This window comes from Perissodus microlepis, chromosome 23 (assembly GCF_051167445.1).
Source record: "Perissodus microlepis isolate ML-2025 ecotype Zambia chromosome 23, ASM5116744v1, whole genome shotgun sequence".
In the NCBI taxonomy this organism is placed as follows: Eukaryota; Metazoa; Chordata; class Actinopteri; order Cichliformes; family Cichlidae; genus Perissodus; species Perissodus microlepis.
Window position 1 is genome coordinate 29,618,842 of NC_140482.1, and position 288,358 is coordinate 29,907,199.

General features: G+C 40.1%; 8 protein-coding genes across 39 annotated transcripts in view; all 8 read left to right on the forward strand.

Moving 5' to 3' along the window:
- Nucleotides 1-39,859: 39,859 nt before the first annotated feature.
- Nucleotides 39,860-90,810, forward strand: kif1aa (kinesin family member 1Aa). 23 transcript variants are annotated; one of them, XM_084920386.1, is made up of 52 exons: nucleotides 39,860-40,201; nucleotides 42,745-42,902; nucleotides 51,212-51,285; nucleotides 51,418-51,600; nucleotides 51,689-51,754; nucleotides 51,842-52,020; nucleotides 53,335-53,446; nucleotides 53,726-53,803; nucleotides 53,921-53,986; nucleotides 54,078-54,095; nucleotides 54,206-54,284; nucleotides 54,640-54,718; nucleotides 54,998-55,140; nucleotides 56,533-56,571; nucleotides 59,143-59,345; nucleotides 60,356-60,435; nucleotides 61,660-61,735; nucleotides 62,359-62,438; nucleotides 63,850-63,956; nucleotides 64,045-64,125; nucleotides 64,215-64,395; nucleotides 65,371-65,443; nucleotides 66,116-66,206; nucleotides 66,292-66,440; nucleotides 66,528-66,706; nucleotides 67,032-67,169; nucleotides 70,277-70,588; nucleotides 73,392-73,510; nucleotides 73,596-73,702; nucleotides 74,487-74,622; nucleotides 75,723-75,885; nucleotides 75,986-76,076; nucleotides 76,171-76,289; nucleotides 76,393-76,448; nucleotides 76,560-76,775; nucleotides 78,192-78,300; nucleotides 78,385-78,451; nucleotides 78,738-78,822; nucleotides 78,914-79,019; nucleotides 81,606-81,632; nucleotides 83,306-83,329; nucleotides 83,793-83,907; nucleotides 84,026-84,159; nucleotides 84,259-84,320; nucleotides 84,405-84,550; nucleotides 85,383-85,568; nucleotides 85,734-85,805; nucleotides 85,918-86,039; nucleotides 86,489-86,632; nucleotides 86,722-86,914; nucleotides 87,183-87,301; nucleotides 87,391-90,810. In XM_084920386.1, exons 2-52 carry the CDS (start codon nucleotides 42,797-42,799, stop codon nucleotides 87,431-87,433), a joined length of 5,733 nt encoding a protein of 1,910 aa, XP_084776512.1. In that variant the 5' UTR covers nucleotides 39,860-40,201; nucleotides 42,745-42,796; the 3' UTR covers nucleotides 87,434-90,810. The 23 variants fall into 23 exon arrangements, with proteins under 23 accessions (XP_084776512.1, XP_084776493.1, XP_084776494.1 ...); XM_084920367.1 differs by lacking the exons at nucleotides 76,560-76,775; nucleotides 83,306-83,329 and adding an exon at nucleotides 61,829-61,897 and having other exon boundaries at nucleotides 39,862-40,201; XM_084920368.1 differs by lacking the exons at nucleotides 76,560-76,775; nucleotides 81,606-81,632 and adding an exon at nucleotides 61,829-61,897 and having other exon boundaries at nucleotides 39,862-40,201.
- A 1,756-nt stretch (nucleotides 90,811-92,566) lies between these two features.
- On the forward strand, nucleotides 92,567-100,061 carry scly (selenocysteine lyase). Of its 2 annotated transcripts, none has more exons than XM_084921596.1 (13): nucleotides 92,567-94,149; nucleotides 94,229-94,326; nucleotides 94,648-94,757; nucleotides 95,160-95,260; nucleotides 95,361-95,538; nucleotides 96,167-96,294; nucleotides 96,599-96,754; nucleotides 96,838-96,944; nucleotides 97,055-97,091; nucleotides 99,090-99,173; nucleotides 99,311-99,410; nucleotides 99,577-99,652; nucleotides 99,758-100,061. In XM_084921596.1, the coding sequence occupies exons 1-13, from the start codon at nucleotides 94,147-94,149 to the stop codon at nucleotides 99,909-99,911; spliced, it is 1,332 nt and encodes a 443-aa protein (XP_084777722.1). In that variant the 5' UTR covers nucleotides 92,567-94,146; the 3' UTR covers nucleotides 99,912-100,061. The 2 variants fall into 2 exon arrangements, with proteins under 2 accessions (XP_084777722.1, XP_084777723.1); XM_084921597.1 differs by having other exon boundaries at nucleotides 92,567-92,662.
- A 237-nt stretch (nucleotides 100,062-100,298) lies between these two features.
- espnla (espin like a) lies at nucleotides 100,299-124,175 on the forward strand. The gene is made up of 11 exons (XM_084921593.1): nucleotides 100,299-101,003; nucleotides 102,750-102,940; nucleotides 106,925-107,111; nucleotides 107,194-107,376; nucleotides 107,479-107,610; nucleotides 118,472-118,633; nucleotides 118,722-118,863; nucleotides 119,017-119,189; nucleotides 119,299-119,463; nucleotides 120,654-121,606; nucleotides 122,980-124,175. The coding sequence occupies exons 1-11, from the start codon at nucleotides 100,710-100,712 to the stop codon at nucleotides 123,509-123,511; spliced, it is 3,114 nt and encodes a 1,037-aa protein (XP_084777719.1). The 5' UTR covers nucleotides 100,299-100,709; the 3' UTR covers nucleotides 123,512-124,175.
- A 508-nt stretch (nucleotides 124,176-124,683) lies between these two features.
- On the forward strand, nucleotides 124,684-130,400 carry klhl30 (kelch-like family member 30). Of its 2 annotated transcripts, XM_084921594.1 has the most exons (8): nucleotides 124,684-125,404; nucleotides 125,810-126,652; nucleotides 126,727-126,919; nucleotides 127,468-127,554; nucleotides 128,041-128,196; nucleotides 128,513-128,701; nucleotides 129,432-129,577; nucleotides 129,690-130,400. In XM_084921594.1, exons 2-8 carry the CDS (start codon nucleotides 125,879-125,881, stop codon nucleotides 129,927-129,929), a joined length of 1,785 nt encoding a protein of 594 aa, XP_084777720.1. In that variant the 5' UTR covers nucleotides 124,684-125,404; nucleotides 125,810-125,878; the 3' UTR covers nucleotides 129,930-130,400. The 2 variants fall into 2 exon arrangements, with proteins under 2 accessions (XP_084777720.1, XP_084777721.1); XM_084921595.1 differs by having other exon boundaries at nucleotides 124,684-126,652.
- Nucleotides 130,401-130,807: 407 nt separating this feature from the next.
- On the forward strand, nucleotides 130,808-173,657 carry crocc2 (ciliary rootlet coiled-coil, rootletin family member 2). Of its 3 annotated transcripts, none has more exons than XM_084921623.1 (36): nucleotides 130,808-131,133; nucleotides 133,387-133,540; nucleotides 133,676-133,791; nucleotides 145,105-145,272; nucleotides 145,363-145,446; nucleotides 146,811-146,914; nucleotides 147,956-148,100; nucleotides 148,534-148,640; nucleotides 149,189-149,395; nucleotides 150,262-150,379; nucleotides 150,530-150,619; nucleotides 150,712-150,846; nucleotides 151,878-152,077; nucleotides 152,205-152,387; nucleotides 152,815-152,959; nucleotides 153,049-153,195; nucleotides 153,578-153,808; nucleotides 158,708-158,901; nucleotides 159,352-159,479; nucleotides 160,644-160,813; nucleotides 160,890-161,069; nucleotides 161,673-161,807; nucleotides 161,899-162,042; nucleotides 164,087-164,325; nucleotides 164,424-164,583; nucleotides 164,675-164,842; nucleotides 166,515-166,899; nucleotides 166,983-167,113; nucleotides 167,209-167,329; nucleotides 167,434-167,588; nucleotides 167,675-168,115; nucleotides 169,376-169,525; nucleotides 169,613-169,804; nucleotides 171,524-171,655; nucleotides 173,293-173,472; nucleotides 173,563-173,657. In XM_084921623.1, exons 1-36 carry the CDS (start codon nucleotides 131,077-131,079, stop codon nucleotides 173,644-173,646), a joined length of 5,880 nt encoding a protein of 1,959 aa, XP_084777749.1. In that variant the 5' UTR covers nucleotides 130,808-131,076; the 3' UTR covers nucleotides 173,647-173,657. The 3 variants fall into 3 exon arrangements, with proteins under 3 accessions (XP_084777749.1, XP_084777751.1, XP_084777750.1); XM_084921625.1 differs by having other exon boundaries at nucleotides 164,675-164,737; XM_084921624.1 differs by having other exon boundaries at nucleotides 150,262-150,358.
- Nucleotides 173,658-175,096: 1,439 nt separating this feature from the next.
- On the forward strand, nucleotides 175,097-206,555 carry sned1 (sushi, nidogen and EGF-like domains 1). 3 transcript variants are annotated; one of them, XM_084921628.1, is made up of 33 exons: nucleotides 175,097-175,315; nucleotides 183,583-183,870; nucleotides 184,626-184,766; nucleotides 184,905-185,067; nucleotides 186,098-186,223; nucleotides 186,465-186,578; nucleotides 187,150-187,263; nucleotides 187,775-187,888; nucleotides 189,659-189,706; nucleotides 189,797-189,904; nucleotides 191,244-191,336; nucleotides 192,107-192,238; nucleotides 192,535-192,654; nucleotides 192,986-193,102; nucleotides 193,775-193,918; nucleotides 194,315-194,457; nucleotides 194,974-195,003; nucleotide 195,053; nucleotides 196,516-196,629; nucleotides 197,011-197,124; nucleotides 197,809-197,925; nucleotides 198,016-198,303; nucleotides 198,910-199,093; nucleotides 199,316-199,428; nucleotides 200,063-200,341; nucleotides 200,441-200,561; nucleotides 200,664-200,746; nucleotides 201,718-201,816; nucleotides 202,008-202,124; nucleotides 205,399-205,486; nucleotides 205,587-205,666; nucleotides 205,755-205,782; nucleotides 205,893-206,555. In XM_084921628.1, the coding sequence occupies exons 1-32, from the start codon at nucleotides 175,097-175,099 to the stop codon at nucleotides 205,778-205,780; spliced, it is 4,038 nt and encodes a 1,345-aa protein (XP_084777754.1). In that variant the 3' UTR covers nucleotides 205,781-205,782; nucleotides 205,893-206,555. The 3 variants fall into 3 exon arrangements, with proteins under 3 accessions (XP_084777754.1, XP_084777752.1, XP_084777753.1); XM_084921626.1 differs by lacking the exons at nucleotides 194,315-194,457; nucleotides 194,974-195,003; nucleotide 195,053; XM_084921627.1 differs by lacking the exons at nucleotides 194,315-194,457; nucleotides 194,974-195,003; nucleotide 195,053; ... (6 more) ...; nucleotides 205,755-205,782; nucleotides 205,893-206,555 and having other exon boundaries at nucleotides 200,080-200,335.
- Nucleotides 206,556-210,847: 4,292 nt separating this feature from the next.
- ryk (receptor like tyrosine kinase) lies at nucleotides 210,848-265,407 on the forward strand. Of its 3 annotated transcripts, none has more exons than XM_084920973.1 (16): nucleotides 210,848-211,532; nucleotides 230,002-230,123; nucleotides 230,213-230,312; nucleotides 230,444-230,575; nucleotides 234,018-234,077; nucleotides 234,709-234,850; nucleotides 236,728-236,828; nucleotides 238,519-238,602; nucleotides 243,234-243,359; nucleotides 248,822-248,908; nucleotides 250,699-250,768; nucleotides 252,132-252,264; nucleotides 256,627-256,736; nucleotides 256,855-257,014; nucleotides 259,390-259,526; nucleotides 263,112-265,407. In XM_084920973.1, the coding sequence occupies exons 1-16, from the start codon at nucleotides 211,316-211,318 to the stop codon at nucleotides 263,221-263,223; spliced, it is 1,893 nt and encodes a 630-aa protein (XP_084777099.1). In that variant the 5' UTR covers nucleotides 210,848-211,315; the 3' UTR covers nucleotides 263,224-265,407. The 3 variants fall into 3 exon arrangements, with proteins under 3 accessions (XP_084777099.1, XP_084777100.1, XP_084777101.1); XM_084920974.1 differs by having other exon boundaries at nucleotides 234,712-234,850; XM_084920975.1 differs by lacking the exon at nucleotides 238,519-238,602.
- Nucleotides 265,408-270,104: 4,697 nt separating this feature from the next.
- The window catches only part of slco2a1 (solute carrier organic anion transporter family, member 2A1), a 26,158-nt gene continuing 7,904 nt past the window's right edge, over nucleotides 270,105-288,358 (forward strand). Inside the window, exons 1-9 of one of the 2 annotated variants that reach the window (XM_084921600.1) lie at nucleotides 270,105-270,539; nucleotides 279,870-280,007; nucleotides 281,112-281,274; nucleotides 281,806-282,018; nucleotides 282,847-282,945; nucleotides 283,025-283,167; nucleotides 285,760-285,831; nucleotides 287,005-287,062; nucleotides 287,197-287,361. In XM_084921600.1, the coding sequence (XP_084777726.1) occupies nucleotides 270,426-270,539; nucleotides 279,870-280,007; nucleotides 281,112-281,274; nucleotides 281,806-282,018; nucleotides 282,847-282,945; nucleotides 283,025-283,167; nucleotides 285,760-285,831; nucleotides 287,005-287,062; nucleotides 287,197-287,361 (1,165 nt within the window). In that variant the 5' untranslated portion in view covers nucleotides 270,105-270,425. The remainder of the gene's footprint in view (nucleotides 270,540-279,869; nucleotides 280,008-281,111; nucleotides 281,275-281,805; nucleotides 282,019-282,846; nucleotides 282,946-283,024; nucleotides 283,168-285,759; nucleotides 285,832-287,004; nucleotides 287,063-287,196; nucleotides 287,362-288,358) is intronic. The other variant, XM_084921601.1, reaches the window with a different exon arrangement.

The following is a 288,358-nucleotide window of genomic DNA, read 5'->3' on the forward strand; positions in this document are numbered from 1 at the left end:
AAAGTATTACAAGTCTTTTTCATATTTTGTAAATTAGTCAGAAATACAAAGAAATATCAATGTTTAAAACTCACACTGATCACAAATTATGATTGATGTTTGTTTACAGGTGTACAGATCCCCATTTACAGCTATTATACCGACTGTGTACATTATATAACCTACCCTCAGTTTATCATATTAAATCTCAACTTTTTAGGTACCAAACCTTTTTTTTCAAAGACATCAGCACAAACCAAAATCATTGTGCAGATTAACAACGGTAAATTTGCGAGGTTTGTGATGGATCATCCCATTTTTCCTTTATAATCGCATTAAATCAGATTTGCATCTGGTTTATATCTATGTGATCTGTCCATACGGGAGTGATTGATACTAAAAAAAGTGCCCATGTATAACTGTGTAGACATTTCCTAACACATCTTGAGTGATTTTCCATAAATGATATATTAAAAAGACATCTGTGAAAACATTACTGATAAACTTTATGTAACATTACGTTAAAGCAAATGTAAAGTCATAACTGAAACAAGAATGTTTCAATCTGACCACAAACTTTTGAGCAGTAGTGTGTATTGTGTACATGTGTCTGTCTTTATCTGATCAGGATTATTTTAGTTGTGTCTATCATCAAAAACTGAGTTGAAGTGTTTAAGGTCTGATGGGAAACTCTCCCTAAGAAGTCCACTTTATGGCCACGTGTTCATTTTGTTCTATTAGTGGCTCATAGGTGTCTAACTAGTCCACTTTATGCATACGTCCTAATCTGTCACGCTTATCAGTGGCTCATGGTTGCTTAAGGCCTATGTCTGTACTTGACCACAGAGGCAGAGCATCATTCGATCCTGCCAGCTGCCGATCTAGGGAGCATTTCAAGGATGACACACTCCACTTTCTCTGCAGCAAGACAGCTCATAACATTTTAACTGTGTTTCCCTGTCCTTATACTTCCACTACAGCTACACTACAGCTCAAAAGTTTGAAGTCAATTAGAAACATCTTTTATTTCTAAAGTATTACAAGTCTTTTTCATATTTTGTAAATTAGTCAGAAATACAAAGAAATATCAATGTTTAAAACTCACACTGATCACAAATTATGATTGATGTTTGTTTACAGGTGTACAGATCCCCATTTACAGCTATTATACCGACTGTGTACATTATATAACCTACCCTCAGTTTATCATATTAAATCTCAACTTTTTAGGTACCAAACCTTTTTTTTCAAAGACATCAGCACAAACCAAAATCATTGTGCAGATTAACAACGGTAAATTTGCGAGGTTTGTGATGGATCATCCCATTTTTCCTTTATAATCGCATTAAATCAGATTTGCATCTGGTTTATATCTATGTGATCTGTCCACACGGGAGTGATTGATACTAAAAAAAGTGCCCATGTATAACTGTGTAGACATTTCCTAACACATCTTGAGTGATTTACCATAAATGATATATTAAAAAGACATCTGTGAAAACATTACTGATAAACTTTATGTAACATTACGTTAAAGCAAATGTAAAGTCATAACTGAAACAAGAATGTTTCAATCTGACCACAAACTTTTGAGCAGTAGTGTGTATTGTGTACATGTGTCTGTCTTCATCTGATCAGGATTATTTTAGTTGTGTCTATCATCAAAAACTGAGTTGAAGTGTTTAAGGTCTGATGGGAAACTCTCCCTAACAAGTCCACTTTATGGCCGCGTGCTCATTTTGTCCTATTAGTGGCTCATAGGTGTCTAACTAGTCCACTTTATGCATACGTCCTAGTGTATCACGCTTATCAGTGGCTCATGGTTGCTTAAGGCCTATGTCTGTACTTGACCACAGAGGCAGAGCATCATTCGATCCTGCCAGCTGCCGATCTAGGGAGCATTTCAAGGATGACACACTCCACTTTCTCTGCAGCAAGACAGCTCATAACTTTTTAACTGTGTCTGCCCATCCTCATGTTTGTACATTATCTTCTATAATAGATAACTATACACTATCTTTGAAATCTAACTGAGTTGAAGTGTTTAAGGTCTGATGGGAAACTCTCCCTAACAAGTCCACTTTATTGCTGCGTGCTCATTTTGTCCTATTAGTGGCTCATAGGTGTCTAACTAGTGCACTTTATGCATGCTTCCTAATCTGTCACGCTTATCAGTGGCTCATGGTTGCTTAAGGCCTATGTCTGTACTTGACCACAGAGGCAGAGCATCATTCGATCCTGCCAGCTGCCGATCTAGGGAGCATTTCAAGGATGACACACTCCACTTTCTCTGCAGCAAGACAGCTCATAACATTTTAACTGTGTTTCCCTGTCCTCATACTTCCACTACAGCTACACTACAGCTCAAAAGTTTGAAGTCAATTAGAAACATCTTTTTTTTCTAAAATATTACAAGTCTTTTTCATATTTTGTAAATTAGTCAGAAATACAAAGAAATATCAATGTTTAAAACTCACACTGATCACAAATTATGATTGATGTTTGTTTACAGGTGTACAGATCCCCATTTACAGCTATTATACCGACTGTGTACATTATATAACCTACCCTCAGTTTATCATATTAAATCTCAACTTTTTAGGTACCAAACCTTTTTTTCAAAGACATCAGCACAAACCAAAATCATTGTGCAGATTAACAACGGTAAATTTGCGAGGTTTGTGATGGATCATCCCATTTTTCCTTTATAATCGCATTAAATCAAATTTGCATCTGGTTTATATCCATGTGATCTGTCCATACAGGAGTAATTGATACTAAAAAAGTGCCCATGTGTAACTGTGTAGACATTTCCTAACACATCATGAGTGATTTTCCATAAATGATTCATTAAAAAGACATCTGTGAAAACATTACTGATAAACTTTATGTAACATTACGTTAAAGCAAATGTAAAGTCATAACTGAAACAAGAATGTTTCAATCTGACCACAAACTTTTGAGCAGTAGTGTGTATTGTGTACATGTGTCTGTCTTCATCTGATCAGGATTATTTTAGTTGTGTCTATCATCAAAAACTGAGTTGAAGTGTTTAAGGTCTGATGGGAAACTCTCCCTAACAAGTCCACTTTATGGCCGCGTGCTCATTTTGTCCTATCAGTGGCTCATAGGTGTCTAACTAGTCCACTTTATGCATACGTCCTAGTGTATCACGCTTATCAGTGGCTCATGGTTGCTTAAGGCCTATGTCTGTACTTGACCACAGAGGCAGAGCATCATTCGATCCTGCCAGCTGCCGATCTAGGGAGCATTTCAAGGATGACACACTCCACTTTCTCTGCAGCAAGACAGCTCATAACATTTTAACTGTTTCCCTGTCCTCATACTTCCACTACAGCTACACTACAGCTCAAAAGTTTGAAGTCAATTAGAAACATCTTTTTTTTCTAAAATATTACAAGTCTTTTTCATATTTTGTAAATTAGTCAGAAATACAAAGAAATATCAATGTTTAAAACTCACACTGATCACAAATTATGATTGATGTTTGTTTACAGGTGTACAGATCCCCATTTACAGCTATTATACCGACTGTGTACATTATATAACCTACCCTCAGTTTATCATATTAAATCTCAACTTTTTAGGTACCAAACCTTTTTTTCAAAGACATCAGCACAAACCAAAATCATTGTGCAGATTAACAACGGTAAATTTGCGAGGTTTGTGATGGATCATCCCAATTTTCCTTTATAATCGCATTAAATCAGATTTGCATCTGGTTTATATCCATGTGATCTGTCCACACGGGAGTGATTGATACTAAAAAAGTTCCCATGTGTAACTGTGTAGACATTTCCTAACACATCATGAGTGATTTTCCATAAATGATTCATTAAAAAGACATCTGTGAAAACATTACTGATAAACTTTATGTAACATTACGTTAAAGCAAATGTAAAGTCATAACTGAAACAAGAATGTTTCAATCTGACCACAAACTTTTGAGCAGTAGTGTGTATTGTGTACATGTGTCTGTCTTTATCTGATCAGGATTATTTTAGTTGTGTCTATCATCAAAAACTGAGTTGAAGTGTTTAAGGTCTGATGGGAAACTCTCCCTAAGAAGTCCACTTTATGGCTGCGTGCTCATTTTGTTCTATTAGTGGCTCATAGGTGTCTAACTAGTCCACTTTATGCATACGTCCTAGTGTATCACGCTTATCAGTGGCTCATGGTTGCTTAAGGCCTATGTCTGTACTTGACCACAGAGGCAGAGCATCATTCGATCCTGCCAGCTGCCGATCTAGGGAGCATTTCAAGGATGACACACTCCACTTTCTCTGCAGCAAGACAGCTCATAACATTTTAACTGTGTTTCCCTGTCCTCATACTTCCACTACAGCTACACTACAGCTCAAAAGTTTGAAGTCAATTAGAAACATCTTTTTTTTCTAAAATATTACAAGTCTTTTTCATATTTTGTAAATTAGTCAGAAATACAAAGAAATATCAATGTTTAAAACTCACACTGATCACAAATTATGATTGATGTTTGTTTACAGGTGTACAGATCCCCATTTACAGCTATTATACCGACTGTGTACATTATATAACCTACCCTCAGTTTATCATATTAAATCTCAACTTTTTAGGTACCAAACCTTTTTTTCAAAGACATCAGCACAAACCAAAATCATTGTGCAGATTAACAACGGTAAATTTGCGAGGTTTGTGATGGATCATCCCATTTTTCCTTTATAATCGCATTAAATCAGATTTGCATCTGGTTTATATCCATGTGATCTGTCCACACGGGAGTGATTGATACTAAAAAAAGTGCCCATGTATAACTGTGTAGACATTTCCTAACACATCTTGAGTGATTTACCATAAATGATACATTACAAAAGACATCTGTGAAAACGTTACTGATAAACTTTATGTAATATTATGTTAAAGCAAATGTAAAGTCATAACTGAAACAAGAATGTTTCAATCTGACCACAAACTTTTGAGCAGTAGTGTGTATTGTGTACATGTGTCTGTCTTCATCTGATCAGGATTATTTTAGTTGTGTCTATCATCAAAAACTGAGTTGAAGTGTTTAAGGTCTGATGGGAAACTCTCCCTAACAAGTCCACTTCATGGCCGCGTGCTCATTTTGTCCTATTAGTGGCTCATAGGTGTCTAACTAGTCCACTTTATGCATACGTCCTAGTGTATCACGCTCATTAGTGGCTCATGGTTGCTTAAGGCCTATGTCTGTACTTGACCACAGAGGCAGAGCATCATTCGATCCTGCCAGCTGCCGATCTAGGGAGCATTTCAAGGATGACACACTCCACTTTCTCTGCAGCAAGACAGCTCATAACATTTTAACTGTGTTTCCCTGTCCTCATACTTCCACTACAGCTACACTACAGCTCAAAAGTTTGAAGTCAATTAGAAACATCTTTTATTTCTAAAGTATTACAAGTCTTTTTCATATTTTGTAAATTAGTCAGAAATACAAAGAAATATCAATGTTTAAAACTCACACTGATCACAAATTATGATTGATGTTTGTTTACAGGTGTACAGATCCCCATTTACAGCTATTATACCGACTGTGTACATTATATAACCTACCCTCAGTTTATCATATTAAATCTCAACTTTTTAGGTACCAAACCTTTTTTTCAAAGACATCAGCACAAACCAAAATCATTGTGCAGATTAACAACGGTAAATTTGCGAGGTTTGTGATGGATCATCCCAATTTTCCTTTATAATCGCATTAAATCAAATTTGCATCTGGTTTATATCCATGTGATCTGTCCATACAGGAGTAATTGATACTAAAAAAGTGCCCATGTATAACTGTGTAGACATTTCCTAACACATCATGAGTGATTTTCCATAAATGATTCATTAAAAAGACATCTGTGAAAACATTACTGATAAACTTTATGTAACATTACGTTAAAGCAAATGTAAAGTCATAACTGAAACAAGAATGTTTCAATCTGACCACAAACTTTTGAGCAGTAGTGTGTATTGTGTACATGTGTCTGTCTTTATCTGATCAGGATTATTTTAGTTGTGTCTATCATCAAAAACTGAGTTGAAGTGTTTAAGGTCTGATGGGAAACTCTCCCTAAGAAGTCCACTTTATGGCCACGTGCTCATTTTGTTCTATTAGTGGCTCATAGGTGTCTAACTAGTCCACTTTATGCATACGTCCTAGTGTATCACGCTTATCAGTGGCTCATGGTTGCTTAAGGCCTATGTCTGTACTTGACCACAGAGGCAGAGCATCATTCGATCCTGCCAGCTGCCGATTTGGGAGCATTTCAAGGATGACACACTCCACTTTCTCTGCAGCAAGACAGCTCATAACATTTTAACTGTGTTTCCCTGTCCTTATACTTCCACTACAGCTACACTACAGCTCAAAAGTTTGAAGTCAATTAGAAACATCTTTTATTTCTAAAGTATTACAAGTCTTTTTCATATTTTGTAAATTAGTCAGAAATACAAAGAAATATCAATGTTTAAAACTCACACTGATCACAAATTATGATTGATGTTTGTTTACAGGTGTACAGATCCCCATTTACAGCTATTATACCGACTGTGTACATTATATAACCTACCCTCAGTTTATCATATTAAATCTCAACTTTTTAGGTACCAAACCTTTTTTTTCAAAGACATCAGCACAAACCAAAATCATTGTGCAGATTAACAACGGTAAATTTGCGAGGTTTGTGATGGATCATCCCATTTTTCCTTTATAATCGCATTAAATCAGATTTGCATCTGGTTTATATCTATGTGATCTGTCCACACGGGAGTGATTGATACTAAAAAAAGTGCCCATGTATAACTGTGTAGACATTTCCTAACACATCTTGAGTGATTTACCATAAATGATATATTAAAAAGACATCTGTGAAAACATTACTGATAAACTTTATGTAACATTACGTTAAAGCAAATGTAAAGTCATAACTGAAACAAGAATGTTTCAATCTGACCACAAACTTTTGAGCAGTAGTGTGTATTGTGTACATGTGTCTGTCTTCATCTGATCAGGATTATTTTAGTTGTGTCTATCATCAAAAACTGAGTTGAAGTGTTTAAGGTCTGATGGGAAACTCTCCCTAACAAGTCCACTTTATGGCCGCGTGCTCATTTTGTCCTATTAGTGGCTCATAGGTGTCTAACTAGTCCACTTTATGCATACGTCCTAGTGTATCACGCTTATCAGTGGCTCATGGTTGCTTAAGGCCTATATCTGTACTTGACCACAGAGGCAGAGCATCATTCGATCCTGCCAGCTGCCGATCTAGGGAGCATTTCAAGGATGACACACTCCACTTTCTCTGCAGCAAGACAGCTCATAACTTTTTAACTGTGTCTGCCCATCCTCATGTTTGTACATTATCTTCTATAATAGATAACTATACACTATCTTTGAAATCTAACTGAGTTGAAGTGTTTAAGGTCTGATGGGAAACTCTCCCTAACAAGTCCACTTTATTGCTGCGTGCTCATTTTGTCCTATTAGTGGCTCATAGGTGTCTAACTAGTGCACTTTATGCATGCTTCCTAATCTGTCACGCTTATCAGTGGCTCATGGTTGCTTAAGGCCTATGTCTGTACTTGACCACAGAGGCAGAGCATCATTCGATCCTGCCAGCTGCCGATCTAGGGAGCATTTCAAGGATGACACACTCCACTTTCTCTGCAGCAAGACAGCTCATAACATTTTAACTGTGTTTCCCTGTCCTCATACTTCCACTACAGCTACACTACAGCTCAAAAGTTTGAAGTCAATTAGAAACATCTTTTATTTCTAAAGTATTACAAGTCTTTTTCATATTTTGTAAATTAGTCAGAAATACAAAGAAATATCAATGTTTAAAACTCACACTGATCACAAATTATGATTGATGTTTGTTTACAGGTGTACAGATCCCCATTTACAGCTATTATACCGACTGTGTACATTATATAACCTACCCTCAGTTTATCATATTAAATCTCAACTTTTTAGGTACCAAACCTTTTTTTCAAAGACATCAGCACAAACCAAAATCATTGTGCAGATTAACAACGGTAAATTTGCGAGGTTTGTGATGGATCATCCCATTTTTCCTTTATAATCGCATTAAATCAAATTTGCATCTGGTTTATATCCATGTGATCTGTCCATACAGGAGTAATTGATACTAAAAAAGTGCCCATGTGTAACTGTGTAGACATTTCCTAACACATCATGAGTGATTTTCCATAAATGATTCATTAAAAAGACATCTGTGAAAACATTACTGATAAACTTTATGTAACATTACGTTAAAGCAAATGTAAAGTCATAACTGAAACAAGAATGTTTCAATCTGACCACAAACTTTTGAGCAGTAGTGTGTATTGTGTACATGTGTCTGTCTTCATCTGATCAGGATTATTTTAGTTGTGTCTATCATCAAAAACTGAGTTGAAGTGTTTAAGGTCTGATGGGAAACTCTCCCTAACAAGTCCACTTTATGGCCGCGTGCTCATTTTGTCCTATTAGTGGCTCATAGGTGTCTAACTAGTCCACTTTATGCATACGTCCTAGTGTATCACGCTTATCAGTGGCTCATGGTTGCTTAAGGCCTATATCTGTACTTGACCACAGAGGCAGAGCATCATTCGATCCTGCCAGCTGCCGATCTAGGGAGCATTTCAAGGATGACACACTCCACTTTCTCTGCAGCAAGACAGCTCATAACATTTTAACTGTGTTTCCCTGTCCTCATACTTCCACTACAGCTACACTACAGCTCAAAAGTTTGAAGTCAATTAGAAACATCTTTTTTTTCTAAAATATTACAAGTCTTTTTCATATTTTGTAAATTAGTCAGAAATACAAAGAAATATCAATGTTTAAAACTCACACTGATCACAAATTATGATTGATGTTTGTTTACAGGTGTACAGATCCCCATTTACAGCTATTATACCGACTGTGTACATTATATAACCTACCCTCAGTTTATCATATTAAATCTCAACTTTTTAGGTACCAAACCTTTTTTTTCAAAGACATCAGCACAAACCAAAATCATTGTGCAGATTAACAACGGTAAATTTGCGAGGTTTGTGATGGATCATCCCATTTTTCCTTTATAATCGCATTAAATCAGATTTGCATCTGGTTTATATCCATGTGATCTGTCCACACGGGAGTGATTGATACTAAAAAAAGTGCCCATGTATAACTGTGTAGACATTTCCTAACACATCTTGAGTGATTTACCATAAATGATACATTACAAAAGACATCTGTGAAAACGTTACTGATAAACTTTATGTAATATTATGTTAAAGCAAATGTAAAGTCATAACTGAAACAAGAATGTTTCAATCTGACCACAAACTTTTGAGCAGTAGTGTGTATTGTGTACATGTGTCTGTCTTCATCTGATCAGGATTATTTTAGTTGTGTCTATCATCAAAAACTGAGTTGAAGTGTTTAAGGTCTGATGGGAAACTCTCCCTAACAAGTCCACTTCATGGCCGCGTGCTCATTTTGTCCTATTAGTGGCTCATAGGTGTCTAACTAGTCCACTTTATGCATACGTCCTAGTGTATCACGCTCATTAGTGGCTCATGGTTGCTTAAGGCCTATGTCTGTACTTGACCACAGAGGCAGAGCATCATTCGATCCTGCCAGCTGCCGATCTAGGGAGCATTTCAAGGATGACACACTCCACTTTCTCTGCAGCAAGACAGCTCATAACATTTTAACTGTGTTTCCCTGTCCTCATACTTCCACTACAGCTACACTACAGCTCAAAAGTTTGAAGTCAATTAGAAACATCTTTTATTTCTAAAGTATTACAAGTCTTTTTCATATTTTGTAAATTAGTCAGAAATACAAAGAAATATCAATGTTTAAAACTCACACTGATCACAAATTATGATTGATGTTTGTTTACAGGTGTACAGATCCCCATTTACAGCTATTATACCGACTGTGTACATTATATAACCTACCCTCAGTTTATCATATTAAATCTCAACTTTTTAGGTACCAAACCTTTTTTTCAAAGACATCAGCACAAACCAAAATCATTGTGCAGATTAACAACGGTAAATTTGCGAGGTTTGTGATGGATCATCCCAATTTTCCTTTATAATCGCATTAAATCAAATTTGCATCTGGTTTATATCCATGTGATCTGTCCATACAGGAGTAATTGATACTAAAAAAGTGCCCATGTATAACTGTGTAGACATTTCCTAACACATCATGAGTGATTTTCCATAAATGATTCATTAAAAAGACATCTGTGAAAACATTACTGATAAACTTTATGTAACATTACGTTAAAGCAAATGTAAAGTCATAACTGAAACAAGAATGTTTCAATCTGACCACAAACTTTTGAGCAGTAGTGTGTATTGTGTACATGTGTCTGTCTTTATCTGATCAGGATTATTTTAGTTGTGTCTATCATCAAAAACTGAGTTGAAGTGTTTAAGGTCTGATGGGAAACTCTCCCTAAGAAGTCCACTTTATGGCCACGTGCTCATTTTGTTCTATTAGTGGCTCATAGGTGTCTAACTAGTCCACTTTATGCATACGTCCTAGTGTATCACGCTTATCAGTGGCTCATGGTTGCTTAAGGCCTATGTCTGTACTTGACCACAGAGGCAGAGCATCATTCGATCCTGCCAGCTGCCGATTTGGGAGCATTTCAAGGATGACACACTCCACTTTCTCTGCAGCAAGACAGCTCATAACATTTTAACTGTGTTTCCCTGTCCTTATACTTCCACTACAGCTACACTACAGCTCAAAAGTTTGAAGTCAATTAGAAACATCTTTTATTTCTAAAGTATTACAAGTCTTTTTCATATTTTGTAAATTAGTCAGAAATACAAAGAAATATCAATGTTTAAAACTCACACTGATCACAAATTATGATTGATGTTTGTTTACAGGTGTACAGATCCCCATTTACAGCTATTATACCGACTGTGTACATTATATAACCTACCCTCAGTTTATCATATTAAATCTCAACTTTTTAGGTACCAAACCTTTTTTTTCAAAGACATCAGCACAAACCAAAATCATTGTGCAGATTAACAACGGTAAATTTGCGAGGTTTGTGATGGATCATCCCATTTTTCCTTTATAATCGCATTAAATCAGATTTGCATCTGGTTTATATCTATGTGATCTGTCCACACGGGAGTGATTGATACTAAAAAAAGTGCCCATGTATAACTGTGTAGACATTTCCTAACACATCTTGAGTGATTTACCATAAATGATATATTAAAAAGACATCTGTGAAAACATTACTGATAAACTTTATGTAACATTACGTTAAAGCAAATGTAAAGTCATAACTGAAACAAGAATGTTTCAATCTGACCACAAACTTTTGAGCAGTAGTGTGTATTGTGTACATGTGTCTGTCTTCATCTGATCAGGATTATTTTAGTTGTGTCTATCATCAAAAACTGAGTTGAAGTGTTTAAGGTCTGATGGGAAACTCTCCCTAACAAGTCCACTTTATGGCCGCGTGCTCATTTTGTCCTATTAGTGGCTCATAGGTGTCTAACTAGTCCACTTTATGCATACGTCCTAGTGTATCACGCTTATCAGTGGCTCATGGTTGCTTAAGGCCTATATCTGTACTTGACCACAGAGGCAGAGCATCATTCGATCCTGCCAGCTGCCGATCTAGGGAGCATTTCAAGGATGACACACTCCACTTTCTCTGCAGCAAGACAGCTCATAACATTTTAACTGTGTCTGCCCATCCTCATGTTTGTACATTATCTTCTATAATAGATAACTATACACTATCTTTGAAATCTAACTGAGTTGAAGTGTTTAAGGTCTGATGGGAAACTCTCCCTAACAAGTCCACTTTATTGCTGCGTGCTCATTTTGTCCTATTAGTGGCTCATAGGTGTCTAACTAGTGCACTTTATGCATGCTTCCTAATCTGTCACGCTTATCAGTGGCTCATGGTTGCTTAAGGCCTATGTCTGTACTTGACCACAGAGGCAGAGCATCATTCGATCCTGCCAGCTGCCGATCTAGGGAGCATTTCAAGGATGACACACTCCACTTTCTCTGCAGCAAGACAGCTCATAACATTTTAACTGTGTTTCCCTGTCCTCATACTTCCACTACAGCTACACTACAGCTCAAAAGTTTGAAGTCAATTAGAAACATCTTTTATTTCTAAAGTATTACAAGTCTTTTTCATATTTTGTAAATTAGTCAGAAATACAAAGAAATATCAATGTTTAAAACTCACACTGATCACAAATTATGATTGATGTTTGTTTACAGGTGTACAGATCCCCATTTACAGCTATTATACCGACTGTGTACATTATATAACCTACCCTCAGTTTATCATATTAAATCTCAACTTTTTAGGTACCAAACCTTTTTTTCAAAGACATCAGCACAAACCAAAATCATTGTGCAGATTAACAACGGTAAATTTGCGAGGTTTGTGATGGATCATCCCATTTTTCCTTTATAATCGCATTAAATCAAATTTGCATCTGGTTTATATCCATGTGATCTGTCCATACAGGAGTAATTGATACTAAAAAAGTGCCCATGTGTAACTGTGTAGACATTTCCTAACACATCATGAGTGATTTTCCATAAATGATTCATTAAAAAGACATCTGTGAAAACATTACTGATAAACTTTATGTAACATTACGTTAAAGCAAATGTAAAGTCATAACTGAAACAAGAATGTTTCAATCTGACCACAAACTTTTGAGCAGTAGTGTGTATTGTGTACATGTGTCTGTCTTCATCTGATCAGGATTATTTTAGTTGTGTCTATCATCAAAAACTGAGTTGAAGTGTTTAAGGTCTGATGGGAAACTCTCCCTAACAAGTCCACTTTATGGCCGCGTGCTCATTTTGTCCTATTAGTGGCTCATAGGTGTCTAACTAGTCCACTTTATGCATACGTCCTAGTGTATCACGCTTATCAGTGGCTCATGGTTGCTTAAGGCCTATATCTGTACTTGACCACAGAGGCAGAGCATCATTCGATCCTGCCAGCTGCCGATCTAGGGAGCATTTCAAGGATGACACACTCCACTTTCTCTGCAGCAAGACAGCTCATAACATTTTAACTGTGTTTCCCTGTCCTCATACTTCCACTACAGCTACACTACAGCTCAAAAGTTTGAAGTCAATTAGAAACATCTTTTTTTTCTAAAATATTACAAGTCTTTTTCATATTTTGTAAATTAGTCAGAAATACAAAGAAATATCAATGTTTAAAACACACTGATCACAAATTATGATTGATGTTTGTTTACAGGTGTACAGATCCCCATTTACAGCTATTATACCGACTGTGTACATTATATAACCTACCCTCAGTTTATCATATTAAATCTCAACTTTTTAGGTACCAAACCTTTTTTTCAAAGACATCAGCACAAACCAAAATCATTGTGCAGATTAACAACGGTAAATTTGCGAGGTTTGTGATGGATCATCCCAATTTTCCTTTATAATCGCATTAAATCAGATTTGCATCTGGTTTATATCCATGTGATCTGTCCACACGGGAGTGATTGATACTAAAAAAAGTGCCCATGTATAACTGTGTAGACATTTCCTAACACATCTTGAGTGATTTACCATAAATGATACATTACAAAAGACATCTGTGAAAACGTTACTGATAAACTTTATGTAATATTATGTTAAAGCAAATGTAAAGTCATAACTGAAACAAGAATGTTTCAATCTGACCACAAACTTTTGAGCAGTAGTGTGTATTGTGTACATGTGTCTGTCTTCATCTGATCAGGATTATTTTAGGTGTGTCTATCATCAAAAACTGAGTTGAAGTGTTTAAGGTCTGATGGGAAACTCTCCCTAACAAGTCCACTTCATGGCCGCGTGCTCATTTTGTCCTATTAGTGGCTCATAGGTGTCTAACTAGTCCACTTTATGCATACGTCCTAGTGTATCACGCTCATTAGTGGCTCATGGTTGCTTAAGGCCTATGTCTGTACTTGACCACAGAGGCAGAGCATCATTCGATCCTGCCAGCTGCCGATCTAGGGAGCATTTCAAGGATGACACACTCCACTTTCTCTGCAGCAAGACAGCTCATAACATTTTAACTGTGTTTCCCTGTCCTCATACTTCCACTACAGCTACACTACAGCTCAAAAGTTTGAAGTCAATTAGAAACATCTTTTTTTTCTAAAATATTACAAGTCTTTTTCATATTTTGTAAATTAGTCAGAAATACAAAGAAATATCAATGTTTAAAACTCACACTGATCACAAATAATGATTGATGTTTGTTTACAGGTGTACAGATCCCCATTTACAGCTATTATACCGACTGTGTACATTATATAACCTACCCTCAGTTTATCATATTAAATCTCAACTTTTTAGGTACCAAACCTTTTTTTTCAAAGACATCAGCACAAATCAAAATCATTGTGCAGATTAACAACGGTAAATTTGCGAGGTTTGTGATGGATCATCCCATTTTTCCTTTATAATCGCATTAAATCAGATTTGCATCTGGTTTATATCTATGTGATCTGTCCACACGGGAGTGATTGATACTAAAAAAAGTGCCCATGTATAACTGTGTAGACATTTCCTAACACATCTTGAGTGATTTACCATAAATGATATATTAAAAAGACATCTGTGAAAACATTACTGATAAACTTTATGTAACATTACGTTAAAGCAAATGTAAAGTCATAACTGAAACAAGAATGTTTCAATCTGACCACAAACTTTTGAGCAGTAGTGTGTATTGTGTACATGTGTCTGTCTTTATCTGATCAGGATTATTTTAGTTGTGTCTATCATCAAAAACTGAGTTGAAGTGTTTAAGGTCTGATGGGAAACTCTCCCTAAGAAGTCCACTTTATGGCTGCGTGCTCATTTTGTTCTATTAGTGGCTCATAGGTGTCTAACTAGTCCACTTTATGCATACGTCCTAGTGTATCACGCTTATCAGTGGCTCATGGTTGCTTAAGGCCTATGTCTGTACTTGACCACAGAGGCAGAGCATCATTCGATCCTGCCAGCTGCCGATCTAGGGAGCATTTCAAGGATGACACACTCCACTTTCTCTGCAGCAAGACAGCTCATAACATTTTAACTGTGTTTCCCTGTCCTCATACTTCCACTACAGCTACACTACAGCTCAAAAGTTTGAAGTCAATTAGAAACATCTTTTATTTCTAAAATATTACAAGTCTTTTTCATATTTTGTAAATTAGTCAGAAATACAAAGAAATATCAATGTTTAAAACTCACACTGATCACAAATTATGATTGATGTTTGTTTACAGGTGTACAGATCCCCATTTACAGCTATTATACCGACTGTGTACATTATATAACCTACCCTCAGTTTATCATATTAAATCTCAACTTTTTAGGTACCAAACCTTTTTTTTCAAAGACATCAGCACAAACCAAAATCATTGTGCAGATTAACAACGGTAAATTTGCGAGGTTTGTGATGGATCATCCCATTTTTCCTTTATAATCGCATTAAATCAGATTTGCATCTGGTTTATATCCATGTGATCTGTCCACACGGGAGTGATTGATACTAAAAAAAGTGCCCATGTATAACTGTGTAGACATTTCCTAACACATCTTGAGTGATTTACCATAAATGATACATTACAAAAGACATCTGTGAAAACGTTACTGATAAACTTTATGTAATATTATGTTAAAGCAAATGTAAAGTCATAACTGAAACAAGAATGTTTCAATCTGACCACAAACTTTTGAGCAGTAGTGTGTATTGTGTACATGTGTCTGTCTTCATCTGATCAGGATTATTTTAGTTGTGTCTATCATCAAAAACTGAGTTGAAGTGTTTAAGGTCTGATGGGAAACTCTCCCTAACAAGTCCACTTCATGGCCGCGTGCTCATTTTGTCCTATTAGTGGCTCATAGGTGTCTAACTAGTCCACTTTATGCATACGTCCTAGTGTATCACGCTCATTAGTGGCTCATGGTTGCTTAAGGCCTATGTCTGTACTTGACCACAGAGGCAGAGCATCATTCGATCCTGCCAGCTGCCGATCTAGGGAGCATTTCAAGAATGACACACTCCACTTTCTCTGCAGCAAGACAGCTCATAACATTTTAACTGTGTTTCCCTGTCCTCATACTTCCACTACAGCTACACTACAGCTCAAAAGTTTGAAGTCAATTAGAAACATCTTTTATTTCTAAAGTATTACAAGTCTTTTTCATATTTTGTAAATTAGTCAGAAATACAAAGAAATATCAATGTTTAAAACTCACACTGATCACAAATTATGATTGATGTTTGTTTACAGGTGTACAGATCCCCATTTACAGCTATTATACCGACTGTGTACATTATATAACCTACCCTCAGTTTATCATATTAAATCTCAACTTTTTAGGTACCAAACCTTTTTTTCAAAGACATCAGCACAAACCAAAATCATTGTGCAGATTAACAACGGTAAATTTGCGAGGTTTGTGATGGATCATCCCAATTTTCCTTTATAATCGCATTAAATCAAATTTGCATCTGGTTTATATCCATGTGATCTGTCCATACAGGAGTAATTGATACTAAAAAGGTGCCCATGTATAACTGTGTAGACATTTCCTAACACATCATGAGTGATTTTCCATAAATGATTCATTAAAAAGACATCTGTGAAAACATTACTGATAAACTTTATGTAACATTACGTTAAAGCAAATGTAAAGTCATAACTGAAACAAGAATGTTTCAATCTGACCACAAACTTTTGAGCAGTAGTGTGTATTGTGTACATGTGTCTGTCTTTATCTGATCAGGATTATTTTAGTTGTGTCTATCATCAAAAACTGAGTTGAAGTGTTTAAGGTCTGATGGGAAACTCTCCCTAAGAAGTCCACTTTATGGCCACGTGCTCATTTTGTTCTATTAGTGGCTCATAGGTGTCTAACTAGTCCACTTTATGCATACGTCCTAGTGTATCACGCTTATCAGTGGCTCATGGTTGCTTAAGGCCTATGTCTGTACTTGACCACAGAGGCAGAGCATCATTCGATCCTGCCAGCTGCCGATTTGGGAGCATTTCAAGGATGACACACTCCACTTTCTCTGCAGCAAGACAGCTCATAACATTTTAACTGTGTTTCCCTGTCCTTATACTTCCACTACAGCTACACTACAGCTCAAAAGTTTGAAGTCAATTAGAAACATCTTTTATTTCTAAAGTATTACAAGTCTTTTTCATATTTTGTAAATTAGTCAGAAATACAAAGAAATATCAATGTTTAAAACTCACACTGATCACAAATTATGATTGATGTTTGTTTACAGGTGTACAGATCCCCATTTACAGCTATTATACCGACTGTGTACATTATATAACCTACCCTCAGTTTATCATATTAAATCTCAACTTTTTAGGTACCAAACCTTTTTTTTCAAAGACATCAGCACAAACCAAAATCATTGTGCAGATTAACAACGGTAAATTTGCGAGGTTTGTGATGGATCATCCCATTTTTCCTTTATAATCGCATTAAATCAGATTTGCATCTGGTTTATATCTATGTGATCTGTCCACACGGGAGTGATTGATACTAAAAAAAGTGCCCATGTATAACTGTGTAGACATTTCCTAACACATCTTGAGTGATTTACCATAAATGATATATTAAAAAGACATCTGTGAAAACATTACTGATAAACTTTATGTAACATTACGTTAAAGCAAATGTAAAGTCATAACTGAAACAAGAATGTTTCAATCTGACCACAAACTTTTGAGCAGTAGTGTGTATTGTGTACATGTGTCTGTCTTCATCTGATCAGGATTATTTTAGTTGTGTCTATCATCAAAAACTGAGTTGAAGTGTTTAAGGTCTGATGGGAAACTCTCCCTAACAAGTCCACTTTATGGCCGCGTGCTCATTTTGTCCTATTAGTGGCTCATAGGTGTCTAACTAGTCCACTTTATGCATACGTCCTAGTGTATCACGCTTATCAGTGGCTCATGGTTGCTTAAGGCCTATGTCTGTACTTGACCACAGAGGCAGAGCATCATTCGATCCTGCCAGCTGCCGATCTAGGGAGCATTTCAAGGATGACACACTCCACTTTCTCTGCAGCAAGACAGCTCATAACTTTTTAACTGTGTCTGCCCATCCTCATGTTTGTACATTATCTTCTATAATAGATAACTATACACTATCTTTGAAATCTAACTGAGTTGAAGTGTTTAAGGTCTGATGGGAAACTCTCCCTAACAAGTCCACTTTATTGCTGCGTGCTCATTTTGTCCTATTAGTGGCTCCTAGGTGTCTAACTAGTGCACTTTATGCATGCTTCCTAATCTGTCACGCTTATCAGTGGCTCATGGTTGCTTAAGGCCTATGTCTTTACTTGACCACAGAGGCAGAGCATCATTCGATCCTGCCAGCTGCCGATCTAGGGAGCATTTCAAGGATGACACACTCCACTTTCTCTGCAGCAAGACAGCTCATAACATTTTAACTGTGTTTCCCTGTCCTCATACTTCCACTACAGCTACACTACAGCTCAAAAGTTTGAAGTCAATTAGAAACATCTTTTATTTCTAAAGTATTACAAGTCTTTTTCATATTTTGTAAATTAGTCAGAAATACAAAGAAATATCAATGTTTAAAACTCACACTGATCACAAATTATGATTGATGTTTGTTTACAGGTGTACAGATCCCCATTTACAGCTATTATACCGACTGTGTACATTATATAACCTACCCTCAGTTTATCATATTAAATCTCAACTTTTTAGGTACCAAACCTTTTTTTCAAAGACATCAGCACAAACCAAAATCATTGTGCAGATTAACAACGGTAAATTTGCGAGGTTTGTGATGGATCATCCCATTTTTCCTTTATAATCGCATTAAATCAAATTTGCATCTGGTTTATATCCATGTGATCTGTCCATACAGGAGTAATTGATACTAAAAAAGTGCCCATGTGTAACTGTGTAGACATTTCCTAACACATCATGAGTGATTTTCCATAAATGATTCATTAAAAAGACATCTGTGAAAACATTACTGATAAACTTTATGTAACATTACGTTAAAGCAAATGTAAAGTCATAACTGAAACAAGAATGTTTCAATCTGACCACAAACTTTTGAGCAGTAGTGTGTATTGTGTACATGTGTCTGTCTTCATCTGATCAGGATTATTTTAGTTGTGTCTATCATCAAAAACTGAGTTGAAGTGTTTAAGGTCTGATGGGAAACTCTCCCTAAGAAGTCCACTTTATGGCCGCGTGCAAATTTTGTCCTATTAGTGGCTCATAGGTGTCTAACTAGTCCACTTTATGCATACGTCCTAGTGTATCACGCTTATCAGTGGCTCATGGTTGCTTAAGGCCTATATCTGTACTTGACCACAGAGGCAGAGCATCATTCGATCCTGCCAGCTGCCGATCTAGGGAGCATTTCAAGGATGACACACTCCACTTTCTCTGCAGCAAGACAGCTCATAACATTTTAACTGTGTTTCCCTGTCCTCATACTTCCACTACAGCTACACTACAGCTCAAAAGTTTGAAGTCAATTAGAAACATCTTTTATTTCTAAAGTATTACAAGTCTTTTTCATATTTTGTAAATTAGTCAGAAATACAAAGAAATATCAATGTTTAAAACTCACACTGATCACAAATTATGATTGATGTTTGTTTACAGGTGTACAGATCCCCATTTACAGCTATTATACCGACTGTGTACATTATATAACCTACCCTCAGTTTATCATATTAAATCTCAACTTTTTAGGTACCAAACCTTTTTTTTCAAAGACATCAGCACAAACCAAAATCATTGTGCAGATTAACAACGGTAAATTTGCGAGGTTTGTGATGGATCATCCCATTTTTCCTTTATAATCGCATTAAATCAGATTTGCATCTGGTTTATATCTATGTGATCTGTCCACACGGGAGTGATTGATACTAAAAAAAGTGCCCATGTATAACTGTGTAGACATTTCCTAACACATCTTGAGTGATTTACCATAAATGATATATTAAAAAGACATCTGTGAAAACATTACTGATAAACTTTATGTAACATTACGTTAAAGCAAATGTAAAGTCATAACTGAAACAAGAATGTTTCAATCTGACCACAAACTTTTGAGCAGTAGTGTGTATTGTGTACATGTGTCTGTCTTCATCTGATCAGGATTATTTTAGTTGTGTCTATCATCAAAAACTGAGTTGAAGTGTTTAAGGTCTGATGGGAAACTCTCCCTAACAAGTCCACTTTATGGCCGCGTGCTCATTTTGTCCTATTAGTGGCTCATAGGTGTCTAACTAGTCCACTTTATGCATACGTCCTAGTGTATCACGCTTATCAGTGGCTCATGGTTGCTTAAGGCCTATGTCTGTACTTGACCACAGAGGCAGAGCATCATTCGATCCTGCCAGCTGCCGATCTAGGGAGCATTTCAAGGATGACACACTCCACTTTCTCTGCAGCAAGACAGCTCATAACTTTTTAACTGTGTCTGCCCATCCTCATGTTTGTACATTATCTTCTATAATAGATAACTATACACTATCTTTGAAATCTAACTGAGTTGAAGTGTTTAAGGTCTGATGGGAAACTCTCCCTAACAAGTCCACTTCATGGCCGCGTGCTCATTTTGTCCTATTAGTGGCTCATAGGTGTCTAACTAGTCCACTTTATGCATACGTCCTAGTGTATCACGCTCATTAGTGGCTCATGGTTGCTTAAGGCCTATGTCTGTACTTGACCACAGAGGCAGAGCATCATTCGATCCTGCCAGCTGCCGATCTAGGGAGCATTTCAAGGATGACACACTCCACTTTCTCTGCAGCAAGACAGCTCATAACATTTTAACTGTGTTTCCCTGTCCTCATACTTCCACTACAGCTACACTACAGCTCAAAAGTTTGAAGTCAATTAGAAACATCTTTTATTTCTAAAGTATTACAAGTCTTTTTCATATTTTGTAAATTAGTCAGAAATACAAAGAAATATCAATGTTTAAAACTCACACTGATCACAAATTATGATTGATGTTTGTTTACAGGTGTACAGATCCCCATTTACAGCTATTATACCGACTGTGTACATTATATAACCTACCCTCAGTTTATCATATTAAATCTCAACTTTTTAGGTACCAAACCTTTTTTTCAAAGACATCAGCACAAACCAAAATCATTGTGCAGATTAACAACGGTAAATTTGCGAGGTTTGTGATGGATCATCCCATTTTTCCTTTATAATCGCATTAAATCAAATTTGCATCTGGTTTATATCCATGTGATCTGTCCATACAGGAGTAATTGATACTAAAAAAGTGCCCATGTGTAACTGTGTAGACATTTCCTAACACATCATGAGTGATTTTCCATAAATGATTCATTAAAAAGACATCTGTGAAAACATTACTGATAAACTTTATGTAACATTACGTTAAAGCAAATGTAAAGTCATAACTGAAACAAGAATGTTTCAATCTGACCACAAACTTTTGAGCAGTAGTGTGTATTGTGTACATGTGTCTGTCTTCATCTGATCAGGATTATTTTAGTTGTGTCTATCATCAAAAACTGAGTTGAAGTGTTTAAGGTCTGATGGGAAACTCTCCCTAACAAGTCCACTTTATGGCCGCGTGCTCATTTTGTCCTATTAGTGGCTCATAGGTGTCTAACTAGTCCACTTTATGCATACGTCCTAGTGTATCACGCTTATCAGTGGCTCATGGTTGCTTAAGGCCTATATCTGTACTTGACCACAGAGGCAGAGCATCATTCGATCCTGCCAGCTGCCGATCTAGGGAGCATTTCAAGGATGACACACTCCACTTTCTCTGCAGCAAGACAGCTCATAACATTTTAACTGTGTTTCCCTGTCCTCATACTTCCACTACAGCTACACTACAGCTCAAAAGTTTGAAGTCAATTAGAAACATCTTTTTTTTCTAAAATATTACAAGTCTTTTTCATATTTTGTAAATTAGTCAGAAATACAAAGAAATATCAATGTTTAAAACACACTGATCACAAATTATGATTGATGTTTGTTTACAGGTGTACAGATCCCCATTTACAGCTATTATACCGACTGTGTACATTATATAACCTACCCTCAGTTTATCATATTAAATCTCAACTTTTTAGGTACCAAACCTTTTTTTCAAAGACATCAGCACAAACCAAAATCATTGTGCAGATTAACAACGGTAAATTTGCGAGGTTTGTGATGGATCATCCCAATTTTCCTTTATAATCGCATTAAATCAGATTTGCATCTGGTTTATATCCATGTGATCTGTCCACACGGGAGTGATTGATACTAAAAAAAGTGCCCATGTATAACTGTGTAGACATTTCCTAACACATCTTGAGTGATTTACCATAAATGATACATTACAAAAGACATCTGTGAAAACGTTACTGATAAACTTTATGTAATATTATGTTAAAGCAAATGTAAAGTCATAACTGAAACAAGAATGTTTCAATCTGACCACAAACTTTTGAGCAGTAGTGTGTATTGTGTACATGTGTCTGTCTTCATCTGATCAGGATTATTTTAGTTGTGTCTATCATCAAAAACTGAGTTGAAGTGTTTAAGGTCTGATGGGAAACTCTCCCTAACAAGTCCACTTCATGGCCGCGTGCTCATTTTGTCCTATTAGTGGCTCATAGGTGTCTAACTAGTCCACTTTATGCATACGTCCTAGTGTATCACGCTCATTAGTGGCTCATGGTTGCTTAAGGCCTATGTCTGTACTTGACCACAGAGGCAGAGCATCATTCGATCCTGCCAGCTGCCGATCTAGGGAGCATTTCAAGGATGACACACTCCACTTTCTCTGCAGCAAGACAGCTCATAACATTTTAACTGTGTTTCCCTGTCCTCATACTTCCACTACAGCTACACTACAGCTCAAAAGTTTGAAGTCAATTAGAAACATCTTTTTTTTCTAAAATATTACAAGTCTTTTTCATATTTTGTAAATTAGTCAGAAATACAAAGAAATATCAATGTTTAAAACTCACACTGATCACAAATAATGATTGATGTTTGTTTACAGGTGTACAGATCCCCATTTACAGCTATTATACCGACTGTGTACATTATATAACCTACCCTCAGTTTATCATATTAAATCTCAACTTTTTAGGTACCAAACCTTTTTTTTCAAAGACATCAGCACAAATCAAAATCATTGTGCAGATTAACAACGGTAAATTTGCGAGGTTTGTGATGGATCATCCCATTTTTCCTTTATAATCGCATTAAATCAGATTTGCATCTGGTTTATATCTATGTGATCTGTCCACACGGGAGTGATTGATACTAAAAAAAGTGCCCATGTATAACTGTGTAGACATTTCCTAACACATCTTGAGTGATTTACCATAAATGATATATTAAAAAGACATCTGTGAAAACATTACTGATAAACTTTATGTAACATTACGTTAAAGCAAATGTAAAGTCATAACTGAAACAAGAATGTTTCAATCTGACCACAAACTTTTGAGCAGTAGTGTGTATTGTGTACATGTGTCTGTCTTCATCTGATCAGGATTATTTTAGTTGTGTCTATCATCAAAAACTGAGTTGAAGTGTTTAAGGTCTGATGGGAAACTCTCCCTAACAAGTCCACTTTATGGCCGCGTGCTCATTTTGTCCTATTAGTGGCTCATAGGTGTCTAACTAGTCCACTTTATGCATACGTCCTAGTGTATCACGCTTATCAGTGGCTCATGGTTGCTTAAGGCCTATGTCTGTACTTGACCACAGAGGCAGAGCATCATTCGATCCTCCCAGCTGCCGATCTAGGGAGCATTTCAAGGATGACACACTCCACTTTCTCTGAAGCAAGACAGCTCATAACTTTTTAACTGTGTTTCCCTGTCCTCATACTTCCACTACAGCTACACTACAGCTCAAAAGTTTGAAGTCAATTAGAAACATCTTTTATTTCTAAAGTATTACAAGTCTTTTTCATATTTTGTAAATTAGTCAGAAATACAAAGAAATATCAATGTTTAAAACTCACACTGATCACAAATTATGATTGATGTTTGTTTACAGGTGTACAGATCCCCATTTACAGCTATTATACCGACTGTGTACATTATATAACCTACCCTCAGTTTATCATATTAAATCTCAACTTTTTAGGTACCAAACCTTTTTTTCAAAGACATCAGCACAAACCAAAATCATTGTGCAGATTAACAACGGTAAATTTGCGAGGTTTGTGATGGATCATCCCAATTTTCCTTTATAATCGCATTAAATCAAATTTGCATCTGGTTTATATCCATGTGATCTGTCCATACAGGAGTAATTGATACTAAAAAAGTGCCCATGTATAACTGTGTAGACATTTCCTAACACATCATGAGTGATTTTCCATAAATGATTCATTAAAAAGACATCTGTGAAAACATTACTGATAAACTTTATGTAACATTACGTTAAAGCAAATGTAAAGTCATAACTGAAACAAGAATGTTTCAATCTGACCACAAACTTTTGAGCAGTAGTGTGTATTGTGTACATGTGTCTGTCTTTATCTGATCAGGATTATTTTAGTTGTGTCTATCATCAAAAACTGAGTTGAAGTGTTTAAGGTCTGATGGGAAACTCTCCCTAAGAAGTCCACTTTATGGCCACGTGCTCATTTTGTTCTATTAGTGGCTCATAGGTGTCTAACTAGTCCACTTTATGCATACGTCCTAGTGTATCACGCTTATCAGTGGCTCATGGTTGCTTAAGGCCTATGTCTGTACTTGACCACAGAGGCAGAGCATCATTCGATCCTGCCAGCTGCCGATCTAGGGAGCATTTCAAGGATGACACACTCCACTTTCTCTGCAGCAAGACAGCTCATAACTTTTTAACTGTGTCTGCCCATCCTCATGTTTGTACATTATCTTCTATAATAGATAACTATACACTATCTTTGAAATCTAACTGAGTTGAAGTGTTTAAGGTCTGATGGGAAACTCTCCCTAACAAGTCCACTTTATTGCTGCGTGCTCATTTTGTCCTATTAGTGGCTCATAGGTGTCTAACTAGTGCACTTTATGCATGCTTCCTAATCTGTCACGCTTATCAGTGGCTCATGGTTGCTTAAGGCCTATGTCTGTACTTGACCACAGAGGCAGAGCATCATTCGATCCTGCCAGCTGCCGATCTAGGGAGCATTTCAAGGATGACACACTCCACTTTCTCTGCAGCAAGACAGCTCATAACATTTTAACTGTGTTTCCCTGTCCTCATACTTCCACTACAGCTACACTACAGCTCAAAAGTTTGAAGTCAATTAGAAACATCTTTTATTTCTAAAGTATTACAAGTCTTTTTCATATTTTGTAAATTAGTCAGAAATACAAAGAAATATCAATGTTTAAAACTCACACTGATCACAAATTATGATTGATGTTTGTTTACAGGTGTACAGATCCCCATTTACAGCTATTATACCGACTGTGTACATTATATAACCTACCCTCAGTTTATCATATTAAATCTCAACTTTTTAGGTACCAAACCTTTTTTTCAAAGACATCAGCACAAACCAAAATCATTGTGCAGATTAACAACAGTAAATTTGCGAGGTTTGTGATGGATCATCCCAATTTTCCTTTATAATCGCATTAAATCAAATTTGCATCTGGTTTATATCCATGTGATCTGTCCATACAGGAGTAATTGATACTAAAAAAGTGCCCATGTGTAACTGTGTAGACATTTCCTAACACATCATGAGTGATTTTCCATAAATGATTCATTAAAAAGACATCTGTGAAAACATTACTGATAAACTTTATGTAACATTACGTTAAAGCAAATGTAAAGTCATAACTGAAACAAGAATGTTTCAATCTGACCACAAACTTTTGAGCAGTAGTGTGTATTGTGTACATGTGTCTGTCTTTATCTGATCAGGATTATTTTAGTTGTGTCTATCATCAAAAACTGAGTTGAAGTGTTTAAGGTCTGATGGGAAACTCTCCCTAAGAAGTCCACTTTATGGCCACGTGCTCATTTTGTTCTATTAGTGGCTCATAGGTGTCTAACTAGTCCACTTTATGCATACGTCCTAGTGTATCACGCTTATCAGTGGCTCATGGTTGCTTAAGGCCTATGTCTGTACTTGACCACAGAGGCAGAGCATCATTCGATCCTGCCAGCTGCCGATCTAGGGAGCATTTCAAGGATGACACACTCCACTTTCTCTGCAGCAAGACAGCTCATAACATTTTAACTGTGTTTCCCTGTCCTTATACTTCCACTACAGCTACACTACAGCTCAAAAGTTTGAAGTCAATTAGAAACATCTTTTATTTCTAAAGTATTACAAGTCTTTTTCATATTTTGTAAATTAGTCAGAAATACAAAGAAATATCAATGTTTAAAACTCACACTGATCACAAATTATGATTGATGTTTGTTTACAGGTGTACAGATCCCCATTTACAGCTATTATACCGACTGTGTACATTATATAACCTACCCTCAGTTTATCATATTAAATCTCAACTTTTTAGGTACCAAACCTTTTTTTTCAAAGACATCAGCACAAACCAAAATCATTGTGCAGATTAACAACGGTAAATTTGCGAGGTTTGTGATGGATCATCCCATTTTTCCTTTATAATCGCATTAAATCAGATTTGCATCTGGTTTATATCCATGTGATCTGTCCACACGGGAGTGATTGATACTAAAAAAAGTGCCCATGTATAACTGTGTAGACATTTCTTAACACATCATGAGTGATTTTCCATAAATGATTCATTAAAAAGACATCTGTGAAAACATTACTGATAAACTTTATGTAACATTACGTTAAAGCAAATGTAAAGTCATAACTGAAACAAGAATGTTTCAATCTGACCACAAACTTTTGAGCAGTAGTGTGTATTGTGTACATGTGTCTGTCTTCATCTGATCAGGATTATTTTAGTTGTGTCTATCATCAAAAACTGAGTTGAAGTGTTTAAGGTCTGATGGGAAACTCTCCCTAACAAGTCCACTTTATGGCCGCGTGCTCATTTTGTCCTATTAGTGGCTCATAGGTGTCTAACTAGTCCACTTTATGCATACGTCCTAGTGTAGCACGCTCATCAGTGGCTCATGGTTGCTTAAGGCCTATGTCTGTACTTGACCACAGAGGCAGAGCATCATTCGATCCTGCCAGCTGCCGATCTAGGGAGCATTTCAAGGATGACACACTCCACTTTCTCTGCAGCAAGACAGCTCATAACTTTTTAACTGTGTCTGCCCATCCTCATGTTTGTACATTATCTTCTATAATAGATAACTATACACTATCTTTGAAATCTAACTGAGTTGAAGTGTTTAAGGTCTGATGGGAAACTCTCCCTAACAAGTCCACTTTATTGCTGCGTGCTCATTTTGTGCTATTAGTGGCTCATAGGTGTCTAACTAGTCCACTTTATGCATGCTTCCTAATCTGTCAGGCTTATCAGTGGCTCATGGTTGCTTAAGGGCTATGTCTGTACTTGACCACAGAGGCAGAGCATCATTCGATCAGAGCTCATAACTTTTTAACAGTGTTTCCCTGTCCTCATACTTCCACTACAGCTACACTACAGCTCAATTACAAACATCTTATTTTTCTAAAATACTAAAAGTGTTTTTCATATTTTGTAAATTAGTCAGAAATACAAAGAAATATCAATGTTTAAAACTCACACTGATCACAAATTATGATTGATGTTTGTTTACAGGTGTACAAATCCCCATTTACAGCAATTATAGCTACTGTGTACATTATATAACCTACCCTCAGTTTATCATATTAAATCTCAATTTATTAGTCACCAAACCTTTTTTCAAAGACTTCAGCAGAAACCAAAATCATTGTGCAGATTAACAACAGTAAATTTGCGAGGTTTGTGATGGATCATCCCATTTTTCCTTTGTAATCGCATTAAGTCAAATTTGCACCTGGTTTATAACCATGTGATCTGTTCATACAGGAGTGATTGATACTAAAAATGGGCCCATGCATAAGTAAACACATTTAAATCATATCATATTCAAATCATATCATATTAAATCTCAACGTTTTAGTTACCAAACCTTTTTCCAAAGACATCAGCGTTAACCAACATCATCTTTCCAACTAATTTAAAATTAAATTTGCCATGTTCACTTTTTAAACATCCCATTTTTTCTTATTAATGTAATTAAAACAAATTGGCACATTTGTATAACAACAGCTGGGCCTGCAGATCTGTAATATAATCGTAGTTAACCACGGCTTAGGTACTTTGATCTGCAGTGACCTCGGGCGTGTGGATACCTATTTTTTATTTTCACAGGTGCAGAGCCTTTTCTACAAAATTACAAATAAACTGCATTTTTTAAAAGTTCCATTAGCATTAACGGAGATCGACAAGTAACTAAAGATTTAACACAGTGATTTGTAGAGAAAAAAAGAAAATAACCCATTTCAACATTTTCAGTTCAGATCAAAATTATTGTTCTGATTAAGGAAACAGTAAATTTTGCCACATTATTGTCCTGATCCTCCATTTTTCTTTTTCCAGTGTGATTACTCCAAATTCAACTTTAAATTCATAAATGAATAAAAGCAGATACACACCCAGATGTTTAAACCTTCTGGGTTGTTTTCTTTTTAACAGTTTAACACATGGATTAATTTTCACTTCTTACAGTAAGAATCCTCCAACAACCTTTTGAAAGAAACATTTTTTTGTCTTTCATCAATTTTGAGACCATCTGAACCCACAAACCTGTAGCTCCAGACCCCAAACTAACCAAATTTAATGTTTCCTTAATCAGCACAGTAATTTTAACTCTTGGTGTGTGATGTCTACTCACAGTTTTGATGCTTGCTTCTTCGACTTGATCCACGATTAGCTCGACACCATCTCTCTGCTGTTTTCTCCCTCCTCGTGCTTCTCCTTCATGCGTCCTGTCCTCAGATATAATCCAACAAGCTGCCTCCTTGTTTCCTCTTTGTCTTGTGTTAAGTTAAGAGTTAAGAGAAATCCAGAAAAGTTTTCCTGCTTCAAAAGCTCTTCCAGCTGTCCTCCTTTAAATGTTTTCGTTTGCATTTTTGTATTTGTATTTTTTTGACTTCATATTGCCATGACAACATAACACAGAGCATTATGGTAGATTAATTCAGGGGGTTCTGTCCTCCTGCAGAACTGTTGGTGATGTCATGGGGAGCAGAAATCTAAAATTGTGTTAATGAGATTTATCTTTAAACAGACACTCACTGATCCTGCAAGAGCAGGAATTTAACTACAAACCCTCATAGTCCCCATCAGGATTGATCATTCTGCTCTGCAGTAATGGTCACAGTGGCTGGTTTAAGTTTGTCCCATAGAAATCCTTGATAATTTTCAGGGTGCATGAGTGTTAGATTGTATCTCCATCTCTTCCTAAGCAAGTTGCAAACATGTAGAAGGCATTCATCCACAAGATTTTAGTTTGTTTGAGCTGAAATTCAGTTTTTCATATTCTAGTTTTTTTCTTCAATCAACAGGCAGCTTAAATATCCTGAATGACAATTGCTCATTATCAGAGCTCACATACATGTGTTTTTTTTCTTTAACATGATTTCATTTGGATGACTTCACATACACAAAATTAAAATCCATGTCAAATAGACAGGGTGGGCCATTTATATGGATACACCGTAATAACATGGGAATGGTTGGTGATATTAGGGTGATATTAAGTCCTGTTTGTGGCACATTAGTATATGTGAGGGGGCAAACTCCTCAAGATGGGTGGTGACCATGGTGGCCATTTAGAAGTCGGCCATCTTGGATACAACTTTTGTTTTTTCAATAGGAAGAGGGCCATGTGACACATCAAACTTATTGGTAATGTCTCAAGAAAAACAATGGTGTGCTTGGTTTCAACGTAACTTTATTCTTTCATGAGTTATTTACAAGTTTCTCTTTGTTCACAACCATTGACATGTCGAAGAGGTTAACACGTGTGGAGCGGATCGAAATTGTGTTGATATCTGGTGAACGCAGTAACCGGGTCATTGCAGCAGATTTCAATGCAAGACACCCTACGAGACCACCTATCTCCCATGCTACAGTTAGCAAACTGCTTGCTAAGTTTCGTGAAACTGGTTCAGTGTTGGATTTGCCAAAATGTGGATGCAAGAAAACTGTCACTAATGAAGAAACATCAGTGGCTGCCTAGCTTCATTCAGCAAGAGCCCACAGCATAGCACTCGCCACATGTCACTGGAGAGTGGCATTAGTCGAACATCCCTTTGGCGGATATTCGCTACTCACAAATGGCACCCTTACAAACTCCAGCTACTGCAGCATCTCAACGGGGATGACCCAGATCAGCGCACAGAATTTGCAGAATGGGCAAAACAAAAATTGGAACAGGACCCTCAGTTCACGCAGAAGATTTTGTTCAGTGATGAGGCAAACTTTTATGTGAATAGTGAAGTTAACAAACAAAACCACCGCTATTGGTCTGACACTAACCCACATTGGATGGATCCCTCCAAGACTGTTTGAACAACAAAAGTGATGGTTTGGTGTGGTATATGGGGTACAACGATAGTGGGTCCATTCTTCATCAATGGAAACCTCAAGGCCACTGGATATTTGAAATTGCTACATGGTGATGTGTTTCCCTCTTTGTGCTGGCACGTTCCCTGAGTTTTTCCAGCAAGATGGTGAACCACCACATTATGGGTCCCAGGTCCGAGCATTCCTACATGAACAGTTTCCTGGAAAGTGGATTTGTCGTCATGGGCCAGTTGAATGGCCCCCAAGGTCTCCCGATCTGACCCCCTTAGACTTTTATCTTTGGGGTCATCTGAAGGCAATTGTCTATGGTGTGAAGATACGAGATGTGCAGCACCTGAAACTACGTATACTGGATGCCTGTGCTGGCATTTCTCCTGCGGTGTTGCTATCAGTGTGTGAAGAGTGGGAGAAGAGGGTTGCATTGACAATCCAACACAATGGGCAGCACATTGAACACATTTTATAAGTGGTCAGAAACTTGTAAATAACTCATGAAAGAATAAAGTTACGTTGAAACCAAGCACACCATTGTTTTTCTTGTGACATTACCAATAAGTTTGATGTGTCACATGGCCCTCTTCCTATTGAAAAAACAAAAGTTGTATCCAAGATGGCCGACTTCTAAATGGCCACCATGGTCACCACCCATCTTGAGGAGTTTGCCCCCTCACATATACTAATGTGCCACAAACAGGACTCTAATATCACCAACCATTCCCATGTTATTACGGTGTATCCATATAAATGGCCCACCCTGTACAATGTATTATGCTGAGATTTTTATAAACAGTTTACTTGTTAATAAAAATGAGCACGGTACAAAAATCTGCTAAACAATAAAGTCAGTGACATCTGTTTTCACCAACGCTTTTTCTGTCTACACTAGTTTAAATGTTGTGGATTCTACAACTCATCAGACTTCGTGGCGCCTTCCTACTATAAAAACCACAACAATACATTTTCACGGCAGGGCTGTTTGAGCACTGTGGTGGAAATGTATATGTACTAGCTCGGTAAGGACAGTTCAAAGTAGTAGAAAAAAGAAAAAGAACATTTTATTCTTTATTCAAAATATTTTTATAATTATGATATCTCTTTAACCTACACCCACTACACATTTTCTTTAGACAATCACTGGTTGCTTCCCAAAGATCTGGAAGCTGATTGACAATAACACCACTGCTATTGTGAGAGTGGCGCTCTGGAGGTTACATTACATTACATTAAGATGAACTATATGGTGAATGGATGCAATCCATTATGTTTTGTTTTTTTTAAATTCTCCTTTTGGCACATTTTCTTACCTTATTTTTGAAATTTTAACCCCTTACTTATGTGCCATGGCTTTCTCAATGATCCTTTTCTGTAGGATAAATCTAGCTAATAGATGCAATTAATGAATGTATTTTATCAATGTAAACATCTATGTATGTATGCTATCTACTTAAGAACATTTTGCATTTATAAAATCAGCTAAGCACACTGCATACACACACACACACACACTGTGTATTTGACCAGTGATTATTTATTGTCTTCACTAATGAGGAATTTGTTGATAAATGTATTCATTGTGATAATGAAACATAACCTGTCATCAATATTGGAGACTGAAACGACTGCTATAAAAGGGTGTTTTGTTTGTTTGTTTTTGTTTTCCACAATTCAGCTTGTAAAATAGCACCAAGGTTGACGTGATATGTTTATATCCGTTCGTTAAGTCTGACGTCACTAGCCGTGTCTCGGCCTAAACTCTGCTGCAGGTCCATATATCAAACGATCACTATGGCATTACTGAGAGTTGAAAAACTGTCTAAAGTCTTTCATCTTTAATAAAATGATCAGCGTTCTGCTCTACCAGGTGTAACAATTGAGTTTAACATCCAGGCATCCATGAAAACGGAATTTATGACATTTAACGGAGTTAGAAGTTAGCAGGAAGTTAGCGCGCTAGCTTCTATCTAAATACAATATAGCATGTCCTGACTGTAGGGTTTTGGAAACAAATTAAAACGTACAGCTCTGTTATCACTTCCAACATAAATGAAGACAGAAAACTAAACAGCAGTGACGTCTGTAGGGTTACTGAAGTTTGGCTAGCTGGTACTAATGATGTGCTACGTGACCGCTAGCGACACAGCTGTGTTAGCATAATATAAACAAGCTAACTTTTTTTCCACACGTGATGGTTCTCGGTGGTCAGGAACAAATGTAATGGCATGGCAGGATGCTGTAAAAGGACCAAACTTCAGCCAGGAGAACAACTGAGATAATCCATCCACAATACGAGGTTAGTCATTCATATACTGGTGCATGGGCTGGGCTGTAGTTACATCCCAAGGTTTTAAAAACTGAGCTTAAATAAATGATTAGCGGTAATAAAAGCCAAGGGAGGTCAACAGTGATTACTGACTGTTTTAGGAGCTTTTTGAGATTAAATAGAAGAAAATACACAACATTAAACATGTCAACAACACAAAAGCCATATTAAACGCTGACTACTTTAGGCCCGGAAGTAGGATTCGTCATGTCATCACTTAACGACCGGATAGTCTAAAAGTGACTGATTCTTAAATAAAGTCCATATTTCTGGGAGCTTTTGAACTGGCTGCAAGCATTTGTGTCATCTTACAGTAGGTAAGTGCAGGGAAGAAATGACTAAAATCCTTTAGGGATTCTCATTTATTACTCTTTATTACACAAGAAAACACATTGAACATATAGAGGTAACCTTTTGCTTTTAACTACAGAGTTTAACTTTTCTGAAACCATTAAGACAGGAAACATGAGCTCAAATGTGAAATTCTACATGTTTATGTATAACCTGGAGCAAATGGTAGCTTTGATTTGAGATAAGGTTTCTGTGTTTGACTCAGGCAGCATGAATTACTTACATAGAACTGTTAGCAGAGCTGAAGTTTCTCATCCTGGTTTAGTTGTGTATAAATTTGGACTCTGGCTTCATTGGACACTTAAGAGTCTGGATAAAAAACTTCCTGATGCTGAGTGAACACTTGATCTCTGGAATTTTGCTGGTTAATAAAAGTACAGGACAAAGGTTAAATTACTTGTCTGAGACAATCTGCCTCGAGTGATTTCCACCATGTAATAAATACACTTAACGGCCATTATATTGGTAAATGGTAAATGGCCTGTATTTATATAGCGCTTTACTAGTCCTTAAGGACCCCAAAGCGCTTTACATGTCCAGTCATCCACCCATTCACACACACATTCACACACTAATTAATTACACCTTGCTCGTGCCAAATGGCATAGATAGCTAGATAGCTAGCTAGCTAGCTAGATAGAAGAAACTATATTAGCTTTGGCTAATAACATAGTTTCCGGCTCAAAATTAAAACCCAGAATCATCACTACTGGTGTGAACTAAAGGGTGTCATCTTTTTCTTTTCAATCCATTAAGTACCACATTTTGTAGACTGAGCAAGAAAGGCAGTAAGCTCTTCATTGTGACCCCAGAAAATTTCATTTATCACCTTCTAGCATACAGCTGACACTGCTCGACATCTTGCAGTGTAGTGTAAGAGTCCCGCCACAAGGAGGCACTGCAGCCTTTCAAACCAACAGTTTCTGTTTCCAAAGCGGCGCCAAGCGTCAACACCGATCATCGTATGGATGTCTGTTTGTGTTGATACACAACTTAAAGCCACTGCTGTTCAGCCATCACATTACAGGGGTTGAAAAAAAAACCTTTGCACTGACTTATAAAAGTACTACAACCCCACCTTCTTTTTTTAAAAAAATATTTTGCAGTTCTCGATTTTAGAAGTGTTGGTCTTTATCTGCTAGGATTAGGGTAAACACTTGTGATTGTGTGTTTTTAAATCAAATATGTTTTATTGTTAATATTGAAATGAGTTTTAATCAGGTTAGTTCTTGTCAGTTCAGGTCAGGTCAGGTCAGTTCTTGTTGTTGGGTTATTTCTTAGTTACACCGTAGCAATACATTGTAAGAAATAAACGTGTAAAATTACAGAAAAAGTTCTGGTAGCTCAGACTGTCCAGTTTTTTCTTTCTTTCTTTCTTTGTTGTTTTTAAACTCTACTCGTAAAAACAAAGAAAACATCCCAAAACAAAACAGAAATTTCGATTGTAGAAAGCGAGAAACACAAACTGTTTATTTATAATTGTTTATTTCTTAATTACTTTGTTTAGTATGAACGGCCATAAGTGAGGGTAGGAAAAGCTTAAAACGTGAAACTATAAAAATACAGTTGTGCAGTAGGCAGCAGACCAAAGAAGTTATATAAATGGCTTCAAGCACACATTCAGGCCTGTGACACTCATTCAGACACTGAGCCATGACTCTGTGCTACATGCAGACTTTTCTGCATCTAAACTATTTTCACCATTCAAATTTTTAAATATTCTGCCATTTCTGCTCTTGCCGGCTATATCTTTTGGTCTTCATGCATGACTTTTTTTTTATATTAAGCTTTTTCTGCAATATTTTGGCCCATGCAAATGAATGGCTTGAGCTCACTCCTAAGGTTTCAATCTGTTCTTGGGTGTCCGAACAAACGCCTCTTACTCATTCAATTTTCGCTCTTTCTCTGCGCTCCAGATGGGTTGATTGATTAAAACATGTAATCGCTCGTGATGACGGCGTTAACGCGTTAACATTGACAGCCCTATGTGTGAAATATGTATGTGAAAAGTGAGCGCGAGGGCTCCCGGTGCTTGCTGCTGCTGTGCTGAAGTCTCACACATAACCTGTCGAAAGGGGAGGGGGTGTGCTGCTGTACCATGAGAGACACAGCCTTCAGCTATCAGGCCCTTCTACTATGCAACAGGCTCCCAGTTTAGATTCAGGACACAGACACTCTCTCAACTTTTAAGATTAGAATTCAAACTCTAATAAACTTTAATAAACTTATAGTTAAACCTGGATCAGGTGACCCTGAACCATGCTTTAGTTAAGCTGCTAGAGGCTCAGGCTGCTGAGATTCCAATTATGCCCTGTTCATTTCTTCCTTTTTATATGCTACTGCCTTTTCTCACTGCCCAGAGTTTGTATAATGTCCTGTTTGTTGTTCATGGTCTCTAATTTCTCCTTTTGTTTTTCTCTCTTTGGTTTCCTCTCACCCTCCAAACCAGTCACTGCCTCTCCTTGAGCCTGGTTCTGCTGCAGGTCTCGTCCTGTTAAAAGGGCATTTTTCCTTCCCAGTGTTGCCAGGTGCTGCCCGTGGGGGACTATCCTGTGACCTATCCTGGGACTATCCTTACAGTAAAGACAACTGTGGTTGTGAACTGGTGGTATATAAATACCTGTCAAATCTCAGTGTACTCCTTGTAGTAAAAGGCACTTGTAGCTGCCTTTATTAGCAGTAGATTGTTGTTCACACACTGAAGAAGTGTTCAGATACTGTGCGTAAATGTACATAAAGTACACACACTTGCTTCAATCAATGGAGTGACTGACAGCCAAAGAAAAGGCAAATGTTTAAGGAAAAGCTTGCCTATGAAAATATGAACATCAATACAAACAAACAGATCATAATGAAACATGAAGGATAAAAGCCATGTGTCATTACCCATCCGCTTTGTTTTTGCTGACCATGACCTCCTTTTACATGATCTCAAATTCATCTCTAAATTTAATATTCAAGCCATGATATTATTGTTTCCAAGTGTGATGAGGGTGGGAGTTTTTCTCCACACGGTCTGATAGGTACACACCAAGAGCATCTCTTTAAGAAAGCATGTCTGTCACACAAGGTTTGAAGCAACAGCTCACTCTACCAATAAATTATTCAGGCTCCTGTGCCACTGAATTTAGACATGGCAGAACAGAGCTGGAAGGCTGGGCAGAAACAATTGTGTTTCATTCTTCTATATCATTTTTATTCAGCTTTGAGTAGTGGCATTTTTTTGAAAACATTTATTAAACATGTAGTTTTAAATATGTTATTACACATATTGCAAAATGTGCTCATAAAGAGACAATCTATTGTGAAAGGTGACAGAGTGCAGTAAAAGGTCAATCCATAACACGCTTACAGACACAGACATCACGTAGACTCATTCCTTGGGTAGAGGTGAGATATGTTTTGCTTGTAACTGCAGTTTGTACCTGCAAAAGCAACAGTTTTGTACAGGATGTGCTCATGATGTTCCAGAGATAAGAGTGGAAAAAGGACGACGACAGGAAACACATGGAGCGGAGGCTTCTTAAAATGTGTTAAAGGTTGTCAACAAAAGGTGTGGTGACTGTCATTAACTGTAACTTATGCATGTTATGTATCTGCTTGACGCAAGAAGGGGCGTAAACCCTGACATTTAAAAACCATTTGAAGTGTGCTTTCTAGTGGAGATCTATGCTGATAATGTAGTGGTGTGTATCTTCCCATGCGTGTGTTTAATAAAATCATTGTTTTGACTCACTTGGACCAGTGGTCATTTGTCTCACACCTCAATCGCGAATTGGGACACAATATACGACTCCTCCTGTGTTTTCCTCTAGTGGACACTAGTGTGCCAAAGAAATCATAAAAACATCCCACTTTAAAAAAAAAAAAAAAAGTAGACACAGCAGGGAGTGTCTGCCGAGTTTAGCATGTGGTGATTCATGGGAGTGACATCATCCTGTTTTATTCACGTCTGTGATTCACACCACTTACATTTTCTGTGTGCCGTTTGAAGCATGTTCGTTCTGCGAGGAGATTAGACCGTGAAATCTTAATGCTGATGAATTCAATAAAACATTTGCATGAGAGAGAAGTGGATGAGACAGAGAGAGCCCAAGAGGGATTTTACACATCGTCTAAATGTGTGTGAGAGAGAGAGCAGTAGGAATGGTAGGACTGTGCAAAGAGCAAGGTCACAAAATTGCATTGTGTTTCACTGAGGCTGAAACCTGAGCAGTTAAAGTATCCTTCCACCAGACAAAGAGTTCCTGTTGACTGCCTTTTACTGCCTAAACCTTTTTGCAAATTGCTGCAAATTATTTTCAGGAAGAAAAAAAAGAATTTGTTCAGAAAGCTGCTCCTGAGATGCCAAATTATAAAATTCATTTTTTTAAAATACACACATAAGATTTTTTTAACTATACACACTGGCTGTCAGTGAAAATAAAATGTATTGATCTGTTAGCATCGAGCTTTACAGGCACTAAATCTTCATTGTCCAGTAGCAGGATCCTGTCATCTTTTTTTGCCAGTGATGTAGGGTGTCTACACATTCCCCTAACAAATAAAAGCTCCCCGGTTTGATCCCAGGAGGAGGCACAAGTCTCTTTCAGGGCTGTGTCGACTCAAATATGCAAAGTTACCTGCTGTGGCGACGCCGTGTGAATAAAGGAGCAGCTGAAAGAAGCTTCTTCTTCTCTCATCTCTGTTATCAACCTGATGCTAAAGTACATCCACAAAACATCTCTCTCCAGGTACTTTATCTGCTCTTTTTTCTCTGTTTCTGATTAAATAGTTCTGCTTTAGTAGATATGATTTAGTTTCTCAGTGAAATTACTTAATTATTCTTTATTATTAGTGGTCGATGAAAATGAATTATATGAAGAAGATTCAAATTCGTCATAAGACACAGAAAGAGCACTAGTAAAGGTTAGTAAAGGCATTCTTATGGACTCAGGGGCCTCTTATTTACCACTTTTAGTACCAATTCAGACGAAAACTGAGGTTATTGTAGACAGTCCTAAAATTCTTAGAAATATGGTTTCTGGGCAGATACCTCCAGCAGCACTGAGGGGAACCTTGGAGTCATTTTTGACCACAATATGTCCTTCGATGTACACATTAAGCAAAAATAACTGCTCTCTGTCAACAGTGCTAAATTGTAAACATCCAGTCACTATAACTGCATTTAAAATTCTTCTTCTCACATGCAAAATCTTGAATAATAAGACCACATCTTATCTTAAACCTTATATTATATTATTATCCCAATAGAGCACTTCACGCTCAGACCGCAGGCTTATTTGCGGATATTTAAAAGTAGAATGGGAGGTACAGGCTTCAGCTGTCAGACCCCCTTTTCTGACAACTCTTAACTAAGAGGATCCAGCTGTGTGGTGTGTGGCGTAAATGCTTTCAAATGTAATAAATAAGGCACTTGTAGAAAAAAATGCTGCTGTGCATATTAAATGGAGTATTTATTTGTCAAATAGGCATACTGTCACTCCTTAGTCAGTAAATTTGAAAAAATAAAGCTAGAATGATGAGTTTTTGAATTTTCATTCATTCCATCTGATGGAAATTGTGTGTTTATCTGAGTATCTCTCTGAAGCAGACAGTGTTTTTCTGCCTGTAAAAACGGTCCTCTCTCTCAAGGAAAATTTAACTGAAATTTTATTGATCAATGAAAAACATAATATGACATCAGTGCTTCTTACTGCGATGAGTCAAAATCTCTATATTTTGGGAAAATGCAATTAATATAATTATAAAGCTGAGACTCATTAAGTTCACTTCATGGAACTGAGTCATGGTTGTCAAAAAGTGTCTTAATCTGTGCTTTTTCTGTTTCAGATGTTCTAATCCACAGAACATGGGTGGAATTAAGGTATGACAAATCGTCCAGAAATGATAGTTTTCACATATTTTCATTTTTTTCAAGAAGCTACATATAAGTGGAAACTAAAGTGTGTGTTGCATGTCTTAAAATAATACATACATAGGTGCATGTGCATTTAGCTGCTTCCTTTTCAAAAGGAAGGTCAAAAAACAAACTGCACGTATTGTTTGTTTAGCAATCAACGTTTATTATTTGCTCCAGTAAAATACAGCGACACACTTTAAAACTGCAATGCGGAAACAAAAATCGTTGTCATAAATAAACACATCTCAAGAAAAATAAAACATTAGGGCCTTATATTGTTGTTTTCTGCTGTGATGCCGTTCCCGAGGCCTGGCTCTACTCTAAGAAGCTGTATTGGATGTTTCAGTGAACACTCAGTTTCCATGCGCGGCGACCTGCTTTGTGCCACTTGTCTCCTCTCGGCTTGATGTCCCTGATCTGACCTACTAAACCTTACAAGTACAACACCGTTTGTGTGTCCTCACATGCACTGCTTCCAAAACAATCCTCCAAGTAATCCAGGCTGATTTTACCCCTCGAGAAAAACACTAATTCCCCAGTTATCCGCGAGTTTTACCTTTAATAAAAGGGTTTTCTCTATTACAGCTTTCATAAGAGGTCATAAACGGGATACTAATCCCACTCCCTGCCTCCGCCTCTCCCTCTCTCTCTCTTCCCACTACTGCATTGATGCTGTTACCTCCCTCGGTGATGATGTCACTGGCTCAGTGGAGCTCGAGCATCCTTGCCAAAGACAGGGAGACAACAGAGCCGTTTTGATCGCTTCGGCCGAACATCCCAAGCTGCCTTTCCGTTTTCCTTGAGTCCCCACTGGCAGTCACGGGTGGAGGAAGAGGAGGTACAGGTACAAGGCACCAGCAGGCGGTGACCTCCTCAGCCCTTCATGGAGAAGGGAAGCTGTTAGCAGGGGCAGTGCCAGACCTGGAGGAGAGCAGCGGAGGTGGTGGTGGTGTCCGCGGAGCTGGACAATAAAACAGACGAGCACGACAAATCGAGCCAATTCACGTTATTGGCATTGCCGAGGTAGGGCGGCTTTTTTTTCAGTGTTTCCATTGTCACAGTGCTGATGCAGTTTTAATGAAGCAGCCTTTATTTACTTAGTGTTAAATCTCCTGGGGAGAGATGGGCTTAGGGTGCGGCCATTGAAGAGGCTGTCATTGTCGGGAAAAAGGCAGCCTAGAGCGATACAGAGACATTAAAGCTGCTGTCTGACACCAGCTATGTGCTGTCATGTTATTTAACTGCGTCTATTTTTAATAAAGAGGCTTTTATTTGTGTGAGCAGGACGGCAGCAATAAATGCACTGTCATTGGGGGAAAGGTGAGGTAGACGTGTGCGCTAAAGTGTTGTGTCATAACGCCAAAAGCTGCTGAAATGACGCAATAAATGATGTTTTTATCAAGTCAAAATGGTCAGTTTAAGCTTAATAACGACAGTGTCCATGACTTGCGTTTTATGGACCTGCTGCCATCCTGAAAAACAAAGTTGTTTGTTTTTTAAAAGCATTTAATAAATTCACAGTTACCTAATCAATAAGGAAAATTTGCCTAAAGTCTTGTCAAAAACATTATGTGCATTACTTTAGTCTTTGTCACTGGGAAAATGGTGGCCGCCCAGCTGAGCTCCATCATCAGCTGATTGGTGTGTGAGCAGATTATGACCATGGATGTTATGTGGAAAGGGGAAAAAAAGAAGTGAAAATATATTTTAACAAGATGCACAAGTTGCACTGTGACATGATTAATATTTTCCATTTCAGATAACAAAACCAGAGTCGATTTATGGCACACCTTGTACGCCATTCGCTCCTTTTCATTTATTAATCCTGATTTTTAGCCTGCAGTCAGTTCACACCTGTTTTGCTGTTGTACCTATGTTCCCTGCATGCATCTTGCGAGTGAATCTGTTCAGGTGCCAGCTGGATAGGATGTACCAGGAATCGGGGTGACACAGCAGATTTACATTCAGTGATGAAAGACAATCTGAGTCACGAACACGCTCTGAGTATTGGTACCAAATCTGACGTGATCCCAAATCTTAGACATCAGTTGAGTAAAAGAAATGACAGACTCTCTTATTAATATTCATAGCTGTACCTGATGCAGCATCACTGAAATCTAATTGTATCATAGCGCTCGCTGTCAAGCTTATTGATAACCACATTAAAAATTTTGATGATGAGTCATGCTTGTACTTGATCCACCCACCACACACTAAAATCTATTGAATGTAATTTTTTTGCCTTTTGAGTGACTGCGTAATGAGTCGTTGGTGAAATGGAGCTTCTGAATGGAGCCAGACCCTGGATTTGTGGCTGGTTTCAGTGCCATTGTCATCCAGAGAAACAGCCTGACATTTAGCTGCTGCTGCACTTCTTTTGTTACAGCTTGCTTTATTATCCATTACTCCCCTGGCTGTAGCTGACCATGCATGGTCTTTTCATGTTACAGCCACTTAGCCCTGCCCTACGCTATTGTTCCAGTCTCATCAACCGCAAGATGCAATATTCCAACTTTACAATTTCTAACAAAATAATGCAAAAATAAGACAACATTTGTAATATTATGCAAACAGAGCACATGCTAGAAAAGTCTGCTATGGCATGACGATCACTTATGAACTGATGGATGTTTATAAAACCAGTAAATCTAGTAATAAGGACAGTCGTTCCCGACCTTTTACCGGCCTGGGAAATGGACTCAAGTATCCCTTCTTCACAATGTTAAAATTAGAACTGTACTTTTACTAAACTGTACAGAATAGCTAATTATAATAGTTGATATTAAACATGACCAACAATTGAAATAATGAGGTCATCAGGCATTCAAGAAATTCATGTGAGCAGAAAGCTTGATTTTTTTTAGATTGATCTATCATATCGAGGCCCCACCCATTTGCTTTTCACATGCTCTTTTTGCGAGGGGCAGCCAATCAGAAGAATGCTGGCTTATTAGGATACTGGATAAACGTTGATGATCCCACTCCCTCCGCTGAAAAGTAGTTAAAATTACTTTTAGTTGTTTTAACGCTTTAGACATTTTTTATCTAATTTTAAGCTTTCAGCTCCCCATTTATCAGTCGTGTAAGCTGGCCTAACTTTTTGTCTGTGGTTAAGCTTTTTGCCCATTTGACAGTTCATCACTGCATTTTATGTGGTCTTAAACATGAACAAAGTTTCAGATAATTGATCAGTGTATGTACAAGTAATCCCTTTGAGCCCACAGCTGTAAACAGTCAGCTTTTTTACCCTTAGATCCTGATGATGTCATCGTGAGGGGATTTGAATTTGAAATATGGCAGAAAATATACTACTAACTGTACTCTGTTTCAGTCTTCCTTCTCTACTCTTTAGTGACTTTATGACTATAACTTATATATTCAGATCACGTATGCATTCCTTTTGCCGTCCTGTTTCTACTGCTTATCCATTACTTTGAATTAGCTGTTAAAATGCTGCTTAAGCCTGTTGCAGTTTCTGGGTTTCTTGGGGAGTGGTTTGCACATTAGTTTTTAGTTTAGTATTGGCAGCAACTCAGTTGTAATTCATATTCTCCTCCTTTCAACAGACTTGCAGACCAGCATTACAGAAAGCACCCAAGGTGCTAAGAAGACAGCACCATGGCAGGGGCCTCTGTGAAGGTGGCGGTGCGGGTCCGCCCCTTCAATTCTAGGGAGATTGAGAAAGATAGCAAACTGATCATTCAGATGTCTGGAAACACCACTAGTAAGTACTCTAACTAGGATTTTTTCATAGAACTGTGGTTTTACTGAAAAAAGTGCATGTTTTTTATTATCTTCAAGGCTGACTTATACAGTGAAGTAAAACTGTAATTAAGTCTGACAGATGTTTGCTTAACCTGGGGGAGGCTTCTTCTTCCACGAGGCATTAAGCACAAGGTTTTCCAGCTGTAGCTCACCTCGACCTTTAACCTTTCTGTGCGGTTGGATTACTGAACCATTAATTTCCTCTGTACATGTAAGGCGTATTTCAAGACACATCAAATTAGCAACATTTTATAGAGACTCAGACTCAGTTTCTGTGGGAGCAAACCTTTTTCCTGCCTCAGACAAAATGTGATCTAACTGAACTTGTTTGAGACAATATGTAATTACTACAGGGTCCACCTTTTCAGCAGCTAAACAGAGCAAGCAGTGAAGGATTTAGCACATCACCAGCTTTGCAAATCAGTTGAACATCACGTGTTAGGCGACATAATCTTCTCATTTATTTTGTAGAAGTCCTGCTATTTATGAATACAGATTAAAAATTATTCCTTCTTCACCATTTTATAATTAATCTTTCTGTTCAAGTATATGCAGTGAACAATTTTGTTATAATCCAAAACCAGCCACATTAATTTTCCTAGGAAACCTGCTCTGTAAGTTTCCTTCACTTTTAAAAAAACATGTACTTAAGAGCAGCACACATTCATAGATTTAACAGAGGACTGAGCGAAGAGACTGGAAAGACACTCGATATGTAGTCTGCTTAGCAAGGTAAAGCCGTTTGTCAATAATTGATGAGACTTCCTAAAATATTTACCGTTTGGCCTAATTTAGGCATCTCCCTCCTCCCTGCTCATGTCACGGGTGGCCTTTCTGGGCCGTCATATTTTTATGTGGGATGGTGTTTAAAGACTCGCAGCGTGATGGTTTGAAATTTTTTTTACTGTACAGTAGGAGTGATGTTACTTCGTTTGGCTTCCTTCTCTGTTTCTATGGCAGTGAACAATAAGTGTTTGCCTACTTCAGCAGTGTAAACATAGACCAGAAGTACCGGAGTCCATTGGGAATAAACTGGCAGCGTGTGGAGTGATAAAAAGTCCTTGAAGATGTACTGTTTTAAGCCATCTGTGAATTTGATTTTTAATCACACAAATCCCTTTTTTTATGTTTTTATCCATGACATTATCCACACACATGTAAATTTAAAACACTTCACGAACACTGCCATCATTGTGTAACACTGTTTAAAGCTTGTCTTAAAAAGTGCTTTACAGTAAATTGCTTTGCAAAGATCACAAAAATCAACTAGTCGAACGAATACTAGGGTCTCACACTTCAGCTAGAAATCATTTAAACCAAGAAATAATCAGGTTTATAACTTTCCTGAGGAGGTTTATTCCATAGGTTTTGGGCCCTGCCCACAAATTCTCTGTCTCCTTGAGATTTCAACGGCACCTCTGGTTCAGATAAAACAATCGTGGTGATAACTTTGGTCTTGGTTCTAATACAGCGATCTACTTTAATCTAGTATAACACAGGTTACTGAAAAAGGTATAGTCAGACCTGCATGTGGGCAAATATGGAAGCATTTGTGTTTGATTTGTCTAATTCTGATCAGAAATTCAAGACGACCTTCTAACAAAGTGGCTGCTGCTATGAGCTAGATCTGATGTCCAGCCCACAGGAGCTGCAGCTTGAAATAATGCACTGCTCAAAAACCAAAGCAAGTGCTAATAAATTAGATGAATGCAATATGAGTTTTTGTAGCAGAGGCTTGCTTCTGTTGTTCTCCAGCAGAAAGAAACAATGGGGGATTTTCAGCCACCTGCCCTATAAAGTTTATTAAAACCACAGTGGGGCTTGCAATAAATATATGCAGTATGCTTTCTGAATTTCATATTGTGTTGATGCGTTAATCTGGAAAAAGATACACATTAATCCATTTATTCTTACATATTAAAAGGAAGTCACCACTTTATGTCATATATAGGTGTGAATTTATCATATTTCTCTTTCAGTTATTTTTCCTAAAACCCAGACTTTAAACATCCTGTCAACACTTTTAAGAAGCTTCACGTTTTTCAGATGCACAAAGCTGCTTTCAGTGAGACTGCTGGTCTTTCAGTGGAGCAGATTGTTCTCTTCCAAACTGAGTCAATAGCTCTGGATGTGGGCTGGAGGATGTGAGCAGGCTGATGTCATGAAAAAGCCCATTGGTTGCAGTGTCTGGAGGGGATAGAGAATCGGGGTATAAATGCCCCCTTGTCTCTCTGTAGTCTGGGTTGAAGAAAGGGAAAAGACGAAGGAGTTCTGGATTTTGTGTGTGCGTGTCTCTCGCTTCTTTGTGCTCCCTGACATTCATGTGTGGGTCAATAGCCCAGTTCCCACAAAGCAGGAGAATGGCAGTAATCTTGTTGTCTGATAGAAGTTCCCTCCCACGCCGACCTTAATTAAGATGCAGGGGAAAGACCTGAAGGAATAAGGGGCCTCTCTATAGACGACTACTTGCTGCAAATACTCTGTAGATTTCTGTTAATTTTGCTGCAGAAAAGTTATGAAGACATCAAAATTTTCACCATCGCAACATACCAGTTAGTAATATATATAAAAGCAAGAGATCTAATCAGGTATATGAGTGTAGATGCATTACTTTAACATGCATTTGGTGGTTTCTTTCACATGTGTTCATGCATTATATCCCATTTGGACTATATTCCAAAAAAATTGCAGTTTCTCATTCAAGTAGCATGAGCTTAGCAGTGCACTGCACTAAGGATATGAATTGCATATTGAAATTGGCTGCAGCCTAAACCTTGATGCTCTTTCATAGGCAGCAGGAAGTGAATAGAGTAGTTTAAAAGCCTGTGGGAAAACAGCCATGATTCTCACTTGGTTTATGACCTTGTTAACCACTGTTATGGTGACTTTATGGTCTGATTGCTATTTGAAATTGTTCTTTAGTGCATCATAATGGTGATCTAAATCATCATCTCCATTAGAGTAAAATAGACACCAAAGCAGGGTATTCTTTAAAGCGTTTAGGATTGACACTCAGACATTGACCCCTCCCTTGTTTCAAAGATGATAACAACAAACTTGAACTTAAAAACAGGGGTGAAATTCCCAGTATTCCCCATTCTATTTATTATTCAGCATTGTGACTTTTTTTTTGTGACAGTATATCTAATATCTAACGTCTTTTTGAGAGAAAATGTGGATTCATGCCTTTTCTTCATCTGTGTAGTAAAAACCCTCATTACCATAATGATTACTGCTCTTTTATGTAAAAGTGCGTCATGCAAAGACTCGTTTGACAGTCAGACTTCATAAACTCAGATATAAATCAGCAAACAGCTGCTGCGGCTGAATATAGTATCTATGTGGCTTTCCTCCAGTCCCTGTCAGTGAGTTCATATCCCCTCTTTCAGACCTGCTGACGCAACCACATTTCCTCTTCTATTGACTGGGGCAGGTCAGCCGTGACAGTCCTGAGCAGCATCACTCAGTCACAATTATGAAGACCTAGCAGCTATGACAAAGACAAACATGGAATGTGCAGTAAAAGGATACTGAAAACATGACAGAAGGGCAACTGAAATTAACCTCGAGCAGATAATCGCTGCTATAATTAGGAAAAACGACGAGGAATGTGGGCGTTCCTGACAGATACAGTGATGAGTGAAGGCATTTGATAAAGTGGGAAACTTTAAAACTGGGCCACCTGATCAGCATGAGCAGTACTATTTTCAGTCACAGTTACGTAAAAAGATTATTTGATGTTATTAGGGAAATATTAGGAAAATATAAAACATATGGAATGCTCAAAATTGGAATACAGTGTAGTGGTATTCTTTTAAAATACACAGCTATAAGAATACAGTGTTGCGAGTACATTTTAAGGTGGTAAACATTTGCAAAAAGATTAAACAAAAACAGTAAACAGTAATTAATTTTTTTGCCCAATAAGAATAAATGATTTATAAAGAAATATAGATTCAACATTGTAAATATAGACTGTTAGTGTAAATCATACACTGTTGTTTTAATAAATCAAATTACATTAACTTAAAATATTTTGTTATCACATGCCGGTTTTTACAGTTCAGTTAATTACCTCCATGCAAAAACTGAATTAGAAACAGCTTTTATTGAGGTATTTGATTACCAAGATATCTTATGTGTATAGTAAAAATGAATGGCAGTGGCCCTGGTGTATACTTTATGTTGATAAATGTATCGATTGGGCTTTTACTTCAAAACACTCCAGACGTGGTGACAAAGACGGAAGAAAATGAACTGCTCGCTTTTCTCGTCTAATTGTCTGCACTTAATGACGGGTCATCAATTAAATCTACAGCTAAAAATTAAAAAGTGCTTCCATCATAAAAAGGGAAGATAGATGGCAAAAGTGGATACGGTAAGGGTTGAAGGAGGTCTCCTCTGAGTGCTTGAAATGACGCAGAAACCGTCCTATGGTGGAGAGATAAGCGATGATCACTGGAAGAGATACCTCAGCTATTGATCTTAAACACTCAGTCCTGCTCCCGTGTCTCACTGCAGCCCTCATATATGGTCGGTTAGTAAATTAGTTTCAACAATTACTCAGTCAGAAATTCTCTTTTTGTTTGTGGCTACTTTCAGAAAAACGTTTCATTGCAAATAAAAACCTTACATGCATTTAACAAGCTTGGTTAGGATAGTATAAAAGAAGTCTGTACCCGTGCAGTCTGCAAAGGCGGTACCCGGTACTTCCGCTCTGATGGTAATTCGTGCTGCCAGTCACCACCACTCCAAAGTAATTACCTTATCTGAATGCAAGACACTCTTGTATTCTGTGCTTAAGTAGGGATGCAGAGGGCTCATCTTGTATGAATCACAGCGCTGTTGAAGATGAGTAAGTTTAGAGAGGATGTCATATAGCGAAGGCTTCTGGGCAATAATGAAATCTTGGTTTTTTGTGTTTTTTTAATTTTAGAGGTTTGATAAAGCAGCACGGTGGCACGGTGGTTAGCACTGTTGCCGCACAGCAAGAAGGTCCTGAGTTCAATTCCACCATCAGGCCGGGGGTCTTTCTGTGTGGAGTTTGCATGTTCTCCCCGTGTTTGCGTGGGTTCCCTCCGGGTACTCCGGCTTCCTCCCACCGTCCAAAGACATGCAGCTTGTGGGGATAGGTTAATTGGATAATCCAAATTGCCACTAGGTGTGAATGTGAGTGCGAATGGTTGTCTGTCCCTGTGTGTTGGCCCTGTGACAGACTGGCGACCTGTCCAGGGTGTACCCCGCCTCTCGCCCTATGACAGCTGAGATAGGCTCCAGCGCCCCCCACGACCCTGAAAAGGATAAGCGGAAGCGAATGGATGGATGGTTTGATAAAGTAGTTCATGTCTCCTTTCAGTTATTTACCGAGTGAGTGAATCCAGAGTTTGTAAAACCAGATCAGCGTTTTCTGTCAGAATGGACAGTTTCCTGATTGTGTAATATTTAGGTAATATTTACTATATACCCAGTTAAAAGCAATAAGTAATGTGACTACTAATACTGCTTAGTGAAATATGTCAGAAAAGGAAATTACTGCATAATAAAAGATGCAACACAGAATAAGCTGCAGCGAAGCAGCACAAACTCCTTCGCTGCTACGTAGGAACTGTCTTTTGTTTCGGCAGCTGTTATTTTTTAAAATTTGTAACCCTTTTTTAACCCTTATTTAAATAAGAAGTAAATGTAGAGAGATTAGTAATCTCCTTTGGGAGAGCATCCTGTTTCAGATAGGCAGCATTAGCAGAGCATGTTTTCCGATGGTGGGAGAAGCCGGAGATTCTGGAGAATATCCGCACAGACGGGCAGAACATGTTTGTGTGACAGAAGCAGCACAGGCAAGAGTGCTAAACATTAATAATAATTAGTGAGCAGTCTAGATTTGTGATGGTCAGCAGCAAGATACGATGATGATATGATGAATGAGGATTATTTTTTAACTTTCAGCCAGGTTTAACTTTAACCAAACCTAAGCAGGCCAAAAATCCTAAAACATTGTGGAAGGTGAAAAATGGACAAAAGAAGAACATATTTCTTTAAAACTGCATATTTTAAGTGTATTGACGTTGATTGAAGATCCTCTCTTCGAATGTCCTTATGGTTCTCGAAATTGTTTCTGTTAGCAGCAAATACAGACTACACTGCTTGGATAAGTATGACAAATATGAGGACTGTAGTACATCTATGTTCATATCTGGCCTTCTTCCAGAGTACCAGGATGAGTCACGGCCAGTAAGTGAAGTCTCATCTCTTAGTCATGGCGAGGATTAGATCTGAAATCTGAAACCCAAGTCAGCCACACTGGCCTATATTTCATAGCTGGGAACAGTAGCAGTGTAGAGAGGAAATAAAACTGTGTACACTTACTTGAGCTCGTACTTAGCTCTGGGCCTTTTCCTCTTTTATCGACCGCATCTGCATTAGTAGATAAAATGGTCTGGAGCCCAGGGAGCAGGGAGGAAGCATCATGTTGGCACCAAGACCAAATGAGATATGTGGGCACACCAACATGTGGAGTAGTATTCATGCCAAAAACAAAAAACAAACTAACCTTGATTTCATTGTGTCTGCTGAGTTTGGACAAATCAGGGTGAAACTGTTTGATGCACAGCAAAAAAAAAATCTCAAGAAATAATTTGTGTATCTAATATTTTACGTTGTGTTTATATTGTAATGTCTACAAATGAAAAACAAGCACAATAATATTATCAAAAGGTTTTACGTGTAACTTGAAATATTGTTTTCCCCAAATATGTGTTTTTCCACAAGTTAAATCTATAAAAAGCTGTAATTAGTCCTTTGGTTCGAAGTGCAAAACCTTTTCCACTCAAAATACTTTAAATACTCTATGCTTTATTTTTGAAACCAGTGTATCATCATCATGTCGATCAGGCCTCGGGGCAGACATCCTTAACATGATGTTAGATTAGCCATCAGTACAATATGATTTAATTATAAATCACTGTTTAACTGGATTTTCTTGAGTTGTCGTCATTCTGAGGATCAGACTGTTAGTGCTTATTCCAAAATCAAATTTTGGCTGCAGAGATGTCTGCCTTCTCTTGAATGTAATGAAAATGTAAAAATCTGGTGTATTTTGGTGCTCAAAACTTGAAAAAAAAATGCATTTAAATAACTCAACATCTCTTACTAAAATATTGAAATACTTATTTTAAAAAAAAATCACAGCTTTTGATGTGAACAGTGTCATGTAGGAACTATCCTTTCCACCATCTTCAATGACCAACATCAGCTGAGAGGAAACTCCATTAATATTTAAACCCAGCCTGTCTTCATGAGAAGATACACGTTTCCTACTTCCTGCACAAAATCTTCACAATAAGGTTTTGGCACTTTTTTTGAGTAACTACATCATGAAACATTGAGTATTTCAGATGTATTTTTTGTTTGTTTATTCCGTTATATTTAACAGAAACCAGGCATCTCTGCAGTCAATATCTCGAAAACTGGGCAACCTTCACCAAAACAGTCTGGATGAAAAAAAAAGCAATTCAATCTGGAGGGAAAAAATGATTTAGGGCGAATTGTCCCTTTAATCTGGGATGAAGTTATACGCTATCAATATGCATACGCTGTGTGAATACACTGTTTAATGGGGAGAAGGCATTTCCTGTTTGAGTACCGAGATGGATGCTTAAATAGCTCATGGAGGATTTGTGATTTACAGAACAGCTGGCAGACACAGGAAGACATAAAAGCATATAGACACTTCACTGGCCTTCTGGGAAGACTGAAAGTTATAACACTGACAAAGGTGGAATTTATTGGAGGGCTACCAAAGGTCAGCGGAGCCTGACAGATTACAGCTAAAAGCGGCTGGTTGTTTCAAGCTGTATGCTGTTGAAAGATGAGCTGAGCGCAAGGTGTCCTAGAAAAGTGCTGACAGATAACAAAATAACTGGCCTTTTTGCCTGTTTCTCAACTGGTTTACCTCATTGACTGGCTGACGGTGTGTGACCTCAGCCTTTGATTTAACAAATATTGGATTTTACACTTTGACATGGTCTCCAATGCCTTCTGTTTGGTCCTCTTCTGGATGAAGTGTTCCAATGTGATGCGTTTCTGTAATGAATTTATGTAGGCCAAGCCCAATAACTTAATCCCAAAGGTAGCTGTTGGTGCAGAAAGGAGAGGTGACTGAAACCTTTCCAGCTCTACTAGCACAACATGATACTAACCCAGCTCAGATCCAGTTTCACATGGGTGGTTCTCACCCTCCCTCTGACCCATGTTCCTTGTCCTGTCTTTCAGCCATCATCAACCCCAAGCAGGCCAAAGACAACAAGAGCTTCAACTTTGATTACTCCTACTGGTCTCACACTTCGGTAAGTCATCCGTGCACCCCCGGAGCCCAAACACAACGCATCTACATATTTTCATCAGTTTTGGATTTATTTGTTCAAGCCTTACAAGACATTTTTAGTCTTAAATGACCAATTATTGATCTCTGTCCACAGCCCGAAGATGTCAATTATGCATCTCAGAAGCAAGTGTACAAAGACATCGGAGAGGAAATGTTGCTTCATGCCTTTGAAGGCTACAACGTCTGCATCTTTGCATATGGTCAGACGGGTGCAGGCAAGTCCTACACCATGATGGGGAAACAGGACGTGAAGGATCAGCAAGGAATTATTCCCCTGGTACTGACACACTTTGATTAATTTAACAGGGCACATAATAAATTAAATAATTTATCTTTTTGCGGATTATTATGTTTTCCTCTTCCAGCTGTGTGAAGACCTTTTTACAAAGATAAATGATAATACAGACAACAGCATGTCCTACTCAGTAGAGGTGAGTGTGGGCGCCCCTCCTGTTTATACAGTGGATTCAGACCTCGCATCTGTTATAAATGTTCAATCAACTGTCAATTTGAAACAGGTAAGCTACATGGAAATCTACTGTGAGCGTGTGCGGGACTTGCTGAACCCAAAAAACAAAGGGCACCTGCGTGTGCGAGAGCATCCTCTAATGGGACCTTATGTGGAGGACCTGTCCAAGCTGGCTGTCACCTCCTACAATGACATCCAGGACCTGATGGATTCTGGCAACAAGGCTAGGTGATGTAGTCAACTATTTCTCGAGTCTCAGGAAAAGGCAGTGAACCACAGGAGGAGTGCTAAGTTAGCACGTTAGCTTGGTTAGCAAGTAGTGTAAACTGCCATAAACTGTGTGAGTGCAACACTAAGGACACATATACCTGCTAATTAACAACAAAACAGAAGCACAAACTTGTTAAGCGAGGTGTTCCTCACAGCAGGGCTTATTATTCAACAGATATTTACATAAAAATGTTCCAAAAGGTACAAAGAACACAAACAGGGTTGGAAGATGCAGTTCAGTAGCGACTCCAGTTAATAGAAATTGAAGGACTAAGTTATATAACAGTTTACCTCATGGACAGTTGTTATGGAGGCTGGTTTTCCTCGACACATGTTTCTGTTGTGATATTGCATTTTAACATTGCAGTCTATGTGGATTAACTCACTTTTGAAGGAAGTTTTAAGTGGCTGTTTGGGGAACTGCAAATTCTATTTAGCTCTATTTTAGCTCCAGAGGAAATGAAATGAATGAAAGGGCTAATCAAAGAGAGACTCCATTGATTTTAGTCACTTTCTTTCTCTCTTAAAGTAACTGCACACAAGATATGAGGTTTGCAATAAGGAATACTCTAATGAAATGTATGTTTGTGGTGCACTATAAAAATGTCAGATGCATTGCTTAGCTAATACAGGCTCCAGGTTTTTCCATTCATAATTCTAGATTGGTTATGATTGTGAGATATTAAACGTCTCTCTTGTTCTTAGACTCTGAGGTTTTTGATTTTGGCTGTAGAATTGGTTGAAATTCCCCCAAAAAATGATTTTAGGGCTTAAGGAACTAAACCTAAACATCGTGGCTTTTCGTGCTTTAGTTTTGACCCCTTTTTAAAAATCTGTCTTGCATAGAAGGATGGATACATCCACTCGGATCATCTATGAATGCATACAGTGAAAACAGAAGGGAAATGAAGGGAACGTTAACAGTCAATATCAATTTAAATATTTATATATAAATATTAAAACAACAATAGACACAGGAAAAAATGAATGATCAAAATAAAACAGGAAGCATGAAGATGGGAAGTGTCATAAGGTTTGGGGGATAAAACACAAGCACAGTGACCATGACGTTTACCTAAACATAGCTGCTGTTACACTAAATATACTTTTTTAAAAATACGCTTTATATATAACTACCTATTTCTACTTTGAATAGTGTTTTATGAGTGTGTCATATAAAAAAACATTTTCATTAAATTATACTTAAACCCACATCCTGCTGGCTAAAATCTGAACTGTACAAAGTAATTAAAATTCATTGTCTCTGTGCAGGACTGTGGCTGCCACCAACATGAATGAGACAAGCAGTCGCTCGCACGCCGTCTTCAACATCATATTCACCCAGAAACGCCACGACACAGAGATGGATAACACTACCGAGAAGGTAGAGGATTTTTATCTGATCCTCACTGAATTTGTTTAACATCGAGTTGCTGTCTCGGTTTATCTGCCCTCTGACTGATGACGCTGATTTAAGTCTTGATGGGACGTGGAAATCAATGACTCCTTGAAGGTCATGAGGATAATTCTTAAGCTGTTTTTTTTAATAAGGCCCGTCTCTATAATAAAGATGAATGCCTATTGATTTTTTTTTGTGTTGTTGAAAGCCCATGTGTTGCATCTTATTAATTGGATTCTACTGATTTGGTGTGTGCTGTTTTAGGTCAGTAAAATCAGTTTGGTGGATTTGGCTGGCAGTGAGAGGGCCGATTCTACCGGAGCCAAAGGGACCAGGCTAAAGGTGAAAACACTACAAAAAAAAATCTTAAATCATGTTTATTTATCTGACTAAATCCATGTTAAAGCAGTCTGTGCTTACTGTCATCGTAATCCTTATCTGCCTACTGTTCTGTCACAGGAAGGAGCAAATATCAACAAATCTCTAACCACGCTGGGGAAAGTCATCTCTGCTTTGGCAGAAGTGGTCTGTATTAACCATTTGTTGTATTTTTTAAGATGAAGTCGATTTTGTGTTGGATAAAAATTACAGTTTCCACTGTCTCATTTCATTTTAGGACTCTGGGCCGAATAAGGTAAGTGATTTACATGTTATTATCCTAATTCATTATTTATTTGAACCTATAGTAAACACAGAAAAAAATAATTCATGCTGATTTTTTGTGTGTCTTTTATTTATAAACAGAATAAAAAGAAGAAAAAGGCAGAAAGCTTCATTCCATACCGAGATTCAGTTTTGACTTGGCTACTGAGAGAAAATTTGGGTATGAACACCGTTTTTCAAAGGCATCGAATGTATCTAATTTTTCTAACATCACTGTGATATGTAAAAGAATCCCTCCAGAAAATCATGCGTCTGAACCCCAAAAGCTAATCACTTTTACATTTTAATGCAAACCACAACTTTTCTGTTAAATGTAAGATTTATATTGTACATATGTAATTGTACTATATGTAATCAAATTACATTTTTTGGGTGTAGCAAAATCTAAATTTTAACTTCTTGTTCAGACAGAGTGTTTTCCTATTTTCCTGACACCACATTCATGCAGAACTAGTGACAATCAAGTACACATTCTGAACTCAAAGCATAAATTTACATCTGTTCTTCTCTGTCAGGGGGAAATTCTCGAACTGCGATGGTTGCTGCTCTGAGTCCAGCTGATATCAACTACGATGAGACCCTTAGCACGCTCAGGTAAACAGAGCAGACAGCACATTTTGTGCTGCAGATTTTTCCTCCCACACAGCTGGTGAATGTTGCTTTGAAGGACACCGGTGTCGGTGAAATGCAGGCATTGTGTAATCCATGTTTCCCTCAGAGGCTTGCCTCACTTTCACACTTCAAACATCCTTCACGGGTTGCAGCTGCAGCTCCGGGCTGCAGAAACGGGGATGTCGGGGGAATTATGAATGTGTATATATGTGTGTGTTTCTCCTCACACACCTGTGTCTCAGTGATCTTTTGCATTCCCAGGTATGCTGACCGTGCCAAACAGATTCGCTGTAACGCTGTCATTAACGAGGATCCCAACAACCGATTGGTGCGTGAGCTGAAGGAGGAGGTGTCTCGCCTGAAAGAGCTCCTCTTTGCTCAAGGCCTGGGTGACATCATTGAGAGTAAGGGACCATTCATTGGATTTATGTGCCCATTATCTGTAGATTGAATTTTAAATTATTCATAATGGTCTTGGACCCTTTTTTTAAGAGTCAGCCTCAGCTCAGCCCACTCACAAACAAATTTGTTCTCCCTGTGCTCACAGAAGCCGTGATGTACTCACAGACATGTTGATCTGTTCAAATAGACCAAGAAGCAAATTAAGAACCAGCCAGGGCAATAAAATCAGTGGGAAGAAGTTAATGAAAATGAATAGATAGCAAGTGGTTTCAGACAGCAGTAGGACCAAACTTGGCACGAATGCATTATTCTCCCATTTGTGTCTAAAAACAGGCTGGAAAAAATGGTGTAGGCGTTGTTTCTAGCATTAGCATCTGAAGCTAACACATCATACCAGCTATGTGCTATGTAAGAGGAAATGTTTTGCCTCCACTCCTGTCCTTAGACAGGCAGGGTGCTCTTACATAAATAACACGGCACAAGTTATACATCTCCTTATATTGGGAAGTGAATTCATCTTGATTAGGTATCATCTCAGTAGCACTTTTTTATGTCAGAAACCATTACAGATACCACAGCCTCAGTTATCCACAAGCACCGATATCATATTCCCTTTCTTAGGCACCTGAACAGTTTATAGTGTGTTTGGTGGAACATAAACCTTTTGGATGAGCTGTACAGCAAACCATATATTTGTTCAAATCATTTAAAAATGGTCAAAAAAAACAAATATGGTCAAGAGTTCCAGCTCGGTAATGTAAAACAGCATCAGCAGGAGAATCCTAGCAGCCTGTTTGCACAAAGACACAAAGTTGAACAGTTGATTTATAGTAGAAAAATTATCTATAGAGGGTAAAACTGTTTTGTAACTGGCTGTAAACATTTTTGAATATATGAATATTTTAACATGGGATTGACTCATTTTTGGAGCCAGCTTCAGGGTGACATTAAAGGAACTGCAGTTTTTGATACTTCGTTAGAGGTTGATGCTCACTCATGACTCACCTCTCCTATGCATTAGCTTAGACTATATTACACTTGTTTTTCCCAAAATGTAATCCACTAATTTTGGTTAATTTCTATAATTATATATATATATATAAGTTATAAAGTATATATAATTTTGGCCAGAACATATAGTATTAGCTCATTGCATCTCTAATATTGATACCACTTTTACTGCAGTACTGCAAACAGATGTATTAGATGGATGTTATATTATTTTGAAACCATGCACAGTTCCTTTCCCAGAGAAAGATCAGGATTAATGTTTGGAGCGCATAGAGCATATTAAGACTGCAGTGCTCAGGTGTTCACCAATAGCTAAATGAACATTTTTACCTGTGGAGAATTTAACTAAAGGTGTTGTGCTGTCTCTCTGTCTCTTCTCCCAGCATATCGAGCGTCTGGTGCTGATATCGAGGGTTTGAAATGTGTGTTTTCTGTTTCTTGCTTTCTGGCTCTGCAGCTTAGAATCGCAGCTGATTAATGTGGCAGTGTTAAAGTGGTTTTTCAGTGTTCTCTGCAGCACCAATGGAACTGTTCTGATTGTTTTACATGATTTTTAGTGAAACGCGAGAAGCTAATGTTAATGAAATACAAACAGCATGTTTTCCATCCCTATTCAGGCTTTGCTATTTTATGGTGCTGTAGAGATCTGAGTATGACTTTATAGATGCACTGATAGGTCAGCGGAGCAATATAGTATGGAAGCTTGTGCACCATAATGGGATTCATTTCATCTTTAATTTCCCTGACGTAGAAATTGTGACATCCATTTCCCCTGGCAGGTCTGTCTGTGTACGACGTGCTTTATTTTTCTGGCAAGAAAACACACATATCACATAAAAAGATTTAATGACACATGCAATGCAGTGCAGTAAAGAATTAAATCCCCTAATATATTCTAAGCAACATATTCACAAAGCATTTAAAAAATAGATAACGATGTAATAAAAATTTTAATAAACCTCAATAAACAAACTTAAAAGTTTGGATGTTGTGAGAAAACAGAATGCAATAATTTGCAAATCTCATAAATATATTTTTATTTTCAATTAACAAAATAAAACATTCTAAGAAAAAGATGACCTCATCTTGAACTTGATGGCAGCAGCACAATCAAAAACGTTGGATAGGGTGATTTCCCACTGTGTAGCATCCCCTCTTCTTTTAACAAAACCCTATAAATGTGCGGGAGCCGAGGAGAGCAGCTGCTACACTCTTAACAGGAAAACGTTCCTTCCTTGTCTGATTGAGGATTATAGTCCTGTTATTAACCTGTTGCCAGTTAACCTTATTAGCAGCGATATTTCCCTTAATTTTCTAGCCTTTTGTTTCTTCCTTCCAAATATTCTCATGAAAGAGTAAAAAGTCTCAGTTTAAATATTTAGTGTTCTGGGGTTACTGGAATATGCGTTTATGAGATTTGAAAATCATGCTGCCTTTATCTCCATTTCAAACATTATTCCAGGTGTTTTTTGTTCGTATTTTACAATGAATAAATTAAAGAAAACGTACAGTATAGTTGGTCAATAGTAGCAATGTAATTTGAACAGAAGTAAGCTATGTATTTTTAAAAATTATAGGACAGCTTAGTATGTTTATTAAGGTCTTTTTAAAGACCACACTGGCAGCAGTACATATAAAAAAATGTTTTTATCCTGTTTTAGCTATAACGCTATACAAAAGTGGACCAGGTGAAGCATTCGTGATATAACACCTTTCCTGTGTTAGATCCCTAAGTTCTCAAGTTCCCTAAAAAAGGTAATTTATAATATGATATTGCATTAATTTAAGTGAGGCTCAATGTAAAAAATAGAACTTTTAAGAGAAAGAAAATGTCTCTACTTTAAAAAGATATTTGGATAATTACCTTGTTACATTTCCCTTTACAGTTTACGAATCATCAGTCTGTCAACGCCTGTTGGCAGGCAGGATAACAGGGCACAGAGGAACGATAAGATGAGGGTGATGATGTAGTCTTCAGACATATAATCACTTACATAATAGTGGATCTTTTAGGTCTTCTGCACTTTTCATGCCATAGATTTTTACAGTCTTTCCATAATACACAACTTAATTAACCGCAGAGGCAATATTATGTGATCAATCTTGGCGAGCCGAAGCCTGTCCAGATGGATGGGTGTGATACACTTGGCCAGTTTATTGCTCTGTGTTGCCATAGCAGCAGCAGCAAGGTTGTTATTATTGCTTTCTGCTCAGGCCTTTCAGGTGCCACGATAAAACCAAGATAAATCTTTGAACAGAAAAATATAAGGGGCCCTTTTTTATGTGTTACTTTAATAATAGATTTACCCAGAAATTTCATTCAAAGCTAATCAGACAAACTCATCGCTGTGTCTGATCCTCTACCAGAGAAATGGATTTCTGCTTCCAGTAATTTGTTTGACATTAATAATTTCAGCAAAGCATGCTGAGCAGTAAATGCATCTTGCTGCTTTTAGATAATAATCTTAATTGAGAGTTCTGGCTTTCTAATGTTCTGTGCAGAAAATAAGACGCCATTAAAAATGAGTCATCATGTTTGTGCACACAGGCTCTGCAGAGCTCACGTACTTTGTTGTTTTCCATAACTGATGACAGTTTTTAATTTTTTGGTAGAGATGCTTGAATGGGAATGAGTAATGGAAATCTTTTCTCATGCTGCTCGAACAGTTTCTCAATGGTTCTGCATATCACGCTGTGCTTGAAGTTTTGTATGGTAGCTACATTTTCGTTGAGTCGTCTTGTGGCTGGATGGCCTCCTTGTTGCATTATTTGAGTTGTCTGTGGCTTTCTGCTGGTGCTGCCCTCGCTTCTGTGCTACCAGTTCAAATTTCTCTCTGTAAGTTAGATTTGTTTCAAGACACGTATCTTCTTTCTTTTCAATTCTCTTCTCTTCCTTTTCTGTCTGCATTTCTCCGTTCTTTTACTCCCTGTTATCGATTACCCCAAACCCCGCTTCCTGTCCCCACTCCCCACGCCCCGTCCCACCCTGGCAGACATATCCGATTACAAGAACAATAACAATAAAGGCCAAGCTGTGAATCAAAGGGATGATCTCTCCACAGTGACCAATGCCATGACGGGGATGAGCCCCTCTCCATCTCTCTCAGCCTTGTCCAGTCGGGCCGGATCTATTGCCAGTCTGCACGATCGCATCATGTTCAGCCCAGGCAGCGAGGAGGCCATCGAGAGGCTGAAGGTGAGCACAAAACCCCGTTTAACCCCCATCCCAGCCTTACACAGTCAGGAAATAAAACTTCAGTGAGATTCACCAAGCATTTGTTGAGGTTCAGAGTCTTTCTAATTGTGGGCAGATTCAATAAAAAAGTTCAAAAAAACGAATTGGTCTTTTATACTTTTTGCCTTTCTGAGCATTTCCAGTAGATTATAACCAAAAACCTGATTTCCTAAAAACAAATGGGTCTTCAGAAATTCCCAGAGCCCAACAAAATGACCACCAACAGGCTTCCCACGCGCATATTTCTGACTAAAACTCAGACTAAGGCCATTACACACTGAGCATATTGTGAAAATTCTGAATTTTATGGATGCAAACACACTACACGTTGCATTTTTGCAAAGAATTTGTGGGACGTGTACTCACAGCCCACCACAATGCAGCTCAATTCATCAAAGAACAGCAGAACTGGCAACCAGTTCTATTCACAGGTTCACACCGAGCACATGTGACAGACGTGAAAAAGGCTCGAGACGCCGTGGCATCTGTCACATGTGCTCGGTGTGAACCTGCTCTCATCTGTGAAGAGAATGGGGCTCCACTGGGACACCTACCAATTCTGGTGTTCTCTGGTGAATGCCAATCAAACTTTTTATGAGCAGTGTAGTTATAATTAAAATGATGCACCAAGGAGGACAAGCAGAGCAGGGTCACCCCAAGCCCCCCTTTATCTGTGTCCCTGGCTCTTTCGGCCATTTTAATACTCAATGAAGCTCTACATTATGGCACAAAGACATTATATTCACACCCTTTTTTACATGCCAACATAAGGTCATCTAATGAAATCACAGATATGGGTCATTTAATTTCTGCTACTTAAAAAAGTAAGCAATTAAGTAAGCTAATAAAATACTGGAATATACTGGAATTTTATTGCTTCATTGCTGAATTTGGATGTTTCTTTGCGTTAAGTCCAGATATAGTTATTATTTAAATGATTATCACCACACTTTTTTATTTTTTAACGTCAGGAAACAGAGAAAATCATCGCTGAGCTCAATGAGACCTGGGAAGAGAAACTTCGCAGAACAGAAGCCATTAGAATGGAGAGGTAAGACAACGAGATGCTTAGTTTTATTTTAATTTATTTTATTGCATTGTTTAAATTCCTCTTTAAGATTAAACTTTGGAAATACTAAAGATGCCAAAACAGGAACAACATCCTAATAATTCAAGAAAAGAGGAACACAGGAGGATTTATAACATACACAAAAACTTAAATGCTGTAAGAAGACAGAGGTAATATTCAAAGGAAAAAAAGGACAATTTCCTGAATTAAAATTTCTAAATTTCCAAGATTACAGTTGTTCATTTGCAGGAAAATATATTTCTTTAAAAAACAAACTTTTTTTTGTTTTTATAAAACTTTTATAAAAAATAAAAAAGTTCTCTAAGGTTAGTAGTAAATATTCAAAGTTTCAAGGACATTAAAGATATTAAAGTCAAAACCTGCAAAACTAAAGATAAAAAAGCATAAGAAACCTTGGTGTTCTGAGATTAAAGTCACAGGATAATCTCACCTACGCCACAGCGGCCATCAGGAAACGCTGTGTTAATGTTGTGATTCTGGGCTCAAATCAGGAATAACGTCATATTGCACCAAATGCAACCTACTACAGGCTAAGCTATAATCAACAAGAAAACCAAACTGATGTGGCATGTCCTCAGGTTACAGGATTGTAGAAGCAGTGATGTCTAGCTGTGGTTCTGTGATCAGATTGAGCTAATCTGGCCAAAAATGAAAGAAACCAACTTTTCACATAAATTTATAACTGAATATTTTCCTTGTAAATACCTGATTTAAAAAAAATACTTTATTGTCCAAGAAAATTATTTTTTTTCTTCTTAGATATTTACAACTTTAATATGACATATTCTGTTTCCTCCTCGAATCGTACCACCCTCCACAGTATCTATGATTTTTTTTTTATATACACATTTATTTGTTCCCCTCAGATGGCTGTAATATGCTGCCATTAATGTGCCTTACTCAAGAATATTAAAATAGAAGTAAAAATTAATCATGCTTAATCTTAATCTTGTTTTCCACACCTCTAAAATGATTGACAATGACAAGCATTAGTATTTCTTCCGGTCCGGCCTAAGGTGAAGCTTTCGGTGATCTGAGTGTAGAGCAATTGGTGCCACCTCCAGAATAATATTGGGTCTATGCTTTATTTAGGAAAGACAACATTTCTCATTGAATCAATGTTGAAAACAATTTTTGCATTAAAAAAAATATCTCCCTTGGTATGCTGATGATATTCGTCAACAGAGAGGCCCTGCTGGCCGAAATGGGTGTAGCAATGCGAGAAGATGGTGGAACAGTTGGTGTGTTCTCTCCAAAGAAGGTAAAAGATGTATTCTACTTCTCCAAAACCACTGTGATCTAATCCTTACCGCTTCGATTATTCACTGCTGTGCTTGTTTATTTACCCCCAAAGCCCTCTGATAGCCCTAGAAAGCCCGAGCCCGTGTTTATCGACACAGTCGGGCTGTTTTCCCCCAACGAGGTTTGTAGCTCTGAAGTGTTTAAAGTGTCTCCTCTGATGAGTGCTCGAGCCTCGTCGAGGCAGATCAGACGAGAGTTTCACTGTTTCATTAAGTGTTATCCTAAATCTACTTCATTACTCACTTCAAACACTCCCTCACTGCACCGAAGGCAGCCATGGGTGTAAACATGGGGGAAAAGATAATAGCAGTGCCCTAATTTCAGTGATTTATGGCTGCTTGCCTGCAGCCCCAAAACATCTGACTTCATTAAACACTCCATGCTGGGACGCTGTGGGGAGTGACTGCATGGTTTTAACTATTGCTGATTGTTTGATGTTTCTTACTGGGAGAGCTTGTATTTCAGACCACCTGTTGTGCACAGCTGACATATGTTATAATGTAAATAACATATGGATGTTCAATGACTCATGCATATTGCTTACCGAAAGTTAACAGTGAAATATTCCCCGTTCTGTGTCAGACGCCTCATTTGGTGAACCTCAACGAGGACCCTCTGATGTCTGAGTGCCTGCTGTACTATATCAAAGACGGGATCACCAGGTTAGAGGCTGACATTTTACAGTGTAATAAGAGGAAGGCGGTTCTCACCCTGAGAGGACAAAACCACTGCAGGGAAGACCAGGAGAAAATGCGATGTAAACAAATGTGATTTATGTAGAAAGTAAAGTCTGCTGAAGCTGTCATGATGACCTTTATTTAATTAAAACCCCACTTGGATCCTTTTTATTATTAGATGCCTCCCATATTATTGCGAATGACTCATAAAAAGTGTGGGGTCAGCTTATGATGAGGGCACACCAGAAAAAGTTTAAGAACTGCTGTATTAGCATGATACTGATTAAAAAAGGACATTGTTTTTATGCTAATCTAACTTCAAGAGACAACAGGCCTGCATTGCAAACATGTTCTCATCACATGGCGTCATATAATGTTGTGTCAGATGCCTGTGCCTCACTGGCACTAAATGTTCTCCGCCAGCGGCCCAAATGTGGCTACATAGGCCACCGAGAGATAGTGGTCCCCACTTAGAGACCCACACTTTCCACAGAAGGTTGGTCACAGGTTTATCAGCCAGGAGATTGTGGTTTGTCTCCCATTTTGATCCTTGTATTGTATTTAGTACTTGTTTTTTTTTCACTACATACACTGATTTATTTCATAAATGAATATATTCATATACATAAACTATATAGGATGGACATGCCATAAAGCTGTAATGGTTTTAATAGGCAGTAAGTGGATGAGAATTCCTGTAGTTGCAAAAAGAAGTCAGATTTCTTGGTCCCTGTCCTCAGTGAACACCTTCCTGATGAGATTATGGGCTTAGCTGCTAGCTTCAGTTAGCCACTATGTGATCGTACTCTGTCACACTGATGTGATTTCAAAAGGAGAAGTAGCAGAAGTGTCGCTCTTCAGAAATCACAGCCTGGTTACTAAAAGAAATTCACTCAGCTTGATGTGAGCAGCTTCCTGCCAGAATTCTTTTTTTTTCTATGGATTCATCAGCCAAAGTAAAGGTATGGCTGGCTAATGATATTGCTCAGCTAAGGAAGAAGCCATCAGTGATTGTGTCCAGTGACACTGTCACCACCATGAGCCTCTTGTCACGGTGGATGGACGCTTTCTTCTGCACAGTGATACAATCTGATGGTGTAGCTTTGAACTGTTCACAGTAACGTTTGTGGATTTTTAAAGTAACCAGGTCATGATTTCTGAAAACAAACATTGTTACTGTGTTTTGGGATTGGGGTTTGGTTTCAGGTGCTTTCAGCACATCTGTATAGCCCAACAATTTAGACGAATAAAAAGCACGACATGCAGGAGGAAAAAGACTACATTTGATTTTGAGGTGAACTGTCCCTTTAAATGAAAAAGGACTAAATGTTACATAGATGAAGTGTGTTATTAACTTGCTTTTATTTATATTCATAATAACTTTTATGTATTTTAGGGTCGGTCGTTTAGATGCCAGCAGTCGCCAGGATATAGTCCTCAGTGGTCACTTCATAAAGGACGAGCACTGCACCTTCACTAGTTCTACTGGCCCAATGGGAGAAAGTGAGACTTGTAGCTGTGCACATCAAAGTTAAATATTGCTGTAATGTTGTCAGCAAAGCCTCATATGGAATTTTCTTTTCCTGAGCAGCAGTTGTCCTTGAGCCTTGTGAAGGAGCTGAGACATACGTTAATGGAAAGAGGGTGACAGAACCCACTGTTCTGAAATCAGGTTGGTGCAACCTGTGCCATAACTAGCACAAACATTATATGCATAGATTTTGTACTTGTACTCTCTGATCTGATGTGATGCCCTTGCAGGAAATCGCATCATCCTGGGGAAGAGCCACGTCTTCCGTTTTAACCACCCTGTACAGGCCCGGGCTGACAGGGAGAAGAACCCATGTGCCGAAACCCCTGTTGAGCCTGTGGACTGGGCCTTCGCTCAGAGGGAGCTGTTGGAGAAACAGGGCATTGACATGAAGCAAGAAATGGAACAGAGGTACGCCTTCAGGAATAAAGATACAGTAAAAGTCCATTTCTGGAACTTAAGGTAACAATTAGTATAAAAAAAGTTCCAGGTTTGCACCAATTCTTCTAGATTTTGCTATACCTATTGCAAGGTGCAATAAGGAAACAGTTTGTCCCAATGCACAGATATTTTTATTCTTAGAGTAGATTTGAATGATTGATTGTCGTTCCTATATTTCCTGTTTTACGTCAGAAATCAATCCCTGTCTATAAATAGTTCTGTCGTCTCCTCAGCCTGCTCATTTTTGTTTGCTCTGTTTGTTCCTGCCACATTTTTGTGCTTTGGATTACGTTGTTTCCTCATGTTTTGGATCTTCTTTTTTTTCTTTTGGACTTTGTTCTAATTTGGGCTCAGCAGTTAAGCTTGTGTCTTAATTTAACAGTCTTCGAGGGTACCACTCCAGAGACCCGCAGCTATTTCTAAAACTGCATTCAGTTACTTTTTAATATTTTCTGAGTCTGAGACTTCTGAGCAATTTATGAGCCAGTTTTCATGTATTAGAGAAAAAGCATCAGATAAAGCAGTGAGGTTAAAAACAGTGTAACCATGGACTCTTACATGGTGTGCATAATCTATATAGCTTTATCCCCACTGTTGCTACTGGCTGCTTTGTAACCCACCTCCAATCCAGTTCCTCATTTTCATGCTCAAATCAAAGTCATATATATCTACTGTCATTAAAGTCTGATCTTTTCTGTGCTGGGGTCCTGCATTCAGGAAAGGTGGAGAAGTCAGGACATAACTTCCATATCTCCAAATGTAGATGACTACAGATGGAGTGAGAATTTGCTTTTGTGGTCCTGTCTGAAGCAGTGACCAAAGTTGCCACTTTACCCAAGCCTGAGGCTTCTTTCTCAGTATCAATGGCTTAAAAACACACAGTGAGGTAGGGCATTACCCACCTACATCAAGTCTTTTTTGTTCACTTTGTTTTTTTGTCCTCAGGCTGCAGGAGCTGGAAGATCAGTATCGCAAAGAAAGAGAGGAGGCCAGCAACCTTCTAGAGCAGCAAAGACTGGTATGGTAATGAGAGTTCAGCTTTGACTGCTATCAGCAGTAATCATTAAAGTAAAACCAACAAAAAATCTATCTGAACTGTCGTACACACAGATGTAGCTGCAGTTTGTATATTTCAGTATTGGTATCTACTGTTTACATTATATAAACTGTATTATCAGTGAGCAGATTTACAGAAAATACCAAATAAAAAATTATGATGGTGTTTTCAGATCAAATGTGAAGCAAAGTTCACCTTACTGGAATTTCTAGGCAATTTTGCAACTCACAAATATTACTCAGCAGGAGAAAGGAGAACCGATACCTGGGATTACATAACAGACACATTTTATTTATTTATTTTAAAAAAAAAACAAGATTTAATCAGCAGATCTGACAGCCCACAAGCTACAGCATTTCATTTCTGATTCTCTGTGGCACGAGGAGAATCCACAGTCTGTGGGAGAATTTTATCTGGCAGGATCTGCAGCATAATATCATAAAGTATTTTTAATTCACACGGATGTGTATTTGACAGTATTTATATGCACAGTTGTACGCCGCAACACATTTTTCCGTGCTTTAATTCTAAATGCAGTCTTTTGGGGCCTTTCATTTCACTAGTTATTAATGATTAATTCATTTTCCTGAATGGCTTGTTCATGTATTTAAAACTTTAATTATAAATTATTAGGATTATGAAAGCAAGCTGGAGGCTCTTCAGAAGCAAGTGGACCGTTATAACCCAGAAGGCCCTGAAGAAGAGGAGGAACCGGAAGAAGAAGGTAAAAACAATTAATACTAAGACACATTTATAAATCTATATTAGGGATAATCATACCTTCATCGAGTCCTCTTTCTGGCCTACAGTGCAGTGGACGGAGAGGGAAAGAGAGCTGGCTGTGTGGAGTTTCCGTAAATGGCGATGCTACCAGTTCACCTCGCTGCGTGATCTCTTATGGGGAAATGCCATCTTCCTGAAGGAGGCTAATGCGATCAGTGTCGAACTTAAGAAGAAGGTTAGAAATGTCATTTAGACTGATGAATATATCCACAGGTCTACACTGTGAAACGGCTCTTTGAGCATACTCGTTCTTCCCCTGCAGGTGCAGTTCCAGTTTGTGTTGCTGACAGACACTCTTTACTCCCCCCTGCCTCCTGACCTGTTGCCCCCAGAGGCAACTAAAGACAGAGAGAAGCGACAATTCCCACGTACTATCGTGGCGGTGGAGGTGCAAGATCAGAAGAATGGAGCAACTCACTATTGGACATTAGAAAAACTAAGGTGGCTGAACATGCACGCAAGTCTTTGATGAACAAAATCTTAAACTTATCTTGGTAATCAAAAATTCATTAAGTGTCGCACTGAAACTCTTGTTTTAGTGCTCTTCAGTTTGTGAGTCAGTTTCTTTTATTGCAAACATTCGCTTCAATAATTGCACTTCCAAATTAAAAATATCTACCAACCTAATATCGAACAGCAATAAAAAAAGAGCCATGCTTCAGTGTCTTCCTCAGTGCTGTTTTATTTCTTCCAAGCTGTTTACTTTTTCTCATTAACACCCTGCTCTGTGTCTTTTTTATGTCTTCATTGTTGGTGCTTTCTGCAGGCAGAGGCTAGATCTGATGAGAGAAATGTATGATCGTGCTGCTGATGTGCCCAACAGTACTGTGGAGGACTGTGAAAATGTGATGACGGGAGGTGACCCCTTTTACGATCGCTTCCCCTGGTTCCGCCTGGTTGGCAGGTAAATACTGAGTCCAACACATCGGGACAGGAATAAGAAATACAGAGGCCAAAAAGACCAGTATTAGCCATAGCTATCAGAAATTTAGGATATAGGGAGGCTGCTGTCCACTTTTCCACTTGCAGGACGTCGTTCCTGAGAGTTAAAGTTCCAGGCACTTGGGTTGGAAATGTGGCTTTCCTGTGTGTGGAGTGTACTCCACACACAGTGTGGCAGGGACAGGGACACCTGCATTAATTATCTGCAGTTCATTCAGTCTGGTGTCCCTACTTGTCAAACTTTGTATTTCAGCACCTATAAAACCTGCCAGTACAAACTGAAGTAACAGTATCAAATACATTTGATAACAATACATTCCAGCTAATGACAGAGCTTTCTACATCAATGGGAAAATCATCTATGCAAGATTTGAGAAAAACATTTCGTCAGCCCTCCTACTCAAAACCTGCTGTTTCTTTCTCTTCCACCTTGGCACATGGCCTCCCAGTGTCTCTCTCTCGCTCTCGCTCTCTCACTTGCACCTGTTATGTAATATTAAGCGTCTCACTCCAGCCTTTAATGTGATTCAGCTCCTGCAAGACATGGAAACATTGGACACTGTGCCCTTGAGCTGTTCTTTTTCAGGTTTTCAATCTGTCTGTCCATATTATAAAGGTGAAAGCAGGTGTATATTTATCCAGATGCACAACATTTGATGTTTTCAATGCTTTAGTTTTAATAGTTTACTGCTATTTTATACTATATCCTTTACACTTGCTGTTTAAAAAATGTAGCTGCTGTCGAGAACTGATGGGTTGAATTAATACATAACTGAATACAGGCTCACTTTGTACATATGTGGCTGATGTGATAACTCAAAGTGACTGGCCATTTTCAAATGAAATCTGTATGACGTTTAATTTCTGTCATTACCTTTAGATGCAATTAAGCAAGCCCGTGAGCAAATGATCTTATTTCACACACATAAATATTCACTGCCAAAGCTCAGTTGCAGCATATAGTGTACCATTGTAATCCAGTGATTGCTGGGAGTAAATCCAACTGTAACAAGTGCCTGTTAACAGGTTGGTCACCAGAATTCATTTTGTGAGCAAATATGGTGTCAAACAGCACTGTCTACAGCAGGAGTGGGGGCACTCCAGGGCTCAGTGGCCGGTGTCCTGCAGGTTTTAGATATCACCCTGGGTCAACACACCTGAATCAAATGATTAGTTCATTATCAGCCTCTGGAGAACTTCGGCTGTATCCCAATTCAGGGTCTGCAGCCTTAAAGCACGCAGCCTTAACAGTCCACAAGGGCCACGTACTCAAAGACCGCTAAGGCCGGAAGTGAGAGGCTTGTGAAATGGGACGGTCTAGCCTCCGTCGCGCTGCCCAGGTTGCCTAGCAACCATGACACTAACAGCTGGAAACGTTTCATACAGCATTGTTTGACAGAAATGAAGGAGAAAATGTTTTGTTCATTTGTTTGTTTGTTTCTACATGAGCTTTGATTTGATAAGTATCTGAGGCTGAGACCACGGGACTGTGAAATCATGATTATTGGGCTTCACTTCTGTACTGAACAGTCATTTAAGATTAGCTAGTAAATAACAATTAGCTAATGTTGTTCATGAGACTAAAGTCATCTCACTTTGGTAATGTAAATATAATATGGCCAATATTAAAGTTATAATTTCAATCATTATTAGTTATTACAGCAGTGAATGAACTCTATTTCAAATACTGAGCTTCAGTAAAGATTCAAGCTGCATTTATTTATATTATTTATATTTCCTGTCACCTTAAATCTTCACTCAAAGACAGGTTTCTTTGACACTGTATATATAACTGTGTTATATATATATGAGAGACAAATATTGTTCTTTTAATATGTTGGCATTACTAAATTTCTCTCAGTGCTTACATTAAATATCCATAAAATCATCACATTCTCTGTAAGATTAACGTCAACTATTGAACGGCGTATATTTTAAAGTAAAGGCTTTAAAACCAAGTTAATACAAACATCGCTAATGTCACATAACTTTGCCGACATGTGGCCAACAGTAAAGTTTTAATGTTCTTCGTTATTAAACATTCGCACATAAATAAGTGACATAATATTCACTTCTTACTTTTAAAAGTTTACTCTTTGACCACCCCTCTTCCGCCGTTTTTTTTCCCGGCAAAATTATCCACACCCACCGCCGCGCTATGCATTCTGGGATATGTTGGGCCACGAAGTCTACACCGCCACATCCTTAAAATTCAGTAAAATGAAGGATGCATTTGAGGGCCGCATTTCGAGCAGCCTTTGAATTGGGACAGCCTTCGTCGCGTCGCTGTGACGTAATTGGCCTTAAAATGCGGCCTTTAAGGCTGCAGACTCTGAATTGGGATACAGCCTTCAAGACATGTTGAGGAGGTAATTTAGCCATTTAAATCAGCTGTGCTGGATAAAGGACACATCTAAAACCTGGACACTGGCCCTTGATGACTGGAGTTGGACTCCCCCGGTCTATAGCACTGAAGCTGTCATTTAAGGAGGTTCTTTGCATGTGATCCCTTAAAAAGTGATCAATCATGGGACAGAGCTCCTTTGATGATTGGCTCACTTGGCATGATTAACTTTGGTTCCTTCCCCTGCTCACTTTTTTTTAACAGTTTAGATAACAGTTACCTGCAAGAGCGCGCATTCCTTGAATTGCCTTCTCTACATTTTATTCATCTTAGCCTCTTCTTTTTATATGCATGTGTAAAAATCTGTACTTAAAACAGTAAATTTGAATTCCCCTGACACTCACCAAGCAGAAACTTACATGTGCGGTTAAATCTGCGCATGAGGACTGGGCAAATTACAGTGAATACCTGTGTAGGTGAAATAATACTTGTTTTTGACATGCCTAAAGTTAAAAATGTGTCTATCTATAGCCCACGATCAGCACAACATTTGTAACTTTCTGCAGTCTCCCATCTGTCTTCTCTTTCTCTGCTCTTTGCTCAACACTGAAACAAACAATAAAAGCTGTTTCTGACTCAGAGGGAAGAAGGTTTTCTCCTGTGGATCAGTGCGTCCCTTCTCTCTAACTGTACTAACCTAGTTCCCATGTCTCTGGCTGCACCAGAAATCCCATTTTCAACACATGCATGAGCGAGCGCATGAGTGACCCCACCCCATCCCCGACCCTTTCCACCTCTGAAATTACTGAGCTGGCTGACTCGCAGCGGGAGGGTCGCGGGGAGGAGGAGGAGGAGTTGGAGGATTTGGACGACCTGGACGATGATATCTTTTTGGACGACCCGAGCTCCGAGCTCGGGGTAGAGGATGATGATGATGATGATGATGATGATGATGATGAGAGAGAGCTCTGCCGAGGCTCCAGCGAAGGCCTGGATCCCTTTTACGACCGCTCACCATTATTCAGTGTAGTGGGAAGGTTGGTGAGGTTTCAGGAGCATGCTGATGGAGGAAACTAGCTCTTTCACGCTGAGATGCAAGTCCCTTTCCCTTGGCAAACATCAGGGTAGATGAACAGTATTCTTGGAAATGCAGTGAATAATAGCGTGTATATCTTCACATAGCCCTCCTTGAGTTGTGGGCAGGGTATGCATAAATACACAAAATATAACCATAGTGTGCTTTGTTATTTTATGTGGAAAACATGAGGTGTGATCTTAAAGTGACTCTCTCCATAAAAATTAAAAAGCAAAGCATACCTAAGTTGATTTTTGCCAGACACCCCTGTAAGGTTATCTCTTTGTGCACCTCTGCATAGCTTCCAGCATGACAGCAATGTTTATATGACCAAGACTGTCTTTATTTGGCCCAAAACCACAGTTCAGGTTGTTCTCAGATGCCACTGGATGTTAAAGTAAAACTTTGCATTGCCAGTCAGTGCACTGTAGCTGGTGTACTTTGTGAATTTGACATTTTGAAGCTACATTATTTGCATTTTGGCGGCTGCCATGTTGTTGTTTATTTGGACCCATAGTGATCATATCGGAGGTTGTAATGCTTGAGTTCATCAAAATTGGTACAGAAATTTATTGGATGGTCTTTATCACAGAGGTCAACATTAAAAAGGCTCTGAAGTAGCATTTTCACATGGGAGTCAGTAGGGATTGACTTGCTTTTGGAATCAAGATAAGTGGTTACTAGTGGAACCGCAGGTTTGGCCTTTGGATGCTGGCTCACGTTTTCAGCCCTGCAGCATCTCCTAATCCAGGACACTGACTTAGTTCTTGGACACTCTTCCACTGAAAAAAGCTCTTTGGTCTTTGGGTTGTAGATAGAGATCCAGCTCTCTTTATTAAGGATAATCCTGAACATGAACGTAATGACCTAATTTTCATAAAGTCCATGGCAAATCTTCAGGTGAAAGTGGTCATCCATCAGCCATCCAAAGAGTGATTCAAATAGACGCTACACTGCCAGCACTCTAAGGTTACACAAGGAGATGACCTTGAAGGGGAAATTAATCAAACTGAAGTCAGATTTTTATAGATGAAGTCACTAAATAAGTGCACCTGAATTATGTTGCTCTTTGGTCTTCTCCAAATTACTGTCCACGTCAGAGATCTGCTGGTTCAGTGTTAACACTGGCATGAAGCATTTCAGTTGGAAAGCTGCAACCAAAATTTAGAAAACAACTTTTCCTGCATTTTTTTTAATTGTGGTATTTCCTTTTACTGATTTCCTTAAACACTTGCTTACTGCTCAAAGTCAAACCAGACCCTTTAGTGTCTTGCCTTAGCTGTCACAGTATCTCTAAATCTTGAGCTGAAAATGTTGAGTACCACACTATGCGGACACTGGAGTAGACATTTCTGGACTTTTCCTTTTTATCTTTAATCTCTCTTTCAACTAAATGCTTATTTTTCTTTGCTTTTGGAGTGGGGGTATACAGTGGCTCAATGCGTCTCACTCTTACTTAAATTCTTCCTAAATTCAGTCCAGAGTGGGTCCATTTATGCTTCTTGTTTCTATGCGGTGCTGACGCTGAACGGCTGTTTGAGGTGTATGTCAAATCATAGTGGCTTATAAAAAAGAAAAAGGACTTTTGACTCCCCAAAGCACTCATGCATCTCAAGAAGTAGGTAGAGGTCTGATGTGCATAGCAAGAGGAACAAACAGCGAAATGTTCTCACCGTGCTGTGAAACCTGAATACAGTTGAAAGAATCTGAAAATATTTGAGCTAAGTGGTGTTCGAACAAAGACTCAAAATCTCAAGATGAAAGAGCTGGTTTCTGCAGCAGCTTTCTCTCTTAGGCATGCCAGAGCACAAGTCTTTTCATTTTGACCTTTTTTTTTTTTGTCGATTTTTTACGTGAATACGTCTGATGATGAACTCGTACCCCTATTTTGTACAAATTACCAGGAGGTGCACTTTGATTTCTGATGTCATTCGTTGGTTTTTGATGTAGCATACAGTCTATGAAGCTGTTGGCAGTTTTGATTCAAGCTGAGCCATGTTCCGTATGATGATTTCTGTTCCATTTGCTTTTGATTCCTTTTGAGTCAAAAAGTTGAAAGCATTTTTGTTCACCTTTTTTGTCCTGAGCATGCCTTATTTGCACCTCACCAATCTTGTCATAAGCCTGTCCTTTTTTACGCTGTCCACCCTTAAATGTCTATCCCTATTGGCTTGTGAAAAATGTGGATCAGTTATTCTATTATTTTTAAGAAAAGCATTTCTAATGCAGCTGTTCCCAAATTTCTATTCTCAAAGAAACATAGTCTGTAGCAAAGTGCTTTAAGTTCTCAGTTTGGCTTTATACATTATACAGAGTCATTGTCATGATAGCATGTGATCATAAAGCAATGCATTAAAATGAATTCATTGCTTACGACGAAAACATCTGCTATCCAGCAAAGTCTTGAGCTGGGTTCTAATTTTTAAAGTTAATAAAAAGAATTGAAAGTTTAGCCTTACATACATGCTCCTTAGCCTCACTATCCTTCATCAGTACAACCCAAAAGTTTAGGGTTATTGCATGTGACCCATTATTGACCTGATTATATAGTCATTATTGGATGATAAGGATAAGCCCACTCCAAAGCAATAGTAAAGGGCAGCCATGGCCGTCGCAAGAGCAGTCCCAGCTTCTGTTTGGTTGCTTTGCAGTTCTGTGTTCTGTTGTCCAGTCCAGTGATTTTTATCAAATGTGGCACGTCTCCTTGGTCTGGTTCTTGTTAATGCTTTTTTTCCTTTTATTTCTCTCTTTGGCTTCCCGTGCAGGGCTTTTGTTTACCTGAGTAATCTGCTGTACCCGGTTCCGCTCGTCCATCGCGTGGCCATTGTCAGTGAGAAGGGAGACGTAAAGGGCTTCCTTAGGGTGGCAGTACAGGCCATATCAGGTAAGGCTCAAATCCTCAGACTCACGATCGTTGAAGCGATTGACGGGACAAGCTGTGTGTGATTTCTGGAGGGAGTGAGGTGAAGGTTCTCTGTGTTTCCCTCCAGCTGATGAGGAGGCTCCTGACTACGGCTCCGGAGTGAGGCAGTCGGGCACTGCCAAAATCTCCTTTGAGGATCAGCAGTATGAAAAGGTAGTGAAAAACACACTATAGTTATTACAGGTAGTTTTCACAGTGTAGGATTTACTTCTATATACAGTTGCCGTCACAATTTTTGTGATTTTAGGTGTTTACAAAAAGAGTTGAATTACACGCTGTTCTAAGGCTTCTTTACATTTGTAACATTTTTGTAGAACTCGATGCACCCTCTCAATTGATTTAGGGTTTTCTGGCCATACAAACATGCTGGTCAGTGGCTTTGACCAATCACTTATCTCGAATGTAAAGAAAGGATCCTGCCATCATACACCGCTGTGTCACCAGTGTACACGTTTACTTCACTCAGATGGCACCAAACTGTTACTTTTGCTAATATTCCTGCCTTCTCTCCAACTGATAGATGTATTTTGTTTTTTTCAATTTTAGAAGAACTACTTTTACCATTTAAGTTTCCTTTGATGCATTTTCTGTATTTATAGAAACAGCCTCCAAGTACAAGGGCCAAACTCTGAATCATCTCCAGACCTTTTATCCACTTAGTTTATGAAGAAATTACCAAGAAATAACCCATACCCGTCATTAAAATTGCCTTTGAGAGAATTCCAACTACATCTGAAATATGTGACTATGTTTAGAAATGTGTTATTTCTCTACAATGAATGCAATAGTGGCGCTCAAATGGAGTGGAAAATGCAAAATAAAGCCCTCGTTATCATATACAATAAGTGAAAAATGTTTTGGTAGACAACTAAATGAGTAAATGATGTAACTGTTTAAAAATCTGAGGACTGTTCACCACTCTGCTGTGCTCCTGCAGTTCCAGTCAGAGTCCTGCTCTGTAGGACTGTCCCGCACTGGGATTTCTCAGGAGGAGCTTCGGATCGTGGAGGGAGAAGGGCAGAACGCAGAGATGGGGCCGTCAGCTGATGAAGTCAACAACAACACATGTGCGGGTAATCGTATTTTACGAGTGAATGGACACATGTTCTGCGTGTTTGCTTGTGTCTGTATGTGTGTGTATGTCTGTGTGTGGTCTCCTTTTTGGCTCAGCAGACTGAAAATTCACAGGAAAGACTTTAAAAGAAATCATGTTAGATAGGCTTGGATTGGGAGGGCAGACAATGGTGGCTCATGTGGAAGATGTATAAATTAGCCCAAATGCTTGTCTCCAATTTCTTGGTAACTCCAGTCCATTCCTGGTCTGTTCCAGTAGAATTTATTGACAGTCGGCTCAGCATCTACCTGGAATGCAACCTACCCAACAAAAACATTAAAAAGAAGTGTCTAAACATCACTGAGATCTGTTGATGAGTAAAAAGGTGAAAAACTTGTCTTTTGAAGTCATTGAAAACACATTTCTTTACTCCTAAAGAAAATTTACTACTAAATGTGGTTGAAATCTAAAAGTGGTTGAAGTCCTCGCCAACCTCCCCTCAGACAACCAGGAGATTTGAACCCAGATGCTTCTTGCTCTTTTTTTATTAACACTAATGAGATCATCTAATGGTCAGAATGATGCTGTAAAGTATTCTGCGCCAGACATTTTACAAATAAAAAAGATGCAAAAAACAACCAAAAAAGCAAAAACACCCACTAAATCTAATAAAAACACACAAAGGAGTAAAAGGAGAGGCCTTTTTAAACAGCAGGGATTTATATAACATCCATACAGTGTTATACAATGTTGCAGTGTCTTTCACCTCACGTACATGTACGTAGTATTTACCAAAGTCAGTGTAGAATTAACAGTGTCTGAATTTCTTGATCAATAAAATAGATCACTCTAAGTAGATTGATGATTTATTCATGGCCTTTAGATCAAAAAACTAGAATATCAACATTGAAAAGTCAAGACCCTTGTTACTGGGAAACCTTTAGGTTGTCCAATATCCTAGAATAATAAAGCTTAATCTTTAAAAATTAAACATGAAGGTCACGCCCACCAACCAGATTTAGGTTATGAAAGAACATTCATGGATGTCTAGTCTAGTTTCCAACCTGCATTTATTTTTCTTTTTTGCTTTTCCTTTTTCTTTTTTGTGGTTCCTTGCAGCTGGATCAGATGAGGTGGAGAATCCACTGAAGGCTGGTCTGGATGGAGCACTCGATACAACTCTGGAACATCTCAGGATCGGTAATATTTTTACCTTCAGAGTGACTGTCCTGCAGGCCTCCAGCATCTCTGCGGAATATGCCGACATCTTCTGCCAGTTCAAGTAAATTGCTCTTCACAATATTTCCGCTGGAGATTTGTGATTGTTGGTGTTCTTTTTACTGTTTTACATGCAAACTTTGCATTGATTACTTTGTCTTTAGCTTCATCCACCGCCATGATGAGGCCTTTTCCACTGAACCCCTAAAAAACACAGGCCGCGGCCCTCCTCTCGGCTTCTACCATGTGCAGAACGTAAGAAGAGTCGGCTCGTGTCCTGCACAGCTTTATGCATTGTTCTGTATTTAATAGGTTAGGCACTAAAATGGATTGTTTTTTGTTTTTTTAGATTGCTGTTGAGGTTACTAGATCATTCGTGGACTACATCAAGACTCAGCCAATTGTGTTTGAAGTCTTTGGCCACTACCAGAAGCAGCCTTTTCTTCCTCTTTGTAAAGATGTCATGAGGTACTGTGTTTGCTTATAGCATTTACTGCATTTATACACATACTATGATGAATATGCTTGCAATTCTTTATATTCATACGTAACTGTGTGTTGTGACACCCAGTCCACTACGCCCCTGCAGGAGACAGTTTCCACGAGTGATGCCTCTCTCCAAACCAGGTAAATAAGATGCTCTGCTCGTGTCTTATCATTTATTTTTGTTGTATTGCTGTTGTACTCGTCTGCTTGCAAGTCGTATCATCTCAGCTTCATGTTGTTGGGTGCGAGCAGTGGATCCTGACGCCTCGTCGGACCGGGAGAAATCGCTGGAGCTCATCCGATACTTGGTCCCAGATGTGTTCAATGGGTCACTGGTGGACTCGCTGTCAGGCCACGCTCTGTCTGCCGCTGGCTTAGCTGCTTCCTTCCTGCTGGAAGGAAACGAGCAAGCTCAGCTGCCAGCTCCACCCATCTCTATCTGTTCAGTTATTAAAGCTCAGAAGCCGGGTTGGTCACTGATTGGTCAGATCCAAGAGAATCCTGCAACTGGAAACCCTTTTTTATATCGAGTGTTTTTCTTGGTATGACTTAAATGAGCCAAGTGCATTTTAAAAGCACTAAAAGTATCTCTTCCAGCTCTAGGGTTTTGTGACTGAGTCGCCTTGTAGATGAAGCACTAACACAAATATTCAGTGTCAGTTACTAGTTGCTACTTGCTGTGTAGTAAAACTCAAGTTAATCGATATAAAAGGGGAGTTTTCATGTGTCAGGATTCTGCAGTTGGATTGGCTCTCTTGTACTGTGTGTTCACTGTTATGTGGTGCATTCCCCTTGCAATTCCCTCTTTGAGCTCCTCTTGATTGGATCACAGTGCCTTTCTTCTATATTAGTCTGCCACGAATGAAACTCTCTCCGATGGGAATGTTAACTATAATGTACATTGTGGTGCATATGCATATATAACACACCTGAGATTTATCAATCCCTGGGAATAAATTCACATGTTATAATAGGAAAGCAATCAATCCAAGGAGGTAGAAAACAAACAGATGAAGAATTAAATACAGCAAAAAGGCAACCATTTTACAGGCTACAAATTTGTCTCACCTACTTTTAACCTGTAACAGTACAGATATTTAAAGCAGTATATGTCTATCTGTAGTGTCACATCAGTTTTGAGCTGGCTAAATTTTTAAAAACATTTTAAGGAACAGCTAAAAACTAAAACCTGAACAATATTGGTGTTAGTTATCCACCAGATTGTTATTTCAGTTATTCCATTGGCTAAGAATTATATTGCATCTCTAAAAGTGACACTTGAAGCACCTTTAATATATATAAATACATAGTAACTCCCACAAGTATGCATCACATTATACTGTATTTATTCTTATAAAATTGATTTCTGCTTCAGCTTGGGACAAATTTAAGGGATGCATGGATTTTTTTTCTTTACCTCTGAACTGCTTTTGGGCACCAGTGGAAATTAAAGGATTTCTTTAACTCTTGGTCAGTCTTATTAACATTATAGACTTACTGTACAAAAATGTTACTATTATCCATCAGGCGACCAAGCTTTTATAGAGATTAAGATGTCTGGCATTGTAAATATCCCCACTTGGTCACCGGGAACGTTAAAGTGCTTTATAAAGACATACATATGCATTCTCTCACCTAAAGGATGGTTCAGACTTTTATTTCTTTACACAGAGCGGTCAAAAATGTGCTAAGTGAAAAAAAAGCTTCTTGTGCAGTACTGAGTGGGTGCTCCTTCCCTGAATCACTGATTTCCTTTCTTCTCCCGTTTCTCTTTCCTTTGTAGGGTAGGTAGCTGTTCTCCCTGCTGTTAGCTGCTAGCCTGCGCTAGGTTTACCCCTATTGTGCCTTCTTGTATAATCCTCTTTCTAATCTTTTTCAACACAGTACCTGCCACCAAACTGACGGCCATGACCCGTCCACAGGCAGGACCCTGTCACTGTAAATATGACCTCATGGTTTTCTTCGAGATCTGCGAGCTGGAGGCGAACGGGGAGTGAGTATCCCGAGTCAGCAGAAAATTGGGAGAATTTGTTGGGCCACAGAAATCGCTGAGACTCTCTTTTTTTCTGTCATTCAGCTACATCCCTGCAGTAGTGGACCACAGAGGAGGAATGCCCTGCCATGGCACATTTCTTCTGCACCAGGTATCTTAGTCAGGCTGGGAGCAAATATGTTGCAATCAAATCAACTGTCATCAAAGGATCTTTTATACCTGAAGACATTCGCATTTGCCCTCTCATAGCTCTGCTCTGAGAGGGCAAATGCAATTCTACCCAGATTGACGCAGGACGAATGACACACATCAAATCTCCAGTTTGGTCTTAGTAATTGTAGGCAGCCTGTTCAGTGGATGTGTCACGCTCTGCAACCTTTGAAAAATGTCTTAAAAGCATATTGTGTGTTCTCACTATATCCTTGTTCCTTCTTCAGGGCCTCCAGAGGAGAATCACCGTTACTATTGTACATGAATCTGGAAATGACATAGAATGGAAGGAAGTCCGTGAGCTTGTTGTGGGTAAGACTGATGTTCAGCTTCTCTAAAGCTGAATACATTTTACCAATAGTCTGTATGAGGTGTTCTCACTGAGGCATTTCTGCTTTCCCAGGACGTCTGCGCAACACGCCCGAATCTGATGAGACCATCATTGATCCTAATATTCTATCTCTCAACATTTTATCTGTTGGATATGTCAGGCCCCTGCACGATGACAGGTATGTACTATGCTTAATGTTTGAAGCAAATATTTTTCATTTAAATAGCAAAATAGTTGCAAACTACTGTGTTCCCATAGCTTTTTGAATTATGTGGCAGCTCAGCTGAATTTGGAAACCACTTTACAGTTCTGATGTTTGTGAGTCTTATCTGAGAGTGTGCGTTACTGCTGCGGCAGCTCCTGCACTGGAACACGACACACGGCAAATGCATGGCACATATGGGGTGACCAGGTGTCCTCAAACTCCCACATTTTGATTAGCTCATGTTTACCAGAGTCAACAGATGCTTGCAGGAAATATGTGGCTTGAAAATAAGTGTGCTGATTTATGAAGTTACCATAAAACCTAAAAATGATTTGGAAACAGAATAACAGCTGAAACAGAAGCTAACAGTTTTAATGCTTTCTGGAAAAGACAAATGAAATAAACAAGTATGTAAAGACCATTAAAACAAGCCTTTGCTTCCATTTGTACTCGTAAAAAGTAAACCATATTTGTTCTTCAATTACAAGTGAGATTTATGAAATAATTTATAGCCCACAAAATCTTTAATGACATCTAATCTGCTGGGATCTGGTCACCCTAAGCATATAAGTTGTAAAAAGCATGGCAGCAGAGTCACAGCTTGAATGTTATGTAAGGAAACTCTGCAAATTCCCTTTGTGTTCTTATCGTTATCACTGTAACTGCATGAATATGCTGTAGATCCCTCTTTCTGACAACAGCAGGTCAGATGCAGAGTCACTTTCCTTGAGTTATTTAAGAATCTCTTTAAAGCTACACTTACCACACCAGTAGCTCTGAAGTCCCTCGTCCATGCTGGCTGCGCGACCCTCCTTGGTGTTAATATATGCTGCTGTTGGTTGTCTCATTGCACCTACATGTTGCATCTCACTGTGTTCATCACCTCTCATTTAAATCCTCTCATCACTGACCCCAGTGCAGGTTTAAAAAGTGTTTTTTATTAACCGTGCACCTTAATTTTACTCTGTGTAAACAGATCAGTATAAAATAGAAATGCATGCCCTTCTAACTTTTCCACTGCCATGCATATCTTTACTTAAATATAAAATCACTAACACACCTTTAATTATTTTGTTGTTGTTTTCTACTCAGTGCAGAGTCATTCATTTGACATGCAGCATTTCATCATTTTATTAAATCACCTGATTGACCTTCACTTTTCTAATGACCCTGGAAATGATGTTTCTGGGTGTGATGTACAACTGGAGCCTAGTTTATAAAGAAAAACAGAAGAACAGAGAAGGTGGATTGTTCACTTAATGAGTAATGGCATTACTAACACAAAGTTCACAGGAGAGAGGTTAGAATGAGCTGTTGTGAATGTATAACAGAAAAATATGTTCTGACTTTTATACATGCAACTTTTTGTACAGACACTCATTTTATGCATCATTTCCTTGCCTCCTTTTCTTGCATTTTATCACAGATGCAAACCAAGGAGGTAAGAGAGGAGTTGAGCCAACATCCATTTAACAGAATGAGAGGCTGCAGAGACATCATTTTAAAGTGATTTTAATTCAAAGTGTAGTACAGAAGCAGTATCTGGCCATTGCTTTGTTACAGCCTGCCACTGGTATTATTTGATAGCGGTACACATTGTGAGAAGAGTGTAGAGATATCATGCATTTTTTTTTGATAATCCTCTCCACACTAATGGAGACAGGCAGAAAGAAAAAATGAATACAAAAGAGTAATTACTTCTCCTGTTATGGTTTTTACATACCTTTCAAGCTCAAAAGACTTCGATAAATTACATAAATGTATGTGCTTCCTCCTCCTTCCTCTCCTCTGTGTGTTTTATAAATTGAGACATCCTTCAGGATTGATTTAATGTGGAGTGTCTGGCAGAAGGATGGAGGAGAAAGGAGTCGAGGAAGTGCAAAACAGAGAAATGTAAAAAGCCCAGAGTTTGCACAGCTTAATGTTAGCATCCCACCAGTAGAGGGCAGTAGGTTTCTTTTTTACAACTGATGAGAATTTAGGATTAAACAGCACTTAATAAATCAAGTAATTGCTGCCATAAAAGATATTATTAACTCTTTTTTTGCTTCTTTATTAATATCTAAAATTACTTAACTCTCATCCTTGTATAAATCTTATGGTAGTAACTCTTATGTAGTAGTAGACCTCCATAAGTATATTTACAATATAAGAAATATGAATGATAATATTGTAATTATTCACGTAAAAAGTCCTGAAAATTATAGCGCATCCTGACCCTGCTTTTTTTTCTCATTGCTTAATCTCTCTTGCTTCCCGTATCGCCAAGAAATCTAACAACATCAGCAGCAGCATCGTCCAGATTTGGGTTTACTGCGTTTTAATGTAAAGCAACCGAGAGCTCCATACTGTACTAACCTCTAACCTCTGCTGGAGCAGCCTTTCTTTAACCCTAATTGTTTGTCGTGTTATGGGCTCAGTAGCCAAAACTTAAGCTTAATGGCTAAGCGCCAGATCAAGCTGCGGTCCAGTGTGGTCAGAAACTAACATCACAGTATATGATGCTAACATTTTTCTCCCTCCAGTCCACTAACGGAATGTTGTTTTTTGCTTTTGCAGACAGTTTCTTGATTCGGACATGCCTAGGTATATTATTTGCCTCTGTTTTCATGCTCTTAAGTTACACGAACGCCTCATCTTTCTAACGTCCTCCATACCCTGTCATCTCTTTCGTGATTTTGTTACCTTCTCTCTGACTCTGTCATTGCTGTCAGCATTTCAATTGTGCCTCTTTGCTTCTCTGGCTGTGTTGGATGTGTGTTTGAGCTTCTGTCAGGCCGATGACGGACGGGATCTGCATGGCTCTGCTTTGTTTCGCGTGGACTGTCCTTGGCTGTGTCTCTGCTGGAGGTGTCGTGGGGCCAGTATCAAACTCTCGGTTTCCACTTCAGCTGATGAGGCAGATTTTAGAACACGAATGTTTACTCTGTCTTTAGCCTGTTTGTTTACAAATGCTCCTTTATTTGCAGATTACATTGAGAAGGCAGTAAAGTAAAACTATGAAGAAGGTGCATTTGTACTGGTTACCAGTAGAGGGTGGTAGGAATCCATCACAGAAACATAGCTAATTCTACAAAGGCAAACTGATATTTAAAAGAGGCTAAAAAGAGGTTATTTTCTGCTTTTGTCCCTCAACACTGTTTCTTATGTTCATTTTTTTGGCCTTTACAGTGAAGGAATATTTTGAATCCATGGATATGATTTTGTTAGTCACCTCTAATCCCAAGAGTCAGAGTGTTTCCCATCAAAGCTACAGAATATTAACAGGAACACTGTTCGCCCGCTATTTCTCAAGTGCTGCAATATGGATCACATCATTTACAGTACGCGCTCTGGCACGATACTCCAGTGCAGCTATTAAAATGTATTCCAGTGAACCATTACCTCACCAGTAGCACTTTACACAAAATTGCTGCAATGTTGTGAATATTTTTAAATCCTACTCGTACCTCAGCAGAACTCTGCCAAACACCAGAAACAAATGGTTCCTCACATGTTATGCCAGGAGCATGACTTCAGTGCTGGCTCCCACATTTTTAGGAGGCAGTAAAGTGCAGAGAAGCACATGTTGGAGGGGCGCAGGGAGGAAATTGCTTCGTTGTAGTGTAAGCGAACAGGTTTCTACTACTGGGGAAAAAAGTGTGCATGTGTGAAGGTGTGAATTTGTATGAACTTGCTAATTGCTGGCAACAGAAAAGGCACCTCTCCTTTATTCACGCGAGCTCTGCGCATAGATGTTTGCTTTCTTCTCAGTGACACTCTGTTCACTTTCCCACAAGGTCACCTCAGTCCAAGGCCAGTGGGCCCAACATCTGAACCTCTTGAAGAGTCCGTACGGCCTCTTTTCATGGCTTACAGAAACATTAGTTTCCTTTTACAGTTCTTGCTTGGATTATCTTTTTTAGATTTAAGGCAGCACCGGGCTACAGGCCAGAATAATAAGTGACTTCAGTGTGTGATTATTTCCCCTCGAGGGACACGAGGAAAAATTGTGTACATTAGTGTATGGAGTAAATCATCGGAGGAATAGAAAGCAGCATTGTTGTGCTTGAAGAATGGTCCCGTGCTGTTATTTGACCTTCTCTAACGTACAGTAAATCAGCTGTCCTCACAGAACCTCTCCGCTCTATCTGATGAGCTTTGATGAGTTATCAGTGTGAAAAAAAGGCAAACAGCATCCCAGCCACACAAGCACACAAGCACAACATACTTCCTGACTCTCACTGTCTATTCTTTTGCTGATTTCCTCTTTCTCACAGCATTTCCCTGGGAGTTGACCATAGGTATTTCACTGCCCTGTCCCTCATGTTTACCTGCTCGTGCCTCATCCCTCCATTGCCTTTCTTTCTGTACCAATATTCATCTCTGCTCTCTTTGCTTTTCTGTGATGTTTTATACAAAGCAAACATAACTCAGTCTGTTTGTTGCATGCAAAATGATCATATAAGCGCTTTTGTTTTATTGAAAACTAGAGAAATATTTACTAAAATGTTTATATATTGCACAAGTGGATCAGTAAATTGATTTGCTTCTGTTTATAAATCATGATATTAGGGCACATTTTTCTGCTTAAATAGTTTATTATTGGAAATTTTTGGGATTTATCCAGTTTTTTATGTTTACATCTGCAGAGTAAACTTTAGCATGGGTTAAGCTCTGGCAGCTAATCTGTTGTTTTAATAGAGGAACTTGAGTTTCGACTGCTGATTCAGTTTCTTGGCTTCTTGTCTCATCGGACCACCTCAGAACTTTCTTCCGGTTTGAGGCTGCTTGGGATAGCTCAATGCACAACTCCCTGCTCCTAAACCGAGTCACTCCATACGGGGAGAAGATCTATATGACCCTCTCAGCCTACTTGGAGGTACTGTACACTGCCTGCATTCATAAGAAGGAGAAATAGCTCTTACAGGATCAGAGGTGACGTGTGAGTTACTCTAGAGGAACAATGTTGGAAATGTCTCCTGTTTTATGAATTGCAGATGGAGAACTGCATGCAGCCTGCAGTTATTACCAAAGATATCTGCATGGTGTTTTACTCTAGGGACACAAAGCTCTCAGCTTCCCGATCAATCCGTAACCTTTTCGGTACTGGTAGCCTAAGAGCTGCAGATGGGTGAGGCATTTTAATCTTTAAAATCATCATTTAGCTAATCTGTTCTCTCTGATGATGTTCTAAAAAATGTTAAATGCCCTCTCACTCCTGTTTTTTTAGAAACCGTGTAACTGGAGTTTATGAGGTCAGCCTGTGTCACCAGGCAGATGCAGGAAGCCCTGGTAAGAGGCAAGAAAAAAAATGGTACAGTTTTGCATTTAGCTCAGTCGTCCTGAACTTCTAACATTGCACCCATCCCTCACCAGGAATGCAAAGGAGACGCAGGCGGGTGCTGGACACCTCCGTGGCCTACGTCCGTGGGGAAGAGAACCTGGCTGGATGGAGGCCACGTAGTGACAGCCTCATTCTGGACCACCAGTGGGAGCTGGAGAAACTCAGCCTCCTCCAAGATGTAAGATTTGTTTAATTTTTACTGGCTCTGTTCTTTCGCTCCGGTTGAGTTATGCCTCGTGAATTTTATACTGGGCTTTGGTGCAGCTTTGCAGTTCATCCACTGCCAGAGACAAGTTTAGGGAGACAAGTTGTTACTTAATTGAGCCTTCAAAGAGTAACTGAGATGAATGTCATTCAAATTGTACATTTTCCTTGACAAAAAATACCGTCACTAATTAATGCTGGTTACGTGTCAGTGAGGGGATATTGAGGTTTTCCTAGGGCAAGTGAGAGACATAACATCTCCCTTATCTCCTGGGTCTCCTCCTGGTTAGACACGCCGGAAGACCCTCAAAGAACTACCTCGTCTGGCTCCTTTCACCCACTTTCACCCAGAAGAAGCTCATTTCCACCACTTTCTGTCACTACCCACAGCTCATGGCCACGTGTGAAAATGGGAATCATCCAATAAACTGACAGTTCCGACTCCGTGCTCAGATTTGCCTTTAGTAAAATGGACCATTGCCACTCTTACCTCACTCCAGATTATTCACCAATACATTTGTCATCCTTCTGCTTCCACTTGTGAGCAGCACCCCAGCTTTCTAATCAATGGATAAAAAGAATTTGCCATCAGAAAAATATGAATAAAGCCAGCCGAGTCCTAGGGTTTATATTGCCCCATTCAGTTTTCTAATGTATGATATTAGAAGTGCCACAGAGAGCCGGCTCTGCTCCGTGCTTCTGATGGAAACCAGACTGGAATTTATCAAATAAACAGCTTTCCTTCCTAATTTCCACTTCAGGCAGGGGGCATTGTTTGCTGTTAGTGACTGATGTTTTTCTGCTAGGTGGAAAAAACCAAACATTACCTCCTTCTGAGGGAGAAACTAGAGTCCACGCTGCTCATGGGCCAGGAGACCCTTCAATCCTGTGTCACCGATGAGCTGAATGAGTCTCCTCAGCCCGCTGAGATGGACCCGGAGGTCAGCTGCAACGAAATCACCACTGAGAGGCAGAGGGAGCTCGCTGCTAAGGTCAGCCGTCTTTACCCTGTCAATAATTTATTTCAGGTTTGACTTTATTGTAATGGGTTCTGTTCATATAAACATTCCTGTCAAGCAGAAATGTAGTGCTTATCATGTCACACGTGATTTTGTTATATAACCCGACATTTTAAGCTCTCTCCTTTTTCCGTACAGTGTTTGCGGCTGCTCACTCACTCCTTCAACAGAGAATACAGCCATGTGTGTGTGAGCGCCAGTGAAAGCAAGGTCAGGCTTTAAGGGTTTAAACACACACACACAGAAAATCAGATTTCTGTTTTTGTCGACTGAGTCCTCACATTTGCTCTGCTGTGGATCCGTGTGACTGTGTTCATTACAGATTTCTGAGATGTCCATCACAACGTTAAGAGAGTCCACTTCAATCTCTGCTCTTAACACAATCACCCCCTCCTCTACATGCCCTTCACTTGTTGAGGGCTGCTACAGCAATGCTGGACTCAGGTCAGTGCTCAGATTGACATGGTTGTTGTTAGTAATTATCAGAGCCGGTCTGCAGAGCAGAGTGTTGACATTGGCTGCAGTTCACTTCCAGGGTGCTCTCAAGATGTTCCTCAAAGACATCTAAAATAAGTATTAACATCTCCTGCTGAAAAAACTAAAAAATATATTTAAAATGAATAAATAAAGTCGTAGTTCCAGAAACTCTTGACCTTAAGGTTTCCGCTTTCATACCAGACCCACATGTAATAAGACAGAGATATAGAGCTGACAGAGTTGAACTCTCTCTCTTTTAAGGTGTCTGACATGTTTCATGTGCTTATCATCAGGAACAGAATCAGCAAATAGGTCTATTATTTTGAAATTCTCTGGTATTAACAGTATTTGGATCCTGTAAGGCACAGAGAGCTCCTTTGTTGCTAGAGCTCAGATATTCTCTATTTTTACTGCAGACCCCCTGTCCCTCGCTCTCGTATGGTTAGCCCCGGTCCTGATGCACAGCAGGACGCAGAGGCCAAGAAGTCCATCAACGGAGCCTCTGAAACTAAACCTCAGACCCAGAAGTTTGTCCCAGATATTCAGGAGATTCGAGTCAGGTGAGGAGGAAGAAGTCATTTCAGAACATTTTATTATTTGAGCTTTACTTCAGACCCAAACATCCTATTATATCATCTTTATCTTTCAGTCCCATCGTGTCGAAGAAGGGTTACTTGCATTTCCTGGAGCCACTCACCAATGGATGGGTGAAGCGCTATGTTGTCGTGCGGCGGCCATACGTCTACATCTACAACACGGAAAGAGACGCAGTGGAGCGAGCTATTCTCAACCTCTCCTCTGCCCAGGTGGAGTACAGCGAGGACCAGCAGGCAATGTTAAAGGTTGGTGAACCAGACTCCTCCATCAACAGTTTTATTAAGTTATTTTTTAATGAACTTCACTTTAAGTCAGATCAACCCAACAGGTTTAAGTTACACACATCGCACAGTAAGTGAAAGTTAAGGTGCGCACTTTCAATTTAATAAAAATAGCAAGTTAAGGAAACAGGTAGAGTAGAAAGTAGAAAGTTGAGTGAGAATCATTCAAAACGTTGCATTAAGCTTGTTGCATTAAGCTTGTTGCATTAAGCTTTCGTGGCTCTCTCCACAGACCCCAAACACATTTGCTGTGTGCACAGAACATCGTGGAATATTGCTTCAAGCCACAAATGACAAAGACATGCATGACTGGCTGTATGCTTTTAACCCGCTCCTTGCTGGAACTATCAGGTAAGTCCAAAAAAATCTCAAGGTGGAAAAAAAATTCTAACTGCAAACAAAATCTATTTTTAATGGACATTTTCTCATCTATCTCTCAGGTCAAAGTTGTCGAGAAGACGAGCCGGACAGATGAGGATGTGAAACAAGACATTTTAAAAAATGTCATGAGAGCAACTCAAAGACTATGATGTACATAGATCCTTGTCTCTATCCCGTTTCTCCTGCTGAGCCCCGTCTCCACCGCTACAGTCACCAACAACCATCTCTCTCCCCCCGTACGTTCTCTGTTTATCACTAGTGTCCTCAGCACCTAAAGCACCCATTTCCTGTCAGGCCTATTCTGCGATGTGAGTCTCTTAGTCTGAAGAACCTCTTCAAAAACCTGTCACTGTACTGTACTGGAGTTTGTTCATAGCTGGACGAGAGAAGAAAATGGAGGGAGTAGCAACAGTTTCTTATCTCAGATTACATGCGTTTGGTAATGTACTGTAGTTGTTGTCGGTGACACATCAAGCCTTATACATCAGTTCTTAAAAAAAAAAAAAAAAAAAAGCAGTGACAGGCATGTTTTCCTAAAGCTGCAAGGATCACATTGCTACATTTGCATCAGTAAATAGAAAAACTCTTCTACAGCTATATATAAAGGTCTAAACTGATTTGCATACAACATACAGCTAAAAAATACGAAGGGACAGTCACGTGTCTCTCTCTTAGGAATATTTCTCTCTTCTTTCTGGTCCATAAATCCTGATATCCAGTAAGCTGCTTCCTCTTCCTAAAACTTCTAGAAACCTTAGCACACACAGCCTGGCACGGGAATGGCATCTCATCATAAACTTTATGTCGCTGTAGTAAATTCATGTTGTTTTTAGCTACTCGTAGGAGCACTGAGGGTACCTGCATTCCCACAAGAAGTAATCAGATGTCATGACATTAATTCTCCCATTTTAATCTCTACCTGTATTTTATTTGTTTTAAAATGTGATATATTTAGATATTTAACAGTTTTATTATTTATTTCTGCGTGTATTTATTTTACAAAAAAAGCATTTATATTTCTAAAGTAGTAGTACAGTGCAATTTCTGCACACTGCACTTTTTAATGAGTTCTTTAACTGTTTAAATGATACAACCTTTTCCCCTCGCAATGAATATTACTGAAACAATTTAATAACTCACAGCTTCTTTATGCTGAAAATTACTTGAATAAATACAATCTGATACGCGATTAGCATAGTCACACCTTAGACCCAGCTAACATGCATTTAAAATGCCCAGTAATTAGGTAGATGATATAAGTAGGTGGCCAGTTCATTCTCTGCTGCACAAAGCTACCTTATTCAATCAAAAGAAAAAGATGAAATCTTCTTCACAGTACAGAATATGAAGCTGTTTTTTTCCTGAATGATATGTATATTGATTGAATGTAGTGCCTCTCTTTTCAGGCATACTGCACGCTACAGTATGCCTCTGCACCAGTTGCTTTGAAACTACATCCTTCATGCTGCTAAAATACTGTTCTGGGAGTGTCTGCAGGTCATATCATCACTTTCCTGCCTTCCATCATCATCATCCTCATTTCAAGTCCAAGCAGAAGGTTTCATTTATGATATCATAAAGTGTGGAATTTCCATAACACAAAGCATACTCAGAGAAACATATTTCAGGATTTTCACTCATACAAAATGGCCATATTAAAAGGAACCCTGACTATGACCACGTGTATAGTTTATTATATTAACATTAAAATCACTTAAAAGGGATGCCAATAAATCCACTGTAGATGTGTTAGTAGTTAAAGATTTGAACTCGAATGCTACCTTAGTTAGAAACACTGAACACGTACAAACTGCTGAGCTGATCGAATGGTCAGATTTTCACTTTTTTCTGTGAACAGAGTCGTGACCTTTGGTTTGCTTTCAGAGCAGAGGGTTTACTGTCAGCAGCAGCTATTGTTTCCCATTTTTCAGGTTTCTTCAAGATATTTTGAATCACTACCCAAAAACATTTGGGCGCCTATAAAAAGATTGCTGGAACAGCATTTAGTTTCAATGATCATTTCCAGCAGTATTTGTCAGCTTTTTTAGTGACTAAATGCATTAAATGCATTAGTGCTGAGAATGCAGCCACAGGTTCTTTCTCCTTTTCTCAGCAGCAGGAGATTAATGATCATGTCTCTTCTTTCCTCACTGCTGGAAATTACAATCAAAAGTAGCAGGGATACTGTTTATGGTTTGTATACTGCAGGTTGTTAAAAAGAGCATTTAGTTTATGTCACTGACCCAGAATGCATTGCATACTAATAGTACTTGCAACAGTTTTGTTGAATGTTGGCTATTTAAAGCATATTAAGGCCCACAAGTTAAATAGTCGGGGCTCCTTTTACACAGTTTTAGTCCTGTTGGCAAATTTTTGATGAAAATGCAACCATGCCTCTCGTTTAAAAACCCTCAACAGATAAAGCGTGTGAGCTGTTGTGAGAAGTTGGACTGATGAGCGTGCCTCAGGTCATCCAGCCTAGAGAGCACGCTCAGTGCGAGCATGACGTGTCATTTGAGAGTAAGTGAGAGTAAAATTAAACATAACTCCAGTTCAGTATGTTCTTAGTTTGGCTGCTGATGTAATACCTTCATTAACGTCTAATAAGAAGTATCTTTCCAGAGGTTTTAAAGTATTCTGTGTGCTATGGAAATCATCAGTTCATCGACAGTTGAGACAAATCAAACAACCAGAATATTTTTTTGTAACAAACAGATTAAAGTGTACTTCAGGCCACCATATCTCAAACATGTTTTTGTCGCATCTCATTTCCTAAAATTCAACGTGGTCAGAAAAACGAATGCGTGTCCCCGGGTTTGCTCCAGTCTGGTCTCCATGGTGACTTTTTTCCTCATGTTTTTATTGGGCCTTTTAATGTACATCACATTTGAGCCAACCAAAGTTTTGTTGTTGCAGTCACAAAAATGTAACACTGAATGTAAACTGATCTTTGAAAATACTTACTCTGCTGAAATAATCGTTTTGAATTGTCTTCACATTCCGGTTCCTTATTGATTGTACGTAGGTCAATATCAGGGAACCTTATGGAGGCTGTGGGACATAGCAGTCTGTCCACTAATGTATGGGAGGGTGGTGGTTCACTGTGTCCCAGCTGGGCATCATGTACAGAGTAATGCTGTAGGTTACCCTACTGTCGAGTTTTCAGTATCACCGTCATGCTCTTGGCAGCCTTCACTTAATCTACTTTTTCTAAACCCTCCCCTTTTCAAGGAACATCATTTCCATTTTTGTGCTTCCATATCTTTTTCACACCATTACTTTTCTTTCTCTTCAGATATTTTTTGCATTGTATATAAACATGATTGCTGTGAACACTGTATTATAAAGTTGCACCCATTTACAAATGGGCCGTAGTTCAGTCAATGTCTCTGAGTGTTGGAGTTTTAGCGTCAGCTGTTTGTGTACACTAAACACATTGTCATATATGAAATAAACATGGAAAATATGCAACACAAAAATGACTTCTCTCTTTTTTTGTTAAAGACAATACACCTTTTGTTTTTGGATTGTCAGTTGGGCAATCACAGATATTGTTATGATGTTGATAATGTTTATATGGAAGACCCAAACTCAAAAACCCCAAATCAGACTTTAACGTACCCAAAGAGCTCTGCCATCAAAGTCCATTTGGCAGACTTTGCAGCTAAGACATAGATGCATCACTTTAGTCTGTCATGACATCAGTTACAGCTAACTGTTCCTCCTTCTGCATTGCTTGGCTTATCAGCTATTTAACAGGTAACTATGCTCAGCATAGAAACGTGTCACATGTCAGTCCTTATCTTGAAGTGACTCTAAGCCCAAGCCAGCTGTATTAGTGTTAGAATTATGAAGGTGAGAACTGTATGTTGGTGTTGTATGTTTTAATAGTACTCACCAGAGTACAAATCACACATACTTTTCATGATGCATTAAACTGGAAAAAAATTGAGGCCTGCAGTTTGTGAGCTGTGAGCCCATAAAGTCATCAGGAAAGCATTCACTGAGTTCACAGGTTAAGTAGCCAAGGCGGTTTTTCACACACTTCTATATGACTGAAAGTCTTTGAACATAAAATGTGGGTTAAAACATTTCAGCAGCTTCAAGAGGATTAGGGCCACTGGGGAAAAAAAAAAGTGGGCACGTCTTTTTTTTTTTCTTCTTTTCCTGAATTCTGAGAAAAAAGTCAGAATTCTGACTTTAATCTCAGAATTCTGAGAAAAACCTGCATCAATCTTTTATATACAGTTCACGTCATTTGTGAAAAACATTTCTGAAAATGACCCCATCATTTCCTCCATATTATGTAGTTGTAATAAAGTATAATACATATAAAGAAAATTGGTTCATATCTATATTTAAAAATGTTTCTTAAAGTTCATATCGGACCCGAGAATCCATTACTGGCCAGGCTCAGGGACAAGACGGAGACAAAGAGTCCTGAACTGAAATCGTTAGGAGAATTCCACAACAGCTTCCAAAGCGAACAAAATAGCTTGTAATGTCCCAGGATCATAAAAGTTGTTTTCTAAAATAACTTTTAACTGTAAAAAGAAACAACTTTTTTTTTAGTGAATCAGCCTTTTTATGTTAGAATTAAATAAAGTTAAATAAAGCAGTTAAATAAATGTACACTGCCTGTTTTTTCGAGCTCATGAAAAGTTGTATTTAGAGATGTGTAGTCCTCAGCCACGCTAAAAAAAATTACAGACAAATTATGGATAATTATAAATTAAAAGTCCCAAATGAATACAGACTATTAAGAATTAATTAATCGGAGAACAACTACGATCAGAGAAATAAAATACTCCTGGCACTTTCAGCTCCCAGGCTGTTGCGAAGCAGCAGACGCCAGTGTTGCCATGTCTGTGTGTCAACGTTTTTTAAGAGCTGTTTCTAAAATAATTCTCTTCTTATTTTACTTACTTACTGTTAATATAGGTCTTCATCTACTAGATTTAAGTTGATGTTGTTTTTTTTATTATTTTTTCAACATGGTTCCTGCCGGACTTCAAACGAAAATAAAACTAACCCTTCTGAGTCTTCCCCAAGTTGTGAGGTGACAAATTTCTGAATAATTTTTGCTTTTTAGTAATTAATTATATTTACAAAATAAAGAATAAAATACTGAAGAACATGACAGTAACACTCAACTCTTGTACTTAATAAATTAATATTTCTTGTGCGTTTTCTTCGAGATTTTAAACTGTGGGGTTTCCTTCAACAAATCTGGCAACCCCGTCTGGGACGCGACAGAAACATGCTAGCTGGCTGATGATTGACCCGTATAGTTGTAAATCCATTTAGGAAATCTTCACATCAGCTTACAAGGTCAGATACAAGGCTTTGGCTGTCCCTGGAGGATTCCGTTCCTTTATCAATTTAAGCTTAAAGGCGGAATCACAGTTAAATACGATCTTATAGCGAAACTAAGTTAGCTAAAAATTAGCTAGCTGCAGGCTAAAGTGAGAGCTGTCACAGAAAGTTAGCGCTAGCTGGATAATGAAGAGCTCGAGCTGACCGACAGTGTCCCTAAAGATATCTGTGGTTGTTTTAAATACGTTTCTGTGTGCTGGTTGACTAGAACAGTGTTGTGAACAGGGCGCTATCAGCTGGATGTTACGTTTCCTGGCTACCGACAAGACACTGGACAACTATGACCATTAAATAATCTTTTTTAAGACTGTGTGTTCACTGAACTTTTAGCACTATAGAGGGTCTGCTAATAAGTGCGCATTTTTATTCATAAATTTGTGGAGCTGTACGTGACTAACTCTGCGTGATGAAGCAATCCAAACCGTGTGCGTGGCACAGTCACTAGAATTGGCAAGCATTCAGTTTGTGATGCAGAAAATCCATGAAAAAGTTTTAGATAAGTTTTACACTGCTGGAAATGCAGCGAATGGGACACAAGTTAGGTAGTCATTTAAGCCAGTGGTCCCCAACGTTTTTTGCGCCACGGACCGGTTTATGCCCGACAATATTTTCTTTAAGGTGTCGCGGATAAATACAACAAAATAAAACTAGTACCGGTACCGAAAAAAAGAAGATTTATTCATAACACACGTGAAAAGACCCAGGAAAACAGAGTTAACGATAAAAACGATAACAAAAAACACTGAAAACCGATAAAAACCCTGAAAACCATACATTTTACACCTGAGCCTCAACTCTCGCGGCCCGGTACCAAACGACTCATGGACCGGTACCGGTCCGAGGCCCGGGGGTTGGGGACCGCTGATTTAAGCTATTTATCACAGAGAATATCCAATCACTACGTTTCAGTTTCCTTTTTAATGTGCAGCTGTCACTTTAGAAATAAACAGCATCTCTTTGATGAGAAATCAATTTAAATCCATTAAAAAGCAAAGAAGCAGATGAACTGTGAAATAAACAAAAGTTGCATATTCAACAACACGTCTCTGTTTTCCATATCCTGTCAGTCTGTCTCTACAGATTACAGATCGCAGTCAGAGGAACAAAATCTTGTATTTTATGCAAAATAACAATAATGTGTATATCTTTGTATAATTAAAACAACTTAGTGAAATAGATAAATACTTTAGTCTTTATTTATAATCCAGTTTTATAGACTAATGCTGGTATCACTACCAAAATATTTTGTAGTGACTGCAATTTTTACACTTTTGGTGGGCGGATTCAGGGTAAGCGTCTAAACTCATTCAGTCACATTTTGATGTGTGACTGAACAAAAAACTGGATCCCAGATATCAGAATAAAGCAAATAAAGGGACACACACACGAAGTATCAGCATCTGCCGTCAGTGAATGTCATCTTATTTGCAGACAGACTGATGGTAGTTATAATCTAGTTATAATCTAATTTATCTACTCAGACATCCAGGTAAATGAAATAAGTGTCCTTTCCTCTCCAAGGGTATTATGGCCAAAAAGCTTGATGATGTCCCGTTGGTACAGGGTCCGACCTTCAGTGAACAAAATTTTCATCACTTTTCTGAGATGAATCTAGACAGGTAAGAAAATAATGTTGATATATATCAAGTTACTTGTACAGCAGCTGTGATGCTGTAACTTAGGACTGCTGAATTAATATTGATTTATCATAATTACTGAGGTTATAGGTAGGTTTTAGAAAATTTGTGTATTTTCTTTAAATATTTTTCTTATTTTAAGAATGGTCAGAAACCAAAGTAATTGATTGCAATTTAAGTAATTGAAATTTCACTTTTTTATGAGTTGATCTTGTTAGTAGATGGTTTATTAATATGTTATGACGCATATACTTCCCATAGGACAATGCACAAAGTGTGATGAGAGTATTTTGTATATTTCAGGATCTACATGGATTACAATGCTACTACCCCTCCAGAACCAGAGGTGATTCAGGCCATTTCTGAAGCCCTCCAGGATGCCTGGGGAAACCCAAGTAGCAACTATATAGCAGGTGAGGAAGGCTTGAAGCTGTGTCAAAACTAAAAGGTTTAAAATTATTGTTATTATTTTCATTATTTTTCCATGTGTATTGAATAAAGTTTTGTGAGAATTTGTTTTTTTAAATTCCATATTGTATGCGCAAATCCCAGCCTAGTGACAAGAATTGGACATTAGTGCTCTAACTCTGTATTCCTGTGTGAAATATGACAAGGTCACTCTACCAAATAAATACAATAGAAACTGTTAAAGGTATGTTGTGTAATTGGAGGAGGGAATACAATCACAGCCGTTTGTGTGGATTAAACTTGTGTCTTTCTCTGAGTGCTGAATGTGAAGTTTTTACTGTTCTAAGTGAGTTTCACTGTCAAAAGAGAATGCTACATCTTAATGTTTCAATCATTTATATTTTCAGGTGCTAAAGCTAAGGCTATCATCAATCAGTCCAGAGAAAATGTGGCAAGAATGGTTGGAGGGAAAGCAGAGGACATCATTTTTACCTCAGGCGGAACTGAGGTGGGCAGGGCTCTTTTCTGACGCAAATAAGTTATATGTGTAATTTATGATTCTGGGACATTACAAACTGGTCATTTACAGCAAAGACTTTGTCTTTCAGGCCAATAACCTGGTGTTGCACACCGCTGTAGAGCACTTCAGGAAGCACTGCAGGGCTGCAGAACAAAGTGCAGGACACCAGAATGGATGCACGGGCCTTCCTCACATCATTACTTCTAATGTGGAGCATGACTCAGTCAAACTAGTTGCTCAGCACCTTGAAAAGGAAGGAAAAGCGGGTAGGAGGCCACTCTGTGTAGCTTTTATTAAAATAAAAGATTAATAAAGAAATATTTCCTGTATTACAAAGGACAGTCTATGCTTTTCTTTATTTTACTTTAAAGAGAAATCTGTCAATAACATGCTTCAGATTTCCTGTGGGCAATCAAAATGTCTAAAATAAATATCAAGACAATTAAAGGTCTTAAATTATTTTATATCCCATTTGCTGCCAATAACATTAATGTCATAATCTTTTTTTTTAATGAAGATGTAGTACCCTCTATGTGCCAACACATAAGAGTGCTAACCCAATGGAAAACTTTAATTTAATTCTGCTTTTTTACTTTTTAATTATTAATTATTGAGTTTCTGAAAAGGTCTTGAAAAGTACTGATTTCCATTTTTAAATAGTGCCGGATCCTTGATACTCTTCCAGTCATGGTTCATGTTAAATGTTGCCAAAGAAAAAGTGGATTCAGCATATAAACTGCTAAAACACTGCCTCCTGGTGGTGAAAGTTTTGGTTTAATTCTGTGGAGGGTAATTACAAAAAGTACCTTTAAACAAATCAAGATTCGCATAACCTAATGTAGGCTCCTTGCCTTTAATTACTCTCTCAACTTTGTTTTTTGTTTTTTTCCATAGACGTGACTTTTGTGCCCGTCTCTAAGGTGACAGCCCGGGTCGAGGTGGAGGATATCATTGCCGCTGTGCGCCCCAACACTTGTCTCATCTCTGTTATGCTGGCCAACAATGAGACGGGAGTCATTATGGTAAGATGAGAGAGAGGCTAGAAAATCCATCAGCCGAGTTTCTGCTAGTACTAATCTATCCATTCATCAATTTTTTTCCACTTACCCAGTTCAGGGTCGTGGAGGGGCTGGAGCCTATCCCTGCAATACTAATGTTAGAGAAATAATTTTTTGGGATCTTAAATTAGACGATTAACACGTAGGATAGTGTCTAGCTTTAAAGGAGCTTATTTTCTTATTAACTCATTACTTATAATTGCAATGTGTCTATGAGTCTATGCAGCTCTGTGTACAGCTGAATGCTGAACCACCTTCTTGTTGTCAGCCCCTTCAGGAGATCTGCCAAAGAATAAAGTCTCTGAACAAGCAGCGTGAGCGCCTCAGGATCCTGCTCCACACAGATGCTGCTCAGGCCTTGGGGAAAATCCGAGTTGATGTCAGTGATCTGGGAGTGGATTACCTCACCATAGTGGGACACAAGGTCAGGATCTACTGTGTGGGACATCTTAAGAGCTTTTTATAGCAAGACTAAAATGTTATTGAGAGGTTTTGTTGCGTTTCTAGTTCTATGCCCCTCGCATTGGTGCTTTGTACGTGAACGGCCCCGGGACCAAAACTCCATTGTATCCGATGCTTTTTGGTGGAGGACAGGAGAGGAACTTTAGACCAGGGTGATGATCTTTACTGTAAAATACTGAATAAGAATGAAACACTGGTAATAATGAAATAAGTGCAGTTCTAATTTATAAGTGTCTCCTTTCTGTCTTTGTTATTATTACAGCACAGAAAACACACCGATGATTGCCGGTCTTGGAAAGGTGCGTTTCCTTCACTAAATGTACAGTACTGGAATGATTTCTAGGACTTTTCTAATGTTTCTCTTGAAGCATAAATCATTTATTTTCTAAATATTTTCTCAGTTAGAGGCCCTCAAAGTACAAAGGGATTGTTTAAAATAATTTTTCCAGCATTTTTTTATTTAATCAAAATTCATAAGTGAAGGACATATCCACATGACATTTTCTGGCCAATAATGGTTTAAACTGATGTATGAAACCTTGTATTTCATTAGTTGCATGTTGTAAATGCTTTATACATACAGCACTATTAAGTGGTACCACAGTTTCTTTACAATAGAACTGCAGTGGACAAATAACATGAACAAACACATGATATTATTTTGGTTTGTTGTACTGAATGTCTGCATTAATTACTATGGTTAAAAGCTGTCAATGTTCGATGACTAAAAATGGTTATTGCTTGTGGTGGAGATGGAAGATTAATCAGTAATGCTCTAAATATAAATAATATGACACTTTCCAGCATTTAAAAAGCTTTCAAATAAAGTGATTTATTGTAGGTGAATGTTTATTGATACATTGTTTACCACAGAAGCTGTTGTGTTAGCATTATAATCATGGGCAAAGCAAAACACTTATTATTGCTACAAATACTTGAGTTACATAATATAAATATTGTACTACAAGTATACTCACCAGTCATTTAATTAGAAACACCATAGAGGTTCTCTTTGTCTCAGCTCTGAGTGTCAGGGGGTCCAAATAAAGTTGGAAACATAGCCACTTATCCAACTGTGGTCATGGGGAGGTCTGAACTGGTCCAGCTTAGAGCCAACACTTGGACAAACCCAGCAAGTATGGCTGAAACAGTGACTTTACCTCCCTAGTTTACTGATGAAAACTAAATCGCCATTGTTTCCACAGCAGTGGTCAGATCATCACTTTCAAAGCAAGAAATATCTTTTGAAGAAAACAAATGCACATGTGTTTGTTTTTTAAAATACATTTAATTGACAACCGATTTGGTTAGTAAAAGGATGTGAACAGACAAACAAAGCCAAAGCAGACTAAGGCTATTGTTAGATCACATTTCAAAAAGTAACTATAAACAAGGGGACTGTAGGGACAGAGCCATATTACCAAACAAGTACATGGAACAAGTTGGTGAGGAATCGGAGGATGATTTTGAACTGATGTGCCAGCTGAGGCGGGAGCTGAAACCACAACGATGCAATGACCATGAAACAGACAAAGAGAGAGTAAGAAATAGAGGTGTTGGGTAGACACTAGAGGATGGGTGTTATGAACGATACCCATCCCTAGGTACACCCTGAATCCAATGTTTTTGGACTGTAGGAGGAAGCTGGATTACCCAGAGAGAACCCTAAAATCCTTGAACATGAGGATTACACAGAGAGAGACCAGGAGATTCAAATCTGGAGCCCTGTTCCTCCAAAATGACAGTTTTAACCACTGCGCCACCCTGAAGCAGGTGTTTATTAAAGGTTTCTGGAGCTGTAACCTCTAGAATCGACACTCAGACCATGATTTATCGCTAGTAAGAGGTCAACGGTGTGCCAGAAAGAAGAAGACTTCCCCTACTGCTATTAGTCCACCTGAACTAAACCAAAAGGCAGATTGGTTCATGAATTCATGCTATTTTACACTTTATATTGTTTTATATTCTTTATATTGGCAGACAGAAGACTGCCTGAGAAACCTCCTGTGTGTGCCTGAACAACATTTTTACATTCTATGTGAACATTTTTGGCCTTTTTTGCCAGACAGAAAACTAGGAAGAACAACATGCAGGAAACGCTTTGGGGTGGAATCGAAGTCAGACCCTTGCAGTCTTTTGGCATATGGGTCACATCTGCTGCCAAGTGATTGTCCTTTTTTGCTTTATTGAATAGTAAGCAGGTGTGGAGGTGTTTCTAATAAAGTGCTTGGTAATTAAATAGCTGTAACAGTGTGCCTCTTTTAAAGCTACCTATTTATTATTTGTGTGTCTATTAGGCTGCAGAGCTGGTGACCTCTAATCTGTCAGATTATGAGAGTCATATGCAAAGAATTAAACTTTACTTGGAAGAACGACTGCAGGTGAGCTTGAGTCTGATGTGCACCTTAGTTTTGTTTGTTTGCATTGTGATGAGTGGTCTGGAAATTGTGGTTTTGACGGTCTTTCTCCTCCTTCTCTGTAAAACGTACTCCTTTGCGTTTCTTTCATTCTTCCAAAGGCCGTGTTTGCAGGCAGGATCCGCTTCAACAGCCATTTCCTCGGCTCTGATATCCTCCCTAACACATGTAACGTGTCCATCCTGGGCCCAAGATTACAAGGTGATGTCATGACTCTTCCCTGTCCTATGTCTGTTTTGGCTTGCTGGTCCCAACAGTGTCCTCTAACCCTACACCAATGTTTGTCAGAGGCAGGTCATGACCTGCACGAGGCTATTTGTAAACTACAAAGGCTTTGAATGATTAATCTCTCCCCCTCGTGCTTTAGGCTGGAGAGTATTGTCAAACTGCAGGAGGCTGCTAGCCAGCGTCGGCGCCGCCTGCCACTCAGACAGTGGAAACAGGTAAAAGAGTCCCTCTTTTCAGCTGTTATGCTTTTGTCCACACACTGTATTGTTTGCTGTTAGATAACACTCCCCTCCTGCTCTCCTCTTGTTTATATCCATCAGACCTTCCCACATCCTTCTGAGCTGTGGCGTCCCCTCAGAGGTGGCAGCTAACGCTATGAGGCTGAGCGTTGGCAGGGAGACGACTGAAGCAGATGTGGATGCAGTTGTGGAGGACCTGAGGGAAACCGTGCAACTGTTGGAAGAAATGAACTGATGGCTTTCATTTGCACAAAGTTATTCTGCAGGTCAAATAAGAATGCACAGAGCTAAACATGCGCCATCTGTGTTTATCGACACTTTAACCGATCATGTAAAATGCATGAAATATTTCATATAAATAATAAAAATGGAGAACTCAAAGTGACCTTAGGGGTGATGTTATGTAGGAGTGTACTCGGCTCCCATCACGTCATGTGAGGAGCTCTTCAGCTAATTGGAGTCGGGGAACATGTGTGAGTGTTATGAAATAAAATATTTACATGCACTTTTAATATTTTCTCAAGTCAACGATGAAATGTTTCATGTGGGTTATAATATTCTACATGTACCAGCTGCTTATTCGCCCTTCTCTTTGATTAATTTTTAAAATAGTTGTAAAAAAATGACTCTCATTGTAATCCACCATGCCTTGGCTCGGACTTCTCCCATTACTTAAGTTTCCGTGCTGCCTCAGCTCCCCCATCTCCAGTGAAGTGTGTGTGCATGTGCCAGCATATGGTCACTGCCACACAAAGAGAGAGCAGGAGGCCACGAGTGCTGCGCCTCCACCCGTCTTTCATTACCTTTCTTTCTCACCGGCTCTGACCCCCTCCTCTCTCCCCAACAGCTATGCTGGCCAGCTGGCTCCTGCTCGAGTGTCGCTTTCCTGGCTCAGGAGGAGCCAACAAGTACACGAGGGATTTTTTTGTTATTGTGTGGGACTTTGTGCGTGTGAGATGGTGTTTTACTGGAAGGGAAAGAGCTCCAGGGAGCTTGTTCAGCCTGTGCCATAACCCACTGATAGCAGCGAGGCATGGTGCTTCATCGGACCATCCAGGCAGCTCGAGCGGGAGATCTCGCAGCCCTGAAGGAGCTCGCCTCTTCTGGTCACCTCTCTCCAGGCATCACTGATGCTCAGGGTGCTGGCCCGGTGCACCACGCAGCCAGGTGTGGACGCCTGGACTGCCTGCAGTTCCTGGTGAGCGAGCTTGGGCTGGGTGCTGATCCCCGGGCCACAAACAGGGCCACACCAGCACATGATGCTGCAGCTACTGGCAACATCCGGGAGCTGCAGTGGCTTGTGCAAGAAGGAGGCTGCAACATTGAGGTAAATATATCCACTCATAGGAATCTTGGCACAAAAAGTTAGAGAGTGAAACCCATCCTGAGAGCTTAAGGAATTAACTTGACTTCCACTGGCTTGAGTTTATTTATTAATGTATTCCTTTCACAGGTAGTTACACCTGTAAAGCCTAAACCAAGAAGTAATTGTTAGAAAATTCTTCTTCTTTTTTTTTAAACTGCAGTGTTTATTGAACCTTTTGATAAATTACATTTATTAAAAGTTTTTTGGGGGAAATCACAGTGATGATGTAGAGTTCTCAAAAACTCACTTGGCATTACAGGGTTATGATAAATTAACAAATTAATATATTGTAAATGATTAAAACATAATTTAAAGCGATATCAACTGAAGTGGAATAATGGCCGGACTGTACTAGTGTGTAATACCAATTTTTACCACAAGATAGTGGAAGTATGTCATTCTAACCTTTATTTTAGTAGGTAAGTCACTAAGTCACTTTCTGCAAAGGAAAGGAAAGGAAACCTGATAAATTAAGAGTAAGGCTAAAAAGAAGTGTCAGAAGTTGAAAGAATAGCAGCAAAGATGCAGAAACTGATAAAAAATAATAATAACAGCCATTGGAAAGACAAACTCTGCCCCCTGGTGGTGAAAGTTTTAGTTAAATTCTGTAAAAGGCGATTGCAAAATGTGAGAAATACATCATCATCTTATTCATTAAAGATTAAAATGAAGCTTTTAGTTTGGTTGGTTTAGCTTGGCCTTCCAAAATTAGGCCTGTCAGTTTGAGAGTTCTGTTTTTCAGGTATTTCAGTAAGCTAAATGTTTTCAGCATTCCACTATTCCAAATTTCAGATTTTGTTTAAAACAGAAACATGAAAGTAACAAAGGATGAAAAAGAACTGACTATGATGATTTAATTGTTAGTTGTTGTTTATTAAAGTATTACACGGTCATCAATTCATCTAAAATTTGGTTAAATGTATTTTAGAAGACGTAACATACAAGGATAGTCTGAAGGCAATAACTGAAAACTATAATTAATGGAATTAGAAGACTTTAGAATATCTGTTATATGCAAAAGAAGCAGAATAGGAATAATAAACACACATTAAAAACATACTCTTAATGACTCCACTTGGTTATTTTAGCCATTAAAATCATTATGTTCCTTGAGGGTCGAAAAATAAAGGAAAAAAAGTAATAACAGTAACAGCATAGGGAAAGAAATTAATTACAGTAGTTAAAGTAGTTTAAAAAATTCTCTAAAAGCTTAAACCTATTCTGATGTATTACTGACTGATTACATCATATGGTTTTGACTTAGCTGACATCCATTATGGTAATGTATCACATGTCCTGTAATTATGCCCAGATGGTTGCAGGAAGTATAACAGAGTAGAAGCAGAGTAAAGTTTATTTACATTGTTTTTCAAAACTGAATGTGCAAGATCGGATTTTTAAGCTTCTATTTTACTTACTGATTATTGGAAATCTCTTAGATAAGAATCTCTCCTGCAGCTTTTCGTATAAAAAACAGAAAGCGTTTACGGTTCAGTCTAAGGAGCTCGGAAAGAAAGGGACTTAGGCTACTATGACCTGGATGACTGAGAACCTGTGCACACACAATTACTCTTTACTTGTTTTATGTTACTTCATTTTTTTTAATCTGTTGCTAAAATGATAATCAAAAATCATTTACCTCCCATGAGCCTGTAGAGGAGCAGGTCTTCAGTTTTGTCCACATCAGATCTATGCGAATGTTTCCAGGATAGAGATGCTGCCGGTGCCACGGCCCTTCACCTCGCGGCTCGGTTCAGTTGTGTGGAGGTCATTAAGTGGCTGCTTTCTGTTGGTGGTGTGGCCAAGGTGGAGACAAACTGTGGAGCTGTGCCTGCTCACTACGCCGCAGCCAACGGGGACCTCACCTGTCTGAAACTGCTCATTCAGGAAGCACCTGGGTGAGTTCACGGCCCTCATTTCACTTCCTAATATTACAGGCTCTGTTTGCCTGCCTGAGGATGTTTGTACAAAGATAATCATCTGCATCCACACTTTTCAAAGCCATCCAGTGGGCCGAATTGGACCCTCCTACTACATTAATACTAACTGACTTTGCGTTTCCATTTTTCCATTTGTTTTTAGTAAGTAAGTTTAGTAAGTATTTTGTTTTTGGAAGTATGTGCAAAGAGTTGCAAGTTTGTGAAACTTCAAGTAACGCTGTTAGGAAGAAACTTAAAATGTTAAAAATTTAAAAGTTAGAAATGTTATACTTTAGAATAATTTTTGATGATACTTCTGATCTGCTTTATTTTCCATAGCACTATAGTAACTGACGGACCCAAACAAAGCATAAAAGTATCTGTATTAACTATACCTTGAGAACAAAGGAATATCATGTAAAATTCTGTATTAATATCTGTAAAAAACAGGGAATTAAACCAGCTGGCTTATAAATGCCAAACCTCTCATCTACCACCTGAGCCGCTGCTATTGGAAGTTCTTAAGCACTGATTAAATGCAAGTTTAAAAAGTGGTGTTTCAGACTCATTCTTCTATCAGGCAGGTATTAAATTTAGAAACTTTTGCTCTTTTAAAGCATTGAAAACACTACTTCTCTTTGCCACTGAGCGATCGCCACAGACCTATAAGCATACCGTCCACATAAAACGAGATTAGCGGTTATACGATGACCAGAGACCGTGGAACAACAGTCATAAAGTGAGCGAGTCCTAAGTTAAACGTTTTTCAGTTTTGAGTGATGCAGCTTCCAGTGGAAGTGAAGGATAACGCTGATTGACATGTGACAGCATTGGTTACCTTTACAACTAGAGCTTAAACTGTCCAGCATTGACCTACTGTTAACTACACAGCAACTACACAGCAATGCATGAATGATTTTCTTTATGCACAGAACTACCCATAAGGAGTCCTAACAGCACTTGGGTACAGAGCCTGAAAAAGGCAGGCGTTAGCTTGGATCATGCCTCCATTAAGAAGATAAAGTATTTGTAGACATTATGAGCAACTAATCTCAATCCGTCAAACATTTCATTTCAGTTTGTAAAGTTTCTTTTTTTTTGTCCTTGGCAGTGAAGTTATATTTTTCACTGCCCATCCACATTTATTTAACCTGCATGAAACAACACATGAAGGACACCTTAAGAACATGCTGGGTAAAGAATCTACAATGAACTTCTTCACGATGTTGTACTTTCAGATGCATGTCCGCAACATCCACAATCACATTATTTAGCAGTCTGCTGTAAGTATAGTTCTCTGAGAACTGCTGTTCTCTTTACTATAGATAAATTCTCCTTCGCATCTTTTTTTCACCTCATGATATGTTATCAGTTGAGACAAGGGTAAGACAAAGGTATTTTAGGTATATTTTTTACTGTTTCACTGCAGCCCTCGATGGCAGATTAGTTCTTGTAGAAACTTACCCTGCACTGGTGTTTAAGAGTAGGGCTGGGTATCGTCACTGATTTCTAGAATCGATTCGATTCCGATTCACAAGGTCCCGAATCGATTCGATCCATGATTCGATTCAATTTGATTCGAATCGATTCAATTTGAATCTGGGAAATTTTGCTGCTGGTTCAGTCAATATTGTTTGGAGAGAGATAAAACCTGCAGCTTCAGAATCTAGTGCAAAAAGGAGGTAAACACAAAGCGCGGACCCGCCGAAACATCAGAATCAGCGAGCTGTCAGCTTTCAGCCCCGAACGTGTCCGTGCCGTCGGGTGAGAAAGGCGACATCTCACTGATTCTGATGCGTTAGTGCGTCCACGCTTTGTGTTTACGTCTTTGTGCAGAATCCGTGTACCTGCTCTCATTTACTGTTTTAGCTGTTTGGTGGTGGTTGAAATTTTGTGAGTTGTAACCTGAGATTCTGGCGTTTCAGGCAAAATAAATTTATAATAAAAAATCGATTCAGGATTTTAATGAATCGATATCACGTTATCCAAGCTAGAATCGATATAAATCGATAATCAAAAACCAACCCCTATTTAAGAGTGATGTCCCACTTGATCTTACACTGACTCACTTCCAAACCCTTAAAAAATTCTTATCAATAAATATCTGTGTCACCATAAAACAAAGTAACAGCAAATTACTGGATAAAACGTATTATTATTATTACTACTATTGCACTGTTATTTCTCTTCAGCGTAATAAAGTTGGTGCAGAAATTCGTAGTCCCCAGATTATGACTGCAACTGCTGTTGGTCTGACTTTTCCTCTACTAACACCATGAGACCGACATTTGTTGTCTGCATCCCCACAGAATTATCCTCAAAGGTGCTGGAGGGTCAGTCCAAAACGCTTTGGTGACTTTTCTGCCATCATCTGGTCAAGTTTGATGTTTGTTTGAAGTTCAGGAGATTTTGACCAAGCTCGTGATATTGTCAGCAGCCACTCTTTACCTGCACAGTTTTATCCCTGTTCTTGAAATACTGATTTCATACAGATGCTAAAGGACAAAAGGTCAAGTATAGAAAAAAAAGTCTTTACCACGGTAAATGACAAAAATAGAATTACACATGATAACACAGGGAAACAGGTTCTAATACAAAAGTTAGTTCAGTCATCTGCGATTCTTAATGAGCATAACTTTTTCGATTATGGCATGAGGTCACATTTACAGACATCTGAGATGATTAAAGGATGTACGGTATTGGGTTGCGCTCATCAAAAGGAACAAGTAAGTAAACATAAGCACCAGCCCTCACTTCTTCCTCCAATTAAACTTTTCCATCTCCTGAACCCGAGACAGCGGCACAGATAATGGCGCGTGTGGCTCTTCCTGCCTTATCCTCTTGTTACAATAGAGTCTGACTGTAATTTGCATGATGCATGGCAGAGTTTAGAGCATCGCAAGTAACCATCAGTGACCTGTGAATAATACATGGCTACATGCTGTCCATCACGTTCGGCCTGCAGTTGTTAAAGAGCCCTGTGCACACCAGTGGAAACGCTGCTTTGAGGACCAAAAAAGGTTTAAATTAAAGAAGAAATTTCCCCTGTGACATAATTTTAACATTATTGCTCATATTAGATTTTTGCATAATTTCCACATCGATGTCCAGTGTGATGTGTATCCATAGATACACGTATGGTGTGCTCATTATTTTTGGTGTTATTTTTAATATGTTTTACCCACATTCAGCAACTAAATATTTATTTAATCATTTCCAGAATTAAAAACGTACTTCAATTATCTGTGCTTTCATATTTCATTAAGATATTGCTCTGTTAGAACACATCAGACCATGTTGGTCATGAATACCAGATCTTTCTCTCTTTACAAAAACTTTACACATTATAACAATTTCTAACTTAACTACTAACAAAACATTTTTAACAATAGCAACTAAAATGAAATAAGCAAACCTATATGTATCTTTGAACTAACTGAAACTGAACTGAAAAGAAAGGAACAATTTAAACCCAATAAAAACAAAAACAGATGAAATTATAAGCCATAAACTGTATTTAACTTGTATGTTTAATGAGAAAACGCTCACATTTAAGAAAGCTGAAACGGTACAACTCTGATATTTTAGTGGAAAAAGCACTGTAGGTTTTTTCAGGTATTTTATTAATGGATCTGAGTAACTGTGGTAACTCTAACTAATACGATACAACAAAATGATTTGTTAACCGGAACAAAAATTGGAACTAGACTTATAAAAGAGACAAAAATGAACTATTAAAATAAAAATAAATAGGATATGTCCTTAGTTTTAGTCACTGACAGTGGTTAAATTTGCTATACCAACAAACAAGAGAAGGCTTTGGTGCATATTTTTAAAGAGACTGGTTATTTCCATGGCCTGAAGTGTTGGATCTGTAGTGGAATATCTCTTTTTAACTTCTTAAATCTGCCTGTGCTCATATATTTTTTTAATGGCTAACCTCCATCACCTGTTTGTGCACAGGTGTGTGAACCACCAGACGGCTACCGGTGCTACCCCGCTGTACCTGGCCTGCCAGGAAGGGCACCTGCATGTTGTCGAGTACCTTGTGAAGGACTGCGGGGCTGATGTGCACCTGAGGGCCTATGATGGCATGACCTGCCTGCATGCTGCTGCTCACATGGGCCACCAAACTGTGGCGTTGTGGCTGGTCAGTGAAGAAGCATAAATCTATGAAGCTGTTTTTTACATTTGATGCTTTCTTTGATCCATATATAATGAACTCTGAACAGGTGACCTGCACTGATATCAACCTGTCCTGTCAGGACATAGATGGAGCGACTGCTCTTCACTTTGCTGCCAGCAGGGGACACTATTGCATCTTGGAGAAGCTACTACACATGGGTTCAAAGGTCATGAAAGATTACTGGGGAGGGACCCCACTTCATGATGCTGCAGAGAATGGAGAGCTGGAGGTCAGAGCTAACTTTTTTCCACATTTTTTATATCTTATGTTTTGTGTTATGCCTGAATAAACTCAATTGTATTAATAAAACTTGTCTCGTTTGATCTCTCAGTGCTGTAAGATTCTGCTGGCCCATCAAGCCAACCCCTCAGATCAAGATATTGATGGGTTCACAGCAGCAGATTTGGCAGAGTACAACGGACACGCTGAATGTGCCAGATATCTCCGTGCCATGGAGAGAAACGTAAGATGTTTGTCACCTGCAGTATATTTTATTTTGCACGTTTTCCCTTGTTTGTTTCCTCTCTTTGTGTCGTGGCACAGCTGTTTGCCTTGGCATGAAAATCAAAGCTCGAGTACGGTCAAACATCTGGAAGATCTTGGAAGCTCAGTGAATCATTTTCTTAATTTGTAACATGTATTTCATTCAGGTCAAGCCTATCATTCTCCTGAGCTGTTCTCTTCCACTCAACCTGATTACATTGCTCTCAGTTCAAGAGGTCTGAGAAAGTGGAGGATGAAGGCTTTAGGGCATTACAGGAGATGATGGCGTGAGTACTGTGGCCGGGGGAGGGGGTGGGGGGGGTGGGGGTGGGGGGGTATTCTTCTTTCTCTGTTTTCCACAGATGAGTCTGTCAGGCTAGCTCTTTTGGTTCGTGTGGAATGCACAGCACTCCTTAATGCGATTGATCAATATTTTAGAACTGACACCTTGTTTTTGCTGGTGTTGCCTGTTCAAGTCAGATGTCACTGCAGGAAGCACTTACCTGCATTAGGGTTAATCAACTCAGAATACTTTGATGTAAGTCATTCCTCCTGACATGCACAGAATCAGGTGATTTTTTTCAAATAACTTTAGTATATTTCATGAAGACAAGAACAATTTGAGTTACTGACTCATAACGTCACATGAGTAGGCTGAAATTTCATAGCTTTTAATTTGCATTCTGTAATTCACAATTCATTTTAATTCAGTTTTATTTATACAGTGCCAAATCACAACAACACTTGCCCCAAGGTTCTTTATATTGTACGGTATATATATAATATAAATATATAATAACAGAAAGAAAAAAAGAGAAAACTAAACAATTATATGACCTCCTAGGAGCAAGTGCTTTGGTGACAGTGAGAAGGGAAAAAACTCCCTTTTAACAAGAAGAAATTTCCAGCAGAACCAGGCTCAGAGCAGGGTGGCTATCTGCTATGACTGGTTTGGGTGAGGGGAGGAAGACAGGACAAAAACACGCTGTGGAAGAAAGCTTAAGAAGATCCTTTGTAACCTTTACTAAAGCTGTTTCTTTACTGTGGAGAGCTCTGAAACCTGAATGAAAGTTCTCAAATAAGAAAGGACAGAGCATATCCATTTGAAGTGCTGCTTAAACCGAATCCAAATCAATTTTAGACCCACTCTTAAGTGTCAAAAGTGTCTGAAATCGAGATCTCGTCTTCTTCTATAACCAGTTCTGAACATCAGTATGATAGGATCTTATCATAGTTTGAGTAAACTCCACTAATTTGATGTCTGTGAATTAGAGAAACAGAAAAAAAGTTTGTACTCAGGATGTTTGATGTGATTTCAGATAATTCAGTGAAACCTTGAATGGTCGCATCACCTTCTGGGACAGGTGGGGACCACTCTGTCAGCAGACTTGTTGAACGTTAAAGCCTCACAGCTGTCCACCTGCAGCCTGCTGTAGTTGTTTTCCATCACCACTCCTCACTTGCTGCCTATAACGCAGGCTACACAGGGACGCACACAGAGTAACCAAAGCTGTCGGCCAATAGGATCCATGAATAAGTCAGCGGAGAAGAGCAGCACTCATACATGAAGAGGATGATGATAGGGAAGTAGTGAGGCGTGACTGCCGAGCTCCTCTTAAGAAATAATCCTCCCATGAACAAAGGGAAGCTAATTAGCGCAGGGCTGCTGTGGCGTCCGACGCAGCCCGAGCCACCGCTAACTAAGGGCCTATCAGTTACTTCTCTCCAGCGGCTCAGGTGGAGGGCCCGCGGGTGAAAATGCTGAGCTCGTTATGGGATCCACAAGCTTAAGTTTCAGCGTTTTCACCATTCTGATGCCTGGAGCCGGCAACTCTATCCCTTTGTGGAGCTGGAGAGCAGGATGTCATTGGCATCAAACACACATTTGACTGTCAGTCATGTTTTTTTCCAAGAGGCTTGGAAGTGCTATAATTGTCACCTCTGGATGCTGTGTAATGATGGTAGCAGACTGAATGGTATATCGTGTTTCTTGGCACTTTATGAATTGGATACACTAACAGAGACTCAGTGTGAAGTAAAAGGTCATCTGACAGACAACCGACCAAACAGTCACTCGATTTAAATCTTTATAACATTTACAGGATAGAATATGTAATGATTTAAATCCAGCTGTGCCAGAGACAAGGTGTGCAGGTAGACGTGCCTTAATTACATTTCTGGAGGTGTTTCACGTTTGTAACGTAGATCGCGGGTTTCATCGGTTCTTAAGTGTCAGTCGGATAATCTCATTTCCGAGAAGTGACCTGAATGTAGCGGGACAGTGACCGCTGCAGATCTGGACTCGCTGCCATGTTTGGATCACTCACAGCGAGGTCAGACTCGTTCAGCGCTGTCATCTACTCTTCCCTCATCTCGCATCTCAGCAACAGCTGCAATCAAATAAACAGTGTGCGGTGTGAGGTTTACTTCACACACGCGCGTGCGCACACACACACACAGAGCGATCAGGCCAAAGATACTGGTGTTTGAGATTTTTGTTATTTTTTAGAAATCTTGGAAAGAGCATTCATCAGTCATCACTTTGGTTTTTAAGACACACGTCTAAAGTTTTACATTTCTTTTGAAAAATAAAACACATGTAATCTAATAACTTTAAAGAGAATTTAATGAATTTTGTTGGGCTTATCACATTTTCAGAAAACAAAACCTTTATCCTCTTGCACAACGGAGCTGTGAGTCTGTCCGACTCAGAATGTTTGGGTGCAAAATGTGATATTTATTAGGAAACTAGTGCAGAGATATTTTACAGCTCTATAAAATATGGACTATATGGACAAAGTGCTGAACAAATTTAACCTACCGGAGCAGCTCAGTCATGGAAGTACATGCAACGAAGCTCCTGGTGCACAGTTTTTGTTCTGATGTTAATGCCAGAGATAGTTTGGAGCACTGCAGTTACTAAATCTCACACCTCGCTCTGTGACTCACATGGTCTGACACTTCATGGCTGAACTGCTATGGTTCTTATTTGTAAAGCCAGAGTACATTACCAGGTGCTTCATTTTATACATCAATGGGCTAAAGAGGTGTGGCCCAATACCTTTTGTCAGTATATAGTGTATCACTCATTATATCCTGTGTATCATGACTTTCTTTTGCTATTATATATCTGGTTTTAGACTGCAAAAAAATTTTGAACCCTGAATTTATTTTTCAGTTTTATGTGCGCTTTCATATACGCTATAAAAGGTGCTGTATGGGACATTTTGCTGGCTAGTTTTGGGTCCACGGGTGCCTTCAGAGCAGTGGTTCTCAAAGTTTGGAGGGCCTGATACCCCTTAGAGAAGGACGGCATCATAGTGCCGGAGTGTAAAATATTGTTGTTTTGTTATATCCCTTTTTTGACTATGAGATCGATATGATTGGTCCGTCACTCCCAACTTCTTTCAGTGTGATTGGTTACTGTTTTAACTAAGTCGTATCTTTGAACCCAATTTAAAGTGAGAGAAAGAAAAACGCAACATTAAGTCGAAAAAAGGCAAAACCAATTCCAATTAGAAGTTCTATAAACTGCATCAGTTTTATGTCTGTGATGTAAGGAACAGAAATAAGCATCGGTATCCTGGATGTTCTTCAAACTTCAAACATACATTTTTGAGTAAACTTCTATATATGGTGTCGTATTGTGATGACCAAGTTACAGCATATGAAAGGTCGAATTTTTTCCCTACATTTTGATACCATGTTCACCTTCTAGCTGCGATTCCTTCTGAGTCAAAATAATTTTCTAATGGAGTCATATCTGTGTTCACGTGTGATACTTTGAATATAATGAAGCTGTTGTACAGAGGAAAGTCGGCTGAGTCTGAGGGGTTCGGGTGGGAGCGTTCTTGATTGATGAATGAGCTCTTCTATTCAATCGTCCCAGGTGGAAAACAAAATCACCTGATTACCCACGCGCATGTCTCTGCTCCAGGTGCTTTGACAAGTCTTCCGCTGATACCTCCCTGCGTGTAACAGCATGACCGCTGGTTTGTCAATGCATTAGTGACATTACCGGCCATCCTATCCGGTCCCTCAATTATTAACAGCATTCTCCGATCAGAGTTTATTGTTTATTACCTGGCGGCCCTTGGCCACTGTTAAGAGACGCTGATGATGGTGTCAAACAAGTGGACGGTGATCTTAAGATAGCACGCCCCAATACCTGGCTGCACAAGTCGGTGTCAGTCATACCACGAAGTGTGCGCTGAGAGAACTGCTCGAGGTCAAGGTCGGTGAGCTTCAGTTTGGTCTGTTTGTCAAAGTGCAATCGTTTTTTTTATTGTGCTCATGTGATTTTGTTTGTGCATGTAAACTGTATGAGTGGTGATCTTTAATGTTATGTGCTTCTGTCTATGTTGCTCTGTGCCAGGAACTACAGTTGAAAAGCCTCTGTAGTTAAATTTGGGCACATTTACACGATGGACCCAAGTGCTCGTTAATTAATGAGCATTGTCCTTCAACATATTATAAGCTCTCTTTCTTGTTTTTATACTCGCGCCTTATTTTTCTTTGAGCTGAAGAAAGTGAGCGGACAGGCTGAGTAATTACTTTTGTGAAATGAATGGAAAGTTTTGTATGTTCCGTTTGAGAGGCCCGAACTGGCAGATGTTTTGGCAGCATTTCACCTATTTTCTGATCAGTTATAGCCTGTTATGGTTAGGCATGAGTAACGCTCCAGGCTCATGACCTTACTTTATTTTGTCATTGTTGATTTTTGCAAATTGGATGTGTTTTCTTTAATCTTGCAGTTTCCAGACATGTCCAATAGTAGTTACAATATTTCACTAAGTAGACAAATACTTTCAGTTATTACTTTTGTAGCTGCAGCAGATGCAAAAAAAAATTAAAAAAATGCTGTAGATGTTCCCAAAAACAGCATATCTGTCAGTTGGTAGTCTCGCAAGCATTTACCTCCATGGAGGAAACCTGAGAGTATATTGCCATGTGAGTGGACATGTATTTACACTATAGCGGTCTGTGTATAATGTGCAGCCGCTGTATACATTCCCTGTTGCAGTTTATCACTGTGAATATTTCACGTGGAAGCAGGTTGTTTGAATGATTGATTCCAGAGTGCAGAATTACAAGACATGTTTCTTAAACACAAACTGTGTTTCTGAAATAATTAAACTCTCCCGTGGTTCGACCCACAGGGACCGCAGATTACTGGAGCTGCATGTCTGACAATGAGACAGCATTGAGTAGCTGTTTCTTAACTCCCTGGCTCCTAATCTGTAGCGATCAGAGCCTTTGTGGTCTTCGACAGAAAGGAGAGCAGATCCAGGCCAAAAGCAGGGTTAGGCTATCTGAATATGCGTGGCAGTAGTGATGGGGGAGTGATGAAAACCAAATGCTCTCTGGCCACTGCATCTAATTAAACACACACATGCAGGGTTCATCGTAGTTTTTAGGACACTGAACTGTTACGAAAAAGGTCACAAAGGAATCGGGCTCCCCCTTCCCATTTCCCAGCCCGCTTGTTGTTTATCTATTTATGGATTGCACAACTTCTGGGAAGATTATTCCTCCGCCCGAGCTTTGTCACAGCATATTTCGTGTTGCTCGACATCAAAGTGCCGCGTGAGAGGAAATGGCACGGACCACCTCATGGACGTAAAGCACAACAGCGTGCAGCAGCATATTAGGCCTGCCTTTGAAGTTTTGGCTACTAATAATGTCCTCTGAGAGGTGAATTTGATATGTATTCTGTATGGAGGGCATTAGGACAATGCAGGTTCATTAAAGGCGACCTAAATGCTTCCATACATCCGACAGCCTGCCTGGAGCGGTGTGAAATGCTGCCACCTATTCAGCCGTGCATGTGCTTGTTTTCTTCTTTGGTTTGGTTTGGTCTTCAGGCTGTGAAATGTTTCATGTGCTCATTTGTACATCATAATCAGAAACTTCCTTTTTTATTCTAATTAAAAACCTAGCAGACTTATATCCTTGATAGCCTGTAAAAAAACAACAAACAAAAAAAACAAAAAAAAAACAACCATATTTAACCTAAAACAACTGACACTTTTGACACTTTCTGGCACAGAACCTGCTCCCATATTGAAATCATCTCGTGTGACTGATTACACTGCCTGAATCTACATTTTTATTACTTTAAAGGCTCCTAAAACCTGCTGTAGTCTGGGATTTCCTGTTTGTGCCTAAACTTGACATATTTACCTCTTAAGCGGTATGTATTACAATATGGACAAAAGTATTGAGCCACGCCTCTTAATCTTTGAATCCAGTCGCATTGCCACAGGTGTATAAAATCAAGCACGCAGCCATCCAATCTGCCTGTACAAACATTTGGATCATTGTAAAGAGCTCACTGAATTCAAGCATGGTGCTGTAATTGTGCTGAGGCACATAGAGGGTAAAAGTTGCCAGTGCTCTTCTGACTCAATAACTGCAGAGCTCCAGACTTCCAAACCTCCTCTGGCATTAATGTCAGCATAAAAACAGTGTACAAAGAGCTCCTGCAGGGGTAATGGAGGTGATGTAGCATAGGTCCCCAGTACTTTTGTCCATATAGTGTATGATTTAAGAACAAATTGAAAGGGGAAAAGATGATTTTCAGGTGTGTTTTTTCTATCTACAAATGATGAGTGGAAACTGTTGTAAATGTAAGATTTGACTTTACTAACAAAGAAATGAAATTATGTCCTCTCTGTGGTTGGTTTGATGTACTCCTGTAAATTAAGATTAAAGACTACAGTCGTACTTTACACACAACTATCACACAGAAGTAATAACAAAAGCAGTCTGAGACTGCATAGCTTCCCTCCACATCATGGATGAATCGAGTCCCTGGATCCAGTTGGTGTCATTTTGTTGTGAACATCAAGGCCATTTCCCCCAGCTTTTCCTCTTTCAGTTTAAGATATACTTTTATCTATCTTAAAAGTTAAGAAATTACAAAAAAAGAACCTAAAACAAAATAAAATAACATCCTTTTTAACAGTTTTTCCAGTTCAGGGGGCTCAGTGTACACACAGGGTCAAGTGTAGAGGACAGTCCCCACTAAAATGTATATGTTGGTACGTGTTTGTGAAGATATGATGCAGAAAGTACAATTTTGCCTCATTTCGCAATATTAAAAAAATCCTTGCAAAAATTCCTGAATCGAGATCAACTCCAAAAGTGAATTACTTCTAAGTTGGGCAAAGCTCCATTTCTATTAAAGTTCTCATGCAAAAGTTCTGTGTGTAACTTTTTAAGTCAGGCAATCTGAACCAATCACATAACCTCCTTGATGGAGATCTCTTTTCATCTGTTTCTGTGGTGTTCGCTCAAACGAAATCTTACTCCATAATGAGGTCACACGTAACTAGACAAACCAGGCTCGTTGCATGAAAAGCACTTGTGACGTCGTGCAACGGCCACCAAACTGCAGTTCAGTGTGATGGTGGGAAACCTGCAGCAGTTCAGGTGAGGTGAAGAGAGAAGTGTCTGAAAATGGATCATATTACAGCAGGCGTGATGTCACCTGATTTAGATGACAGGAAAGATATAACGCAGTAAGCACTTCTTTGATCCTCATCATTTTCTAAGACAAAAATGTGAGTGTTTAAAATAGAACTCTGACTGAGCACGTGTCTTATTTTATTAACATTAACATCAGTCATTTCAAATTAATACTAATCAAACGCCGTATGTATCTCGGTTTTTTAAAAAGTAGGAAAATAATTTCAATCAAAGGCCGCTGTTGTCATTCATGGAGTCTGGGCAGTGGCAGATGTCAAATGGCTGCAAAAGTCAACCTTTTTTAGTTTAAACCTGAGAGTAACATAGCTGAAGAGGTAAATAAAATGTACATAAACAATTGTTTGCTGTAAAGAAGTCAGCATGTGGATCAAATGTTCATTTTTACAGTGTCCAATAATTGTATTTTCACATGATAGCATCAATAACCAGCATATAGTCCTCCTCTCCTTTTTTTATTCAAGTCAGTTTCATGCTCACACGTGTAAGCATGGTTCATAATTACGGGCTCAATATGTCACACAGTGGAAATTTGTGTTTTTATGTTTTATCAATCTGTGTATTGGTACATAGTGTTGATTTTATTGTGATATTTATATTGCATGTTTGTTTATTGATATTTATATTGCATGGTTTTATCCTCATATTTATATGAGGTCTGCGATAGGAGCCTCCTCCCTGGTCTGCTGCTGGCGAGTTTTACAATACCGGAAGAGAAGTTCCTCTCCTGTCTCTTTCAGATAAGGACCATTCGCCCATGTGTGGCTGGACTGTGGGATTATGGGACTGTGGGAGGGTAATTTTAGCATATGGAAAACATTTTTTAGCCTTGTTTTAATAGTGTATAGTATGTATACAGACGTGGTGGTGAAGATTTAGGTCCACCTGTTTAGCGGTTACAAATACAATGGCCAGCGTACAGCTGCGTACAGCTGCATCCAGCCGAATAGCTACATCGTTCTTAGCTGGAGACGCTGATTGACTGGTGCTTCCTCTGTGATCAGGGTCAGAACTTTTGGGTCATTTTCAGAGCTGATACTTTATTGCTTAGCTAGAGAGCATCTATGTTTTCCTGTCTTTCACAATTCTTAAAGCATTTTCACTCAATATCTAAGGGCGTTTGCATGGCTCATGGGAGAAAATTATCGTCACGGTGTTTAGCTTTAGTCATTGCCTATAACCAGCAGCATTTATGAGCCATAAATAAGTAAATCAAATACATCAGGAGGGAAGTGCCGAAAACACAGCTGCAGCTCTTTTGGAAGTTTCCCGCTCCTTTCCCCTCTTATCGACAGTAAAGCTGAACAATATTGCTTCACTTGTTTCCTTTTGATGGGAAATTACAACCAAAAGCAGCGCAGTGTGCTCTTTTCTTTTTTTTTTTTCATTATTCAGAAACTGTGAGCCGTTTGAAATGACGACAGCTCTGGAAACCATTGCACACACAAAGGAATGGAGGCTGTCCTGAGTCAAAACATGCATTAAACATTTAGGGATTTTAAAATCATGAAAAAGTGTGCTTCAGCTGAAAAGAAATTTGGAGCATATTAAGGCCAGCAAGTTGTAATATTCAGGGTTCATTTGACCTGTAAGTAATGTATAATTCCATTGATAGCACTGTCAAGCTAAAAATCACAAAGGCTTCACAACAAAATGCAAAAAAGTTACCCAAAAGCAAGTTTTAAAAGTTTTTAAAAGAAACAGCTGAGTCCTCAGGCTCAGACGGAGAGAGGTTCAGAGTCTAGGGGTCACTGTTGCAAAAGCTCGGTTTCCTTTAATTATTAGCTGGCAGGCCGTAATCACCTGATCCTAGGGACCTGCTGGTGATGTATGGATGTAACGGTTATCTGATAACCAGAATCTTAAAATAAATCCTAAAGTCAGTGGAAAACCAGTGCTGCAGAATTAACCATGGTGTGACATGTGAACAGCGAGAACTGCACGAGGTAACGGTAACGATGGGTCATTTCAAATCCTAGCAATCCAATTGCAATGAAATGAAGGCATGAATAACAATCCCCAATTCAGAGCATAACACAATAGACCTCAACTTGGCAAGCAAGGTAAAAGCTGAAACAGCAGTCACACCAAGCTTCCTGATCCTGTTTAGCAAAAGTAGCAAGGGGAACTAGAATTTGCATTACAGTTTTTAATAGAATCAAAGCACGTATGTAAGATGTGTGACTGGGGCTTAAATGAGATACAAAACTGGATGCCATATGTGTAGCAGTGATAAGAAATGTCTTTAACAGTAATCAAAATCTGCTGAAGAGGGAGCAGCAGAAACAATAAAGTCCCCAAACAGGAGCCTTGCGGCACACCATAGGCAAAGGAAGTGAAGAGGACCTGGACTTAGAAACAGCCACAGAAAAGGAGCATTCAGAAAATTTGAAGAAAGATCAGATGTAAATAGTGGGGCAGCACGGTGACACAGTGGTTAGCACGGTGGCACAGTGCTAACCACAGTGCCACAGTGCTAACCACTGTGCCCGCACAGCAAGAAGGTCCTGAGTTCAATTCCACCATCAGGCTGGGGTCTTTCTGTGTGGACTTTGCATGTTCTTCCCGTGTTTGCGTGGGTTCCCTCCGGGTACTCCGGCTTCCTCCCACCGTCCAAAGACATGCAGCTTGTGGGGATAGGTTAATTGGATAATCCAAATTGCTACTAGGTGTGAATGTGAGTGTGAATGGTTGTCTGTCCCTATGTGTTGGCCCTGCCACAGACTGGCGACCTGTCCAGGGTGTACCCCGCCTCTCGCGCTATGACAGCTGGGATAGGCTCCAGCGACCCCCGCGACCCTGATAAGGATAAGCGGAAGCGGATGGATGGATGGATCAGATGTAAATAAAACATCTTGCAAATGAGAATCATTTTGTGGTTTGTGACATATCTTCCAAGTATGAAATAATTGTACAAAAGCAGCTAAAGGAAGCTGCAGTTCTGTAAGTGCAAGTATAAGGACAAACAAGTATTTGTAAAGTTTGTGCATCATTCTGCTTCCTTGTTGAAGGAACTTTTTTTTTATTATAGTAACCCGTATATTGAAGTTTGTAGATTGCTGTGTTTGGACCAAGAGGAGCGGTTAATTTTCGTTTGTTTTTGGTGTTTGTTGTCGTATTTCTGTTTGTTTGTTTGTTTGTTTTGCTTTTTTGAATTATGAATAAATTTTAAAAAATAATTTATTCAAACTGAATATAGGAGATGCTTCTTTATTATTCCACGTTTTTTTCCTTTTTTTAATCCTTATTACCTCTTTTTGTCACACTCTGTTTCCATGTTTTCCAAGGTGATTTTAATTATAGTGCAGTACAGTGCAGTAAAGTCTTATTCTAAATATTTTAAATGTTTGCAGGCCTACAGTGTAGATAAGCCCATTGAGGTTCACACTCCAGCAGAAGAGGTGAAAGTAAAGCCAGCCCTGGTGTTGCCGCACAGCAGGGAAGACTACTACGGGAGCCTGAGTGACACATGCACAGACAGTCACAGCAGTAACTCACACATGGACAGTTTAAAGGTAATCGCAGTTTAGTTTTTATGATGCTTTCTGTTTTTTTGTGGTTTCTTAGAGCACGCCAGTGAGTCCTTTTATTTGTTTACAATAGCAGCCTGAGAATGAGGAGTCTCCACAAGCAAGATGCCCTCAGTCCCTGCTTGCACCTTCTTTACCTTCTGGTTCATCTACACCTGCCCAGCCTCAGAGGACTGCCGTCAGTAGAATAGAGCAGGTTGAAATCGCAACATCTGGTGAGAGAAACATCTGTGGAGCTTATTTAATTGCTCTTATTGCAAAGCAAGGCAAAAATTTATTGCACAATTTCATGGTAACAGTAAGTCATTTCAAATATTAATCTGCTTTAAAATGACTGGGAAAATGACTGCTCATGACTTGTACTGCAGTTATTAGATGTTTCAAGCAACCCAAGGCCGCTGGGAGTGAGAGAACTGTCTGTACTGATAAGACAATGTTGCCTGATGCAAACCTCCTGGCTGAAAGAAAACTTCTTGGCGACATGAAGTCCATTAAATCTTTGAAACAGTCAGGAATATCAGGAGTTTTCACTGGACAAGCGGTAAGTATTCTAGGCTTCCTTATTTTAAATATCCTGCCGTCAGATTCACTTCCTTTCTTTGGATAAAAAGCTGATAGCTAGAACACTGCCGCTTCATGTATCTCTGAAGAATAAGATGGTGGTCCTACCTACTGAGGAGGCCAACCTGTCAGACATTGATTATCTGGTGCCCACCCATGATGAGAGAGGCCGTCCCATAGCAGAATGGAAGAGGCAAGTCATGGTGAGACAGCTGCAGGCCAGGCTGCTGGATGAGGAGGATCAGAGGAGAAAGGTAATGTTGTCTGAGAGATGAATTAGGGCACAATTTAGTACTTTCAATCAAGAAGTCATTGCGTACAAATCGGATCTTCAAGGTGCTTTTCATGTAGGACTAAATCAGAGAATTTCGGGAGTAAACCAAGATCAATGTGACTTTTTAGACTAGCAGTTCCAGAGAAAAGGGAAATGAGCATGATTGCCATTTAATTGTTGGCTTTTAAGTAGAAACAAAATTCTGTAGCCCCAATCCAACCTTTTAAAATTTATCAAACAGTTAGTCGATAACACTTTAGTGTATGTCCTGTATTTAAAAAGTGTCAGTTTTTGCTTCTAATGGTACTTCTAAGCCCTTTTAGATTATACAGAATGCAACTGCATGCAAAACAGTCATTATGTTGTGTGGATCTTTACGTATTAGATTCTTTATAAAATCCTTTGTGTTATAGGTTGGTATAAGTTGTGTTTAATGTTTCAGCTTCTGTAACAGGAAGCAACCCAACCGTTGGGTTACACTTGTAGGTACTCGTGCACACACTTTCCCCATTTCTTTTACATTTAAATCCCAAAGGCAAAGGCCTTTCTGGTTTCTTGGAATAGTCATTTAAAAATTAACAAATATTTGGGAAAATATTTGGAGTGTTTCTTGGAAAAGATGGAGCACATAAAATTAATAACTTCATCGACAGACAACTTTGAATTTACGCCTGCTGGCTGAGCAAAAGAAGCTATCTCCACTTCTGGGTGGAGAAAGCTTTATTTTCTCGCATTAAAGACAAAACGGCTTTTAGTCAAGAAATGACCACCACAATAATCCATAATAATCAACCGTAGTAAGGTCTGCTATTTGAGGTAAAGCCTAATTTAAACAAAACCTCCCCTAAACAAATGGTTACAGTCTAAACATAATGAGAAAAGCAAAAATTGCAGCTCTTTCTTTGTGTTGCTTCTCTAAATCTGAATTACTGAAAATCTGAAAAACACTTGGAAATTCAGTCCCCATTTACTTTTAATTGCTCATAACAAATCACTGAACACATAGCACATTCTGAGTCAAGTCATATTTCTGAGGTTTGGATGAGGTCTGTGTTGCAGTTTTAATGTATCATTACTCTTTTTCTTGCATGCCAAAATCCTCTGAAATGTTTAAAAAATGTAAAAATTACATCCTGCGTGTTTATCTGGTGTTTGCCTCTTCTTTTACAGGAAAACGGGAACAGATTTGCCAAAGTCAGCTGGAGGTACTCCCAAGCCCACAATGCCATCCTGGGGCCCTCTGGTGAGCTGCTGACTGAGGGTGATCTCATCTATCTGGAGCAGCAGATTGCCAACGTCTCCATGCAGAGGAACTGTGAAGGTTACGAGTTGGAGTTGGCTCGTCTAGCTGAGGAGCTCAGGCACATCCTGCCGGCCCCCATAGTGAACATCACCGTCAACACGCAGTTTGGGAACTTCACAAATCAAGTTCCCTTACCTGTGTGGTGCGGCCGTATCTCAGGGATCGTAAAGAGCATGTCTCTACTCATGACCAACCTGACGGACCAGCCCTACTGCAAGATGCCCAATACAGAGCTTATCACAGTGTTTTCTCAGACGTCAGACAGAAAGAACTCCACTAGGGGACGCAGGGAGATGATCGAGAATGAAATCCATCAGTTTGGAGTGTCTGTGAGGACTCTGAAGTCAAATTTTGAAACGCAGAACTTGTCGTTGTTAGCTGAACCTTCAGAAGCCCACATGTTAACCTCTTCCACGCAGTTTGAGGCCCCAGAGTCAGGAAAGCAGGTTAAAGGGCTGAATCCAGCTGCAGAAATAGATCAAAACAGTGACTCTGGTATTGACTATGATACAAATGTTCCTGATGTTCAAGAGACCATTAGTCTCAGAAAGGAGAGGATAGTTGTTCTGTTTTTAGGCCACTGGAAGAAATCTGCTTACACTGTGGCATTGAAGAGCAAGGATGCAGCAGAGAGGAAGATAAGTGGAGGAAACCCAGACATGGGTGACAGATCTGGTCGTAGGAGTAGCATCGAGAGTGCTCAGTCAGAGATGATGAACAGTTCCCTGGGACACTTCTTCAAGCAAAGAAGTGCTGTCAACAAGATGCTGGGAAACTGGAGAAATATGATTTCCAGTGTCCCTTCAAGGCAGATAAGAAGGTAGGATGGGGTGACTTTTCCTTCCTATTAAAAACTGAAACTGTTCACATCTTTAAGTAACTTAAATCAGAGATTTGCGTGGATGTTTGTGTGTCAGATCATATTGTAATTTTTAGGACACCTCACATCAGAATCATGGAGTTAAGAACAATATCTGTTTTCTTTTAATGCATATATGCTGTTCCTCCATAGTAGACGTTTATATATTTACCCAACATGCGAAAGGTCACTGGTTTGAGATCAGGAGGAAACACAAATACCTTTAGGGTTGCGGGTTGCATCGTCAAGATTTGCCAACTCAAATTATCTGTAAATTATCTGTGGTGACCCCTTGTAAATAAGGGATCAGCTGTAAGAAGCCTTATACTGTATAAAAGATACACGAGAAGTGTGGTTAACGCTCAAGCAACCAAGCTATTTTAGCAACTAGAATCACAGAGGGGTTCATTATAACCCTATTATACTTTATATAGCAAAGTATAATGTGTGTGTGGGGGGGGTAATTCTGTCTTGGGCAGGCCTGGGAACGAAGCTCGAGAGAGAACACCAAATGGCCAAAGAGGCAAAATGGGCCAGCCTTCTTGTGGGCTCACAGCTGCAAGAGATACCATAGGGGTTGGGTGCAATGTGTTTTGAGTGGCATTCAAGGGCGGAGGCCCTGGTGGAGGCCCTAGCGGTGGCCCTGGTGGTCTGTTCCTGGCTGTTTGATTCTGTCTGTTGAAACTAGCTCTTAGGACATGGATTGTCACCTCTCTGATGGGAAAGGAGTCTGATACATTGGGGTTTTCCCAACTGAGCTTGGAGAAGGCGGTCAAACATATCCCTTGGAGGTTCTTCCCTTTTCAGGGTTCTTCAGATGCATGGCCCCATTGCTGGCGATAAGTCTGACTCATTTCCGTTGGGTGTTGGACTTTGCTAGGGATGCCCTTTGACACAATTTTGGAGTGATTCTCCCTGACCTGGAAATGTCTCACTGATTGCCTGGATAAGCTGGAGAAGGTAGCTGGGGAGAGGGTGGTCTGGGGCTTATGTTCCCATCCCTTCCCCTGTCTCGACTTAAACTAAATTTAAGCCTGAAACCAAATAAAAAATATTTTCAACATAAATACCAAATATCAGGCTTGGATTCTGCCTTTTTTTTTATTTATAGGACAGTAAATCAGAATTAGAATACCTTATTAATCACTAAGCAAATTATGTCAATACGTGTCTATAAGTTTTGTACCAGTACTCAGAAAATACATTTATATTAATGCTACATAATTACATAATTTTGGGCTTGGTAAACTATGGACATATGGTATCTCCTTGTTCATGCTTGGTGAATGACATAGTCAAATACATTGTTGTGTAACCTGCAGTGTTATCAACAGGCTCCACAGGCAGAAAGCCCTCTACTCACCAGAGCAGTTCTTACCCCGTCTGGATGGTGTTCCTGTAGAGTATGACAACCTGACCCTAGATCTCTTCATGCTGGGCTACTTTCACATCTTGGAGCTGGACCTGCCAGTCGATGAACGGAAAATGAGGCATCTTCTGTGCTTTGAGGTATTTGACCATGTGGGGAGCTTCCCCTGGGAGATGGTCAGGGACTTTCATAAGGCCGTCATTCAGGACATTGAGGCTGGGAACCGTGAGTGGAAGGACGGCTTCGAGGACATTAAAGTAAAGTTCTTTGGGAATACCTTGAGTCAGCCTGAATGCTCTACAGAAACAGTAAAACACAGCCTCCCAGAGGTTAGACAGGTCCCTAAAGTCATTGTGCAGACGCCTACGCCAGATGAGGGGACACTCTACACTGGAACTGACATTTCCAGTTTTAGTAATGAAGAAATTTGTAAATATATTGACCGTAGTTTTGCTTTTTGGAAAGAGAAGGAGGCAGAGATTTTTGATTTCGAGTAGTCACTTGTGTCATATTTTTAGATAACATCGGGGCTGGCTATCAAACTAATTAATGAACTAAACATTTCCATCATCAGTTATGAAGTAAAGTTGGCACAGATATCTTAAATCTAATTGTCGGAAGTCTTGTTTACTTAATGTTTCATCGTAAAGTTCTTTGTCTGAATTATAATTTTGTTTTTTTTGTTTTTTACTGTTTATAAAAAATATATATGCTTTTAAGAGTAGAATATTTAGGTACTGTGGTAATAGTATTGAAACTTGGTCAAATAATTGTCAATATCATCAAGTTTCAGACGATACCCAGCCCTGTTAAAAAAGAGTGCTAAAAGTGTTTTTGTTCAGTTCTTTGTTAAGAGAGCATTTTGTGGTAAATATTTGCAACAAAGCCTCAGAGTGATCCATGATCTGAGAGAAACCAATTCTGACATTCTTACAAATAAATCTTAACATAGAGCTCAATTGATTTTCATTGTTTTCATATTCATTTCACTGATCTTATCCTTCATTACAAATCTTACTTTTTAAATGGGTTTTTCTTGTTTCTGAGACTCATAAAAACATGGACCTGGAATCTCCTAGAACAGCTTTGAAAAGTTCTTACTTACCATGTTTTGAGCCTTGGTGATAATAATAATAATAATGGATTGGATTTATATAGCGCTTTTCAAGGCACTTTACAATGCCACTATTCATTCACTCTCGCATTCACACACTGGTGGAGGCAAGCTACGGTTGTAGCCACAGCTGCCCTGGGGCAGACTGACAGAAGCGAGGCTGCCATATCGCGCCATCGGCCCCTCTGGCCATCACCAGTAGGCGGTAGGGTAAAGTGTCTTGCCCAAGAACACAACGACCAGGACAGAGAGCCCGGGGATCGAACCGGCAACCTTCCGGTTACAGATGTGCTTCCCAACCCCCTGAGCCACGGTCGCCCTGTGATGCACCTCAGTTCATCCTTAAACAAACAGCATTTGTTTCTTCCGATTGGGTTACGTGTAAACACAAGGTTTTACCACCAGGTGGGTGGGTCTATGCTCACATACAGATTTGCGGGGCTTAAAGTCATGCCATTTTCTCAGATGCCACTGTTTTTACCAGTTATGCAAAAGTTATCCCAGGTGAGACGGAATCTGCCAGACCAATAACGGACACATTTTAGAGGAATGAGACCCTTTTTCATTGATTTCATTCATGTTTTGCGTTTTAATTGTTTTTTTTACTTCTGGTTTTGTAGCCTGGTTACGTTTAGGCGCAAATATGTTGCAAAAGTTTCTGGTAAAACAAGCCTCTTCACATTTAAAAATGATCATTTGAGAGTGACAGACCTGTCTTGTTAACGCTGCAACCCAATGTGTCAGGGCACAGACTTCATAGGACGCTTTCGGTCTAAATGAGGACCATCACTTTGATAAAACAGGATTAACTGACCGCTTGAAAATAAAAATGTGCTAGATGACCGTATCAAAAATATCTGCTGTCACTGACATCACATAGAGCCACAGTAAGAGTAGAAAAAAAATAATTAAAAAGCACACACTTGAACTCCTGAACAAGGAACAGTTGTGGCAGCATTATTGTTACTCAGTTAGTTGTCAGCTGTCACATTTCCAATTGTTGGTCCTCTTTTGCCGCTCCCAGGCCTGTTAAGAAAATCCAAAATATGCGCCTTTAACAGCAGCTGCAGGTCCCATACATGTTGTTTGGAATCTGACTTCAGCACAGCGTCACTGTCAGCCCTAAAAATAACTAAGACGACAGAAGGCAGTCCCCCTCCAGTGACTTAGCAAAAGCTTTTTGCCATGCTACCCGCTCCATATTGATCTAAACAGCCGCTGCAATCCCCATTTTTACTAGAAGGATGAAAAGTTTTTTTCTGTTCCAGCTTATGTGGTGAGTATGTTGTTAATTCTGTACTTAGTTTTTATTAGATGACAGGAAATGTTATTTGTTGTTGATTTCAAAACATATTTTGACCTAACTATAATATCATAGGCCAAAGGTACTCTGTGGTCAGCACATTAAAACTCTGATTTGACTGTTATTGTCAAATAAGAACAAATGTTTTCTATTTACTATACAACTATCATGTAAGAGATGTCATCCAACTCCTATTCAGTGTTTAGAAGCTGTCATTTCTCCATATGATGCTGCTACTTCATATATATGTTTACCACATAATCCGGTTCATGGTGCTAAATTTCGATAGTTTTTGGATTTTGAACTTCATGGTGAGGTTCTTGCTGATAATTAATATCGTTTTTTTCTTGCATTTATTTGCTTTCTCTACACTTTTAGGTAATTGCTAATCTCAGTTGTTTATTGCACCAGCTGAAAGAAGATCTGAGCTACATTTTGAAGTTGATAATGGTGCGTAATGTGGATGACCTGGACTTCTGCCTGTCCTCCCATCCTCAGAGCATGCTCGAGGGCTTGCGTTCACTCTGTTCTCACCCCAAACTTGTGGATGTGACTCTGAGCGCGGGAGGGCGAGATTTCCCCTGTCACCGTGGCGTACTGGCGCTCTGTAGCATGTACTTTCACTGCATGTTCTCAGGGGATTTTGTAGAGAGCATTGCAGCACGTGTGGAGCTTCATGATGTGGATCCTGAGATCCTTAGCTGCTTGCTTGACTTTGCCTACACAGGCAAACTGACTATCAACCAGAAAAATGTGGAGGGGTTGATCTGTACCTCCAGCAAGCTCCAATTCCAGACAGTGCGAGCCGTGTGCAGCCGATACCTCCAGCATCAGATTGATGAAACAAACTGCCTGGGAATCCTGGAGTTTGGGGACATTCATGGCTGTCCTGAGGTGGTTGCCAAAGCATGGGCCTTCCTCCTGGAGAACTTTGAGGCTGTACAACAGGGTGAGGAGTTTCTGTTGCTGGGAAAAGATTGGCTGATCTCATGCCTGTCTGATGAAAGACTACAAATCCGGTCAGAGTGCGCTCGTGTGGAGGCTATCCTGAAATGGGTTAGGCACCACAGGGAGTCTCGACTCTGCCATCTCCCTGAGCTCCTTAGCTTGTCCCGTCTCTCTCTGCTCAGCCTGGACTACCTGGCTGACACCCTGCTGAAGGACAGTCTGCTGCAGGCCTCTCCCAGCTGTACAGAGGCTGTGGAAAAGATTTACAGAGAGGTTAGTGAGTTTCTACACTTTTTCTCTTCTTTTTCTGCTACGAGTTATATTACAAAAGTAATGTTACTTTCTAGAAAATGGATTTAGAACCTGAACATGTGGACAGATTCAACTCCCAGAGCCCACAACCAAACCTAGAAGAAGTTCTCCTTGTCATGGGAGGTCATTCAATGGATGATGAGGACGACTCTGATGAAGACGAGGACAGAGACCCAAGACTGGAAAGACTGCAGCCCAGAAACTGTGCCTTCTACAACACAAAGACCAGTAAAAAAAACCCAACAACAACAAAAACTCTTTCTCCCCCATTTAAAATTTCAAGTTTGTTTAAGTTCAGATTCCATTTTAATTTTCAAATTTGTTGGAAAATGTCTGTGGGATTCCTCAAACCAGTTTGGCACATTCTGTAGGTCGTTAAATACAGTGTTGACAGAAAAATGGCCCTTCAGAAATGTGGTCTGGATGTGACAAAATTGGATCATCTTCTCAATTCCTGAACTGAGTATTTTTATTGCTCAGCCTGGAAGAAGGCATTTGTGTTATGTTTTGCACATGGAAAAAGTTTTTGTAAAGCCATTTTAAGCTTCCTTTTTATGTGGAGGGGAAAAAGCTGGCCAGGAGTTAACGACCTGCCAAAAAGCTTTTTGTATTTACTGTTTCAGCTCAGCAAGCAAGAACCTATCCGACCTTGTTTGGCAATATTATAGCTTTACTTAATTTCACTCCAATGCATTTGTCATTTGCACACTGTATTTGTGAATAATTCATCAATTGGTCTGTGAAATATTCTCAACTTCAAGTCATTTTCTCTGCAGAACGGTGGCATGAGCTCCCTAATTTCCCGAATCCCAACAAGTGGGGTTACTCTATGGTCTCTTTGAACAATGATGTGTATGTGTCAGGTGAGTCAAGTATACTCCACACGTTTAATCAGAATAGACAGGTTGCACCTCAAACAGTCCTGGAGCTCAGTGATTTCCTGGTCCAGATCTGGGGAGATCCCCCAGGACACAATCTCACACAATCTACCTGAGTACTATTTTGCAGCAAAATGGACCAGCCTGCCACATCATGTTTTTAGTCAGATTTTTGGTCTGTCTTTCAGTCCTTGGTTGATCATTTTCATTTCCATGAAACAATGTGCCATCCTTTCATTTCTAACACGATACCCATTCCATATCAGTATAGATATCCAACATGATGTTTTTTCCCCATTGAGAGCTGATGTGTTTCCAATGTGTTTCTTTCATTTTTTAGAACACTGTTGAAAAAACCCTTAGGTTAAATGACAAATAATAGAAAGTTAAGAGTGCAGCTCTCCAGTTACTTTTGTGAGGAATCTAAAACAATCACAGACTTTTGACAAACTGATCCTTTTTGCCTCACAGGGGGCTCGCGAGGTTCGAATACCAATACCTGGTCGACCACAGAGACCTGGAAGTACATCACAAGAGAGGGGAGATGGGTTACTGTGGCACCTATGCTCCGACCTCGGACTAACCACACATCAGCAACGCTCAACGGGGAGATTTATGTCATCGGAGGTAAGAAAATAAATATCGGTTTTGCGTGTGGTGCCTTAAACCTGCAGCAAAAATCACAGAAGATAATCACCACTCTAGCTGCTTGCTTCAGCTTCTCTGAGGTTTTCTTTAAGAATGTTTTAGTATTTCTCCATTGTTGTGGAATATTGTTGGTATGGCCAACTTTTTGCAGTTACTGAAACTCTCTGTAACCCTCCAGCAACCAAATTATTTTATACCACAGTGGCTCATAGAAATATCTGGCTGGGATACTAAATAAGTCATTTTGTCACTTGAATGTTAAATGTGACCATCGATCGTTAATTTTTCCTCTTAGGCACAACGTCAGACCGAGTTGAAGTTGAGCACTACGACCCTTATAACGACACCTGGGCTATGACTTGCCCCGCCTTAAAGTATGTGACGAACTTCACCGCCACAGCTTGTCAGGGGAAGCTCTATGTAATTGGGTCATGTGCAGTGAAATACAATGCACTGACCATGCAGTGCTACAACCCTGTCATAGGTAAGGATGCCCTGAGCACCATCCTGAGCACTGTTCACAGTACTTCTATAATGCATGCAGTCCTATTGGTGGATGTTTTGGCATCTTCATTTTAGTTGATGCCACTTTAAATAATATGTTATTTTACTTTTTTGTAGCAGTAATTTCTTCAGTGTCAGATACATATTATCCAAATTAGAATCTCTTGAGGTATATATGGATGGGTAAAAATGTAGCTCTTTTAAATTTGCATAATTTTTTTCCAACATTAATGATCCCTCATAACATTGCAAGCATTTTTCTGTTAAACATGGGAGCAAAATACATTTTACTCCCGCAAACGTCACAGTATAAAAAGTCAAAAATCTTTTCTGTTCAGCATCATTTGTCTGTGAGCATCAGTATTATGAGACGTATCATAGTTTCAAACGTAAAATCTCTGTTACGTAAAGGAAGAGAAACAAGCACGGGTACCCAGGATATTCAATCTCTTTTCTAATAATTCACTGGGAAAAAAAACTTTATGGTCTTTTTTGTTGAGCTTTTGTTTCTCAGTTTTTATCTTTTCTTTGTGTCTCTTGTCACATTTTTTCTTTTGGTGTAACAGGGTTTACTTTATAGCATTTATTTTATTAAAACTGAATGAAGTGCCATAATGTTCCCATAAAGTGCCATAAAGTGCCATTTACTTTGGATATTTGTTTGTGCTTTAATCTAATAATTAACATATTTGTTATATTTTTCTTCATAGATAGCTGGATCAGCGTATGTTCACCCTTTATCCCAAAGTATTTGTCCTCTCCTCGTTCTGTCTGCGTGGATGGAACTATATATCTGGTTGCTGACAACACTAAAAAAGTCTATGCTTATGATCCAGAGGCAAATATATGGCAGAAGGTGGGTTTAGATATCACTGCAGACAGCAAGCTAAATACATTAAATACGTCCCTTTGCACAAATTCATCCTACCAGACGTTTAAGTAATACCTTTGGTTTTTGCTCTCTTCAGGTCCAGCTTCTACACATGCTCCACGAGAATGGCGGCCTTGTATCACTTGATGGGAAGCTCTTTGTTACCGGAGGCCATTGGAAAGGTATGGAGGGGGACTATGGGGTCGAAGTGGAGGTTTACAACCGAGCGTCCAACATCTGGGAAGTGGAGTCCTCCCTGCCAAGACTTTGGTTCTACAGTGGAGTCTGCACCATCTTCTTAGACCCAAACCAGTGGCCTGAGCTTGAGTCAACATAAAGTCCTCCTCAAGGCCTCAAGAGTTAATAGAGATGTGTTCCTCTCATACAAATGCCTACGCTGCAAAAGGAATGCTTATCCCTGGATGTCATTGTGCCTGAGAATAGCACATTACATGACCCTCAGGTATTCTTGGATGTTTTTTAGGGCTGTGCTCTACTGCTCAGCAGGTGTTTATTTATACTTTGTATCATGTGTTTGAGACCTGAATTTCTTTGTGTTACTGTATGGTGCACATGAATCATTAAATGTTTGCAGAACTAGCTTGTGGGCTTCTATTTTTAGAGTTTTTGTCTGTAGTCATTTAAAATCTGCTAATTATGTTCCTGAAAATTGGTTAAATATTTTATAGCATAAAAATATTTTAGACCATTGTACAAGGGATCATTTGAAAGCTCAGGCTCTAATTTAATTGAAATATAACAGGATTTATCCTATGTATAAAAACAGTGTACTGCACCAAAAAAATTAAACAAGTGGGGCTTTCCAAGTTTTAAATGTATTTCTGTTTATTAAGTGTCCACAATAAGAGGAAAATGCATGAATTTGTATTAAGTAAGGTGCCTTTACCTTTATCCTATATCTGTTACCCCCCCCCAAAAGACCCTTCAGATGTCAGAGTTGGTTTGTTCCACCTATCCAGTGACTTTAGTGACTTTTTAGTAAACAAGTAAACTTGAAAGTAAGTAAAATGTTTATATACATATACACACATATATAGTGTTTCTGTTCACCTTCAGTGCTTTGATCATTAACCCCTTGGAATCCTGTTGCCTGGCTCCTGGTCTCTGCGCTGCCATGAAAACGGACAAGCCAGCGTTCTGCTTCTATGACAACGGTCCCGGAAGCGCGTGGTCACCATAACAACTGGCCTGGGATTGAGCTACATGTCTTCAGTCTTCTTACCTTAAAAGTTTCCTGTCCGTGATTTTTGGTTCAGCTCTTGAAGTTTCTCCTCACGCAGGCGCAAACTAAGACCTCTGGTGTTTTCATCTTATTATTTAAGGACATGCTTGGTTTTTGCGTTTTTTTTCACTCAACTTTTAATAACTGTCGGTCGAAAAGTGTACCAGAGTAAAGCTAACTAACCACCGAGCCCAAACGTTCAGTAGACTAGCAAACCTTTTATAGCTGAAGCTGGGCCGCGATGACTTCTCCACAGGAGGAAGGTGCACACTCACCCAGACTGGAGGCAGTGATTCAGGTTGGTAACTCTTGATAAAGATAAAGAAAAGTTTATATTATTGGAGTCATTTAAAATTTTATTTTCAGAGTTTTTCCTGCCTGGGTGACCGCCCTCTGCGAGGTGTTTGTCAAAAGCAAAGGAAAATCCTCATTAATAAAGATATATTTATTTAACAGTTTGTATTGTTGGCGAGTCATTTGAACGTCATTCATTTAATGCTTCTTTTAATTTTAATTTCTCAAAGGACCACGAAGCTTAGGTAAAGACACACTGTATAATAAGATGGCATGGACTTACTTGCTTAGCTGTCATTTAAAGCTCATTTAGAGTCAAGAACAGGTTGATTTTATTCTAGTTTACATCTATGTGTACTTTGAAGTTTCAGGAAAATATAAGTCTAGTATAAAAAGCAAAGTGGTTTAAAACTGATACAAGTTCTCCCATTAATTAATTTTTTTTAAGATATAACGAAAATAAAATAAACCTATTACATTACCACTGAGTATTACTAATAATATAATTGGTACCCAAATACCGTTATAAATAACACTACATATCGGTCAGACAGGCTGATATCAGTGGGAAATAGTACTTTACACTGCAGCTAGTAGTGGCTTGGTATCACCATATGAAATATCTTTTATTCTTATCCATGACCCAAAATGTGTAAGGTAGCTTAAAATTATGTCAGCCATCACAACAATATAATAACATTTATATATAATGTTACAGACACATAAACAAGTAAATACAAATACATTTTGTTGTGACTCTTAAGACTTATGCTGTACTGGGATACTCTGAATTTGTGGTGTTCTTGCTTTTAAGACAAAAATATTTCCTGTGTTATGCCAGCTAAAAAATTAAAGGCAACCTATAATAAAATAGGTTTAACAACTAGAATAAAAATTAATAACTCATAATTAGGGCTGCCACGATTAGTCGACTAGTCACGATTGCGTCGACTATTAAAATCGTCGACGACTAATTTAATAGTCCACAGGTCTTTGAAGCTTTGTAAGATCCCAAAAGACGCAGGAATGAGTAGTAGGATTTAAGAGTGTAATAACGGACTGAAACAGAAGATGGCAGCACTGCATGTACAAGGATGCCAGCTGCCGTTAAACCCCGAAGAAGAAGCTGTGTCCCATAATTCATAGCACGGCCCAGAACAGTTGTCAACAATGGCGGCAGCTAGTTAGTTTTAATATTACTCTTATTATTCTTTTTGGGTCACAAAATAAAGTTTAACATATTTTCAGGCGAGAATGGAGCTGTGTAAACCTCAAATATCTGCTCAGTTTATCAAGACACCACATATTTGCAAAAGCGCACTGACGTTTTCTGAGAAGTCTGTTACCCACCAGCTCGATAGCTAGCCGGGGGCAAGGCTCACTAGAGCCGGTGAGAACACCGGACTCCCGGCAAATCGTTTTCAAACCCACCACTGTCTTTAGCTACTCAGGTTAAACATATGTAAGTCACTTAGATAACTTAAAAATGTTATTGTTTGTCTTTTTTCAGTATTTTATTTGTTCCTGAGTAAATCGGTTTGGCTGAGATTAAAGTTATAGTTTTTACACAGCTGAATAAACGTCAAGCAGACAGCTGATTATCAGAAATGTGAGATGCTGGAGAATATACTCCGGTGTCCCGTTATATTTTAGATAGCAAGGAGTTTATTAAACTTCACCGAAGCAATCTGCAAATTTCATTAAAATTCAATAAACTATCATTTTGTCTTTATTTTTAGTTAGCACATACCTTAAACACTTAAAGCTGTAAGCTAATGATAGTTATATAAGAGCAGATGCATGCTGGTGCAATAAGCTGTACGTTTTACGTCCAATGGATGCATGATCTGATTAGTCGACTAATTGCAAAAATAATCGGTGACTAGTCGACTATCAAAATAATCGTTTGTGGCAGCCCTACTCATAATATATAACTCATTATCAGTTGTCAAGATATAAGTAAAGGAGCCAAGGTAAAAGTCTAAAGGCAGTGCAATATACTTTTTGTAATAAATAAATAAATATAAAAAATAATATATATAACACAGCACAGAGCACAATAATTTAAAATCTAAATAAAAGAAAATAAGTAAAAATGAATGAATTAATAAGTGAATAAGCAGTAACAAAACCTTTGTAAATCAAATGAAAGCTGAATATATTAAAATAAAGATAATTAGAGTAAAGTGTATGACAGAAGTAGTACTCCCATAGTGTAATCTCTAGGGTAAAGTGTTGTGTGTTGGTGTAATTGTAGAAACTGGAGGAGTCCCTCCTTCAGTCTGATGGCAGCTCAGGAGAGAGAAGTCTGACACTTCAAGAGGAGGGACAAGAATCCAGGGCCACACCTGTACCTGTCTCCTCTCGCATCCGTCAGATCATCACCCGCAATCTAGCCGAGGATCCAGCAGGTACTGAAAAAAACTTTAAATGGCTAGTTTGTAGATTAACTTAACATTACTGGATATCTGAAAGGTGAATTACAACCCTTTCTTCTGATAATCCCTCTGACTCTTCTATATGTCTGATCTGTTTCCTTGTCTCAGGCGAGAGTTCAGAGTTCAGTGCACTGGAGGAGAGGAGGGATCTAAGGGGGCGACTGTCTCCCAGCCAGATGGACCAGGACCAGCTGATAGTCAAACAGTCCGGTCTCACAGAGAGGGTAGGAGTGACGAATTCTCAAGGTCAACAGTAGCTTTCCTGCCAAAGGCTACTGTCACAAATTTTGTTTTCTTTTTTGTTGTTATTATTTCTTATTTGTCAGGGACCAGGCACAAAACATGGAACTCATAAAAAAAGAAAACCATGTATGCAACCCCTGGTCCAATACACACAGTTAAAAACGAGTTATAAAATACACATATCCAATATACAAGAAAAGTAATCAAATAATCAGAAATAAGCCACTGAACCATAAAACCATGAAAAACAACTGGTGCTCATCAGTTTGCCAAGGGTTATAAGGTCATTTACAAAAAATTTGAAGCAAATCATTTTACAGTGAGAAAGATTATTCACAAGAGGAGTAGATGTCACCTCAAGGTCAGATTGTACAATGCTCAGAGAAACTTAAAAAAATGGGAGCTACATCTCAGATTCTACAGGCCTCAGTTAGTGTGTTAAATGGTAAGTTTCATGACAGTACACTCAGAAAAAGACTGAAACTGATGGCTTGCCTGGAAGGGCTGCTGGGAGAAAGTCTCTTCTCTCTCAGGTTAGGTTTGCAAAGCTGCAACCAAACAAACCTTCTGGAACACTTCTCTTTGGACAGATGAAACCAAAGTCAAGATATGTGGTCATGAACAGCACCACACAAACACAACATATGCTGTCAAGCACGGTGGTGGAGGGGTGTTGACTTGGGCTTGTTTTGCAACCGTAGGACCACCCTGCGAAGTCGTCTATGTGACAGTTAAAGTTTCGTGCAAAAGGAGAATGATTTCATGTACAGCAGCAAATATAAGATATATAAGACAAATATAAGAAAAGAATCGAGGAGATTTAAGAGAGCTGTCCATAAAAAAGCAAATCTCAGTTAAGTGAAATGAATATTGTAAAAAAATAAAAGTACCCACACACACACACACACACACACATATATATATACATGTATATAGTTGATATCAAGCACACTAGAGCATTGACTGCAAAAAGCTTCGTAGGTTTGAAATGGGATATGTTTACTGTGAGCGTCAGTGTAGCGCTGTTTTTTCCAGTAGGGAAGCCTGTTTGGGGGCTGAACAAACTAACATTGAAGGAAGACTGAAACTCCACTTAATGTATGGTAGTAAAAATCTAAGGGGCGGAAAGGGCAGCATACACATGCTCAGACTAAATTAATTTGACTTTACACATGTATGTATATCATACTTTTTTTAATGAGTTGCTGTAGAATTACAGTTTACATATTAAGGTAATTACTGTATAAGCAACCATTGTGTGTGTGTGTGTGTGTGTGTGTTTGTTAGTGTAAATAAGAGTGGGGAGCGTGGTTCATGAAGGGTTTCCTTGTAGTCTGTTCAGGTAGACTCGGACCTCCTGTGCTCACGAGGACGCGTGTCTCCCTCCGTGGCCCCCCATCGTTGCCCCTCCATGTTTTGGGGGAAAATTGTGAAGGTCACTGGCCTCCTCCCCGAGGACCGTTGAAGAAAAACCTAATTTTTCATAGTGCACAAAGCAGCCATTTATGATCACACTGCCCTCATTCTGCTGCTTAAATCTAATGATCTCGCACTGCTTGCTTTGCTCTTGGAATTCATTTTAAAACTGTGGCTATAAATAAAACGTATTTAGGTTGGCTTGTTTATTTTGTGAATATTTTTAGAAGTGTGAAAAGGCACTAAACAGACAAAACTAAAGCACAGCTTGTGGATATTTGATGCTCAAACCCAAAGAGTAGCAATTTGAATCTGAATATTTTGTTTGGTGGTGACTCATAAGTCAAGAGGTTCATTATGAAACTCCTGTCAAGACTCATTTATTATACTGAAAGCTCTTGTCTTCATATTATTTCCTCTATGTAAAAGCAGCTTGATTTTTTTGGCAGCTTTGCTTTTATGTGATGGTAATGCAGTTTGCTCATCAGTACCCGAGAGCCAAAAATGCTTCCTTGACTTTGACGCTAACATTCAGGCCAGCAGCCTTTCATTCACACAGATTTCTCCATCAGCACTTACAGCTGAAGGGCTCATATCACTGAATGTATCACATACATTGCATCCAAGTAACCTCCGTTTAATTAATCAGTGTATTGTACCTATGTCAGTATGTCTCATTTGCCCCATATATAGCAGCCAGAGAGTATCACTGTGTCAAAAATATGATTGGTCAGTAATTCAGAATTGCTTATTGGCTTTCAGTGTTAACATTGATTATCAGTGATATTTTCCAGCCTTGAGTATTTGTAGCTGTTCCATGAGATCTTGTGTGAAACATTTTAAGTCAGCATTTGTCCGAGGTGCCCTCAGCTTGAACCTTCTTTCCTCTGTAATTTGCATTGACTACTGTGATTGAAATTTCTCGTGATAATTTCCACATTGTTCATAAACCTGCACTCTGCATTTTTTGGTGGGATAAATGTACAGGCCCACCTGGAGTATAGGGTTTCTAGTGCTAGTTTTTGATCAGCTAGTTTTTGATCAGCAACACACTCTGGAGAGCTTCTCAGTTGGGGGTTGGGGGCAGTTTTCGCCCTGCCATCCAACAGCTACAGTCTCACAGCTGGAATATGCCCCCTGCAGTCCTAGGGGCTAAAATAACAACAACCTTAGCCCATTTTATGCCATAACTTTGTGATCAGGCTGATGCATTGTGACTAGTACGAAAAAAAAAAGTTTCTCCAAGGACGCTAGTCTTCCTGTCTCCATTTCTGTGTAACTGTCGCATAGTATTTTTCCAGCAAGAACAGTGAGGGATTCCAAGATCAGACGACAGACTCGATCTTTCCAGTGTGTCCTGGGTCTGAGAGTCTCAGAGTCTTCCTCCTGTGGGACATGGCAAAAACACCTCACCTGGGAGGTGCTCAGGAAGCATCTTAATCAGATGCTTAGCCCTCTTTGGGTTGTCTCTTTTTTAAAGTAAAGGGGGAAATGCTGTACTCTAAGCCTCTCCTGAATGACTGAACTCCCGAGGAAGTATTTGAGATTTTCTGTCTCTGAAGAGGTCACCTTTCCAATATACACATATCCATATCCATATCCACACATACACAATATCCACAGTGGTAGGCCAAAAACTTAAATAACTCCAGAGTTGAATACCAAAAGGTAATAGGTGGTATAAACACAAAAGTAATAGTTGACAAATCTCAAATACACCAATTTATTTGGCCATGCCAACAAACAGAAACTAGCATTTCTACTTAAGTACAGAATGTCTTTACCTCTGATTGTTTTTAAAAGAATCACATCATAATTACCTCACTACAACAGGTACAATAGTTACATCCATGCAGATGATGTGCCAATCCATCTGTCAGTCTCTTGTTCCTGTCTCCTTGACTCGTGTACCCCATGACACATGAACTTCTCCACTTGAATAGGAACTCGTCCTAAGCCACTGTGGGTATTCCACCCTTTTCTGGCCTCAGACATAGAGGTGCTAATCCTCATTCCAGCCACTTCACATTTGGCATCAAACCACTGCCTTCATAGATTGATGAAGTCACATCGTCGATAAAAATAAAAGATGTGACCCTGAAACCAACAAATCTTGAAATTGCACCTTGAATTTCTGTCCATAGTTATCAGCAGAATCAGTGATAAAGGGCAGTTCTGCCAGAGTCCATCAGCCACTGGAACAAAGATGAACTAAATAAATTAAAGGAACCAAGCTCTCACTGCACTGCCCCCTGCCCCCGAAAAAATGAAAAACAACCAAACAAACAAGTTAAACTGCCAAATATATATATTTTAAGCAATACAATTATAACTAATATATGCAAATTATTATTTAAAATATCATCACAAGGTTTAATGAGCATTTCGTTTTCAAAATAAGTTCATTTTCTTGTAATTATTTCAAGGTTGAGGCTTTAAAGGGTTAACAATTGTCCTAATAATGCATACCGTCGAAGCACCACTCACAGGACACCGTGGGGGGCTTCAAGCTGAGGTCAAATCCCTTGTCCAAATTCACAAATACGAGTCAACAAGTTGGGCAAACTCATAAGCATCCTCAAGTATGATTCTTGAGTGGATAAGGAGCTGGTCCAGACTTCTCTTACCAGGAATAAAAGTGCATCAAATAAAGTTTTAAAAGCTTTTTTTTTTTTTTTTTTTTTTACTGAAGTTCTACTTCTGTTACACAACATCCAACTTCATTCATTGCTCAATCCAGTGTGCCAGCATTTGCCTAATTCCACCAGAGTAATAAAAATGCCAAAAACGAGAGAATTTCACCCACCTATATCTTGAAACCACACGTGAAAAACAAGTGCCGTGTCTCTATATCATAATGTTTGTGGCCCAAGTCAGTTGAACAAAGTGTGTGACAATTCAAAAACATACATTTTGCCAAGCTTTCCTTAAGGCTGTGAGCTGACAGAAGACAGTTAACATAGTGCTGGTGAAGTCACACCTGGACTCTTAAAGCCTTCCTCTGTGTCTCTGTTAAGTCACTCTTCGCGATCCCTGGTGACCCCAGAAAATTGCACCTGAACCAGGATAAACCTTGACCTAGTTTGTGCGTTGGATGGCCTCAGGAGGTTGGAGAACATGTTGGGGTGAATTCTGAACCTTCTGTGTTGCTTTTGGAGGCCTGCCAATGTGCATTTTCTCAGACATGGACATCCATACCCTACTCCTGAACACTTAGAGATTGCCTGCACAGTACTGCGGTGTGGCAGTCAGTTGGATAAAGATAACTCATGCTGAATGATTTCTGACACCAACTGCCATTTGCCAGTGCCCTGTGGAATTTTAAATCCCCCGGGTCTCTCCGTAAGAACCCTGTCAAAGAGATAAAGTCTGTTTTTAAGGATTGTATTACTGTCTTCTTTTACTGTTCTACCCCCCTCTGTTCCTAGTTTGTTTTTCCTGCTGGCACAAACCCATTCATTTATGCTGCAATTTGAATGGAAAACAGCCAGAAAGTCAGACTGTCTCAAAATTGTAAAAATTAATTACTTTCCCCAGAGAAAGAAAATGCTTAAAAGCCCTCCTGAAGACTGAATTTTTTGATGAAAGTATTCCATTAAACCTCGTAGCCTTTGACATTTCTTCTGCTTCTCATGTTACCTAACTTTAAAGTCAGACATAAAGCCTACTTTTCAGCTCTTTTTCACATGTCAGAGATCTCTAATCAGATGTGAAGTCTGTACTGATTGAGTTTATGTATGTATGTGTAGGTTTTGAATTGCATTGTCCTTGCTGGACACATTTGTGTTAAGCAGTGCAAGACCAGCCGCGTGTTTGTGAGCACTAAGCTTGTATTATGAGTTTGCCATTTTTACACAGATCACTTGTATCCCTTACAGGCCATCACAGCAGCTGTCCCCATGACCCAAAAGTTCACTCTATGGTAACATGCTCTCAGCAGTCCCTCCTCTTTTCCTTCCATTCTCCTTGTTTGTTATCCCACATTGTGTAATTACTGTCAGTGATGATACATAAACAGCTTTCACAATCAGCTGGGGCTCTTTCACAGAGTCAGCACTCAGGGGGTAATTTGAGGGGAGGGAGGAGCGGGTGAGCTGTTCAAGTAGGACAGTAAGTTTTTGGGCAGCTTGGGGGCGATGGACATCCGCTCCAGCTGTGTTTAGGAATCTGACAGATAGTGCACTCCATTAATTCCCTTTATTAAGCCTCTGGGTCCAGGCCAAGCCAGAGAAAACGATTGCAGCTGTAACCCTTCACATGCTGGCTGGAGTGCGCACTCACGGCCAGATGTCGCCCTGGGTGAACCACAGATAGAAAGAAAAGAAGACTGAGGTTGTGAAATAGTTCCTGGATAAGGCAGAAAATTTATATCTTTGTTGAAAAACAGGTATGAATTCACAATGTCATATAGCAGAAAACGAGAGAATACGCTTCCCAAGATACTTTATCAGATAGATAGTTATCAGATACCCAAATGTAATTACATTAGGTCAGTGAGAAGATATTGCAATCCTGAGATGCTAACTGAATGGGCTGGATTCTGATCTTATACCACATGAGCAAGGCAGCAAGTTTTGGCACAAACACCAAAGACTTCACAAGGGCCTTGAAAATGATTCTCTTGTTGCTTGCTGGCAGATGAATCAAAGCAAGATTATCCCTTGATGTTGTCTGAAATATTTATCAAAAGAGACAATACAAGGAGTGGCAGAAATCATAAATATCAAGAAGTATAAAAACTCTAATTCAAAGCACATTTTAAGGGCCTGAAAAGTCTCACACTTTGGAGCCATAAGCAAGGCTCAAGAAACAGATACTTGGAAATTAAAAAGAAGAAAAGAAAAGGACTCAAAGCGACCATATGGAGGAATAAAGTATACCATGACATAAAGGCTGGTTTTTGTATAAATTGCATTTTCGGCATTATTGCAGAATGGCAGTAGATGACCTCAAAGAGCAGAGCTATGTTAGGATTGGGCTCAGCTCACTTTAGGGAATCATGAAAGCTGATCGAGGGTGATTGTGCTCTGAAGCAGATCATAAATAGCATGGGTGTTAAGCGAGCACAATTCTGGGCCCACGGTAAGCCCTGTAAGCCCCGAGTTAGTGCAGAGGGAGGACTGGGATTACTTGCTTCTCTCTTTGGCTTTACAGTCACCACCGTATGCGTGTGTTGTGAAGGACAATGAGTTCAAGCTCACTTGGAGATGTGAGTGATGAGAGTTAATGATGCAAGCAGAGCAAGGGAATAGATGGTGGTGTAGGAGGGTTAAGCAGTGGTGGGGTTCTCCACACCAGGCTGTTATGGCACCCTCCTGGGAGCTTCCTGCAAGGAGCATGGTTAATCCGGAGCAGCCCCTGGCCTCCTGCTTTACAGCTGACTAGGGAGAAACTATAAAAAAGCGTCATCTCTGTATTTTGTGGAGTAAGGGCGAGGCGCTGGCAAGAAGCCCATGTGCTGCAGCCATGTATGAAAAAGCACAAACAACCCTCGGTGTCAGGGTAGGGTGGGGCCCTTGAGGAGTTACCAGGGTAGCCTGGTCATTGGGTGCATCAGGTAGTTGGGTGGTAGGGATGGTGCAGCCTAAACAGGCACAGATGCTGATGGAAATTAATTTCTTGTGCTTTATAAATAAAAGACAGTTTGACTAAATTAAAGAAAATCTGTGTTTTCCTGACCTTCAAGCTCTAAGGGGCTGTATCCATGCAAATCTAGTTTTAATGGTCACATATTTAATTTTTTAGAAAGTCAATGAAGTCCAGAGAATAGAAGATAGTCCTGATAAAGCTGTAGCTGTGTTCTACATTAGAGCTTGTGATATGAGTGTTCTAATAGTTTGCATACTGCAGCTTTAGGTGTGTATAAATTCTCAGTCCCATTTAATCCAGGGTTCAGACATGATCATCATTTCAAGCTCATCCAGCAACTTGAACTAATGCTCTAATACTATGCTAATTCCAGTTTCAGACACAGTGAGTTTTCTTGGAATGTACTTATCATGTACTTATCATTCCAATAAGTACAATTATTTACATCTTTACTACAGATTTGCCTGCAAAACACTGTTTAAACTACTGTGAGAGGACAATCCGCGACCATCTTTGCAATTACTGAATATGCATATGGAGAAGATGAATATAGTCACCATGATGCTGCCCATTGACTTTAAAGCAGTCATTTTGAACACTGAATGTCAGAATTTTGGCCATTGCATCTTGGTTTTGTGAAACTAGAAATTATCATGTTAAGATGACAAGGGTAAATCACAGGGTAATAAAAAAGCTAGAATTTCATAGACAAGAACTAAGCCACAAACTTCTAGGACAGACTGAACATGACAAACCCGGTTAAGGGATCCAGTTTAGTAAGTCAAATTAGCAGCTGTTGGTGTGGCAGCTTTTGGCTGTAGCTACCTGTGTTGGTGCACCAATCAATCTGCACAGAATGAGACAAGCAACAACGTAGCAACGAGTGATTATGAAAAATTAGTCCAACTCAATGATTTGTAGCAGTGATAGGGAAAATAACTATTAGCAGCTTAAAGTAGGTGCCCCCAAGAAAACATTTCTCATCTATAAGGGAAGTGATTAAAAGAGGTAGTAAAAACATTAAAGAGTTATCCATGCAACTGGATCCTGATGTAATAAAACCCAAATGTTTAACAGAAATGAAGAGCTGCCGTGCTGGTTGAGGAGTCAAAGAGTTGGGTTGACTGGGAATCTGGAACATCAATTTTTGTGGTTTTTATTATTGTTATTGTCATGAAAGAACAAAACAATATTAGCAAACTAAATCTGCTTATTGTAGCAGGCTGTAAAATTGTTTATTTCTGCTGTTAAGTTGAACATATTAACATGGCATCTATGAGGGTTGACTCACTTTTGGGCCCTCAAGTGGCCACTGCAGTTTTTGGCAATTCTAAGTTTTCTTCATTTTTCAGGTATTACTCACCAAAATTGGTTGTTGGGACATTGCTACAAATCTCTACGTGTTAGTGCATAGAGTGGTTCAGTACTGTTGCAGAATAAAAGAAATGCAAGGCTCAAATTATACATGTATAGGATCCTTATGCGCGTGCATAGACAAGAGGCATGAAGATATATCACCCATCTATTGTAGCACCTGAATTTACCAGGATCCTTTATCTGAATCCTGCATTCTGCACCGTGTATATTGAAGTAATGGATGTTTTTTGTTGTTGTTGTTTATTTATGTTTCTTTTTATCACAGTGTTGGATTTCTTTTTGATGTGGCTACGAGAGTTACAGTTTCAGCATCACATGGCACCGAATATACGTGGCGCTCATATCCTGTAGTATTTATAAAGTGCATGCTTGTTAGTAAGTCAGTGTTATTGCTTTAGTTGTGCCAAAATACTTGAAAAGATGCATAATCACCAATGCTCCACACACAGCTGTTTCCAGGAGTCCCTTTAAACACAGCTGCTGCAGTGCTGTGCGTTTCAAACACTCCGCCCATGTTGTTCCTCCCTTCTCAGTCCCTAAAGCTGTCACCTCAACAACGGGCAGTAAAAGAAGTTTTTGTGCTCCCCATGTCCTCAGAGAAAAACACCAAAAGCACAGAGCCAAGTGCGTGATGATCGTAAGTGTAGTTTGTAGTATACATTTCTGAAAAGGGCATTTGAAAATGTGTTAATAATGGTGGCAAAGTGGCTGGGTCCAGTGTTGAACACTGAGACTATTGTCTTGGCTCTCTTGGAGCCTGCTGGAGAGATTAAGCACCGAGAGAAGAGATGAGGTACAGAAGAGAAGAGGGAGGGAGTGGGTCGCAGGGTTGATTTGACGGGCTTGGATGGTGGTTTGGAGCGTATTGCAGGAGAGGGGGGCTCGCTCGCTTGCTCTCACTCTCTTCATCTCTTTTTAAATGAGAAGTCGGCAAGGGCAGCTAGAGGCACGCAGTGTGTTGTAGTGCTCTAGGGCCATGTGGTTTGTATTAGTGAGGACAGGGTGTCTGGCACCAGCATAGAGAGTGGGTGGTGCACAGGGAGTTTAGGTTGTATGGGGTTGAGAGGTTACAGGACATTTGGATTTCAGATAAAATGAGATTCCACAATGAGGAAGACCAGGACAGTACTGATATTATCACCCCTTACTCTGTCTTTAGCTTAATACTGCTGCTCTTTAGATTTTTAAAGCCAATCAAAATGTGACATTTTTGGTTTGGAATGTATTTCAATGAGCTAAAATACTTTGAATACTTTGAAATACTTTACTGAAAACAGTAATACTCGAAACCACAGAAACTGCGTAATGGTGATTGAGTCTAAGACAGCATGGCAGAGCTGGGTACTGGTATGAGTCTAGACAATGCCGATGAAGATGAAGCAGATGGAGACTTAGATGAGGCTCTTTGAACGACCAGGATGAGGAAGACATGAAGAGGAGGTGGAGAGAGGTGCAGGGAACAGAGGCTGATTGGCTTGTTTGAGGCAGATAAGAAAATATCAGAACACAACAAAAGAAATGAGTTTGACACCATAGGAAAATGGGAAATTATGTCACGGTTTGCCCTGGCAGACCGTGGGGATGTGTGGAAGGAAGACCCGAAAGCTGGACTCTTTAGTGAAGACAGTGCGTTTATTTACAGTGTGGTAAATAACAGATGCATACAAAATTCCCGTTGCTTCCTAGACTCCCGTGTGTGTGTTCCCCTCCGACGTCCGTGCTCTTGCTCCCCGCTGTCGTGTTCCTGCACACCCTGTGCGTGCTGTCCTTCTGGTTCCTCGTTCCGCCTGCAGGAAAATAACAGAAGCAGCCGTCAACACTGACCCCCGCGGGCATACACGATCTGCACTACTGTACACTGACACACACTAACTTGGGATGTGATGTAATGATCCCGCGCCGGTGGGAGCTCCAACACTCTCCTAAATAGCTCCCCCGACGAGCCCTGATCAGCAGCAGGTGTGTGGCAGGGACTTCAGGTGTGGCCAGTCCTCCAGCAGGGCCACACCCATTAGGCCTGCAGGTGCCTGTCATCCATCCTACAGCCACACACAAATACACACACACACACACACACACACCCTGCCTACTCATACAATAAGTGGAACACAGACATGACAGCATTGTGCAGAAGACACACACATCACAAAATAATAATAATAATAATTATAATAATTATAGTCCACCCCGAGTCCCCGGAACCGGGTCCATGACAAATTATGTGAATATTTTATACAGTAGCTACTGATTATATAAGATAGACCTGCATTCATCTATTTTCTGCCACATATCTGAGTCCAGGTTGCAGAGGCAGCAGTCTAACCGGAGGTGTCCAGACCTCCTTCTCCCCAGTTACCTCCTTAAGCTCTCCAGGAGGGAAACTCTGACACATTCCCAAAGCAGCAAAGAGACATAATCCGGGATTGCTTCCCAGTTGGACGCCTGAAACACCTTAACTGGAACTTTAGGTTATGATGGAACAATGAAAGCCCAAGCTCCATCCATATTACTGCACTGTTCCTTCTGCTCCATTCTTCCCCCACTCACTAACAAAACACCTGAGATACCTGAACTTTACTGCTTCTGTGTCTGCAGTAAACAGGAATACAATAGTAATAGTCTATAAAATAAATAAATATTAAGGTAGCCTTTTGTTGCACTTTGCAAAAACTCCTGTCTTTATGAATAGTGGGTGATTTTACAGTGAGTACCATACAGCAGAGAGAGTTCAAGACTTCTCTGAAACTCTGTAAATAAAGGAAAGTTTAGGTTTTATAGAGAAAAGACTTCTGAAACTTCTCAAAGTCCTTCTGATAAACTGGTAAATGAATTCAAAGGCCATGTGTGATGTGCACGATGATGTGCATCCTTCTAAGGCTCCTTTGTTGTATTTGTTTGTTGCTCTACTCCAGCTCGATCAGATACTGATGTTGCAGCCAGCGGTGGACTCAGACCAGCACAGTGTATCAACAGAAGCCATGCAACCACAGAATAAGGAGAGAGCCTATAGGCAAAAACTGCTGGCCTATCAGGAAGCCCAACAGAGACAAGTCCAACTTGTTCAGAAGCTGCAGACCAAGGTAGCTAGAAATGGATCTCACAGTTTAGACACCTCTACACGTATGCCTTGAAGCTTCCTAACCATCCGTCTTGCATTTGTCTTATATAAGGTGATTCAGTATAAGAAGAGATGTGGGGAACTTGAAGAGCAAGTTCTGGAGAAGACTTCGGAAACTGAAAAGATGAGATTGTTGGTGTGTTTTTACGACAGTATTAGAATCAGTACTGCTTCGGTATAAATTAAAAATTTAAGTTTTATAAGCGTACTAGAGTCATCTAGAGGTTCATCTGCTCCTTACACCCAACTGACTGTTAAGCTGATGATGCATGTTTAAAACAATCTTATAAAGCTCTTTGTTTTTTATAAATTTCAAATGCAAATGGTCTCGCCTGATAAAGAAGGAATGTGGCACAATGCTGGGTGATATTGATAAATTCAGTCTTAATTATTATCACAATTGCATTACAGTCAAATAATTTAAAAAAAGTAATGTTTTACATTTTTGCCCTTTTTAATCTCACACAAAATAATTATTCAAAATTAATTTAAATCTAATTTAAAACTATCAGCTATTATAACTCCATCTGGAATTTATTTTAGAATCACGTTTAGGTTTTCAGACAAATGAGCATATTGTAAATGTATTGTGTTTGAGCAAATATTGGTATTTTACCTATACCATTTTACTACTCAATATACAGTATCGCCATTACTAATGAGAATAAGCAGTAGACTCAGTTTTTGTGTGATCTTTGACAGCTGTTAACTTGGGCAAAATTAGATTTTTGATACTTCTCTGCTCTGTGGACTTGCTTTCAGAAAGTACCACTTTTTTAGTTCCATTTATATAAAAGATGTACGTAGCCTCTGTGACCCACTGGTTTTTAACACTGAAGCTTTAGTGTTAGCATTTTGTCTGCTCCGTGTTGCTTTTCTTGGATGCAGGAGTAACCTTATTTTGAATTTTATTAGCTAGCACTAACAAGCTTTGTGAACAAGCCATGTCCAGAAATTGTACAGATGCACAAACACAACATCTTCTAATTAGTGATAAGTAATATAAATAAAACACTACAATTTCCCTCACCAAAAGTTAAGCACAATCTTCCTGGGTGGTCTGTACCAAGAAAACCCTATTAAAATGATTTTTTAAAAATGGCTGAGGTTAAGTGCACTGATTTCACTGAGGCCTGAGGGCAATGATTGGCTAAAGCCGCCCGTGTGGGAACACCTATAAATCAAAGATACCAGGCTGTAAATTTTAGCTCAGTTTTGGTGCTAACCTCAAGTGGCCATTAGAGGAACTGCATTTATTGGCATTGTTTTTTACCCCTGGAAAATGTCAAACACTAAATGTACTGCATTATATAGTGTATAAGTTGTTTTAGACACACAGGTAAACCTTATTATGTCCCACTTTTATTCAAATGCACTTAAATGTATCAAATTGCAAAGCCCATGCAGAGACTTTTGATTAGTACACTGTAATTATGGTGATTTTTGTAAATGGCCTCATGGTTATCAGGATGCCCGTAGTAGTTTTGTGTGTTTGTTCAGCTGCAGGGCCACCTAGACAAAGTCGAGTACCTGCAGCGGGTTGAGCAGGATCTCAACGTAGCTATCCAGAATAAGTCAGGTCAGCTGGAAGAGGAACAGAAAAGGTGAGTGGTGGGCACTATGCAGTGGAGGTACCTATGTTACACAGGCAATAAAAAAAATGTGTCTTCTACTCATAATTAATACATAACACTGTAAAAAGTGCACAAAGTAAAAATCCATAAATCAGAAAAGCTGTATCAGAAGGGAGGGATGCAAGAAATTTGCTTCTGTTTTCTTTCTCTGTTTCGTCTTGAGAAGCAGAAATCAAGTTGAAATATTTCTGAGAAATGTTTGGATCAGAGATATTCCCAGCAGTCGCTCGAGCTTCCCTGCAGTTCTTCCTTTCCCCGTGCTGCTAGGGAGAGGCTGAAACCTGCCCTTGGCAAATGACCTCGGCATCCAATTTGTCAGAGAAAATTAGTGGGACTGTGTTGACTCTGTTCTCCAGAACATTTTAATAATGCTCCACATTAAACGTGGGCCAACCTCTGGAGCTGAGGCCAGATTTTAATGCCCGGTGATTTATACAATTATGGAGCTTTATTTGAAATACCCGTGGTGCAAAGTCTGCCAGCAATCAATCATTTTTATTGCCTAAATATCTCACTTATTGCAGAGTTACCAAGCTCTGTTCACTTTAGCACTTTGTGTAATATAAGTATAGTGTAGAGATAAGTCCCACAGCTACCACTTACAAGTCCTCATTATTGAATCCCTCTTTCCTCCCATGTCAGTTCCCTTTTAACTCGATATCATCCCATTCATGCAAACAAGGGTTTGGCTGCCTCTCAGACAGATAACCAAGCAAAACAATGTAGCGTGCTTTACTGTAAGAGGGTGTGTGTTGAGTGTGAGAATGATGTAAACATTTGGTAAATGACTCTACAGGCAGATCTGGTTGATATTAAATCTTATTCAACACAGATATTGTAAAACTGTCACACATGTTTACCCTGTAAGCGCAGCTGGCAAGTGTGGATCTAAAAGAAATATATGTTTGAGTGATAATGCTGACTATAAGAAGTTTGGGTTCTGTGACAGGGTTTATAGGAGGCTGTCAACACGGCTATTTGTCACTTTGTCATACGATGGGTTTTTTCCAGGAGTGCCAGCCTCAGCCAAGTGAATTCCACGCTGCGGGAACAGCTGGACCAGGTGGGCACTGTCAACAAGGGGCTAACCGAGAGCTTATGGAAGGCCCGCGAAGATGCCGAGTCGTGTGATACTCGTTTGCGGAGAGAGCAAGAGGTGAGAAAAACCTCAGGAATGAGGTGCTTGAGGCAGAAAGGCAACAGGGTTCATCCCTTTCTGTATAGAGATTGTGCAATTAAACTCCTGTTGAGTTCACATGGGGTAGGAATTCCATTCATAGCCAGTTTTGTCAATTCATTTTCATTCCCTGTTCATTTCACTGCTATGATTTTTGAGTTGTTGTTTCCTGTGAAAACATTCCAACTGCTGAGGGGGAGGAAAATTTTGTGCAAACAATCTGGCGTTCGTGCTGTAAATGGGCTACATCTGTTGATTCAGGGAAATCCAATTATTTGTATGTTTGCCAGCGTGAGTCCAGGAGTTCTATTATTGCATCTGCTTGGGATCTCAATAAAATTAAAGGTTGCTATAAGCAGCCCACACCACCTTAACGCCAGGTTCTACTCCGGTTTGCTGCTTGTCTCTGCAGACGTGCGCCTCCCGGTTGAGTCGGGAACAGGCTCATGTCAGAGCGCTGTGGCGCCAGGCCGCCTCCCTGCGGAGCAGTTTCACCCAGCTAAGGACGTTCACTGACAGGTGAGTGTGGCGTGCTGCCAGAATCCCTCCGGCAAGTCAGAATTCCACAAAACCCCCACCTTCTCCTGTGAGTCTCACGACTGTGACGACAATCCACCTCTCTCAGCCACACATCAAAGTGGAGCAGGTCAACAAGGTCATTGGCCCCTGCTTATTGTTTCTCACTGTGGGGAAATACTGCTCAAGGTGCCTGCACTCACTGTTAAAATCATCCATCAGGACGAAGCCTAAGCTGTTGTCTTCAGGGAGACTTGGCTTCTATAGTGCTGAACCACTGTATTGTAGAGTACTTTTCTTTTATAGTCAGTGCTCAGTTCATAGACAGCTTTGTCATGTCAGATGCTGAGCTGCAACTTAAACTTAAGACACTTCAAAGAGAGCTCTGTTCTCAGAGCTTAATCATGAGGGACATTCATCATCTTATAATGCAACTTTTTTTTAAAAATTAGGATAAAAGTTTGCAACTGAATGTAACCATCATCCGCTTTTCTTATGCTTTAAATAATTTCAAATGTCATAACACATTCTGCAATCCTTATTTTCAACAGAACTCTGTCTGATATGCGTACCGAGTGTGTCGCAGCTAGCCGGCAGCTGCACGCTGCCTGTATGAATTTAGAGGCCAGAGTAACACAAGGAAGCCCCTGTGGTGGTGTGGAGATGTCCGCTCTGGAGAGGCAGCTGAAGGACAAGCTGAAAGAGGCTATGCAGCTTCAGGCTCAGTGCGATGCAGAGAAAGTCAAACTCAATTCCAGGTAAAGGGCTCCCCAAGTCCAAATGTCAAGATTAAAGTTAACGTGTCAAGATTAAGTACAAGATGTTAAAGTTAAAGTCAACATCTCAGGATTAATGTCGGGATGTCAATATTAATATCAAGAACAAAGTCGAGATGTTTAGATTAAAGTCAAGATGATGAAAACGAGGTGAAATCTACTGAGTTAACTTTATTCTTGAAATGTAAAGTGTAATATTGACTTTTTACTTTTTCTCTCAAAGCTTTAACTTTATTTTCAAAATGCCAAAACTCTTCTTCCTCGAACTTTTATTTTTTCAGCTCAGCTTTATTCCTGACATTTCAACTTTTTATTGACTTTATTCTCAAAAAGCAACATACCTAAAAGAAATCTACCATGTCTGTCTTTTAACTTAATGTGGTTCTTGTGTTCCTTTGTGAAAATGTCCTATGGTTACCTTCATTTTGTTTAACGACCATCCACCGCTGGTTTCAGACTGAATATAGTAACTGAGTAACTCAATCTGTGGGTTAGACTAACTGCCCTGGGCCGTCACTATTCCATTTTCATAAACTGAAACAGGAATACTGGCTTCAAGGTCATGTGCAGTGCGATTGTTTGATCATTTAGGAAATTCTTATTTTTCGATGCCTGAATGAAAAGACAAGTATAATCCACTTGATGAAACCCCAAACCTTTATATATGGAGTAAATCTAGTTCTTTTATCTAGTAATGGGAATCAAGTCTTTTGTGCCATCTCTTGTAGACTATGAGCAGAACATGATAGTGTTGATGGTCTAGAGGGAGGAGTACATCCCAGTCTCTTTCTGTCTTCTCCTTGATGTCTCCTGAACTCTCCTGAACCCTCTTTTCATGGTCTATCTAGAATCCTGGAACTGACCGACACAATGAAGCACCTCCAAAGCCAGAACAGTGAGAAAGATGCCAGCCTCAACACCATGCAGATCAGTCTGGACAGGATGGTAGGACCTTGGGAATATATGGTAGGAGGTGACAGATAACTAAATTGGCTCTAGTCTGGACCTGAGGCTTGATAAAGTCCATAACTTCCTAGTCTAGAGGGCTGCAGTCTGGGGAATGTCAGACTTACTCCATGTACGCTGCTTATCTGACTTAAATGGTTTCCTGCTCAGGAGACAAGGCGAACCGAGGATAAAGCAGAGATGGAAATACTCCACACAGAGATCCAAGCCCTCCAAAAGATTTTACACCATGTTCACCAGGTCGGAACAAAACAAAGTAGTGAATTAGATTGTGAAGCTGTTATGCAATGAAGTCAATAATGCCTTTTATTTTTACTATAATTTCTTTATAGTTAGTGAGCAGTGAGGGGGACGGCTGTGGCCCTGAGAGTGTGTCATCCTCGCCTCTTCATGGCCGTTCTCCTCTTAGGAACGCTACTGTGATATCAGTACAGAATGCTCTCTCCAAACACCAGAAACAAACACAGGTATAACAGTTATCTAACACACAGTCTGTGCGCTTCTTCTAATTTATATCTGCAAAAGTCAAACTTTTGGGCATATACTTGTAGTATGTAAGTTCAAATAAACAACAATCTCCCCACTTTGTAATAACAGTTTTGTGTTTATAAACACACGTGACACATGTGTTTATGTGTTAAGAGTGTGTTTGCTTTGCAGGTTTGTGTCTTTGATTACATGCTTTAACATTACCTGTGCCTCTTATCCACAATGAACTTTAAATAGTTTAAATAGTTTATTGCCTATAAATGGAATGAGCTACACAAAACTGTAAGGCCATTAACTACTACTATAAGCTACTATGAAGTGATTTTTTTTTTTTCATTTTTTTACTTTTTCTGTGATCATTATTTGTCATATTTGTCAACTTAAAAAAGTTAAAACTTAAAAAAAAACTTAAAAAAGTTAAAAAGTTAAAAAAGTTCCTACCTGAGCTGAGCTGATCAGAACTAGCTGATTTGTTTTTAGAGTGTTTAATAAAGACATGAAAAACTTTCATACCTTCACATTCTGAATATTTTCCAAGTAACAGGGCCACAAAGCACATAACGGAAACTTCGCAGGTTCAGAGTCAGTTCATTTTTGCATCATTTTTGAGTCATTGTAGCTTTACAAATCCAGGAGAATGTGAAATTTTCAGGGCTGAAAAACACATTTAAGATCTGTTGATGCAACGTGGAAATGTAGTACTTTTACATCCTCTGCAAGTGTCACAGTCTAAACTCAGAATCGTGGGTTTGAATCCTTTGGCTTAAAGCGCCTTAAAGTGACTGTTGTTGTGACTTGGCGACTGTTGTTGTAATGTGGCGTTGTATGGGTAGAATTTAATGAATTGTATTGGCGATTCTAAATCAGCTTCAGGTATGAATGAGTGTGAATGGTTGTCTGTGTCTCTCTCATTGTTTCTTCTCATGTAACTCTGTGTCATGTCAATTTTTATGTTGCAGCCTTTCAAGCATAAAAAGCTCAATCACTCACACTGACATATAACCTGCAGGAGCTACGTGCACGTTTGGGGGCTGCTCTGGAGCAAGTGGATACACTGCGCGAACACCAGCAAGAGAGGGACGCTGAGAGGAGAGAGTTGGAGCAGAAGATTCAGGATGTGAGGCGGGAAAGTCAGGAGGCTAAAAAAGCTCTGGAAGAAAGCCTCAGGGACAGCAACAGATATCGCCGCTCACTGGAGCTCATCTCCAGGTACATCCTCACCAAGTACTTCTACTTCTTTTTCTTGACTACACTTTGATTTTGGCATTTAGAAAGCTATTGAACATGCTTTGTCTCTTTCATGTCCACTGCTTATTTCTTTCACCACATCACACAGTGAAAAAAGCAGCTTGGAGAAGCTGCTGTCGGGGCTTCAGCAGGAATTGGACTCCCAGTGTGCTGAGATGGAGGTACTACGGAGCTCCTCGCTAGAACTTCAGAGACAGAGGGATCTCCTGAGGCAGCAAAGGGAGGATCTAGAGATGCAGCTGGCACGCCAGCACACGGAGGCCCAAAGAGGGTACAGCAAAATCACAGAGAATGACCATTACACAAAGCACATCCTGACAGGCGTGATTGTTTTCAAGCCCCGTTTGTTTAGAGTTCAGATCAGTAACACATGTCATTCTCCAGCCGGCAATGCACCCACATGACATTTGGATGAAAATGTAAATGATTTACATAGCATTACTGCACTCATGCATGAGGGATACTTTTCTTTCCCATTTTCAGGGTTTCTTGGGCTAAAAAATTTGATTAGCTGAGAATTGGAGAAGGACATGCAATTGAACAAAAAAACAAGAAAAATAGAAAAAAGAAAACTCGGCACTTATGCCAACATTTCTTCATTTTTTTAAAGTACAGATGGATTACTGTTAAAGGGATCGTGTGTGAGACCAGCAGAACAGTGGTGGGGAGTTAAACATGTGATATAATTTCTGTTTCAGTGAGAGGAGTTTGCAGGAGCTCGAAGGGAAGCACTCGGATCTGCGCAGGGAGCTTGTGATGGTGAAGGAGGCTCTGAGCCAAATCACCCTGCAGAAGGAGGTGTTGGAGGATGACAAGGCCAGCCTCACTCTGGCTCTCTCCAAGGTTAACAGCTCAGCTCCTCAGCGCAAGTTTTGCAAAGTTTCTCTGAGATCTGTCATAATTCTTTTAATATTATTTGAATCACTCCGCAGATTGAGTCTCAGAGTGCTGCGCAGGAACTGGCCTTCAACAAACTCCAGAATCAGGAGGCGGCGCTGAAAGATTCTCTCGACAAAATGGCCGCCCTTAGTGAAGGCTTAGCAAAAGACAAGGTGGAGCTCAGTCGTATTCTGCTGCAGGTCAGTAGCCATGCAGTTCCCCCATAACATACAAAAAAAGTAGAGAGCACGAGGTGAGGTGACTAACTTGCTCTGCTGTGTGCTGCACTGTGAGTCACAGATCTGTCATCAGGTGCTCCCAAACTTACAGTATATAAATCATATAACTAATATACAAAGACTATAGGGTTGATTTTGATCAAGAGCATATTATTTGATATTATTGACTTGGAAAATTTCTCTTGGTCATGTAGCTCTACTCTATACCTGCAGTTTTTGTATCCTGGTGATCGCTGCAATTAAAGTTAATTTAGAAAATAAATAAGTACCCAGAGGTGTAACCAAGCAGACTTGCTACTAGAAGGAAATGAAGTAAAATGAAATATCCTGGCTTCCCTTCCAGACAGAAGGAGAGAAGACGGAGCTCTGTGAACGTAGACGGGAAGCCGAGGCGGAGCGGGCAGCAGCCAGAGAGGATGCAGCGCGGGCACAAAAGGAGATGATGGATCTGCTCGCCGAGAAGCAAGCCCTGGAGAGCTCCCACAGCCACTTGCAGGATCTCTGCCAGAAGCTAGAAGCAGAGCTGAGTCTCCTGCAGAAGGAGAAAGCTCAGGCCCTGGAGAAGCGCTCGCAGGTCAGGCCGCTCATGCTCCTCCCTGCTCCCGACGCCTTGGAGAATTGGCTTGTGTTATTAACAGCTTTCAGCAAGTTCACGGAGCTTGTTGTCACATTAAAAAGCATAGGAGGTCCTGGATGCATCTGCTGTGTTTTTTCCTCTCACATTTGATATGCAGAGCTCCACTGTGTGTTTTATATGTAACTTGGGACATAACAAGCAGAGGACCTTGGTGAACAAATGTGAACTGGAAAAGATAAATAGACAGACATATAATATCCAGCAGGAGTTTTGGTGAAAGCAGCAATAAATTAACACCTAAAATATATTTCCATTCTTCCTCAGCAGATCCAGACCCCCCTTTTCCGTCCTCTAAAGAATGAAAAGAATCCTCTCCTGCTGTATTATCTGTTCTGAATGTGAAACTGGGATATCCATGTTGATCTGAGCAAAAATATAACAAACCTAAACAATCTGACAAATTCCATCCAAACATTTTTAGATAGCTTATCTGTAAAAATAAATCAAACTTGGATGAAGCAAACCCTGTAGCGGCGTGCATCGCACTGAGCTCATGTTTCATCCCCATATTGGGGGCCTACACACATCCATAACATTGGTGTAATTCATCCACTTGAATATTTACCTAAGGAGAGGCTGAAAGACATTGTGTGCTAATATTTAGTTAGTGTGAGTTCATTTTTTTTGTTTGGTCCAAAATCAAATTATAGTGATTGTTGCTTTTCAAACATTCTGCCGCAGTGAAATATTAGAAATAGCAGGGGTTGGTTAAATATAGTGTGCTAGTGTGTCAGTAACTGGTACAGTATATTAGGGTCATTCTGAGTACTTACTGATAACACTAATCACACCTTAAACACTGGTCAGCACCCATTAATAGTTTCAATACACTGCACCAACTTATTGTCTCTGATGTAGAGGAACACAAACAGCCATTGATGCAATGAATGTTTGACCGGTTTTCTAATAATTCACTGGTGGAAACTTCAAAAGTGTCTTTTAAGTTAAATTTCAAGACTTGGATCAGCATGTGGGATAGGTGGCTACTCAGAACAAGTTACAGCACTGGAAAGACTTCATATGGAATCACCCGACTAGTGTCGTGTGAAAAAGCAAGTTTAGTACAGCCAGTTAATAACTAGCTTGTAGAACCACCTTTATATAAGCAATAAGTTGATTGTTTTTTTGTATGATATTTTCAGTCTTCCGCATGGTTGTGGATGAATTTTGGCCCGCTCTTCTTTACAGGGTTGCTTCAGTTCATTGTGGTTTGCAGGTGTTTAAATATGCGCAGCTCTCTTATGGTCTTGAAGCCTGGAATTTGAGTTTGTCATTGCAAAACCGTGATTCCTTTCTTTTTTCTCCCACTCTGTTGTACATTTGCTGCTGTTCTTGGGGTCATCGTCCTGTTGCATGAGCCAGTTTGGGCCAAGCTTTAGCTTTCATGCAGATGGCCTCATATTTTACTCTAAAAAACTTTGGCATGCAGAGGAGTTCGCGGTTGACTCTTTGACTGCAAGGTGCATCACATCATCAGCCCTCCTTCATTGTGTTGACAGTTGATATGAGATTTTTGTGCTGTGTTATTTTTTTTTTCAAAAGTGGCAGTGTCTTATGGTCAAACATCTCCCCTTTGGTTGTGTCTGTCAAAAGATGCAAGTTTGTGAACAAATTGTGGTGTCACATTGGTTGTAGAGAAGAGGCTTCTTCTTGCCAACCCTTCCAAATAAGCCATACTTGTTCTCCCCCCCCCCCCCCCCTTGTACTACGATGAGTCTTTAAACACTAAGGCTGTAGAGAGATGAGACAGTCTGACATTGGGGTGAATTCACACTTCTGGGAAGGCTTTGGTTGTGTGTTAACACACACTGTAATGCTCCAGATCAGACAAAATTTGTACTTTTATAAAAGCTGTTGACACTTAATAGTGATCTACTAATTAAGTGCATCTTTTTAACATATGGCTGCTACCTACCCTTTTAATTCCTACAGAAGCTGTGAGAGTGGAATCCTGTGAAAACTTCTTTCTCCATATGTATATATTGTATGTATTATATTTTGTATAAAAAATTTTTTTTTTTAAGGTTGGACCCGGGAAGCTTTATTCACAGTAAGACAAGAAAAAATGGGCGTGTGTTACTCGGGTGGCTGCTAGCAGTGGTAATGGAGCTCAGGGAGAATCTTTGAAATGGGAGAGAATCAGTTAATGAAGTCCAGAGCTGTGAGGTTGCCTGCGATTGCTTAATGATTCTCAGCTTAGAAATCTTACTTTGTCCGGGGAGAAGGGTGAGCCAAGGGAGGGGTAGTTGGTAGGCAGGCTGGCAAATCCTTGTTTCCAAAGAAAGTCAGAAAACATGAATGCAGCTGAAGAACAAATCCGACTGTGGTCTTTTGACTCCACTATAGGCAGCAGGGAGGTTTCAAAAGCAGTAAAGCAAGAACTCCAGGAGGTAAACTGGGAAGCAGATCAAACGCAAGAGTTACTTTACGAAACTTGCAGAAATCTCAGTTACACGAGGCTGGCCGATTTACCACCAAAGTGGAGGCGACGATCTGGTGGAGACACTGCCACAGCCGGTCCTTAAGTACCTAGTACTGATGAAGGTAATGAGTTGCATGTGTGCAGAAACAAACCCGAGAAACGACAGCTCTGCCCAGCTCTTCACCTGAGAGCAAGACAGAGAGCGAGAGAGAAAGCCTGACCCGGAAACCGACAGCATATACTCATATGAACTGAAAGCTCTTGTGCTTATTATAGAAGCAAATCAATATGCTTTTAAATTAAAATAAAAAACAAACCTTCCCTCAAAGTGATCCAGTCCATTCTTCAACTTCTTTACTTTGCAAACTTAAAACAAAGGATGTGTGAGACATTTTTTATTTATTTTTGGAACCATTTTGTTAGTTCCATTATTTCACGGTTGAACCATGTTTCAGTGCAGTTACTATACTGTTACGGGGCGCTGTATCTCGTAATGAATGTTTATGGAGGCAGGAGGTCTGTCTAAATTTAAAATCATTAGAGCCAAATTTTTTAGTGGTTTAGTATTTATTTCTGCTAGAATTCTCATGTTCAAACAGGGTCCACCCACCTAAAAGGTTCATTGTCCTCCCCAAAAGACACATCACAGTAGTTTCCAGGTCTGAAAACTTAAACCAAAGAAATTATTTAAACTCACAATCTTTGTAATGGCCTCCAGGGGGCCACAGCTCTAGTTCCAAAAAGACTCTATATATTAATAGTCTGTGTGAAAATAGCCGTCAGCTCCTCTACTCTGTGACCTCAGGGAACAATTTACTAATTGATTGCTTTTTTCAGGTCATATTCAATCAAACATGAACTTTATTTGACAAATTGTGATGAGTTTTGGAGTCAGAAAAGGGGATTATCCAGGGTATAATCATGAGATAGTCCTTGGTTTCACAGTCAGATCTGCCCCTCATTTCAAGACACTAAGATGGTAACAGGACTTCACTAACCACTGGTTGAAGTCATGGTGTCCCTCTCTCCACTCCACTGCTACACTGTGTCTTCTTCTGTTTGGATATCGCTGAAATACAAGTTGTTCAAAAGGCATCTCTGAACCACCTCAGCTAACTTGTTTTCAGATGGAAAGGAGCAGCAGCTCTACACTGAAGGGCTATGTTGGTTGCCCTGTTTAAAGGCTGACCCAGACACCCTTCAGATGAACCTCACCCCGCCCCCCACATAGCAAGCAGGTCTGGCCCGGATCTGGTATCAAGCCGGCACTGCTGGCTGACTTCTGGCACGATAAGACATATGCCATCCAGATATGGGTCAGGTCTGGCAATGTAGCCACTGTTTATGCGATGGAATGCCATATCTGGCTGATTGTGGTTTGGTTTATGTGGCCCAGGCTCATAGAAAACAGGTCTGGCCCGGATCCGGCATCAAGCTGGCACTTCTGACTGACCGGTGTCATGGCAGGGTGTCTGTCAACCAGATGTGGGCCAGGTCTGGCAATGATGGCACTATTTATGTTCCTATTTTCCTATTTTAGTTAGAAGATCCAAATGCCTTGTTGCAATACTATACTGCTATGGTAGCCAACGTTTCAAATGCAGGTTTGACAGGTTTGTGAGTGTACACTTTATCCAAAACCTATTGAGGGTTTACTCATGTTTACCACTGGGTGGTTGTAGCTCAGGAGGTAGAGCAGGTCACCTACTGATCGGAAGGTTAGTGGTTTGATCCCTGGCTCCTCCAGTCTGCATGTCAAGAGTGTGAATGTGTATGAATTTAGTTAGGAAGCACTCGGTTTAGAGAGAATGGGTGAATGTGGCGTGCTGTATAGAACACTTTCAGTAATCTGGGATAGTGAAAAGCGCTACATAAGAATCAGTCCATTCACTGTCTGAACAGAGTTTTGTCATGTTACTTTTGCACTATTATGCACATGTTGTTATTACATGGCTTGATTAAGGTACACATTAAGCTGACATCTGGGGCCAGAGCTGAAACTGTTCTGGGCAATGACAGGGCCACCAGTGTGTCTGCAACTGGTCTTGTGCTGGCCCATGTGTGGGCCACCTCTGGCAAACCAGATCTGGGCCACCGAAGGGCCGTCATTCTTTGCGGTATGTGGGATATGTGTAAGCACATTGTGTGGGCCAGATACAATCCATACCAATGTTGCTATGTGGGCCCTTATATCCATGGTTTTGTTTATTTAATTCCTTCAGTTGCCACACGCAGGTCGTGGCCATAGGTGAGGGTATCCATCTGTCTTCCACTTGTCACGAACAAGACTCTGGCTGAAAATAATCAAAAATGTATTTGTCATAAGTCTGTTACAAATTGCAAATGCAATATTTTAATGTTTATAACGATGTTGTGTAAAGAAACGTTTTTTTTCTGCCTGTGCTTGTCTCCAGGTCAAAAGGCAGTTGCAATCTGTGACAGAGGAGCTGTGTGCGTGCAAGAAGGAGCTTGAGACACAGACCGCAGCCATAAAGAGAGCTACCCATGACAGGGAGGAGTTGGCCAAGGACAAGGCAGCTCTGGATGTCAAGCTAAATTCCGCTGACCGAAAGGCCTGTGGTTTCACGCAGGAGCTGGTTGCATTGAGGTCTGTGTGTGTGTTTGTGCGTATTTGTTTGTGTGGTTGGACCTCTGAAATGTTTGGGACCAATTTGATATTTAAAACCAGCTTCACCAGTTTGTTTTTTAGCATTTGCATTCAGCATAAATTGGAGTTAGGCTTGTATCAGTAATGTTTAGTTTGAGAGTGCAAGGAATGAATGTAAGTGAGCACAGTGTCCTCAAAAGCATGTGTGTATCTCTGTGTGTTTGTTTAAATAAAACCAACTGCCGTCGGGTATTTACGGTCATTTTGACTTTTTTAAACAAATTTTACTTTCTAAAGCGTAGCGAGTCTCGTGTAACAAGAGTCTTTAAGTAACATGGTTTTATTTGGAAACTACGCTTGTGATGGATTATTGGGTTTTATGACCTTCTACACCTAAAAGGTTCAAAGGTCTTTTTTCAGCACTCAAACCGTTTTACCACTGTGTTGCAGAGCAGAGAAGGAGTCCCTGGAGACGGCCCTGTTCGAGAGCCAGGAGCTTGCCTCGTCTCTGGAGGCCGAGCGCTCCAGGTTGGAGGGGGAGAGGCGCGGCTTGCTTTCAGCTAACGAGGCCTTGACGCGTGAGTAGCCCTCTCCCTCAGAGACCCCACTGTTCTCTTTGCCAAGCCCCCCGGCCGTGAAGCCTTTCCAGCAACCCACAAGAGATCCATATTTCAGCTGTGAGCTCTGCAACAGCTGGGCTGCAGCATCACTGGAGCTGCTTTCTCAGCTGACCAGGGTCTCACCACTCTGCACAAACATACGCATGAATCAGATAAGCAGGGGTTAAAGTGAACTGAAACGATCCAGAACAGCCCTGCGGCAGCTTTAGTTGATCGGTGGTTATATCTGATAGGCAGTTTAATACATATTATTATAAATTAAGTTAATTTTCTCTGTGCCGCAGTCTGGCTTTGCTTACAGTTGATGCCATGGAGACACTTGCTCAACAAATCAGAAAATAATATTATCCCATGGTCACGCCTGCATACTTCACTCACATCCTTTTAGACTCCCCTGCAGATGTGGTATTTTTCTTTTCTTGCTATAAAACTAGTACCACAGGACGGGAGTGAGTATCATTTTTTTTTTCTTTTAAGTGGCAGGTAAACCTAAATGAAACTATTCAAACTTCATCATAAACAAAAAACCTGCTGTAGCTGAAAAATGTTATGTTTGGGAACGTCACTCTCAGAGATAGGAAGGTTATTTTGAAGAGTAAACATGTCTCAACAAGAGATATTTGAAAAACACATTTAAAGCTTGCATGTGATGTTACCACTTTTTTCAGAGATAGTGTAAAAGGTCTTAAATTGAACGATAATGAGTTTCTGTTTCTTAAAGGTTTTATTTAAGTTTCTGTGAGTTTAACAGCTGCAGTTCAAACTGGTTAGTTTGACTTACTGTGGTAAAGCGTGGCGCTTGTGGTGTCCATGGTCAGTGTTTGGTTAGGTATTGGGTAACAGTTAAGTTTGAATTTAAGCTAAAGAAGATGTTTAGTATCATTTGCCAAGTTCCATTTTTATACTAGCTTTATGTAACATCCACTTACGCTGCATTTTGTATTGTATTAGTTTGTCCTTTCTGTCCACTGCACCTCAAGATCTTTGGGTCTACAAATGAGTGCCATTAAGCTAGCATGTTCTTTGATGAGAACTCTGAATAAAATATTGCTGCTTCTGTAACATCAGTGGTTTTTAAAGTTTGTCTGCAACTGAGGTACATGGATGTATTTACCTGTGCAGGTGAAGCTGCTCAGATGCGAGCAGATGCTGAACGGCAATGTGCACAAGCAAAAGAAGAAAGAAGTAAGTTGGAGGAAAAGCTGGCTCAAGTTGAGAGGAGCACCCTGCTGACTTTGACCAGCAAACAGCAAATTCACAGAGAGCAGCTCGAAGCAGAACGTCAGCAGAAGGTGCACTTTGAGTTTGCTGGTCTCACTGTCTATTAATCTGTTAATTGTACTGAAGTGTCTGTTTGCTGGTCCTTAGGAGCAGCAGCGTGCAGAGCTGATGCTTCAGCGGGAGCAGGCCGAGGAGCAGCTGCGCAGACAGTGTGAGGAGCTGCGTGCGCACAGCCAGAAGGAGCTGCAGCAGGTGCGAGGAGAGCTGGCCAGGCTGAAGCAGGAGTTCGGCCAAAGTCTCCTGCAGGCTGAGAATGAAAAGCAGCAGGTACATGAGGTGGTCTTTGCAGGTTTCTTATGGTTCTTATGATTGTCAGTGATGTTTAAAATGTTTGTGTATTTGAAGGTAGGCCAGGGGACGACATCGCAATTCTGAGCATGCAGAAGATCTGCAGATGAAATATAAAAGGACTGGAAGATAATACAATTCCTAAAGAAAGCAGAAGAAGCATGAGTTACAACAGAAAAATGAAAAAAAACTGACAGAGACAAGCATTTTAAAAATGTACTCAAACAGGGTTGTGCGCAGGTATAACCAGTGAGAGGAGGAAAAACACAATCAGGTGAAGGCAATCAAGGAAACATGAAGAAAGGACCTTAAAGTAAGGGAGAATAGCACAGAAAAACAATAGTTAAAGTAAACCAGGAAGTGGAAATGAGGAAGACAAAGGTTCAAATTCATTGATAAGACAGAGGGAGACAAAGACAGGGAAAGAGTGCAGACACTAGGAAAATATAAACATTACTGACAGTAAATGACAAGTACGAACTGTGGAACCGATTTCTTTTTGTCCAAGAACCAGTGGCCAAGTCAGCTTCTTTTTCTGAGCTACGTATGAATGAGTCTGACCTCGCAGTGTGTTTTGATCAGGCTTTGTCTCAGATGGAGGCAGAGAAGGCTGTCCTCACAGAGAAGCTAGCATCCCTGCGAGAGGACCTGGCCACAGCGGAAATGGATATGGAACGCCTTCAGAGGGAATCACTTCGCAAACAGGAGCAGGACAAGGTAAAAATATGACGGGAGCATACTGGCTCTGTTCACGTTTCCTTGCTGTGTTGTAACTCGGCTGACCGGTTTGTGTTTTCATATGCTGCAGAACCAAATGGCTGTCCTGCAGTCTGAGCTGCGAGAACTGCAGCTGCATTTTGAAGAGTCTTTGAACTCGCATGAGAGTGACAAAAAGAGTCTCACTGAGCAGGTCAGAGAGTTGAACCAGCAGAGAGAGCATGCGCAACAGGAGGTGGGAACTTTTAAAAAAAGTTGATGTAAGATTTTAACTTAACCTATTTTGAGTTTATTCTCACGAGTATCGTAGATCAGACCAATCTGTATTCACTGTAATACATAATCATTGTGAAATAAATACCAGCCATAGGTACCAACCATAGGACCCTGAAAAATTACTTGTTTTCTGTGATTATACTTTCACCACATAATATCTAGGAAGGTACCGTGTGTCTTGTTTTTTTGTTTTTTTAAATATGTGGTGTATCAGTTGGCTCTCACTAAATTGGCACAGGTTTGTACAGTAGTGTCACAGAAATGGTTCGGAAACTTTTAGTTTGTTTGGCTTGGCATTGGATGGGAGACCTTTCATCTGCTTCTGCTGTGAGGGAGAGTTTGCACCAATTTGTACCAGTACAAGCGAGAGCCATTTACCATAAGCCTATGTTGACATTGGCTGGTGTCACAGAGCTTTGCTAACATCAGGGTGCCATCAGGTGCAGCGTGCACTGGGCCAAATCCTGCAAGGAAAGGTGGTGCGGTGTCCTCTCTTAAGACTTGTACTCAGCTCTCAGTTTCTGTGTCCTTTTCCTGTCAAGTCCACAGGGGAAAAATTTGGTTCTGTTGACCTTAATATAAACATTAAAGTGCAATTAGAGACTATAATTTTGGCTCAGTGACATACCTCTCGGAGCCAAATGAGGGAGCCGTAAATCTCATCTCTCAGGGTTGCTTAAGGTCAGGAATCCAAGCACAGGGTCGCTGGGCGTTTTAGTGAAATAACAAGCTCACACTCACCTCATTAAGATGTAACTGCAGAGTTGTAAAGGCCCCACCATGCCATGATTTAAAAGCTTGGCCTTCCTGGAAAAGGAGATTGTTTATCTGTGCTGGGCTTATTGGTTTCATTTAAAAAAGAAGCAAAATTTAGCGTCACCCTGTCTTCGTGCTGTCTCCTTAGTCATGTCAAAGTATAGTGAATGGGGATGAGTGGAGCCAGAGCAGAAGAGTTTTGAGGTTTGGCCGGCCCTCCCTACCATATATCAAGTTAGGCTTCAGCAGCGTTGTCATATTTGGCCACCCCTGCTCGCTTCCTTGTTTGATTATTTTCACAAATCCCATCTCAGGATTCTCATGTCAGAAAGCAGGAGTGAGGACATGTGACAAAGAATCGAAGAGCATGAAAGACGAAGAACGATAAGGGGAAAGAGGTAGAACGAGAAAGAGGAGGATACGGTCTCTGGTACCATAATATCAAATCAAAGTTTAAGTTAACCCCTTGTGTAAATAAGCCAGCGGTGGAGTGTTTATTTTCTCCGTCGCAGCAGCGAGAGGCTGGCTCCGCTGGGACTCCGGGTCCCCCTCTCCCATCCGCATAACACAACACTGCTGCCCTCATATTCTCTGCCTCCTCCACTGCCCTCCACCCCAAAAAATCAGATAAAATAAAGTAGAGTTGGGCTGGATCAGCACTGGCTTGTTTTTTCTCACTTTAGAGTTTATAAGGACGAACCATCTTGTGTGGCCTCTAAACATAACACTCTTCCTCCTCCTCATCCTGCTCCTTGTCCTCCCTCTTCTCCCTCCTTCTCCCCTACCACTTCACCAGGGGGGCTGCTGTTTATCATGTTGCTCTCTTCGCACCGTGAGCTGCAAAGAGGAGACAGGGAGAGACAGCACCTGGCTAAAGGCCCAACTGGCTCTTATGCGTGCCCCGCTGAGCTCGGGCCTCCCTTCTTCTTTCACTACAACACACAAAATGTTGCCATAAAACAGAATATAGGTCAGAGAGTATTTTGAGATAGTGCAGATAATGCTTAAAATAGGAGATGTTGAGGAATAGCTTTCAAACAGTGAGGCTATGATGCATTATCCGATCCTAAGTCGGCATGCAGGAGGATTTTGTTACCAAATAAATTCTAGGCTGGAGCGAGAAGAACTCAAGAAAAAAGCTCAGTGTTTCTAAATTATTTATTTCATTTTCTTGCTCTTGTTTGTGACCCTCTAATTTTCTTTATTGATACATCATGCCTTTAATTCTCTGTAACTTTCCCATGAAGTTGGAGGGCCTCCGTCAACAGCTGCAGGAGGGAGAGGATGGACGTTTTAAAAGGCAAAGGGAGTTGATTGAGGCTCACAGAGAGTTTCAGGGCTGTGCACAGGAGCGAGACAAGTTACGCAAAGATGCTGTGGACCTGAGAAGGCTCTTGGGTAATGAGACCCGAGAGAAAGAAGCCATCCAAGCCTCAAACCAGGAGCTGAGAGCTCTCATCAAGCGAGCCGAGAGTGATAACAGCAGGTACGGCTGCCACGCAAGGCACGTTGCTGTAATCGTCCACCAACAGTGGATGTTTATCATATTTCTTATTGTGTAAATATTAACCATGTCTTGACTAGTTTGAGACGAGCTGTGGAGGAGAATGAGCAGAAAGTGGCCGTCTTAGAGGAGCAGAAGAGCTCAATGCAACAAGAGGCAACGGCTCTTCGGAGCGGCATGAGAGAGCTGGAGAAGTCTCGTCTGCAAGCGCGCAGAGAGCTGCAGGAACTGCGCAGACAGGTGAAGAATGACTGAGGTCACTGGTTTCCATCTGATTTATTTGAAATGAAGAATTATATCGGAGTAATTTGTGCTGTGCTGACATGAACAGGTAAAGGTCCTCGAAGGAGAGAACATCCGGCAGAAACAGGAACTGCGAGAGCTGCAGGCCAGGGTATGTGAGGAGGAGCAGAAGGAGGAGGAGGCACGTCGTGAGGCTTTCACCCTCAAGCAGAGAGTGCTGGAGTGTGAGGCTGGCAGGGAAGCGGTGCTAAACGAGGTAGAAGGCCTCCGGGAGTTAGTATGTTAACAACACGCTAGAGCAAACATTCAGCCTTGGCTAACATACCTCACATGTCACACTCACACAGAGACAGTCAGCATGAACCATAACACACTACTGCACAGTGGGTTTGAAAAATCCAAATGTTGCTCAACATTTTAGCAAATTATTGAATTATAAATTCATTATTCAAGCTCTTCAGTCCCATAAATTCACATTGAGGGTCCCTAAATTCCCATGACCCCTTCCAGCAGTAAGTGAATATCGGGTGGATGTGTGTATTCTGCATGCCAGAATAAATTGATGATCATTATGATATATTAGAACGCTGATTAATGATGATGTTTCCCTTTTCAAACTACATATAAACCAGTCTGCAAGCTCAGTAAACCACTTTAGGTAATGGCCAATATATTCTCCAGTTTGATCTGAAACAGGCCGGACCAAGAAAGTTTTTAACATAAAACATCTCCACATTATCTAAAACCAATCTGAAAACAAATGATCAAAAATAAACTCGTGAAAATATAAGCAAAAAAAATAAGTTACACGTAACAGCAAGTCTGCAAAAAGTGCAAAACCTGTACGTTCAGAATATTTTGGAGCTATACAGCAGTAACTTCATTTCTTTATAAGCGAAACATGCGGCACGTTGTTACAGTGGTTAGGGCTATCGCCTCACAGCAAGAGGGTTGTGGGTTTGAATCCACTGGCCAATATAGAAGAACAGTTCTATATTTCTTATTCCCAATGCTAAATACCTCTCAGCATTAACTATGTCCCACCAAAACACACTTTGTCCCACATGTAGCTTGTTGGGATCCCATCACTTAAAGTGGTCTGCATCTTTGAAACTCTTCCTTTAAACCCAAATAGAAAATAAACAGAAAGAATTGACAGGATTGTGGGTTTCATGTTATGATTTACTTGTGAGACTGATGCCCTTTTACGTTTTTCTAGAAACAAGAAACAAGTGCAAAGGGACACCCTCATCTTCATTTGAGAAAAGCCTGATGTATAAAACTTAAACATTTGCTATTGGAGGAAAGTTTGTTTTTATTTCTCTGACATGTAGTGGGTTATAAAGAAGGGTCAGGGTTCCACAGTATATTAATCAATTGTTGTTACTCCTTATTTTCTCATTTCTGAGGCTCTATCAGTGAAGTCGACAAGCTTGTCATCGGGAAACAGATGAACTTCTTAAAGCCATGTTGTTTTTATTTACACAGCTAAATTTAGGCCACTAAAAATCCTTTGGAGCATGAGTGGAACTACAGTTATCAATAATAATGTTTTAAATGACAGTTTTTCAGTGTTGTAGATCAATTTATGTTCAACATCACATTATTAATGCTGCAGTTAAACAGTTAAAGATTCAAATACATGTAAAGATGTAAAAAAATAAAAAACAGATAATCTGATCATCATTTAGAAGATTAACATATTTTGTAGTGAGATTTTGGTCTCTTTAACGTTTTGGTTAAGCAGCATTTAATAACCTGTTAATTTATTAGGTCGAGCTGTGTCCTCAAATTATAATAGATTACAAATTCTGTTATTGGTTTATCACATTTATCACATGAACACTGCTAAACATTTTCTACTTTATATAATTAACACATGATGGACCATATTTAGTTTTGCTGATTTTTTCTTGGTGTTTGCACAGGTCGCAGGTTTACAGCGTCGTGTGATGGAGCTGGAGTCCGCGGAGCATCAGAACCAAGAGCTGCTGCAGGAAAAAGAAACTTTTCAGCGGCAGAGTGACCAGAGGCACAGAGAAACCACCGCCCAGCTGGAGGCAGCACTGGAAGATGCCAGGGCGCAAATCAAAGAACTCTCCATGCAGGTTGGTGTTGCTAAAAACAAGGCCCAGAGCGTGGAGGAGCAGCTGGAAGTGAGCGATGCCAAATGCAGGGACCTGGTGCTCAAGCTGGCGGGGCTGTATGCAGCTCTGCGCCGCACTGTTGGCATCAACCACATGAGGCTTTCAGACAAACCAGGGTCACGAAGACGGTTTCCTTCCCCTTGGAGAAGCCACTTCTATTCAAAAGGTATAGTTGGGTCTTACAATAGGGCGTCATGGTGCCATGTTTCTCTCTGAAAAGTTGAATCGATGAGTGTGGTGTCTGGTCAGGAGGAGAGAGTGTGGCCAATGGATCTCTGATCTCCGTGTCCTATGGTGAAGACAAAGACCTAGACTTGGAATCAGTCAATACAGCCCTGCGGGAATTCCAGCAAGAACTCACAGATGCTCAAAGAGACAGGGTATATTTAAAAATCTTAATAACTGATTATAAGATTCAAACTCTGATATTATAGTCATGTTTTTTTCACTTAAATAATGGCTTTGCTTTCCTCAGGATGAAGCCAAGGCTCAGGTAGTCAGTCTAACTCAGCATGTGACTGAACTCAAAGACAGTCAGGATAAATCATCCTCCCAACTACTACAACTACAGAAGTCTCTGAAGCAATTAGAGGAGGGTAAAAACCCACTGAAGTCTTCACTCATACACAAACTAGCAGTAGTTATTTGCCTAAGCAAGCAATATGTTTTACATATATAACAGATACATATATTCTTTCAGGAAAACGAGACGTGGAAGAACGATTGAACCAGGCACACACTTCGCTTTCCCTGCAGGAAGAAGCAGCACATCACACAGAGAGAGAGACGAGAAGCCTTGAAGAGGAGCTCAGGGCTAGTCTGCAAGCCGCTCAGGCTGAATCCAGAGCACTTCAGGTACGTAAAAAGCAAAATATTGTTGAGAGAAATGTTGACAGCATCTTCTTTGAGGCTGAGCAAATCCTGTTCTTCTCCCTCTACAGGACAAGTTGGAGGTTGTTCAACAGTTAGAAACTTGTTCAAATTCAGAACAGCGGAAACTGAAGGAGTCTCTGGAGGCAGCAGAAGGCAGGGTGAGAAGTCTGGAGCTTTCTCAACGTGCTCTCGAAGGCGAGCTGCAGAGGGCCCAGCTGAGAGTGGCAGAGCTGGATGCTGAGGCAGGCGCGTTACAGGAGAGGCTGACGGACATGAGGAGAAAACTGGGTGAGAGTGAAGACCGGTGTGCGGCGCTGAGGTTTAGTGAGGAGAGACTGGCCACGTCATTGGCTCAAGCTGAACAGCATGAGAGTCAGCTGAGAGAGCAGATTCACAAACTGTCAAACACCCTCAGTGACAGCAGGAGCAACACGGGAGCCCTGCAGGAGCAGATAACGCAGCTGCAGAGGGCTCTGACTGCCAGCGAGCAGGACCGAAGGCTGCTGCAGGTACAGTCTCTCACCTGAACCCTCCATCCAGCAGGAGAACAACTCCCATGTTTTAGCTGGCCTTACCAGCTCTGGCATATCTTTTATTTACTCTGCTGTGGTTTCATTCAAACTCGTCAAAATCTGAGCAGTAAATTAGGCGCTTCATCTATCCCACCGAGCATTTTATCCGTTGATTAGAGGTCTAAAAGATTCTAAATGGTCCGTAGCAATCAAGACTGAAATTGGGTTAAATGTGAAATTAAAAAGTGAAATTAAGTTGATCTTTCGATTCGATTGGACTTTTGTGACACTCATATATTATTTTCGCAATGTCCAACTGCGCTAAAATAAATGAATTGTTGATAATGTATCAATACTCCGCATTCACTCATTTGGCTAAAAATCTTCCGTCTGCGTACCCAATAAAGGAAAGAGTAAAAGTGTCATGACTTCAACCAAACAGGGGATTTCAACAGCCATTTGTCGGAGTAAATGTCCTAATATTTGCTAATATTTGCTAACATGGTGCCACAAGTGAAAGAAGCACCTGGAAACCAAATGTCCCTTCTGAGAGAAACTTCAAAAGAGAGCTGGCTCTGAACCAGAGGCAACAAGACTGTTGGTTGGACTGGATTGTGCCTGATACGGAGATGAAGGCAAGATGTAAGCTAGTGGAGTATTCATGCAAAAACATTTTACAAATGGGCTTTCACAAAAACCAAACAGAAACTGATGGATATGACACATGATCTAGAGGCTAATTTGCACAGAAATGAATACATCTGTGCTTTGAATTGTTTGGCTTGTCTTTGGTGTAACTTGGGCACAAAAGGTTTTCAAAAACACTGATTTAGATTTGGAAGGTGCAAATGAATATGTTTAGTAAGGCGACCAAAGTGTATCAAGAGTTATTTGAGTTACTTTTGCACTCTTATTAGCAGTCTGGCCATTTTGCTCTGACCTTTGACATCAACAAGTCATTTTCTCCCAGAGAACTGCCGCTCACTGGATATTTTCTCTTTTACAGACTATTTTCTGTAAATCTTAGAGATGGTTATGTGGGAAAATCCCAGTAGCTCATTAGTTTCTGAAATACTTAGACCACCTGTCAAACACCAACAACATTCAGACTATCTTAAATCATCATTCTTTTACACTTTGGTGCTCAGTTTGAACTTCAGCAGGTCATCTTGACCATGTCTAAATGCTTTACTGGACAGGGTCCTTCCGTGAAGAAAAAGGTGCATTGTGTTTTTGTCGATGTGCGTGTGTCCATAGGAACGTCTGGATAAAACACGAGACGCCCTTTCAGAAAGTAAGAGGCTGAACCACACGCTCGCAGAGCAGAACCAGAACCTTCAAAGAGTCCAAGAAAACTCAAACTTTAACATTTCTGAGCTAGAGAAACATAACAGAACACTAAAGGAGGTGAGTCACAGTGGTAGAAGTGTAAGCAAATACAGGTACAAAGGTCAAGACACTGTTTTGATGTGTGGTTGATTAACTGTGTCCCAGAGCCTGAAGCAACAGCAGGAGGCTGAGCTTCAAACCTCCCAGCAGCTGCACAAAGAGAAGAAAGAACTCCAAGAAAAGGTCGCCAATCTCCAGAGCTTCTTGCAAAAGCTCCAGAGTGAGAGAGCTGAGATCGAGAAGGTGGTGACACGCTTTGGTAAAGACAAATCTGCACTTAGAAAGGCGCTGGAGAAGGTGAGCTGATTGGCCTGCTGCACAGTGCTTTCAAACACTGATTACACTTATCAGCTTTCTCTCCGAAATTCAGAAAGCTCGGCGAGATTCTGTGTGGCTGTTGTGTCAGTGTGTAAAAATAAAACCTGTAACAAGCAAATTAGCTTAGCACAAAGACTGTAAAGGTTTTAATTAGCATTAAAAACTAATACATTTTGGTAAGTGCTATACAAATAAACTTTATTATTTAAACAAGGGATCACCAAAAATGCAAAACAGGAGAAACAGCCATAATCTTTAGTTGCTTTACTTCTTATTAAACCCTGAAGGGCCAAAGCTTTACTTTAGGAGCTAACATGGCTGAGTAAATTTTTTTTTTTTTTTAAAGATTGTGTTTCTCATATCAGTGTAGTTTCCTTTATTTATGAGAGATGTTCTAAAATACTCGAATGTCATTATTTATGGAATCTAAGTAATTTTATCCAAATCCATCATATTTCCACCTGATCTTTATGCCATACTGTTCCACTGTAGAAGGGATGTATTGCCGGAAACTACACCCGCCCCTGAAAGCTACCAACTGTTTATCCAAACAGAGACCAGTACCAGGGAGATAGTATTTGGGTATCTGGGCAACAAACAGTTTTCCAAATAAGCAGCAAGTTTGTCCGAGCTCTGGTTGCTCTGGTTGTCAAACGAACAAAAAAACGTGGACTTTTTAATATCTCTTAATGTTTCTGTAGTTCTGTTAGCCGTGATGCACGAATGCACAAATATATTTTACACAAAATCCCCATTATCCCCGTCACACCAGTGGACCGGTTCCTGTGAAAACTATGAAAAGTTGTAAGAAAAGTAAATTGACAGATTTATAATGTTTACAATTAAAAATATAACAGCACGTGTAAATATATGTGTGGGGTTACTGGAATGTTAAAGTCAGTCGATCAAGACACGGTATACACAAGATTTCAGTCAGGTGTTAGAATACACTGATTGTTAAAAATGTTTTACTTGTGTGTGTGGCACACAAAACCTAATATTATAAAGCTGCCAGCCTTAACAAACACAGGGGAAAACACAGATGCTGTAGTTATAAATAAGCATGAAAGAGGATTATTCATTATTTGGGGCTTTTATGTCATAAATCAACATAAAAGTAAAAAAAATAAGAACAGTAGTGACAAATACTGAGAATGAATCCCAGTTACTAAAAAGCAAAAAGCTGAAACAAGGCATTAAAGCCACGATCTTAACTTTTTTTTTAAACCCGGGCCCTAAAGTATTACTCTGCTTTTGGTCAGTGGACCTAAAAGATATTTTTGCTGAATATGAGGTAAAATATCTGTAATATACGAGGAAGCCAAACCACAATTGGCTTTAAATGTAATTAAAGACTGCAAATTCTACAACTGCTGGAAGCCTTTGTGTGACAGCAGCCAGGTCTGAAGTAATCCACGTTTAGTGTTGGTCAGAAGGCTCCTGGACCAAGTGAAGACATATAAGACACATAAAAATACTGAACACTGCCTTTATTATTCTGTAGTTTAGTGTTATTATTTCCTGAGCTTTCTGTTTTCTGTAGAAAGTCATCCCAAACTGAGGGAAATACGGAGGTGGACTGTGGGAACCGAGAGGCTCTGTGCTCGGCTTCTGCTACACCGATTACAGGAAGGCACACGGGTGCAGAACAATCATGGTAAAGTCGTTCACGTTATGTCACCCTCGTGCTGTTGTCAGGTGGAGATGGAGAGGTTGAGGAAGGAGGAGGAGGCAGTGTCTGTTGCCAGAGCACGAGAGGAGCTGGAGCAGAGGGTGCGCAGCCTGGAGCAGCAGCTGGCTGGAAAACAGAATGAGATGCAGACTCTGCAGGTGAGAAGCTCCAGGATTACAGCAGAGGATGAGCAGGGACTGCACTGGCAGCACAAACGGTTTTATAGTATCTATACGCAATCCTCAAACAATCCAGCTGTTCCAGCAACTGAAATTATGGTTATATTTTCATCATTTTTAATGGCTATGTTGTTTCTCATAGCATCCTGTTTCCTTCATCTATCACAGACAATCTAAAGTTTTCTAGTGTTCGTAATGATGACGTTAAAAACTCCAAATAAACAGAAAAAATCATTTCAGCTGTCATCGCTTCAAGATACTGAATTTAATTGACACTGAGTCATTTCTGTGCACTCCATCGCTGCTAGAGACAGTATGAAAGATTGATTGGTTAGTGTAGTCAACTCAATGCGATGAGCAAGGGTTGGATCTGACTTTGAAACCACACACCACACACACCCGGAATAATCTTTCTTTCTGGCTCTAATAACAACTATAATTTACAAAATGGACTTCATGTTTTACTTAGTATGACCTGAAAGTAGAGTCCATAAACTCATCAGAACATTTTTATTGTAAAAGGATTGAAGGACAAGCAGTACCAGCAAACAGTTTCACAGCAAATATCATAAAGACATTTAGTAGATTGAAAAGGAAAATTACAGCGTCGTCGCATAATCATGACAGTGACATGACACCTTTGGATCAATCCAAGGAGACCTATTCTTAAGAAGAAGGGCACAGATTCATTTTATTTTATTTCTTACATTAATAAAGGGTAGACAAACATTTAAATGTTATGAATCAACACCAGGGAATGCGGTGGATTCAAGCAAATTATGCCCAAAGACCAGAGCTTGTTCCAGAAAGCAGGTTTAACAAAGCTGAGTTTAAGATATCACCGTGATTTAAGCACATGCGTAGATAATGCAACATACAGAGTATAATTCACCAAAATAACATTATAGATAAGGTCAGGAGTCAGATTCTGATTGACTCATATTTTTATCTTCAGTTACATTTTGTCGCTGTCAGGCTCGAGCTAAATAGTTGGATTTCAAAGTCAAATGCAAAATTTGGTAGTATTCTGTTTTTTATCATTAAACAAAAAGTAATTTTAAGTGCTTAAATAATGACTCACCTGACTAACCTAATTAAAACGACTCTAAGATGATGTTTCTGAGATAAATACCATCCATTTTCCACTGGTGGGTCAGTCTTGTTATGACCTACGATGTACATACTCATGTACATGTACATATATATAGAGTTGACTGGGCTAACTCAGTTAAGCCTTTCTGGACCCAAAGAAGAAGACTTTCCCATCTCAAAGTTCAGGAGTTAAACTCTAAGTTTGTGGTTTCTGGAACAGGATCCAGATGTTGTACAGCTGTGGCATTCAGGTGTGGCAGAGAGAGAGAGAGAGAGAGAGACGGTGTCTTCCATAAAGAAGCCAAAATGTCAGTGGATCTGACAGCAGCCTATAAAGACACAACAAAAGAAATGTCTAAATCAGAAAATGCAGAAGTTAAAGACAGCTGCCTTCCAAATAATGTGTTTGTAAAAATTTGTGATCAGAGAACCCCACCAGGAGACACTAAAAGTACACAAAAACCCGAATTTGACCTTTTCTCTCTGTGTTTTCAGTCTCATAATTTTATCTGAATTGTCCTCAGGCCCACATCTCCCAGTCAGAGCATGCTCACGCACACCGCCTCCTGGAGGTGACAGCACGCCACCACCAGGAGTTGGATATGGAGACGGAGCGTCTGAGAGACAATCAGCTTCAGGCAGAGCAGGCTTTGGAGAGCAGGGAGAAGGCACATCGACAGAGGGTCAGAGGCCTCGAAGAACAGGTATTTTAAATCTACCTGTGAATGTTTTCTGTGAGATTACAGATATTGTTTGTTTGTTTTTTTTAAATTTTATCTGGGTTTTTTTTGCAGTTGCTGGCGCTCAAAGAGCAGCTCGATCAGGAGACGAGAAGACGACAGGCCTATTTCAATCAGATGCTTCAGCCCGGCGTGTAGTGAGAGTGAGAGCGTGCTCCTCCGCCTCTGTTGGCTGCTTCCCAACAGCGTTACGTTTCAACCTACATCTCCATACAGAGAAACCCACTCCTGCATTCGCTCCCACCTCGCACATGTGCACACAGGATTACATTAATCCAAAGGAAAACTCAACAACAACAAACAAAGAGTGTTTTGTTTATAAGTGAACTGGATGTGCCAAATTGTTTTAAGGATTTCCTCTGACTCACCGCAGTTGGCGTTTCTAAGTCTGCTCATGCTGTGTCAGTTTTCTTGGTTCATGCTTTCTTCTTTTTCCTAGATTTTTTTTTTTATTTTTGCAAACTCATTTGTCATATTGATCATGTGAATCCCAGTAAGAATATATATGAGTGCAGACCCAAATATTTAGAATAGTCATTTGCAGATTTTAAATGATTTTTTCTTAGGGTGTCAAAAAGACTAAATGTTATCATGTGTGGTGTTTGACTTAATCAGTACTAATGGTGCAGAAGTTTTGATTATTTTCAATAAAGTAAAGCGCAGTTTTAAAGTTTCACAGTAGTGTTGGCTCTTTCACGACGTGTGAGTTTTGCACTCTTACAGCATTTGTGAATTTAGTGTTTCTTGTTTTCCTGTGTGAGAGAATGACCTTCTGTCGCTGTTGCCATAGATTTCTGTCAAAGATAGGTGCTCATGATCCTTTAAAAGTTCACTGCCACTTATCCTGTAATCATCCACAGCCCTGAACCATTGCAGTAGCATGTTTTCATTCTGACTTTGAGTATCTTAAACACCAGTAACCCGTTTCCATTTTCTTCCATTTAAATTCACACTTATTTCCCCAACAGTTCACACACACGTCTTCTCACTGTGTCACATAGCAGGAGTTTCACTGAAAGGGGAAAATCCTGTCAGAGTTTCTTTAAAGCAGCCCTTTGATTACCATAGATCCGCCCAGTGCTTATCCAGTTACCGGCCTCGTTCTAGCTATTGGCTAGAAGGAGCTAATTATGCAAGGTAGTGAATCCCTGTGGGGGAGGTGGGGCCAAAGCTGAAAGAACTCCTTTGGCAAGCAGAATAGAGCTTTTATTGAGGATATTTCTAAGCTGACTATCAGGGACCAAATCACTGGATTGTTTTTAAAAAAAAAAATCTCAGCTGAATCAGGTTGCTCCCCCTCTTTCATTCCTTTCCTTCGTTTCATTTCAGTGAGACAGAGTGTAGCTCATGCAGTGCCCAGCAGAAAGCAGAATGCAAGGAATCTGCAGTATTCCCCTGTCTCACACAAGAAGCCCAGTTCACCACTGAAGGACAAGTGAGGAGAACCAGAGAGCAGTCAGAGGAGGATTCAGAGGGAGAACGTGCGGTCTTGTCTTGTTCTGCTCTGCTCTTGTTGCCTCAGGTGTACGCGCTCCTCCCTCTCCTCCGCTGTGCCTGCTGTCAGCTCCATCCCTGGGTGGCTGAGGCCATGGTGCTGGTGCTGGAAGCCCTGCTGCCCTGCTTCTGCACCCTCTTCTTCCTGACCCTGCTGCCCGGCGTGGAACCCGCTGTGCCCCTGGAGGACTTCTACCCCTTTGGCCGGGACAAGGGGGACTCCCAGACCATTGCTCAGGATGACGGTGGCTCTGGGCTCCTGGAGATCTCTGTTGCATTCCCCTTCTTTGGAGACAGGCACACAGGACTCTATGTGAGTACAGAGGAGTGTGTTTCTGCTGATGTGTTTTGAAGTCACTGGTTATGAGTGTGCATGCACTTGGTAGTTGGCAATTGGATCTGAAATGTTGTGGATCGTATAAGAGCCTCAGGGAGCTGAGATGTGGCACACAGCCAAATACTACATTGCGGTACCCTCAGAGAATTTGTATACGTTCACGTAGAATATCGCGTTTTCCCCTCACGGGTGTAATCATACTCCTCTGTGACTTTCTCTTTACATCTGCCCCTTTCTGCACTCTGAGGTCTCTCGAGTGCACAGAGGCAGAGCAAGAGACAAACTATTAGCAGCACAGTGGTAACTCCTGTTATAATAAATCTGCAAAGAGCTGTTAAAGGAAGTGACAGTTTGTGTTCTTACTGTCGCCGCAGCATCTGTGAGTGGTTCTCTTTTCAGAAGGAGTGAGAGAGCGGAGGGAAAATATGCACAGCAGAGAGAGAGAGAGAGAAACAGCACTCATGGGAGGAAGCCCAACGGTTTGACAAGGATTTTCGCACAGCACAGTGAAACAGCCTTTGATCTGCCTTTGTCATGTATTGGGTTCGGTTCCAGTGCATGGAAAGGCAGAACTCCCTTAAATCAACACCACCTGTTGTGGTGAGGCATCTGCGTTTGCGCTTCATATCTCCCCTTCCTCCCTCTTCAAACACTGGGCGAGGGAGGCTGAGGAACCATGGCAACAATGGGCAAGGTCAGAGGTTGTTTTTCTAATCTGAGCGTTTACGCCACGAGCGGTGAGGTCAGCCTCCTCATGTGGAAAAATGTAAAACTCTCCTGCATCTAAACGCAGCGTAAAGACAGAGACGCGATGTTTACGAGCACAACTGCTGGCACTTCTCCTTTAACAATACTGATACTCTGCAGTGAAATTAGACAAGATAAGACATGTTGCTGTTTGCTTGGCTTGTTGATCTTAGACTGAATTATCATCTGATAGAGAGATAACAATCTAAATCTGAAAAATGTGCTGTGTTGGTAGCAATGTGATACCCCGTGGCTCTTGCTTTGCGTCTCATTCTGAGGTCAGAGAAAGCAAAAGCAAATTATAGAAACCACTTGAAATTACAGTCACGCTTGTTTTAAAACCTCACCTGAATCCATTTAACATGCGCTGTAAAGCAGGCGGCCCACAGGGCAATATCTGCCACCAGAGAGCTGCTTTGAACAGGTAATATTTCAGTGAGTACTAAAGGGGTAAATTTGTATGAATAATTTCTCCCAGGAGTTTGTTCCAAGCCTCTGGGCTACATGGAAGCTGCAGAATCAGACTGGTTTTAGATGGTTTGTGGGCGCTGTCACACTTCATTATCATAACTGATTCTGCTGAGCAGTAAACATGCCCGGAGCGTATTTCTGAACCAGGACGTCTTGTTTGCAGGAGTTTCCGTAGATTTAAGGATCATCACAGCCATGCAGCGCTTGTTTACAGATACTTTTAATGTCACCTAAGATACCGACTTGGTCCCACTCCAGTCCCATTTCTGCCTCGTAACCAGGCTGTCCCTCTGTTACGGTCGGTGTCAGGGAGTTTTCTCATGTTTCTCTCCTCCTCCGGGTCCTCCCTCCCCTCCTCCCTTCCTCCCACGCCTCAGATAACATGGCAGGGGTCTTCCCCCTGGAACTGTCCAGCTGCTTTATCTGAGAAATGACCAATCACTTTAACAGAATGCAGATGTATCTGCAAAGAATCTTAGAGGGCTTCTAAACAATGCGTTTCATGGATTAACTACTCTTACGGATGACCAGCGTAAACACAGCGAAGGAGCACATCCAAGGTCAGAGAGGAAAGAACACAAGTTTAAAAGCAGATGTGAGAATAGATGGGCACGATCAAAGGGAGAAACTCTCATGGATAGTGGAAAAAGTCCCAAGTCTTTCAGTGGATTAAATAGACTGTCACTGCCACTGGAAATAAATGCACGTAAACAACATTTCAGTACATTTAAAGGTTTCCACCGAGAACGTTCCACAGCATATCTGCATTTTTACAGATTACACATCTGCTAGTGCTGATCTGGTCTTCTGAAGAGCACCAACACTTTGTGCAGTTTCATTCACTCGTTTCACTCACCACCGTGTATTGCCCAAAGATGTGTGCGTAGAGTTTTATTCTTTGTACTCTGCATGGGTGCATTTTACATGCATGTGTAGGATGAGAGATGTGTGTTATATTAGAAGCAGTTCATCCTCCAATGGAAACGATTTTTCTGCACATACTTAAAAACGTCTTAAAGTGTTCAAGTGAATGATGCTCTTTTAAAGAATCGGGCTTTTGGGAATACACTTCTTCTCTTTGTTGCAGAGAGTTAGCGGAGGAGGCTGATGCCACTTTGAAGCAGTTTAGGGGAAATTTCTCTAAAACTAACACTTACTCACAATGGGAGTACTTCAACTACAGCAAAGCTGGAGTATTTATTTGTTCACAGGTAATGCATGACCCAAAAATAAATGAAATGCCCCACTGTTCACCGGTGTGTGTAGGAATGTCCCAACAATGTTAATCAATCTCAGCTCATGAGGAAAAACTTTTGTTAGTTTTGTTGATGGAAGAAGTCAAGCATCTCGTATTTGCTTAGTTATGGCCACAGTGATTCTTTCTGAGATTCGGGACTTTTATTCGTGATGACTGAGCAATGCCTGCATGCTCTTGCACATGCACTACACAAAGGTCAAGTGTGTGGTGGTGATTGCCCGATGAATGCCTGGCCTGGGTGTTCCCAGCACTCAGGATAAAACAATACAGTTCTGTATGTAAGAACGAAATGTAGGCTTTTTCTTTGGCAGTACATACAAAGCAACAGATTCGACTCCAACTCGTACACGTGTCAAGTGCCCCCAAAAAATACTGACTCTTGATATTTGTTTGTGTGGAGACAAACACGTTGCATTAAAGCAATGTAAAAAAAAGATTTACTACACACACAAAAAAACAGGTGAGGTCCAAACACCAAGAAACATAGAGCACAATCAATCTCATGGTGGCCCTCACGAAAAACGTCATGACAGGAAGCAATCATAAAAAAATATAGATTTATTTAATCATCATGAAAAAGTCATCAAAATACAAAAAGTAATGTGTTAAAATGTTACAGTACACTAAAGAATCATATACATGTATATATTGATCACATTCATTTTTTTAACTGTCTACAAAAGCATTATAAACACAAACCACATCATGAATAAAAGTGTCAAACCTAAAAATCTTCTAACAGTGAGAGATTATTGATTGTTTGGATTGCACTGATGACGACTCATTGCGAAACACGTTTACTTTGCAAGATGAATGTGACGAGCGACACGGGGCTCTGACCCGCACACTCATTGGCTAACAATGTTTTAAACTGTTTCTGGATTATCGTCCTTTCTGACACAGAATGGCCAAAATTTACAAAACAGACTTTATATTCCATTTCGCATGACTCAATATGAATCCCCACAGTAGACTTGTGACTTTTGACCATTAACATCTGGTAAAGGCCCTCAGCGACCCTGAATTGGATAAGTGGGAGAAAATGGGTGGTTGGATGGACCCGAAATAAGTGAATGAGGCCATAAACTCAAAGGAAAGTGTTTATTGAGGTCAGGGCTGAGGGACATTATCCCATAGACTTCTAGAGGACTGGAATCTTTTTCCAGCCACAGGTATCAGCCCCTGGAGGCCATTAAAAAGAATGCAGTTGTAAAGCTACATCCATCTCTTATACTGTGTATGGTCTTCCTCAGTAATTGATTTTTGTTAGAAGAATATTTAGCAGTGCTGGTATTCTGTTTGGTTTTGTATGTGGCAGAATGTGAAGGAAAAAAGACTCTGAAGGTGGGATATTTCACAAAGTGTGAAGTCAGCAGCTGATTTTGGACTCTGCATTTTGAAACTTTAATCCTAGTGTTTTGGTTGCCATCATTTTTGGTTATGTTGCCGACAGAAGTGACTAACTCCAGTATCTAGTATTTTAAAAAAGCCCAATGTAGAAGAGGGAGAACAATGAAACTTTTATGTTTCCCAGGATGGGAACAAAATTGCCACAAAATTAGACATTTTAACATGGAATTCTATGGGGACTGGGTCACTTTTGGAGTCAGCCTCAAGTGGGCACTCATGGAGTTGCAATTTATGGCTTCGTTTTTCAACCCAAGAGGTTGCTGCTTGATTGTAACCTGTAGATGACAAATGAGGTCCTTGATAGAAGTCATTTTAAGCTCTTGCACTTTTAACTGTATGACTGACAAATTAAGACTTTATTTGAGTGCCTTTACGTATATATTACACCAACCCTCCACTTCACCCGTTCTGTGAAAGCATTTCAGTGCCTCCCTGCAGTTGCCGACAGGATTTATTGCCTCGCTCTAAACTCTTTGTAGCATAAGGTGAGCCGGGGCTAAGGAGTTACAGGCCAAGTGCACAGACTGTAGACTGCAGTCACTTCCTCTGGTCTCGTCAAATAATTGGACAGGGTTGTAGCTGTGAAACCTCCGTTTCTGACAAGGAAAACTAATGTTTTCCTGAGCTGATCCATGGGCACCTTTTTCATTTAGGGGTTTGCTTTGGCTTGACTTAAGCCAGATGAAAGTTTATTTTACTACATAAATTGCTCAGCTCTAAAGAAAACCACCCAAGCAAAATCCTGGATGTATCCGGCAAAGAATTCCCAAAAAATAACAAGAGCGTTAGGAAGAAGCAGAAAGAAGTGGCACCGTTGAGAGTGAGAGAAAGAAATATGGGGCGAGAGATGCTTCTTACAAGGTTGAATGATCGCACCACTCTTCGGTCTGACTCTGACCTTGGTCACATTACAGCGCAACACATGGCACTGGCTTTGAACCCATTCCCTCTCCCACGAGTGTGATGTAGGAACATCCTTCTCCGGTTTGGTACAATCTCGTTAGAAAACGCAAGCACAGGAAAATAATGCGATATGATGCAAAGCAATAGGGTCCCAAGTTCATTTTTATTCCTCTGAGGTCATTTTCATATTAAAGTAGCATTAAAAAAAACCCAAAGAAGTATAAATACACTTCTTTAAGCCGTTCCAGATGCTACAAGAGATTCGATTAGGTGATTAAACATATTCCAGTATTAGAATATACACTCTATTTAGTGTTCATGACTTCCTACACTAATTCTGCTGTAAGATGATTCACTTCCAGACCGCTGCCACCACAGGTCTCTCATTAGTGGGCATGTGGGTGTGCAAGGTTTGTAATTCATGTGCGTCCTTCCATTCCTTTAGCGCTGTGCCCTCTCTCTTGTTTTTCTCCCGGTATCGGATGGCGCTCTGGCTGACCTCCGGGCCCTGCCCCTGCACTCGCTCCAATGTTTCCCCCCCACACATTGGCCACATTCTCACCACATCACCCTGGTGCAGAGGGGAAGGCTGTGGTCGGGCAATTAACTGAGCCCCCGTGCTGTGCCAAACAAAACTTCCTCTGCTGTTTTTACAGCAAAGTCCTTCAAATTATGGTTTTCATACATGCGTGGAGCAGAGCTGAGCCATCTGACGTTGCTTTGTCACTGTCATATGCAGCTCGGCCTGAATGTTAAAAGAGAGGTAAAGTTCACGCCAGAGTTTAGCGGAAACAGGGTTGGTGCTATGAAGGGCAGAATCTCATGCTGTGGATGCACAGAAATAATGCATGAATGAAAGCCTTTCACACGGATTCAGCCCTTTATCCCGCAGAACTTTCCTCTCCACTCAGGTTTAATCGTACCTGTCAACATCGGGATTTGAAAAAGTTTTTCCTGCACTCTGCCCAGACCGTCCCTTCACCCCTACCACTGGCCAAATAGCCTTACATCAGTGGTTCTTATACTTTCTAAGCCAGGGAACATTTACAAGGATGCTCTCATAATTCCACTTAGCTGGTTTGGGTTTGGCATCACTTGATCATGAAGACTGACTCAAATGTTTGTCCATGCTCACCAGCTAGCTAGCAAGCACAAATCCAGATACAATATGATGCTTTAAGAGCTACAGTGCTCCCAGTTTGGAACAGCAAAATGATGGACTTATAGATAATTACTTTGTGGACCACTAGGGCCCCTAAACCTCAGTTTGAGAACCATGATCCTACATATAGACAAGGATTGGAAGACTGAATATTCAGGGATTGGGTTCACTAGTTCAACACAACTCCTAACCTTTCCTAATGTCCAAAAAAAATTTCATTTTTCAGGAATCAGGAGAATATGAATTATACTGGGAACAGTGGTTTAATTTTTTTTTTTTTAAAGAACAACAATTAATTATATCACATATAAAATTATGTGCTCTTATGTGGGCTGATCCCCACAGAGGTTACTGCTGGAAAGCACCAGTTTCATTTTGTGTGGGTGCAATTATCTTTTCTGAACCCCAGCTTGTGAACGCTGTGACCCATTTGTATTATGTAATCTAATGAATAGTTGGGTTTCAGATCCACTCTTTTCATGCACAAAGTCTACACAGGTAGACTCCTTCCTAAATTATGCTTAATTTTCTCACTTTCTTATTGCAGTGTCCCTTCAGGAGGAGAGTATCCTAGCTATTATCCCAGGTGTTTTTGTGGCTGCAATTGAAAGACATAATGACAGTCATGTTGCTTAATTGAAAAGAGGACAGCTCAGAGGAAAGCTGAATGCGTATGTGATTGTGTGTATTCAAAAAGGTGACCATGCAGAATGGGCAGATTGCAGCTTTCATGCAAATTGCTCATCCAAACTTTGTGCTTAAGTAAAATAATTTGTAACAACAAATTTTATAAAAACGTGTCCACCTGAATTTCTGAGAACTAATTTCAGTGGCCTGTCTCATTCTTGGTTCCAGGGTTAAAGTTTGAACTTTGAGCTGAGCACCAAGCAAACATACATACATACATATATAACAACATTATGGATAATTTAGCAGAACAAAGTTCTGATATTAATGTTATTTCCAATGCAGCTGGAGACCAACTAAACGTGTATACCACAGAAGAGTCAACTGTGCCCTCTGCTCTCTGCTCTGACTGTGTATAGAGGAAGCTTTTAGCCCATTTGTAAGCCAGTTTGTTTAAAAATATGGTAAAGCGTCAGCATTGTTTACAGGCAGGATCATTAAAGTGAGACCCTCTGTAAACTCATACTAATACTGTACAGTCCCAACATTTTCATGTTATTGTTGAAAATATTGACGCTTTCTGACTTTTTGAAGCTGTTTTCAGGAAATGTAACAGACATAAAACATAAAACAGCAAACTTTAACAGACTACACCGTTGGACTTGAATCATAAATGTTGTCACCATGACGTCATCTATGCTGTCACCTTTAACTAGACACTGATAGAAAACAATCACCATGTAATTTTTCCACTCTATTACTGCTGAAAAATTCTGTCACACATTTCATGCTTATTTAATTTGTCTTAATTGCAGTTAGCTTTAAAATTACCTGTCACTTTATCCTCCCTGCTCACTTCTGGAATAGGAAGTGAATTCTCTGTTGAAGTCTTCATTGGTGGCCTTTCTCCTTGTAGCCGGATTTTCATGAGGCTTTCTCCTTTCAAAGCGGTCTGTGAAGAGCGTCACTGTCTCTGCTCTTTTTGACACGTGTCAGGTTAGGTATGTAATGTCCTCTCTGTAGGTTCTCCTGGGCAACTCTAGGGAAACTTAGTTTTTAATAAATAAATGATCCTGTTTTTGGCCTCTAGAAGTCCAGCTGTTTCAATTGTAACGATATAAAAGAAAGAAAATCCAGAAATAAACCAATAAATATATATTTTTCCTGATTATTAGTGTGACTCTTGATGTAATATCTGATGACTTCCCAATCAGTTAATCAAGTGATTAATTCATTACTTTACATATTTTAAGAAGCTTATATTCTGCCATGCAGTAGAACATCCATGCACATTTCTCACAGGGGACAGATTCGTTTACCTGGTTATTTTGCTGCGGGCAGATGTGTGGATTTACAGACCGTGAAGTTCTTCCTGCTGTGATGACTTTGCAGGTGTGTGATCAGCAGAAACTGGGTTTTTTCAGCTGCCGTCGTTATTTGAAATAAAAGTAGTGTCTGTTCGCTACACGAAAGTGCAAACATCCGTTATGGGAACTTTCACCACCCCATGCTGCTGTTTATTTTGTGAGGTCAGAAATGCTCCCTCCAGCTCTTCCTCAGCACGCTAACCCCACCAAGTCCTCCAAAGAATTCACAGTGGTTAAATCTGATATGTAAATCTATCAGTTTATTACTGATTTAACTCCAGCTGTTCCTCCGTCTCAGGTTAACAACAATGGCCTTGTGTCCTTCCTGAGAGAGGTGTCGCAGTTCACACCTGTAGCTTTTCCAATCGCTGGAGACAGAAGGGTCGTGGCGCCGTTCTGGGCTGATGTGGACAACCGCCGAGCCGGGACAGTCTTCTACAGAGAGAGCCAGGATCCTATGATCCTCAGGAAGGCTTCGGGTGATGTCAGGACGTACTTTTCAGAGTTCCCCAACTTCAATGCAACGTGGGTCCACATCTCTACATGGCATCAAGTCACCTTCTTTGGAGGAAACTCTCAAACACCAGTATGAATTCTCATTTAACATCCTGCAACCATGTAGACGCAGTACAATGAGGGCCTATCATGCTCATTTCCAATTCTATTTATTTATTTATTTATTTATTTTAAATCTGCATTCAAATGAATACAATCAGCATGAATTTATTTTGTCTTCTGGAATGGTTTGTGCCAGAAAAAGGTTTAGAAATAATGTTTAAGGGGCAAGTTTTGATTGGTTGCCCCTCAAAGACGGAAAGTTTGAACAGCAGGTGGGTGGGACTAATGTGGTTGCATCTTAAAGATCCAAAAGTAGAAAAACAATTAGCTGAAAGCTTGTATAGAGACGAGCCACCTCCTGCTGTCCATTGGCAAGAATGCAGATTGAAGGCACTTCTGCTCTTTGTTTCATCTTTTATCTACAGTCTTTTATGAGCTGAGTGTTTAGAGCAGTCTGAAGTCTGAGCTTTTAGTTCACAGCAATTGCTTTTGCATACACTGACCTCATTTTTGAAACCTTGACCATGTTTAATATGATCATCCAACAATGGAACAGGAGATACATGGCAGAGTATAAGGAAAAACAGAACTAGCCCTCTTTAAAGTGTCTTTAGGGTCTAGATAAGTGACTCTTAACCAGGCATATAGTTTGGTTTCTTGAGTCTTACAGAGTAGTTTTATATGAATGGCCTGAGTAAATCATCACCTTGAGGATTCTGATTCTTACAGAATTTCCTAGAAATCAGGAAGCCATTTATCTGAGCCTGTTTCTCTTCTCTGCAGGTGAATACTTTCCAAGTGGTGCTCATTACAGACGGAGAGCTTTCCTTCACTATATTCCAATACAATAACATCACTTGGACCACAGGCATGCATGCCAGCAGCGGAGGAAACCTCATTGGGCTCGGCGGGATTGCAGCACAGGTAAGGTCACATGTTTATCTGCAGACGTTGTACCTCTGGTGTGATACGCTCTCCGACAGCATTAATCTAAACTGTAATTCAGCTTTTTTTCTTTTCTTTTTTTTTTTGCTTTTCTTTATTATGTCTGCCTCTTCCCAGGCAGGTTTTAACGCTGGTGATGGCAAGCGCTATTTCAATATCCCTGGCTCTCGCACAGCTGATGTCGTAAATGTTGAGGGAACCACCAATGTGGGCTTCCCGGGCAGATGGGTCTTCCGCATAGATGACGCAAATGTAGAAGTGGGAAGCTGCAATAACTCTGGTAAGTGCTGGTCTTTGGGGATTAGTTCTTCAAATCCACTTTGTTGTCTTAAGGAAAGCTACTGTGCTCATTTTAGCTTCATTTTAATGTTCTTGGACTCTGCTAGAGCAGATTTGCATGATTCATAGCTCAAAATAATCCTTATTTGTCTTATATTGGACTTTGGTGCAGCCCTTTAGTTCAGTGTCCTAGTCTGAAACAAACCATTTAGCTTCTTTTCTTTTTAAATAAAAGAGACTAGATTGTGGTAAATGTAGATGTTAGATTATTTTCCCTAACACAGCATAAACTTAAAGCAAGGCCTGGATAAGTAATAGCACTGGTGCCGGACACCATCTAAACAGGTAGACCTCACAGGTAAAGCAGAGATTTAGGTATAATAAACAGACACAGTGATCATTTCCACCTCCTTATTTTTATGAAGAACTTTACTAGAGTAGCTTTGCATGATTTATAGGTAAAACAATAATCCTTCTTTATCTTCTTTACCTTGTCCCTCAGCTAAGCCACTGCCTAAAACAAAGCTGTTTTTACATAATGTTTGGCTTCCTTTTTAGCTCTTTGTTTTTTGGCTACATCTCAGAAACTGAACTCTTTCACAATACATGACATCATACAGATCCAAGAGTTAAAAAAAATGTTTTAAAACTGAGTGTTCAGAGGAGTCTGAAGCCTGAGCTCTTTGCTCACAGGGATTACTGCACATACTCTAACCTCTTTATTTCAAACTTTGGTTTATGTTTAATATGACACAAGACTGGAACAGTACATATATAGGATAAAAAAAAAAACAAGGAAAAGCATAATGCCACCTACCCAGATCTAAAAAAACAGATCTAAAACAAATCCTGTCATTGTTAAATTGAATCTAAGGTAAGTTTAGCATATTTAATAAAGTTTTACACTAGTTTTTACACAAGGCTCATCGTCGTGATTCCTCTTGGGTTAAAGTCGTTTTCTAATACAGCCAGATTTTAACACTAAACTTACAAAAGATTAACTAAACAGTTCCATCGACCTCCTTCTGCAGTGTCAGTGTGCCCACACCTCCGCCCATGCCTGAACGGAGGCCAGTGCATCGATGACTGTATTAAAGGCAACCCCTCCTTCACTTGCTCCTGCTTGGCTGGCTTCACCGGTCGAAGATGCCAAATCGGTGAGTTATGGTTCACACTGCTTCCTGTTCTGTCGCTCTGCACATTGTGAATGACTTCCTGACTACCTGAGATGAGGAAAATTAATGTCAGCAGATTTTCTCTGCCTCACCGAAGGGACACCTGGATAATTCCTTAATACCTGGATCAGTTTCTTCTCATTACTTGACCCTGACAAGAGGATTCTCTCAAATTAAAAATGTCATGCTATCTCCTCTGTGTTTTGTGTTCCTGTCACTGTAGATGTCAATGAGTGTGCCTCACAGCCTTGCCAGAACGGAGGGACCTGTAAAGACCAGATTAATAGTTTCATGTGTCAGTGTCCACCTGGTTACACTGGGATTCTTTGTGAAACAGGTAAAACTGACACATTACCAAAAAGTGGTATCTTTTCCAGTTGATCGTTCATATTTGCAACTTTAAAAATGTACTTTTAACTTAAATGGAAATGTATTTTTTATTAAAAATTTCTCCTATTGATCTGGAAGAAATGCAGTTAATTTAAGTAATACATATTTCATATGTCATGCTATCACAGAAAAAGTTTTGTGTGATGTCTGTGGTTTGTTTATTTGCTACAAAGCAGAAAAGCTGAAAAATGCTTATTTCAAACCGCGTGTGAACTGCGGAGTGCCGCACTGTAATTGCTCCAGTTTAGCATTTTCACCACAGAAAAGGTTGAGGGGTTTTGTTTTTTTAGGATATCTTGGTCCAGCCTCTCTGGAGCTTCTGTGCTTCTTCCCACAGTCCAGCCTGTGGAGATGTATCAGACCTCTTTTAATACCTTTCGCAGCCAGCAGCACATACTTGGAGAGTGAGGGGAACAGTGTGGCGGATATATTAATCAGCTGAGTAAATATTCCATGAGCGTGTCTCTCTGTTTCTCTACATGTGTGTGTATGTGCGCACGCTCGTGTGTGTGTTGCAGACATTGACGAGTGCAAAGACAGGCCGTGCTTCAACAACGCGACGTGTGTACGAGGCGCTGGCGCTTTCACCTGTGTGTGTGAGCCGGGTTACACTGGTGTCCTGTGTGAGACAGGTGAGCGGGGGGAAAGTAGGCATCATTCTCCAGAGGAAATATTTTCTGCTGCTTTCTACATCAAACTGAGTCTTTTGGCAGATGCTTCTTTCCAAAGAGCTTCCCAGTCTACCTAGACAAATGGGTTACGGTTGAATGGATTTGCAAACCAACTGGTTTTTTTGGGGGGGGGAGAAAGTTCACCAAAGTCACGTCGGCCTCCAAACCAAAAATCTTTTTTTACTAATTCTCTGTAATTGTTAATGAAACTTGAATCTAATGGTGGATTTAATAATCGAGCTCAGCACAGCTCATGAGTTCTTGTTTGTACATGAGACCAGATTATTGTTAATCCCACACACCTGGTCAGTGAAACTGTACGCTTTCCGGAGGGAAGCTCAGTGCTCCTAATCCAGCAGAGCGTCTTACTCAATAATGTCTCGCTTTTCCCCCTGACGATTAATAAATCTTAATGAATCAACAGCAGATAAAGCTCTCGTGTCTAATTAAGTGGCTTTTGTTAATCCTGCAGACATAAACGAGTGTGAGTCGCAGCCCTGTCTGAATGGAGGGGAGTGCATCGACCGGGTGAACAACTTCACCTGCACATGTCCCGCTGCTTTCACTGGGACGCTCTGTGAGACAGGTGAGCAGAAAAGCGTGTTCAGAGAAGAAGTTCTTGACATAACCTTCCTGTTTGGCTTTCCGTTACGTGGCATTTATCCAAGTGGGTCGAGCACAAAGGGGGAACATTTTTAGGTCTTTTGGAGTGTTTGTAGCTGAGCTGGTTCTCCAGTGTTCCAACATTAGGAATTTCATTCTATTGCCACAGCAAATATTTTCATCGTTCTTTATCACACAGTTTATTTGATGAAGTCAAACAAATGTGCCTTAATAGACATAAATCTTGACAAGAGTAAATATAGCCTTAAATAACAGACAGGGTTACGGGTTTTTTTTTAAAGCTCAGCTATGAGAAACTCTAGTGTTTGGGTCTGTTTAAAGAGCTCAGCAGTTTGTTTGTAATTGAGATTCTGGTCATGGATTTTTACATCCAGAAATATCATTTGTGACCCTAAATACTGAGAAGGCAACGTGTTTGCTGACAGCTGTGTTCAAAAAGGATATGTGAAAGTATGATAAAACATCCCTAATCATGAAGGAGAAAAGTGTGCCAGAGTTATTTATCGGAGTATGAAGGTTAGTTTCCCTGTGATGAGGTCACCGCTGTATTTATTTGTCCATCCTCCTCATTTCCACAAACTCCAGCAGCAACATCGGGAGCTGAAAAGTAGACCCGGTATCAAGTGCCAAAAAACTTGCAGTTCCACTAATGTCCACTAGAGGCTCTAAAATTAGTCAGTCCCCATAGATTGTCATGTAATAATGTCCAAATCCTTGGATTGCTGTGACCTGGATGACTGAGAGCCTACACAGACATATTTTACCATGATTATTTTTATGTTGGCTTGAAATAAAATATCTCCCTCTGCTGGTACTGTGGCTTTCTGCAACTTCCTGAAACTTCTGCATGTGTGTCCTTTTCACACTTTGGAGAGGCAAAGTGTGAAATTAGACACAGTGGACCGGCGTGTCCATTACATGTTTTGCCGTGACACTGCGTTGCGCAGACATCTGATCAGCATCTGTTTATCTCAAATTTTAAGATGTTTTCCACTTGAATATGGTGGTGCTGAATCTGTGATCCCTTTATGAAATTTTCTTAAAAACAATTCTAAAATGCAGGAAAAATCAGCATTATTTTTTAATGTTTTATCCAAGGGTGTAAAGGTTAACGGCGACTAAGCTACAGTTAAACTAAACATGACATTATTGTGTGCTTAAAAAACTCACTAAAGTAAAATCAGGTACCTGCATGTGTGTGAATCTTCATAAAGATTTTAAAATTGCTTAAATATTGAAATAGGGTGCAGAGCCCAATCACTAAGCAGTAGCTCAGAGTCGCTCCTCCACATTGAAAGGAACAACTAGTTCAGCATCTGACAAGGATGCTTCCAATGGGAAAGACCCATCACGCTCTAGCAAGATGATGGAAATGGCCTGACTTTTAAATAACACCCTTGTCCTTACTGTCCCCTCAAAGCCCCCAGAAGAACTGAAGGAGGCGGTGTGGGAGCTCTGGGCATCTCTGCTTAAACTGTTGCCCCTGCATCCAGAACCCTGAAAAGTGCCAGAAAATTAAAAAGAATAAATATAAATAAATAAAATCTGGTGAAAGATATAGTTCTAATGTATAATATAGCTATAATGCTGGCTGTTATGACATTTCATTCATGCCAAACGTACTGGAGTTGTCCTATACGTTCATTTCAGAGTGAGGTAGGCGGTAGGTGAGGAATTATATCTGCTTGAATGAACCACCTTTTAAAGGGCATTCCTGTCTCCCCCCTCTCAGAGCTGCTACCAGTTCAGGTCAACCCTACCGAGGCAGAAAACCAGACAGGTAAAAGCAAGCGCAGCTCCAGTTAAAGCTTTGGCAAAACGTTTTCTCATATTATTCACATCACAGCGTTTCACGTTTTTTCATCTCCAGCCTCGTGTGAAGAGCTGGACTGCAAGAAGAACCAGATCTGTGAATACACCAGCTCGGGAATCTACAACTGCACGTGTGCTCCAGGCTTCTACGGTGACAACTGTGAAGGTATTGTGCAGCTGGCCCGGCTGACGCTCACTGCAGGCAGCTGGGCAGGTAGAGAGGCAGACTGGGGTATTTGAAGAGGAGCTGTGCTATCCCGCAGGAATTTGGATCCCTGCCCTGGAAGAGGCTGCTGTGATGATGGATTATTGTAATTATCAAAACTGACACGGCCTCGCCCAGTTTATTACGGGAACCAGTCGCTTGATGTTGTGAATAATTGTTTTATAGCACATTTTATTAGTTTACCAACAAGAGGAAGTGCTTTGTCTAGACTTAAAACGGCCTCTTTATGAGTCAAAGCTGCTCTATGGTATTCAGGCCATTTCTGCACACAGAGCTGCTGAAATATCCTTCCGCACCGCTACTTGCTTCCCTGCAAGTTGCACCACTCCTGTTGCTTCAGGCACAGCTGCTGCTTGCATAACCAGCTTAATCACAAAATATGTAAAACCCCGCCTAATGCTTCTTTTATAAATGCATATTAAGTCATTTTGTTTTAGGGAAGAGGAACAGCAGCAAAGCTAATTCAATCTCCCAGGAGAGGCTGCTGACACCGACTGATAGCAGTTGTTGCGAGGTTTTATTTCACCCACTGAAAGGCTCTTTAACAGCATTTGAGCCATTGCAAATGCATGCTACTTCTCACCCTTGAGCTGAAATAACTATCAGTGCTTATATAGGCTCTCTTAAATCTCCCAAATACTTTCCTGCCTGGCTCACTTGGAAGGCACAGCGGAAAAAGGAGCACGATCCTCCAAGGAAGAGAAAGTAGTGGGACGCAGAAGTGCCTAATCAGGCTCCCAGATCAAAGCGCCCGGGCCGCACAGGTGGCCAATGAAAGTGGCTCTCGCAAAATTAACAATCCATTAATTGCCCTCGGGGCCTTAAGTTTTGGTCACAAAATATGCTCCATATCATCAGAAAAATAATACCCTCCACCGAGCTCCCGGGACTTCAAAGTAGAGCCGTTTAGCCGCGATACGGCCGCGTGCTTTGATCCACTGCTGCAATTAGGAAGGAGAGGAAAACACAAACATTCTTACAATTTGTACAGAGCGGATGTGCAGCGCGCTGACTGCTAATCTTCTGCTCCTGTGAGCTTTTTTGGAAAAGATTAGGGAAAGAGAAATGACAGCGAATCAATACTTAGTTTACAGTATAGCAGATGAAAGACACTTGGTGCACATATGCAAGCATATGGTGCACATGTTGACCATTTATACCTTCTGTCTATGTTTACACTTGGGCCAACACTGAAAACTTCTTTTAAGTACATGCTTTTAAGCAGCTGGAGCAAACTTTCCAGCTTTGACTCCCTCTCCTTCTCTCTGTGTGTTTGCAGACGAGTGTCTTTGCCAGAATGGTGGCGTCTGTGTGGACATCAACGGGACCTGTGAGTGCCCTTCAGGCTATACGGGGCTCTACTGTCAGTTCGGTGGGTATGATATGTTTAACCCTATCAGGTGTCATAAAAGACCTTCGATTACTTAAAGATCACAGAAGCAGGGTATATCCAGAAAGGACCCCCCGTGGTTTCCCCACACTAGTGCAGTTAATCGTAAAATGCCCAGTGGCAAAGGATGAGAGCATGTAAAGGGTGAGTGGTGGAAACTCTAAACATTACTCAAGTACAGCTTTTTATTCTGCTTTCTTCTTCTACAGCACATTTTGTATGCAAAATATTGCACATGCAGTTGGATCGAAATTTGGTTGTATTGTTTTTATCCCTCGTAACCTGTATAAGAGATATATGTGTGAAATTGTATGGGCTGAAAAACACATTTAATCTCTGCTATGTTTATGTGTTTTTACCCACAGCTGGTGAGTATCACAATCTGAAGACAAAATCTTGATTTTAGTTAGGAGAATAGTTTTTAAAAATGTCTTTGTCCACTGGAATTTAGCTGGCAGATTGTCTGTTCTAATTAATCTAATACATCCTTCAAATTATGAAGTTTATTGTTCTTTAAGTCAGCACCATGTGTGACATGTTTTAATTCTGTTTTTTAATGTGCAGCCCTTCACCCTAATCAGTATGTCTTTTTTATTCAAACATGCTGTTTTTATGTTTCTTTTATGCATGATCAAATGTTCTGATTTTCTGGGGACTCCCTTGCCTTGTTCTTGGTTCTCTTGGTTCTTGGGTCTCATAGAAATGAAGCAGAAGTCATTTTTCAAACACTTTTTAACCCCTCTCTCCCTCAGAAGTGACCCAGATGCCGTGCAGTAACGGCAGATCGTGTCCTGATGGAAATCCGTGTTTGGAGTACGGAGGAGCGTACCTGTGCACATGTCAGACGAGAGTGGAGCTGGACCACAAAGACTTTTACCCCTATGGTAAGAGGCTCAGGCACCAACCCAACAGCAGTGTTAGTGCGCGAGCAGCTGGTTGCTATTGCAACAAAACACATTTTTTATTCACTTTAAAAGAAACGGTTGTATTTACGACGTGGGGAGAAATTTATAGATGATTGATGCTGTTATTGGAGGCACTTATGAGATTTTATAATTGATCCAGTCATAAAACGACAAATAATCTGTGTTTCTTTTTAAATCTGGACCGAACCCATGTGCTTGAATAAAGTTTTCCCAGCGCAGTGGAACACAGTCAAGTCTCGGTGTGTGTTTTTCAGTACAGCCCGAATCGGTCTGCGATTCCTCTCCCTGTCTGAATGGCGGCTACTGCTACGAGCTTGACGGAGGCTACACCTGCGAGTGCAAGTACGGATACTGGGGGAAGAACTGTGAGAAAGGTAGTATCATCTCTTTTTTTAAAAAAGGAATGCTTGTGTGTGAATTCATGAAGCACCGTGACAAAAACATCCTTTAGGTTTGTGCGTTATTACTGCGGGCTCAAACCCAAATGCAGCTTTAAAGCACCAGGAAACATGCCATTACTCGTAATGCTGCTTGAAATATTGCAGTGCTGAAAGGCTTAAGATAATTTGTACTTATGGCTGAGTTATGAGCTATTTTCCTGAATTATGATTTGAATTGCAATGTACTGGAACAGGTTTATTTTGTGTGATTAAAAGCTGGAGTGGTCTCTGCTTCAAGGATTCCCTTTTCCCTGTCTCCTTCCAGTTAGACTCAATACCTGTGCTTCTGGGCCCTGTCGCAACGGAGGCTCCTGTAAGGAAGAGGCTGACAGTTACCGATGTGTGTGTCCTTACAGGTTCACGGGAAAGCACTGCGAAGTGGGTGAGTGCCAACCTTCCACTGTAATTTACAAACTTTAACGCTCAAATTTACGTGAAAGCAGGTACAGAAATACACGGCAGTCCTTTCATCAGATAACCTTGTCACTAATACATCTGTTTAAGTGTCTTTTAAACCGAGCAAGTCAGTTTAAAGTCTAACCATTGTAATACTGCTTAAGGAAAAGTATCACCAGTAAAATATATTTGAAGTATGTTCAGTTCATTTTAATTTAATTTCGGTTATAAGGCCCAAAATGTCACACATTTAACTGAAGTCCAGTCCTGGAGACATCTACATGCCAATATCAGATCATCGAGTAGGAGCCAATCCATCAAATCTTTAATAAGCTAAAGTTAAGGTAACTAAAAAAATAGCATTTTTTTAATGGTAGTGAGTGGTGGACTGTCCACTGAGGGTATGAGGGTATTTCCAGGTGGCCTTGGCGTCATTTTCCCCCTGGTGTAAACGTCAGGAGGAACGAGATGACAAACTCTTCAAAATCCAAACGTCTGCTTCGACTCTCAGTCTTGCTTATAGACTTATAAGCTGTCTGCTCTCACTACGACATCCTTAGCGTGTAAGTTTACACGTCAAAGGGATTAAATGGGATTAATTCATGTTACCATAAAAAAGCTTCAAGTCCTGTTTTATTATGTGGATGTTTTGTTCCAGGGAAGCCGGACCCCTGTGCCTCCAGCCCCTGTCTGAATGGTGGGACGTGTTTTCACTACATAGGAAAGTACAAGTGTGAATGCACCGATGCCTACAGCGGCAGGCACTGTGAAATAAACAGGAGCGCGGTGCATACCTCTGCAGGTAGGGAGACCGTATGTCACCACACAGCAATGCCAGTCTGATGCTGGTGTTTATACAATGTTGACCTTAGCTGATTGGAACATACAGGGGATATCCTGAGCGCTCAAGTGTACAGATACTGGCTTTCTGTCTGAAGATAATCTTAGCAGTGTTGCTGCTCTAGAGGCCCCACATTTACAGATATAGAACGGCTGCATAACCTATAAAAAGTGAGACCTGATTAGACCCGGTGATTCACGTCTACACACTGTAGCAGCATGCTGGAGGTAATTTTAGGCGCCTGAATGGAAAACACCTCTGTTGCTGTTAGTGTGTCGTGGAAGAGCTCGTTTAAGCCTCAGTTTGTGTTGCTATGCAGCCACACTGACATTATCGCCATGTTTGTATCCGTTTCAGAGCTGGGCTGTGGGTCACATCCACAGGTCAAGCACACTGAGGTCCAGTTCTCCTCAACAACACCAGGCTCCATGTCAGAGTACATATGCCACCCGGGCTTTACGTCTGTTCCCAGAGCCACCCAGAGCATCAGTGGCATTCAGGCAGTGTTCATTATTGGACAGCAAATTTTGATTTTGATCATAAGATTATAGCAGACCAAATCCACAGTAGACTCAGTTGACTAAAAGATAAAGTTCAAAAGTTTGTTGTTTTTACTGGTGAGAGTTGCTCCACACGGTTTACAAAAAGTCAAATGCAAAATGTGTTCACATGTCTACTCTTCTCTTCCTCCCCAACATTGACATTTTGCCACGTTTTCATGAAAAACAAGGAGCATGGGAGCTGCTTGTACTGTTTCCCAAGGTCAGATCAAATGTGCGTGTCTAACCTTATCGCACCAGGAGATTACTTCTGGTTAGATCACTTCCAAACTACAAACTTAATTAGTTCTGACTGGATCTCATGTCTCCAGTTTACAAAAATGTCAATACATTTCATCATTGTATTTGTCCTCGTTCACTGGTTTTTATTTAGTTATCGTTTTGTTTTTGTTTAAAAAATAACAAGACAAAAGGTCATTAAAGAAAAGTACGAAGTTACTGGGAGACTGTGTTAAGGGAGACTGGATCCAGCTGCCTGTTTTTAAGGTCTGTAACACATCTGGACACGTGGATGGCTCCTCAAAAAAGATCCCAGGGTCATTCCACATGAAATCAATCAAATTTGGAAAACGTTTCAATCCAACTCCCCCAGAATCAGACATTTTTATTGTTTATATTTGTTATATTTGAGGAAGTTGTGCAAAATTTCACCTTCATGCTATTTTTTTCCAAGTTATAGACCTCTGAAATGCGCAGGCGTGAGGATGGGGTTGACTTTTTCCCTATTAACTTTCAGGACTGCAAAATGCTGCTAAATCACTCCAAGTGTTTCAGTCTAAAGCCGCAGTCTTGTCTTTGTGCTTTTTGTCTTCGAACATCAGTGTCATGGGGATCTAACGCTCCACCAAATTAATTTCCTGTGACTCACAGAAATATGCACTTATACCCTGGATGTTTGATCTATTTTCTGATAATTCACTGGATAAAACTCCAAAAATGCTTTTTGGGTAAAACTCTCAAGGGTCATATCACCATGTGGGACGGGCGGCTGCTCAAAACAAGTTACAACATACGAAATGTCTCAGACTTACTGACGTTCTGATTCCAGGCTGATGTTCTAACCATGATTGCTTCTGTCTCAAATTAATTTTCTGTTGCTGTCATATTTTAACATCTGTGAATGTAGCTAACGCCTGTGAAACAACAATGGTGTTCACATCTTCTCTATGATAGTTTGTGATAGACATCACAATGATCAAACATCTTGAGATCCTCAAGGTCTCAGAAGGGGTCATGTGAGCTGTGAATGCTGTCTTTGCAGTTTTTGCTTCATTGTCTTCTTTGGTTGTGACAATTTTCTTTGTGCAGAAGATGGTATGTCCCTTTTTACTCAGAAAATAATGGAAATTAAAAAACACAAAATGTAATTTTTCTATGTTGTACGTAAAAATGAGCAGAGGGAGTCAGGTGGGAGGTACTAATTGATTTTTCATGGAAACCCCAGTTACCACGACAGGTCTAGGAAATGAAAGATGTGCATATATTTAAGAAAGTGATTTTCTGAGTTCTAGAGTAACATCTGGAAACTCCAGGATTTTGTTCTATTTGGATTAGACTATCAACTGATATTTTTCTCTTTGTGGTGCAACTTGTCATTTTTGCTCAATCCAGCCTGACAGCTGAATTAAAGTAGTATTTTCTTGATTTTGTGATGAAGAATTTCATGTTTTTCATGTAGCTTTTTTTTTTTTTTTTTTTTTTACATTATTGTGAAATTCAGCTAATTCAGGTTTTTTAGATATATATTATATAAAAGTACTGTGAGAAAAAGGCCTGAAATTGGGTTGATGGACTATTTTTCAAAAAAGTATATTTGAAATCTGAGGCTAAAATTTCACTCAGTCATCATATATGTGTGAACTTCATATGCGAACCATAAATATTTTCTGCAAATTGGAGATGATTGAGCAGAAAATGTTCTAAAGATCAGCTGAATTGAGATCGAATGACCTTGTTATCTTTATTCATACTAATTTATTAATTTCTGCATTGTCACAGAGATCAACGAGTGCTTATCCCAGCCTTGTCTTAACGGAGGCACATGTCGAAATAAGATCGGATCCTACCAGTGTGTGTGCGCCAGTGGCTTCAGCGGAAACCGCTGCCAGATAGGTAAGGATCAATCGAAAGCTTACACTTACAAATACGTTCACTTGGACCACCTGTACACAGGCACATGTTTACTTATGTGTGCATCTTTATCGCCTTAAGACATAAACGAGTGCCTGTCGGAGCCGTGCATGAACAGAGGAACGTGTGAGGATCGGCCGGGCTCCTACCTACTAATACATTTTTATTTTCATAAGTGACTTCTGGTTGATGTTGTTGAAACCAGATGATTATAACATCATCCAAAAAGCCTCTTTAACCTATAAAAGGCTTTCTCTCTCCAATGGTAAATTGTTGTGAAGATAGCTGAATATATGGAGTGTTTTCTTTGAATGATAAGGATTGTTGATAAATTCTGCCACACTGTAAAATGTCTGTGTGCAGAGCAGGACATGTGCGAGTCCAACCCCTGTCTGAATGGAGGCGTGTGTCGGGGTTACAGAAGAAACTATCTTTGCATGTGTAAAGACGGCTTCTTTGGGGATCAGTGCCAGATGTGTAAGTATGTTGTGCTGATGTTATGTGATGTTATGTATGATATCCAGTTTTTAATAACCCTGAGTTTACTGAGTTTAGCTAAAGTTAAGTACAGAAGAAGTTTATTGTACATATAAAAAGGGTGTGAGGTTGCTTCCTCGCACCTTATTCAACATGCCTTGAAACTATTATCTAAGCCTTTAAGGTGTTCGGTAGAGTGTTTTCTGAAGTCACAGATAAATTCTCATTGACTTCTATACAACTAGAAGTCTTTTTGCTGCCCTCTTCTGGACTTGGAAAAGAAAGCAGGTTTAAGGCCCCTCTTTTGGCTTCGCTTTGCAGATCCGGACACTACATCCATCTTTGATTTACTCCTGCATACTTATAATGCTTCATTTGCCTCACACACACTGTCATGCATTTTTGGGATCTATTATATGCGAACTGGAGCACATAAAAATCTGTCATAGATAACCAAAACAGTGTAAATATGCTAAAAACAAGTAGAGCCATTAGAAAAATATTTATGAATAAGATATAATAGGTAAATGGATAACTGCACTCAGTTATTGTAGTTGCTAAATAGCTTGGTTGATTGATGGTTATTGATAAACAAGACTGAGAGGGGCTTGCACACTTCAAAGGTTGCTCACTGTTCCCGGATGAATCCTGTTGCTGCATTAGTTTGTCTTTGTCGCCCACCAGTCGAGGACCCGTGTGTGTTGAAACCTTGTGGGAACCGTGGCCGCTGCTGGAGCGACAGGAGAGGAAACTACAACTGCATGTGTAAAGTGGGACTCACGGGCAAAGACTGCGAGAAAGGTCAGTCGACAGCCTCACCACTCTGCACGCTCAACACTCAGAGCACACTTAACATTCGGTTTAGATATGTAAAGTTGCCACTGTCCCCAGACCTGCTGCCCCCGCCCGGCCTTCACGTGCTGCGTGTGGAGGAAAGCGAGGTGGAGCTGCGCTGGGATGAGCCGGAGCCCTCAAACAACCTGATCAGCATGTTTGCCGTCACCTATGCTCCCCTGGGTCAGAGCAACTCCAAAACAGACTACCTAGACAGGCAGAAGTCCACCCACGTGATGCGAGGCCTGATGCCCGGCCTGCTGTACAACATCTCCACCTTCTCCATCAAGCTGAAAACCAACAGCAGTGACACAAGCCAACCTGCCACGGCGCTAATACGCACCAGTGAGCATGCTCTTTAATGCTCTGTAGTCTTAGTATAATCTCAGAAGCTGAGCAACCAACTAAGGCACACAGATAGATTATAGACCTTTGATGAATCAGAATACTTTATTAATCCCTTAGGAAATTATGTATGTTACAGTTGCTCCAAGACAGTAAGAGTAACAGACTAAAATATTTAAATAATAAAATATGATGTCTCTCATCTACATCAGATATGATGACATTATAATGTTGCCTAGCAACCACCTACAGGGGGATAAAAATCACAGACCAGAATAATACTGTACCATGAGCATGTGTTAGATGGTCAAAGATGTCATTTTGACACATTAAAAAATGGATTGAACCGTTTTTAAACCTTTTTATCAAAATCCGAATTGGTCATAGAAACGTTCAGAATGTCGATGAAGGTGAGCTTTCTTTAAAAGAGGTGGGAACACAGTGAGTTCAAAAGCAGGTGAAGAAAACCATTGAATAAGGAGCTGTTAATCATTATGAAATGTTGGGCCCAGCAATGTTTATGACTTTTTTATGGGTAATAAAGTAGTGAAAGTAGTTCACCTGGAACCGGAAAGCATTTCTTTGTCTTTGAATGTTTCCCTGCAGGGCCCCAGCCGGCGGAGCAGTTGCAGGTGGTCAACGTGTCCTCCTCTCAGGTGTGGCTGCAGTGGCTGGTTCAGGCTGCCCGCCATGCAGCCGTCAGCAGGGTGCACGTGTCCTTGTTGCCTTCAGATGGGAGGGAGGGTCGCACTGCTGTGCTCAACACGAGCACTACTGAGTACACCTTCAGGTCAGGTGCAGCACTTTAAACCAAGCTTTTATTTTTACATGCTGCCGGGTCATTTGTGTCCACCAAATGTCGCTGCCGAGGTCCGCTTTAACTGTTTTGGTGTAATATCCCTTTCAGCCACTAGAGGGAGCCATTTCATCAAATTTACTAAGCTTTTAACAGTACCATGAAACAGATAAGTTGAAGTATGACTGATGCGGACTCTTTGTGAACCTTTCACAGCTCATTACAGCCGGGTCAGATGTACACTGTGGATGTGTTGACTCAGAGTGGAATCAGACCAGATGAGTTTCCCTCCATGAGCCACTCAGCAGGACCTCTGTCATTCTGGACAAGTAGGTTACATCACTCAGCAGCGAATACAAGAGCATATACAACAACTTTATGTTGTTGCATATGCTCTTTTTGTTTATTTGTATTTATTTCCACAATTATGAGAAAACAGAAAATAAACCCAAAACGATCTTTCAGCATTCTTACCCCTCAGCCGTAAAAGGCTAATGGGTTGCTGTTGTCACCCCACTTGGTGGACACTAAAGTAGGTGACTGTTCAGGTAAGACAGACTGATGGGCAGACCAATCATCAACAGTCCCCCCCAGGAAGAAACAGGAAGAAAAAGGAAAAAAAAAAGGAAATGCATATTAAAATGGAAATTGAAAAAAGGAGAGTGGATAAGTGCCCAGTGCATCACGAGAAGTCTATAGTAGAATAACTGATCCCGCTCTAGCTCTAAGTTTTATCAAAAAGGTTTGAAGCCTAACCACAAGTATAATGTCATTGATCGTATTTTATATACATTTTATGATATTTGAGACATTTCTATAGTCTCCAAAACTTTCTCCAGACAAGGCCTTGTACAGGCCAGAGGAAAAAAGCTACCTAATCATTTGAGGAAACTCAGCCAAGGAAAGAGATTATTTTAATCCATTTCATACAATCATTTGACCCTCTGGATGTGTTACCCTCAGGGCCTCTTCCCCCACAGAACCTCTCCCTCTCACACGTGACCCCAAACTCAGCCTTGATCACCTGGAGCCGCCACCCGAGACACGTCTCAGACGGCTTTGTGGTCAACGTGACCCGAGGGTTGAATACCAGGAGTCGCTTCTTGCCCAACGGGAGAGTGGGATCGTACACCCTCCGTGAGCTGACCCCAGGGCAGCACTACTACGTTGCCCTCACATCGGTCAAAAACACAGGGCCGGAGCAGATCCACAGCGTGCCTCAGCACCTTGCCTTCACTACCTGTGAGCTGTGTGCAGTCACCTGGATTTTTTTTTTTCCTTTCAAATTTGAAATCTGAATTTCCCAAATCCTGAAGTGTTTTTTTTTTTCTTTCCATGTAGTGCCAATGCCGGTCAGACCAGGAAGGAGAGAAAGACCAGCAGGGACAAGACAAGATACCCCATCTCAGCCTCAGGACGTGGCAGGCACAGCAGAAGAAGAAAACTCAGAGGAACTACCCAGGTACATGTAGCATGTCAGTTACTATTATAATTGCTTTAAATATATAACAGTAGATCAACAGTTAATGCTAACCAGATAGCATTTTGTTAATCTGTGCTGCAGATACACAGAACTCATTGACAGGAGGGGAAAGATAACAGCAAAGTTCACTCACCTGCCTCGAAAACCCATCCGGCATCGAACTAGTAAGTATAAGCAACTATGTGAGTGTCACCCTATATTTTAAAAATATTTGGATAATATGAACACTTAGCCATAAACCAGAAACAAAAATCAATGAAATATTTTGGAGTATTTTAAATTTTTACTCCTGAGTCACCTGAAAAACTCCCCCGCTGCTAGGGGAGTTGTCCAGGATATTCAGATTTTTTACTCAGTAAGTGCTGCTGTGTATTTTATTGGATTCATTCTACATTAGTAAGAACGCAGTTCTTTCTGTCAATTTTTTAGTTTTATGGGCATTTTAGTCGTTGAAAAAAACCCAACCAAAATTAAAATTGAAAATCAGTACCTAAATCAATAGACAGATGTCAGCAAATGAATTATTATGATAATTAAGACACAGTAATAACAGATTTTTTAAAAAAAGAGAAAAACAATAGGATTGCGAAAGTGAGTTATTAATTTATTTATTAATTAATGTATTATTTATTTATTAATTAGACACAAGTCAAATTAATTTAAAAAAAGGAATAAAGACATATAACTTTAGCAACAAGGAGATGCCATAAACCCTAAGAAAAGAGTGGAAATAATTTTTTAGCAATAGACAATCAACTCGAAAAACTGATAAAAACTGGTAAAAAAAAACCCAACTCCAAATTATAATATAATTAATAATATATATAATAATAATATAATAAAATATAATTAGAATTATAATAATGAATGGGATAAATGGCAGCAATTATTATTAATATTATTATTTTAGTCTTTTTTATTTACAAGTTTAGCAGTTTTAATCCTCTGCACATGCACCCATGATGCTGTAATACGTTTTAACCATTCTGTTAAATCAGTGGTTGTTTCAAGCTAAGGGACTGGTACGTAGAAACCTCCTCAAAATCTCAGTTACTGCAACACTTAAATTTCACCTTTCCGAGTTTTAAGTTGTTTTTTTCGTGATGACTCTAACAGGAAATGCTTTAACTTACAGAACCTGAGCCACCAGTTAGGTTAGAGAAGATGGAAGAAACAACAAACAAAATCAGCCTTGCGCTGGAGATCCGAGAAGAAGCTTTAAGAACAAAGCTTGGTAGGTGTTTTTTGCACATCCTCTCATGTAAGCTGATCCCAGCGATGAGCCTCTTCTACACATGACACTCATGTTGTGTTGTGTGGGGGTAGAGCTGGAGGCTATCAACACATGCTATCAGCTGTGGATAATGTGGGAGAGTGAGCCTGAAACCTGAGTTGAGGATGTTAATGGCAGCTGTTGTCTCATAGAGTCGCCTCAGGACTGCCGCAGTCTGCCCTGCCAGAACGGAGGTACGTGTGTGAACGGAGACGACACCTTCATCTGCGACTGCGCAGCCGGGTTCAAGGGCAGGCAGTGTGAACTGTGTAAGTTTATGTTCAACTTCTCTACAGGTTCAGGGTGGGATGAGTCAAAGTCAGCTGCTTTTTGGCAAATGTAGTGAATAACTATCCTGTAAAAGAACCAAAGCCTGTATATAAAAGATGGACGCAGCCACCCTGACATCACAGCTGGTTTTGGAAGCCTCAGTGTTAATAGTTACTGCTGCCATGTTAGTTTTTTGGAGTCAGAAGTGGCCATATTTGAATGAGAGGGTGCGAAGTTATCTTCAATGAATGTATGAAGCTACATTCATAAGTGGAGGTGCATCACACCAACTTCTACTACTAACAAATTCCTAGAATTTCACTCAGCAAGCATGAGACTACACTAGCTGTGACACAGACTTATATTTTCTCAGATTATACCATTAAACTATAAACCTAACTGTAGAAAGAGTCAAACTAAAGAAGATGATGATGCAAAAATTAAATCTTAACAACCAAAGAGTCAAATCTGCACTGGACTATACCCCATTTCAGTAGAGACCTGACGTACAATATACACCCAGTAGCGCCGCCCACTCTGAGAATAATTGAGAATAATTAATAATTAAGCAAAAAAACAACTTATAGTTAGTAGTCCACCCTCTCCGCCAAATAATAACGTGACTTCAGTCTTCCAAAAAACAACACGGTAGTAGTCGAATAGCTAACAATAAAGTTTCAAAATGCAGGGTGCAGAAACCAGGTGATGTCACAGTGGCAGCATCCATCTTTTCAATACAGTCTATTTGTGGTGCTAGAGACGATGTTTAGGGATCAGTGGAATACATGCTCGGGCAACCATGAATGTCTTTGATGGAGAGGTAGGTGACAGTTCAGTGAAGGGTTGTTAGGTTCATCCTCTGGGGACCATGAGCATGTGCGAATGCTCATCCTACCGTGTCTTTCAGCAACGCATGCTTGGACCGATACAAACCCTCCTCTACCTCACAGTATAAATAATGCCGCTCTATCAGTGCAGCCTCTCAGGTTGTGAACATCGACTCATTTATGTTAGATTTGCATGCTGTCATGAAATGTCAACGTGAGAGCAGTGAGCTATGTATAGACCTTCATTATCTTAAAAGCAGGAGCCACAATCCACTGGGAATTGACCCCTCTGACATTTATGAATGGCTCTTACAGGTCAGAGGCACGATAAACAACACAAATACACCATCACTCGATTCGCACAGCACTGGCCTGTGTGCACTGAACCACCTTCCTCACATTCTTTTGGGAGCTACTGTCAAATTTATAACTCAGTGTTTCTTATGGATGTTCAGGAGAGATCTGCATTTCTACACACTGTAGGCATCTTGGTTTAAGTTCGAATCTTTCCTGTGACAGAAAAATCGTACTCGTTTAGAGTTTCATTTAAAATGTTTACACTTAGAAACTACTTTGCAAATTGTAAGTAGTTCACAAGAGTCAGAAATTAGTTTTAATGGATTTAATACACGATGGCTGACAAATTAAAGGACAAGGCAACTTTAAGCGTTTTAGTACCACCAAAACTCAGGCTACTGAGTGCAACCAGCTTCATGAAGGAGGTTCAATATCCTTCTGTCTGGATTCACTTACCCTAACAGTCAGGATAAGTGGTCAGCAGATTATCACCTCGATACTGATTTGTCTGCTTGATACTGATAAGTCTGTTAACTTACACATGTATATAGTGCTGTTTAAACTTTTCCTCTGACACAAACTCACACTCTGCTTTTAAAATGAGTTACTCTGCCATCAGTCAACCTGTCCATGTTTGTGAGTGATTTGATGCTGTCAACCCTGCCTCTTTCCTTTTGTATGCATTTACTGGTATTGCATTTACTCCTTATGTGGAGACACATAAGGAGGGGATATCCTGTGCATGCTGACCTGGTTCGCAGTTCATCACAGGGCCAACACAGAGATAGATAGACAGTGTCAGAGCATATGAACTGGACAGGCAACCAACTTTAACAGCATTTGGCTCAAGTCACTTCAAGAGTCAGTCTTATGTGATTGGTGAACCTATTTGCTGGGCCACTTTTACAGGCTACACAATAAATTTAAGGATAACTAAGCTACTTTAAATCACATCATGAATCATGCATGGATGATATGCTCACAGAGAAATGTAGCCACGTTTAGAGAAGTGTAGAAATATCTGTCTTAGATTGCAGAGGCAAAGCAGGAGATAATCAGGAGAGACATTATCTCTAGTTGTAGAAATGAATCAGTGAACCCAACGCAGAATATCTTGAACACATTTCCATTTGTTTTGCAGTTTTCAAGTGAAGGCATGCTTTAAAACTACCCTATATGAACAAACATACTGAGTCACCAGCATGTTACAGCTACAGGAGCCGTAAAAACCCCATACCATGAAGCTCCCAGCATACAGTTTTTGTGCTGATGTTCATGCCAGAACATCATTGTAGCGCAGTAGTTTTTGAGTTAGCAGAGAGTTGGTGACTTTTGCACACTATGCATCTCAGCATAGTGTGTAAGGTCTCAGATGCTGCTCTTTAGGTGGTCTGATACTGTGCTGCAATGAAATTTCAGCAAAAATGGACTAGCCCATCATTTATTTTCACTTTGATTCTTGGTTTAAACAAGTAGTTTAATTAGATTCTATCTTAATTCAAGGTTATTCATTACAATTTGGAATCACGTTGTATCTTATTCTAATTTTGACAGTCCACTTGAAACTTGAATGACTTATTTTAAATTATTTGTAATTTTTTAATTATAATTTCCTCCTACTTTGTTCTTCAGTTCTGTGTTTCTTTTTTAGCACTGGTTTTAAAAATGTGCTATACAAATCAACTGTAATAATATTATTTATTATTATATATTAATGATTGTTGGTTGTAAAAGGTATGACTGTTGTGGTTATTTCACAGTATAACTGTTTGTAGTAGAATATGCACATGCCTTTGTTCGAAGCATTTGGAAATGACTAACGCTGACTGAACAGTATGTCTCAAAAAGGGAATAAACCTTAATACAATCAAGTCATGCACCTCCTCCTCCAAAGACAGAGTAGAAGAATATTTTATTTCACTTATATGTACATACTGATGAATGTGTGTGTGAGGACACAGTCCACATACCCCACCTCCCCACTGACTCTGCACCCAAACATCCAGCGTCAGATTGTTTAAACATTCCTTTCCTAAAGCCATCCATCAGCCGCAGAGAAGCTCTGCTCCTAAACCATCCCGCAGACTTTTTCTTTGCTGATAAAGCACTCAGACCTCATGTTGTTTAACTTTAACCTCTGTTTTTGCAGCTTGCCAGCGAGTGCCACACCCATGTACCCGCCTGTACTCTGAAACCAAGAGCGTGCCCGTCTGGGAGGGTGGTGTGTGCCATTACCTGTAAGTCACGTCAAACATACGTCTGCCAATCTGGGCTTGAATTAAATGTTTAAGTGTGGCCTAATGGATCCAATAAAAGTGCCTGCATTCTCTTTCGTAGGTATAAAAGGACATATAAAGTGCAGCAGGATGTGTGTTTTCGAGAGATTTGTGAACCGACGCCTTCCAAGAAGAGTCAGAGTGAGTTAAACGATCTGTCTGCGCAATATTTGTAAGACGATAAACAAATGCAATGCTGTTCACATAGCAACTTTAACTGTCTTAACAGCCAGAAGAACAAACACACAACAATAAAGGTTTGTGATTTTTTTTTCAGCCCTTTTTATGAACTGCTATTGTAGAGGATCACAAGATTTTCAGCACTTACCCTCAAAATGAGACTTTTCTTTTCTCTCTCTCTCTCTAGAGCACTTGGAGCCTGATGAAAGGACTGTCATCACTGTCATGTGAAAAACCTCCTTACTTCAATTTTGGTGTTTATAATCTACTTGAAGTAACTGATTATGGTCATTTTTTGTGCTGAAAAACCCTGTCAGAGCCCACTGTAACATTTCACAAACAAACCATCAACCATCTGAATATGAGGCTGCATCCCGAGAGTCGCCTTTGTAGCTCGCGGTAGCACAATCAGTCAGATGAAAAACGTCCCGCATCACGTATCATTTGCAGTGTTTGCTGACTGAGTTTCATACAACCACATATGGTATGCAAATATGAATCCTAGGCAGTCAACTGCACTGCATCAGAGACCTTATATACCTCATTTCAACGTCCAATGCTGACACATTCGGAGAGGTTTACGTTTGTGATTCAGCTGCAGGTTTGTCCCTCAGGGAAGTAAAAGCAGAGTCTTTTCCTTACATCAGTCCCATCATCTCCTTACGAAGACAGCAGGAAATGTGTACTTTCACCCTTAAACTGATCTCGTCCTCTGACAATGATGCACAGCGTTTTCTGTGTAGAATATGTTCCTCTGTGTCTCAGCAAGCGTCGCTGCTCACTAATCTGTAAATAGTGTTTATAGGCCATTTTGTAGGTGAATATTTTAATAATAAAAATATTAAAATGATTCCTGGCGTGTGTGTGTTGCAGTTCTTGCCATCATTTGTCACACTGTGTTGAATCTATCGTGTTTTGACAGCATCAAAACAGGCCAATTTTATTAACAGATTAAAGGAGAGCGGTTGTACTCATTTTTAGCTCCATTATACTGTTTTTGGAATCTATTACAGTAGCTTAGCACAATTTAGCATTAGTTCATGGCTCAGTCTTGGTGCAGTGCCTCAGTTCGCCCTCTGTCTGAAACAAGCTGGTTTGGCTCATGTCTTTTAATGTGTTGCCCCTCATAAATGGTTTGAATAGCAGGTAGATGGAGTTGTGTTCCACAGATGACCATATTAGGGACATCCTGTTTCACTGATAGGCATCATGCAAAGCCAGAGTAGGAAAAAAAAATGTCCATAGGCTATGTGCAAAAGATAGATGTGACCACCTTGGCATCTATATTTTGAAGACTCGGATTTTTAGGCATGACTATATTTGTGTTTGTCTGTTTGTTTTGTGCTTTTTTAGAGCTATAAATTACCATATTTAGAGATTGCTAAGCTATCAGCTAACACTGACAACTTAGTTTATTAGTACTTTTGTGTGGTGCTAATAAAGTGGCATTTATAAATTGTACAGCGGCTCACAGAAATGGAGATATTTTCTGATTAATGCCAAACCAACATCCAAATAAACATCGTGGAATTTCACTCTTTAAACACAGACCGCTTGGATGGTGTGCACTTTACAGCAAGCCAGATGAATGCATTAAAACTGCTACAAAATACACCAACAGCTCAAACATGGTTAAGTGCTACAGTTTAATGACACTGCTTGGTCACGCCTAAGAGACCGACCAGTAATTATCCGCTTGTTATAAAGGATGAAATTAACTACAGAGCTCAAAATCTTTACCAGGCTGTAAAAGTATTGTTTATAGTTTATAGTTTATAGGTGGTCCGCTTGCCTCCACCCCAGAGAGAAGGGTTACATCTCCTGGGTCTAGGTGCGGCTTGCCCCTCTGGGGGCGGGGGTACCTGGACCTGGGATATAGAGTATGTTTGGGGAGTGTGACTGTCTGTGCAGTGTCTATTTGTGTCTGTCTACACGTTGGGTGAGTGCCGAGTATTTGGTTGTGCATATGGGGGTGGGAATGCACGTCTGTGTCCGCGTGTGCCTGTTTGTCTGTGTCTATATGTCAGGTTGGGTCTTAGACTCAACCTCTTTGGGTACATCTCAGGCCCTCTCAAGTACGGAGGCCTGTCTCCCCTCACCACATTCCCTGCCGGTGGCTGATGCCCTCAGACGTTGGTGTGTTGGTGGTCCTTGTCATCTGGGGCTGGGCGCTCATGCATGTACCGGCTCACTCCTGGTGGCCGATTGGCGGGACCGGGCGCCTGTGGCCCGGCTGGGCTCCTTCCGGGGGGTGGGATGCCCTCAGGCCTCTGGCCTCTGGGCCTGAAGCTCGGTCCTCTCTGGCACAGCTGGCTGCCGGCAGAGCCCGTGGGCACGCCACTGCAACCCCCTCTGGCCTCTGCTCCGTAGCTGCGGGGTGACCTCTCCTTTGGGGCTCTACTCAGCTCTTCCCAGGAGGGTGGCAGGGTTCCCCCCCTTTGGTGGTCCTCCTCGGGTCCTTGTACTCTGGGGCCTCTGGATATCTGGGGCCTGGATCTCCTCCATACCTGCTTCATACCCTGGTGGACGGGGCTATGGCTCCCCACACTCCCTAGCAGATTGTTACATGGAGAAACCTTTGGAATACAAGCATGCTGATCCACACAGGTATGCACACAGGTGTACACACGGGTGTTCACAGACGCGGACTACACCTTTCTTGGCTGCTGCCTCAAAGCACATTGTGCGCTGTCTATCTTGCGTGCTGCACAATATCGTTTATTATTTAGTATCTACTGTTATCTACTGCTAGCTAGTTTATTGTGATGGTGCTGTTTTTATTATGTTGCTCTTTGTTGTTTACTTTCTCTTCTGTTTTTTTTTCTCCATACAGGTGATCCAGGTGTTTTGTTTGTTTGTTTGTTTGTTTTTTCCTTTCTTCCCCCCCTTCTCACTGTCTTTTCTCCCCTTTGGTTTTCTTTCTCTCCCTCTCTTTCTTTCATTCTTTCTCCCTGTCCTATCCCCCAGTCACGTCTGTCCCGTTTGTAGCAACCGAAAATAAAATAAATTCATAATTATAATAAAGGTCAATCAAATGGACCAATATGGCAAGGCCATGATGATCCACTTGGTAAAATAAATCCGCTTGGCATCTTTCTTGGCCTTAAGACAACAATTCTGATGGCTAAAGATCCAAACGGGACACAAAAAAAAGAAAAAAAAAAGAAAGAAAAAAAAAAAAGTACTGTTTATATAGCTGAAATTGGCTATTTTAACATGAGAATCTGTGGAAACTGACTCACTTTTGGAGCCAGCCTTTAAGAATCTGAGCAACTGCAGTTTTTGGTTCACTAACTCTGCAATCTGAAGCTTAAGTTTTGGGCTCCCAACGTCACTCCCTGGCTAATAGGTTCATTTTAAGAAGAGAAAACACCCATAACTTTGTTTACTCTGTTAATGGAGACATTTTTTTAAAAGTTTACTACTGAACGTCACTGCTCTTCTCTTTGTTCCTGTGTGTGTCTGGTTTATTGAGTTACTGAAGCATGCAAAAGTGGGCGGAGATGCAAAATTAAAGACTCCAAATCCAAACTTTAGCTTTAATCATTAAATTAGGCCAATTTGGGACATACTTCATGAAAGAAAACAGAGCATGGGCATGCCTTGGGTTTTGTTAATCAATCACCCCAGTCAGAAAGGAGACTGCTCTATCAGAACATCACCACATAACAAAAGCTTCCTCGCTGCTGTAATTTGTCTGCCTAACGCCCTGTAGTCATGAGTCTCTAGCTCTGCCAAAGTGACTCTTCTAAGCCTCAGGCTATATACAGACAGGGGGCAAATTAAAGGCAAATGTAAACTAAATAAAGAAGAAAAAGGAAAGATGATGAAGGGCCACTGATCGATGAGAATCATATTTACCAGAATTCAAACCAGCTGGAGGCAGATGAAATATTAATTTGCCATATTAGACCCACTTGTTTACTGCCTTAAAGAAAAGCCTCACACCAGAGCCACTGGGGTATTGTTTATATTACAGTGGAACAGCAGATAAGGACACTGCAGTGAGTGTCCCAACAACTGGATGTTCTCAAGTAAAGGACATGCCCTCAATGCCAAAAGTCCAAAGCTGAACAGACAGTGAAGCAAGAAATTTCAAAGAAAGCTTCCACTGAAACCGAGAAGCTGTGCCATCCAGATCCTTTAAGGATTTTGAAAAACTTCTTGAGGACCTTAAGTTGTTTCATCAGTATATCTATGAACTGTTATACAGAACATGTAAACAACAAAGTTGTTTCTCCCTTTCACATCTGCTGGACTCAGAGACCAGTGTTGCTAATCCAGGAAACCTTGTTTCAGTGAAAATGAGCTATCTTGTGTTGGGTTATATGACTGGAAAGAGGTGTTGTTGGTGCTCTGATCATGTTTAATCATAATCATTGATCTCATGAGATCAAATATGTGAATTTCTTTGTGAACTTAAACCTAAAAGATAATGTCATTCCTTTATTAAACAATTATTGTTTTCAGTTTTTCTCCTAAATATATCTATTTTTAATATTTTTGTTCATTTTTTCTTTTATTTCCCTTTTATTTCCTAGTAGATTTATTTTTAAACTGCCATTTTTTCCTAAAATAATTTAAAAATTGTCTTGTAAATATTTCCCTTACAATTTATTTAATTTTAAAAAATAAATATGTCTGGGGTTTTTTTTAATCACGCGGTTTCAACTTTTTCCTCTTCAGTTTGCCTTTTCATAAATATTACATTTTGTCTCATAAAATTTCCATTTTTCTCATAAATTTAAATAATTTATATCAATCTGGAACTTTTTGCCATGCATTTTTGTCTTTTGTCATTATAGCTTTTTCTTATGCTTTGTTTTTTTGCAATCCTTTTCTTTTAAATTTAACTGGTGTTTTTTCTTTTTTCGTAGACTTTACAATTTTTTTCTTGTAAATTTCCAACCTAAATCACCGACCCAAAAAAAACAACATTTTTTTAAACTCTAACATGCCATCTAGATAAAGTTGGTCTTTTTTCCACTTTATGCATTCTTTATATCTTTATTTGAGGCATCTTTTAATGCAGAAATTATAATAATAATAAATAAATGACATTAACTTGTTGTTTCCTTATTGTCCGCTGGCTGTAATATTTCCGACGGCACGTGAAGGCAGCAGAAGCCAGAGCGCTGCGCGCCCCCGTTGCCCCCCTTCCTGCCCGGAGTGAAAACTGAGAGGAAAAAGCGTCGGGAGCAGAGACCATGGAGGGGGAAAGCTGGATGTATTAGCTGGTTCGCTGCTTAGGGCACTTTTTACTCTTCTTTCGCTTCTACCCACAGAAATCAAAGCGTCTCAATGTGGAGATATCCGGTGTGTATTTTACGTGGCTCGTAAATCTCCCGAACAGTCAAACAATCAACTGCGAGTCGGACCGCGGACGGTTAGCACAGCCTGACTGAAAGTTAGCCCGCTCCGGCTAACTTAGCCCGCTCCAGCTACCACGAAAGGACAAAAAAACCCAACTAAAAACACGATAGTGAGTAAGAGTGTCGGGGCTTGAAGTAACTCGTAATGTTGCCTCCCGGGATTAATTTCAGATACGGATGAGAAAGAAATTCTCTGGGAACAGCGAGAACAACAGCGAGCCAGACAACCACCGTCGTTATGCTGGGGTTGATCCGCGGCTCCGCCAGCCCATCCGAGTCCCGAGTGTGGCCGCACTCGGTGCTCTGGAGGCTGGGGGGCTTCTTCTTCCTGCTGCTGCTGGAAGGGGCCGGCTGCCTGGCCAGCCCGGGCAGCCCCGTAGGCGTCAACAACAACAACAACAACAACCCCGGAGTCAACATCTACATGAGTGTGGAGGAGGTGAAGAAGCTCCTGGGTAAGGAGGCCTGTATAGTAATCCAGCTGTGTTCAAACTTTGCAATCTGTCCACTTGTGTATGTGTTTGTGTGCCCCTCACATCTGTAAATTTAGCTTTAAAACTTGGACGAACTCCACCGAACTGTTACAGCTAATTGTGCAGGTACATTATATCAATCATTTACAGCTGTGATTCTTTTCTATTATTTTTTTAGTGTTTCCTCTGTATTTGTAAAAGTAAAAAAAATTCCCATAAATTCTCACTTTTTTTCTGGCAAATTTGTGAGTTTTCTCTTCTAATTGTGTTAGTTTTTCATAAAATAATATTTTTTTCTTGAAATTGCCCCCTTTCCCGTATATTTCACCGTTTTTGTCTTTTGAAATTGCCCTTTAATCCTAAATTTGCCAGTTTTTGTCCATTTGATTCGTCAATTAGTTTGTGGGGGTAAATGTTTCAGTTTTTCTAGTGAATTTGCTTTTTTTTGGGGGGGGTTTCCCCCCAAAAATTCCCTCGTGAATCAGACGTTTTCTTTTACTTTTCTCCTTTTTTAATGTCGTATTTTTGCACATTTGTCTAATGAATCTATCTGTTTATCTAGGAAATATAGGAGTTTAAAAATATTTATCACTTATATTCTTGTAAATTGTCAAGTTTTGTCTTAATTTAAGACTTTTTTTTTAAAAGATTTTTTTGTCTAATTGCCAATTTCTTTGTTCTATTTGGTAAATTTGCAAGTTATTTCTTGAATATTTATTTAAAATTTTCCTGGTGAATTTATTAGTTGAGTGCCAGTGTCACTGATGAGGCATCAGTACTGTATATGTGCGGGTCAAAGTAACCTTTACATGTTTCTGATATGTTGTGATATAATTGGTCGTCCTTCCTTTTTTTTTTTTTTTTTTGTGGTTGGTCAGTTTATAAGGTTGTGTCTCATGATTGTTATGATGTTGCTGATTAGGATTAAATGTACAGTGGCATTAGAACATCAGCAGAATAATCGGAAGTGCTGGTTGTCATCTCATGACTGTGCTGCTGTTGGTGCAAGCCATCAGTGTTATGTTGGTTTAACACTGTCTGAATGTTTAAAATCTTAGTGACAAGGTGAAGCCAGCCTGTGAATCGGTCCTAAGTTGTTAATGGAGGGTTTGCTTTAGAAGTGTTGAACGTGCACTTTGAAACCAGCCATTTACCATGTGCACAGGCTAATGAAGGGGTAGAAGTGTTTGTATGTAATGTCCCTGTGGAGGGAGGAATCTCGTGTTGCAGCTCCTGCTAACTGACGTCTTCCTTTCGATAAACGGGTCATCTTATAGTGGCATCAGCAGAATTATGTTGTTTCTGTTGGGGAATCTTTTGGGAAGTACCTCCAGCTGCATCCAGCTTTTTTAACAGGACCGTGTGCTGGTAAACCTCCCTGTGTATGGGCCTAATTTATAGCAGGGACTTTTGGGATGTGGTGTTAAATCATTTGTTTGAGAATGACCGGCACTGTTGTTTGATTAGTTATTGAACAAGTGGTTATTTTGTGAGGTTACGTGTATTTACCGCATCACCAGGGATTAGCAGATTTCAAAACAAAAAAAATTACAATACCCTTAAGATATTTAAGGAAGTTAAATAGGATTTGATGGGGAAAAATACCCACTTAGTTTTCTTTTTCCATAGTTTTTGAGCCCTTAAGTCTTCAAGTACAGGAGATAGTCACATGAAGTCGTCAGGGCTGTTCTTCTACATCACTATGTGAATGTCTCCTGTACTTTGAATCTACAGGGGCTCCGAAAGGGTGAAGTAGTAATGTAAATTTAAAAAAAAAAACTTGTAATTTTGACCTTGATGTACTTGGAGGCTTTGTAACACATGAATTCAAATATTCACTAGAAAAAGTTGCATTTCCTGCGAAAATGCAGTGTGAATGCCTTGTAGTGTAATCTGAAAACAACAGAAGAAGGAGAACCTGTTGAAAAAACACTGTGTAGAAGCTGAACTCTTTGCTGAAAATGGCTCTATTTGAAAGGGTACACCAAGCAGTGTTAAGAAAGCAGATTACATGCAAGCAGGGAAGATGTGCGGCAACTGTCACATGTAGGATTCGAACCCTTGCCACCGGATCTCACGGCGGCTGCTCAGTCCACTGAGCCAAACCAGTTCTGGTTTAAAGCAAAGATATGATGAGAGAAAAAATATGCACTATGCAGAAGAAGCTAAATTGTGCTGAAAAGAGGTGAAAATGCTGAATGTTCAGCAAAAAACAGATAAAGAACCTGAAAATTGTCCTGAAAAGAGCAGAAGAGGCTGAAATTTGTGCTAAAAAGAGGTGAAAAGCTGAAATTTGTATGTGAAAGGGTACACTGAAGAGTGTCAAGAAAGCAGAGTGCATGCAAGCAGGGAAGATGTGTGGCAACCGTTACAGGTAGGATTCGAAACTTTGCTACTGGGTCTCACGGCAGCTGCTCAACCCACTGAGCCAAACGATTGCTGATCCCAAAAACAGATATGATGAGAGAAAAAATGTGTACTGTGAAGCAGAAACTGAAATTTGTGCAGAATAGAGTTGAAGAGGCTGAAAATTGTGCTGAAAAGAGGTGAAAATGCTGAATGTTCAGCAAAAAAGAGATAAGGAACCTGAAAATTGTGCTGAAAAGAGCAGAAGAGGCTGAAAATTGTGCTAAGAAGAGGCTAAAAAGAGGTGAAAAGCTGAAAAAGTACTGAAAAGAGGTGAATCAGCAGAATTGCTGCTGAAAAGAGGTAAAGAAGCTGAAGTTTGTGCTGAAAACAGTTGAAGAAGCTGGAATTTGTGCTGAAAAGTAGTGAAAAACTGAAAATTTTGCACAAAAAAAAAAGAGGTGAAAAAGCTGAAAATTGTGTTGAAAATAGTTTAAACAGTTGAACTGTTTACTGAAGAAAATGTTGCCATAAGCGGGATTCGAACCCGGCCTGCCTGCTCTAAGAACGGTTGCTCATCTCACTGAGCTAAAACATGGCTCAGCTCGGCAAGCTAAACTGGTGATCACACTGATAATGTTGTCCCATTCAGCAAAATGGGCCAAAAAATGGAATAAAAAGCTTAATATCTAAAAAAAAAAGTATAAAAGTTATGAGCACCAAAAGATATAGCACGCTTCAGCAGAAAGAGCAGAACAGCTTAAAGTTTGAATAGTGAAAATATTTGCTGATTTTGAGGGGTTAGGTAGGGACTTTTTCCAGATTTAATTTTATATGGAGTGACTGTGCCGTGTATAATTGCAGGAAATGTAACGAGAATTTCCTAAATTTTCAAAGAAAGGACTGTAGTCTCCCTGCCAAAATTATGCCCCCACCATTTCCCAAATTAAGCCCTTGTGTCCTCATGCCACATACATTCAGTATTTCATTGCCTGCAGCGTTGACTAGTTAACTGCCCCAGCACCAATGTACCACCCTTTGTGCTTTCTCTCTCCTCTTAACTGGTGTTGGATCGTTGGCTGACTCTGTCCCTTTGGGTTCCCCTTGTTCTCCATCACGTTACAGTTAATCTTCTGCTGCCAGACCAGGGCCTCTCTCGCGGTTTGTCTGAAACCTCATCTGGTTGTACGGCGAAATCTCTTAATGTTTGACAACTGTGTCTGCGGCGCTAAAAGTATGTGTGGACAGAATCTTCCATGATGCAGCAGTAACTGCAGGAATTAAACTTGCTTGAGAGTTGACTTGCCCGGTGTCAGCATCGTAATGTAGACAGCCTGCCGGAGAGTCTGACTGCAGAGTTTACTTTTGGTTTTAATCAGGTCTCTGTATTTTGTAAGATGTCAAACACATTTATGAAAGCAGATTTATAACATGCATCTACAAAAAAATGTAATTTCATAGGTCATAGTGGGGATAATTCAGTTTCTGCAGTTTTTTTAAGACTTCGAATAATTCTATCGGGCATTGTCAGCGCTAAGTTGCACTCCTTAAGGTAGCACTATCCACCTACCCATAATGCACATTTTGGGGAGTTTCTTTCCTACTTCCAAGCATGATGTTGGGCTTTACCAGCAGGAGAGCCTCATCCATATTTACTCGTGAGTTGTTTAGCATTCTGACCAAAAGTTGCTGCATATCAGCCAAAAAGCTAAAGGTTTTTTCAGTCATAACATAATCTCCTCTTTTTACTTTTCAGCTGTGTCATCATGACGAAAGCCAGTGACTATGCTGTGTCTAAATGTGACATAGTAAAAGTGCAGGTTAATGTGTCTTCAATAGGTTAGTTTGAATCTGAACTGACATTGAAACATAAGTCACAAACCAGTTTATGAGCAACTGTCATTTTATGCAAGGTACAGTAAGTTCATGTGTTTTATTATTCATTGCTGAATCAGTGCTGTCCCCTTACTCACTGTAAGAATGCTTTGAGAGCAATCTGTTGCATAAATAAGACTATCTACAACACTCAGGTTGAGTGGAAACAATGCAGCTTTTACATTTTAGTTAACACCATATGGAAACACCTTTGAAACCCCCAAAGTGGGGGTATTCAGAAGTGCACTTTACCAGCCTTCTGTGCAGGAACATGTCCGTGAATTCAGCTAGAGGGGGCTTTAATCTCCTAAAATAGTTTTCACTACCACAACAGGAAACGCTTGTATTTAATATAAAATAAAGCTCTGAACCTGAGGTATGTGCTTGGCCATGTAATTAATGTGTTATTCACACAGCCACTCTGTGTACAGTTACACTGTTAACTGGCCTGTGAGTCAACACATAAGACCCTTTTCTTGGGAATCTTTGGGACAGATCAGAGTAGGAAAAGCAGGTGTAAGTAATGAAATTGGCTGACCTGTTTTTCAGCATTGCTGCAGGTTGTTGCATTATTTCAACAAACAGCAGAGGGCAACTCCTTAAGTTTCAGGAACACTTTGAGTTGTATAGAAATCTATGGGAAAATAGACTCTCTTGCTTCATGACATCAGTAAACACATTCCTGGTGAGTTTATTGCCTAATTGGCTAGCTTCAAGTCTTGCTTGTGGGAAGGCTGCTTGGTATTTGTGGCCATTGAACCAAGCAAACTGTAGGCAAAGGGAACAGAATTTAGAATTTTTTTGGGAAACCCTGCATTTAACATCACTTAGGCAGGTAAATGATCAAGGATGTAGTTGTGTGTCATCTGCATAACAGCTGACACAAGTTATCAACGTTCAACTTCACACTCTGCTTCTGAATATGTTTCTATTGCAGGTCTGTCTTAGTCGCAAATGTAGGTGACACATTTGCATTTACATTACGAGATTGTTGCGGTACAGAGCCATGTATTAAATGAAGCTTCAAAGCAAAGAATTTGTCAGATTTTTATCACTGAATTATTCAACGTACTCGATGAATCATTGCTGCCCTAAAGTTGACCTTGAAGGGCTTGGCTAACGTAAACCATATTTTAATGTTATGTTAACATGACCCCAGTCTACACCCCCCCAACAAAGTATTATCAGAATTTATTCAAAATTTTTCGAGCTATCAGCAGCAAACACTACCAAAATCATTAACTTTTTGGTAAAGGTAATAAAAGTGGACCAAATGTAGAGCCTTGAGGAACACTGCAATTAAAAATGGAGAGCAGAGGAGCGTGGATTATATATAACCACAGAAAAGTTTCCATTAGAGAGGCGAAGGTGGAGAGCAGAGCTCAGCATTATAGATTGTGTAGGAGAATAGAGTGTTTGACTGTGTCAGAGGCAGCACTGAAAAAGCATTGAGAAGTTGTTGTTATAATAATAAAATGTAATATAACCATTTAATGTAGTGTTGGAGTGGTGTGTGCGCTTATAGCCGATGGACTGTCTGTTTTATTCTGATAACTCTACCAAACAGTCTGTCTCTCAGGGGGCTGGTAAAAAACCGGAAAACTCTCTGCTTGTGGATGACAGACAGGCAGCATCCCTGATTGATTTTGCATATGATAAATGAGTAGAGAACTGTCTGCCTCAAGAATCCACATGCATTCCTACCCTCAGCTCCCATATCAGCTCTTTCTCCAGGCCCACATCCTTGGTCTGAATTGTGTTGCAGCTGTGCAGCTCAGATTAAATTACTGAAGCAGTGCTCGAGCCCCAGGATCAGTTTAAAAGACGAGCCAACTCTTTTTACAAAACATTACACTCCTCCTGATATGAAGGAGCGCAATGAAGTTCCATGAAGGTTGAACCCATAGTTTGTTAATCACATCTGTAAGAAATTACATTTAAGTAGGGAAAGAGTTGGGTCAGTTAAGTAACAGCAGATCTTATTCAGAGGAAGAGGAAAGAGGGGAGTGTCTGTTAATCAAGTTATTCTGTTGTCCATAAAACATCAAAAACCGAAACAGGCCATCACTTTCTTACATCAAATGTAAGGATGGGAATCAAGAAATACTTCCATTTGGAATTCTAAGCTAAACATTTATACTTAAAGGCAAAACTTTACTGCTAAAACTTTAACTCACCACCACTTACCAAATGTGAATGTTTACCATTACAGCCTGTTAGATCTTCCGTTTTAGAGGCTTTTCAGAAACCTCTTAAAACCACCGTGACCGTTATTGTTCGTTTGGTTTTCACACAGACGCTGCATCACATTGGCCACCTTGGACTGCATTCATGCGGCCGTGACCCGAGCTGTGACACTGGTTTTACAGGCCTCAATGGCTTTCTTTGTGTCTTTCTCTCTTTCCTGTCATGTTGACCATCCATGCGATTATTTAAAACATGAAGCAAAAATAAGTTTTCTGTACATTCATTTACTGTCACCTATAATAACAACCTCACTGAGCCTATTTTTCCAGGGTATGATCCCCAGTGGGTTAAATCTGTAACACAGAAGATTTTTCTTGTTGGAAAAGCTGCATACAACATCCTTGTTGTCTAATCTTTGCTCTGTATTAGTGCAATGCTTTTCCAGAGCTCTGCAAGCAAAACGTCTGTTACCCCCTAGCTCGATAGCTAGCTGGGGGCAAGGCTCACTAGAGCCTGTGAGAACAGCGGACTCCCGGCAAATCGTTTTCAAACCCACTGCCGTCGTTCGCTACTCAGGTTAAACATATACAAGTCACTTAGATAACTTAACAATGTTATTGTTTGGCCTTTTTTTAGTATTTTATTTGTTCCTGAGTAAATCGGTTTGGCTGAGATTAAAGTTATAGTTTTTACACAGCTGAATAAACATCAGGCAGGCAACTGATTATCAGAAGTGTGAGATGCTCGAGAATATACTCCGGTGTCCTGTTATATTTTAGATAGCAAGGAGTTTATTAAACTTCACCGAAACAATCTGCAAATTTCATTAAAATTTAATAAATTATCATCTTGTCTTTATTTTTAGTTAGCACATACCTTAAACACTTAAAGCTGTAAGCTAATGATAGTTATATAAGAGCAGATGCTGCTGGTGTACGCTGTACGTCCAATGGATGCATGATCTGATTAGTCGACTAATCGCAAAAATAATCGGTGACTAGTTGACTATCAAAATAATTGTTTGTGGCAGCCCTATTGCGGAGTAATACGTACTGTGCTTCAATGTAAATTACTGTATTGTGTGTGTATAACCTCTTTTTAAGTTTTGTGCATATTATACATGGTTATGCTGAGGATATGTCGGCCAATTTCCACTGGAAATGCCTTTTGGTTAAACTGTAAGCAAGGAATTTGCATTTGCACTGTTAAATTTTTATATAGCTTTAATGCACATAAAAAAACAGCTGCTTGTTTAAGTGAAAATATATTGATGGGGTTTTTTTGCACTAATAAAGTTGTGGAGTTTTGTCTTGCGTCAGTTATATCGTTATCGCATATTTTCAAATATATATTGTGATAAATATTTTTGGCCATATTGCCCTGCCCTACTTTTGGGAATGGGAATTACGTTTAATGCATCTAAATTTGTTGAGAGACTGAGTCAGTTTCATAAAGGAAATCCCACAGAAAGCATCATAGTGGTACCAGAATAGTTTTATTATTAATAATAGATTGCATTTATGTAGCGCTTTTCGAAACCCTCAAAGCACTTTACAATTCCACTATTCATTCACTCTCACTTTCACACACTGGTGGAGGCAAGCTACAGTTATAGCCACTGACTGACAGAAGCGAGGCTTGCACCATCGGCCCCTCTGGCCAACACCAGTAGGCGGTAGGTGAAGTGTCTTCTTGCCCAAGGACACAACGACCAAGACAGAGCAGGGGATCGAACCGGTTACAAGATGAGCTTCCCAACCCCCTGAACCACGGTCGTCCTTAAAGGGCCCTTAATAACTACTACTAATAACTACAATATAAATATATCTAATGAAAAAAATAACTTTTTTTAAGACAAATAAGTGAAATAATGTTTGACATTCTAAGACGTATGAATTATGTTTATTATTGAAACACGTGATATCATAGTTTGGCTGCTCGATAACACAAGGCAATTTACAACTACATCGTGTATTACATGACTGTATTATTTTGGACATGTTGAATTACTGCTTTGCTGGTAGGTTCACTATCTGCTGTAGCATGTACAGCACACACGTACAGCATAAACATCTTAAAGATTAAAAAATCTCAATAAAACTGAAGATGTCTATGATAGGCTGATCAAGCATGTCTGTGGTATCCTTACTTAGTGTTCAATGCAATATATTTTATTCTTTATTCGACAGCTTTGGTGGGAGGAGCTGAAAAAATGTTTTTCTTCACATTTAAGCTTGTTGATCAGGTGGTTTGAAGGACTGTCACTGGCTTTTTACCTCTGAAGGATTTGATTATGATCACAGTAATAAGTGCCACTGTTGTCAACTCTGGAAACCCATTTTCTGTTTTAGGGTGCTGTGCCACCACTGCATTGTTTGCTATGTGTCAGAGAGATGCAGTCAGTAAGCGTCAAATAGTCTGAACAGTACGTTATGATGAACTGAGGTGCTGTTTAAAGGCCCAGTTTAAGATGAGGATTATTTTGGACTGCGAGTCAAGCAAAGCTACTCTAGTAAAGCTCAAGGAAAAAAAGATGGAGTGAAGATAAATTCAGAAAGACAAATGGAAAGAGAAAGATGCTAACGCCAGAGACGCAGAGGATGAACTGTCAATCATATCAAGGAATATTTTCAAATGTGACTCATTCAAAGATACTCTTAGACTACAAGAATCTAAGAGCAGCTGAGAGACGAATCATTTTATTTTAGTAGTCTAACATTAAACATATAAAGCTGGAAATGAGCATAATAGGTTTCCTTCAAAACATATAGATCCTTTCCTTTGCATGTCGTTGTTCCTTCCAAGGGGAAAAATTCTAGCTGTGTGGTCATGTTTTTCAGTCTCCCAGTCAGGCGAGTAGGTCAGAGTTGAGTGTAAATCCTCCAAAAATGACAAATAAAGCCAGATCTTTTTCAACATGCAAGCTAAGGAGTAAAACTCTACGTCCAGGTCGGGTAACAGGCTTTCCTCCCCTCCTCCAAAGACCTGAAAGACAAAGCCCGGGCTTTGAAAAAGAGCCTGTGAACAGTGAGGAGTGATTGGCAGCAGTATTCATTTCCTTCATGCCACTCTCCAAGGATCCCGTGGCTGAATAGAGGAGCCCCTGCCTTCACATCTTTTGTCTGAAAATCTCTGCACTCAGAAGAAGTTCTGCAATGCATCAACACGTTTTAGAAGATGGTTGCCCTCCTGTTGAAATCGGAAATATACTGTCATGTTTTCTTTCAGTATTGTAGGGTTATTTAATTTGACTTGAGAAATGTTAGGAGCAGGAGAAGCTTAAATCAGATGGAGCCTTTTCATCTTTGTGCTGTCCTGAAATAGGTGATATGCTGTGTTAGGGGAATGCACCTCCCTACATCTGACCTCATGCTCACAAGGCCTTTCAAAGGCTACTGTACAGTCGTGACCAAAAATTTTGCCAGTGGCCTCACTGCTAAAACGAAAGTTTTATTTATTTGCCAATAAGTTTTTCGATATGTGTGAAATCCTTGTGATTGTTGTTCAATAAATTACAGAAACATGTAAAAACAAACTTTGTGCCACTGCCAAAACCTTTGGCCACAACTGCACACACAAAGCCAAATATAGATGAGTAGGTGTGAGATGAGAGGCCTCGTAAATGACCCTTTATTCAGGATGAAATGAAACGGCTGATCATTTTCTCAGTGAACTGGTTGATATTTGTTGAGTAAACAAATGAGTCCCTTTTGAGCAAAAAGTAACCATGAATGAGGAGCCTTTTAATAGGACAGTCTTCCTCAGATTCCTCTCCCTGCCTTCATTCGTGTCTGCCCTCGGGGTGCTCCAAGGAAGAAAAGAAAGAAACTGATGTACAGCCTCTTTGAAGTGAGTGAAAGAAAGCCACAAAGATGGTGACTTAATGCGAGTTTTTCTTCTGGCTTTAAGGAACCCTGAAGTTCATCTAGTGCTGTTGTTTGCAGGCCATCTGTAAAAGCTCAGCGGTGCTCTTCGTTCAGGAAGTTCGGTCATGCTAAATTCACATCATTAAGGGGGATTCAGTTTTTTATTCCTAAACTTGGATGCTAAAACTCCTTTTTAGTTACTGGATGTAAAGAAACTTCTAAAAGTGGTTTTCTGCAGAGAAAAGCGACTAAAATGTTTTCAGGGAAAAAGATGTTTTCAAGAAAGAAGATTGATCCCAGTTTAGTTCAGTTTTAACACACGTTTACAGAAAATATGCAAAAGAAAGTGTAAAGTAATGTTTCCGTGAGTGTGAATGTTAGACGTTGGGCATCATGTAGCTGGTCTCACAGCAGAAACGGTAATGAAAACAGTTTCTTTATGTTCATCGGAAACTTTGGAGACTTAGACTTTTAACTGTTTTATGAACTGCTGTGAGATGTGTTGGACTATGAGATTAACAGTTTGTGAAGTTGTTTCATAAGCGTGTTATTTTCTTTTATAAGATGATGACATGACGCTATTAAGAAAAAGTGCCAGTTAGGCTGAATAATGATGACAGAAAACAAAATAATCAGAAGAGAAAAAAATAAAACTAAATTTAAAAAAAAATGTCTTAATGTATTCATTTTGACTTTTTCCTTTCTTATAAATCAAGCCCATAAATCAAATCCCGTTACAGCAATGCACTGTAAGAGCTGAGATGACTAACATCTTCGAGGAGGAAGTAAAAACCACAAGGTTCGTGTATTTTGAACCAATGGAATGATCATCAGTTGAATTCAGCTGCTTTTGTCTCTGGATCAGCAGTTTGGTGTCTGTTTCAGCTTTCTTTCACTGCATGATGTGCACGTCTCCTGAGGCACGAGACCGCTGTCGCCTGGTGTTCCTTTTTTGCCCCCAGCAGGCATCACACAGTGGATGCAGACCACCAGGGACAAGCAGTTACTAGAAAAAATGAAAAGATGCCCAGTGTGGAGGTCTTTGGTTGCTCTGACGTTTGTCTTGGTTTTCAGTAATCTGACCCATAAACAGGACTGACTTCACAGCGCTGTTGTAAAGTCTCATCCTGCCCTTCTGCTTGATCTGCATATATTTCCAGATAGAGTGTAGCCTGCAGAAAAAGCTGTTTTTAATTTTATCAGGGGGTTAAAGACCCTTGATTTTTTTATTTTACAGTGACATAGAGACCCTGATTTAACAACTAGAAAATTGCGAGCTTCCTAGCTACTTCACAGGCCTAACAAATGTAGCACTCGCACAGCCCAGGAACTGGACTTGGCTTCATTTTCCTGTTCTTGTATTTTCCATAGTACGTATGTGCTCCTAGCGTTATCTTTCCAGTCATCTCCTGAGACTGTAAACGACTCTGTCCCAGCCTGGCCTACATATGATGCACTTAAGCTCCCCACCCCTCAGACCCCTGTACCGCAGCTCTTTTATGGGACAAACTGGATAGAACGAACTTGATTGCCTGTTGAATCTAACTGTGAGCTAGATGGCATGTCAGGTGACTGCCCGTGGAGAATTGGTAGCTCAGCGCCTCATATTAGAGCCAATGTTATCAAAGCAAAAAAGCTGGTTATTTGTTTGTTTGATCCAAGCTAAAATTAAACCCTGCCCTACATTACAATTATATATGTCTTTTTCAGTTAGAAAATAATTTAATAATCTCTTTTTTGGGGGTGGGGGACTTTTGATGTGGCGTATACTGATTAAAAAAAAAAACACCAACTGAGCCATAGTGTGTTGTCATGCAGGTTATTATTAAATCCTACAAAGCTGTAATGGCGCCAATGGAATTTTACATATTAAAACACTACAAGAAAGCTGTCATTTAGAACTCTTCTTTTAATGATTTATAATATGTGCATGATGCTATAATGTGGAGTCATGATTATCCGGTTCTTTTAATATTTGTTCTTGCATACTATTTTTCTGTGCTAATGTGCTTTTTTTGGGGGTCTAGGCAAACTGCTACACAAACATATTCACGTCATTCAGTTGGAGGGGATTTCTAAACTTAGTCTTATTTTAGATGTTACTGCAACAGGCTTCCTGTACCTGCAGCAAAATACCTTATTCAGACATTATTACCAGTGGAATAGATTTGAAGATTTTGCAGTTGCTTATTGCAACATCTGGGATATATGCTGCTTTAACTTGAACCTCAACTCAGCTAGCTTAACCTTATTTCCAGTCACACTTGAAAATCAGGCCTTTTCGGTGAGTAGCTCCACTGCGGCTCTGATGTCTTTACCCCCCGCCTCCTTCCTGTGTCTGTGGATTTGTTTAGAGTTTCCAGTTGATAGGGTTTCACGTGTGCCCTCATTTTCTCCTTCTTTGGCTTGTGTGGCCACTATCTTTCCAGAGAGAAGCTGTAAGGAGTGTTTATCTCCTGAGCACTCAGGGATGGAGGCTTTGGGAGGTACAAGAGGGTCTTTGTTATATCTGCCCTGGACTTTGCCACCTGGCCACTACCACCTTTTGTTCTCCTTTTTCAAAGTCTGCAATGTGATCCACAGCTCGCAGAGGAGTGTTGACTTAAAATGTAGTGACACTCTGCTAAGCTGAATTTCATATTACTGGCTTATTGCTGTGTTTTATAACTGTGTAGATACGGGTGTATGAAATGAAATGGTTTCACTTTTGATATGAAGGTTTCAAAAATGTTTCTTTCAGCACATTATTCATTATTATGGGGTATTTTATTTTATTTTTTCCCCTTTGTCATTAGTTACCCTGTTCCAGTGGGAAAGCTCCCTACTACAGTAGCTTTGCATGATTTACAGTTCATAATTACATTAGGAAATATTTCAAAAGACTCTTGAAACAAAAACACTGAGGGGAGGTCCAATTTATTGACTCCATTTAGTGGAGGTGAGACATAGAAGACGCCGATTGGCTACAGACTCGTTTTTGAAAATGGACATTACTCAAGTGGACATTAGAGGAACTGAAGTTTTTGGCACTTCAGTTATTCAGGTCTGAACCACTAAGAAAAATGTAGGAAGAGGGATGAGCGTGAGTAAGCTCCTCTCCTCTGTCATGGTTAGAATCAGAGTTGTTGTGCCCTTAAGGAAAGTCCTCATATTGTGGTGAACAGCAGAGGACTGATTGTACTGAGCTGCTCTGAGGTGTAGTGTGTCAGTGTGGTGCTCTGTGTGGTTTTATACATCATCTCATGTGGCTTTTTATAGGGATTTGAACATATGTATGTTCTTTCTTTTTACATTACTAGTGTCAGACTAGGACGGCGTCCTCAAATGTTCACCAAATCTTTATTCTGAACAGCTTCTTCATGCTATTCATTTTTGTGGTGCATCTCGTTTCTCCTAGATTTATAAATCATGCATACTGTATGTTTTTTTTTTTACTGACTCAGAATGGACCTTTGTTACATGACATCCGTCAGAACTTCATTGGTGTGGTCAGAAAGATCATTCCATACTATTCACTAAGATGAGATATACTTGAGATCTATCCCAGAAGTTGGGAAAATCCTGTTATAGCAGGCAAAACATTAAAGACTACATATAGAAAACTACATACCAGCTTAAATAGAGTAGAGAAATGGCTGACTAAGTACTTTTTTTTCCCAGTTAACTTGAAGAATTAAGTACAAAAATCAAGTACAAAAGAAAAGCATTTAGAAACTTGAGTATAATACAAGTGAAAGCCTAAAATTAAAATACAAATACAATAAAATTATATATAAAACACTGATTAAGTGTTTCTGTGACTTACTGAAGTAGCATATTTGGATTCTTTTCTTTCCTTTTAAGCTATGCTGTGTTTCATCAAATTCACGGTATTATTGAGGACCAGGAATATGAAGCCTCGGCTCTAAACGTCTGGGATGAGGACTCACTGAAGAACTGGACATCTGTGCTAGTTATACACTTATTCAGGCAACATCTTATCCCGTCTTTCTAAATAAATGACCACACTGAGCTGCACCAATCACGGCCACGTGTGGTGCACAATGAGGCAAACGTTATTTTTCATTAATTATAATTGGCTTAATTTGTAGTTAACCACCACAAACCTCCATAAAACATTATTATGTATAATTAATTTAAATATTCTCCTCCCAAACTTTGCACTCTGAAAGAGAAACTCCTACAAATAAGGCCAGCTCCTAAAATTACAGTGTCTGTACATTTTAGTTGCAAATTATTAATAATATGGCTCCTTGGTAAATCCTGACAGTAGGTCTTCAATGCCAGCTGGCCCTAGTGTTGGTGAATCTGGCCTCAGTAGATTCACTGACTGATCATTGGCAAGGCACATGTGTATGTTGGGAGCATTGCTGGTAATTCTTACCCTCCGTCCTTTTGCGAGCCAAGTGACTGAAAGTGAATGTATGGTTTTATGTCACCGATCCACCATGCTACTATCAGGGCTTAGCAAAGAAGCTTTTGTACAAACACTTCAGCTTTGAAAAGCACTTTAAATGATTTGAGCCAAAGCCTTATTCTTGTTATTACTATAACTTTATTATCTTCGGCTAAACTAGTTTTGAATCCATTTTTCCACAGAGCAGGGGCTGTGGATTATTTCCACGGTGTCTTACAGTGAAGTGGAGGGAATCTCTAGGATGGAAGGAATGTTAGGAAGGAAAGCAACCAGAAAGAGCAAGCGATTACAACGGTCAGCTCTCTGAAAGCAGTGTAATAGTTGAATTACTGAGACATAATTTAAGGGATCTGAACTTTAAAAGAATTTCCATACAATAATACTTCATAATAATATGTTTGTACTTTTTTCTTTGTTACTTAGACACTGGTTACCTCACGGATCTCTGCAAGTTGGGTCACGCACTGCTTTCGTGTCGTTTACTTTGCCGCTGTGCCAGTATATTGGTAGTAATTTCATGCATGAATTTTTTTTAATGAATTCTTCAGATACTTCCATACGAACAGACAAAACATCCACTGTATTAAATCATCTGCTGTTAGGAGCACTGTTAAGTTTATTGACCGGGGCACTGCATTAATTGTGCATCCTAGTCATATGATTATGCAAAAATTAATGTAAGGCAAAAAATAATTCTAGTTTTATATTGCTCAAGTGCTTGGCCTGATAACTGTGGGTTTCTTTATGGATGGGATAAGAAATGTGGCATCGGTGGTGAAATGCTGACGACAAACTGCTTAAATGCTGCAGTGAAACAGAAAAATTGTGCTGGAAATGCCAACAACACGCTCTCAAGTGTCATGCTGGAGAAGTCTGAGTTAGCATCAGAGCTGGTGGCATCTCTAGTTGTTTGATGTGCAAGGCACACCACTAATCAAAAGGGAGTCCTTTTTACAGACACATCTCCTGGTAAAACTGTTTTTCATTCCAGAGAGCTGAGTATTTAAGTCAGGGATTAAAGTGCAGTGCATGGTTCAACTTCCTCCACCTCAGGAACCACTTATTCCCCATCCTCAGTCTGTGTACACTTACAGGCTGCTGCTGCCACGGCCTCCGATTCCTGTTTTGAAATTCTGGCATTTTGGGTGGAAAGTGCTGTGAGAAACTTGAGCCACTCTCTTCCTCTTGGAGCCTTTATGCCTGGCTGCATAATTTAATTGGTATAAGAGATGTGTGTGGCCTCATGTTGAGACAAGGGGGGCACACAAAGTTGAGCACGAGTAAGGTAATTACCAAAAGTACAGACATTCTGTACTCAAGTAGAAGTACAGTTACTAGTGTTTAAAAATACTCCAGTAAAAGTTGAAGTACCGATTCAACTTCTTTACTCAAGTAAAGGTGAAAAAGTACAAAAGTAGTTCCTCAAAGAACATCTCTACCACCTATTTTTATGCAAAGCTAACTAAACCTTGTCCCCCATTAATGTAATAATGAAATTATATTAGTAGATAGGAATACAAACTTTATGTTAGTCTGATTTTCAATTCTAATAAAGGTACTAAGCTTGAATCAGGTAAGTAGAACATGAGCAGAGAAAAAAAAGGAAAATAAAAAATAGCTTTATTTTCTCTTGCCTACATTGTAGAGGTTGTCTTTGCCTCTAAACAGGTGGGGGGACCCTAAAATCAGCTGTAGTGGCTCAGAGTGGGAAAAGAATTACAACTTACAATAATTTCTGTTGAGAGCTGCAGTAGATTTTCTTAGTGTACAGGCTGTGGTAAGGTGACCTGCTGCTCTTTGTGGGTGTACACAATTGAATTCAACCAGATGTGAGCAGATGTTTCATGAGTTGTCCTGGCTGATTTCCATCCTCTACACTGACAGTATGTTTATGCTGGGGTTTTTTTTCTAGATGGTACAAGGTTCTTACGAGAGTGGATTTCAGTGAATGAATCTCAGCATCACCAGCTTAACTTCAGATTCAGCTCTGCTATTCTTAATGTACCTAACTCTGACCATGAAACCACGGACACTGTGCACACACTGTTCTTTAGTTTAAATCCATCACAGTACAGCAAACTAACTTGTTTGCCCTAAAAAAAAAAAATCAGTCCCTTTATGCTTGCTAGTCTTCTGTAGCTACGTGCTGAAGTACTGAGATAGCAACTTATGGGCACCTGCAGTCGTTCCGGTGTTGTGTCAAAAAACAACACTGGCCCACTCTAACCTCTGAGTATGACACACGCTTGTGCCTGTTTGATCTCGTTTTAGTCGACATTTCCTGGTGATTAATACACAAAAAGGAGTGCCTTTCATGTGTTACTGTTTAGGCTCAAGTCTGCTTGATGTTGGTGGCCTGCAGTGATGAAATAACTCCCTTCAGTTCCGACAAACCAAAAGTAACAAGCCTGTTTTAAGAATGTAAGAAGTAGAAAGTACAGAAATAAAAAAAAATAATAATGTAGTGTGTAAAAGTAAAAAGTTGTCAGACAAATAAACTCAAGTACAGATACCTGAAAATTCTACAGTAACAGAGTATTTCTGCTTTGTTTCTTCCCACCCCTGTTCCTGTTTGGGCTGTGTGCTCGAATCAGCATGTAGTTCTGAAGCTGCTGGAAAAGCAGAAAACTGATTTCTGATTGTGAGCTGGTGCCGATCCAGGTGCAAACTTGGGTCCTGATATGATCAATCAGATCAAAGTTTCAGCCTGTCCCCTCAGAATCAGTTCTTTTTTAAAACACAACTTTAATTTAAGGAAGTTATGCATGCATTTTACTTTGAAGTTATGAAAATTTAAAATTACAAGCTAGTCGAGACAAAAAACATTTACTGTGAACATTCCCTAGTCTGCCTTTCAGCACACCCCTTTTCTTTCCATGCAAGTCAAATCCCCCTTTTTTGATTTAATCATCCAAAGTCTTAGTTTCTGAGTTTTACCTTTTCACATGCTAAAAATGTGATCAACAGAAAAAGAGAGAGCAGCTGTCTTGTTCTTTGGACTCGTTAGAAACTTTACGTAACCCTCGTCGCCTCTGTTTTTAATTGAGCTGGTGTAAGAACGCCCTATGACGGGTGCTCTGAGACACCCAGGGGTACTGTGGGAGCCTGGGTGCATTCTTCACTTCTCTTTAAACTAGATATTCACAGACTGATAGACCCTTCTCTGCCAGACAGACTCTTTCAAGGAGTGATAGCACTGCCTTGGGCACTGGGTGGGGGATTTCACCGGCATACATTACACTTTTTGATGGAGTAAAAAAAGAAAAAGAAAAAAGGCTTCTTTAAAGGCTTGAATTCGTTAAAATAAAGGGGGAAGAAACAGCACAGAGTACCAGCCTGCTGAGCTTTCTGTGAATGGTTGCACAGATTGTGAGTGTTGGGTTTAGTTTCCTAGATTGGAAATTATGCTGATATTTTTGGACGCTGTCTGACTTAAACCTTTTGAACTTTTTCCACATGACCATTAAGTGTTATTAAGTGCTAACAGTGCAATGATGTTGCAATGTTTAGTCCATCTCTCTTTACTGAGGAGAAGCCTGCTAGTGCAGCTAGCAGTGTGACTGGATATTTAACCGTATACGAGACTTGCTCTGAATGAGGAAATGTGTTATAAAAGGTCTTTTATGTCCAGTGATCTCAATAATTTCTTCAGAATAGAGGCGTTTAAGTGATGTCAGTCCACAGAGTTTAAGGGCTCGATCATGTCCTGCACTGGATGAGGTTCTCACCGAAGTAAAATCTGTTCCTCCTTTTCACACAGGCCTCGACGCAGAGCTGTACTACGTGCGACACGATGTGGTGAACCATTACGCGCTTTCCTTCAACATGTCTGTGCCCACTGAGACCAACAGCCTCTACTTCACATGGTACTCCAAGACAAAGGTGAGACAGAGCATGTTCTCAGCACACAGGTCATCTGATCACACATGTGAGGGAAATATTAACATTTCTTCTCCGTTCCTCGTTTAAAGGTTGACTACCGGCTTTCATTCAGCGTGGAGAACCCCGTATCCCTGAACCCGCCATGGTGCAACATCTCCCTTCAGGGGGAAGTGCCCCGTGTTCCCTCTGGTCTGTCAAATATTCACCTTTAGTCATACTACCTTTAATTTTTAAGGAAAAGTTCTGAAAATCCTGAAGCTATGATGGAGTTTTTATGTGTGTGTAATATTTATGTTTTTGTGTGCGTGTTTCCTCCGCAGTCTTCAGAGTGGACATCTTATGTTCGGGCAAAGTAGATGAAGAGGCATTTTTAACAATGCAACTGAATCTGACCATCCATGCCAACAACTACACAGTGCTCAACTTCAAGAGGAGGAAAATGTGCTATAAGAGTAAGAATCTGTTTATCTACACAAATGTGAGGTTTAAAAACTCTCTCAGCTCTGAAAATTTCATGTGAAAAGCTCCTTATGAAAATAAGTTGGATCACAAATGGGTGCAAAGTTTTGAGCCGGCCCATGTACTTAGAGGGCTTGTAACAAGGAAAATATTAATAGTATGAAAAGACATTTTTAGCTTTATTAATTATGAAGCTCAAAACACAGTAAGAGCTTTGTAGTGAAATCTGATGACATCTGACAATTTTTAGTAATATTGAAAAGCAAAATTGTAAATTAAAATTTTAAATCTGATTAAAATAAAATAAAATGGGGTAACTGGAGAACTGCTCGGGGGGGACTGGAAGAACTATGACCAGTCAAATGTTATTAAAAACATCCAGGGCCCCTCGAGGTAACATGTAACAAATGACTTCTGTTTCTGTGCGCTATAGACGATAAAAATTGAACCATCGCGTATCAGACTGCACCGTCTTCAGGAGCTTTAAAGAACCCAGTAAAGCAATTAATCCTCTTTTATTCTCGCCATTGTCAGCCTGTAAACAGTAGTACTTGGTATGCTTTCGGTGTCATTTCAGCTAGTCACGCACATCACGATTTTTCTTTTTTGTAACCTGACACGGTTGGTTGCAGGTTACCTCACATGCTTTACAAATATTCATTCAGATGTCAGAATGGACTGTAGACACTGACTGGTCTGTGGTAACATCACAGCCCATGTGAAACACAACCAGTGAAGTGACCACAACACCTTCTGGCCTCTAGGGGCAATGGTGAAGTATGCATATCCCTTCTAAGGCCATCAGACAGGAACCACAAATTAGAAAGACATCTTACAGTCGTCTCGGAACTGGGGACGCCATCATCTACCTGCTCAATCGTGTCTACACCCATCTGGACCGGCCGGCGAGCACTGTGAGGGTCATGTTTTTTGACTTTTCTAGTGTTTTCAATACCATCAGGCCGACCCTCCTGGGTGATAAGTTAGCAGCGATGCAGGTGGATGCTTCTCTGGTGTCCTGGATTGTTGATTACCTGACAGGAAGACCACAATATGTACGTCTCCCACAGTGTGTGTCTGACAAGGTAATCAGCAACACAGGGGCACCACAGGGGACTGTCCTCTCCCCCTTCCTCTTCACCCTCTACACCACAGACTTCAGCCACTGCACAGAGACCTGCCATCTTCAGAAGTTTTCTGATGACTCTGCAGTGGTTGGATGCATCAGCAGGGATGATGAGACAGAGTACCAGGCTGTGGTCGACTCCTTTGTCACGTGGTGTGAGCAGAATCATCTGCAGCTCAACGTGGCAAAGACCAAGGAACTGATCATGGACTTCAGGAAGACCAGGAAACACTTGACCCCTGTTTCAATCCAGGGGGTCAGTGTTGACATTGTGGAGGACTATAAATACCTTGGAGTACACATTGACAATAAACTGGACTGGGCTAAAAACACCACAGCACTTTACAGGAAGGGCCAGCGTCGTCTCTATTTTTTGAGGCGACTGAGGTCCTTCAACATCTGCCAGAAAATGCTCAAGATTTTCTATGAGTCTGTTGTGGCCAGTGCGATCCTCTATGCTGTTGCATGCTGGGGGAGCAGGCTGAGGGTAGCAGATGCCAACAGACTTAATAAACTAATCCGTAAGGCCAGTAATGTTGTGGGGATGGAGCTGGACTCCCTCAAGGTGGTGTCGGAGAGGCGGATGCTGTCCAAGATAAAGACAATGTTGGATAACACCTCCCACCCACTCCATGACATGCTGGTCAGTCACAGGAGCTCGTTCAGTGAGAGACTGAGATTACCGAAAAGCACCACTGAACGACACAGGAAATCTTTCCTGCCTGTGGCCATCTCCCTGTACAACGCATCCACTTAACACACTGGTTACTGCTACAACTACACGTTTCTTTCCAGCTATTTATTAATGAGTGACATATGTATATATATATATATGTATATATTGTACTATTCTTAGTTAGCGTATTGTCTGTCTTGTCTTAATGTTGGTTTATAATGGAGCACTGTAACAAAAAAATAATTTCCCCCAGGGATCAATAAAGTATTCTGATTCTGATTCTGATACAGCTCACAGCAGTTTAAAAACACTCTTTCCTTACCAAGGATTGTGTAAATGCAGGGGGATAAAAAAAAAATTAATAAGAAAGAGACATAAAAACATAACAGCAGGGCAGACACACTGATTGCAGCATTGATTTAGATTAAGAAAGACTACAGATGCACCAGGGTCCTAGATCTCTCTTCATGTCATTACCTTATGTATTTAAAGGCAGTTTACCAGGCGGACATTAACCCTTTAAAGGTCATATCAATAAATGTCACCCTTCTAATTTCATAAAATAAATAAATAAATAAAAATCTGTCATACTGCTGGTTCCCCTACATTATTAACCAAACGTTAAAGTAACAGTAGGTAGATGTGCAGGTTCTTGTGTTCCTCGTTTGCTGCTATTTTCAAACTGCCTGAAGATAATTACATGTGGCCCATAGGCTTCTTGCCATATGCCCCCATGGAAACAAATTTATTCCCGTCTTATTTTAAGCAGGAGTCGAATTGGTAGCATGAACAGTTTCTTTGTGTGCCTGAGTTGCAGTCATTCCTCCCTGTCGCTGCCTGCAGTGACACTGGAGAGGACTGAAAATATTTGTCCGTGTTTGCTGTTTTATGATCGCAACTTGTTGTCAAAATAAGTTAACTGCTCAACTTTTCAAGGGTTTCATCATCACCCTCTAAACAAGACCAAACTAACAGAGTGAAGAGTTTGTGTTGCTGTCATGTTGTATGGATAAATTACTTGTAACGCTCAGCTGTTATGCATCACTGCGGTATTGGTCTGAAATGCTTTATCCTTGGAGTTCAGAATATGTGGTGGAAATCCAAGGTCCCATATTTCCTGGGTTCATGTGGTCAAAGAAACTAAAAGTAAAAAATGTTATGTTATCATGAGCATTTTTAAACTTCACTGAGTGCTTACTTTTTTCTTTCAGTGTTACATGTTTTGCAGTCACACATCACATCATAGTCTGTTGGTTGTGGATGGAACTTGTTTTTGAGAAGTTTAAATTTCATTTCATGTTTTTAGGGGAAAAAGTGTTTACAGGCGTGATGGTGTATACAGGTGAACCAGTGAGAAGAAAAGTTGGTTTAAATCACCAGAAGAAATATGGAGAAAAGCAAAAAACACTTTGCTAAAGTGCTCATACCAGCCTTAAAATGAATTAATAATCATCAGGAGCATGGGTTTATAAAGAAAGGCTCTAAAACAGAGGCTGAAATAAGAGGTTACACCAAGCCTATGTTAATAAAGCCGAGTCCGAGCTAGAAGTTAGCATCATTTGAATATATTTTGATAATTTGATGTTAAATGAAGTTTATGTATTTCTCTCTCCCTTTCCCCCTCCCCAAACAGGAATCGATTCTGAAAAGATCCCCATTCCTCTCAACAATAACTCTCTCCCTCGGCCTGACTGTAAGTAAACTTTCCACCTTCTCCCTCTCTTCCTGCTGCATGTATTGTTCACAGGTGGCATCAGCCTAGTGAGACAGATGTTAAATCACTATGATGTCAGCTGTATAGGAGTCTTCAGTAGTCGGTCTTCGTTAGGAAAAAAGAAAATGAATTGAGGGCTAAAGAGAAGGATTCATTGTGCTATTGAAGACCACTCTGTCAGCTCCCACCCACCCCTCAGAGTTGGAGTGGTTGTTCTCATCTATTCAGACTTGTGTGAGCCTCCTTGAAGCAAAGCACCATTAGTGGGTCGTCTCCCTTCTGCTTGGGTAGGCCCGAGGAGCCCGGGGCCCTCTGAGGCTTTTAGAGAGGTGATGAGAACAGCTCTCAGATGCTGGACCCCGGGCACAGTCACTGCTTTTCCAGGTCTCCATTAACTCTTGAGTGGAGCCCGAGGTGCTCTCATACTTTCTTTTCCATGTATGCCTTTTTTTTTTTTTTTTTTTTTTTTAATACTGTGGCCATCGTATCATATTTTTGCATCATGCGATTATGGAATTTCTTATGCTGTAATCTCCCCCCCCCCCCTTTTTCTTTTTTCAGAGCAGCTTGTTTGTCTGTTTCTTAATTTGTGTCATTTTTGTGTCATCAGTAGATGGTGTTACCGCTCCCACCACCTCCACCCAGGTGTTCTATATAAGCGTGAGTGTCTGCTGCATTGTCATCTTCCTCGTGGCCATCATTCTGGCCATCCTGCACCTGCACAGCATGAAGAGAGTGGAGATGGAGGACAGGTACGGTTCTTTTGCTTGTTCTGCTTCCAAAGAAATCTTACACCCCGATGCATGAGTGACATCTTAAGAGCAGCACTTCTTCCTGTAATCTCCACTTCAGATGAAGCTTGCACAGGTTATCAATGTGAAATTAGATCAGCACATTCAGAAAGGTTTGCCATCGGGACAGTCAGAAATTTTAACAAGCTAACACACTTATCATTTTAGACATTTTTAAATTCAATTCTGAATTTTAAATCATTCTCCTCCCAAACAAAATCTTTAATAAAAGGGCCACGTCATATCTTAAAGACCTCATAGTACCATATTGTGCCAATAGAGCATTTAACCTAAACAGACTGCAGGTTTTCAGGGCCCTCTTCTGTGGAATCAGCTCCCAGTTTGGATTCAGGAGACGGACACCTTCTCTACTTTCTACTTTACTGAGTTATGCTACAATAGGCTTATGTGGATGTTTCACATAATGCACTGAACATCTTCTCCTCACTCTCTGTGTGTTTATACACCACTACTGAATTTAATCAGTAGTAATTATTAGTATTTATTATTAAACTCTCCCATAATGTGTCTTTTGTCCTGTCTTCCTCCTCCTCGCCCTCATTAGTCACAGCAGATAGCTGCCCCTTCCTGATCCTGGTTCTGCTGCAGGTGTCTTCCTGTTAAAAGGGAGTTTTTCTTTCTCAACGTCACTAGGGCTGCCACAAACGATTATTTTGATAGTCGACTAGTCACCGATTATTTTTGCGATTAGTCGACTAATCAGATCATGCATCCATTGGACGTAAAACATACAGCTTATTGCACCAGCATGCATCTGCTCTTATATAACTATCATTAGCTTACAGCTTTAAGTGTTTAAGGTATGTGCTAACTAAAAATAAAGACAAGATGAGTTTATTAAATTTTAATGACATTTGCAGATTGTTTCGATGGAGTTTAATCTGCTTGACGTTTATTCAGCTGTGTAAAAACTATAACTTTAATCTTAGCCAAACCGATTTAATCAGGAACCAGTAAAATACTAAAAAAAAAAGGCAAACAATAACATTTTTAAGTTATCTAAGTGACTTATATATCGTGTTTAACCTGAGTAGCGAAAGACGGCGGTGGGTTTGAAAACGATTTGCCGGGAGTCCGGTGTTCTCACCGGCTCTAGTGAGCCTTGCCCCCGGCTAGCTATCGAGCGAGCTAGTGGGTAACAGATGTCTCCGAAAACGTCGGAGCGCTTTTGAAAATATGTGGTGTCTTGATAAATTGAGCAGATATTTGAGGTTTACACAGCTACATTCTCGCCTGAAAATATGTTAATCGTTTATTTTGTGACCCAGAAAGAATAATAAGAGTAATATTAAAACTAACTAGCTGCCGCCATTGTTGACAACTGAGCTGGGCCGCGCTATGAATTCTGGGACACAGCTGCTTCTTCTTCGGGGTTTAACGGCAGCTGGCATCCTTATACATGCAGTGCTGCCATCTTCTGTTTCAGTCCGTTTTTACACTCTTAAATCCTACAACTTATCCCTCTTTTGGGATCTTACAAAGCTTCAAACGAAGCGTCGACTATTAAATTAGTCATCGACGATTTTAATAGTCGACGTAATCGTGACTAGTCGACTAATCGTGGCAGCCCTAAACGTCACCAAATAGGGTCTTACGCTATAAAGCACCTTGAGCCATGTGACTGTCAATTAAAACTATGACCTGACTGACTGAAAGAAAATGACTATCCTGTGCTTTACATTTTTTTAACTGTGCATATATCCTGCTGTACTTCCAGGGTCATCACTTGTTAACGGAGGGAGGATGTTTATCAAGGACTGTTTTGTTGTTTTTTTTTTTGTTTTTTTACGTATAATATACGACTCTGTGTCTTTCAGTGTGAGTGACAGTGGAAGCTCACAGGGCCTTTCTCAGCCGTCCACCCAGACCACACAGTACCTGAGGGCTGACACTCCAAACAACGCCGCCCCTGTTACCAGTAAGATTTTACCTCCCCTACACCACACCCTTCAGACTTGTGAATCACAAGACGAAACATCTGTTCAAGTTTCATTAAAAAAAAACAAGTGATTCAGTTTTCCCACATATTTTCTTCTCTTGCTCATGTATCTCCAACTTGGATGCTTCTCCAAATGCAGTAATTGGCTGTGAATGACTCGGTTAGCTTAACTGGTATCATATGATTGTAATGAAGCAAACAGCTCCTGCAGTAATGCTATCTTCTTTCTTGTTGTTGTTGCTCCTCTCCTTGTGACCTGTTACTGTGGAAATAATGTGTAAATGTCCTCACCATGTGCTTTGTGTCAGACAGCAGTAAGAGGAGAAAAACGGGCCTGTTTTAGTGGTTGGCACATTGTAAACGCAGACGTGGGAAGAGCAGGCCAAGCATCTAGTGTTTTAAATCAGTTCACAGTTGATAATAAATATATAAAATCTATTTTTCAGGTGTTGTGAACACTCACAAGACATCCCAAAAGGCTGATTCTGTTCATCTGGACGTAGCGTTGAACACAATCAACCTTTTGGGATTTACTTACCTGGATGATTGAGCATGCATCAAGACACTCACAAGACAATAATAAAAATTAGATGAGTGTGTGCTGCTGCAGATTTGTCTGTGAGGCATCAAATAATGCTAACTTGTGTTTTTCTCCTTTGCTAGAATCAACTCACATTTTTTCTTATCCCATTCAGATAAAATGATGACATAACTAGTTTTCAGATTTAAAATCACGTGTTCCTAAGATGCATTAAGTACAAAGAAGTCTACAGGTCGTTATCAGATATTACACATAGCACGATATGTTGGTGCAGGGAGGAAGACCTCATGAAATGATGATGTGCCTGTTTCAATTTGGTGGGAGAGGTGTGCGTTTGAGGCACGATCTGATATCGTCGTGTTGGTGTTGTTCCCACATCATCATGAAAATGTTGTTCCAGGTTCAACATTGCAAGTGACCAATCAGAATGTTGTGACGTCATACTTTTGCGACTTCGGGAAAAACCGCCGTAAAACAAAAAACTGTACTTAAGCTGCGAGAAACCGCCTCTGTCCACCGATCAACGGACCCTGACCCTAGCCCTGACCCTAACCCTAACCCTTTAATAAACGGTAAGCAGAACTGATATTGTCCTTGCAACATTGGAATTTCATAAATGCAGGAATGGCTTGGCGCGCAAAAGAATAACGTCACAAGAATGTGATTGGTCACTTGCAATGTTGAACCTAGAACAACATTTTCATGATGATGTGGGAACAACACCAACACGACGATATCAGATCATCCGCGTTTGAGTACCACAGCTGTACACGCGTCTATTTTTTGTCAGTAAATGGCCCATCGCTGCCCTCTTGTGGATTCAACCCTCATCTCAACCTCACTGCCTCTTCTCCTTGTGTGTCTTAAACCTTTGTTGCTAAATGTGATTATCTCAACTGAACTCCCTCCCCTCCCTGTTTAACTCCGCCCCTGGTGGATGAGTGTCCTCACCTAGTGAGCATGCCTGGTTTGATGGATGTTTTGAGCTGAAAGGTTACAGCGAGAGTTACACATCCACTCATTCATTCAGGTCATGTTGTGATTTTGTGTGCTTTCTCCATTAAACCCCTTCTTTGTCACCTTCTCCCACCCGCCACTCCCTCCCTGCCCTTCTCGTCTTGTCTTCAGACAACCACCCTGGTTCTGCACCCATACTCCAGCTTGCTGCCTCCTCCTTCCAAAACCCTGGTGCTCCCCCTCATGAAACCAAAAGTAAGTTTCTGGGAAGTTAATTACCTGCTGTGTATTATAGTTAGGATATTGTGAGCAGCAGGATGAAATCACCTCCCTGTTTTTTGTTTGTTTTTTCCCTTTCATTTCAAGTTTTCTATTTGTCTTGGCTGCATGTACAGGTCAAAATCTTAAGCTGTACATCTCACCTGCTTTTTAGTGGCATTCTTTGTCACCATATAAAATCATTATTTACAATAGTTTTGACTCATTAATCAATATCATAATCATTTAGTGTTTTATTCAAGGAAGAATCCTGTAGATCCTCTGGTAGATGGTTTTAGGCTGTGAGGTTGACTTTCTTTGTTTTATAATTTTGTATAATCATTGAATTTATTTGAGTTTTGACTCCCAGTTTAAAGAAATCATAATCAGTGAATATGTAAAAAGAGTCTTCTCCTCCTCTCACCCTTTTTTTCTAAAATTATCTTCTTTAAAATCCAACCATGTTTCTGAAAAAACTTGGATGCAAATTGTTACATTTTCTTTTTATTTACAAATCTAATAAAATCCACGTTTTACTCGCAATAGAACATAGAAATCATATTAAATGTTTAAACTGAGACATTTTACTAGTTCATGACAAATATTAGCTCAGTTTAGATTTGATCGCAGTAACACACCTTTAAAAAAAGTCGGGAGGGAGGAAATGGAAGGCTGGAGAAGTAAGTGGTACTAAAAACAAAAAAACAGCTGGTGAAACATTTCGCTGCCTAACAGGTCAGTAACATAACTGGGTCTAAAAAGAGCATCTTAGGCTACGTTCACACTGCAGGCCAAAGCGCATCAAATCCAACTTTTTTGACCCTATGCGACTCATATCTGATCATGGTAGGACAGTTTGAACAGCACAAATCCGATATTTTCAAATCCGACCTAGGTCACTTTGTGGTACTGAATCCGAAACATATCTGATGTTTTAGAAAGCGACTGCTGTTTGAATGGTCATGTCGCATTAAATCCGTCTTTTACGTCACTGTCACAAGACAGATGCCAGTTATCAGCGCCGGAGAAGACAAACGAGAAAGCATGGCGGCCATTGTTAAAGGACGGGCTCTTTTTTCTCAGTGTCCTTCTTTCGCTAATTAAATTGTCAAAATTCTGTCGATTACGACTGCTGCAACAACACCTACCAGCTCTGTAGAGGTTGTGTGTGACGTCTTCTTTTGCGCATGTGGGCCGCTTTGAGGGCTATGAACCGTTCACTCTAGAGCGCGTTTGCTGTCACATTTTATTTGTAGTGTGAACAACCAGACAAAAAAAATCGGATTTGATCAAAAAATCGGAATTGAGCATTAAGACCTGCAGTGTGAACGTAGCCTTAGAGAGGCAGATTTTCTTAGAAGTGAAGATGGGCATAGTTTCACCAATATGCAAAAACCTGCAACTACAAATTTTGACTTTGGAATAATATACCTCAATATGAAATTGAGAAGGCTGTGGATATTTCTTCGTCATATTCAGTGCATAATGTCATGGAAAGATTCAGAGAATACAGAGAAATGTCTTTGTGCAAGGGACAAGGCTGACAATGAATATTGGATTCCTGTGATCTGCAAAGAAGTCATCATATAAACATGATGCAGAAATGCACAATTCAGCAAAATGACGCTGAACCGCATACTGCAGTCTGGGTGCCACACTGGCTGTCTGTAGTCCAGCTCTTTCACCAACTGAAAACATTTGGAGCATTGAAGATCAAAGCAGATCCAGGACTGCTGAGCAGCCAGAATCCTCTAAGAATGGAAGAACATTCCTCTCCCAAAAGTCTGGCAGCTGCTCTCCTCAGCACCCACACATTTACAGACTGTTGTTAAGTCATAAACATGGCCCTGTACAAACTTTTTTTTAAGACCTGCATCAAATTCGAATTGACGTTTTTCCCTTGAAATGGTACATTTTCTCAGTTTGTAAAGTATGGGTCTGTGAGATTTGGAAGTCATTGCTTTCTGTTTTTATTTCCATTTTCCAGCATTTTTTTTTTTTTAAATTTGCGTTGTAAAAAAACTAACAAAACAAGAACAGGGTTTTGGCAAGTTTGGAATCTTTCCTTATGGTTAAGAACACTGTGGGATACTTTGATCTAGTATTGGGTTTTCTTGAACTGAAACAAGAACCAAAATGAAATAGATCAGTGAAACTCCTTAAGTCTAAATAAAACACATAAACATAATTCGAATTTTAAGTAAAGCACAATAAAATTAAAAATTGCCTGAGAAGTCGGGCTCAGAGTACTAGGATTGATTGTGTGCAGTCCCAACCCTGTCCGTTCTCGTTTACGTTGTTGAGATAATCACTGCTCATAGTTTGACCTGTAGGGGGCAGCATTGCTCTGCACCATGATAGTTTTTGCCACACTGTGACAGTAGAGCTTTAAGAAGAGGTGTTTATGGCATATTTCTAAATGTTTTGACATTTAAGATCCTGTTTTCACTTCCTCCACCGGGCTCCTCCTGTGTAGTTTTGGTGGTGAATCAGCCCAAAACCTACACAGGAGGAGGGTGTTAAGGATATCAAGGGAGTCAGGACCACAGAAATGTATTCTGTGGACATGATCATCCTGACTCCATGAGACGAGATCTTGGTGCTTGATGATCGTTTTATATTTTCCTCCATTTTTAAATAATCACACCCTACAGTTATCACCTTCTCACCAAGCTTTTGGCTGACGGTCTGGTAGCGCATTCCAGCGTTGTGCAGGTTTACAGTCCTGACATCCTATGCCAGCATCTTTGGTCTTGCCCGTAGTGGTGGAGAGGCTGGAATGGAAGAAACTGATTCTGTTGACACATGTGCTTTATACACACGACGAGTTTAGATCAGGGGTCATTGATTCTTGTTGACTCTGGTTCAGATCTTTTTCTTTCTACAGGAAGAGCTCTTTAGTTTCTAAGTGCCTCTGTAGCTAGCATTTGTTAATTGTGTTTATGTGTGTGCGTAATCTATAAGGAACTTTATGACTTCACCTCTCATCTCTGAAAACCAGCAGTTAATAACAGCGAGTACATGGGGAGCTTATGTAATAGATGTGCTGTAACACAGGACTTTGCATGAAGTCGCTGTGATGCAATATGTGCAGGGTACTGTACATGTGTGGCTTTTTCCTGGAATTGCTGTCGTTTCTTTTCTTTGAGTCTACATATTTTAGAAGAAATATGACACTTGTGATCCGAAGCAGAACCAGGTTGTTTTTGTGTGCTAATCCAGGTTTAAAAAATGTGTCAGTCATTTGGTAAGAGGTTTGTTTAGATTTGGATTATGTGTGCCTTTTAACCCTCAAGCGACATAGATAAAAAGTGAGTAAAATGACAAAGTGGAATCATTTATGACAGGATTGTTGTCTTTCAGTGTGGATGTTGTTTCATCTGCGGCAGAAATGTTCTGTCATTAATTATGATTTTCAGGGTTTGGGTTGTTTTTTTGTTTTTTTTAATATGTTTAAACAAAGATCATCTCTTACTACTTATAAACCAAATTTTACTTTGTTTCTATAGAAAATCTGTATTGCAGTTTGTCTTATTTTACCATTTTTACCATTGTGAATCCATTTCACCTGCTTTTGTGCAAATCGAAGTGGAAACGGGAGAACCCACTGCAAGACGACCCTCAAAAAAACAAGAAAGGAATGGTTTTAGCACGTAGTGGGCACAAACGGCTGCTCCCTCTGGTCTGATTTCACAGAAGCAATGAAAAAAAGGATGCCTCCAGGATGCCAAACATATATATGCAGATAAGAGAGCTTGCTGCGTCTCGCATCGCAGTGTGACAAGAGTGGAAGGGATACCAGGACACAGGCTGTTGCGTGAGGAGAGGACTGTCAACCCAGCAGCAGGACCTGCATACATCATGTTGTAGCATCAAATTATTTTGGTGATTGTGTACTTTGATCAACGAGAAATTACAATGAAGTCATCATACTCAAGCTGTTATTCATCCTTTGGTACTTCGATGCTTCTGCAAATGAAATTAAGACCACAGGTGTCAAATATGTGGCCCAGGGGCCAAAACTGGCCCTAGAGTAGGCCCCACAAAGTATGCAAGTTACAGTAAATTAACTGTTTGTTTGTTAAATAAAATACACTGCTAGTCTGGGTATATCAGTGCAATTTAGGTATTGGTGCAAAGCAGATTCCTAGACAGACTGTTTAATTAATGGTTGATGTTTGGATTCAAAAATGTCACATTTTAAGGTTTTTTGGGATTTTTGTTTGTCTTTGGGTTTTTTTTTTTTATTTTGAAGCAATAAACTCACTGAAAAACCCAACAAATCTGGGAAAAACTGAGACATAAGGTTGACATTAGACATTTATTAGGACATCTCAGGCTGTTCAACACTGATTTTCAGAATGTACTAATATTTCTTTACAGATTAAAACAATAATAACAAAAATTTCAGATCTAATTAGGAATGTGTTTACAGCCTATTTAAATGAGTTTTGCTCCTGACCTAAAAACAAACAAACAAACTTTGCATTAACTTGTCACATCCATGGCCTTAAAAGGTTGTTGGAGAAGACAAACTGAAATGTCCCAGCAGCACATAATGCATACACAGCAGGTTTCATGAATTAATGAAATGTGTTAATTTATTTATTTTTTGTGTGTCTTTACAGGTTACCCATCTCTGCGCATAGAGAAGAATGACCTGAGGAGTGTGACTCTGATGGAGGCCAAAGCTAAAGTTAAAGATATTGCAATCTCAAGGGAGCGAGTCACACTACGAGACGTCTTACATGAAGGTATTTCCCTTCCCAGTATTTTAGGCCTATGCCCCGGTGTTTTGCCTTTTGGCGACATTTCCAGGGAGACTCGAGTGATTTGCGCGATCCAGTCTGTATACGCATGAAATGAAACAGATTTTAAGGAGCTTCAGTCCTGCAGTCATGAATAATCTTGTTATGCTTCGTTCAGCATCATTTGTTAATTTAACTTTTTAGCATGCACGTTTTTGTCATGTTCTGAGTTTTCTATATAAAGAACATAAACAGAGAGAAAAAGGAAAAGACTAAATGTTAAAAAAAAAAAAAAATTTAATGAGATTGCTTTAACAGACTGAGTTGAGATTTAAGCTTAAATTACAAATTACATGGTGCTAGAATAACCTAAAGGGAGAAGTGCTAGTAGAAACAATAATTAGGCTTTTATTTGTAATTGGAATTACTCCTTAATTTTAAGAAATAATGTTTGTGCAAAAAAACCATGCTTTCACTTTTAGTATTTGAACATTTCTAGTTGAAATATGTCTGGTTCTAAAGGCCTTAGAAATAGTTTATCTGCTGTTGGCAGTTAAGTTGTTTGAAAAGATTTTGTGTGGTTGAAGCCTGCCAGGATACATCAGCACACCTTTAGAAACCAATGGGATTGTAGCAACAGTAGTTACGAATATTCCTGCCATTATCGGGAATAGTCAGGAAGCTTGTTACAAAAATGGACTCGGATGAATTTTAACTACCCATCTGTGTATTTCCTGCTGCTCAGCTGAGTCTGAAAGGTGATATTAACACTTGTTATTGTTTTAAATTTTTATAAGTAGATTTCTCTAAACACGAATAAAATAATGACTTAGAAACGTTTAAATAAACAGAAGCCAAAACACATGTTTCACAGACACAGATAGTCACACCTCACACTAATAGATTATTTAGCAAACTGACTTTGAGGCCTAGCAGACACTAATTGGCTACAGCTGCCTGTGTTGTGAAACCATGCCCTCAGTGTGGGATTTAAATCAGCACTGTAACACTTCGGAAACCCTACACCGTATCTTACACCCTAACCCGACTTACACCTCCACAGAAGTGTAACTATGTAACATGTTGAGGCAGCCTGCAGCGACTGCCAGCTGGAGGAGAGTGGATCAACTTCAGTTAGTGTTTTGGTGCTGTAGGCACACCGTGTACAAGAGTGAGTACTGGCAATGATGTTGGCCACTTGCGTAAGGTCAGCACTCATCAGCTTGTTTATTTCTCCTGTAAAGTGAGATCTTTAAACATGGGAGTCCATGGGCACTGACGACATGGTAAAAATGAGGTAAAATACACAATTTGTATATAAATATAATTTGTGGAAAAATTGAAAGTTCAGTGATATAATTGAAGGATGTCTTTATTTAAAAAAGCAAAATTAAAAACATAGTGAACTGAGTTGGGACAAACGAGTTTGTGAGTCTGTCAGCGGCAACTTAAACTCCTTTGATGAGGAATGTAAAGGATCACCCAGGATGGGTTTGGCCTTCTTTAAAGTCCTAACCTTGCACAGGTGAGGAAGGTCATGCAGGGTCACACCTGCAGTTTTGCTGCATACTGTAACTCTACCTTGCAGTCTCAAATCACAGGCATAGAAGTCATAAAAGAATGTAAAAATGTTTAAATTAACCATCAAAATTATACAAATGTTATTGAGAAATCCCATGTTTATTTGTAGCGTATTGTGAGCATAATACTGACAATAGGCTTCATGAATGTGGTTTATTTTTCCTGTTGTGGAGTACAAGCATGCCTCATCAGATCAGTATCAATAAAAAGTTGCCAAGAACGTCAAAATAGTAAAAGTTCATTCCTGCTCAGGCGTATGAGTTTCTAACAGAGAGCCTTAGACACTGAATTTTCTCAGTCTTTTTCTCTTTGGCCTCATATCAAAGCTAAATGTCAGGGCTTTGGTTTGGCTTGATCTGTGCTCCTCGCTTTGGAGACTATTCAGCTTTGTCATGGAGTAAAGGTACTGACAAAACTGTGCTTCGTTTTCTGGATATTGGCCCACACCGGGGCTTAGAGTGAATGATGTAACATTTACCCAAGGGTGCATACAACACAATGGAGAAGAAAATGTGGGTGTTGTGTTTTTAAATGCTGCTTGACAGCCTTCAGTGGTTTAGTCTCTGCTTCTGTTTACAATGTAACAGAAGCACCACTCTTTCTCTGATACACTAGTTTTACTTTAAAGAGGTTGTGCTCACAATAAAAAGCCTTGTGTCTAAAAGAAATAATGAAATATTTTACAAATGTTGAAAAATGTTTCTCCTAGTAACAAATAATATATTTTTAAGAAGTTTTCCAAAGAGCTCATAAAGTAACAAACTGTGAGGACTGGAGAGGAGAACCTTTGAGAGGTTTTGGAGTTTCTTCAGAGAACAGGAACTAGAGATGGAGATGGAGATTACTTGCTGCCTTTATAAACTATTCATGCACTCTAGTATTAGATTGTGGGCCTGAAGTTGACTCATGTATGTAAACTTGCAGTAATAACGTAATTGTAAAAAAAAACTGGGATTATATTGATCCCAGATGTTTACAGACATTTGTCAAGAGTGTTACCTCTCATTTGGCATTGATCTTACTGAAGCTGGAGTGGATTTGTTGTGATGATCTCATCTTTAGGAAAGATTAACCCCTCAGATGTATAAAAGTAGACATTTGCTAAAAAAAAAAAGAAAAAGGGGGGGATCCAGTAAGTGGTGCAGAAGGGTGCTCATGATTTTATCAATTATGGGTAATAGTTGTACATTGGCCTCCGTCACAAGATGCAATCAAACATCAGCACAGAATTCCCAGCAAGTGGTGTTGTGCATGCTTTGCACAGCTACCAGTTTAATATCTGGGAAATGTTCTGTCACATTAACGTGTGTGGTATTGCAACATTTTTCGCTCACAAGCCGTGCAGTTCCTGCTATGAAGTCCTAAAGCCAGGCACAGTCATGCTGTGGTACAGGAAGTGTGACTATAGCCAACATGTCAAAATTCACACTCTGTGTTCCCTCTGGGCTCAGCAAGTACAGCACACGTGTAGCACGTTTTCCCCCTCCAGGGGCAAAGGTACCTAGACCCGGTTCTTAGAGTACGCTTGGGGAGTGTGATTGTGTGTACAGTGTCTCTCTATGTCTGTCTCCACGTTGGTTGAGTGTTGAGTAATTGCATATGAGAGCATGAGGGTGGGAATGGATGTTTGTATCTGTGTGTGCCTGTATGTCTGTGTCTATATGTCAGGTTGGGTATCAGACGCCACCTCTCTGGGGTGTTGGTGGTTCTCTGTGTCTGGGGATGGGCGCCCAGGTACACACTGGCTCACTCCTTGGTGGCTGCTTATCGGGGCCTGGAGCCTGGGGCTCGCTCGGGCCGCTTCGGGGGTGGGGTGCCCTCGGCCTCTCGGCCTGGGGCTCGGTCAATCTGGCGCAGCTGGCTGCCGGCGGAGCTCACGGGCACGTCACTGCAACCCCCCCCTGGCTTCTGCTCCGCGGCTGCTGAGTGACCCCTCATCTGGGACTCTCCTCAGCTCTTTCTGGGATAGTGGCGCGGCTGCCCCTCTGTTGGTCTTCCTTGGTCTCTTGTGTTCTGGGGGCCTCTGGATGTCTGGAGTTTTGATCTCCTCCATACCTGCTTCATGCCCTGGTGGACGGGGCTGTGGCCCCCCACACCCTCTAGCAGATCATTACATGAAGGAACCTTTTAAAAACAAACGCGTCCATGCTCACAGGTGTACACACGGGTGCTCACACACATAAACTACACCCTTTTTGGCTCCTACCTCAAAGCACACTGTGCGCTGTCGATATTACGTGCTGCACAATAATGTTTAATATTTAGTATTTACTGTTATATTCCCATATATCATCGTGATGTTGTTTATTGTATTGCTCTCGTTTTCTTCTGCTTGTTTTCTTTTTTCTTTCTCAACAGGTGATCCAGGTGATTGATATATGTATTTTTTTTGTCTGCCTATTTAGTTGGTTTTTGTTTTTTTGCCCTTTATCCCCGTCCCTCTTCTCCGCTGTTTTTTCCCCCTCTTCCTTTCTCCCTTTTCTTTTCCTCATTCAAGTCTGTCCCGTATCTAGCAAGTGAAAATAAAAAAATAAATAAAATAAACAATAAAAGGTGAATCAAATAGACCATTACGGCAAGGCTGGGATGGTCAATTTGGTAAAGTAAATCCGTTGGGCATCTTTCCTCGCCTTTAGACAATAATTCTGATGGCAAAAGAACCAAACGGGACAAGCAAAAAAGGAAAAAAAAGATGAAAGATTAACCCCTCAGATAGACATTTGCTGAAAAAAAAAAAAAAGGGGGGGGATCCAGTAAGTGGTGCAGAAGGGTGCAACATTTTTCGCTCACAAGCAGTGCAGTTCCTGCTATGAAGTCCTAAAGCCAGGCACAGTCATGCTGTGGTACAGGAAGTGCGACTACAGCCAACATGTCAAAATTCACACTCTGTGTTCCCTCTGCGCTCAGCAAGTACAGCACACGTGTAGCACGTTGCCTTCATATGGAAGTAGTGGCCGATCGCACTCTATTCCCATAAGACGCGCCCATAAGACGCGCCACAATGAAATGTGCAGCTGTTAGTGTTATAATACCCATTTCCCTCTGTGGTGACATGATGACTTTGCAAAAGTTTTTTAGTTTGTTTGTTTTTTTTTTCACCTAGCTACGCACATAGTTACTCCTGATGAAAATATTGACACAAAGTAAAGCAAAAAAAACTTTACAAGGTTTAGAGCTCTGCTCTGTTCTGTATTATCAGTTTTCTCCAGCAAGGAAACACACTTTCTAACTGCTGGTATTCGGCTGACGTGCAAACAAAATGATATAAAATGTATTCATAATAAGATTTGAGTTTAAACAACAAAGACACAGAAGGTCACGTCTCAGAGGGGGGTGAATTTGGAGTGCAGTTGTGTTTTTTGGGAGCCAGCAGGTCCCGACAGGCTTGACGAAGAAGGCGGGAGAGAGACACTAACCCTGTTGTTAAGCTTCGACTACTTTCCTGTTGAAACACAAGGCATAGTTGGCCCTGAGGCTCAGTTTTTTTTCTACGTTTATGTTGATGGTTTATGTGCTTAAATGCCATTTTAGCTCAGAAAAGTCCTGGAGCTACAGGGTGACAGTTTAGACAAAGGAGATGATGAACACGCTCACTTGGCCTTTCCACATCGTAAGCTTTTCTCAGTTGGTCTGAGTGATGAAAGCTCCTCTGAGCTAGACTGAATTGCTGTTGCTTTGTATCGCCTTAGTGAAAAGCAGCCAAAACTGCCTCATCCCATTTAGCAACAAGGCATTTTAAGCAGAAGCGTGTCTGCCTCTGTTCACTAATCAGCCAGGCATGGTAGCCTCTGAGTGAGGTGACATTTCAATCTTTGAAACAGTCGTCCCTGGCTTTCTTTCTTTTACCCCTTTCCTCTGATTAAAAACCTGCGTTTTGTCTTTGACAGGCACTTTTGGCCGCATCTTCCACGGCGTGCTGCTGGATGAAAAGGACCCCAGTAAGGAGAAGCAGGTCTTTGTGAAGACCGTGAAAGGTATGCTCCCTGTTCCAGCTTAAGTAAACATATTGTAAAAGAAATGAAAATACTGACCACTCTGGTTTATCCCTGTCATCCTGTCGATAAGTAACTTTACCCAGTATGTTCAGGGTTATTCAGAGGAATGAGGTTACTGAGGGGGAACACGCTCAGATGCACTGTAGTCTCCAAATCTGTGTGGACACGCAGCAGATCAGTGGAAATATTTCTTTTCTACCCCCCAGACAGTACATCAGAGTAATATCATTAGAATATATATACCACTGCAATAATAAAATCTGATCATTTATTTTTACATTTTTATTTTCTATTGATAAAAGAAGTGACATTCTCACACTGCGAGTCCTGCTACCTTCAACTAAAACATTAAAACCACCTTTTTAATATTGGATGGTGTATTTAATTCCAAGGGTCACACTGGGAAATGAGAATCAGATTGAAGGAGCAGAGAGGCATACCGTACCAGGATTTAATTTTATGTGAATTGTGATTTAATTTAAGTTTTATCCTTATTAAGTCCTCGACCGGCCTAGAATGAAAGTTTATTAGGCTTTAAAATGGGGGAAAATAATGATGGTTACTGTTCTACATGATGGCTACCAAACATCTATTTCCTACAAACAGTCGGCTGTGGGACATTTCACGGATGCTTGATCCAATCAGGATCTGGGGAGTTTGGAGGCCAGGTCATTTGGCTTTTATGTGGTCCGGTTAGATTCATTACCAGTGCTGCGTGGGGTCCTCTGCCATACAATGAAATGTACAGGCGGTTCTTTGCTACGTTAACTGTTATATAGAAACACGACAGTGGTTGGTCCATTGATTTAAGTGCGTATTTTATGCTTCAGTCATTGAGGAGTGAAAGTGAGTGAAAAATTAACCAATGTCCAAAGAAAAACTTTTTTAAAGACCTTCAGAAAATTTGGAGAGCTATTGCTCAAGACCACCTTAATAATTTCAACAAGGTTCCTCTCCTTGGAAGCGAAATACAAATAAAAAGTGGCTGTAGATTTTCGCACAGTGTTGTATAACAGCGGATTTGTGGCATGAGTGAGCGCTGCGATTCCATCACTGAACTGAAACATGACTGTAACACTGAAGATGTGGGTGGGATGACAAACATCCGCGAACTGAAACATAACCAATACGTCAGGTTGCGGTTTGGAGTTGTTTTTTATGCCCTGCGGATGAGCACCGATGATTGTTACCCAAACACTGTCTCTCAGAAACAGTAGGTACTTCACTGCTAGCTTCATCCGATGACCCTATATGGGTTTCAATCCAATAAACAGACACACGAATTTGACAGTAAATGAATAATAAGTCTTACTCACGCTGCAGGGTTGCATGCCAGCGAAGCAGCTCCCGTATGCAGGACTGTCAGGTTCTTTGTTAGCGGCATGTGTCTGCTTTCTCTGCCAGTTGCCTTTTGACCTCTCTATTCTCTCATGTTTACTCAGTGAGGGGTGGATACCACTCGGCGAACAATGTCTTCATGCCAGTTTTGGCTTTGTTAAACTCTTTACTTCCTCCTCATTCGCCTTTTGGGAGGGGAACAATACTGCTTTCCATAAGTTCCAGACGATGGCAAAGCTGCAAGCGCAGATTAAAAACTGGCTCAAGTTAGTTTTCCCCTGAAGTTTCCCACTACAAATGACTGCTGGCAGAGAAACTGCAATGAAATGATAAAAATCAAATGCCACATGGCACCAACAGACGCTCATTGCTCCAAGTTTGTTGTTTTTAATTTAAATGTTTGTTTTTTTGTGTCCAATAAAAATTTTCAGATCATGCTTCTGAGGTGCAGGTGACGATGATGTTGACTGAGAGTTGCAAACTTCGTGGCCTTCATCACAGGTAAATCTTGCCACATATACACATAGCTGGGCCTTTAGAGAATATTAAATATTCAGGCATCCTGTTGATGCACATGAGGGGAAAAAAGAAAAAAAGAATCTATTGCTCGGCATCATATAAGGAATCATAGCTGCTGTCATACAGTTACCGTCCCTTTAGAGTTTTTCATCAGTTTTTTAATTACAGTTTCTTTAGAAATGCAAGCTTACAACACCAGCATGGTTCGTGTCTTACGTCACCGGTTGGATGTCTTGTTGACGCTTGAGCATAGCATGCCAGCCTTGCTTCTGTGGTCGTCTCTTAAAAGAGTCAATTTATACATTGATGAAAGAACACCACATGTTTGCAAACAGGGCTGATACCTTAATAAGGAGTGTGAATCGAAGTCAGTCTTTGTGACATTTGTAATAAAATATTGTCTGAAAGGCTCTGAATTTATTTTAAAGGAGACCTTTTCTTTTTTGTTTTCTTGTACATACTGATAAAATGGTGGAAGATTGGCAAACAGGGTATCTGAGTGTCTGATATATGTGATTTTTATATTCTTGACACAGTTTTATGGCCCAAAAGTCATCATGGATTGTTTTTAGGGAATGGCCGTTTGTGAAATCAATTTGTTGTTAGCTTTGTGTTTTGTCTTAAGACTTCATGAGAATTTAAAAAAAATTCTAAAATAAAATTGTTCTTCAAATATATCTTCTTCCAGTAGTGGATGTTCAGCTCAAACTTGACCCTTTTCATATAAAAGCCAAAAGCTAAACACTCGATTCCAGTTTTTCCCCACTGATCTTTATGACGTCAGTGAAGGCACAAACCGCTTATGTAATGATGTTAAGGATACAGAAGCCCCAACGACCAAAGGTTTTGCTTAAGAGAAGCGGCCAATCAGAAGAAGGTTTGTTTAACAAGATGGGTTAGATCCCTAAACAGTCTTTTTCTTTCAGACAGAGCATAGACTAAGGACTGCAGCAAGGCCCAGTGAAGACGAACAAGGATTATTTTTGAATTCATATACGAAATATTATATAAAAGTAGTAGCTAAGAATAATTACACGGAACAGGAAATTAGCAAAACGGGTGCAAAGCAGCATTTCTTCGGCAGATTTTACCCGAAATTTACAGCAGCCTTACAGCAGTGTACTTGTGTGGAAAAGATTGTCGTCACGATGTCCCACGCCTTCCTCTTTCCTCTGCATGACATCAGCTCTGTCATATTTGCTGACAGTTCCTCTTTTGGTGTTTTGGATGATAATGTCCTTTACTCTTCCTTTAATGTGCAGTAGACGTGTACATGAGCAGAAATGATGATCTGGTACACTCAGGTCCTGTTTCCTCAGTTGGTTGTTTTCTCTTTTCTTTTAAGAAATCTGCTTCCCATAAGCCACGTGTGCACAGAGGATGGAGAGAAGCCCATGGTGCTGCTGCCTTTCATGGCTTGGGGTAATCTGAAGCAGTTCCTGCGGCAGTGCAAGTTAGCTGAGGCCAACAACCCACAGGTGAGGCTTCAGTTCAGCAGACAAACTATAATCAAAAGCAATATTAAACCCCCCACCATTAAAAGTCATGTTCTCGGCCATGCCTGGATCTCTTCGGGCACATCTGTCTTGTTTTGACCGTTCCAACCACCTGCTCCGTACTACTCAAGCAACTTTTGTCTCAAACCAAATTTCTTCTGGAAGGTCATGTCTGGTGATGAGTGCTTGGTTTTCAGCTATGATCAAGCTGTGCGTGTGTGTATGTATATGTATAGATAGATACAGAGATTTAGAGATACAGAGATACATCTGTCTATATAGAGATATCTATCTATATATCTCAATCTCATTTGAACGAAATATTTTGACATACAAGCAAAATAAGGATGTTAAATTCAAAGCTGCATATCAGAGTCAAAAATAAAACTGGATACATTTATGGAAGAATTAAAAAAAACAGGAAAATGTCGCATTAAGGAAAACAAATTGTCAGCGGTTATAATTGGGAAAGTACACAAAAGAATTACAGAAAAAACACAGATACATCACATAAATGCACATTTATAAAAATATATGTGACTTGAAGGCAGTTGCAAGCTGCTTTTTCTTCAGGCAGGACCTTTCGAAGTGAAGGGGTCCTGACGGCAAAAGTGATACATCAATGCAGCATGTAGAGACACGCAGCTAACACTGAGGAAAAAACCTCCATGATCACCTTAAACCTTTTTACCAGTAGCACCAAATCTGCTTGATTTGACTCTATTTAGTGTTAGCGTTTTCCATTAGACGCTAGAACCCGTTACCAGGTGCTTTTAGTACCTACTCTGCTCGGGTTCTAAGCAAGCTGAGTCAAGCCGAACATGTGACATCAACAGACTGTTTGCCACTGATTGGTCAGGGAGGCATTGATTGAGTCATGAAAATGACTCCATGACCAGTATCAGACCTGGCAATGAGGGAAACAAGGAGCAGATACAGTTCAGCAGGAATACCATCGCTTTGATGGCCTCCATTATGGTGTTGTGTCGCATACAAATGACATCATGTGACTTTATCTCATTTGTAAATGGATGGTTGCTATGGTTAGGCTCACAACCCATGGGAAATAAAGGGAGAGAAAAGATTTAACTCCTTGACAATGAAAGCACCCCTGACCTAGAGATGACCAAATTCAAGTCGAGATTTTATGAACCTGTTCTCAGAGCAGGTTGCGTGTAAAACCATTAGAATAAATGCGTCAGAGTATGCGTGGCTCCTCTTTAACGTTTATTAAGCCATTAAAATAAATCCCCCAGATTGAAAGAGAAGTCAGATTCCATCGTAGTGTCAAGCATGAAAGAACATTTTGTGTTTGCAGCAATCAGTAGCGAGTAACACCTACAGTAACTACTGTTTACACTGTTATTAAGTGGTCTGTTGATACAGTGATGAAGCCGGTGCTCAGGGCAGAGGTTTGTAACTCACTCCGTGGAGACAATCGGGCTTTTGTACAGTTAACCCCAGGGAGGCTTTCATGCGCTTGGAGAAAAGCCACAGCAGATCCAACCAATCAACCAGCTGCAAAATACAGATGCAGAAAAATGCTTTGCGATCACAAGATGAAGCTTGCCACACATTCACAATAATCAAACGCCTTTTTCAGGCACACATCAGCACCTTCCTTCTCGGCAGCTTCAATACGTACCTTTGGCGGCTACGGGAGACAAAGACTTAGTCATTAAGTTGGAGGTCTTGCAATAAACGCTGAGCTATAAATCAGCTCAGTATCAGGCCAGCTTAGATGAAACTCGCGGGGAAATGCTCCGAGAGCACAACATTCATTCTGCGAGCGAACATCTGGTTTAAAAGGTGTGACTGTGGAGGGAGGGAGGAGGTTTGGAGCGTTAACCTTGTTCGTAGACATTTTTCTTTCACCGACAGCTGAGATGTATTCTGCACAGTTTGAATGTCTCATAGCAGCTGCACATGTAGCCGTTTCGCTTGAGCGGTTGACTTAAAGTCTTCTAATCTTTGTTCACTGGTTGCCCAAGTCTTTGTTTTTCGGTATAGTCCCAAGCGTTAATTTTGCCTGCATCACAGTATCAACTGTCAGATAAGACAACAAAGTCCATTTCCAGTGTTTACATCCGAGCCGGGGATTGTGCTGAGTAAATCAGACCAGATGCAAGAGAATTGAACCATACACAAAATTATTTGGAGCTGTTACTTAAAGAACTCAGTGTTGTCTTTTCAGCTCTCCGGGATGTTTGTTACAGGAGCAGCCTCGCTTCGTTAGCGGTCGAGTGTCTTTTCTCTGACACACCTGCTGACTTAGAGCTATTGTCAGTAAGCCCTTCAACAGCTCCACAGACAAAGCAGACTCATTTCTTTAATGCAAGACTCGGTTAAACCTCTGAGTAAAAGGGTTTCTGCGTCACATCAGATTAAATCCTCAGAGCAATGTTAACCCTTAAGCAGCCAAACGGCTAAAATGACCAAGTGCGGTCACGTCTAACTTTTACTAATACTCCATAATACTTTGATCAGCAATAAATGACAGTGAAGTCCGTATGTTTAGGGTGTTCTCCTTTGTTACATCCATGCTTCAGTTTCAAACTAACATCTTAATTGTAGGTGAGACATGTTTCAGATATTTCCATCATCACTTTGAGCTTTAAGTATTTGCCTCAGGGCTTTTGCAGCAGTAAATCTTGCTGTTCTGTGTGTTAGCCATGGTTCACTGCAAAAACATGACAGTGTTGTTATTAAAAAGTGAGAAATTATAATAAAATAAAAGCATATGTTTTAAAAAATCTTTTTTACGGTTAAGGATATCACAATGGTACACGAGAAAAATACAGCCTGATGCTCATTTGTAGTCTATTTAATGAAGGACTGCAAAACTTTACCAACATAATATGAATTCTTTTTTGTTAGATAAAGGCTCTCACTTTACTAGATTTTTGAATGCAGCATCAAATTAGTGATTCAGACGCTCAAAGTAGTAGAAATTTAAACAAAACACTTAAAGTTGTGCTGTTTACAATCAGGATTTTTTTTTCTTTTTCCCTGTAATGAACTTTAAGTGTAACAATAAGGGATTTATCATAGTTTCAATAAAGTCAATCAAAGGAAGAGAAAGAAGTATGGGTGCTCTGGAGGTTTGATCTTGTTTCAGATAATTTACTGGAAAAAAAAAACTTCTAGGGGTGCGTTTTGGGTAAACTTTCAAGGCTGATATCAGGATGTGCTGCTCAAAACAAGTTGGAGCATATGACAGGTTGCCTTTTTGCCTACATTTTGTCAACTGGCTCATCTTGTAGCCATGATCCCTTGTGTGTCAAAATAATTTCATGATTTAGTCATATTTTAACACTCGTAAATGTTGCTTTTGGTCATGATGGTGATATTGGTGTTCACCAAACGAACAGACTGTGTCACGTCGATTGTGGCACTTGGAGTGGGTGTAAAACAGATTTGGTTGCCGTGTTTAACAATGCTTAAATGTGTTGTGTGGGTGTTTTGGTTTTTTTTGGCTTTGAAAAATGCATTTGGTTATCTCCTCTACTTAAGAACACGAATTAAAAAGCACAAAAACCCACCTCTGTGCACTTCAAGCCCTTTAACTCGATTAACTACAATTTTGAATGGCTTCTTGAGCTATCCTAAAAAATACTATGCAAAAAAATTAGCTACTTCTTTGGTAAGGTGGGAGCTTTTCTCAGATTTAATGACATTTAGGGAGCATTTAGGTTTTTTATATTTTATTTTTTGATGGCAAGAAAATCAACAGACTCCACATTGAAGCATACTCTTAGAGTTTGAACCCAGGACCCTCTTGTTGAGGGGCAGCAGTGTTTTCCGCTGAGCTACCGCAACATTCTGCTGTGTTTACACAGTGTACATGAATGATCTTGTTGCATGAGGTAGGTATATAGATGAGGAAATATTTCTGAAACTGTTGAGTCTAGACAGAGATTAATGTGGGGTAACCTTTATCACAAAAAAAATAACACCTGTCTTTTTCTCCTCTGCATGCTGACGTGTGCTAATTATCTTATTATACTCGATGTTGACACTGAAATAAGAGTTTAGAGGTCACCAAAGTTGTTACACTTGAGGGAACATGTTGTACATGGGTACGTATATATCTTTGAAATTTTAAAGGTTGCATTTAAACAAGTCATGTCAGGTCTTGTTTTTCCAGTCTCCTTGCAGTTGAATTTATAGAGAAAAAATAGTCGTGGTGTATGTAATGCCCATATTTCGCCCACGTTGTCCCGTTCCAAAGAAAACTAGAACAATTTTACACAGAAGTCACCAGGTGTCCTCTCTCCGTCTTTACTTTTTCCTGTCAGTCTCTCAACTGCACATTGTTGCCCTCTCTCCCCCATTTCCTTTCAGGCAATCTCTCAGCAGGACCTGGTTTACATGGCCATCCAGATTGCATGTGGAATGAGCTACTTGGCTCGCAGAGAGGTCATACACAAAGACCTCGCCGCTAGGAACTGCGTGTAAGTTTTCAGCGACCTGACTCTAGCTGTCGTCACGCTGTCCTCAATAGGTTTCAGGTGATTTGGTTTGGAATTTAATTTGTCAAAAATAAAGGCCGTGCTTTCCCTCCACCGACAGCATTGACGACAACATGCAGGTGAAGATTACAGACAATGCCCTCGCCCGAGATCTCTTTCCCATGGATTACCACTGTCTGGGGGATAATGAGAACCGGCCTGTCCGCTGGATGGCCCTGGAAAGCCTGCTCAACAATGACTTTTCCAGTGCAAGTGATGTGGTAAGAACTACCAGATATGCAGTTTACTTCCATAGACTGTATATAAATGATGGACACAGCCACTGTGTTGTCAACCATTTAGGATTATTTTGTTGCGCCCTCTTGGGCTTCATTTTTGCTTTGTTTGCTTGCTGTTGCTTAACAAGGCAACGCTGTAACTGTGATTCGTTGTCAACAAAACAATAGCAGAAGCGACCTTTTCCTGTCTCTCTGAGGTTTCTAAATGCGAGTATGTTTCCAGTAGACATGATGCGGTTAAGGCGATCCGGGAAATGGCACCGATTGTGTGCAAGCCATTCTTAGACACTTGGTCAAGGTGTCAAAGGGAAAGGCGTGTCTGTGGCTCTTCTCGCTTTCCTGTTCCAGGATAGAAGACCGGGTGCGACGGAGGCAGTCGGGAAGTCTGCCTAACAGATCCTCAGAAACACCACTGAGACACGAGCCAGACGTGTCCCCACCCCCTCCACATTCCTGTTATGGTCACACCGCTCCATGGCAATCATGGCACTTAGATTTAACAGAGGCCTGGCATTAACAGCTACCCAGTGCAAGTCCATACAAGTACCTGGAGCTGTATAGCATCTTGAGTGTGTTGCTGTTACGCACACGAATGTATTGTGCCCTTACATCAGCAGGTACACAAATCAGATAGCAAGCGACACAGGATGGGAGCGTTCCTATTGGCATGTTTAAGCTTTACTGGGAATGTTGGCAGCGGCTTATTCACTGATGTGGGAACAGGGTGGTTTACCGTAGAACACGTTTTTGTTTTATTGTCCCAACCCCCCCTCTGAAGAGCCCACCTTGCTCTTAGTTCCTAAACAGTCCTTGCACTTCCTTTTAAAGGTCCTGTGTCACCCCATTAAGGCTCGGGCATACTAACACAGCAGAAACTCAATGCTTTCTGGGCTATTCTATCTGTCAATGTCAGTTTTATTTTAGATATCATGGCTTCCAGAGTTTAAACAAACAACTTCAAGGTCAAAACCTACTGGAAGCATCTTAAATATGATTCGAGTAATTCGTCTTTTCTCTGTTCAGAGTAGGGCTGCCATGATTAGTCGACTAGTCACGATTACGTCGACTATCAAAATCGTCGACGACTGATTTAATAGTCGACGCATCGTTTGAAGCTTTGTAAGATCCTGAAAGACGCAGGAATAAGTAGTAGGATTTAAGAGTGTAATAACGGACTGAAACAGAAGATGGCAGCACTGCATGTACAAGGATGCCAGCTGCCGTTAAACCCCGAAGAAGAAGAAGCTGTGTCCCAGAATTCACAGCGCGGCTCAGCGCAGTTGTCAACAATGGCGGCAGCTAGTTAGTTTTAATATTACTCTTATTATTCTTTCTGGGTCACAAAATAAACGTTTAACATATTTTCAGGCGAGAATGTAGCTGTGTAAACCTCAAATATCTGCTCAGTTTATCAAGACACCACATATTTTCAAAAGCGCTCCGACGTTTTCGGAGACATCTGTTACCCACTAGCTCGATAGCTAGCCGGGGGCGAGGCTCACTAGAGCCCGTGAGAACACCGGACTCCCGGCAAATCGTTTTCAAACCCACCGCCGTCTTTCGCTACTCAGGTTAAACATACATAAGTCACTTAGATAACTTAAAAATGTTATTGTTTGGCTTTTTTTAGTATTTTATTTGTTCCTGAGTAAATCGGTTTGGCTGAGATTAAAGTTATAGTTTTTACACAGCTGAATAAACGTCAAGCAGACAGCTGATTATCAGAAATGTGAGATGCTCGAGAATATACTCCGGTGTCCTGTTATATTTTAGATAGCAAGGAGTTTATTAAACTTCACCGAAGCAATCTGCAAATTTCATTAAAATTCAATAAACTATCATCTTGTCTTTATTTTTAGTTAGCACATACCTTAAACACTTAAAGCTGTAAGCTAATGATAGTTATATAAGAGCAGATGCTGCTGGTGCAATAAGCTGTACGTTTTACGTCTAATGGATGCATGATCTGATTAGTCGACTAATCGCAAAAATAATCGGTGACTAGTCAACTATCAAAATAATCGTTTGTGGCAGCCCTAGTTCAGAGGTCGGAGTGAACACTCGCAGGCAGTTTGAACCCTGATAATAACTGCTTATACTTTCACTCTCAACAAAAACTGGCAGCAGTGATTTATATTCCAAATACATTTCTTGACATAATTTCCTCACATTGTTCATTTGGAACGTCGTGTATTTGAATACAAGTGCAACAAGTGGGAACGCTACTTTTCCACCCTCTGGTTATGTTCACCCTGTTTGATGAAAACACATTAAAAGCTTGAATTTTTTTGTAAAGTGCTGTGAATGAATGCTAAGCACTGGTCTCAGGGTTATTCAGAGAATTTGTGTGTTCACAGTGGGCTTTTGGAGTGACGCTGTGGGAGCTGATGACTCTGGGGCAGACCCCCTACGTCGACATTGACCCTTTCGAGATGTCGGCTTACCTAAAAGACGGGTACAGAATAGCACAACCAATCAACTGTCCAGATGAGCTGTAAGTCACACACACACACACACACACACACACACACACACACACACACACACACACACACACTCACTCTGTATTTTCACTTGTTTATTTGACTTTGGGTCGTCCTTCCTTTTCTTGTCCTATTTGTAGACAGTTTACAGACGTCAATGATATACAGAACCACAGCAACACTAAGTCCACTGGTATCCGCTGGGTAAGGTATAGATCAGTGTGGCCAGGTTTGGTTTCTGTAGGATTATTACTCTAATCCCACAATTTTCTGATCTGCAATGACAACAAGTCAAGGATGATGCAGTGCTGGACCTCCTTTATAAATTGTTTTTTATGATTGTAAGTAGCAGTTTATCAGTATGGCCTTCTCATTACAAGATGATTTAGCCTTTTTTTCCCACCTCGAAAGTGTAACAAGAAGCAACTCAATTAAATTTCATGTATATAGTGCCACTTGATCGCCTCAAGAACTCCATATTACTGTAGGCTGAGAGCAGTGCAACCTAGAAGTAATAAATGTATGCGCTAGCTTTTCAGCAGAAATCTGAGACCGGATGACTCAGTGAATGTTGTCATCTTCACACTAACTGGTCAAAAGGTCAGTTTGCCTACTTTAAAGCAGTAGTTGTTTACAGTTAAAGTGTTTCATAATTTTTAAGAGAAAGAAAAAACCCCACAATGTTTTTCCACAACAGACTGGTAACGGTGCAACGATATTCTGGAAAGCGTGGCAAATCATCACTGTCCACAGACAGTGGAAAAGAGTGTTTCTCTTTTTCGTTTTAGAGGGAAGCGTCACTGCAGATCAGTGCAAAGTTCAGTAAAGGTCATCACCTTTGATGCGAATACTTGAAACGCAGACCAAGTCCTTTTGCACTGTTTCCAAACACTTTCCTCTCCAATGTGTGCCTTTCTGTTGTTTTGTATATATTCCTCTAGTTTGTATATATTCCCCTTGGCTGTATATCTGTTCTGTTTGCTGTTTATTCCTGACCCTAACCCTTCTGCACAGTACATTGACAATAAAGCGCTATTCTGTTTATTTTATTTGAGCACCAAATAAGTGAATATCTTCCACTGGAAGACTGTTTTCATACTGGCTTTTCCTTTAATTTGTCACATCTGTAAGTCTGCAGTGAAGAGTGTATTTTCAGCTGCAGTGAAGCTTGTTATTGGAGACTGTCGGCACAATAAATGAGCTGCTAGTTGACATATTGTTTGAGGACCTGAGTCGAATCAAACTGTTCAGCTGCTACTAGCTTTGATTGATGCAAAGTTTAACTCCATCAGGCTGTCAAGAAGAAGAGGCAATGTTGTCCCACTGGTTTAATTTTTTGGCATCACTGCAGTAGTATTTACCATCTGATCCCCCAAAACAGGTTTGTGGTGAGGAAGCTCAAAGCAGCCCTGGCAGTGCATGGATGGATTAGTGTTTGGTGAAAATTAACACTTGCTGGAAGCTGACTTGGGAGAAGCAGAAATGTGTTTGTGCCATGCCCGTCAAATTCTCCTGGTATTTCTGTCTTCGGGGTGTACTTAAACCTGCAAAAGTTATACTTTCCATTCCCAACAATCTCTGAAGACAGAAAAGAGAGAAGAAGGTGTCTGGCCTTTACTTTACTTTAAACCCCCCCCACCCACCCACCCACCCACCCACACACACACGCACACACACACCCACACCCAGACGATTTAGGGGTAAGAACTGCTTCATGAGAAGTTAACATTTGCTTGAAGCCAGATCCAGATGTGCATGGATGTGCCATCCAGCAGTTTTCTGGATAACCAGGGTTGACTGGTTGAATGTGTCCCGGGTCACCACTTTTAGCTTTTCTGAGAGGACACCAAGGCATCCCCAGGCCAGACAAGAGACATAATCTCTGTGGTGTCTGTCCTTGTGTCTCTTCCCACCTCAGTTTTGTATCATCCAGGAGGCATCCTTGCATGTCTGAACCATCTGAACTAGTAGCAGGAGGAGTAGAGGCTTTACTTTGAGCTAGTCCTGAATAACCAAGGAAGATACAGGAGGCTGATTTCTGCGCTCGTATAAACATTTAAAAAACAGACACAGTACAGACGGAGTCCACACTACCACGCATGCTGCATCAGTCTCTCTGGAAGTTTCCTGATACATCCTCCACATTCATCAAAAAGAGTCCACACAAGATCAGTATTAAAGCATGTCAAAATCTGGGGTATTTTGATGAAAGAAAACAAAAAGACTGGCTGGATTTGACAGATTTTACACCTTTTATCCCTTTGCCAACCAGTTGACATTGCAACTTACATGCATGTTTCCATTAAGTCCAGTAATCTACATTGGTTCCTGTCCGTGCTGAAGTACTAAGAATAGAGGATATTGTTTGCTGCACAGACTGAAAGCCCACGAGGCAGATTTTTGATAAACACACATTTATCTTGACTTTGTTGAGCTTTGTTGTTCCAGCTCTGCTGTATGTCTGCTGCATTACTGTTTAAGTTCATTGAGAGAAACGAAAAACAGACTCAAATTCGTCGTGCGTGCACATGCTTGGCAAAGAAAGACAATGCTAAAAAATCACATGGAGCCAAGCAGTTATCAGACAGTGCTTTAGATATGGAAAGAAGATGCAGATTCTAAAACATGGAGAGCTTTAGCATCAGAGATTACTTCACTACATCAGGATCTGACTAAATGTGAAATACAGTAACGCTCTTCCCTTTGGTTCCTGTGTTATGGCATTTAATTATTCACCGGTGACTGTGTGGACTTGATCATTTGTCTTAAATGTTGCCATAACCAGTGTGTTTATAAGTGTCTTCTTAAGTTTGGCTTTTAACCACCAAGTTCCAATTAATTGATGAGTGCAGATTTGATGAAACTCCCTCCAGGTGCTCCTCGGATATTACTTTTACACTAATTCCTCAGAGCGCCGCGATCCCAGCGCAGAGGCATTTAAAGAAAACAAACTCGTGTCAAATCCTCACAGGAATGTGCAATTTTCGATGATTAAAGGAAACTCAGGATCTGATTACCTGAAATCTGTTAAGTCATCGAAAAAACTGTTTCCTTGCAAATACAATAGATGTTGAGGCGATGGCTTCCTTTACCACAATACTAGAGCTTATGTAATCGAGGCCATGCGCTGATAGAGAGGTAATTATATCTCACGCATTTCTATCAGCACTGCACAGGCAGCTCCTTGTTCAAGACAATACAGCAGTTGCAGTATAATACTACACAAATGCTGCCTTTAAATCCAGTTTTTCTCTTATAAAAATAACAATTAATTCACTTTCATTTTATTTACATGGCACTTACGGAGCTTCAAGAGCACCCCCATGATGTCACAGCATGTATTCATTTGTGTTCCTGGACATGAATTTCTCCTCCTTTTTTTTTTTTCCATAGCTGTTGATTCACAAAGATTTTCCACTTTTTTAAAAGTTGGAAAGGTCAGCGAATGGACTCATTACACTTTCCCAGGATATCTGCTTGTTTAGGTTTAGGCAGTGCCAGTCTAAGCTGGCAGGCCAAATTTTCAAATGATCTGTGAGGTGTTTTCAGACATGACTCCTCTGTGAACTTTGACCTGATCCTTCTCTGTGTTGCAGGTTTGCAGTGATGGCTTGTTGCTGGGCCTTGGACCCAGAGGAGAGGCCCAAGTTTCAGCAGCTGGTCCAGTGTCTCACAGAGTTTCACGCAGCGTTGGGTGCTTACGTGTGAAAGCAGTGGGTGCCACTTCTTCTTCTTCTAATCCATTAAAGCAACGACACTAAAGGCTGGCGGACACTTTTCACGGGGAATGCACATTTGAAATTGTGCCTTATCACATGAAAGATGAGCAGACTTGTGCCTGATGCTTTTGTTTTGTACAGTTCTTTTGGAGTTTTTATATAGTTAAATTACCTTTTTACAGCATAGCAAAGTAAAACGACTCTGTGTTCAATATTGTTCCATTTGCTTTGAAAGCATCTAGAAAAGGCGACGATCGACGATCTCCACACGCAAAGAGGACCCGAAGAACGAAAAGATGAGGACTTTTTTGTGCCATTGAGCGACTTTTTAAAAGAACAATTTAAGCTTCTGCAGTATTTTCTACAGATTCTGTAATGTTGTGCAAATTTTAGATTTGTTTTGGGTGTAAATAACTCCACAGCAGAATGAGTTAGGTACCAAAGTAGACCAGAGAGCTTCAGTAACCATAATCTTCTCGGACACGCTGCTCCGCTCAGGCTCGGTACGAGAGGCAGATCTGTTGAAATGATTTCTCTGCAAATGGTACAGCGTTTCCTCTGCCGTGGATGAGTTTCCTTTACTGGAGCGCACTCAACAGAGACGTCACACCAATTTTTTTCCTATGCCAGCAGCGTGGATAAAGACACGTGGACACCACAGCTGGAACATCAGCTCTGCAGAGCTATCTGTATAAACCTGATTTTTACACGTGGACACTTATTATTTCAATGTCACTGCTGTCTTCCTCTTGTACTTTTTATTTCCGCTGTCAGAGCCACCGAGTGTGTGTGTGTGTGTGTGTGTGTGTGTGTGTGTAAAAGGTGGATGTGATGTGACCAGTTGGTTAGTGAAGCATCGAGTGGAGCGTTCTCGCCAACACCATCAGATCAAAGTGTCTGAGAACGTTCGAAGATGGATTGATGTCAAAGGGACATAAATCATGGTGGACAGAATCTGTGGGATGCATCTGCTTCTTATTAAAGTACAGTAGACTATATATAAAAGATTGGTGTAGGCGCTGTGACATCACCCATGGTCTTGCTGTCTTGAAACCAGATGTGACGTGTCGGGGGGGTGGATTAGACTGAGACATTTGATATCAGCTCACTGACAGTGTAGTCATGGTCTGAATCGACAGCGAAGCGGCGGCTTGCACCGGCAGATGTGACGTCACTTTTGTTGTACGATGTTTGGCAAGGAGACAACGGCCAATATAACAGTGCGGCCGTTATACCGAGGCTTCTGTGGTTTTGTGCACATTCTGGTGGCAGAAAAATATCAGAAACAAGTGAAAGAAAACAAACAAGATCATCAGAACAAGTTCTAAAAAAATAATAGTCAGACATCGGAGCAGAAATGTGAAAATGAGGCTGTGAATTTTATCCATCGCAGAAGAGAACCTCTCAGGTTACAAGCCACGAAGCAAACAGACCGGACTGAAGAAAGCATTCGGCTTTAGTGAGCAACTCATCAGGTGGCTTTCCAGAGCTTAAAAATCTTTAATAAAGAAAAATTCAACACAACAGTAACATTAGCATGTTTCTGTCCAGCATCACTCAGTATTGATGCAAATGTTTAAACGGGTCATTTTGTGGCCTGAACACAAACTGAGCTCAGTTTTTGAACCACATGATATCTCTGTGGTTACAGTGTGATGATGGAGCAAGTCCGCTCTTTGTTACCTTATTGTTCATTTATTTAAGGCGGAGTCTGGAAGCTCTTCTATAAATCACCGCTCATGTTTTCTACAGCACCAAGTCAGCCGTGTCACCTTAAACCACAATCGATCAAATATTTGCATTAAATGTTCCACACATGGCTGCAAACACATTTGGATGCCTTTAGTTTTGGCACAAGGTTTACGAAATTGCCTCACAAGTGTCACTCGCTGCCAGCGGTTCTTCTCCACCCACAGAACAAGTCGTTTACTACGGCCATCTTCTGTGTACAGTGTGTTTTTGAGCTGCATTGTTCGGTGTGAGATCGCAGCTCTTCACACGACTGCTCGACTCATTTTGATTTAATCACTGTGAACACACACGCCAGCTTGGTCTCATCGTATCCTTCCACTATCTTTATGATGTGTTTTTTATGGTCACTGCATGTTGAGATAAGGTTGTAAACTGCTTCCCAATTTCATATCCACAAATTAAATGGAATCTTTTGAATATATTACCCCGTTCTTTTGTCTTTTTTTCTCTCTTCATCCAAAGCATGTTTTCTGTAGTTCCCCAAAAGTCACAGCCACAGTGGGGGGGGAAACCTAACTGTATCTAAAGACACCAACTACAGCGAATCATCCCCTAGTGTCTGCATTACGCACTTAGCTTCCCTCTGCACTGCTGTGCATTCTTTCTTTTCTGTGCTTCATTGTTTTATGTCAGACAATTCTGCACCGGACATCTTTTATCCCTTTGCCAGCCAGTTGATGTTGCAACTTACATCCATGTTTCCAGTAAGCCCAGTAATCTACATTGGTTCCTGTCCATGCCGAAGCACTAAGAATAGAGGATATTGTTTGCTACACACTCTGTGAAAGCCCATGAGGCAGATTTTTGATAAACACACGTTTAACTTGACTTTGAGCTTTGTGTTTCCGGCTCTGCTGTATGTCTGCTGCATTACTGTTTAAGTTCATTAAGAGAAACAAAAAATGGACTCGAATTCGTCGTGCGTGCACATGCTTGGCAAAGAAAGATGATGCTGGAAAAAAACATATTGTGGACAACGCTTTAGATATGGAAAGAAGATGCAGATTCTAAAACATGGAGAGCTTTAGCACCAGAGATGACTTCTGTGCTTCATTGTTTTATGTCATTTGGTTTTGTTTCGCCTCTTTCGGCTTTAGGCTAAAGTCACATGAACGCCACACTTCTTTAGGATGTCGTAATGGAAAGTTATGTCAAATCTAATTTGTTTTGAGTCCCTAAATCCCCTTGCTTACAAGTCCCTCCAAACCTAAATACTATCAATTATATCTGTGGCCCACAGGCTGGAAAAATAATTGATAGCAGGTAAGAAAAGTGCAGTACTGAGGGAAACAGATTGCTGAAGTTTGTTTAAATTTGTTAGAAGCTGCCAAAAGGCCTAAAATAGATACAGACACACACCAGACCTGCAACAATATAAAGAAGAGAGGTGACGATCAGTGAGCAGAGCTTCGCAGATGGATGTTTGCTTTGAGAATGTTGAAGGAGAAGTATAGAGAAGGTCTGATGCAGAGGGTGGTTGTGGGGAGATGGAGGCAGAGGATCACGAAGATGTTTACACACAGACTGATGAGGGATAGTTCTTCATTTAGAACCAGATTGTGTCTTTTTGTGGAGCTTTTTGTCTAGAGATGAGTTTTCAACCACTGCAAACCTGCACCTGTACACTCTCTAGAGCAGGGGTGTCGGACTCCAGGCCTCGAGGGCCGGGGTCCTGCAGGTTTTAGATCTCACCCTGGGTCAACACACCTAAATCAAATGATTAGTTCATTAACAGGCTTCTGGAGAACCCCAAGGCGTGTTGAGGAGGTCATTTAGCCATTTAAATCAGCTGCGTTGGATTAAGGACACATCTAAAACCTGTAGGACATCGGGCCTAGAGTCCGACACCTGTCCTCTAAAGCAGCAGTCTCAAACTCGTGGCCCACCTCACCCCTACTTGCATATGCATGTATCTTGACGTGAAGAAATATAGTGCAATTTTTTTGGACCTTGAAGTTGAGCAGGATTACTTTGTTGAGTGCAATATAAAAATAAGTTCTTTAAAAAGCAAAAGAATAAATGTAGAATGAAACGCACAGACGGTCGCTGCAGTGGACGCGTTTCATTTTGTTAACCGTCAGTTTCACTTCAGCTTTTCCTAGAACTTTCTTCACTGAAGCTGGTTGATGGACCAAGAGTAGCCCACAGACCACAGACCTGTTGTAATACACTTTTTAACCACTGCCTCCATCTGACAACAGACGCTTTCTGCAGGTCGACTGGCTGCCAACACAGTACCACCGCTTAAACCACAATTTCCCCTTAAGACACAGGTGAAGACGATCGGGAAGTCGAAACCACAAGAAGTGAGGACAGGCTAAACACAGAGACAAAACTGCTCACACCAAGCACAATAAGAGAGACTGGGTGACACAGAAGGGACTAATCCAGCCTGCGGAAGTGTAGCTGCTGTCAGCACTTGTCAACGCGGGCTGCGTTGATGGTGACGTGTAGTTACATTTCTTGGGATTGGGAGGATTGGGAGGCACAGATAGGGAAACGCTGCAGAAACTAAAATAACAAAATGAAAACGAGAACTAAAATCTCAACGATTTCACTAAAACTCAGAGACAAGTTCTCCAGAATGGAGACATCACCACCGCGGCCTTATTTGTTTTGAGTAAATCAGCTGGATGTCAGGCATGTGGCGTCACATTGTGGTATTTCAGTGAAGCTTGAACATGACATATTTTCAAAATGTGCTCAGTCATCGGTGGCTTTCAGATTGTGTCACGGTGAAGCCACTCTTTCAGTTTTTCTACTTTCCTCACCAGCTGCAGGCACAGCAGAGCGCACTGTAACGCGGCCACAGGACGCATTGAGCAAACACTCCTGCATCCTCAGCGGCAGAGTGTTGTGTCACAGTACGGCAGAGTTTAGAGAGTTTCTGGCTTTCGAAGTTCCTGTCTGCGGGGGTTTCTGGGTTTAATTCACTGAGAACCGCCAGGCAGCTCTGTAATCCTGTTTCCTGGAACTGGGCCCAGTTTGAGCTTCCAGTTTGACTCATTTTCATTGCTGTCACTCCGTTTCCACTGACTTTACATACTTTGCACACATTTTCCACACATTTCCACACATTTCAGCTTCATTGAAAGCCACCAACAGTTTACTTGTACACCCACTCCAAGCATCACAATCTGAAACCAAAACCTGCTGTTTTTGTTTTTGTTGTTTTTTCCTCAGTGTGATTTTTTTTTTTCCTCTAAAACCGCCTTTGAGAATCAGCATCATGGGATATATCATCATTTCAATAACCTGCAGCAGTTTAAGGCATTGATAACATGGATGTTTGATCTGTTTTTTGATAACTCACTGGCAAACACTTGAAGAACTGCATTCTGGATAAGCCTTCTCCATGTGGGACACGTCAGTGAACAGGGTATAATATGTGACCTGCCTCCTTTTAGCCTCAGCTAGAAGAGGATTCGGATATCAACATGTAGACAAAAACTTGGGCCTTTCTTCACGGTGGGGTCCCACTAGTTATTTAAAGTTATTTGGTCCCTGAGAAAAATTGCCCACAAAAAAATATATAATTCCTGAGATCACTCGGCCACTTAAACAGCTCCCCCACTGATAAGGTGTTGATTTGTGGAGGAGTTGCATTAAATTCCTTTACATGTGGAGCAGTGAGGTTCGTGTGGCATTAATCGAAAATAATAAAGTCATTTCTGTGGTTAACTGATATGCATATGTAAAAACTCCTGCAGTGTTTGACGCAATAAATTTCCTTACTAGTGTGTTTGCAGACAGCTTTATAACAGTTCAAAGTCTGGATCATGGCTGATGTTTTTCAGACTTGCTCACGTCCAAAGTCCAAACGTCTCCGCAGAGCATGTTTAGATATCCAGATAAGAGAGCGCAGCCCCACCTTGTTCAAAGAACTGAAAGAGAACGGATATTGATCTCTTGGAAAGACCTGCTCTACCTCTCAGGAGGCAGGTTATCTACCAAGCAGAAAGTGGCAGCTCCAGTCTTCAGTCCGCATGTCTAAGTACCCTTGAGTTGCTATCTGATGCATCGATCGGAGTATGGTCGCGTGTGAATATTAAAAAGGTGTAGGAGAAAACGAATAGGTCAATAAGGCATGTTTGAGTGTTCATACAGAGTGGAAAAGTGCTATATAAGGACAAGTCCATTGCCATTTACTTGCGGATACGAGAAGTTGGGTAATCTCCGTCGGAAGAAAATCATGGTGGACAGGATCTGAGGATCTGTGTGCTGTTTGTGATGTTGTGGTGTTTTTAGTGGAAATGTGTGGAATCCCTTCTAGATTGAGCACTGGTACCAAACTGAAATCTTACTCAGCTTGAGAGTGATTCTCTTCTGCAGTTTTCTGCTGCACCCCAACCAGAGCCTGGGTCCCAGGAGGAAGACAGTCTAAAAACTTCCCTCTAACTTTGTAATAGATCATGTTCATTCAATAAGAATCGATGTTCAGCAGCTCTGCACGTCAAACATCTGTCTGAGGACACATGGCTGGACACAGGCCCAGTATTTTCTACACCTGCTTTCCCCACTTTGTATAATTCTGAAGAAATATTCAGATTTCCTCTGCTAACCCCATCAACTCATCTTGTTCTTGTCCAGCCAAACTTTGACAAAAAAGCCCGGAAACACCCCATTAAACACTACCATTCACCTTGAATCCTTTTTTTTTTTTATTCCAAAGTGGAAAGTTTAAGAAGCACTCATTTAGACTATCCAAAACACTAACGAGTGCTGCCTGGGGGGGATCACAGACCTACAGTTTGAGGACAAAGTGATGAAAATTCGTTTCTTTACTGTGAGAACAGAAAAGTTAATCATCCACGTGGTTTTGTGGCTCTTTGGGGGATGCTGGTAAAGGTGAGCAGTGTTTAAACGCGTTTTCCAAACTCCAGCGGGTAAGTTTCCTTCATGGAAACGTTAAGGTGATTGTGACCTCTGTTGTCTGCAGGATCTCAGCTGTTGGAATTGTTTGCAGCTTCTCTGCGCCGCGTAAAAATCCACGTGAATAAATCAACACGCTGTTAAACATTTATTGTGGGGAAACACTGGCCTCTAAACGGCTTCATTCATTAGTCTCTCTCCCTGCCTCTCTCTCTGCTCATTAGCTCGGGACAAAAACCAGCTCTGAGTGGCGCATACCGCGCGTAATGAGCTGCTGGAGAACAATACGGGGCTCGCTGGATACTTGACAAACACTCCTGCTCACATTAGAGCCCGTCTGCGTGTGAATAACGCGGTGAGTAACACCGGCGACTCCGCTCTTTAACAAACAGTTCAACTGTCACAGGTGAGCGCTGCGCCCCGTGACTCAGACCTGTTCCCTTTTCACAAGTTTCAAAACATTTACGCGTGGAGCCGTGGGCTGAGTCCAGTTACATCATCAGCGACGGGCATAAAAAAGAAGAAAAGAAAAGAGAGCGCACACAGCAGCGGGGGGAGGACGCAAACATGAAACCTGGAGAGGAAGCCTTTCTGCTCACTGTGGAGCCCCGAGCCGAAACGATGGACGCGAATCCGCGCAGAGACGCTAAGAAGCCCAGGACGCTCCGCTGCAGCATAAAGGTGAGACACCGGCTGGCACTGCGCAGAGGACGCAGCGTGTGCGCATTTATCCTAGAGGAGTGCGCGACTTTGCGACTTTTACGCACACAAACTGAGTTTCTACTTCGGCTTCAAGGGGAGCGTTCCACTTTGTTCTCCACTGAGTTCAGTGAACCCACCTGTGGGTGCATGAAAGCAGCCGCACCTTAACGCGGCAAACACAATGAGCCACATAAATGTGGCATTTTCAAGTGGAGGTTTAATCTGAGGGCATTTCACCTTTTTCCCTCCATAACTTAAGGATTTTGCCCTCTGGGTAGGATTGCCTAAGCGCAAACCGAGCTTCACCTGAGATAAACAAGATAAAATCGGTCATAATGTGGTCATAAGTCTCTTGTTAGCTAAAATAATAATAATAATAATAATAATTTAAAAAAATCAATCTGAGCTAATTGAAATCAGATTTAAATGCAGTGTTTGCTGCTTGGGCTGATGATGCTGGAGGTGACCTGCAGGGAACAACTTGCCGCTTTCATCTTAACGTGTTTCTAATCTTTCCGCACAAACTGAAGTTCACCCCCGCCAAAATCAAATGTTATTTCCAAGGCAGGAAGGGATTTTAATTTTTGTAATTATAAATCAAACATTTTTCTCCCTTTTCACTTTGGGAGGTTAACGATGAGGAATCCAACACGGTAAAGTGCAAAGTCTCAGTTACAGACTTGTTTACTGTGAGTGTGCAAATAAAGTAAATGTATTAATACCACTAACGTAAAAGATGCATTATATTAATTAATTATAAATTAAATAAACTAATTTTAGGCACTTTCATCTAGTTCAGAATGAAAACCTTAAAGGACTCTGTTTTAAATCAAACGTGTAAAATGTGTTTAGCGATAAATAAATAAAAAAATCACTTTTTTCATTTGGATATATATATTTTGATAGGTTGTTAAAAGAGGGAGCTTTGGAGTTTTAGATGTATAAGTCTGATAATATTATATGAATTTATATTTTTACAAAGTTTTGGGGACTTTAATTCACCAACTGCAAATCATTTAAGTTTAATTCACTTCACGAAGTTCATTGACAGGTTCAAGCAAAGATCCACCTTAAGATGGTCAGACTAAAGATTTTTTTTTTTTTTTTTAGCTTTAGTTAAGGATGTTATTCTTAATAATATTAATAATAACTCATTTATGAAGCACCTTTCAAGCAACCCAAGGTAGCATTACACACTGAAGTCAAAGGCTTCAAAATTTCTTATTTAATGTTTTCAAGCAGTTCATCAAATTCTGCATAAATTAAATCTGAGTGTTTTACAGTGTAATGTTTGACAGAGACTGAGAATTTAAACAACCTTTAAAACACGCGCGCACGCACACACACGCACTCGTTTTCATATCTTAGTGAGGACATCTAATTGACATAATGCTTCCCCTAGCCACTTACCCTAAACATCCCAAATGAATGCCAAACCCTAATCCTTAGCCTAAACCTAACCATAACCTAACTGTGACTGTAACCCTGACCCTAAAACCACATTTTGAGGCTCAAAAATGCCCTCAAACTTGTGGGGATGGGCACTTTGTCCTCATAAGCAACTGTTGGTCCCCACAAGTATAGTAAACTTCCAATTTATCTGTCCTCACATAGCTATGTAAACATGTACAGACACACACTTGCCTTAAGTCCAGCTGTTACTGCTGATCCAAAACCACATCACACATCCACAACAGTCAGAGTCTAAACTCAACATGGATGAAATGTAACAAAGAACACAACTGAAAATAATGAACCAAACCTGAAACATTCCCAGGAGGCTTTGTGCTCACCTGTGTGGACCTCTCCACGGTCAGAAGAATCAAGCACAGATTATTAAATGAAAGGTGTGTGGAGGGAAAACTAAAAAGATTACTCAGCGATTAAAAAGCAATTAAAAAAGTAAAATTAGGTTTGGTTTACCTGCAGAAGCAAAGACAGATGTTCAGCTTTGACTAATTTAGATTCTCAAAGTGAGGACCAGGGGCTGACAGCAGCTCTCAGTCCTTTCATATGGAAAAGAAATGAAGCACTAACCTTTCTTTATTCACTTATAGTACAGGATACTGCAGCCTTTTGTATGTAAATGATGGATGCAGCTTTTGGAAATCACCCATTAGTTTTGAACTTCCACATTTTAGATGCTTCAGCACCTTATTTGCTTGTTTTGTCATTATTATTAAAAATATAGAAATAAAGCAGCAGAAGAAGTTGGGATGAACCACGGTGGTTGCATCTGTCAGTCAATTCTTATTTGTGGTAGTAACTGGAAGAGCCATTGACCTAACCGAGTCCACCTTTGTTGTGAGCAATTTTGAGATGTCACAATTCTATTTAGTGGAAATGAGGTTTTAGATTTGGATGAAATCATGATTTACTGGTAAAAGAGCGCCAAGGGGCATCAATACTGGAACAGACTGGCAGCAACGTGGGAACTATGGGCCAACAATTATTTCACATTTTAGCAACAAATATTTTTTTTTAAAAAAAGTATACAAGTTTTGGCCACTATATTGTGTTTTTCTTTTTGTTGTTGGTTTTTTTTTTTTTTTTTTTTTTTTTGGAGCTGGAAGTTACTGTGTTGCTACAGCCAGATTATTAGATGAAGCTAACAGGCATTGATTCCATTAAAAGTGCTCCAAAAGAAACCCCCACAGCACAAACACAGCCCACAGGGCCAGTTCAGGGATGCCAGTTTGGTGACGTGACGCCTAGGAGGCATCATGGCCGCCTGTGTTTCTCACCAAAGGCGAACCTCTGGGGCTGAAAAATGACGCCATCATGGAAACAATGAAAAATGCTTCTGTGATGCTTTAAAGGGGGAAAAAAAACTCAATGCAGAGATTAAAACAGTTTCTTGTAGCAGACTGTAAACATGTTTATATCTGCTGTAAAGTTTTAACGTGGGGTTTTATCGAGGATTGGCTCACTTTTGAAGCCTCTAGTGGACACTAGAGGAACTGCAAAGACTAAACTAAAGCATATAAGGCACAGGTGTCGAACTCCAGGCCTCGAGGGCCGGTGTCCTGCAGGTTTTAGATGTGTCCTTGATCCAACACAGCTGATTTAAATCGCTAAATTACCTCCTCAACATGTTTTGAAGTTCTCTTGAGGCCTGGTAATGAACTAATCATTTGATTCAGGTGTGTTGACCCAGGGTGAGATCTAAAACCTGCAGGACACTGGCCCTCGAGGCCTGGAGTTCGACACCCCTGATATAAGGCCTTTGTTGGCTCAGAGGTTGCTGTTTGATTGTCACTCAGTCATCCAAACTTTGGGAAGCAGTTTTAGCGCCCTGAGCACAAGCTCTTTTTTTTTTTTTTTTCTCTCACTTGCTAATCGGATCCTTGTTGTGGAAATTTCATCGTGTTTCTGCTTCAGATAAATTTCTGACAGAAGAGAATGCTGACAACTTTGTTTTTCCATCACTAATAACTTCATTTGATCCCTTTTGACAGCAGTTTTATGTGTTCGGAATCTGCATCCAGCTCCAGTTTTGTTATGTGTTTTGGCTCTGCTATTAAAAGGCTCAAAGCACTGACTCGAAGGAGAATTGTTGCCTGAACGCTTGCCAAAAGGAGCAGTTGTTCTTCCCTTTACGGCAGTAATGGGAGGAAAACAGTTTGTTCTTGAGTTGTGAGTAATATTAATGCAAACACTGGTGGTTGCTTTCAAAACTCTAAGAGAAATGACTCCTCTTCTTCACCGTGTGAGTGACACATATGAGTAATAGGTTTCGGAAGCCTGAGGGGGTGGAGGAAGTTTCTTAGCTTTCCAGAGGGAGAGCGTTTATTTGAGTTTAGAATCTTCTGAGTGTTTACCTTCGATGTTCTCACGTCGCCTGTGGTGGGTCCGGCCGCTGCAAATCTTTCCCTGTTTATCTTCACTTTAAAGCCCTCCTCCGCTGAAGCCAAGCAAACATAAGCAGGGTGGAGGACAGTGAAACAGCGAGGCTCGTCCTGCAGGTGTCTTCACATCATCCTGAGACTACACAGTGAAATTTGCGAGAATGCACCTAAACTTCAAAGGTGTGCAGTGTTATGTTTAGACAATGGGAGCAGTTCAGCATGAGCGGAGCAGCAAGCCATTTGTCAGAAAGCTGTTTCTAAATCATTCCTGCAGCCTTTTCGGTTAGACTGTACCGCCAGAGCTTTGAATAGCTGTTGTCCTCCAATCTAACATCAAACGACTAAAAAGTTATAAAGCTGTGCTCTTTGTTCTCCGGTCAACAAAGGCTTAACACGAAGCAATCACATCCATCCATCTTACCTTGATACAGCTACAATTTGCACCACGCTCCGCTCCCTATTTGTTCAGCTTCAAGAGCACATTCTGCTTGTTTTCTTAGGTCCTCCTGAGCTACACCTGGAATCTACACCCAGGTGACACCGTCAACCTCTCTTTAAGGATAGCTCTGCCAGCGTTTGGGCCAAGTTTCTGCACAGGGGCATATAGTGTTTACATCATGATCAGGAGCATGAGAAGCATTGGAAAGCCTCACTATACCTGAGCATGAGGCTCGCCTCTGTGGCTGAGTCACATTCAAATCGCATTGTATTTCTTTATCAGGGTATGGTGAGAAGACAAGCACAGCTGCCATGTCTACTGCATGTGATGCTGTGCTCGGATTAGCACAAACTGCAAACGCAGGTGAACACCAGAGAGCAGCCGAGTGTTTTCTAGAGAGTAAAAATGGCCATATTGGCACATATACTGGTACTTCAATACGGCTTTTTGAATGTAGTTCCAAATAACGACAGCAGTCATCGCAATAAGCTCTAAACGAAAAGGCAGGCGTGTCCAACTCCAGGCCTCAAGGGCCGGTGTCCTGTTGGTTTTAGATATCACCCTGAATCAAATGACTAGTTCATTACCAGGCCTCTGGAGAACTTCAAGACATGTAGAGGAGGTCATTTAGCCATTTAAATCAGCTTTGTTGGATCAAGGATGCATCTAAAACCTGCAGGACACCGGCCTTTGAGGCCTGTAGTTGCACACCTCTGCTGTGAGGTGAAATACCGAAGTTTTTTTTTCATTTGCCCCCTTGTGGGCTGTGAAGGTACTGCAACCATTCGCAATAAATGAAACGTTCAGTTTCTTAATTTTGACATGAAATTTTTAAAATTTTAAAGAAACAGAACTCAGGGACTGTATTGGAGCATCACCTGCAGATATTTGCTAATTAATCTAATTAATAAATTTAATAAAATCCTAGGAGAGCTATGGTGTTGTTATGAAGGGGGGAAATATCAATAGAACCTGAACCGTGTTCATTTATACTATAAAGTTTGGCATTTTAACATGCAAGTATCTTTTATACAGCCATTGGTATTCACAGGTTTTAAGGAGGCTGTGTACTAGACTACTTCTTGGATTGGTGCACACTTTGAAGCGTGGCCTAAAACTTGAGGCTTGGGCAGTCAGCGCTGAATGTGCAGTTTTGAAAATGTTAAACCATCTCCTGAATGCATCATTCCAGTATATTTAACAAACTGATATATGAGTAATATATCAGTCTTACTCAACTGGAGAATAAGCACATTTTTCAGAACTGCTTTAAATGTCAGCGCTCCTTTGTTCACGATGCTATTGTGCAGAAAATCTGTTTTATGTTTGTTTCACAATAAGGGGAGGTGACCTGTGCACATACTTTCTTTTAAGTATCCTCAGAGAGTTTGTACACATTTCATGCACTTTTTTCCTTTTATTTCCCCCTTTTTTTCTCTCTTTTTTTTTTTTTTTTTTTTTTTTTTTTTTTGACTAGAACACATATAAGAACAAAATAACCACAACCCGTGTCCATGAAAATAAAAGCTTTTGGAATTCAAGAGTGAACTTCCCTCAATTCTTCCCTTCCCAGCAGGGTTGAAGGTTGGGACAATGACCTCCAATCATAGAGAGCTAAAAGTGTTCAAAAAGGAGAACTAAATGAATAATGCTCAGAGAATCCAAATACTCAAAGTTTGTAAAAAGTTCCCCTTTTAACAAACATCAGTTTTTTAGTTTAATTAATTTTTTATGCAGCTGACACAATTATCTGCTCTTTTCCCTTTCAGTAGAACAATCCTTCCAATTTACACAGTTGAATGGAGGAAAATCTCAGTTGTTTTTTTTAAAAATGGCAAAAAGCCATGTCCATGCGTTTAAACATACAGATCAGAATCTGTCATTTAAACCACATGTTGAAAAGACTTTGTCCAACATTTTCTTCTCCTCACGTGAGCAAATGCCTGATTTCTTTACCTTTATTTTACTATCTGCTCTTTATGTGACAGATTTGCTAATGTATTGTGCCAGCGCAAACTGCGATTTGGCATTAAAGTAAAATATATAGAAACTGACAGTGACAAGACTGACCTTGTTGCGCATGTAAAGGAGTTGCTACGGTAGCCCTGAGAGGCCAGATGGACTGCAACTTAAGAAAACACCAGCAATAAGAAAAACGCTGCAATAGCACACAAAACACAACGGAAATAGGAAAAACGACAACGGAAATAGGAAAAAAACAAAACAGAAAGACGAAAAACGAAAACAACGTTGTGTTTTGTGTGCTTTTGCAGCGTTTTTCTTATTGCTGGTGTTTTCTTAAGTTGCAGTCCGTTTGGCCTCTCAGGGCCACCGTAAGTTGCTTCTCTAGGCTTTCTCTAAGTACAGGGATGAGAATATTGAAATTGAGTGCACAAACATTTGCCACATTTAATTAACTGCTGATTGTGTTGATATTTAATGCCAAAAAAAGCACGTCTTTGTTTTTCTAAACACAGTTGCAGTCAAAAAATATCATCCTTAAAGCTAACCACATCTATGAGCTCTCATGCCATTTTAACCTGTTTAAAAAATGACCATAAACCCTGAGCTTGGTGGCGTTGGTCTCTTCCTGTGAAAAGGGAGTTCTTCCTTCTCACTCTCACTGAATGCTGTTCATAGGGGATTGTCTAAAACTGTAGGGTAATTACTGTGCTTACTTCTCTCTGTCTGTCCCCAAACTTTCCCACTGGCTGGGTTTTATATATAAATCTCTGCTTGAGCTGGTTTTCTCTGGTCTGTGTACATTTGTGTGTTAAAACTGTCATCAGTACAGCTGACCCTCTGTTTGTCTCCAGTCAGAACAAAATTAGACAAGAAAAAAAAAGAAACAACCCCCGCCCCCCAGCTTTTCCTTTCCCTCCAAAAATAATCTACAGAAGGAGTTGAAATATTACTCTTGAACTTAAATCAGCTCTGAAATTCATTTGAAACACTGACTTTTGTCTTTGGTACCTATTTGGGAATGATCTGGAGTTGTGTGTAGTTACATTTACTGTTCTTGTGTTTATTTGTTTGATCATTTCTGATTGCTTATTGGTGATGACTGCTGCCAGCCTGGCCTGGTCTCTTTTGCAAAAGAGATTTTTAATCGCCAGACTTTTACCTGGACAACAAAATGCAGCTTCTTTAATCTGTGGCTGTGTATGCATATCATATCACGGTTTAAAAAGAATGCAACACTGCACAGGATTAACTGGACATGTCTTTAATTTTTTGGCATTCCAATAACTGAAGATAAAATGTTGCTCCTGGTAGACTTGCTTCCTGCACAGAACCAGAGATCTGTCTCTTGCATTTGTTTTAATTTGACTTTGTTAAAATGCCAAAATGAGGTCAAAGTTGACCTGAAACATTTTAATTTGGTCAAAAGAAGTTTTTTGCCTGCCTGTGCAGATAGGTGCTGTCAAATCACTTAGGTAATTGAAGCCTATTTGATAGAAAATGAAGATGAAATATTATCAACCGTGTAAAAGGATCCATTGTGTGTGCTAAACAACCATAAAGCCAAGCTTTAATAGGAGCATTAACTGTTCTGAGGCGAATGCAGAGTTTATTCTCCCTCAGACGAGCTGGCAGCTGGTAAACACGCTGAAAGCTGGGATTTATCATTGTTTTCATAGTAAATTCACCGCTAATCTCAACATGTATCTTCAATGCAGTATCCATGGCCCCCGGAGCAAAAAGTAAGCAGTGCGTCTGTGAAAGCCTTCTGACACACAGAGAAGCAAGTCACTCGTCTTTCAGATCACTGGGAGTCCATCCAGGGGGCGACTCTGATCTGGGTGTGAAGAGAAAGTCTTGGAGGACAAATTCCACAACCAGATGGAGACGCAGTATGAAGCAGTTTTCCTGAAACGATCCCAAAATGTTGTCACCGGATAAGTGATTTCATTCCTCTTTTGGAGCTGCGGTCTGGAGCTCCAAGGAAGCGCTAATGCATTACTGCTTTTGCAGTGCAGACATGCCGTTTTCCAGAAAAAAATCAAATCATGAGTCTAGCAACTTTACTTTTGATTTCTAGGAATCATTAAGAAACCTAAAACTTAGCAACTCATACCTCATTACAACCTCATTTAGTGGAGTAAAACAAATGCATAATAACATTTTAAAAACAAAGCAGAAAACATTATACATTTTTAGTAGATTCTGCAAACATGTCATAAACAGGCTGAGATATTTTATGAAAATCAATCACAAAATAATATGTCTGAGATTTTCCACATTATGAAGACGTACTGCTGAAGCGAAGCAAAGAAAGCAGCACGGCTCCTCAGGCTTTAACCACAGTATAGAAATTAAAACTTTAAGAAAATGATGTGAAGGCTTGGATCTCATTCCAGGACATTTTCAATCATTTTAATGTTCTTAAAAAAAAAAATCTATACCGCATTTACATTGCCGCATGTGATGCTTTTGTAATTCATATAATGAATCTGATTCACAGCTTAATCCCTTCTTCTTTGCAATTTTTCGCATTTTACAAAAACCATCCAGTAACCAGGACTGGGAGCTTTGGCAGGCCATATGTTTGACTGTATATAATAAACTTTTTAACTGATGTTAAAAATATAACCTGTTTTTTGCTCTTAGGTTAGAATACACAAACTTTTACCTGCAGAAAGAGGCTAACTGTCTGCAAAGTCTTTGGTTGGTGTGCCTGAAGCCTTGTGTAATACTTGGAAAGGAGTTTAAGGAATGTGGTGCAGATGAGTGTGTACTCAGAAGTGGAGATGCCTTTTGTGAAAATGTGTTTCCTCTGAATTGTTCTGTGTTCTTAAAAACAATTTAATCCTCTAAGACTAATTATTTTAGGCTTTTTGTGATGGTGCCAGCTGAAACTGCTACAGAGTAGCTGACACGGCTGACATTTATGACTTCACCCTGTTTCAGCTACAGATCCCTCACTGCTGCACATTTTATCTTTCCTCCTGCATATTTCCACACTCCACTATTTCACGAACATAACCGAAAAACTAAAATGACCTGTCTTCTGTGTCCTAGCTGTTCGTGCTCTGCCACGGCCTCCTGCAGTTGTCCCAGCTGCTGTACAGCGCCTACTTCAAGAGCACCATCAGCACAATCGAGAGACGCTACGGCCTCAGCAGCTACTCCTCGGGAACCATTTCCTCTCTGCACGAGGTGGGAGCCAACAATAACTTACCCTCATCCAGTGTAGGATCATGATAGCTTTATTTCAAGGATACCAATGACAAAGGAGGAACTGAAGTGCAAGCAACAAATCAAAATCACACTTCCTGACAATCCGAGTGGGACTCGAGTATTTTGGAACAGTTTTATTGCAAATGCAGGCGTCAGGAGTGATGAGAGATTGTTTCTGTACGTGCTCGGCGCAGAGGTCACTCTGGGGGTTTTTTATACTCCAGTGAGCTTTAAATGTTTCACACACATATAAATGTTTTCTGTTTGTCAAAGACAGTCACAAATAAACCACATTTTTCTGTCTGTGGCGATACTCCATGAAGAATGAGTTTAGCTTATCTTCTTCTGGTTTCTTTAAGGCTGCTCTGATGGATATTTTCTCAGTAACGCCAGATCAAAAGATTATGTGTAATGTGTAGTCTCATTAAAGTGATAAATTCAGACAATTATCACCCAGCTCTGCACTTCCTCTCAGTTACATGGAGCTTTACTGTTGTGATTGTTTCTGTCTCGAGAGATCTGGATTACGAAGCAGGGTCAGGGGCTTAGTGAAGCAGCTTCAGGTTTAACATTGTGTTATTAATGTTGTTCGCTTCTTATCGGAGTACAATGCCAAAAGATAAGAGATCAAAATAAGACAAAATGACCCCATACCAACCAATCATCTCCTGCAGCAGAGAATAGCTTCAGCATTCCTGGAAATCAGTGTGCAGAGTAAGAGGCAAGCTTAGGGAACAGCACAGAAGACACAGGAAGTGACAGGGAGGAAAACACAACAAACAAACTGCACACACGTGTTTTAAATGTTGCTTTCCCCCATGAAGCACTTTGAACTGCACCAACTGCAGTTACAGTGCTATACAAGTTGTGTGCAAAAAATTCAGCAGAAATGACCACATTTTGGATAAATGAAATGCAAATACAGATTAAAGTGACATCTAATTATGGATCCTTAAATTACCTCTGAATTGTGCTAGATTGCACCAAGTGAAGCAGTGTTGCACAACAGTGACACCCAGAGTTTAATGCATTAGGTGTGGCGCTTCCTCTGGCTCCTCTCTGACTTTTTTCTCTGTCTCTTAGGTCAGTAACAGCATACTGATTGTGTTCGTGAGCTACTTTGGGAATCGGGTCCACCGTCCTCGCATCATCGGCGTCGGTGGACTGCTGATGGCCATCAGTGCCATGATGCTGACTTTGCCTCACTTCCTGTCTCAGCCGTATGAATATGGCTCTGTTTTACATAGTAAGATGAAGCTATAAACACATTGCTGCTCTGTCTCCGCTGACACTGCCCTCCTGTGACTCTGTCCAGAGCTGAGGGGGATTTCAAGTGTACAAATATGTCCAAAAGACTTATGAGGCTTTACTTAAGAGTTGCAGCATCCTCTAACAAAGGCTCCATAGGACTCAGTGGGAGTCAAACAAGTTTCTGCTGTTTGGTCCTCTGTGTTCTTTAGCATGTGTTTGGAAAGCCTTGCTGGTTCTCTCCAGCTGAACTTTTGCATAAATCAGAAGGAAATTCATAATCTCTGTGCACTCTCTGAAAGCTAAGAAGATTACAATTACCTCTGGGGCATTTCATTTGCAATAACAATGTTCTTCTTCCTTTTCGCTTTGCCCCCAGTTAAAGTCATACAGAGTGTCAGCGGAGGGTCAGAGAAGCTCCAGGAAATTAAATAAGTAGTACGTCTGTACCTTCTGGCCTGTTTTTAACTATCATTTTCTTTGTTTTCTACCCTGTGTGTGTGTGTGTGTGTGTGTGTGTTGATACCAGATCGCCACGAAATGTGCAACCTGCAGAGCACCTCAAACAGCACACAGTCGTGCAACCGTGATGAAACGAGACGTCTGACCGACACCAACAACCTGTGGCTGCTCATGGCCAGCGCTCAGCTGCTCTTTGGTGTCGGATCAGTGCCCATCCAGCCCTATGGGATTTCCTACATTGATGATTTTGCTGGGCCTGCAAATTCCCCTCTCTACATAGGTGAATGACCTGCAGTTCAAAGATTGATGGCACCACATTAAACTGAATTATTTAGCAGGGTTTCATGTGAAAAAACTGATAAATATACAAACACAAGGAGTGAAAGTACGAGTATTTTGTGTTGGTGAAACTGAAAACTAAAGTCATCACTCTGTCTACAGACAGCTTAGAGGATGATATCAGATCACTGAAGTGTTCAGAAACCAGCTGCTGCTTAGATTTTAAAGTACTGCTCGTCGACGCTGTCAAGTAGACTCAGAAACTCGAGTCATCAGTAGAAGTGTTAATTCTTCCAACAATGAGTTTAAGGAAAAACATGGCTGTCATTCAAAATCTTTGTGATAAAGATCTCTGATAAAGATGAAATATGTCCGTTTGCAAGAAAATTAGCTTTGATTTCTAATTTTCCCCTTTAAAATCTCATGCTTTATTGCTTTGCATCAAACTGTGGCTAACAGACCTTGAATATCAAGATTTATTCCTGCAGAAGCCTTGAGTCAGAAATGTACTCCCCAAAGTGATGTTTATAACAGCATGATTCACAGAGATAAGTCAGGTTAACCCCCGTTTTTCCATCGAATATTTTAGAATATCTGTTATGAATGAAGGATAAATATAGATGGAACCGTTTAAAAAAAAAAATTCCCGTATGAAATATTGTACAAAAATGACCCCACTTGCTAAAATAGCTTGGAGGTTAAAGCTGGAGTCTTTTAGAATCAGTTCGGAGGCTTTAGAGGAAAAATACAATCTTTTTAAAATGGTAAGGTATTTGACTGGCTGCAGCTCAACGGTCCATCACAACCTGCCGTCTCTTATCATTCACAGCCATCCTGTTTGCAGTTTCTGTATTCGGGCCTGCCATCGGCTACCTGCTGGGCTCAGTCATGCTGCGGGTCTATGTGGACGTGAACAAAAAAGATTTGGGTAAAGCTGAGTCTGGAAGTCATTTGATTGGGTTAAAGAGGTATGGATGCCTTACGGCGTTTTTCACCGATAATTCCAGGAGAAGCTGCGCTCCAACTCAGACCCGACGATCCTCGCTGGATCGGTGCCTGGTGGATGGGCCTGCTCATCTCTACCGGCTGCCTGGTTCTCACCTCTATCCCCTACTTCTTCTTCCCACGTACCATGGCTTCACAAGACCACGTAAGCCTCGCTCTTATAGAAGTCTTTTAAACAGCAGAGCACATGTCAGGACTGTGCAGTCCACAAGAAGCATCCATAATGTGACTGTAAATATTGGAAGCAAACAGGGATTTGACACTTAAAGGACAATATTCTCTATGTCACATTTGACTGACATCTGCTGGCTTAATGTCAGCGCTGCAGGTTGTTTTTTGTTCTTGTTTTTCTTTCAGTTTTTCACTATTTAAGGCACAGTTTCAGTCTTGGTGACCTCAGTGGAGCGATTTCACATACAAATCTGCGCTTGTGAAATGCTTTAAGAAAAATATTAGATAAGCATAGATAAGCTAAAACTTATCTATGACTAGATAAGCAGGAAGTGCATGCCCCCTCATTTTTTGCGAAACCACAGTTTCACTTCCAGCTTTAACTTGACTGACTTAAAAAAAATGAAGTTCAAGTGGGCCAAAATACAATGATTAGAAAAAATTAGAACTACTAGTGAGCTCTTGTGACGTAGAAAAGTCTTTTTTACAATAATTCTTTCCTAAAATATAAAACCATATGCAGGAAAATTACAGAACAACATTGACACAGCTTAAAGCTTTAAAACATACTGTGCCAGTTTAAAACATTAATCACTCTGAGGTAAATATTCATTAATGAACTGTTTTTTTATTGTGTTGGGTTTTTTTTTTAGTCCATGGCAACATCTGACAAATGTCAGTAATCATAAACTGTGTTTTTAAAACTAACTTAGCTGCCGGGAATTCTCATGTTCACACAGCAAATGATTGTTTTCTGCATGTTTTGAAACCAGACGCAAGGACAGAGGAATGCCTCTGACTGTGAAACTGAGGGGACACTCATATGGTAGCAAATTGCCCTCCAACTGTCTATAATTCACAAAGAGTATAGTTCACAAAGTCATCATCCTGTTTTTTTTAAACATGAAATTAGAGCCCATAAACTCATCAGGAAAGTTTTTACTGGGGTCATAAATCTAGTTTGCACTTTGGCCATTTACCCACAGATTTGTATATAGTTTGACTTCTCTTTACAATCAGAGGAGACGCCCCCTGCTGGAAACCTTTAAAAACATGCATCTTTCATAATCCAGTCTGTCATCAGTTTCCCAACAGCGGTTTTTGATTTAGTTAACAGGAATGAGCAAACAGCAGACATAATTACATAAATGTTATCGATGGACACAGAGGGGAAGTGGTTAGCTGAAAGTTGCACACAAAAAGTGGAAGTAATCTTCAAACAATAATAGACTGACAGGTCATCATCAGCATTTTTTCCCCAGTATAAATCATAAATAAGCAATGGATGAATGTTGAGTTATGCAAATAAAAAACATGATAATAAGGGAGAGGTTTGAGAACCACTGAAACACATGATGCGTCAACTTTCGCGCAGATTCAAACTAACAGCGGGCAGGCTCTAAACTAATTCTTTTGAGAGACAAAAACTCCACAGAAATCTTTTCATTGCAGTGTTTGACAGCTTTTGGGTGATTTTGAATGCTGTTGTGCAGAGCTTGTCAGTTCAGTCTAATGTTCCCACGTCACACGAATGCAGCACAAAGACGCAGAGGCTTATGTTGTAGGACAATGTCGCATGAAAGGAGAGAGAAACTTTGAAGTGCTCCTCGAAAGATTGAGATCAAACCCATGAGATTTTCATCCTCTGGAGCCTCCATATGCTCTCCTGTATGTTTGAATTTGTGCCGCTGCCTCCCATAAATGTCCCTGTCTCCATTACTCACTGAACGTGTGAGGATCTCTACCAACTGCTTATTTTCCCTTAACAAAGATGAAAATACACCAATCAGACACTGACAGTTCAGGGCTCATTACTGGCACCTGTTAGGAGTGTGTTGGATACAATGTGTGGATTTAAGTGACAAAGGAACAGTTTAGATGGCTGAACGGTTATTATGGTTAACTAAGAAGCAACAGTATGTCTCGGTTTTTCTACATTAAAAAAAATGCTGCTGTAGTAAATGAAAGAAATCTATAAGCAAGACTCTTTGGGCTTAAACTCATGTTTGACTGCTTTAGGACATCTTATCAGTGGTTCTCTTTTGCCTCACCCATCCATCCATTAAATTCATCCATCCATTCATTAAACTGCTTATCCAAAGTCCGATCAGGTGGACTGGCCTCTACCTAGCTACACTTTGAAGATCCTCTTTGGAGGATCCTGAGGTGTTCCCAGGCCAGAAGAGATATACAATCACCTTGCTTATTCCAGATACCCAAACCCCATCACTGTATGTCTAACTCTAGTATATCTTCATATATCCTCTTCATATGTCTTTTCCTGCAAGCATCATTTTGTTCTCCTCATCAATGCCATGCATCCATGCTGCAAGTCAATAAGAAGTCAGTAAAGCTGCATTCGTGGTCCTTCTGCTACCTCTAGAGGAATTAGAGGAATGAACATACTTTCTGTAGCATGAACGAACTTCTTTTTTAAGTCTCGGGGAATTGCAGTTGGGTGATTTGAAACAGCTCAACAAATATCAGCCAACACATAAAGGGTTTTTTGTGCAATTTGGCACCCAATCTGTCAGCAAGCTAAAGGTACAGCTTCTGTATTTCCCAGGGAGAAAAAAACGATGGAGAAAGATGTATGACAGAGGGGGCAGGAGAAGAAGATAAGAAATTATTTTCAGAGGTAAGGACTGTTCAGCAAGCAGCATTTGATAAAACTGGACATTTAAGACTTACATCTAATGCAGTGTATTCTGGTTATGTATTTGACAGCAAATTAAATGATAATAACTTTCACATTTTATATTGGACAGTAAATGCAGGCTAAACTGGGCAGTGTGCAGTATTGTGGTTAACTTGCACTATATTGGACTGGCGCAGATCATTGCTGGATTAGAGCCTGGTAGCAGCAGAGACATTAGGAGAGAGGGACGTAACAGCTGAAGTTTATAGGAGAATGGTGATATAAGTATAATTATCAACGGAAATATTTTTTGAAACCTTATTTATGTCATACTGAACACTGAAACGAAAGCTAATTTAGCTGTTGCTTCGAAATAGCTGCCCAAATAAGTGTGTTCCAGTTCTTCGAGAAGGACTTTGGCAGGAGTCACAATTTAAGCTGATGATGTTGTTCAGCATCAAGTGCCAAATTCTATCTTTGCGCCTGTTGTTTTGGTGTTTTCTGGCTCAGGAGTTGTTGAGCTCAGACAACATCTGTGTAATACTGCAGAATGCAGAAAGAGCAGCAGTAGCACCAAGGCGGTCTACAAAGAAGGCACATGCACTGGAGCTCAGAGTAGAAATTGTTAGGTGGCTCATTTATAATTCGAGTTAAATTTTCTATTCTGCAGTGTTTCACTAGAACCTCCAGGTGGGTTCCCACACTTGCCAAATTCCCCTCTAACACCTGCATAGTGCACCATCAGACCATTAACATGACTAACAAGTGGCCTGATCATGCAAATATTAATTTTACTATGCTTTCCATTTCATGCCATGCCCTCTGATAGGTTTTGTAGTCTCAGCTGAACAAACAAACATTACTCTAATGTGATAAAAATCAACTTCTTAGGAAGTCATTGGCCAGCATAAAAAAATGTGGATTTATGCATCAAGAAAAGCTTTTTAAATCAATATTATGAGCTATATTCAAGAAGTAGAAGTAAATGTTAGAAGTAGAAAGCAGCATAACATAGAAAGAGTTTATTAAATTACAAGTACAATAAAACTGTGCTTCAATAAAATACTCGAGTAAATATCCTGTTACGTTCCACCACTGGTTCTAGCCATGCTCTCATCTGATGGGATTGTGCATATAATGGTTGATGGTTGTATGCTACTCGATACTTTCCAGGTGACTCGAAGTGAGTCTGGCTCAGAAGATGAGGACTCTTTGCTGGGCTTCCTGAAGAGTGAGTTTGTTACATTCCAACTGCAAAGATCTGTTAGTTTGATAGCTTTATGTATCTTTGTCACAAAAAACAAGTAACTGGTACCAGAGTAAAAATCAGAGTGTCTGAAGTTATCTGCATCTGTGTCTGATCAGGTTTTCCCAAAAAATTTGTCGACCTCTTGCTGAGCCCTCTTTTCCTGATCCTTGTCCTGGCCCAGTGCTGCTTCTCGTCGGTTATTGCAGGGCTTGCTACGTTCCTTAACAAGTATCTGGAGCGACAGTATGCAACTACAGCCGCAAATGCCAACCTGCTCTTTGGTAGGTACCAGAGTAAAGATGTCACGGTTCCAGGATCTCGTTTGGTATTTGGTGAAATTATCCTTTGAGTTTTTTGGACATTATTTTGCTTCTTATGTTTATTTTAATTTTTTGTCTCCCTCTTTCATGTTGCTATGTTAGTTCATTTGTCCACTTAAGTTCAACTTCCTGTTTTACTTGGTTATCGCTTTTCCTTACATGTCTCCTGTAAGTGGACTCCCTATCGCTGTCCTTCCCAGTGGTAGCTTATCTTTTCCTGTTTATACGCTGACCATGTCTTTTATGTGGGTTTGCACTTTTTCTCCCATGTCCTCCATGAGTTAACAGACTTCGCTGCACCATAGTGCTAATGTGAGAGGCACGTGAGAAATTATTATTCCTTTACATGAAATAAGGTCAACACCAACGAGTAGGGCAGAAGTGCAGGAAATGGGGAAAAAAGCTACAAAACAGGCTGCTTTTAAGAATCTGTATTATTACTGATGCACCTGAGAGATCCAGAGCTCTTAGAAAACTGTAGACTTCCAGGAATGGTGATGCTATTTTCCAGAGAAGCGTTTGGTCAGTAAGTGGTGATTTTGCACCTTATCCCTAATCTGGAATATGACCTGCTCTGCAGCACAAGTTACCATGACGACCTAGACTGCTGAGAAGTGAATTGCTATAGTAACACTGAAAACACAGAGTAACCCTGTAGCCACCCCAATAAGTCCAAATCCTGCTTCGTTGTTCAGGCCTCTGGTCACTGTACCTGTGTTTGATTTGATGTGTGCTCAGTCCTGCCTCTCTTTGGCGTCCGTGTATCATCCTCTCGCCGCTCAGGTTCACATTTCTTTCATACAGACTCTTGCAGCGGCCAATAAAGGCCACATTTGGCTCATTCTTCAGATTACTGCAGCTGTTTCAGTGTCAGCTGTTAAACATTTCAAGTAATAATGAACACTTTTAATGGCATGTTTCAAACATTTTATGAACTCTGGAGAGGTGACATTAAACT

Bases quoted from the DNA above. Each gene is read 5' to 3' on its own strand.
- espnla (XM_084921593.1), top strand. From the start codon at position 100,710: ATGGTGCTTCATCGGACCATCCAGGCAGCTCGAGCGGGAGATCTCGCA. The intron at 119,190-119,298 runs GTAAGTATTCTA...GTATCTCTGAAG, and splicing joins GAGTTTTCACTGGACAAGCG to AATAAGATGGTGGTCCTACC. The intron at 121,607-122,979 runs GTAGGATGGGGT...TGTTATCAACAG, and splicing joins CCTTCAAGGCAGATAAGAAG to GCTCCACAGGCAGAAAGCCC.
- sned1 (XM_084921628.1), top strand. From the start codon at position 175,097: ATGGTGCTGGTGCTGGAAGCCCTGCTGCCCTGCTTCTGCACCCTCTTC. The intron at 185,068-186,097 runs GTAAGTGCTGGT...CTCCTTCTGCAG, and splicing joins GGGAAGCTGCAATAACTCTG to TGTCAGTGTGCCCACACCTC. The intron at 199,429-200,062 runs GTAGGTTACATC...TGTTACCCTCAG, and splicing joins ACCTCTGTCATTCTGGACAA to GGCCTCTTCCCCCACAGAAC.
- scly (XM_084921596.1), top strand. The intron at 94,758-95,159 runs GTGAGGAAGGCT...TTATATTTTCAG, and splicing joins AAGTAGCAACTATATAGCAG to GTGCTAAAGCTAAGGCTATC. The intron at 96,295-96,598 runs GTAAGATGAGAG...TCTTGTTGTCAG, and splicing joins ATGAGACGGGAGTCATTATG to CCCCTTCAGGAGATCTGCCA.
- kif1aa (XM_084920386.1), top strand. From the start codon at position 42,797: ATGGCAGGGGCCTCTGTGAAGGTGGCGGTGCGGGTCCGCCCCTTCAAT. The intron at 52,021-53,334 runs GTGATGTAGTCA...GTCTCTGTGCAG, and splicing joins GATTCTGGCAACAAGGCTAG to GACTGTGGCTGCCACCAACA. The intron at 54,719-54,997 runs GTAAACAGAGCA...TTGCATTCCCAG, and splicing joins GAGACCCTTAGCACGCTCAG to GTATGCTGACCGTGCCAAAC.
- klhl30 (XM_084921595.1), top strand. From the start codon at position 125,879: ATGGTGCGTAATGTGGATGACCTGGACTTCTGCCTGTCCTCCCATCCT. The intron at 126,920-127,467 runs GTAAAAAAAACC...TTTTCTCTGCAG, and splicing joins CTTCTACAACACAAAGACCA to AACGGTGGCATGAGCTCCCT. The intron at 127,555-128,040 runs GTGAGTCAAGTA...TTTGCCTCACAG, and splicing joins CAATGATGTGTATGTGTCAG to GGGGCTCGCGAGGTTCGAAT.
- ryk (XM_084920973.1), top strand. From the start codon at position 211,316: ATGCTGGGGTTGATCCGCGGCTCCGCCAGCCCATCCGAGTCCCGAGTG. The intron at 230,313-230,443 runs GTCTGTCAAATA...TTTCCTCCGCAG, and splicing joins AGTGCCCCGTGTTCCCTCTG to TCTTCAGAGTGGACATCTTA. The intron at 230,576-234,017 runs GTAAGAATCTGT...CTCCCCAAACAG, and splicing joins GAGGAAAATGTGCTATAAGA to GAATCGATTCTGAAAAGATC.
- crocc2 (XM_084921623.1), top strand. From the start codon at position 131,077: ATGACTTCTCCACAGGAGGAAGGTGCACACTCACCCAGACTGGAGGCA. The intron at 168,116-169,375 runs GTACAGTCTCTC...GTGTGTCCATAG, and splicing joins AGGACCGAAGGCTGCTGCAG to GAACGTCTGGATAAAACACG. The intron at 169,805-171,523 runs GTGAGCTGATTG...TGCTGTTGTCAG, and splicing joins TTAGAAAGGCGCTGGAGAAG to GTGGAGATGGAGAGGTTGAG.